The 217,499-nt window shown below is 40.2% G+C and overlaps 1 protein-coding gene and 1 pseudogene across 1 annotated transcript; both read right to left on the reverse strand.

Annotated features, from left to right (window-relative positions):
* Positions 1–32,515: 32,515 nt before the first annotated feature.
* ST8SIA1 (ST8 alpha-N-acetyl-neuraminide alpha-2,8-sialyltransferase 1) lies at positions 32,516–196,429 on the reverse strand. Its single transcript, XM_020893667.2, has 5 exons — positions 195,703–196,429; positions 140,406–140,550; positions 97,868–97,977; positions 89,533–89,625; positions 32,516–41,690 (listed from the first exon to the last, which is right to left on the reverse strand). Exons 1-5 carry the CDS (start codon positions 195,936–195,938, stop codon positions 41,204–41,206), a joined length of 1,071 nt encoding a protein of 356 aa, XP_020749326.1. The 5' UTR covers positions 195,939–196,429; the 3' UTR covers positions 32,516–41,203.
* Positions 128,688–134,249, reverse strand: LOC139030610 (large ribosomal subunit protein uL16-like; annotated as a pseudogene).
* Positions 196,430–217,499: the final 21,070 nt, after the last annotated feature.

Below are 217,499 nucleotides of genomic sequence, written 5' to 3' on the forward strand. Positions count from 1 at the left end.
ATAACTTGACTTCATTAAGAGCCTTTATGGATTACAAGTTATCATTAAGGAACTTCCTTGGTGGTCCAGTGGTTAAGAGCCCGCCTTGCAATGCAGGGTGCCTGGGTTCAATCCCTGGCCAGGGAATTAAGATCCCACGTGCCACAGGGCAACTAAACCCGGGTGTAGCACCTAAAACTTAACAAGCCAAATAAATACATACATAAAATTGCCACTTAGAGTGTAAAAAAGGCAAGGCTACAGACTGTAGGAAAATGTTGTTATATATATATATATATATATATATATATATATATATTTAACACTATACTCACTTTTAGACTCTTTAAAGAACTCCTACTAATCAATTAGAAGAAATCAAACAACTCAACAGCAAAAAGTGAGCAAAAGACTTGATTAAGCCTTTGAAAAAGTGTTCAACATTATTAGTTGTTGAGGAAGAGAAAATTAAAATTAATACCGAAGGTGAGATTCACTTCCAGAATGTCAGTATGAGGGGTTTTGTGGATCCACTCCCTGAAAAAACCACCATGAATGGTGACAATTATTTTTCAAAATAAATAAACATTTAAAATCTCTAAAAATTGCCCTAAAAGCATACAACAAACGGTTATTCAAGAAAAATGCACTGAATCTTCATAAGAACAGTGAGACTCTATCACACTTGAGCAAAAATCTGCTGCTTACTTCCACTACCCCTTCCAGCTCAGCATCAAGGCTCTATTCCAAGGACATATGGCCAAGAAGATGGGATTTCCTTTCCCCCTGGCTTCCAGGCAAGAATTTGAAAAAAATAAAATCTCTAGGTTACTTCCCCAATACTTCCTTGGGAGGAGCAAGCCACATTTCTCATTCTCCCCAATTCTGTTTTGCAGAGGCTAAATTCCAGATGACTGTAGCCAAGAGGTTTAGGGCTTCCTTCCTCCATCCAGTTCCCACTCATGGTGTGGGGACACTGCTGCTGGTGTGTCCGGCTAAAAGCACTGGGGCCCTGGTTGCCTTTGGCCCAGCTTGCTCCCAGGTCAGAGGTTCCACACTAGGAGAAGAACAGCCAAGAAGACCAGGGGACTTTCATCACTTACCAAGGGCCCTGCTCGCAAACACACACCCACACAAAATGTGTGTCACTCCAAGAGAAATGTCCTTGGAGTGTCCTCACACCCAACTCCAGATTAAATGGTTCAGACATTATTTTTGACCAGAGCGTGAGCCTAGACATGAGGACAAAGAGCTCTGAAGCTCTCCCTGAAGAAACTGACTCTATTTAGGAAAGAATGAAGGGGAAGTCAAGGATAAAATTGCTCTAGAAACCAAGGGAGATTTTTGTGGCAAGAAACTAAGAGGAAGCTAGTAGCTCCACAAAAGCAATCAAATAAATTGTAGGTTAACTTGTTCATCTAGAGAAAACCAGAGCAAGAGGTTTAAAAAAAGTCTCCTGGATAACCTGGTCACCTCCACAAGTGGCCCAAATTTAACTGGATTAGACTGTGGATCAATTCATATACTGAGGCACTGTTGAAAACAAACAAGCAATCAGTCAATAGTATTGAAGTCTAATAGTTGGGTGTGACGCCAACAGAGGCAAAGAAATTAATGGAAAGATCAAGAAAAGAGACAGTCAAAAAGAGCCCTTCCAAAACCACTGTCATCCCAGAGTCCACCATGCCTAAGCATGCACACTCTGAGGAGTGACATCAGAGAATGTTCAAACAATACTATAAACCAACTAAACTAAATGCACACCTATACAGCACTTTACCCAATAACAGCAGAATACACGTTCTTCTCAAGTACACCTGGAACATCACTGGAGCAGTACAAAGTTTTCCTTATTGTAATGACAACAAAGCAGAGTTTTCAAGTTGTCTTTTACATTTGGCAGTAGACTGGGTAGATAAATATTGAAGAAAATCTAGTGGTAGAACAACTTGTAATTCTGATGATTTTTGTTGTTTTCTCTCTGGAATGATGGGATACATTCTGATGAGACCAGAATTTCTTTGTGCACTGAGTTTAGACTTCAGTTTTATCTTTGTTGCAACCACACTGTCTTGAAAATATGAAGAATTCGGGAGCCTAGTTATACAGAGAGGACATTTTTTTAATTACTTAGAGAAATCTGCAAGTTCATTTCATATTTTCAAAGAACGCCAACATAGGAAGAATCTATTTTTAATTTTACAATGAATCCTACATGTTTAAAAACATAGAATATGCCTGAAAGAAAAACAACTCTTTTGTTTCCTAAATATAAGTAATATGTTTTTATCAGAGAAATTACAAAATGCTAAAAAATAAAATTATCTCATTATTTTATCACCCAAAGGTGACAGCTAAAAGTTGATGTACCTCTATGAGACTTTTTTCCTATTGATATTTGTAATATATGTATGTTTACAAAAATGTTACCATTCTTTTTTTTGGCAATCTGTTTGACCAAACTATAAATATATCACTATAAATATGAACAATATACAGTACATATAACACACTATATATATATACATTTATATATACATATATATAAATGTGAAAATTACAGTGTTTTTTAGAGACTCAGTATTCTGTTGTATAATGATGTATTTAATCAATTCTTACTATAGAACCTTCATTTCTAATTTTTTTGTCATAACAAATTAAAAAATCTGAATAGACATTTCACGAAAGGTATACAAATGAGTGATAACCACATGAAAAGTTGCTCAACATCATTAACCATTAGTGAAATACAAATCAAAAGCACAGTGAAGGATGACTTCACACCACCAGCATGGCTATAATAAATGATGACAATAATAAATGATGACAACTTCTGGAGAGCATGGAACCCTCAGACACTGCTGGTGGGAATAAAAAATGGTAAATTGCTTTGGAAAATAGTTTGGCAGTTTTTTAAAATGGAAAACATACAGTTATTATATAATACAATAATCCCACTCCCAACTATATACCCCAAAATGAAAACATGTGTCCAAATGCAAGTTTGTAAACAAATGTTCACAGCAGCATTATTTACAATAGCCAAAAGTGAAAACCATTCAAATGCAGAGTTGCGTTTCTTTTGAGGATTGTGGGGAGAAATTCCATTTCCTTGCCTTTTCAGCTTCTCTAGACTTAGCTCATGGCCCTGTATCTGAAACACTTTTCCCCTCTGTTTCTATTGTCACATCATTTTCTCTTTAACTTTGACCCCATAGCCTCCCTCTTATAAAGTTCCTGTGATTCTATAGGTGTACTCAGATACTTCAGAATAATTTCCTCATTTCAAGATTCATAACTTAATCATCTCTTCGGTCTCTTGTGCTACATAAGGTAATATATCCATAGGCTCTGGGGATTGGGATATGGACATCTTTGGGGGGCTATTATTTCATCTATTATACTATAAAGTAGAATATTATTCAGCAAGGAAAAGAAATTAAATACTGATACAGGCTTCACTGTGAGTAAACATTGAAAACATTACATTAAGTGAAAGAAACCATTTGCAAAAGGCTACAAATCTTACAATTCCATTTATATAAAATGCCAAGAATATTCAAATTTATAGAAACAAAAGTAGGTTAGTGGTTGCCTTCAATAGAAGTTGAAGGGAAATGGGGAGTGACTACTAATACGTATGGGATTTCTTTTTTTGAGATGATAAAATGCTCCAAAATTGATTGTGACATAATTGCACAACTTTGTGAATATACTATTAATATAAACCATTGAATTGTGCACTTCAGTGGGTGGATTCCAGGATATGTGAGTATATAAATAAACCTGTCATATTAAGAAAAACAACTAGTATTATACAACCCTCCAGAATCTCTTGTCAGCAAAATATAAGAATCCTAGTTGATTCATATCCTTGCCAGAATGTGATATTGTCATACTTCACTGGCAAGAGTATACAAATTGCCTACAAATACATTGGAAAAGTGTTTGGTAGTATTCCATTTGTCTATTGCTGGTAACAAACCACCATGAATTGTAGTGACGTAAAAGCAACAGTCTGTTCTTTCCTAGGTCTACCGGTTGACCATGTTCAGTCGCTCTCAGATGGTAGTTAAGTGCTGGATTTTTCTGAAGACCTGACTGAGCTTGACATAGAAAACAGTATGTTCACATGGCTGGCAGTTGATTCTGGCTGTCAGCTGTGAGTTTAGCTGGGGCTTTCTATCAGAGTGCTTGTATGTGGCTTTTCCGTATGGTTTGGGCTTTTAACAGCATGGCAGCTGGATTTGAAGAGAGAGCATTCCAAGAGTGAGCCTTCCAAGAGACCAAAGCAGTAACTACAAGGTTTCTTATGACGGACTCTCGGGAGACATGTGGCAGCACTTCGGCTACATTCTACAAGCTAACAGGGTCAGCCCAGACAAGCGAGAAGAGGACCACAGGGTACTTGAATACTGGAAGACAAGCTCCTACCATCCTCCTCTGACCTCCGTGTCCATTTGAAAGCAGCAAAATGCTCTCAAAACCTTCTCAAGATCTCAAATCCTCATTCTATTAAGTCATCAGGGTCAAGCTTGAACTCTATGATCTCATTACCTAAATCGGGTATAGACATGACTGGAACTCTCCTGAAGGTTCTTGAGTATAGCACCTAGAACACAATTCTCTCAATTCTGAAGGCTAGTGAATTAAAGAGACAGGTTATCTCCTTATATACACCCAACATACAGTGGAAAGACAGGGAGAAGGTACCTGTAGGAGACGTTTCTACTTTAAAAGCACGTAACTGTCAGTGAGTTAGAGAAATTCTGTTGAGTTTGGTACTCCTCTCTACAAGTGATTCTCTGGGGCTCTAGGCTCTGCCTTCTTCAGTTCAGTTCAGTCGTTCAGTCATGTTCGACTCTTTGTGAACCGACAAACCACAGCATGCCATGCCTCCCTATCCATCACCAACTCCCGGAGTCCACCCAAACCCATGTCCATTGAGTCAGTGATGCCATCCAACCATCTCTTCCTCTGTCATCCCCTTCTCCTCCTGCCCCCAATCCCTCCCAGCATCAGGGTTTTTTCCAGTGAGTCAACTCTTAGCATGAGGTGGCCAAAGTACTGGAGTTTCAGCTTCAGCATCAGTCCTTCTAATGAACACCCAGGACTGATCTCCATTAGGATGGACTGGTTGGGTCTCCTTGCAGTCCAAGGGACTCTCAAGAGTCTTCTCCAACACCACAGTTCAAAAGCATCAATTGTTTGGCACTCAGCTTTCTTTATAATCCAACTCTCACATCCATACATGACCACTGGAAAAACCATAGGCTTGACTAGACAGAACCTTTGTTGGCAAAGTAATGTCTCTGCTTTTTAATATGCTGTCTAGGTTGGCCATAACTTTGCTTCCAAGGAGTAAGCATCTTTTAATTTCATGGCTGTAATCACCATCTGCCGTGATTTTGGAGCCCCCCAAAATAAAGTCTGACACCTTTTCCACTGTTGCCCTATCTGACACCTTTTCCACTGTTGCCCTATCTATTTGCCATGAAGTGATGGGACCAGATGCCATGATCTTAGTTTTCTGAATGTTGAGCTTTAAGCCAACTTTTTCACTCTCCTCTTTCTCTTTCATCAAGAGGCTCTTTAGTTCTTTTTCACTCTCTGCCATAAGGGTGGTGTCATCTGCATGTCTGAGGTTATTGATATTTCTCCTGGCAATCTTGATTCCAGCTTGTTTCCTCCAGCCCAGCGTTTCTCATGATGTACTCTGCATATAAGTTAAATAAGCAGGATGACAATATACAGCCTTGACATACTCCTTTTCCTATTTGGAAACAGTCTGTTGTTCCATGTCCAGTTCTAACTGTTGCTTCCTGAGCTGCATACAGGTTTCTTAAGAGGCAGGTCAGGTGGTCTTGTATTCCCATCTCTTTCAGAACTTCCCACAGTTTATTGTGATCCACACAGTCAAAGGCTTTGACATAGTCAATAAAGCAGAAATAGATCTTTTTCTGGAACTCTCTTGCTTTTTTGATGATCCAGAGGATATTGACAATTTGATCTCTGGCTCCTCTGCCTTTTCTGAAACCAGCTTGAACATCTGGAATTTCACAGTTCATGTATTGCTGAAGCCTGGCTTGGAGAATTTTAAGCATTACTTTACTAACGTGTGAGGTGAGTGAAACTGTGCAGTAGTTTAAGCATTCTTTGGCATTGCCTTTCTTTGGGATTGGAATGAAAACTGACCTTTTCCAGTCCTGTGGCCACTGCTGAGTTTTCCAAATTTGATGGCATATTGAGTGCAGCACTTTCACAGTATCATCTTTTAGCATTTGAAATAGCTCAACTGGAATTCCATCACCTCCACTAGCTTTGTGTGTAGTGATGGTTCCTAAGGCCCACTTGACTTCACATTCCAGGATGTCTGGCTCTAGGTGAGTGACCACACCATCATGATTATCTGGGTCATGAAGATCTTTTTTGTATAGTTCTTCTGTGTATTCTTGCCATCTCTTCTTAATACCTTCTGCTTCTGTTAGGTCCATACCATTTCTGTCCTTTATTGAGCCCATCTTTGCATGAAATGTTCCCTTGGTATCTCTAATTTTCTTGAAGAGATCTCGTCTTTCCCATTCTATTGTTTTCCTCTATTTCTTTGCACTGATCACTAGGTAAGGCTTTCTTATCTCTCCTTGCTATTCTTTGGAACTCTGCATTCAAATGGGTATATCTTTCCTTTTCTCCTTTGTTTTTCGCTTCTCTTCTTTTCACAGCTATTTGTAAGGCCTCCTCAGACAGCCATTTTGCTTTTTTGCATTTCTTTTCCATGGGGATGGTCTTGATCCCTGTCTCCTGTACAATGTCACAAACCTCCGTTCATAGTTCATCAGGCACTCTGTCTATCAGATCTAGTCCCATAAATCTATTCCTCACTTCCACTGTGTAGTCATAAGGGATTTGATTTAGGTCATACCTGAACAGTCTAGTGATTTTCCCTACTTTCTTCAATTTAAGTCTGAATTTGGTGATAAGGAGTTCATGATCTTAGCCACAGTCAGCTCCTGGTATTGTTTTTGCTGACTGTATAGAGCTTCTCCATCTTTGGCTGCAAAGAATATAGTCAATCTGATTTTGGTGTTGACCATCTGGTGATGTCCATGCGTAGAGTCTTCTCTTGTGTTGTTCTGAGCTCTTGGTTTTACACTCTGAGCTCTAAGAGCTGAGCACATTTCTCATGTTGATTCATTCTTGTAGGAGGTTGGGGGTTATGAGAGCTCTTTTTCTTTTGAACTGTCTCTGTTCCTGAAGTCCTAGTAGGTGGTTGTTTTTGTTTGTTTGTTATTTTATTTTTCCAATGCAATGCTCTTGGAAAATGATGTAAGCTTTCTGTGATTATTATTGTTGCTCTGCCTGTGAGACAAAAAGGCACAAGCCAAAATATCTCCCAGATAGGTCACATTCTTCTTTGGAATGAGGAATGGAATACTTTGAGATGATGTCTTTGAGATTCTTAGAAGCCTTTTTATCTAGCAGATAAGGCCTGAGAGTCATGCTCTTAAGATTCATAAAAGTCTATTGTCTATGAGGTCTATGGGGCACGCAAACATTCTATCTTTCTGAGTTATCAGCAAAAGATCTTACAGTCACATCCTAGACTTCATCTTTACCCTGAGAGCATATTTTGCTGATAGCGCCAAAGATGTGATCTTGTTCTGAGGTCATTTCTTACGCTGAGAACCTTTTGCTAGCCAGAAACACTGTCATGGGTCTTATTTCATAAATTCTGATTAAAAAAAAACAACAACTGGACAGTTCCTTCTTTACTTCAACTCTCTCCTGTTTTTACTATAGACACTAGAAGAAGCCACTATCACTTTCAAATTTTGCCTGAAATTCTCCTTAGCAAAATTACATGTTTGTTAAGAACTCCTATTTTCCAAATTTATTCAGTGGATGGTATTCCTAGTATTTCTGCCATATATCCTCTCTCATCTGGACTCCAATAATAACTTCCTCACTGTCCCTCACAAAAGTTTGATAACTGTTTCCTTATGCTCTGTCAAGTTTCTTCTCACTGTCTAGTCCCCAAATCAATGTAAATGTTTTAGGTGTTTGTTACAAAAACACCTCACATATAGGTATCTGTTTCTATTTCATTATATATTTCCTGACTAACAAACAACTACCAAAATGCAGCATTTTAAAGTAACAGTGTAATCTTTCAGGGTTTTATGATGTTATGGGCTCAGCTGGGCAATTCAGATTTGTTATGGGCTCAGCTGGGCAATTCAGATGTGGAGTCTTTCATGGAAGCTGGGACTAGAGTCACATGAAGACTGAGTTGGTCATCCAAGATGGCTCCCTTACATGGGTAAGAATTAATGCTGCCTGTTGGCTGAGAGCTCATCTTAGACTGTCTACCAGATAAACTTACCTCCTTCCCACTTGCCTTCCTACTCTTGCTTCTCTTTATTTTCTTCTCTCTTTCCTTCCTTCTCCTGCCTCTCTTTTCTTTCTGTCTCTCCTTCCTTTTCTTTCTTTCTTTCTTCCTTTCATTCTTTCTCCCTTCCTCCTTCTTTCCTTCCTTTCTTTCTATTTGATACTTTGAGACTTTAGTCTTTTCTTGGTGAGGAAACCTGAGGCAAGAGAGACCTCATCTTTGTGTCTTGACTAGATGTCAACAATTTGTTAGTAAATGTGTTTCTGGCCCACAGGTCCAGAGCATGGTACATCTCCCATCACTAGTAGGTTTGTGCCACATGGGGTCCTTAAAGCTTGGTTTGAGACCTAAGGCTGTAAAACCACAAATAAGTGATGGGTAATTATAATCCATCAGCAAATAGCCAGAAAGAAGAAAAACAAATGGAATACCCAGACTTGGAAGAACTTTTTGGATTAGAATTGCTGGAAGAGATAAGTGACAAATTTAGAAAATAAATAATCGGAGCATTTAAGGAGATTCTATTAAAACCTTTTTTAAAAGATCTTTAGAAATGATTCGCAATCACAAAAGTTGGCAAGTGATTCAAAGGAGAGATTGGTTCTTTATGAATGCCCAACAGGTAATCTATAAGAGGCACTCAAAGGAAAATCACAAAACACAGAGCAAAACTTAAAAGAAATAAAGCAAAAATAATATAAATGGAGCACAGATACAGGAGGCATATTTTATTACAAGACATAAGAGAAAAATAAGACATATTTGCCTAGGTAGAAAATAAATGTTTAATGAGAAAAGATATAAAAATAAATCATGTAGAAAATCAATCGTGAATATTCATTGAAAGTACTGATGCTGAAGTTGAAACTCCAATACTTTGGCCACTTGATGCGAAGGACCAATTCATTGGAAAAGACTTTGATCCTGGGAAAGATTGGGGGCAGGATAAGAAGGTGGTAACAGAGGATGAGATGGTTGGATGGCATCACTACCTCAATGGACATGAGTTTTAGCAAACTCCAGGAGACAGTGAAGAACAGGAAGCCTGGCGTGCTGCAGTCACTAGGGTCACAGAGTAGGATACAACTTAGCAAGTGAACAATGACGATCGGAAAAGATATTGTAAATTACAAGCTACATTAAGGTAATATAAACTATTTCCAACTGGAGGATGACACAACGCCCCATTCCAGTATTCTTGCCTGGAGAATCCTATGGACAAAGGAGACTGGTGGGTTACAGTCCACAGGGTCACAATGAGTCAGATATAACTGAAGTGACTCAACAAGCATGCACGCAAACTATTTCCAAACACTATGGCAGATAGTGTTCTTATCTATAATAAAAGGACTTAAAATTGATTTTGAAAAAGAAAACTTGATAAAAATATGAGACAAACTACAGATCCAAATCAAAGTAAATATATAATAGGAGCCTTACTTTCATCAATAAGGAAATGGCTATATTAACTTGGATATAGTCATACAGTAAAAATATTATGGTACCATTAAAAAGATACATCAAAGGTATAAGCATAAAAAGAAATATAATAATATGATCCCATTTTTATAAAGCAAGCAGTTCCCCCAAAGCCTTACATTTCTATACATGTATTATGGGTGGGTACACATATGTGTTTGTCTGCATATGATAATATGAGTTGGAGAGAGACACAAAAACTTATGACACATGGATGTTATGACTGCATAAGAAGAAAGAGGTAATAAAAAAGATCAAGAAGATTGTTTCTGAGAAAAACAGCAAACATGATATGGCACAAATTATGTAATTACATAGACATACACTTTGGCCACGTGATGTTAAGAGCCTGATGCCGGTAAAGACTGAAGGCAAAAGGAGACATGGGCAGCAGAGGAGGAGATGGTTAGACAGCATCAGCGACTCAATGGACCTGAATTTGAGCAAACTCCGGGAGATGGTGGAGGACAGGGACACCTAGCGCGCCATAGTCCATGAGGCAGCAAAGAGTCGGACATGGCTTAGTGACAGCACAACAACAACAGTGAACATGTACCTACATGCAGAAAGGCATGCATAAAAGGAGATGCATTAAATTCATAGATAGTTACCTCAGGCTGGAGGAATTTCAAGTATAATTTTCTTATATACATGTTAATAATCATGTGAATTTTATTTTTACGGACAATATCCTCACATCCTCAAAAATGTGGAGAGGAAGACTAGATAAAACTTTAATGAACGCATCTTGAGATAGAAAAGGGCTGAAAGGATGCCTGGTTGACCATCAGCCAGAAATATGCTTTGATGTAGCATTGGATGGTCCTGCAAAGGAGCCTTGATAGCTCAAGAACTGAAAGTTGACTGAAAGAGATCTAATATATGGGAAGGAAAGGCCCTTCCAGCATCATACAGACAGGAGTGCTTTCCTCTTGCCTGAGAGAGGGCCAGGGCCCTTGGGGGTGTGATGCTGGTTATCAGTGTGTGTGACAGTGATGACCAAGAAATGACAACTGCCAATAGCAACACATGTGCAAACCCTTAACTCTGCCCTCATTCGCTCTCCTTCCTCCCATAATCCCTTGGGGCCAGAAAGCGGCAGACTGTCATCCGTAGTCATCTTGTCTGGACATCTGAGGGACTTCTGAAGGAAGTCTGGGAAGGACTGGTTGGGAAAGTAAAGAAGCTAGCCTTGATAGGCTTTAAAAAAAAAAGGTGGGAGGAGAATATTAAGGAAAAGTTTACGTCTTTTCTTTCAAAATGATAAACTGTTCACTAGAATACATCTTAATGCATAATTCTGTTTTCAAGGTCGAATGTGGAAAATGGTCTTTTATTTGCTTTCTCTTGTAACATTGCATAATTCCCTTTTCCTACCTCTAGGAGTACTGAGGTAAAGTCTGTGTGCTTGGAACTTCAAAAGAGGAAAGTATAGTAATTATTTTAAAAAGTTACCAAATATTTCAAATATTTTGGTAATATTACCAAAATGTTACCCCATCACAACAAATTTCATTTACAGTGAACTTATTACATGTCAGACACTGCAGTGTTCTATATGCACATCCTTACAACAACACTATACAAGAAATATTGTTAAACGCAAGTATTTTAGTGAAAAGAAACAGACTCAAGGGAATTAAGTAATTTACTTAAGAATACACTTAGAATATCACAGTCAGTGGTAAATATGATTATCTTGAAAACATCTGCTCTTAACCACACAGAATGTGTCTGTGTGTGTGTGCCCATGTGAAATAGTCCTTCTGCTCTCACTTGTGCAAGAGTGTGTGCCTGTGTGTATGTGTACTAATGTATGAGTAAAATGTCTTCATTTGTCTGTAAATATTAGAAGTTTTTATCTGATATTTAACGTCCTAGTAAATCCCCTACATATGAACCTTCAAATTGCAAACTTTCAAAGATGCGAACATGCGTTTGCATGTCCAAACATGGAAGTTAAGTCCTGTGTCTGGTATACATCGTCATGTGCATGCATCCTCTACAAGTAGCTGCACTTTTGTGTACTTCACTGTATAGGACTGTGTAGGGTACAGTAGTACAGTATTTTTATTTCAAGCCCAGGACATCTGGAAGCAGGCAAAAAATCTGTGGGGATGTAGCTGGTACCACTAAGAAGTGCCAAGTGATAACAATATTTCAAAAGTGAAAATAATCAAAAGAGTGGACTGAGGTGAAAAGATGGTAGAAGTCACTTGTTCTTATAACATTGAATTCCATGCTATGCAGCACAGGGAGCTTACTAATGAAGACCTGATGGAGTTAGAGGCCCAGAGGAAGGACAAAGAGAGACATGAAGAAGAAGAAGAAGTAACTGAAGAACCAGAGAGATTTACAATGCAGGAAATGGCAAGGGAATTTTTCTTATTAGTTTCTTAACTAATATTTCTTATTAGTTCTTCCCTGATGGCTCAGCTGGTAAAGAATCTGCCTGCAATGCAGGAGACCCGGATTTGACCCCTGGGTTGGGAAGATCACCAGAGAAGGGAATGGCTACCCACTCCAGTATTTTTGCCTGGAGAATTCCATGGACAGAGGAGCCTGGCGGGCTACAGTCTGTGGAACTGCAGGGTTGGACATGACTGACTAACATTTTGGGCTTCCCAGGTAGTTCAATGGTAAAGAATCTGCCAGCAATGCAGATTCCTTGCAGATCTGCAATGCAGATCTTCCCAATCCAGGGCTCGATCCCTGGATTGGGAATATCCCCTGGAGAAGGAAATGGCAACCCACTCCAGTATTCTTGCCTAGAAAGTCCCACGGACAGAGAAGCCTGGCGGGCTACAGCCCATGAGGTTGCAACAAGTCAGACACAACTTAGCAACTAAACCTCCACTGTTAGTTTTTGAATCACAGGACCTGAACAAAGAATGGTACCCAAAGGTTGCATCAGCTGTTCAGAATGCAATCCAGTGCTACCATGATATCTATGATGAGAAAAAAAGAGCTACTACCCAGGTTTCACTGGATCATTTTTTCAAAAGGGTAGACAAAATTAAATTCAGCAAGGAACCAGAACCTGCGCTATCAACATCAGGCGTGAATGAAATAGAAGTTTGCCTTCCATCTCCTATTGCTGATGATCCATCAGCTCCACCATCTCCCACCTCCTCTCCCTTCTCCAGTCAGTAATTCTTCTTGCCTGTTCACTGGATGCCAGCCCATGTATGCCAGCTGTTGTACCGGACTACTGTGCTTTTCCAGCTACTGTATTATAAGATTAAAAATGCTTTATTTGTGTTTGTTTGTTTTTGTGTATTATTTGTATGAAAAGTACTATAAACCTATTACAGTATAGTACTATATAGCTAATTAGTATTAGTTGGGTACCTAGGCTAAGCTTGTTGGACTTACAAATTGGACAAAAGAATGTGCTCTCAGACTCGCTTGAATGTAGGGGACTTATTGTAAATAAACTCTCTTCATTCCCTCCATTTCTTTTTTTTTTTCCATTTATTTTTATTAGTTGGAGGCTAATTACATCATTGCAGTGGTTTCTGTCATACATTGAAATGAATTAGCCATGGATTTACATGTGTTCCCCATCCCGGTACCCTCCATTTCTAAAAGCAAGATTTGCATATCTGGGGCCTTCCAGAAGCCTAGGCATAATCCTCAGTAGGGAACTAAACCCAGGAGCCGATCCAGGCTCTGTGAAGGAGAAACATGGTGCTCTGGCAGCTGAGCGAAGGGAGACAGCATCTAATAAACAGTTAATAATGGGTCCTGGAGAGGGTGGACTTTGACCAGGGCCTCAAAGATGGGAAGATTTTCACAAAGTGCAGGTAGGTAAAAAAAGTAGAGACATTACTTTGCCAACAAAGGTCCATTTAGTCAAAACTATGGTTCTTCCAGTAGTCATGTATGGATGTGAGAGTTGCACTATAAAGAAAGCTGAGCACCGAAGAATTGATGCTTTTGAACTGTGATGTTGGAGAAGACTCTTGAGAGTCCCTTGGACTGCAAGGAGATCCAACCAGTCCATTCTAAAGGAAATCAGTCCTGAATATCATTGGAAGGACTGATGCTGAAACTCCAATACTTTGGCCACCTGATGTGAAGGACTGATTCTTTGGAAAAGACCCTGATGCCAGGAAAGATTGAAGGCAGGAGGAGAAGGGGAAGACAGAAGATGAGATGGTTGGATGACATCACTGACTCAATGGACATGAGTTTGAGCAAGTTCTGGGAGTTGGTGATGGATAGGGAAGCCTGGCATGCTGCAGTCCATGGGGTCTGAGAGAGCTGGACATGACTGAGCAAATGAGCTGAGCTGAACTGAGGTGGGTAAGGATTTTATTTATAAAGGAGTTGTGGGGGCACTGAAGGAGGGAGATTTAGGCCTACAGGACAGTAGCTGAGAAGTGCAGCTACAACAATTTGGGTTGGAGATAGAATAGGAGCAGCAGAAGATGAGGTTAAAAAGTCAAACTAGGTCTCCGCCCTGACAGTACTGGACCAAGTGAGGAGTGTGTTCTCACTCTGAAATAGGACAGGGTCACAAATTCTCACCGCAACAGAGGCCAGGCAGGTAACGTAAGTGGGCGAAGAGGGCCAAGTATAAGACACAGACATACACTTAATTTATATTAAACACTTAGAAATTACCTTTACTTCCCTTAGCAAATATGTTGCTTTTCAATTATAGTTTAAACATATAGCTTCTCAGGCTATCTTTTATCTTCTTATCTTTGAAAGTGACATGAGGAAGGAGAATATTTCTCCACTCTAAGAAAAACAACAGCACAAGCACACACATAAGTAACAAATCAGTCCCAGCATCAGGAATCAAAAAGGAGAGTTGAGGACTTGGACAAACTGGAGTGGACCTGTTTTGTCTTTAGGAGGTACTCAATACTCAGCTCTTTACTGCCTCATGACAGCCTTGGCCAAGGACTTGCAGATCTTTAAGGTTTTCATGAAAAATCAGAAGTTCTGGTTTTGATGTAAAGTCATTTGATGGCTTAACACAGGCTAAAAAATTTAAAAACTGAGTAAGCCAAATAAGCAAAATATATATTCCATCTACATTAGAACTATAGGGTCCTAATTTGCACCCTTGCTTAGGAAATAATGCTTTTTGAACAGAAGGATAACACATATAGAATTTACTTTAGGAACATATCTGCTGGTCATATATGAAATGAACTAAAGCAAAAGGAGAACTCAAAGCAGATAACCAGTTAAGGCATCTTTCAAAAAGCTTGGCTTGAAATGAGTAGGATGCTAAGGAAATGGAAAGGTGTTTACAGGTATAGGACTGTGAAAGAGAGTTAGGATTTGATAGCAGGATGTGGGGAGAAAGGAAAAAAGGATTTCTTTTTTTCTTTCTCCCATGATGTTGATACCAAGGGAGGGTATGACAGTGACCTCAAGACCTCAAGTGTTCCTGAACAGGAAATGTGAAGCAACAGGAACAGTAACAGGCAGAAAAAAATCAGACAAGAAGATTTCACGAAAGGTTCAGAGGTAATACAAGAAAGGAAGTAAAAAGGAGTTTGGATGTCAGTGAATACGGAGCTGCCTTGTGACATCAAATTTTTTTTAATGTTTTCTTTCCCTTAAGGACACTTTTTAAAAAAATTTATTAATAAAGCAACAGCTGCTCCAAGGCCAGAGGCAGAAAATACTTTTCTGACATATTTTACCAAGCACTTTTAATGCACTAGACATTATTCTGATTACAGGAAATAGAATCTGAATATGACTGTAAAGTCTGTACTTCCGTGAAGAGAATTCTAGCTCAGGAGGCAGATAATTTGTTTAAAAAACAGAAAATATCAAGTTATGATAAGTAAAATACAAAGAGAAAACCACAGTGATGCAGTACAGAATAACTAGGGGGTATTTTGATTTGGGTGGTCAGGAGAGGTTTCTCTATGAGGGGCCAGTTTCCATTTTCTACATTCAAGAGGAGGTCCTCATCTAGAATCTAAATGTGTACTGTTATATGAGTAAGTGAAAAGAAAATCACCCTGAGCCAAGGAGAACAGAGCCTGAGGAATTCTCTAAGAGAGTCCTGACACTGTTAAACTGCCTTCACTGGTAGGGAAAATTCTCAGCTGAACACAGATACAGCCATTATTCCAATGCAGTATTGGCAAGTGAAAATTGGTTTTTAATTTATTTGTTTACTTCATTGTTTTATTTTTCTCTCATGGAGTGTTTTCTTGCCTTTAATATAAATTGAGAGAGGTTTCTGGCAAAGATGGAGTACCTGGGAGTTGGCTTACTTTCCAACTTGAAACAAAACAGGGACAAAAGAACAAAATAGGAGATCTAAGAAGCAATAGGGCTTCCCTGGTGGCTCAGTTGGTAAAAGAATCTGCCTGCAAAGAAGGAGACCAGGGTTTGATCCCTGGGTCAGGAAGAGCCCCTGGTAAGGGAAATGGCTACTCAACCCAGTATTCTTGCCTGGAAAGTCCCATGGACCAAGGAGCCTGGCGGGCTACAGTCTATGGGGTCACAAGAGTTGGACACCAAGAAGCAATAGATTTTTAAGACATTGGAAACAGGGGATGAGTAGTTTATCCTGCCCATATTACTGCATATTTCTTATTAAATGACTAAATTTAATTGACTGAACTAGGTCTCCAGTGAGAACGTAAAATTTTGTTATTACCATGTTGTAAACAGTTTAGTCGTTTCTTAGAAAGTTAAACATATCTGGGCTATCATGTACCTCAGACATTTCACACATAGGTATAAGAATTGAAAACAAACATCCACACAAAGATGTGTACATATAGCTCATAGCAATTTGGTCTCTGATAGCCAAAGACTGAGAAATGAAGACAACACAAAACAACACATGTCCATCAGGAAGTAAATGGAAAACATGGGAGAGCCATAGGAAGGAATAAACAATTGATACATGGGGCTTCCCAGGTGGCTCAGTGGTAAGGAATCTGCCTGCTGATGCAGAAAACATGGGCTGATCTCTGGTTCGGGAAGATCCCCTGAAGTAGGAAATGGTAATCTGCTCCAGTATTCTTGCCTGCCAAAATTCCATGGACAGAGAAGTCTGGTGGGCTACTGTCCATGGGGTTGCAAAGAATCAAATACAACTGAGCATGCATACATACATGCAACTACATGGATAAATCTCAAAGTAGTTTTGCTAGATAAAAAGCCAGAAAACAAAGAGTATACATTGTGTGATCTTATTTACAGAAAATTCTAAAAAATGTAAATTCTTCTATAATAACAGAATATAGATCAGTATTTGCCAGGGGTTGGAAGGAGGTGGGGATAGGCAGGAAGCAGAAGTACAAAGGTGTGCAAGGAATCTTTTGGGTATGATTAATATACTCATTATGTTGATTGTGGTGATGTTTTTCATAGGTGTGTACATATGCCAACTGTATACTTTACATATGTGCAATTTATTATATAACAATTGTACCTCAATGAAGCTGTTAAAATTATCAAGGAAAATATTTCAATGTGTAGAACCTGACAATCAAAGATTACTGCAGACTCTTTCCTATTTAATGTGTGTGTGTAGTCAATATGAGATTGGTCTTTACTAATGCTACTGAAATTATTGGATAAATCATTTATCTTTACAAATTGTTTAGAAGTTTTTTATTTAGAAATTTGATTAGCAGTTTTAAAGTTAACAATGCCAAACTATTAGAAATATCATGTAATTGTGTTGGTGTCTTTCTTACTAGAGTTACTAGTTTTGCACAGCTAAAAACTTATTTAATAAATGATGAGTATGCACTATAGTATTTCTGGGGGGTGAAAGTATATCTGAAAATAAAACACAACAAATTGTTCACAGTGATTCTCTCTAGGGAAGAATTAGGAGTAAATTACATGGTTGATTTTACACATATCCCTATTGTTTTTATTTTTTTTAAAATTAACATTGCTTTATAATCGCCAAAAAATGGATCTTTCCATTTTAAGAGAAGGCAAAAATCTTCAGGTAAAGTTCCTGACACAGTGTTGGGCACAAGATACTACTGAACTGTAGTTATAAGCTATGCCTCAGGTAACTGGCATCCTACCTGAGAACCCTAGGGCATCCTCAAAAAAACCCCAGTCTAGTTCTTAGGAAGGACCCAGAGACAAGACACAATGAACAGCCATTTCTTCAACAGCTACTTTGAAGACAGAGCCTTCATAGTCTGAGCGGATGTCTTTCTCCTATTTCTACTTCAGCCCTTTTCCACAAGTTTCTGTCCTTTGCAAGCTACACTTGTCTTCTCCACCGCCCAACCCCCCCCACCAGCAAAGGCAGTTGTCATAGATATACACAACCTTTGAGGGCACAGTTTGGAGAGCCACAGGACATTTGTAAAAGTGGGACAGTGTCTCACCATAACCCACAAGGAAGTAGAACTTGTGTGGCAGGGCCCAGGTCACAGATCTCCACCTGATCTGGTTGTTGCTGTTCGGTCGCTAGGTCGTTGTCTGACTCTTTGCCACCCCATGGCCTGCAGCACGGCCAGGTTCCTCTGTCGTCCACTATCTCCCAGAGTCGAGCAAACCTGATTAGCCCCGAGCTTTAGAATAAGCTGATTGGCCAGGCAGGCTGGGAAGATGCCCATCAGAAATTGGCGAAGGAAAACATCTTCCACCGTTCGCTCTGCAGTATGGTCCTCCCCATCCAAGTTACCTGTGTGCAGGGATGGCCAGTTTTCACGGTAGGTGATGTAGTGAGGCGCATGCCTCCTCGCATGTCACTGGCTTGTCCCTCTCTCTCTCGCCCGCCAGAACTCGCCGTCTCGCGGTTCTTGGCGCCCGCCACGCAGGTGTGCAGGGCAGGTCAGAGACCCCGCAGCTTCCACTTCCGGGACACACATGGGCGCTGCCATCTTGGGCCTTAAAGTTACCGGGCTTTTTTTACGTTTGTATTTTCAGTGGTTTAACATGCTCTTATTTTCTCTATCCTCCCAGCCTGCACTCTCCCCTCCTCCCTGTGTGTCATTTTGTATCACCTTCCCTCTCCGCCCCACAAAAGTACCCCATCTGAAAAGCAAAGCAAACCAAAGCATCACTGACTTGAAATATCAGGGCTTTATTTCCTCATTTAGCTGTTGAATCAGAGATGCACTTTATGCAGACAAGGTTCAGTTTGGGGAAGTCTTTTACACCAGAACAATGCATATTTCTCTCTAGTATTGAAGATTAATTGCTTTTCTTCTTTTGAACTCACACAGGTATTGATTCATAGCTACCAAGAAGCTTAGTTATGAATACAAGTATGGTAGGGATTGATTTCTGAGGGGGTTATTAGATGTTTCAATCAAGTGGATCTTCCTTTATTGCATCAGCTCGGTTTGTTCACCATGCTCACCCACGTACTTTCAAAGATTGCTAAAAGCAGCACTAACACCCAGTGAAGTCAGTGCTAAATGAAGTATCAAAGATGCAAAGTTCCTTTTTTTCTCCTAAACCCCAGAAGAGACACCTATGACACAATGAAAAGTTAAGATGGTATGGAATCAACGCTTCAATAAAATCATTAATGCAATGTGCCCCTTGACAAACTGAGGACCTTTAGAGAAAAGACAGTTTTATAAATGAGAGCACTTATATCCCCCCTCCCCCCTCATATAACCCTTGCAACACTTGTTCAGAATGCATTTATTTGGAAAGGTAGAATTAAACTCAGTCTTTTTTCCTTTTCCAGAAATAACCACTGATCTCAATATAGCATCCCAAGGGCAAATAAGGTTGTTTTAAATGGAAATTAATTTCTTTGGAAGATACAGAATCCTTGTCACAGAAGGTTTACAAAAAGTTATTCCAGAGTAAGGGTAGAACTTATAAAAATGATGTCTTAAGATTCCTACAGATAGTAAAATTCTGCCATCCTTTGTAGCTTATTATATTGGTATAGTAGGAAGACCAACTAAAACATTTAGAATAGAAAGTGTATTTTATTTAAAATTAGAATAATTCAGTTTTACTTATAATCTATATATTTCAGGTCATCTAGCCTGAATTCAATCATACTAAAAATAAATCTCATTTTCTTTGTGTAATCTACTATAGGGATACCACCAGTATTTTCTTCCTTACAGACACAAATGTGTCCATATGATTCCATTTGTGTGAAATTCTACAGTACAAAAACCTAATCTATAGTGTCAGAAAGCAGACAGTGGTTTTCTGGGGCCAGTATTGGGAGAATTTACTGAAAAGGAGAACAAGAAACTTTTTAAAGTGATGAACATATCTATCCCTTACATCATTTGCCAAAAACTCATCACACTGTACACTTAAAATGTATTCATGTTATTCCTTTTAAATTCTACTTCAATAAAGATTTTTAAAAACGATATTAAGATACCATTTTTTTAAACTATCACATTAGCAAAAAATTCAAAAGCTAGACAGCACACTTTTTTTGGTGAGGTTGGGTTTAATGAATGCTTATATTGCTTAGGGAGGAAAAAATCTTTCAGGCCCTAAGGAGAGGAATCATATGTCTCTTGATATAATATTCTCAGAATGTGTAGCATTCTGGCCAAAAAATGCATTAACAGAATCTAATCAGGTGAAGCTATCAGACAAGCCCAAACTCAGAGACTTTCTGATGACTCTGAACTCTTAAAATCTTTCAATGTTAAAGACAGAGAAATAGTTCCAAATTGAAGGAGACTAAAAAGATATGACAACTAAATGCAGTGTATGATCCTACAATGGATCTTGGAACAGGAAAAAGAAAACTAATTTTAAAGATCATAAATGGGACAATTGATAAAATATGAATAAAAATACCTATATGATACTATTACATCAATATTAAGTTTCTGAAATTATCTTTATACTGTGGTTATGTAGGAAAACGTCCTTGCTATTAGGAGATATATGTTGAAGAATTAAATGATTAAAAGATTACGGTGTCTGGAATTTACTCTGAGATGTTTCATCAATAATAACAGTAGCAATGATTAGAGAGATAGATAAATATGGGCAAAACATTAATGATTGTTGCCTTTGAGTAAAGGTTATACGAGAGTAGGATTTTCAGAACACTTTAAATCTGATGCTTCTTTTAAATTTGGATTTTTAAATAAATAATTTAAATGAATTTTTAGATAGTTTCTCAATGAAGAAGGAAAGCCAAAAGAAGAAAATATAGGTTTTTTGTTTTTTTTGTTTTTTTTGCCCTGGGCCCCTAGAGTTGAGTAGACCTCTTGAATTCTCAGGAAAGATTTCAAAATGTCCCAAAGACTATAGCTTTGGGAGGTCTAAGAGCTCAGAAAGTAAGGCCAGAATATAGCTGGGGTAGGAAGTGGGCAAAAATGTGTATGCATGGTGGTAATGGAAAGAGGTCAGTATTTCTTCAGCTCTATTTCTGCTCCTGCTCTGCCAATTTGTTTCTTTAATTCAAAGAGAGTTGAAGATCTCATTGCAGTTTTGGCAACATTGGAAAATGCATACACAGTAATACTAGTAACAGGTGTTGATGGCCATAATTTCTTGGGGAGAAAAATGTTGTAGAATTTACCTTGGAACTGGGGTGGACAACTTAGTATTATTAATCGGAGGTGTTGATGGCCACATTTTTCCTAGGGAGAAAAATATGTTCCAGAAATTACCTTGGAACTGGGGTAGACAAATTCTTAGGTCCATAATGTGACCCTTAAGATTAAGACTGCATATTACAGTCACTGTTGGGCCATTGTGGTTTGGAATAAATACTCCAAGAAAGAAAACACAGATAGAAGGGAAGTCTGTGAAGAGAAGAGAAAAAGGGAGAGAAAGACAAGAATAAGCACATGTTGCCACCACTACCTCAGCTGTCCCTTGAAGGCACTAGCAAGAAGTGGCTGATTCTTGCTCAAACCCCAATGAGAAGAATCACCTGAAATACAGGGGCTGGCCACTGCATTATGGAAATGCCATTGTTTTTCCAAGTCAGTGAAACTTAAACTGGGCAAGCGTTCACTACTCCTTTGAATTTTTATAATTCTTTGTTTTAACTTAACAACATTTGTCTCATGGCTTCATTTATTCTAATTTTTATACATGTTTTATCTCCCTTACAAAATTGTAAATTTCCTACAGACTGGGTACAGAACATAGTAATTTTTATATTCCTCAGAAAGATCATTGTAATGCTAATAACTCATGCTCAATAAATATTTCCTGAGTTAACATGACATAAAAACTAAACAGCCAAGCTATCAATACTTTCATTTGACATGTCATTGTGTGTGAGAGCCCCCTAGTGTGCAGAAAGAGCTGTGTGAAGGAGCCCAGGTCAACAGCAATTTGAGTGAGTTTTCAAGGGAACCATCTCAGACTCACTCCTTTAATTCAAGATCCTTTTTCTTTTCTTATCTCTCTGATTTATTCTTCTGAGGGGGAAGGATGGGTTTGAGAATATTAGAACTCATTAATTCTCCTCAACAGCAGCACTGACTGTTTCAGTCTCTTTCACAAATGCCTTTTCATTCATCCCATTAATGGAAAATAAAACATGTTATTGATTCTAAAATACACCTTTTCACACTTCTGAAGTCAAACAGCATCTTAAAATACATGCCTTTCACCATCACTCTTAGCTGAGCAGTATTCCTGACATAGTTGCTATTGTCTACACATGGGCACACTTGGTTACGGCACATTTCACATCAGTTATGAGCACTGTTTATATCAAGTTTGTTAAATTTATCTGTTATTCGAATATGCTTTGAAAGATATATGTTAAGATGCATTTAACAATTGCACATCCATATTTATACGCACATATATATATATACATAGAGAGATAGAGCCACACTTGTCTTTAAAACATAAAGCTAGTGCGTATGCAAAAACTGCAGGAAAATTACACTAAAATCAATTAGTGTACACTGATTATTTTTTGAAAGAATTATGATTGTGTTGCACAACAACAACAAAATTTTCTACAAGGCCTAAGAGGGGGAAGAGACCCAGAATCAGTGGAGCTGTGTTGCATTCTATTACTGAGATACGTGTAAAAAGGTTGCTTATTATGTGCTGAGCAATGCAACTAGAGGCAGGAAATTTTGCAACTCTCCCTCTGAATAGATAAGAGAAACTTCAGAGTAACGAGTGACAATGTGATCTATTTGTACTTTGTGTAGGACTATCAATAAGATGCTAATTTGTCATCACGTTCCTGATTTTTTGGAACAGAAAGAGTTTGCTTGTAAAGATACATGATTCATTTGAAGTAAAATAGGAAACAGTAATAATGGTACATTGAACATCCTGATGAATCTTTAAGGTAGAAACATTTCTCAAAATCATATTGATGATGTTAAAAGCATTAACAAGATCAAGATAATGAGCACAAGTAATAAATCAGCATAACTGCAGCCACTATAGAAAAGAGTGTAGAGGATGCTCAAAGAATTAAAACTAGAACTACCATATTATCTAACCATTACACTTGTGGGAATATATCAAGAGGTAAAAAAAGCACTACCTTGAAAAGACATCTGTATTCCCATGTTCACAGCAGCTTTATTTATAATAGCCAAGACACAGAAACAACCTAGTGTTGATCAGTGGATGAACAGATAAAGAAGTTGTGCCATATATCTACATATTTTACAAATTACTTTGTAAACAACCTGTGAATCTTTTGTAGTATTTGTCATGGGCTGACATTTTATTACTTTCTTGCTGTGCAAGAGAACAACTATTTCTCCAAACTGAATTTTCTAGCTGTTAGAAAATACTAGTGATAAAAAATGAAATGGATTTTCATATGTTGATGATATATCTGGTTCAGTTCAGTCACTCAGTCGTGTTTGATTCTTTGCAACCCCATAAACCGCAGCATGCCAGGCCTCCCTGTCCATCACCAACTCCCAGAGTTTACCCAAACTCATGTTCATTGAGTCGGTGATGCCATCCAACCATCTCATCCTCTGTCAACCCCTTCTCCTCCAATCTTTCCCAGCATCAGGGTCTTTTCAAATGAGTTACCTCTTAGCATCAGGTGGCCAAAGTATTGGAGTTTCAGCTTCAGCATCAGTCCTTCCAATGAACACCCAGGACTGATCTCCTTCAGGATGGACTGGTTGGATCTCCTTGCAGTCCAAGGGACTCTCAAGAGTCTTCTCCAACACCACAGTTCAAAAGCATCAATTCTTCGGTGATCAGCTTTCTTTATAATCCAACTCTCACATCCATACTTGACCGCTGGAAAAACCATAGCCTTGACTAGATGGACCTTTGTTGGCAAAGTAATGTCTCCGCTTTTTAATATGCTGTCTAGGTTGGTTGTAACTTTCCTTCCAAGGAGTAAGTGTCTTTTAATTTCACCATATGCAATCTTTTAATTGCAATCACCATATGCAGTGATTTTGGACTCCCCCCACCCCAAAAAAAAAGTCAGACACTGTTTCCACTGCTTCCCCATCTATTTGCCATGAAGTGATGGGACCAGATGCCATGATCTTAATTTTCTGAATGTTGAATTTTAAGCCAACTTTTTCACTCTCCTCTTTCACTTTCATTAAGAGGCTCTTTAGTTCCTCTTCACTTTCTGCTATAAGGGTGGTGTCATCTGCATATCTGAAGTTATTGATATTTTTCCCGGCAATCTTGATTCCAGCTTGTGCTTCCTCCAGCCCAGCGTTTCTCATGAGGTACTCTGCATATAAGTTAAATAAGCAGGGTGACAATATACAGCCTTGACGTGTTCCTTTCCCTAATTGGAACCAGTCTGTTGTTCCATGTCCAGTTCTAACTGTTGCTTCCTGAGCTGCATACAGGTTTCTCAAGAGGCAGATCAGGTGGTCTGGTATTCCCATCTCTTTCAGAATTTCCCACAGTTTATTGTGATCCACACAGTCAAAGGCTTTGGCATAGTCAATAAAGCAGAAATAGATGTTTTTCTGGAACTCTCTTGCTTTTTCGATGATCCAGTGGATGTTGGCAATTTGGTCTCTGGTTTCTCTGCCTTTTCTAAATCCAGCTTGAACATCTGGAAATTCATGGTTCACGTATTGCTGAAGCCAGGCTTGGAGAATTTTGAGCATTCCTTTACTAGCGTATGAGATGAGTGCAATTGTGCGGTAGTTTGAGACTGGCTCCAAATAGGAAAAGGACTATCTCAAGGCCGTATATTGTCACCCTGCTTATTTAACTTATATTCAGAGTATATCATGAGAAACACTGGGCTGGATGAAGCACAAGCTGGAATCAACATTGCTGAGAGAAATATCAATAACCTCAGATATGCAGATGACACCACCCATGGCAGAAAGCAAAGAACTAAAGAGCCTCTTGATGAAAGTCAAAGCGGAGAGTGAGAAAGCTGGCTTAAAGCTCAACATTCAGAAAACTAAGATCATGGCATCCGGTCCCATCACTTCATGGCAAATAGATGGGGAAATAATGGTAACAGTGGCTGACTTTATTTTTGGGGGCTCCAAAATAATTGCGTATGGTGACTGCAGCCATGAAATTAAAAGACTACTCCTTATAAGGAAAGTTATGATCAACCTAGACAGCATACTAAAAAGCAGAGACATTATTTTGCCAACAAAGGTCCATCTAGTCAAGGCTATTGTTTTTCCAGTAGTCATGTATGGATGTGAGAGTTGGACTATAAAGAAAGCTGAGTGCCAAACAATTGATGTTTTTGAACTGTGGTGTTGGAGAAGACTCTTGAGAGTCCCTTGGACTGCAAGGAGATCCAACCAGTCCATCCTGAAGGAGATCAGTCCTGGGTGTTCATTGGAAGGACTGATGCTGAAGCTGAAACTCCAATACTTTGGCTACCTGATGCAAAGAACTGACTCATTGGAAAAGACCCTGATGCTGGGAAAGATTGAAGGCAGGAGGAGAAGGGGTTGACAGAGGATGAGATGGTTGGATGGCATCACCGAATCAATGGACATGAGTTTGGGTAAACTCTGGGAGGTGGTGATGGACATGGAGTCCTGGAGTGCTGCAGTCCATGGAGTTGCAAAGAGTTGGACATGACTGATCTAATGAACTGACTGACATCTCAATAGGTACGCATAAATGCATTTGCAAGTAGCAACAGTCACCCATGGTAACAATTCTCAAAAAAAAACTAGGAATAGAATTCAAATTTTTCATTCTGGTACATGGCATATACCAAACAAACTAGAGGTAACATAATATTAATCCAGAAGGATGAAATGTTTTTATTTAAGATCAGGAATAAGGCAAAGACATCTATTCTCTGCATTTCTATTCAACACTATGCTTGTAGTTGAAGTCAACTCAATAGGCAAGAGTAAAATTAAAGGCATTCTTTTAATTTAATTCTTTAAAATTAAAGGCATATTGAAAAAAATAAATACATGTGTCTTTATTTTCAGATGACACTAAAGTGCTATCTTTATGGAAAACAAAATTAACTTCATAAAAGTTAAAATTCTTTTATTTCAAGAGACATCATTAATAAAATGAAAAAATAATTCAGACAAGGAAAAATATTTGCAAATCAGAGAAAGTATGCACATAAAAAATATATTTCTTTAAAGCTAAGAATGCAATAATAAGAGGAAACACTCCTCACTCCAAACATACAATGCAAAGGATTTTAATAGACATTTCAGCAAAGGAGATGTATAAGAGACTAACAAATACCAAAAATATAGTCAATTAGTCATTAGGGAAATGAAAACTCCAAAGAGATATTATTATACACTCTCTAAGAGGGATATTTTTGTTTACTTTCTTTTTTTATCATTTTTTATTGTGGTAAAAACCATATCACATGAGGTATACCCTCTTTACAGAGTTTTAAGTACATGGTATAATGTTGTTAACTATAGATGCAGTGTTGTACAAAAGTTCTCTAGAACATTTTAACTTTATACCCATTGAGAAGAGGGATATTTTCTAAAAGATTAACAATACTAATTGTCATGGAGGATGTGAAGAAATGATCACATATTTATGTTGGGTGTGTAAATTGGTATAGCTACTTTGCAAAATAGTTCTAGTACTTTCTTAAAAGGAAAATATTGCCATGTGAATCAGCAATCTGCACAAAAATGTTTATAGAATTATTATTTGAAATAGCCAAGAGCCTAAACCAACCCAAACATACATTAATGAATTAATAATCAAAATGTGTCAAATGCGTGTAATGGAACGCTATCCAGCAGTAAAAAGGAGCAAACTACTGATACATGCAACAAGAGATAAGTCTCAAAAATATTTTACTAAATGAAATAAACCAGACATAAACAATTTAATATTAAATTATTTCATTTATATAAAATACAAATGCATTTATTTAAACTTTATTAACATAACTTTATTGTTTCATTTATATAAACATCATTTATATAAAGTTTCCATAAAAGGCCAAACTATAGAGACTGAAAGCAGATTCATGGTTGTCTGGGGTTAAGACTGAGAGCCAAGGTGACTACTGGAAGTAGGAAATTTGGGGGATCTATAAAAGCATTATAAAATTGGACTTTTGTAATGGTTTCATGACAATAAATTTTACTAAAATTCATTGAACTGTACATTTACAATGGATAAATTGTGTGGTACATAAAGTACCCCAAAATATAATTGTTAAAAATATATTAGCAACCCAATTCTGTTTTAACCTTTCTTTTAAGATGAAGTGTGATATTCATCTCCCACAGAGACCTTAGGTAGCTTGTCTATTAAATAGCAATAGCAATAATAAGCCTGTCAAGCTATTAACAATCAGGGCAAAGAGGACTGGAAAAGTCCTCGGGTACACCAACAATTTACTTGGCCTGACACTTCCTGCCCCACTAAACTACTAACAACAACCTTCTTGATGTGATATCTAGAACTGGAGACTTTGTTGTTAAATCCAAATGTAAAATCTCTGTCATGGTGCTGAAACAAAGATAAAGAAAAATATTCTAAAAGAAGCTAGAAGGTGAAAAAGAAGCTAAAATCACACATTAATATGACAATAATGTCAGAAAAATCCTCATCAAACACAAAGTAAACTAGAAGACCACGGACTAACATATTTTAAGTGTTAAAAACTAACAAGCTATATTTCTATATCCAGTGAAGCATGGTTCAAAAAGAAGATGAACTACAGACATTTTTAGATAAAAGCTGAGAGATTTTACTGCCAGCACTATTAGAAAGATGCAGGAATTTTTTCAAGCTGTGAGAAATGATACCAGGTCTACAGGAAGAATGATAAAGCATAAAATTAGTAAATGGGGGTAAATATGCAAAGTATATTTTAATATGCCAATTTCTTTGAAAGACAAAGTGAAACAGTATTGCATTGCAAGGTTTTGTAATTGTATTGCATAAAATACATGGTAAAAATAAACAAAGTACTACAACTGGGTGGCTTATAAATAACGAAAATTTATTTCTCATATTTCTGTAAGCTAAAAGTCTCAGATCAGGGTGCCAGCATGATCAACTTCTTGTGAGACCTCTCTTTGAGGCTTCAGATTTCTGATTTCTGGTTGTGTCCTCAAATGATAGAAAGCAGGGAAAGGAAGCAAATTCTTGGGTGGTTCTTCTATGTACACTAATTTCATTTATGAGGACTCCAGTCTCATGACCTCATTGAATCCTAATTCAAGCCCTAAATCAAAAGCCTTACATCCAAATACCATAACATTGTGGGATAGAATTTCAATGTTTGAATTTGGGGGGGATATTAACACTTATTTCAAAACACACTGCTGCTGCTGCTGCTGCTAAGTCACTTCAGTCGTGTCCGATTCTCTGCGACCCCATAGACGGCAGCCCACCAGGCTCCCCCATCCCTGGGATTCTCCAGGCAAGAACACTGGAGTGGGTTGCCATTTCTTGCTCCAATGCATGAAAGTCAAAAGTGAAAGTGAAATCGCTCAGGCATGTCCGACTCTTAGCGACCTCATGGACCGCAGCCTACCAGGCTCCTCCGTCCATGGAATTTTTCCAGGCAAGAGTACTGGAGTGGATTGCTATTGCCTTCTCCTTCAAAACACACTAAAATATGAACAAAAAGACAGGAGAGACAGAGTAAAGTGACTTTGTTGTTCAGTTGCTCAGTTGTGTCCACCTCTTTGCGACCCCATGAACTTCGGCATGACAGGCTTCCCTGTCCTTCACCATCTCCAGCAGCTGCTCAAACTCAAGTCCATTGAGTCGCTAATGCCATCTGACCATCTCATCCTCTGTCATCCCCTTCCTCCTCCTGCCTTCAAGTTTTCCCAGCATCAGGGTCTTTCCTAATGAGTCAGCTCTTCACATCAGGTGGCCAAAGTATTGGAGCTTCAGCTTCAGCATCAGTCCTTCCAGTGAATATTCAGGGTTGATTTCCTTTAGGCTTGACTGGTTTGGTCTTCTTGCAGGCCAAGGGACTCCAGAAAATCAATGCATTGGCTCTGTACAAACCTGGTGAGGCCGGGACAGTTTCTCCTCATGAGGCCTGCCAGGCAAGGCTTTGAATTACCTATGGTTGGGGCATAAAGGATCAGACAGTTGTTTGGCCTGGAGTCAGATTCCTCAGTGTATGTAGTTTACATCAGAATTGCAACGTATATAAGGATAAGTTTTATAGAACTAAAAATAAATGGGATACACTTGGAAACTTTAACACTTCTTCTTTCTGTAACTGAAAGAGCAAATAGGTAAAGTGTGAGTAAAGATACACTTGACCTAGTAAACAGTTTTAGTACACTCCTACCAACAACTGCGCTCATGGAAGCTGGGCTATAAAAACAGATTTAGTAAACTTCAAAAAATTTAAATCATTCATAGCATATTTCCTGATCATGAGAGAATTGAATTAGAAAGAGATAGCAAAAACATACTAGTAAACCTTTCATATATTTGGAAATTGAAATGTGTATGTCTAAAACCCATGAACTAAAGAAGAATCACAAGGTAATTAGAAAATATTCTGAATTGAATGGTAATACAAGCATGTTGCTGTTGTTGTTCAGTTGCCCAGTCATTTCCATCTCTTTGCAACTCCATGGACTACAGCACACCAGGCTCCCCTCTCCATGGAATTTTCCAGGCAAGGATACTGGAGTGGGTTGCAGTGCCCTTCTCCAGGGAATCTTCCCAACCCAGAGACTGAACCCACATCTATGTCTAACGCATTGGCAGGCAGATTCTTTACCACTAGTGCCACCTGGGAAGCCCGTGAGAAAGAGTAATACTTGTTAATTCCATAGACATAAGTTCCTTTGGGCACTTCTTTTATTGTAAAATATTGTTGTTGTCCAGTCACTAAGTTGTGTCCGGCTCTGCGACCCCATGAATTGCAGCACGCCAGGCTTCCCTGTCCTTCACAATCTCCCAGAGCTTGCTCAAACTCATGTCCATTGAGTCGGTGACGCCATCCAACCATCTCATCCTCTGTCTCCCCTTCTCCTCCTGCCTTCAATCCTTCCCGGCATCCAGGCCTCTCCTGATGACGCGGCTCTTCACATCAGGTGCCCAAAGTATTGGAGCTTCAGCTTCAGCATCAGTCCTTCCAATGAATATTCAGGGTTGATTTCCTTTAGGATTGACTGGTTTAATCTCTTTACAGTCCAAGAGACTCTCAATAGAGTCTTCTCCAGCACCATATTTCGAAAGCATCAATTCTTTGGCGCTCAGCCTTCTTTATAGTCCAACTCTCACATCCATACATGATTACTGGAAAAACCACAACTTTGACTATATGGACCTTTGTTGAGAAAGTAAGGTCTCTGCTTTTTAATACATTGTCTAGCTTTGTCACAGCTATTCTTCCAAGGAGTAAGCATCGTTTAATTCTGTGGCTGCAGTTACCATAAAACATGTCCATGGTCAAAAGGACACTGTGTGTTACATATACCAATGTGGTACATAAGTCGTTCTGTAGGTGCTGATGCATGTAATATATACATAAGCCACAGATAGATGGTGGTGATGGCAGGAGCATTGACAGTAAAGACAAATCCAGTATAAATGTCTACTTCAGTGAGAACAAACTGCTGCATCTGCATGATGGAAAGCACTGAAACCACTCTTGACCTTCTAAGGCATTAACTGCCCCCATCTCAGTCTTAACCTGTATAAGAGATCGAGACAAAACAGTATGTTGCACAGATGCCATGAATCTCTTTTCTCAGTTCTTGATAGTCTTCTATATACAAAGTTCTTTTAGTAACAGGTATGGAGATTGTGCATACAATCAATAATCTGACTTTCACCACTGCTGGGTGCCCAAGCAGTAACAGCATAGGCCAATATAAAACCATTTCCAAACAGATCAGTAATTCACCTGGTGTGATGTTAATTACAGCAGACTCACCAAAGGAACAATCATACTCCATTCTTACTGTGCCCTCTTCCTCCACACACAAAGCTCAGAATCCTCTTGATCGAAGGATATCTTGAGATCAATAAACTCTCGATTGTTTTGTAACATAATTTTTTATTTCATTGTTTATGATGAAAAAGTTTCCAAATATTGAGGCTGATTTTTTAATTCATGCCTGGAAACCATGACTCTTGTGGAGGACAGAAATTCACTTTCTATCCATATAAAAGAGATAACAAAGGATTTGTTTTCCCGTATTTTCAAAATCCTAGAAACTAGTTAATATGTCTCAGAATCACACATTAAGCATAAGGAGATATGGCCTCAATTTCATTCCATGGTTTCCTGATCACTCACAATGAACTTCACAAGATTTAATTCAATCATCCTATGTGTTTAGACCTTTATCATTAAGAATCTAACTGTATATTCATATAATAATTTTTCAAGCAAAAATAGAGTCTGTGACATGTAATTACCCTCCACTCCGGTTTGGGATTCTTGAGTAATTAATGCCTTTGGACTCTTAATATCTGCTTTTGAAGGTTTAAATCGAAATAACATAGAACAGCAGGATTCAGTAATACCTAGATTTCTTTACTTAATGATAGTTGGTGAAAACAAGCAAGATCTATTTTTCTCATGTGATTTGAGAATAGATTAGAGTAACCCACATTTATGCTGGAGCTCTGTCCTTTTCTCCCAAACGATTCAGCTAAACCTCATGAAGATTTACCATTAGGTAATAGAATGTCCTTTCCTAAAATAGCTACAGTCCCAAAAGCTGTTATGTGAGAATGAAGTCAGAGGATTAATAAAGAGAACTGCACAAAGCACCTGGTCATTTCTGAGGTGAAGTGTATGGTAATGGAGGGACCAAGGTCATTTTTCCTGATATCTCTCCCTCTTGAAAAAGTGGCAGAACGCGGTCACCAGAGCTCAGGGGAAAATGTAAGTTTGAAGCAGTTTTCTAAATAATTCAGGCAAGAAGGCACACTTAGGCTTGTCCAAGTTACTGAATATTTTGAACCTTCTTGGAAATTTTTTAATGTATGGCAAGGACACACATACCAATACTGAATTATTGCATTAAGGAAAAATGTTATCCCTGGAAAAAGTAAGCTTGTGTACATATGGCATGTTAAATAAATGCTCAATTTTCCTTCTACTTTAAATTGCCCAGTAGATAGTAACTTTCACCTGCATAAGAAGTACAAATAACGTCCTAGCATCCTAGACACAGCATTTATAATTCTGTATTTCTAAAGTAATTTTCTCACTAAATAACATTGAGTTTGCACCCAGGAGGAAAAAAAAAGCAGTGTAGCTGATATGCATACAAAAATAAAGGAAGAAAAGAAAATAGAATTACCCAAATGCTTCTGGGAAATAAAAAGACTTCACAAGCTATATAAAAAAAAAAACATTTTATTCACAGAGTACATTTCCAAAATTTCTCCAAGTAAGGGAGGTAGAGAAATTGAAACTTACTGAAACTTCTCAGTACCAGCCATAATTACAATGAACACAGCAAAAAAAAAAAAGACATGTTTTAACAGCAAACCTCCTCCTATGACATTGCATTTAAATTCTGTGGAAAGAACAACTCAGCAGATCCAACAGAGATACCATTTTTTTCAAGTCATACTATAAAAAGTACCAATTAAAGTTTTTTTTTCTTACCTGCTACATTTTTTATGAAACTAAAAAAAAAAAAAAAAGAAATGAAGAGCACTTATTTTCCCCATACTTACTGCCAGTGGAGTTTGGCTTTATTAGGAAGAAGTAATTTCACATACAGTTCAAAAGTGATTTCAATTTTATGGTCTAATCTAACATCTTTTCCAGAATTAGTGCATCTATCGACTGGGAGTCAGACTACACTGCATGAGAAAGTCTATTTGAATTTTTCTATTTTTTTCTGAGCTCTAGTCTCTGCAAATTTACTCTTGAAAACTAGCCTTCACACATGTGGAATAATATATAATGTTCAATCATCAAGTTAAAGAGAAACTCTCTTTTTCAAAGCTTTTCAGACCAACTATGTTGTATGGTAACTGAAGTTCTAGTCACGTTCCAGACTTAAAAATTTAGGCAAGCTTTTTCTTTTTTCCTTTTTAATTTTCCTTTTAATTTTTGGGCTATGCCGCTTGGCAGGAGGGATCTTAATTCCTGGACCAGGGATGGAATCCATGCCCTCTGCTGTGGGAGTGCGGATTCTTAACCACTGGACCACGAGGGAAGCCCCTAGGCAAGCTCTTCAGTGGGGCTTTGTTAGTCAGGGGAGCTTCAGTGCTGTCTGTTCTCACCCCGTTTTAGTGTCTCTGATGGACCCCAGTGGTCATCAGTCATCACAAATTGTGAATCCTATACACATTATTATGAGGGCTTCCTTGGTGGCTAAGGGGTAATGAATCCTCTTGCCAAGGCAGGAGACACGCATTCCATCCCTGGGTCAGGAAGATTCCCTGGAGAAGGAAATAGCTCCATTCCAGTATATTTGCCTGGAAAAGCCCATGGATAGAGGAGCCTGGCTAGCTACATTCCATGGGGTCACAAAGAGTCTGACACGACTTAGTGACTAAACAACAACAATATACATTATGAAAGAGATGTCTCTAGAAACCTTTCAACAAGAAAGCCCAATGGATTGGTGCTAAAGAATAAATGGGAAATGGGAAAAAAAAATTGTTTTCTTGCTTCCACGAATGCTGAAATTGCTGAAAAAACAAGCATTTTTAGTCCGTGTCCTTCTGTGGCTATCACCTAAGGCATTCCCTATGAGAAGGTTCTACTACTTCAACAAAGGATATTTACATACTGTTATCAGACGTCTCCAAGGCCTAGATACTATTGTGCATTTATATAAAATAATCACATTCACTACACTTGTAAGAGTTCTTGCTGATGATTAAGATACAACTTGGAACAGACATGGTTACACCTCTAGAGTGACAGGGGTACATGAAGGAAATACATATGGAAGTGGGAGCCAAGCCAGAAAAAGTTAAGGCACCCTCTGCCACCCCCAACCAGGTCAGCCATCTTTCTCTTTCAATGGGCCTAACTAATGTAAGGGGTGTGTGCCTGTGTGTGTTTACACTAGCACACAGGAGAGAAAACACACCTAGTCTGCCTAAGTAATAATGAATATAAGAGCCTTTTTACTGAGGTATAATTGTGGGAGCAGTAACTAAAGCTAACTTTATGCATAGCACATGGTGATCATGTTTCAAAGGGTCAAGTTCAAGGAGACGCTTGCTACTATATTGCTGCCTCATCATGACAAAAGATCAAAATCATCTTATTTTGCGAGTATGCATCAAGGTAGAGATGGACAAGGGGTGTGAGAATGGGAGTGTTTGCATATTCAGCCTCAAACACCAAGGAAAACCCAACGTGGAGAGGATAGGAAGTGGGAAAGAGTTTAGACCCTGAGGGTCCAAGTAGGTAAAGAGGTACCATGTCTGCTTTTTTCCCCAAGCATTGCACAGTCTCACGCTGCTTCTTCTAGCATGTTTCCATCATTAGAAATAACAGCTGCATGACAATGTATTTCCTTTAAAATGTTTTGGAAAGGCTCCTGGGGCTGACAACAAGGACAACCACCTCCATGCTTCCTCTTCACTGTACACTAAGATCCCTCCCACTGGCATACATACACTGTGTATAAAACAGATAACTAATGAGAACCTACTGTATAGCTTAGGGAACTCTATCTACCCAACCCTCCACGGTGACCTAAATGGGACAGAAATCCAAAATGGGGGGATATATGTACATGTATAGTTGATTCATTTTGCTATACAGTAGAAACTAACACAACATTGTAAGCAAATGTACTTTAATTAAAAAAATAAAGATTCCTCCCAGTGGTCCCTCTCAATTAAAGCCCTGATTTTTGTTCTATTATTTTCATTAAACTTCTTTTTTTAATGACAATTCTCCATTTCTCTTATGGTAGAGAGAAAAACAGACATGTCTATCTCCTTATTTTCTCTGCCCTGGATAAAAGCACATCTCTTAGATGTTTATTCATATCATGTGAAACATGAGTTTTTAAAATGACAAATAACTGGAGGAAATCTAATTATATAGAAGCAGAAAGAGACATGATCAATACATTTAGACAGTATTCTATAAAACTTCCAGGTAGTTGCACATTATTGATTATATCCTATAGCTTCAACAAGAAAGCAAATCAGAAAGAATTTTAGCACAACGTAGAGATCAATATGAATACAGGAGGTAGGTAAATGAGTGACCATAGCCAAAATATAATTCCTCTTTTGTGCTTTAGAATTTATAGTTATGGGCTTTGGCTATCGTACAAGTGATCTCAAGTATTATAAGTCAATTTATAATGTTATTTACTCCTTAACTATTAGAGCAGAAGAAATCAGAAATGCTGGCACCAGAAAATCAGAAGGAAATGGAAGCACATATTTTTTTCTTATTGCAATGACAAACAGAATTTCTGTGTTATGTTTGAATGAGTTTTCCACTCATGTATTTATTTCAGGTAAAAAATTCAGATAGGCCTAGGCTGGGAGTAAAGTCAGTAGTATCCATTTTCTTATGATAGGAAAAAAAAAATGGCCAACACAATTGGAGATTCATATAAATTTCCTTTCACTTACAAAATAGAAATTTTATGGTGTTCAACCTAAATACAGTGGCTTCTTATTTAGGAATTTATACACAGGCAGTCTAGGCCTTTGCATGTGTCTCCAGAGATTTTTCCAGGTTACTGGAGAACTAGTAGAATATTTCATATTTTCCCAGCTTTGAGAACTCAGTAAAAATGCATCAGAGTCGGGGGGGGGGGGAGTTTCATTTTTAATAAACGCTGGCAGGTCCATAATTAGGTTCAAGATGACCAGGATTCTGTCATGGGACATCCAAATTTAGAGAGCACAAGTATAAATTAAATAAAAAATGTTTAAGGCAGTGTAAAATTTTAAGCTTCCTAGCAAATTTGCACACTAACTCTCTAGTCACAAGACTACTAGCTTGACCTCAGAGCTGGGAGATCTTCCATGGTAGTAGACAGAGATAGAGAGTGCTGGAAGGCCAAGGCCAAGAGCAGAGACTTCTCTGACCCTTTGTACGTGGAAAGCTTGGGGACTGGGTTTTTCTTCCTTTCCATTTGCCTCTTCTTCACCCCAGCATGCTGTTCACTGAAGTTGCCTAAACTGCCAGTCATATTTAGTTGTAGTTATTGTTCATTTGGGGCTTCCCTGGTGGCTCAAAGGGTAAAGAATCTGCCTGCCATGCAGGAGACCTGAGTTCGATCCCTGTGTCGGGAAGATTCCCTGGAGAAGGGCATGGCAACCCACTCTAGTATTCTTGCCTGGAGAATCCCATGGACAGAGGAGCCTGGTGGCCTATAATCCATGGGGTCACAAAGAATCAGACACAACTGAGTGACTAACACACACACACACACACACACACACACACACAGTTCATTTTGTAAGAGGCTTGACCAACGTTTCAGGTGCCTCCATATTGTCTGCCCATGTCCATCCCTGATGTGTGCCCACCAAAATCAGATCATCTCAGAAGAGACCTCTACATTGGGAAAACGAAGAAATAAAAAGCACAGTATCGTTCTCAAGCCTTATTCCTCCACATGCTCTTCCTAAAGCTCCCATAAAAGTCCTCTTAGAGTTTGATCTTTGAAACTCTACTGACGAGAGTATATATTACCTGATTTTGGTGGGAAAGTTTTTATACAACCCAATAAGCATTTCCTGAAGTTTTCAGTGGACTGTGACTTAATTTTTTCCTCTTTAGGTCCCTCCTAACAGGGTTTATCAGTTAAAATTTTCATACAATCAGTATTTTTAAATATAGAAATTAAAACTCTAGGTGACTGATTTTCCAAACTGAGAAACAGGAGGTGGTATATAATAAAATGACAAACCTGAGTTGCTGACAATGTCATGGGTTATTATTTCTATTTGAAATTATCACTAACACTCCTGTAAAGCTTTGGGCTAATCTTAGACTACTTTTGGCAAATTCAGAATCCTAGGATTTCCCCAGTTATTTTCCATATAGATTTTTAAGCCAGGTTGCCCATTGCTTCAGGTACAAGTTATATTTAACCTAAACAAGGTTTTTAGTCCAGAAAAGGGCATAAAACATCACAAAGCCAAACACAGAGTACTGTTTGAACATCTGTCACTCTGGATCTCCGGATCATTTTTAATCATTTGCCCTTGTTAAAATAGGTAAAAGTGAACTATACAGAAACAAAATCCAAGAAGCACTCCTTAACTTCTTATGTTACTTTCAATTTAGATGCACAATGCTGTATAAATGGTTGGTCAAATACTATAGAAAGCATGTGTCCAGGGTCTTCTTCCATAAAAAAATCTTTCATATAAAAAATTACTTTCTTATGAAAGACTTAATCCTTCAGGCATCTTAATTTGACCAAAGTATAATTAAAATCAAACAGAAGTCTTTCTTACTCATGATCCATAACATCAGTGCAGTTCTCCAATTGAAGCTAATAAAAATAAAAATTCACATCAGGTACTCATTTTCAGTCTCTTCATTCCCTCATTTATCCCCATGGAGCAATCTAATTTTTGCCACTAAAATATAACTTAAAAATTAGACTAATATGTTAGAGGATGATGCCTTCTCCTTGCAGGTGCATCAAAAGTGATGAAATACTTTCTTATGAAATGTGTCTACTGCAACCCAAATCTCTTCTGAGCTGAATCTTAAGGGTCAGTAACATTAAAATGTAATCAACTAAATTTGGCAAATAATGAGGCCCAATTCTGAAGGTCTCAATTTCAAAAAAATAAAATAACGGGAACGTAGAATTTAACTTAAGAGTAATAGAGTATGCCAGAGTACTGTGAAAGATAATTCTAGAAAGATCCTCACTTAGGAACACATATATTCCAGTAAGGATGGATATACTAACTTTATGCTATAAGCACATGTACACACACATAAGCACACACACTCACAACTCCTAGATTGAGATATATCTATCTAACCACAGGAAAGGAAATATGTATGGCATAGTTGTGAACTATCACTATAAAATAATGCCAAACTGTATTCTACTCTGAGAAAACATTCTCATTAAATTGTAGTCATACTTTGAATGACATGAACATGTAAGTGAAGACAATAAGGAATAATCAAAATATCATTTTGGTCTAATCTGGGATTTCTCAACCTTGGCACTATTAGGATTTTCACATGGGTAATTCTTTGTTGGGGGGCTGCTCTATGCATTGTAGATCTTTGGTAGGACCCCTGGCCTCTAACCATTAGACGCTGGCAGCACCCTTCAAACCATGACCATCAAAAATATCTCCTAAGAATTCCCTGGTGATCCAGTGGTCAGGACTCTGAGCTTTCACTGCCAAGGGCCTGGGTTCCATCTCTGGTGGGGGAACTAAGATCCCACAAAAAAGTCTGCAGACACTGGCAAATGTCACCAGACAGGAGAGGAGAATCACCCCAGTTAAGAAGCTGTGATCTAATTATTCTCTGTCCATTTGCTTGCCTTTCAGAGGCGCCAAATGTACAACTAACCACTGTACAAATCTCTTGCACAAACCTAGCCCAGGAATTACAAAATGCAAAATTTCCAGAAGGTATCTTCAATGGAGCCAAGACACATGAGTTCGATGGAGTTCATTAATTATTGATTTTAACACTGCCAACAATTAAAGCACTAATTTGAGTGATATCTATTTTATTCACTTTTATGTGTGATTTTTGTTAGGCCTTTTATATTTTGATGAAATGTATAGTAAAAATGCACTCCTTTTCAGGTAGTTATTAAATAATAATAATAGCTCAAAAGAGGAAATATATTCAGGATTGCACAGACGTGCATATTTAATGCAACTCACTCATAGTACATTCTCATTACATTTTTGCTGCCAAATAGGATCAAAAGAGGAAATTGGGTCTGCACAGAATCAATACTCTTAAATTCTTAACTTTCTAAGTATCAATAAAATCTGTGTTATGTCACCAGTCATATTTTAACTGTTGATCTCTATAATAACCTCAATATTCAATCTTATTTAGAAATCACCTAGACAGGAAGATCCCCTGGAGTAGGAAATGGCAACCCACTTCAGTATTCTTTTCTGGAAAAGTCCATGGACAGAGAAGCCTGGCGGCCAACAGTCCATGGGGCTGCAAGGAGTCAGACACGACTGAGCGCCACCACATCCCAATGATGTAGAATTTTTCCAACAGTTTTGTTATCTCGATATTATTTAAATGAACCCACCCCACACTGCCACCTGGTTGAGTCTACATTGTATACTAAGTCTTTTCCATGGAAAATGAAGCAGAAGTTTTGGGTACAGTTTACCTACATTCTGGTGACACTTAAAAGAATCAAGTTAGTGAAATGTACTGTCTCCTTTTAGAGTAAGACATCCCCAAACACAAAGACCACTTGAGGTTGTTTTTCCCTTTCTCTGTATGTAAACACATCTGGCTGCCTGTAATCTGTCAACAGAGTTTGTGTGCACTGTGTCAAAGCTGAGGTAACGAGCCTTCTAAGCTGTCCTACCTGTTACTAAGGGAATCAACAACTACTAACTCACATCCCTTTACTGGTGTGAACCGTGTGTTGATGACCACATGCAACACAGGATTTACTCATGAGATATTGGTGGGGGGGAGTCACATACACTAAAACAGTTCTGTTCATTTGGAGTGATTTGGGGGTAAGGCTCACATCTCATGCTGGTATGAGCATTAGAGCAGCAACCAGTAAGCTGGTTTGTCTCGTAGCAAGGTGTGGTAGGTAGTACGTAATGCATTCATAGCTCTCCAACACCAGTTACAGATTTCTGCTATCCCAGGTCATATGGGTTCTGCTTTCATAGCTGCACAGGAATGAACTCTGTCTGAGTGTGTGTATGAGTGTACATGAGTCTATGCATGCTTTTATGTGTGCATGCATATGCTTCATCTTGGAGAGAACCTATTTACCATGGCAGAAAGAAAAGGAAGTACCTTCCAGTCTGTCTTCCAGAGACTAAGCTTGATGTCATTGTGCTTTACTTCATCTCTGAACATTAAATTATGAAGACAATTATGCTAATTTGCAAACAAATAATGCACTTGCATTTGTAGTTTTTTGCACTAAAATAATAAGCAAGGGATGTGGGTTTCGGTCCCTGGGTCAGGAAGATCCTGTGAAATAGGAAATGACAACCCACTCCAGATCCCATGGACAGAGAAGTCTGGCAGGCTACGGTCCATGGGATTGCAGAGAGTAGGACACAACTGAGCGACTGAGCACACACAATAATAATGCAAATAGGCTTGCATAATGCAGACCTAAAACTGAGTTTATGCCCTAAATTCTGAGGAGGGAAAGTGACTCGTCCTCCTGACAATGAACCAACACAATCTAAATTCAACAATGTTTCACATTGTCTAAGTGGACTTGACAAAAGGGGAGGAAGTAATTCTTATTTAACGATTTTTTAAATAGAAGGAAGGGGAACTCTAGTTAACAAAGACTTGGTTCAACAAATTACAATTATCAGCTGTAGCATTTTGTATCCATATTACTCAGTAAGGGATTTTAAAAAATGTACCCCATCACCTACTCAATGCCCTTAAATAGGGCAAAATTAAGTAAGAATTTTTTAAAAACCTATAGTTCTAATGTTAGTCTGATTAAGATAGCTTTTTTTTTTTAACTAAGTCAGTTCAGGTTGATAACCACTAACACTTCTACTCTGGCATTTCATTTAATCTACCTTAATTCCTCGACTTCAATAACTAGAGTTTTGTCTTGTTTGTGAACTTGACCTGCTCATGTAAATGTGCTTTACCAACATCATTTAATCAGCATGTTACTAGTTGCAAATCCACCATGCACCAAACATTTCATGGGGTGGTTCACTTCTTTTTTTGTCTTCCAAGCCAACAGTAAAAGTAGAGTTTCCCTTGGGTTTCTGTTGTCATTTTTTTTCCCAAGTGGTCCATGCAAATCCATGAAATGACCTGATCATTTCCTTTTGAAGTTACATAGAAAACCTAACAAAAATACCCTGGCTCAGTCCTTTCTTTTTCCACAGTCCCTAGGAAGTGGGCTGGAGTGAGGCGTCCTCACATGGGTCCAACTGCATTCTCAGTGCACCAATTTTATGAAGATACCAGAGTTGAAGAAATTCCTCCGGCATGGCATGAAAGCCAGAAAAGGGCAGGACATTATCATAGTAGTGGTGGCTGATGGGCTGTTCATGCATATTCACAGAGAAGGGCCAGAAGCCATAGATGGCCACCTCTTCACAGAGGCCCAGGGCTGCGCTCACCAGAAAGAGTCCTGTGGACAGGCGCTTGGCGTGAATTCCCCTACTTTTCCAGAACTTCCCAATGCTACGCAGAAAGTTGGGGTTGGCAAAGAGCACTGTCTGATTGGCACCAACATCGGACAGTGTGTAATAAACCCGGAGGGATGGCTCTGTTCCCGTCTTCATAGAAAAGGCAGGCATGTAGATGTAACTGTGGTTATAGACCTTCATGTGGTCCACAAACGTCTTTCTGGACCACAGCAGGTTCTGAAACCTATCAAAGAGAAGAGGCTCAATTAAACCTGGGGAAAAGTAACTCATCAAAACCCACTCTACAGTTCTTCGGATGCCCTGATAGGCATGTCATCTCTGCAAAAAACATAAAAAGCACTTCTCTTGATTTAAAATCCACCTTGAACTTACCAATTATCTCTCATCAAGTAGCCTGGCTTTCCCCCACCCCAACATCTTATACTCAGGTTAAGATTTCTTAATGAGATTCTCTTTGACCTGAAATGCTATTCTCTTTTAGAATTTACTTCCCTGGAATATAAAAATGATTTAATACTCATGAATTCACAAAGGTTGTTGGTTGCTGAATAGACTTGATAAAAGCTACCTGTGGGGCAGACATAAACACGGGACTTTTTTTCTTCATCTGCAAATCAAAAGAACCATTTCAGAGATATTCTTCCCACTGAAATGCTCTGTTTCTACAGGTACAAAGCTTTATCAATGAATGCTACAACTATAATAATATATGGAAAAAGAAAGACTTGTTCCTATTAAACAAGGTTGCTGATAGCTGCTCATATTGCTAACTCCAAAGAACTCTACTTTTCTATGTTCTTTCAATTTGGATTACATAGGAGGACTTCTGATTCAAATGTATTCAGTTAAAATTTACAGTGGACATCCTATGTGTTAGGCATTGGGGAAGTAAAATTTTTGATCTCAAGAAATTCAAGTCCAGTTGTAGAAACAAAAATATAATTGAGCACATTAATATAATATAATAACATTATATTAACATTATATATTAATCACATAATATAATAACATTAATGTTCTAAGTACAACAGTTGACAGTTGTATAAATTACTATGGAATACAGATGAAAAAATAATTCTGCCTTGGGAGAGTGGGTTCCAAAAAGAGCTACATTGAGGGGATGGCACTTAAATACATTTCCTTAGGGGAACAAAAGAAGAATAATCACGAAACTATAAAAGATACCAACTGCAAGGGTGCAGAGAGTCCTGAAACGATCATAAATATCCTGTGATAAAGATCCTGTGTCTCTGCAATGAGCGAGGCAGGGATGACTAGTGGAGGCAGTGGTGGAAGACGAGGTGTGTTGCAGTGTGTTTCTCATCTGTTTGAACCGCACTCTGATGATGGGGAACCTTCACAGAAGTGAGTACGCACAGCACTTTACTACCTGGATTTACAAATATTCCATCATTTGTTTAGCTCTCAGTCTTTGTCAAGAAAGGTGACTCCGGTGATCTGGGGAAGGAAGAAGCTGATGGCCTGGAGACCAGTTAAGAGATTATTGATGTAGATCAAGTGAAAAAAGACGAGTGAGAGAAGGGCCTTGCAACTTCTTGTTCTTCCACATGGAAGTCATTTGTCTCAGGTTACATGCAGGTAAAGAAGCAGCATCTGATGGGGTGGAGAGGGAGGTGGGACGGAGGTTCAGGATGGGTGGACTCAGGTACACCCGTGGCTGATTCATGTTAGCGTACAGCAAAAACCACCACAATATTGTATAGTAATTAGCCTCCAATGAAAATAAATTAATTAATAAAAAAACAAATTAGGGAATACTACATAGCTACCAGAGAGAATGAGGTAGTGCACGTGTATACATATAAGTATACATATAAGTCAAGACATATATATATGCAGGAAAGGTGTCAAGTATAATAAATATATGAAATTATAAGAGAAAAAAAAAGTAGCAGCATCTGAGAATGGAACTGAGCCATATTAGCAGAGGAAAGTCTGGTCTGACAGGTTGGCAGGGCTTGTCAGAAATATGTGAAATTGAAATTCTGAATACACAAATTCACAGGATTTTATGTTGCAATCAGGGTTATGAACTCTGCTTGCCAAGAAAGGCAGGTCTCTCAATCCTATAGGAAGGGAAATTGCTCAAGTTTTCTTCATGTCCTTGGTTCAGCAGCCTGCCTTAGCAACCTTTCCTGGGCCCTGACAAATAGAGAAGTGATAACAGGGTTTTTAGGTGTGATTACTTTACCCTATAAGCCATGGAAGCATACTGATCCCTATTGTGGAGCTGGGCCAGCCTCTTCAACACAAATGCCTATTTCCAACTTCAATAGGCTCTGCCTAATAATTCTTTTTTTCCCTCCATTGCCCACCCATATCTCCTGCTCACCAATGCTTTCCCGATCATGTATACATATCCTACAGATTACCTCCCACTTAATTTGAACTTTGGATCTCCAACTTTAGTTAGAATAACTTGTATCACAGACTCCTAGACTTTGATGACAGTCATACAGGGAGGTGAATTTTTATCCAGCCCACCCTGCTGATTCTGATGCAAGTGTCAGGGGCTACAGTTATTCAGAAGATCGATACCACCAACGTAAGCTATCTAACTCTCTGCACCTATCTACTGGCATCTCTTTCTTTACATCTTCTAATTTTGTCCTTGTTGCATTTCTAAGAGGAAGAAGTTTCTCTTAGAAACTGTGAAACAGGCTGTGTCACACCCCCTAGTTTGGGGGTGTGAAAATAGTCAAACTCTCCATCTCCATTGAATCATTCCCTGTTATCTACTAAACATGGTTCAAACTTAATGCAAGAAAATTCACTGCATGCCCAGGCTGTTCCCAGAGCTACCCTCTAGTCCGCTCACTTCCTCATCAACATTCTAGAGCAGTCGGTACACTCCTACTCGTTCCCTTCCTTGCTTGCATTCCCTCCTCAGTGCCGCATGGAATGGTTTGTATTCCATAGGGTTCTGTTGGCAGTTGCAATTTATCCCTATTTTTGTAGTGAACTACATACTAAAGAGAATAACAGACAGCTCCAATAAAATCAGGGCAACTGATTTTGTGTTCCCTGTCTTAAAGCTGACTGATTATTCTCGAAGAAGGTAGTCTTCCTTCCTTGAGCTTTAACCTTGAAAAGAAACACACATCTTTTTTTTTTTTCTTCCTTTTATTTTTATTTGTTGGAGGCTAATTACTTTACAACATTGCAGTGGTTTTTGTCATACATTGAAATGAATTAGCCATGGATTTACATGTATTCCCCATCCCAGTCCCCCCTCCCACCTCCCTCTCCACCCCATCCCTCTGGGTCTTCCCAGTGCACCAGTCCTGAGCACTTGTCTCATGCATCCAACCTGGGCTGGTGATCTGTTTCACCCTAGATAATATACATGTTTCGATGCTGTTCTCTTGAAACATCCCACCCTCGCCTTCTCCCAGAGTCCACAAGTCTCTTCTATACATCTGAGTCTCTTTTTCTTTTTTTGCATATAAGATTATCATTACCATCTTTCTAAATTGCATATATATGTGTTAGTATACTGTAATGGTCTTTATCTTTCTGGCTTACTTCACTCTGTATAATGGGCTCCAGTTTCATCCATCTCATTAGAACTGATTCAAATGAATTCTTTTTGACGGCTGAGTAATATTCCATGGTGTATATGTACCACAGCTTCCTCATCCATTCGTCTGCTGATGGGCATCTAGGTTGCTTCCATGACCTGGCTATTATAAACAGTGCTACGATGAACATTGGGGTGCACGTGTCTCTTTCGGATCTGGAGAAACACACATCTTGAATGTACTATACTCACAATTTTATTGGCGTGGTTAAAAAAAAATACTATGGATTTTATTATTTTTATCTACCTCATTCTTCAGGATAGCTCAGAGTTTCTGTATACTGTATGAGTGGAAAACTATTAAATAACAACTGAAAAATGAGAAAAATGAAACTGACCAGTCAATAAATCATTAAGCATTGAAATGATTAATATATCATGAATATGGACACGTAGTAGAAAATACAACACAAAGCACAGAAATACAGCACGTGTAACAAATGAATTTAATATGTGGTAGTAGAAAGTTGATGAAATTTTTTAAATTAGTTAATAGACAATGTCAAGATAAAGTGTTAGTAACTCAGTCAGGTTTGACTCCTTGCAATCCCAAGGACTAGGGCTTGCCCAGGCTCTTCTGTCCATGGGATTCTCCAGGCCACAACACTGGAGTGGATTACCATTTCTTTCTCCTTATTATGTCAAGATAAATAGTTAACAGTTTAGAAATTTGAGGGGAAGCATATTTGACTTGACAAGAAACTTTCCAAAAAAAATTAAGATAGGATAAATATTTAAAGTCTACATTAAAGAATACAAGAAAAACTAAAGAAAACAACCAAACTCTTATCATTTACAAAGTACTTTTTCCAAAGAAAAATACTGACAAAATTATGTTGAGATGTGAAATTTCTTTGCCATGAAAAATAAGATAACCTAAATAAAAAAGGGAATGGCTCCAAAAAATATTTTCAGCCAACATGAAAAATAGAATGTTAAGAAAGTATGAAAGAAAGTGTGAAACATTAGGAAAGAAAGTTGCTCAGTCATGTCCAACTCTTTGCCACCCGAAGAACCATAGAACACCAGTCTCCTCTGTCTATGGAATCTCCAGGCAAGAATACTGAATTGGATAGCCATTCCCTTCTTGAGGGGAACCTCCTGACCCAGGGATCAAACCTGGGTTTCCAGCATTGCAGGTAGATTTTTTTTTTTTTTTTTTTTTTTACTGTCTGAAGCCACCAGGGAAGCCAATGACACGAAAATGGATAAAAACAGAAAATTAGAGGGAACTGAAATTCACAAAACGTTCAGCTTGAGGTTGCCAGTCAAGAGGCAAACTGAATAGGATCAGGGAAGATTAAAAGTCCAGCTCTCCTCTCCTACAGCAAATCTCTAGAAATGAGAGAAAAGATATTTTTAAACATCTATATTTATTCTAAAAAAATAGAAAAAAGAAAGCAAACCTTCAGTGAATTCCCACATCTGGAATACTTCTGAAAACAGAAAGCTTACATGAAAAAAGCAGAATGTAAACTAATTTGCCAAGCATTGCTCTAAAAGTTACCTGGGCCCTATGCAGGCCAGGAGAAGGTAGGTGTCTTGGAACAATCAACAAGGTTATTATGCAGATTATGGAGCAGCAGGAACATGCAGGTGCATTGAACCCTAAAATCCTGCACTGGCCAATTATCACTGTGTGCAGTGAGGAGAGAGTGTTGATCTCTAGGGAAGGGCAGCGGCTGTGTGCATAGATGATAGCTGGCCCACCCTACAGGAAACTGAGGCTTCTTTTCAACTCTTACAATATTGGCAGCCCAGGCTTATACCAGGTTTGACACTGATGGGTCAAGAGAGAGACCTATATATTATGACATCTGAGAGTCACCCAAAAGAAAGCCACCTTGCCACATTTTCTTCAACTGAGACTGAAGCCCACCTTCGACAGGTCCAGTCTCTCACAGAGCTTCCTGTCTCCAAACAGGAACAGACACTCAGGATGAGAAGATACTGAAGGGAAGTCTTCAACATGAGGGTCAGAGAACAGAATGGAAGAAAAAAAGAACTCAGAAAAGGCCAAGATCAGAAGACTCTTGGAAGTCTATAATTTGTTTAGAAACAGTAATCGTTATCACACCCATGAACTAAGATTGTGATGCTATAAAATGAAAGAGAACATTTAGGTAGTAAGAAAGAGCTATTGGTAATTAACAGACATAACAACAGATGGATTCTGATAAAGGAAAGCCCCAGAAAGTCAGCTTACACAGCAGGCTGAGAAAGTCTCAATCAGATTCTAGTGAGAGAAAGTTTCTAAAAGGATGTCTCAACAACAAAAAAGAGCCTCTGATAGATTACACGCTGGCAGTAATGAAGGAAGCTTTGCAGCTCTAATGAGAGTCTAGAGATGAATTAGTGGCTGTTGCATCAAAAGTCTTTATTCAGTTTGGGGAAATATTAAAAAAGTTGAAAGTGAAAGTCACTCAGTCATGTCAGACTCTTTGTGATCCATGGAATTCTCCAGGCTAGAATACTGGAGTGGGTAGTCTTTCCCTTCTCCAGGGGATCTTCCCGACCCAGGAATCAAACCCTGGTCTCACACACTGTAGGCAGATTCTTTACCAGTTGAGCCACAAGGGAAGCCCAAGAATGCTGGAGTGGGTAGCCTATCCCTTCTCCAGCGGATCTTCCTGACCCAGGAATCAAACCGGGGTCTCCTGCATTGTAGGTGGATTCTTTACCAACTGAGCTATCAGGGAAGTAGCATTAAAAGTTGAACCGAATAATAAATATTTGTAATAGATTTTTTTTTTTTTTGGTCTCAGATGTGAACAGGACTTAGACACTAAGGTAAGCACAGACTATTGATTTGATTGTGATATATCTGGATTGAGAGATCAGGAAAGTATAAGTGTATAGAGGGGGAGTGGTGCTGTCAGGAGCACTTTTTAGTTTTCCATAAGAAATCAATAGATGGAAAAAATTTTTGATTACAATTAATCATGTGGCTTTAAAAGATGACAAGAGAAAAATCACCTAGAGAAGTTGAAGGCTTTGGAACATTTCTTGAGGGAGTATATGACAAGAGACTGCTGCTTTCTGTATGAAGCTTTGTCATATCATTTTATCTTGAAAACTGTCTACACATTTTGGTAAAATTAGAATTTAAAGTTTCTAAATCATAAAAATATGAAGTAAAGAATATATACGTGTGCAACTGAATCACTCTGCTGTATAGCAAAAATTAATATAACACTGTAAATCAACTGTACTTCAATAAAATAAAATTTAAAAACATAAATGAATGTATATTAATCCAAAGAACAATACCATGCAAAAAAGTAATAGTCAAGAAATTTTATGCACCTAACCAGATAGTTTCAAAATACATATAGCAAAAGTAATTAAAATTCAGAGAGATATTCACAAATTCATGATCATAATTAAAGCCTTTAATTTTAAACTATTATTTTTAAACATGAACAGAAACTTCCTAAAATGACTAGATACTATGTCAGAAAACATATAGTATGATATATATGTGTACACAAATATATTAAAATAATTACCACCATTCAGTCCAGATCATCTGACCAAAAATGTATAAAATGAGAAGTCAACAATAAAAATACACATCAGTTCAGTCAGTTCAGTTGGTCAGTTGTGTCTGACTCTGCGACACCATGGACTACAACACGCCAGGCTTCTTCCCTGTCCAATACCAACTCCCAGAGCTTACTCAAACTCATGTCCATCGAGTTGGTGATGCCATCCAACCATCTGATCCTCTATTGTCCCCTTCTCCTCTGACCTCAATGTTTCCCAGCATCAGGGTCTTTTCCAATGAGTCAGCTCTTCGCATCAGGTGGCCAAAGTATTAGAGTTTCAGCTTCAACATCAGTCCTTCCAAAGAACACCCAGGACTGATCTCCTTTAGGATGGACTGGTTGGATCTCCTTGCAGTCCAAGGGACTCTCGAGAGTCTTCTCCAACACCACACTTCAAAAGCATCAACTCTTCAGCACTTGGCTTTCTTTATAGTCCAAGTCTCACATCCATACATGACCACTGGAAAAACCACAGCTTTGACTAGATGGACCTTTGTTGGCAATCTGCTTTTTAATATGCTGTCTAGGTTGGTCACAGCTTTTCTTCCAAGGAACAAGCATCTTTTAATTTCATGACTTTAGTCACAATTCTCAGTGATTTTGGAGCCCCCCAAAATAAAGCCTCTCACTGTTTCCATTGTTTTCCCATCTATTTGCCATGAAGTGATGGCACCAGATGCCATAGAAAACATATTTTAAGAGGAACTTTGTCAGCTTTTACAGATAACATAATTATCTATTAGAATATATAAGAGAACCAACTGAAAAATTATTTATTAAACCAAAAAAGCCTAGATAAACTTCTAAAAATCCATAGCTAAACTTCATGGACAGAGGTGAAATTCATCAGCTTGATAAAGAATATTTACAAAAAACCTTACATCTAACACCATACTTCATGGTGAGAAACTGGAAGCTCCCCCACTAACAATCAGGAACAAGTCAAAGATATCTTCATGTCAAGGATCTCACCACTACTTTTCAACATTATCCGGGAAGTCACTGCTAATACAATTAGATATGAAAAGTAAGTAAAAAGTACACAGATGTGGAAGAAATAAGCAAAACTGTCTTCGCAGATGACACATATGGAAAATCTGAAAGAACGGAAGCTGGTGGGACTAATAAGTGATTATACCAAGGCTGCAGGATTGCTTTCCTATGCACCAGTAACAACAAGTGGACTTTGAAGTAAAAAACACAATACAATTTACACTAGCAACCCCCCAAATGAAATACTTAGCCAGAAACCTATCAAAACATGTACAAAATCTATGTGAGGAAAACTGTAAAACTCATATAAGCTAAATAAAAATCAAGCAACTACGTAAATGGAAAGACACTACATGTTCACAAATAAGAAGACTCAATATTCTCAAGACGTCAATTCTTCCGAACTTGATTTATAGATTTAATGCAACTCAAATTAAAAGTCCAGCAAGTTCTCTTGTGGCTATCAACAAATCATTTCTAAAGATAATATGGAGAGGCAAAAGCCTGAGAAGAGTGAATACAATATGGAAAGAAAAGAATAAAGTTGGAGGATTGACACTGACTTCAAGCCTTACTATAAAGCTATAGGAATCAAGATAGTATGGAACTAGCAAAGGAATAAATAGATGAATGTAACAGAAGAGGGAACCCAGAAATAGACTCACAGAAATACAGTAGGTCTTTGACAAAGGAACAAAGGTAGTGTGGAACAGAGACAGTCTTTTTAACAAATGGGGCTGGGGCAAATGGACATTTACATGCCAAAAAAAAAGGAATCTAGACATGGACTTTACAACTTTCATAAAAATTAACTCAAAATGCAACATAAGTCTAAATGTAAAAAGAAAATCTATAAAACTCCTAGAAGATAATAGAACAGAAAATCTAGATGACCTTGGGTATGGCGATGACTTTTTAAATAAAACACCAAAGGCACAATCCATGAAAGAAATAATTGATAAGCTGGACTTCATAAAAATTAAGAACTTTTGCTCTCTGAAAGACAATGTCGGGAGAATGAGAAGACAAGCTATGGCCTGGGAGAAAATATAAGCAAGAGAGACAGCTGACAAAGAGCTATTATCTAAAATATACAAAGAACTCTTAAAACCCAACAAGAAGAAAACAAACAACTCAATTAAAAAATAGGCCAAAGACTGACAATTCACCAGATGGCAAATAAGCACATGAAAAGACGTTCCACATCAAATATTATTCAGTTCAGTTCAGTCGTTCAGTCGTGTCCGACTCTCTGTGATCCCATGAACAGCACTGTGCCAGGCCTCCCTGTCCATCACCAGCTCCCGGAGTTTACTCAAACTCATGTCCATTGAGTCGGTGATGCCATCCAACCATCTGATCCTCTGTTGTCCCCTTCTCCTCCTGCTCTCAATCTTTCCCAGAATCAGGGTCTTTTCAAATGAATCAGCTCTTCGCATCAGGTGGCCAAAGTATTAGAGTTTCAGCTTCAACATCAGTTATTCCAAAGAACACCCAGGACTGATCTCCTTTAGGATTGACTGGTTGGATCTCCTTGCAGTGGGATATTCAAATTAAAACAACAATAAGATACCACTACATTATCTCTGAGGATGCCAAAATCCAGAACACGTGTGTGCATGCTCAGTCGCCAAGTTGTGTCTGACTCTTTGCAACCCCGTGGACTATGGCCCAGCAGGCTACATGATACCACTGCATGATATTTTGATATATGTGTATCTTTCTTTATTGTTTGTATCCTCTTGAATGTATACAAAAAGGACTTGATTTTGTTTACTGCTAAATCCATAGCACTAAGAAAGCTACCTGACACATGGCACCAAATTAATATTCATGAATGTTTCCTGAAGTATGCAGAAAATCAGAAACAACCTAAGTGTTCATCACTCAGGGAATGGGCAAAACAAACAGTGTTATGTCCAATATAAGCAGTGTTGTTGTTATTTAGTTGCTCAGTCGTGTCCAACTCTTTTGTGACCCCATGGACTGCAGCCCTCCAGGCTCCTCTGTCCATGGGATTTCCCAGGCAAGAATACTGGAGTGGGTTGCAATTACCTTCTGTAGGAACTGAACCCACATCTCCTGTATTGGCAGGTGGATTCTTTACCTCTGAGCCACCAGGGAAGTCCCCATTCTATGTTTATAAGGCAATTCTCTAATAATACAGCTCTGATTGTGTGAAAACAGAAATATTTAAAAGACAAAATGTTACATGAAAAACAAAGAAGATGCAGAATTACTATAGCAATTGTTATAGTGGATTATCATACAGGATAAAGATATATATTTTCACATATGTATGTAAATGCATGGAAAAACGTTTCAAGGATATATATTAAACTCAAAACAAGGCTGCATCTGGGGAGAGTAGAGGGTTTAGGGGTAAAGGTAGAAGGTCCAGCCTTATCTGGAATGCAGCACTAAATTTAGCCAATAAATACATTTATGTGTTAGTTGTGTTATTAGATATTTCCTTTTGAAAGGTCGGGCGTCTTAATAATCATATAAATGCAAAGTAAAACAATTGTGTTTTTAGTTTCCTCTTTCCAACACACCAATACACTGGGACTAGGGTGGAATATTATTCTAAGTTTTTAATACTATTATAATGTCTGTACCATATAAACCACATTTACAAAAAGAGTCACAAGTGTTTAGGTTAATTTATCTCTTAAACATATTTTGCTTTAAAAGTTCACTTCTTTTACACAGAATATTGGTTCTAATTTTCTTCTCTATAATTTCTATTTGAACACTTCGCTTATTAGTTAACCTCCTGTTCAAACATTTCAGCAATTTTCTAGCAAGTTAGCTCATTTCCTTGTGTTATTTATTTGCTTTTTAAAAATGTTTTGGATCAACTACCATGTTCATACTTGCTGTCATTTTTCTATCTCTGTGCAGCTGTTTGTTTACCAGCTGTTGCTTCCTTTTTCTCTGTCAATGAACACTGATTTTTCTGTTAATTTATAATACCTTCCTCCTCTGGATCTTCTCAACCTACAGGGGTGCCTCTTCCACAGGAAATATTTTACCAGATGGCAAACAACACATCATAAGAAGCTATTCTCTTCATACACAGTACATATTAAAATATGCCCTAAGAAGGCAAACTTTAAAAATATTTGCAGGGTGAAGCTTTCAAGCCTAAACTGAGGATGTTGCTAGAGGATGTTCCTCTTAGAGAGAAATTTAGGACAGGCCTTTAAGAGATGGATATATTTGAACTGAATTTTGAAGACTGAGCAGAAGTTAGCTATGTATATGAAACTGAAAAAAAAAAGAGCATTTCTGCCTGAGAGCGCAGCATGGGTAAAGCAACAGAGGGAGAGAGGGGGTTCTGGGAAGTGCAAACAACTTAATACGATGGAGTTTTAGCACCTTGGGAGTAGCTAGAGATGAAGCTAGTGTGGTGCACGTGTGTGCATGCTAAGTCACTTCAGTTGTGTCCGACTCTGTGTGACCCCATGGGACTGCAGCACTCCAGGCTTCCCTGTCCTTCACTATCTCTTGAAGTTTGCCCAAATTCATGTCCATTGAGTCAGTCATGCCATTCAACCATCTCATCCTCCGTTGTCCCCTTCTCCCCCTGCCCTCAATCTTTCCAAGCATCTTTCCAATCTTTCCAATGAGTCAGCTCTTCCCATCAGGTGGCCAAAGTATTGGAGCTTCAGCTTTAGGATCAATCCTTCCAATGAATATTCAGGGTTGATTTCCTTTAGGATTAACTGGTTTGATTTTGCAGTCCAAGGGACTCTCAAGAGCCTTCTTCAGCACCACGCTTCAAAAGCATCAATTTTTTGGTGCTCAGCCTTCTTTATGGTCCAACTCTCACATCTGTATATGACTATTAGAAAAACCATAGCTTTGACTACACCAACCTTTGTCAAAAAAGTGATATCTCTGCTTTTTAATATGCTGTCTAGGTTGGTCATAGCTTTTTTCCAAGGAGCAAGCAGCTTTTAATCTCATAGTTCTAGTCACTGTCTGCAGTGATTTGGAGCCCAAAACAATAAAGTCTGTCACTGTTTCCACTTTTAACCCTTCCACTTGCCATGAAGTGATAAAACTAGATGCCACGCTCTTAGTTTTTTTTTTAGTTGAGTTTTAAGCCAGCTTTTTCATTCACCTCTTTCATCCTTATCAAGAAGCTTTTTAGTTCCTCTTCACTGCCAATCAAGGTTGAGACTTTACTCATAAGGGAAAATGGAGACTAATTAGCACTCATCACTCTGTGAGGAAGATGATGAGGGTGTTACCCCCAGGGCTACAGGAGAGAAAGGAGAAGCTGACCTTGCTGACTGAAAAGAACACTGAAAAGTTATGATCACTGGAAAGCAGTGGTGAGGTCTACGACGCAGTGTCCATGCTGATTTAGTGTGACTTCTGTACCAGTTGTTAGATTTCTGTCCCCCTTAAGGTGTGTTGGTGGTTTCGGATCTTGTGGCTCTTATAATGACAAGTAACACAAGGGGGGAAGGTGGTTTGAGGGGAAAAATTATTGCCCAGTTTTGAACCTGTTGAACTCTGGGCACAGGATCACCCAGAAGAACAATGCGCCAACCCAAGAAAATATTGACAAATCATAGCATTTAAATGGTGGGCAATGTGGGTAGAAATTATAGCAAAAGGAATGATGGGCAGTGAGGTAAGGGGACACCAGGAATGGGATCAATAACAGAAGAGAAACGAGTTTCAGAAGTTTGTCAACAGTGGTAGATGCTGAGGAGAGATCATGCGAAATGAAGACAGAAAACACTACCTGGAGATTCAACAACATACCCGTTTTCGGCAGCATCAGCTATTTTAGTAGAAATCAATCTAGATCATGGGTTGAAAACTCACACGTCCAGGGCCAAGCTAATTAGGAAAATATGTAAAGGGACAGAGAACCAGACAAGAGGGAATGGATCTAAAAATGGAATGTACATGTCCCATCTAAAAGGATTTCTAACTAAAAATAAAAAGTAACAGCTAAATAAATGTCATGCAGACCAGGTCTGACCCAATGATAACAGCTCAACCCTCAAAACTTATTCAAAATTCTGAATAGCAATGAAACCGTGGAACCACAATCCCTTTGAGACAGATGAAAAAACATATATAGTAGATATGGTCTCTTATTTATGACGTTAGTGATAGTCTCAGATGAGAAATAGGAAGACCTGTAATCAAATTACAGAAATAATAAATTCTATCATAAGATGCTTGTTTAACACGTGTTATCTTACTTAAGCCTTGTAGTAACTCTATGAAAAGGGCATTGCCTGTTTTCTGCTGTGGAGGAAACTAAGGAGCAGAGTGGTTAAGTATTTCAGCGAAGGTTCATAGATGGAATGTATACAGTAGGCTCCAGATTTCAGCTCAGCTCAATCTGACTCTTGATTCAACACTCTTTCAGTTACACTGTGTAGCTTTTCCCTGATTGGAACACAGATCCTTCCTGCACTGTATGGAATTCATTCCCATGATCTAGCATATACTCCTTCTCACGTTCTTAAGGATTTGGTCCACGTTACCCTCTTTATTGCCCTTTTCTTCATCCATTTCCTCCCACTGACCCATTTCATTCACATGAGCTCTTGACCAAGTCTTCCTCACTGAAAACCAACTAATAACAAACAAAAACTTTCTCAAAAGTATATCTTTCTCTAGCTGCTTCCTGATCTCTTTCTTTCCATCCATAACTGATTTCTTCTTACCTCAAGTCACTCATACTCTCTGGGAATATTCATTCACTTTCATTTCCCAAACCAGGATTATAATAAGGTGGAAAATACCATCTTAACAACAGACACCAGAGTCTCTTTTGGAAAGATAATTTGTTTAAGTGATGCTGGAGAAGACTCTTGAGAGTTGCTTGGACAATAAAGAGATCAAACTAGTCAATCCTAAAGAACATCAACCCTGAATATTCATTGCAAGGGCTGATGTTGAAGTTGAAGCTCCAATATTCTGGCCACCTGATGCAAACAGCTGACTCATTGGAAAAGACCCTGGTGCTGGGAAAGATTGAGAGCAGGAGGAGAAAGGGACAGCAGAGGATTAGATGGTTGGATGGCATCGCCAACTCAACGGGCAGGAGTTTGTGCAAACTCAGGGAGATACTGAAGGACGGAGAAGCCTGGCATGCTGCAGTTCATGGGGTCACAAAGAGTCAGACATGGCTTAGGAACTGAACAACAAGTTTAGAGGCTGCTTTTGGGTGTTAAGGTTATATTTTAGGAACAGGTCCTGGAAACAGAAAGGAAAATAAGTGATAACTAACCTCTCCTCATACGTAATTAAGGGGAGTTTGGGGATGGAGAGAGCCAAAGGGTGAGATGAAGGGAGAACTTAAGAAAGGAATAAAGAGTGACAACACCCTGAGAGGCTAGTGAGTAGCTGTAATACACCCAGTGGGACCTTCTCAGTGACAGGTACTGAGAAGAATTGTCCTTCAAATACTTTTACGAACAGAAATGTCAGATGTTTCCTCTTTATATTCTTTGCTTGAGAGTTTTGCAGTGTTTCTGCTCTCTTACCTCTAACCTTCTATAAATTTTTCTACATTGCATAATGCCTTTGGGAACAGTTATTCTAGAAAAGCTAGGGAAAGAAAGCTTTCATCCATGTCTACACTGATGTGAAGCAGAAAGAGAGGAACAGTCACAGGAAATCCTACGAGGAGACAAGTAAACTGAAAGTAACTAAAGGAAATAGGTAATTGCAATAAACAATGGTCCTGTAAATTTAAGCTTATGGAAATTCCCAAAATAATAGGGAGAGCAATGAACTCTGGTAAATTCAGGATAGGAGTTTCAGGTCAATCTGAAAAAAATTAGTTGACCTCTACTCACATTTCAGTTCATCTGATGACTTCATCCCCTGAAAGAGGAAATGGCAACCCACTCCAGAATTCTTGCCTGGAAAATCCCATGGACAGAGAAGCCTGGTGGGCTGCAGTCCAAAGGGTCACACAGAGTTGGACACCACTGAGCACGCATGCACTGATAACTTCCTAATCTCAGGCTCCAGTCCAGCTCTCAAAAATTAAGTGTCAGAATAGCATAATGGTTAAGAGTGTAAACTCTGAAACCGTAACACCTACATTTGAATCTCATATCTAGCACTGTGAACTTGGCCAAGTCTCTTAAGCTCTATGTACTACAGTTTCTTCATCTGTAAAACAGAGATACTCGTTGTAGCTAGCTTATAGGGATGCTTTATTGCATGAGTTAATACTTGCAATGTATTTAGAGCAGTATCTGTCCCACTGTCAATACTCAATAGACACTAGCATTTATTACTATAACCAATAGACTGCTGGCAACTTCCACTTTGATTCATTTACACACTCAACACTTATTTTTTGAGTACCTGTTATGTGCGAGGCATTGTTCTATGCAATATGGGAAAGAGTGGTGAACAATATAAACAAAGTCTTTTTTGCTCTCTAGGAGCCTGTATTTGAGTGAGAAGAGACAACTAATAAGCAAAAAATGAACACTATGTGGGGAGTTCCATAAAGAAAATAAAGGAGGATAATAGGGGAAAAGAGAGTGGTGTGCTGCTATTTTATATAGTGACATTTTAGCAGGGGTCTGAAGAAAATGAGACAGCTTGTCCTGTGGAGATCTACAGGAAGTATCTCAAACTCAGCATCTTCCCTTCATTATCTTTTACAATGACCGTGTTACTTATGTGAACAAATGGTACAACCAACTATCAATGACTCAACCCAGCCATAAAATATACATTCTTCCCCGTCTTGAAGCTTCTTTACTCAATTGGTCACTATTTTCCTTTTTATAACATCCTTTGAGTCTACTTTCTTGTCTCTGTTACATACAGATTGAGTCACATGAAATGGACATTTTATAGATTAAAAACAATTGAATATGGGCATGTGCTCACGCATTACATACTTATACATGTGTGTGTGTGTGTGTGTGTATACACACACATGTATATATATATATATATAGGTATAGTCAAAGCTATGGTTTTTCCAGTAACCACGAATGGATATGAGAGATGGACCATAAAGAAGTCTGTGCCAAAGAACTGATGCATTCAAACTGTGGTGCTATCAAAGATTCTTGACAACATGGACAGCAAGGAGATCAAACTAGTCAATCCTAATGGAAATCAATCCTGAATATTCATTGGAGGGCCTGACACTGATGCTGAAGCTCTAATACTTTGGCTACCTGGTGTGAAGAGCCAACTCACTGGAAAAGGCCCTGATGCTGGGGAAGACTGAAGGCAAAAGGAGAGGACAGCAGAGGATGAGATGGTTAGATGGCATCACTGACTCAGTTGACATGAGTTTAAGCAAACTCCAAGAGATAGTGAAGGACAGGAAAGTTTAGTGTGCTGCAATCACAGGGTCGCAAAGAGTCAGACATGACATAAGTGACAGAACGATGCTCACCAAGCTCCAGAGCACACAGAAGGACTACATCCCAGAATCCCTTGGGGCTGGGTAGAGCCACATAATGTGTTCTGGACAGAACTGCTGTATGTCACTTTAGCAAGGACCCTCAAATCTCTCCCTAATACTCAATATTTGCTGCCCGAGTCTTTCTTTTGTCAGTAAGACAGAATAAAATAGACATCGTCAAGGATTCTATGGCCCTAGGAAAACAGTGGAACCACTGCAGGGAAGTTTAGGTTCATAAATGACAGCATGGAACTGATCCCTTCCCCTTCCTCAAATGACCTCAAATTATATTTGGATGGGAAAGGTTGTATTATTGTATTAATAAAGATTTGGAGTAGTTCATTAGAGCAATTAGCACACCCTAACTAATGTATATCCTCAATGCCACAGTTTTATTTCAGACCATCATAAATCCTCCTCTGTATCATAGCAACAACATCTCTCAGACTGATCTCTCTGTCCATCCTTCTCAAGGCTCCCCAAGTCACTGTCCCAAGTCCCAGTGTGACTATATCACTCCCTATCAAGGAGGAATTCTTCAATGGTTTGTCCTCAGCTTGTCCAAGCAATCTGGATAGTCAAAACCTTTCGTGATATAATCCCTGTCTACTTCTCCAGTGTCTCTTTTTGCTATCATCATCAGCACCCTCTGCTTTTGCTCAGGCCAATTACCTGATTGCCCAAGCGGTCCACACACACTCATGCCTCCAAGCCATTGTACATGCTAGCTTTCTGTCTGAAGTGAACACTCCCACTGCCCTGCTAATTTCTACTAATCTTTCAGGACTCAGTTCACAGCATCTGCTGGAGAAAGTTTTCCATGACCCCAAGCCTCAATGAGGCTAACTTTTAGCACTATTTTAGCACTTTAGTTTTATTAAGGTACTAATTACCTTGCCATGTAATCTTCTCTTTACGGTTCCTTAACTGAATTCCTTCAGAAAAGGCTAATATCCTTTATCTCTGTGTTCCCTAAGCCAAATACTGTGACTGACACAGTGCAGGCATTCATTGTGAATAAATGCATACAGGAATCAATGAATTTCTAAGCATGTTTGCATCTTTGTCACAGGATGTATTTAATTCATTCCAAATATGCTGCAGAACAAAATGCAAAATCCTTTTTTTTTTTTTCAGGAATACTAAGAAAATACAAGAGATACTTCTGATTGCCTTCACATTTGTCAAGCAATATTTTCTTTCACTAGCTTTTATGCAAACTATTATCCTGCCTTACCAGAAAAGGGTAATTAGAAACTGAATAACGCACTTAAATACAAATCTCTCATTAGAAACTGGTTCATCTTCTTGTAAAAAGAATATGATAATTCTTGACAAGCATCAAACCCTCTAAGAATCAAATAATCATTTTTCAATCTCAGGAACCATTTAAAAAAATTTCATTGTTTTCCAGGACAAATAAAATTATGCTTATTTTCTGATCAAAGGTGTTCTATTGAGGCTTCTTTTGTAGTTCTCAGAATAGCAGTTATATTCATTTCTCTAAATTTCCATATTTAAAGCCTGGGCTTCCCAGGTGGCGCTAGTAGTAAAGAACCCATCTGCCAATGCGGGAGACATGTGAGACACAGGTTTGATCCCTGGGTAAGGAAGATCCCCTGGAGAAGAAATGGCAGTCCACTCCAGTATTCTTGCCTGGAGAATCCCATGGACAAAGGAGCCTAGCAGACTATGGTCCACGGGAGTCACAAAGACACAACTGAAAGGACTTAGCATGCATGCAATAAACACCTTTCTTGCTTCACTACTTTCCATCTTTGTGGGAATTTAAAGCCACAGCAAACTTTAAAAACAGATATTGATTCCTTCTAAGATATAAAATTAAGTGAGGTATATTCTAATCTGTGGAATGTGACCATATAAGTAAAAATATATGGCAATGTTGGCATAAAGCAGTAATACTGTATTTTAAAAAATAGATTCCATTTTATTTTATTTTTGTTTTGTTTTAATTTTTTTTTCATTTATTTTTATTAGTTGGAGGCTAATTACTTTACAATATTGTAGTGGTTTTTGCCATACATTGACATGAATCAGTCATGGATTTACATGTGTTCCCCATTGCGATCCCCTCTCCCGCCTCCCTCCCCATCCCATCTCTCTGGGTCTTCCCAGTGCACCAGCCCTGAGCACTTGTCTCATGCATCCAACCTGGGCTGGTGATCTGTTTCACCCTTGATAGTATACTTGTTTCAATGCTATTCTCTCAGAACATCCCACCCTCACCTTCTCCCACAGAGTCCAAAAGTCTGTTCTGTATATCTGTGTCTCTTTTTCTGTTTTGCATATAGGGTTATTGTTACCATCTTTCTAAATTCCATATATATGCGTTAGTATTCTGTATTGGTCTTTATCTTTCTGGCTTACTTCACCCTGTATAATGGGCTCCAGTTTCATCCATCCAGCAATCCTACTCCTGGGTATACACACCAAGGAAACCAGATCTGAAAGAGACACGTGCACCCCAATGTTCATCGCAGCACTGTTTATAACTGCCAGGACATGGAAGCAACCTAGATGCCCATCAGCAGACGAATGGATAAGGAAGCTATGGTACATATACACAATGGAATATTACTCAGCCATTAAAAGGAATTCATTTGAATCAGTTCTAATGAGATGGATGAAACTAGATTCCATTTTAAAAGCCAACAGATTTTGCCATATTTGTATCTCACAAAGATTTTAATACAGCTGATGGCCTTCCAATTATTGAGAGGGTACTTTGAGAAGACTACAAACTCAGTCTCTTCCTTGCTTAATGCAAACTATGCAACCTTAAGCAAGTTACTTCATCTCTTTATGCCTCAGTTTTCCTTCTCTGAAAACAGATGGAGATGACAAGAGCACCTAGTTATAGGGCCACTGTGAGGTCTAGCTGAGTTCATATGTATGACATGAAGAGTGTCTTGCACATAAGAATTCTTACAATTATTTCTCTTTCATCATCATTACCACCATCATCATCATTACTATCAACATCATCATCATCACCACCATTATCACCACAATCATCATCATAATCACCATTATCATATTCACCATTACCACAATCACCCTCATCATCACCGTCATCATCATCACTATTAACACTGTCATCACCGTCATCACCATCATCACCAGCATTATCATCATCATCACTGTCATCATCTTTCTATCTCTCCTCTCTGCAAGAACAAGTGATGAGAAACTGACTCTTAAAGAACTCTAGAGAAAGCAAATATTACTGCCAAAGGAACAAGTTATAAATGAACAGAAAAGCTACTTCCTAGGCAGGATATGGCTGGCACAAGTTTATATAGGCATTATTAGAATACTGAATTGAGTATTAACTGTACATTTGCCAATTTTTATTATTTTGTGGGAAAAAAATAAATACATGACTGATATTCAAACTGTCAGTGATCACTTGGAAATAACAAGAAAAGAATAAGTCTAAGGGTCAGTGAAATGGTCAATGTCAGGCAATTTGTCAGAGACTTATTGAGAGCAAAAAAGGAATATCAAGAATCTCTTCTATAATCAAAAAAAGAAAAGCTAAATATAATTAAAGTTTTATAAGAAAATGAGATTTATTCAAAATACCATAAAATGTAGCATCTCTATTTATCACAAAGAATATGTCTGTGCCCTCCAAAATGTAATTTAAAAGTTAATGGAACCACTTGCATGAACATCTTTAATGTTTATTATAGGTACCACATTTACTTAATTAATATTTCATTATATGATTATTTAATTTAAAAATCTGTCAATAAAATCACTGTCATAAATCTGAATTAAATAATGTCTTAATGTCATTGAATGTGAATGTGTTAGTCGCTCAGTCATGTCCAACTCTTTGTGATCCCATGGATGGTAGTCCTCCTGGCTCCTCTGTCCATGGAATTTTCCAGTCAAGAATACTGGAGTGGGTAGAATCTTTATTTCTTTGATTACTTCTCAATCAAAAAGTTAGAAGATAACTTGCATTTTTCTTTTGTGGTATAAACTCAACTCAAACTGAAAATCTGGGAAAAGTCTGAAGAAAGGGATCATTTCCCTCTAGGTATCTGGGGGCAGGGGCGTAGAGGAGGATAATCAGTTGAACTTAAGAGCCAAGAAATAGTTGAGGGCAGGGGCACTTGATATCACTGTGCAGTCCACTGACTGATTCAAAGAAATGAAGACTTCATGTTCTACTCGACTTTGGATGACTTGGCAGGTGGAATGCTAGATACTACCACCAAAAGATATGACTAATTTGGGGAGATTTCTTCATGAGAATTTTTAAAAATGAAATCATTATCAACGAATCATTTACAAATCCCAAAAGCCACCAGACAGTGTATTTAATAGTCGTGGGAGAGCAGATGGAAATATCCCAATAGCTGTGCCACCTGTAGCTTGCAAAAGCTACTTGTACAGGCAGACACAAGGCATGGCAGGGCACCCATGACTGATCTGCAAAGAGCACTCATTGTATTTGGTGTGGTCATTACACGCAGAGGTCATTATCTCTAAAACAGAATCAACTGCCAGACTTAACTTCCACTGAACTTTTCTAATTCATTCTTGTGTACTTGTATTTGATTACTAGGGTTTCTTGCTACTCAGCAAGCTTGCTCTACTTCTGAAAATCAAGACAGAATGCTGCTTTGTATACAATCACAACACGGTAGGTCTAAAATTGTGAATGAAAAGGTCTGTGTAGGACGTAAGCACTGTATAAACTCTACAAAATGATTACTGAGAAGTTTGGAATTTATAATTAACTAAACTCATAAACATATACTCGGGAAGAGAAGAATCCAACTTCAAGGCTTGTTTACAACTCACATGGTGGGATACAGATCATTGAAATACCACATCTATGAGTAAACTGGATAAATTCATTTTTAAGTAGCATTAAATGATGTTTTTCTCTTTATGAAAGCAAAACATAGTAATTGTGTAATTGTAAAGAAATTAAGAAATATAGAAAAGCATAAAGAAGTATGGTTGGCACATGGTAAATGTTCAATAAATACATGTTAAATGATGAGAAGGAAAAATAAAATAATAATCACATAACAATTTCACCATTCAGCGTTGACCTCTATTAACACACTGATTTCCATCTTTCAACACACACACGCACCCCTAAAAGCAGGACTGAAATTTACATACTACTCAGAAAATTCTCTCACTTTTTACCCTTTACAGTTGCCTTCATCTTGTTATATTCTTACTAATGACAGAAGAAAACCTTCAATTTGTCAGTTTAAGGTAATTCAGTGTCTTTTGAAGTAAAACAGTCTTTGGGGTAAAAGTTTTATCCATTTAAAATGCAAAACTTGGGGCTTTCTTGGAGGTCCAGTGGTTAAGACTCTTATGCTTCCAATGCAGGGTTTGGGTTCAGTCCCTGGTAGGGGAACTAAACTCCCACAGGCCTGGTGGCCAAAAACAAAAAACATAAAACAGAAGCAATATTGCAACAAATGCAATAAAGAATTTAAAAATGGTCTAAATAAAAAAAAAAATCTTTAATAAAATAAGATAAAAAAGACAAAATGCAAAACTCCATCAGAGCTATTTTTCCTCTTTCAGGGAGTCTCTCCTGCTCTTCTCCTTTCTGGAGTCTCATAGAAATAATGGATTCTCTGGTCATCTCTAACTTGGTGTGGTTGCTGTTATCTGATTCTTAGGGTTTAGTTCTAGTGTCTCTGAGATGTGGCTAGTATCTCTGGTTTCTTTGGATACCAAGCTGACTTCTACTCAAGTCATGGTCCCCTCTGCTGTTCTGTAATACGTGGCTACCTGCCTTTCCCCAGTCTGGGGCCTCTTCTTCTCCATCAGTACTTTTTACTTTTCGGCCAGGCAGCACCACATACGGGATCTTAGCTCCCCAGCCAGGGATCAAATCCATGCCCCTGAGGTGGAAGTGCAAAGTCCTAACCACTAAACTGCCAGAGAATTCCCTCTCCACTGGTATTTCTAATGTTTTTGTATCTTTCTACTGGAAATATGGAAATGTCATCGTTCTCAAAATATCCAGGAAGGTTATGGAGATCTGGAGATAATATCTCAAGCCCACCTTTGGGCACACTCTTCAGTCACTTTTAATTCACCTCCCAGCCCAACATGGACTCCTCTTGGGCTACCAGTCGCCTTGGAGAGACACGCGGCACTTTCAGATACACACCCTGCTCATATACTCTCTTAACACCCTAACTCTTCAATGTACATCATCACCTGGAAAAAAGAAAAGGAGGCATGAGGACTGATGAAGAAAAAAGGAAAAAAAGAGAACAAAAGAATAGGAAACAAAGGAACAAGAAGAAGAAAAGGTGAATGAAAAATGATGCCAAAAACAAATGGGAAGATAAAATCGGGGGATCAAAAGCTTGTGTGCTACAGAATTAGAGAAATAAATAGAGAAAAGGAACAAAAATCACTTCACTTTCTTCCCACTGACTCCATTCTTCATCTGCCACAATGAACAACAATCTAGAGAGAAATAGCAAAGGGAAGAAAATGACAAAGGAGAGGAGGTGAAAAGCTTTGTCCCCCTTGCTCTCTTCAACTTCAAGGACTAATTATACACCCGTTCCTCTCACCTCTAATTCTTTCTAACCATGAACTGCAAACAGTGCCAAACAAACCTCAGCAGACTGCAAAAAAGTTGATTCTATGGCTAGGTAAGAACAGAGGCTAAGAGTTAATTATATTACAGTTGTTGAAAACAGAATATCTACTTTATTTTATTTTATTTTTTTATTTTTCATTTATTTTTATTAGTTGGAGGCTAATTACTTTACATCATTGCAGTGGTTTTTGTCATACATTGAAATGAATTAGCCATGGATTTACATGTATTCCCCATCCCGGTCCCCCCTCCCACCTCCCTCTCCACTCCATCCCTCTGGGTCTTCCCAGTGCACCAGGCCCGAGCACTTGTCTCATGCACCCAACCTCGGCTGGTGATCTGTTTCACCCTAGATAATATACATGTTTCAATGCTGTTCTCTTGAAACATCCCACCCTCGCCTTCTCCCAGAGTCCACAAGTCTCTTCTATACATCTGAGTCTCTTTTTCTGTTTTGCATATAGGGTTATTATTACCATCTTTCTAAATTCCATATATATGTGTTAGTATACTGTAATGGTCTTTATCTTTCTGGCTTACTTCACTCTGTATAATGGGCTCCAGTTTCATCCATCTCATTAGAACTGATTCAAATGAATTCTTTTTAATGGCTGAGTAATATTCCATGGTGTATATGTACCACAACTTCCTCATCCATTCGTCTGCTGATGGGCATCTAGGTTGCTTCCATGTCCTGGCTATGATAAACAGTGCTGCGATGAACATTGGGGTGCACGTGTCTCTTTCAGATCTGGTTTCCTCGGTGTGTATGCCCAGAAGTGGGATTGCTGGGTCATATGGCAGTTCTATTTCCAGCTTTTTAAGAAATCTCCACACTGTTTTCCATAGTGGCTGTACTAGTTTGCATTTCCACCAACACTGTAAGAGGGTTCCCTTTTCTCCACACCCTCTCCAGCATTTATTGCTTGTAGACTTTTGGATAGCAGCCATCCTGACTGGCGTATAATGGTACCTCATTGTGGTTTTGATTTGCATTTATCTGATAATGAGTGATGTTGAGCATCTTTTCATGTGTTTGTTAGCCATCTGTATGTCTTCCTTGGAGAAATGTCTGTTGAGTTCTTTGGCCCATTTTTTGATTGGGTCATTTATTTTTCTGGAGTTGAGCTGGAGGAGTTGCTTGTATATTTTTGAGATTAATCCTTTGTCTGTTGCTTTGTTTGCTATTATTTTCTCCCAATCTGAGGGCTGTCTTTTCACCTTGCTTATAGTTTCCTTTGTTGTGCAAAAGCTTTTAAGTTTCATTAGGTCCCATTTGTTTATTTTTGCTTTTATTTCTAAAATTCTGGGATGTGGGTCATAGAGGATCCTGCTGTGATTTATGTCGGAGAGTGTTTTGCCTATGTTCTCCTCTAGGAGTTCTATAGTTTCTGGTCTTACATTTAGATCTTTAATCCATTTTGAGTTTATTTTTGTGTATGGTGTTAGAAAGTGTTCTAGTTTCATTCTTTTACAGGTGGTTGACCAGTTTTCCCAGCATCACTTGTTAAAGAGGTTGTCTTTTTTCCATTGTATATCCTTGCCTCCTTTGTCGAAGATAAGGTGACCATAGGTTCGTGGATTTATCTCTGGGCTTTCTATTCTGTTCCATTGATCTATATTTCTGTCTTTGTGCCAGTACCATACTGTCTTGATGACTGTGGCTTTGTAGTAGAGTCTGAAGTCAGGCAGATTGAGTCCTCCAGTTCCATTCTTCTTTCTCAGGATTACTTTGGCTATTCGAGGTTTTTTGTATTTCCATACAAATTGTGAAATTATTTGTTCTAGTTCTGTGAAAAATACCGTTGGTAGTTTGATAGGGATTGCATTGAATCTATAGATTGCTTTGGGTAGTATAGCCATTTTGACAATATTGATTCTTCCAATCCATGAACACGGTGTATTTCTCCATCTGTTTGTGTCCTCTTTGATTTCTTTCATCAGTGTTTTATAGTTTTCTATGTATAGGTCTTTTGTTTCTTTAGGTAGATATACTCCTAAGTATTTTATTCTTTTTGTTGCAATGGTGAATGGTATTGTTTCCTTAATTTCTCTTTCTGTTTTCTCATTGTTAGTGTATAGGAACGCAAGAGATTTCTGTGTGTTAATTTTATATCCTGCAACTTGACTGTATTCGTTGATTAGCTCTAGTAATTTTCTGGTAGAGTCTTTAGGGTTTTCTATGTAGAGGATCATGTCATCTGCAAACAGAGAGAATTTCACTTCTTCTTTTCCTATCTGGATTCCTTTTACTTCTTTTTCTGCTCTGATTGCTGTGGCCAAAACTTCCAAAACTATGCTGAATAGTAGTGGTGAGAGTGGGCACCCTTGTCATGTTCCCGATTTCAGGGGAAATGCTTTCAATTTTTCACCATTGAGGGTGATGCTTGCTGTGGGTTTGTCATATATAGCTTTTATTATGTTGAGGTATGTTCCTTCTATTCCTGCTTTCTGGAGAGTTTTAATCACAAATTGATGTTGAATTTTGTCAAAGGCTTTTTCTGCATCTATTGAGATAATCATATGGTTTTTATCTTTCAATTTGTTAATGTGGTGTATTACATTGATTGATTTGCGGATATTAAAGAATCCTTGCATTCCTGGGATAAAGCCAACTTGGTCATGATGTATGATTTTTTTAATATGTTGTTAGATTCTGTTTGCTAGAATTTTGTTAAGGATTTTTGCATCTACAGAACATCTATTTTAATGTTGTGGTTCAAGCTTTAGTGGATTACATCAGCTTTTAAAGTTAACCATCTTCAGCACTTACATGTAGATGTGGGACAAACAGTGATTTCTTCCATTTCTATCTGTCCTGAGTCACTACTGCCCACCTAAGCTAGAAAGTATTTTGATAACAAATTTCATATTTTATATATACACAAAAGTCATTCTCCTATCTCTTGAAAACATGGTTAATATCAACTTCTCCCACTGTTCAAAACTGGAAAAGAAAGGCTAAAAAAAAAAGAACAGCACATATGCTGAAATCTTCTTAATATCGTGCTCTGTGACAGACCAAATATGAAGTATGACTTTGGGGAAAAATGCATTGATTTATTATATCTGCATTTGGGTTCATTTTATTTTTAACACATTAGTCTATACCATTTAGCATCATCCTGTAAGGGTTTCCTGCAACTAGGTGGATCAGTTAACTGCTCCTCAGAATCTCTGAGAAAAATCTTCTGTTAGGTCATATGATGAGTTGGAAAAGCATGGTCCAGGGAAATGTTCAGCAAGAGAAGCTGATTCACAAGAAGGAGTCATAGGGGAAAAACAACAACAACAAAAACCTTTTTGCTCTTCTTGAGTAGTTTTATTCCAGGAATTGATGTACATGAGAAAACCCCTAATTTTCCAAAAAGAAAATTTCCAACACTTAAAGAAGAGAGAAAAGACACTTAAGAGTTTATGTCTTTGTCATAGTTGGTAAAAATTACTCATTCAAAATACCGAAGGATTAATAATTAAATAAGAACTCAATGTGGAAGAAAAGTGAGTAATATTCAGTCAGTTCAGTCACTTAGCCATATCCAACTCTTTGCAACCCCATAGACTGCAGTACGCAAGGCTTCCCTGTCCATCACCAACTCCCGGAGCTTGCTCAAACTCATGTCCGTTGAGTCGGTGATGCCATCCAACCATTTCATCCTCTGTTGTCCCCTTCTCCTCCTGCCTTCAATCTTTCCCAGCAACAGGATCTTTTCCAGTGAGTCAGTTCTTTGCATGAGGTGGCCAAAATATTGGAGCTTCAGCTTCAGCTTCAGTCTTTCCAATGAATATCCAGGACTGATTTCCTTTAGGACTGGTTTGATCTCCTTGCAATCCAAGGGATTCTCAAGAGTCTTCTCCAACACCACAGTTCAAAAGCACCAATTCTTTGTTTTGATGCTGATCTCTCGAAACATCCCACCCTCGCCTTCTCCCACAGAGTCCAAAAGTCTGTTCTTTGGCACTTGGCTTTCTTTGTGGTCCAACTCTAACAATTTTCATAGTGACTGTTTAGTTGAAGTTTCTAGGTTCATTTTTCAATTGCTTAGCTTCTTTTAAGACACAAATATTCTCTGATTGCCATTTCTGATCTGAACATCATAGTTGAGGCAAGCAAGGAGAAAGAAGTATTGGCTGCAGGTAATTCTACAGAAGTGGGGGGGGGGGGGAGCGAGGAAAGACAGAAGGACCTCACTGAGGCTGCGGAAACTCAACTGACTCCAATTGGGTGTCTTTGCTTGGTCATTTCCTGTGGAAATTCAACCAAATGAACAACTTCAGTCTCGGGAGTACAGAACAAAACTGGAAACAACTGTCTTTATTTGCAAGTCAGATTCTGACTAAAGAAGCCGGAGTCTGGAGCTAGCAGCTGCTGGTGTGGTTTCTCACTGTGGTAGGCTTCCTGCTCTGTGCCCTACTGATCACACTTGTTCTGCAGTGTCGTTTTGGAGTTGTTCTGTTTCCTCAATGTTTCATCAGCCTCCTAATGATTTTAAAATCCATTTTTAAAAGTCTCTTTATGCTTAGACTACCTAGAATGGATTACATTCTCCACAATAAATCTTCGACAATAGAGTGTTTCTAATTACTTAAAAAAGGACTTAATTCTTTGATTCCCTCCCTTCTTTTTTTTTTTTTTTTTTTGCTATACAGATTTCAAGATTACCATTGTAGGATTGACTTTCAGAATGTTATTACTAATTCAAAAGGTAAGAATATTTTTAAGGTTCTTAATACATGTCAATTCTTTTGTTTTTCTACAAGAAAAGATCACACTAATTTAGTCCCCCATTATTCTCCCGTGAGAATGAACATTATCATTGTTTCTCTTTATTTTTGCTATTCCGATGGTTAAAAATAGAGAGCTTGCTCTTTTGATGTACTTGTATTTAACTATCAATACTGTGAATACTTACTCATCTCATGAGCCCTCTGCCCTTATGCCTTTGTGACTCTCCCACCTTTATAACCAATTATCTCCCGAGCTGTAATATTTTTGGTGTCTATTTACATACTATCTTTAAATATGGAAGAGTTTTACCCTTTTTCTTTTCATAGCTGATGTAAATTCTCCCCCAAATTATTGTTGGATTTTCTACTTTATTCATGTTCTGGGAAAGAAGAAATTTTAAAGTTCTGGAGTCAGACAATCATCCTCCTGTGATTTCTGCTAGCAGAAAGCATTCCATCCTCAGAACAAATAAACAGTAACATTAAAGTTATTTTTGTGTGGTTGGTGTCTTTTTCTAAAAAAAAACTGATTCTTATTTTAAGATTTCATTTATTTATTTATTTATTTGGCTGCATCCGGTCTCAGCTGCAGCATGCAGGACCTCCGTGGCGGCATGAGGGATCTTTCCTTTCTCTGGTGACAGAGTGCAGCTTCTCTCCAGTTGTGGTGTGTGGGCTTAGCTGCACTGAGCACGTGGGAGCCCAGTTCCCTGACCAGGGGTCAAACCTGTGTCTCTCTCATTGAAAGGTGGATTCTTAACCAATGGACCACCAGGCAAGTCCCTGTTTTCTTACGTTTCATGTATTAATCCTTATCCTGGGTTGAATAAGGTCTTTCCCAAAATCTTTGTCCACCCAGAAACTCAGAATGCAACCTTATGTGGAAATAGGGACTTCGTGATGTAATTAGTTATGTCAAAATTAGGTCTCAACAAATTAGGATGGGCCCTAATCCGATGACTGATGTTCTTATAAAACAAGAAGACACAGCCACGCAGAAGCACACAGGGAGAATGCCATGTGATGGCAAAAGCAGAGGCTGGAATGATGAATCTACAAGTCGATACCTGGATTTCAGACTGCCAGCCTCTAGAGCTGCGAGACAATACAACTGTTGGTTTCAGCCACCCAGTTTGTTATGGCAGCGCAAAGACACTAACATAAGGAGTATACAATACATACCAAGGATTTTGGTATGTGATCTCAGAGAGAATGTTTAAACTATTTTTTTTCCTCAAATTGTGAATAACAGGTCCAGCTGAAGTTAGCTCCTAAAGGCACATGAGTCATTTGCACTGCTCAATTCCAACCAGACATCACACTTGTGGCTTAAAATTGGCCACCATGGCCATTCTTACACCCTGGTGGTAGTGGTGATGGTACAGTCTTTCAGGTGTGTCCGATTCTTGTGATGCCATGGACGGTAGCCCACCAGGCTCCTCTGTCCATAGGATTTTCCAGGCAAGAATACTGGAATGGATTGCCGTTTTCTTCTCCAGGAAATCTTCCTGACCCAGGGATCGAACCCACGTCTCCTGCGCTGACAGGTGGATTCTTTACCACTGAGTCACCTCTGAAGCCCAAATCAATTATACTTCAATTTAAAAAGAAGAATAGCATCTCAAGGGAGGGGGAAAATGTTCAAACAAATAATAACTGAAAGCTCCTGCACAATAACACAAGTGTTTCTAATCAGAAAACAAGTATCTAATGAGAATTTGCTAGGAAGCCTGTGCCTTCTGGACTTTTTAGTGATATCTGGAACAGGCTACTATATAGCAAAGATTTGAAAAGGGCAGCCTTTTTGTTTCACAGAATTTGTTGCAGTGATGAGCTGAGATGTAACCTAAGAAGGAGATAACCTTTCAGGAGCCTCTGGTCTTAGAAGACAGCAGCAGACCACAGGCTCTGTGATACAGAAAAAAAGCAGAGTCTGTTTCCCATTAGTTCTCCAAAAACCATCATTAATCTTGTGGCAGCAGGGTCAGCTCTAGGAATAACCAGCTGTATACCTGTTGTGACATAAACAGCCCTAAAGTTGACTCCTTTCCAATCCTTCACAGAAAATACCTCCCCAGCTCCCACGCCTAAGATAGTGGAGGTGTCTGCCATTTCCAGAGTTAGAGAATTTTTCTCATTTGCTAAAGCACTTAGATTCCTCCAGGTGGTTCCATAAAGACAGTGAGAGAAGTAAAACACTAACCCATTATCAGTCATTAATATGTCAATAAAGATCTGTTCATCAAACGACTTGTTACTGTCTTAGGGAAAAAAGAGTAGGGACTGGGCATTGAAAAGATCTGAATCAAAGAGCCCTGCCTCTGGGACAGGGCTCTTGTAAAGAAGGAACTCCCCATCACTGGAATGGGAGATAGGATGCTGAAATAAGAGGAAGAGACAATATAAAGCAGAGTTTCTCAAACCAAATTTCTCTTTAATAAACAATATGGATTTCCCTGGTGGCTCAGTGGTAAAGAATCCACCTCCCAATGCAGGGCACACTGGTTCCATCCCTGGTCCAGAAAAATTCCACATGCCTCAGAGCCTTAGAGTCCATGCTCCATGACAAGCAAAGACACCACAATGGGAAGCCCGTGCGCCAAAACTAGAGAAAGCCCTCGCACAGAAAAAAAGACCCAAATGTAGCCAAAAACAAACAACTAAAAGAAAATGTTGCTGAACATGATTTCATTTAATTTGAATTGTGAAAACACAAAAAAGTTTCTTAAAATTCTCAAATGTAAATGTTTAAATATACAATTATATTATAATCCTGCATATGTTTTTCCAAAAACCCATGTCCTGCTGGAGATCCTGATATGAAATACCATCTGTGCTACCATCACTACCCCTGTCATAACACCTGCACTCCCAGACAGGTAAGAGGCAAGCAACTGATCAGATTAACAAATACTAGTGATTTTTCCACCCTTGAGCTGAAGAACATCACAGAAAATAATTGTTTTAAGGCTGAGGCAAAAATTTAAAGCAGAAAAACCAGCCCATGTGGGAAAAAAGTGCCTGAAAAGAGAATAAGGAAACAAAAGAATCTGGGATGGCCAAGACTAACTTTTACATTTTATCCTAATACAACAGGCTTTCTTGCTTAGATTGGGTTGCTGTAGTTTTACAAGAAGACAAGAATAAGAATTTATTACCTGTGTGGTGACTGGTTTAAGAGTGTTGGAAAACCTGCCAATTGGATTCAGCTACTGCTATGGAAAGGGACGGTTGCTAGGGTGACGCTATAAGAATCATAAGGAGACAGGAAACTCAAGGATGCAGACAGGAAATCCACAGGATGCCAACAGGAAGAAGCACGGCCCTCTTCCTCCAGTCTCTGTTTATTGCCCCCTACTGGAAAGCCTCATAGAGAACCAGCTGGCAAAGGAAAAATATGATTTGTAGAGTCCTGGTTTCAACATCACAAAACACTGTATAGGAAATTGTGTCTGGAGCTAAGAAACAATAGCCCACTGAATGGCACGTGTGGTAAGAGTGGAAGCATAAAAATTTGTTGGAAGACTATTGCATAAACCAGAAAAGAGACCCTGGTGGCCTGGACCAGGTAACGGCTGTGGATAAGGTGAAAAATGTTTACAATGTTTAAAAGAAGGTTCATTAGCACTGGCAGTGGATTTAATCAAATGCAAGGTATGCAAGAAAGAGGTAAGCCAAGACGGACTCGAAGGTTTATTCCACTTGAACTGAATGATTGCAGTCTTCTGAACTGAACAACTGAAGATTTTTCTTCATTTTTGCTGATGAAGAAGATGACAGAACCCAAGGACCTTAAAGGGGGAAAAAAGAGTTCTGCACAGATAAGTTTGAAATTCATATTCAATATACAAATAGATTAGCCAAGCTGGGAGTTGGGTATATGAGCCTGGAGATTAAAAGAATAGGTCCTGGCTGCAGAACAAATTTAGGAGTCGTCAGAGTACATATAGTATTTAAAGCCATGAAACTGGGAGAAATCCTGTAGAGAATGAACAAACAGTGAAAAAGAAATGTTAGAGGATAGATTCCTGGGCCACTCCAATGTTTATAGATTTAGAAGATGAGAAGCCAGAAAAAGCTACTAAAAAGCAGTGGCTTTTGAAACAGCATGAAATCAAAAGAGTGTGAAGCTAAGTGAAGCTAGCTAAGTGAAGGAAGCTTCAGGAAGCTAAGTGAAGACGCATTAAGAGGAAGGATCAAATGTGTCACATGGTACTACTAGCAAAAGATGAGAACTAACAAGTAACAACATGGAATTAAAGAAATAACCCAAGAAAATTTCCTAAAATGGGAGGACATGAGCTTTCAGATTAAAAAGGTCCACAGAGTTCTAACATGATAAATGAAAGTAGGTCAATAATAACAAGGCACATCATTGTGAAATTTCAAAATACTGGGGGTACAGGAAGAGGCGGAGGTAAAGATAAGACCAGCTTGGGATGCAAGGGGAAACAGAACTCCCGGTCATATACAAAAGTAAGGAATCAGAAGGACATCACTTTGCTCAAAAGCAACTCTGGAATCTAGAAAATACTGGAGAAATGCCTTCTAAATGCTAAAAGGATTTCCAAACAAGAAGTAAAATTTTAACAATAATGTCAATCAAGTGTGAGAGTAGAATAAAGATAATTTCAGACACACAGGGTCTCAAAACCTTTAATCCCCTTGTACCTATTCTTGGTAAACTATTGGAGACTGTGCACCAGCAATCTGAAGAGATAATCCAAGCAAGATGATAGTGATTACATGTACTCAGTGATCAATACACATAAGAGGTGAAGGGAATCTTTAGGATGATAGTAAAGGAAGATTACACACACAGACACACACACATACAGACACACATGGGAAGATTCTAGACTAGCAACTTGCATCTAGTAGATTAGAATGATGCTTCCCAAATGGTGCAGTCATAAAGAATCCACCTGCCAATGTAGGAGACACAGAGATGTGGGTTCCATCCCTAGGTTGGGAAGATCCCCTGGAGAAGGGCATGGTAACCCACTCCAGCATTCTTGCCTGGAAAATCCCATGACTGAGGGGCGTGGGGGGCTACAGTCCATGGGGTCGCAAAAGAGGTGGACACGGAGCATGCAGCACACACATATTAGAACTCGTGAAAAGATTTTAGGACTCATTCTTTAAAAAAGCTGAAATTGCTGATACATCTAAATGTCATTTAAACCAGGGGTCCCTGACCTGAGGCCTGTTAGGAATTGGGCCACACAGCAGGAGGTAAGAGGTGGGTGAGTGAGCAAAGATTCATCACTATTTACAGCCGCTCCCCACCGTTTGCACTACTTACTGCCCGAGCTCCGCCTCCTGTCTCCTGTCAGACCAATGGCAGCATAATAAATGAAATGAGCTTGAGTTATCCTGAAGCTACTAGACATCCCTGGTCCATGGAAAAATTGTCTTCCATGAAACTGGTCCCTGGTGCCAAAAAGGTTGGGGACTGCTGACTTAAACAAATGGTTAAGATTTGGGAAGCTGTACTATAAACAGGTACTTTAAAAAAAAAAAAAAAAAGAAGGAATAACAAGTGAATTAACTCCAGGCAAGAGGGACTGGGATTGTGGAGGGGGAGCAGGGAGGTTTCCTTCTCATCTCTTTTATTTTCTCTGGAAAGTGGAAAGCAGGGTTATCACCTTGAAGAAGAGGGGTGAGCAGGAGATGCTGGAAGTCTGAGAGAGAAGACAGTATATAATCATTTAGAAGTGGAAGAGTAAATGGACTTGAAAAATGCTGTGGAACTGCCTATCAGTTCTTAGTGGCATAGAGGAAAGCTGGTTTCTTTGGACTGATAAATACCACTAATGGAAGGTGAGAGCAGTAAGGAAGAAGAGAAACTACTCCAATATGAGAAAGAAGGACACCAAGCAGAGACGGCGGCTCACAAGCCTGAGCGGTCACAAAGAAGAGTGGAAGTCAGCTCCAGTGGAGAAGACTGGTCCAGAAGAGGAGGTACCCCATGGAAGAGTATTCCCACAACAGTGCATGCTGAACTAGAAGGTGATGACAACGGCCTCATCTGAAGGAAAGCAACTGGAAGCATTTAAAGACGATCTCAGTTAAAATATCACAAGATAATTTGGCTGTGAGAATTGATTGTAAAAAGGTGAATCATAATAGAAGAAGAGAACCCAGTGAGGGCTAATCACAATTTATCCTGAAAACGAGTAATCAATTTCCTTTTGTGCAGGTGGGAAATACTTGCTGCTGTTGTCTAGTTGCTAAGTCACATCCAACTCTTGTGACTCCATGGACTGTAGCCCACCAGGCTCCTCTGTCCATGAGATTTCCCAGGCAAGGAACACTGGTGTGGGTAGGCCATTTCCTTCTCCAGGGGATCTTCCCGGCCCAGGGATGGAACCCAAGTCTCCTGCATTTGCAGGCCGATTCTTTTACTGCTGAGCCACAGGCGAAGCCTGGGAAATGCTTAGGAATGAATTTAAAGCTACAAAGAGAAAAAAGCAAGTATTTAGTGATGGGGTGCTTCTCTTTGAAACAGCGACCAACAAAACAACTGGAAACAGGAGAGATGGTAAATTCAGCCTTAATAAGAAAGTTTCCTGTATTAACTTGCAGTGGCCAGGGTCTTTTTCTTGCTGACTCTTCATGCCTCAGTAGTAATCCTGTGGTTTCTTCTGTTTTTCTTAACATTTATCAAGATTGTGTTCTTTCTTTCTTCTGTATCTAGTGCTGCTGTCAGAATCTGGCTACTATAGTATTTTTGCTGTTGTTCAGCTACTCACCCATGTCCAACTCTTTGCAACCCCTTGGACTGCAGCACGCCAGGCTTCCCTGTCCTTCGTATCTCTCAGGGTTTGCCCAAATTCATGCCCATTGAGTCGATGATGCCATCCAATCATCTCATCCTCTGTTGCTTCCTTCTCCCCCTGCCCTCAATCTTTCCCAGCATCAAGGGTCTTGTCCAATAAATCAGCTCTTTCCATCAAAGTATCATGGTCAAAGTATCGGAGCTTCAGCTTCAGCATTAGTCATTCCAATGAATATTCACAGTTGATTTCCTTTAAGATTGACTGGTTTGATATCTTTGGAGCCCAAGGGACTCTCAAGAGTCTTCTCCAACAACAATTCTTTGGCGCTCAGCTTTCTTTATGGTCCAACTCCCACATCCATACATGACCACTGGAAAAACCATAGCTTTGACTAGGTGGACCTCTGTTGGCAAAATGATGTCTCTGATTTTTAATATGCTGTCTAGGTTCAATACCTGGGTTGGGAAGATCCCCTGGAGAAGGAAATGGCAACCCACTCCAGTACCCTTGCCTGAAAAATCCCATGGACGGATGAGCCTGGTAGGCTACAGTCCACTGGGTCACAAAGAGTTGGACACAACTGAGCGACTTCACTCACTCACTCTAGGTTTGTCATAGCTTTTCTTCCAAGAAGAAAGCATCTTTTAATTTCTTGGCTGCAGTATGTAGTATTACAAATGCATAAATCACTTTTTTTAATCTCCTCAGGAGTTTCACCCAATTGTTTCCTAATCAAAAATTCTCACTTTCCCTCTAAAATGATAAACTTCTTCCTGGCCACTTGGAGTTTTCTCTTCCCTCCTCTCCTAGAGATAACAATTAAATATAAGCTGTGATAGCAACTATAAACCCCTAGGTGATAGTTCTCCAACTACTCTCAGGAAAAGAAAAGAGTCCAAAGTCCTAGGTTCAAGCCAATTCGACACAATATTTGATTGAAGCAAATCTCTTCACTTGCCTGTCGTTGAAAAATCAGGATAATGATAATACTTGTCTTACGAGCCTCTCCATGGGTCAGTCCTATATACATAATGGCTATGCAATGGTTAGTGTTTCTTTGTGGTATGGGTCACTCTTCCTCCATTTATTCTTTCCTTCTACCTAATCATTTTTATTTCTCAGTAATTAGCATGTAGTATTTATATAAAAAATAGTATTTCATCAGATCTGAGATGTTTTTATATATTATTTAACAATAATACATGAAAAAAAGAATACTGCAATGAAACTACAACTCAATGATTTTACAACAGTGCTAAAGATAGTCCTGCACTAGCCTCTTTTTTTTTTCTTTTAATCTTTTAGGCATGCAGCAGGTGGGACCTTAGTTCCCTGATCAGGGATCAAATCTGTACCCACTGCATTGGCAGCGTGGAGTCTAACCAGTGGACCACTAGAGAAGTTGCCACTAGCCTCTTCCTCACTTAGACATTTCTTTCATCCATTCTAAGAAACGGGGGAGCCCGGCGGGCTACGGTCCATAGGGTCGCAAAGAGTTGGAAATAACTGAGCACACACAGGCAACACAAAAAGGAACTAGCAATTTTTCCTACTTTCACTTTGCACTGTTTGACATTTGATAGGAGACAATCATTTTGCACCCATCTTGGTAACTATAATACAGCTTCATCTACTTGTGGGTATTTTCTTCCTTTGCTTTATTTTGCTGCCTTACAAGAAAATACAGAGTTGCTTTCGGCATTTCTCTGAAATAACTTGTTTATAAATCAAATTGGCAACTCAATTGTTGTTTCTATGTCTTCCTTTATACACAACAGACATTCCAACATTTTGGTTATACTTTAAATGTCAACCAAACTTAATATGTGCAGGACCCACAATGCACAAACCCTACTTAGGCAGCGTCAACTCTGCCTCAGCTTCTAACTGGTCACCGGAGACTGTAAAAGGCAGCTCAGTTTCACTAATGGTATAATATGAAATTGGACTCCTCTGATCAATTATTTTATCTTGTGTGCATCCCTTCTTTTTGCCCTTCCCTTCATTAGTACTTGCAGTGTGTGTGTGTGTGTGTGTGTGTGTGTGTGTGCATGGGCACACATGTACATTAGTAGCTCAGATGTATACGACTCTCTGCGACCCCATGGACTATAGCCCCACCAGGCTCCTCTGTCCATGGAATTCTTCAGGCAAGAATCCTGGAGTGGGTTGCCATTCCCTTCTTCAGAGGATCTTCAGAGGATCACACTCCAGGGACTGTGTCTCCTGCATTGCAGGCGGATTCTTTACCCTCTGAGCCACCAGGGATCATATTTATCAAATCTGTTCTCTCTCTCACCAGCGTACATTCTTCCCCTGTCAATAATTTACATCATGACTCTGATCCTTAAGATGCCTGTCTTCATGGGCTGTGGTTGTGTGTGTGGGTGTGAGTCATACAGAGATCCAGATATGAATGCATATCCAGATATCGTTTAAGTTAAAATGCATATCACAATTTATAGGTTCAATCAAAGAGTAGACCTCTTATTTTTTAAAAGTTCTACTAAACAAATTAAAGCAACTTAGTAATAAAAACTTACAGAGGCATGATCTTATAATTCAGCGTGTTGCAAGTCAATATAAACCTAGTAACCCTGCTGGGTCAACCCCTTCAGGTTTCTCACTGGAGTGTAACCTACTCTCAATGGACCTGCATGAAAGTATCATGAGAATTTAGGCTACTTCAATATTTATTTACTAACTAAGTACTAATTATTCTTTTACAGTTACATTTGATCTGACTAGCTACTTAATTCTGAGGATCAGAACTTCATAGATGGAAAGAAAATTGTAGTTCATGGAGTTACGAAAAGTTGGACACGACTTAGTGACTGAAAAATAACAAGAGGGAAAGAGCAAGGGAAGAAACAAATGGACATTGATGTGATAACTACTCCATGTCAGGAGCTGGGTTCTTATTGCCAGGCTCACTTCTACTGCTCCTGGTACAATGTTCCCCAAAAGCATAGAACGTTCTAACTTTCTGAATTCGGTATATAAATTTGGGACCGAGCCAACCCCACTTAGATCTGGAAAAGCAGGAACACAGTCAGGGCTTCATTCTGTTGTTAGCTCCTCTATTGTTGGAGGAGCTACTATATCATCAAAATGAGTTAATATTAGGAGACAATGTAGAATAACTAGGCTTGCTTTTTAATGATTTTTTCATTAAAAAATTATAAAACTTTGCAGCAAAATCAGAAAATGTTGATTTATCTCCTTAGGCATGTAATTTTATATAATTGAAGCACATGCATTTATATATTTATTTTTCACTTAAATAAGCATTTTGCCATTTGCTCAAATTATTCATGAACATTATTCCATAACATCACTGCATAATATTCCATCAACATGGACACAAGTTACAAAACCATTGCTATATTTTCAGACATCTAAAGAGTGCAACTGTTTTCAAATTACTTACAACATGATATGTGTGCTTGCACACACTAGAGATTTTTCTCTTTGTTTTTAGGATAGATTTGTAGAAAAATGATAAAATGTCTCTTTTAAGTAATTTTTGTCAACTTTTCAGAGAATCGATTTTAGCTTTTTGGATCCCCTTTGTTGTACTTTTGTTTTCAAGTTATTCTTTTTTGGGTTTCTGTTATTGCTGCTGCTCCTTCTTTCAACTCTTTGGAGATCCTGGGACTTGAAATTGACTCTGTGATGAAGTAAGTCTTGGTAGTCTTCATGGAGGAGCTAAATTTATTCTGAATGGTCGAGGGATATGAATTGTTGTGACGTAAGGCAGACAGTAGCAGATTACGTTGTCCAAAGATGACCTAGCATACACAAGGGATTCCCTTGTGGCTCAGCTGGTAAAGAATCTGCCTGCCATGCAGGATACCTGGGTTCGATCCCTGGGTTGGGAAGATCCCCAAGAGGAGGCCATGGCAACCCACTCCAGTATTCTTGCCTGGAGAATTCCCATGGACAGAGGAGCCTGGAAGGCTACAGTCCATGGGGTCACACAGAGTCGGACATGACTGAGCAACTAAGCATAGCAGCATACATATTCTTTTGGGGGGGGGAGGCTGCCCTGGGTCTTCGTTGCCACACCTGGGCTTTCTCTAGTTGCGGTGCGTGGGTTTCTCATCATAGTGGCTTCTCTTGCTGAGGAGCATGGGCTCCAGAGCACAGGCTCAGTGGTTGCAGCACCAGGCCTTAGCTGTTCCAGGCAGAACGTGGGATCCTACCAGACCTGAGCATGTCCTGCTTGGCAGACAGGAAGGAAGGAAGTCCCATACATATTCTTCTCACAATGTGACTTTGACACTTCTCCTAATATCAGGAGGATCTGTGCCAGGACTCCTCCCCCTCAACCCTGGGTGGGTCTTTGTGGTTGCCTCAACCTACATAAGCGTGATAGAACTGACCTATATGTCATTCCGATGTGAGGTTATAAAAACGCCATGACTTCTGCCATGTTCTCTATGGATACTAGCTTTGGTAGAACCCAATTACCATACAAACAGTCCAACTGTCCTGAGCTAGCATGCTGTGAGGGAGCCCAAACTAGCTCACAAGGAGAGACCACAAAGAGATGCCTGAGACTACAAGGAAAAAGAGAGATGCCCAGCCTACCCCAGTTGCTCCAATCCTTCACCATTTCAACTCCAGCCACCGGCTGAAGTTGATCTGATGCATCAGATCTCCCGAGCCTGGTCCTTCCTGAATTCCTGACCCACAGAAACTGTGAAAGACAATAAAACAACTGTTGTTTAAGCCATGGAGAATGACTTGCTATTGAGCAACAAAAACTGAAACAAGAGCTTTAAAACTTCAGTCTCTCCTTCTCAATTTAAGTGATGCTCTTTTCCAGTATAGGCATCCCTTGGCATATGCGAGGACTTGGTTCCAGGATCCAGTCCATGGATGCTCACACCCCTTAAAATAAGCTCTCCATATCTGTGGCTTCTACATATAATATGTAAAGATAACATATAATTATTACTTCATGCAGGTGAGGTTTGTTTAGATCTGTTTATATGTTTACCAACTTCTTTGCATATCAAATTTTCCTTCTGAAGTAACATGCCTTTTTCCTGAGATACAATCTTAAGAATTTCTTTCAGTGAAGGTCTGCTGATGATAAATAATTTTACTGTTTTACTAGAAAATGTTTTATATTATTTGAAAGATAACCTGTACACACTCCTTCGTTGATACCTTCCTTCTCCCAGCACTTGGAAGATCTTGTCCCACTATTTTCTGACTCCCATTGACTGTTGGAAGAAGTCTGTTTTTAGTCTAATGATCATTCTTTTGCAGATAATGTCCTTTTTCCTCTAGCTGCTTTTAAAAGCTTCTTACTATCTTTAGTTCAATTTTGTTAAATTGCATTTTTAATTTTAATTTCACTCATGTTTGATACCTTGCTTTCTGTATTTATGGAGTATATTATTCTTTAATTCTGAAGATGTCTCAGCCTTTGAAAGTGGTGAAAGTGTAAGTTGCTCAGTCATGTCCAACTCTTTGAGACCCCATGATTGTAGACAGCCAGACTCTTCTGTCCATGGAATTCTCCAGACAAGAATACTGGAATGGATAGTCATTCCCTTCTCCAGGGGATGTTCCTGACCCAGGGATTGAATTCCAGTCTCTTGCATTGCACCTCTATTTTATAATTCCACAATTCCATTTAAATAAAAGACTGGATTTTAGTCCTTCTCATTCCATCCTCCTTGGTGGTTTAGATGGTAAAAAGTCTGCCTATGATGCAGGAGACCCAGGTTCAATCCCTGGGTCAGGAAGATACCCTGGAAAAGGAAATGACAACTCACTACAGTATTCTTGCCTGGAAAATCCCAGGGATGGAGGAGCCTGGCAGGCTGGAGTCCATGGGGTCCCAAAGAGTCAGACGTGACTGAGCAACTTCTATTCCATCATCCAAGTTTCTTTGTCTTATCTTCATATTTTCTAGAAAATCTAGAATATTTTCTAGCATATCTTGTATCTAGCAAATTATCTGCTCTATCTCCCAGTTCACTGATACTCTCTTCAGGTATGTCTAATCTGATGTCTGTTCACCTCAACAATTATATTTTCATTTCTAAAATTCCTATTTGGTTTTTTTAAAGCTATCTATATAATTTTCATGTTTTACGATTGACTTTTGATTTATATTTTTTTTCATAAGAATTTCATACTTAGTAATATATGCATCTAAAAATTTCAATAAGTTCTCAGGCATGTCTATCCACAATTGTTATTTATTTTTTATCTCTGAGGACTCTCAATATTGCTAATTTCAATGTTTTCTTAAGAGCTTATATCTGAAACTCCATACAGATCTCCACCCTTTCAGAGGTATTTCTTCTCTGTCTTCTGTTTGTTCTCTCTAGTTCCAGTTTTAGCATCTGTCTTTTAAATTCCCTTACATCATGGCAGATGTTAAGACAGAATGGCTATCAGTGACTGCCAAAACTTGGTGCAAACACTGATAAGTTGCTCTAAGTTTGGAGAGAAAAGGAAAAAGAAGTCAGCTGGCAGAAGAGACGAGGACATTTTAGGAACACAGTCTGGGGCATGAGTCATATAAAATATTAAACAGAAGTTGCTATAACCTTTTTTGGACCCAAGTCATTTTCCTCAAAGCTCAAATTATTTTTTAAAAAGTACAACAATAAAACAAATAATTGTTCTCCCAAATAATATCTCCATACTCCCAACTGCTTTTAGTAAAATTAGAGGTGATAACCATTGGATCCCATGGACTGTAGCCCGCCCGGCTCCTCTGTCCATGGGATTCTCCAGGCAAGAATACTGGAGTGGGTTGCCATTCCCTTCTCCAGGGGATCTTCCTGACACAGGGATCAAACCTGCATCTCCTGCATCAGCAGGCAGATTTTTTACCATTGAGCCACCAGGGAAGCCCATATATATTTGCTGAGATCTCAAGAGCAAAGACAAACAATTATTGACCCCAAGCTGTTCACCCTGATACTACTGTCTCTAATATGCCTACACGGAAACACACACACAGAACATTGCTGCTCTTTTTTGTGGCTGCAAATAATAACTTCCCAAGTTGGAGTCTCAAAGTTCAAAAGTGAATTCTTAATATCATAATAAAGCAATCAATTAAGTTCCAGTTTTTATTTGTTTAACCATCACTGGCCCAAATATGTATTGACCTTCTGTTATGGCAAAAACGGCTGAATTTTCAATTCTATTCAGAAACTGAGAAACAAGCTTTGAGAACTATAATCTCTCCTTTTATATCATGTTAGGATAGAATGACTCAGTTTAGGCCAGTGAATTTTAAACCTATTAAGAGTAATGGAAACCTTGAAAAATATGATAAATAATATATACCTTGAAAAATATGATAAATAATATATAATACATACACATAATTTTTAAAAATAAACTTCAAAGGGGCTCAGAGATCCCCTTAAGCCCCTTCTGGACACTTGGACCACAGAATCTCTTAATTGGGAGTAACTTCAGGGTATCAGCTGTCCATCCACTTAAACTCTGTATTTTCTGTCCCAGAGTAGATTTCAAACTATATTTGTTGAATGAGCACCTCTGCAACTCGGTCCCTGTGAGGCTCCCATATTAACACTCCCCCCCCCCCCATGAATTTCCAAATCCTCAACCTCTACATACATGTTTTTCGAAAACATTTACTCAAGACTAATCTGATGGTCTAAACAACTATTTTCCAAATGCCACTTTCATAATTTTCCCCTTTCCACTTCCTATTATCCCAAATATTATAATGATGCATTGCCCCAGAGTGCAAAAACCAGCTGGTCACCCAGGAAAGAAACATTTGTAAGGTGCATAGCTTCTGAAAGAGTGTCCTCTGAGAAAAGGCAAAAATCTTTATAAGAAATAGAAAGAGGCTGTGTCTTATTTTATCTGGGGGACAATCCTTGGCAATTTCAATACTTTATTTATATGTTGACTAATTAGAATTCAGAACTGAGGTTATGTGCTAACCTTTATAACCATATAAGGTTATTTACAACCATATAAGGTTAACATATAACCATATAAGTGTTACATGTTAACACTTAACTGAATAGAAGGCAGTCAGTTTATTTTTCTGACAGACAACTCAACTTAATGAATCAATTTGACAAAGAGCTTTGGCTTTGCTCTGAAGACATGTAGCATACAAAAAGTTAAATCCGCACCTCTGAGATTTTGTGACCATATATTCAAACATGCACAATGCAGCATGCACTAAAAGTACACACTTGGCAACAATTTAACTTTATGCCAAAAATATTAGGTAACTTTTAAAAGATGAAGGAAATAATGCTGGATTTTAAAAAATCTATTTTTAAAAAATTATTTATTTTTAATTGGAGGATAATTGCTTTACGATATTAATGCTGTGTTAATGCTGTTTCTGCTATATATCAACATGAATCAACCATAGATATATGTAATGTACCCTCCCTTTTGAACCTCCCTTAGTTCTTTTAAAGAGTATTTGAACAAAAACGTTTGCAGACCAACGGGTTAGAGCTGGTATATGTTAATGAAGGTAAATTCATGAAGGGATCCTTACTGCCTCTACCTGCAAGACCCAGCAAAAGAAAGAAGACGATGACAGCAATGGGTCTGAAAATCCAACAGACTCTGCTGCCACATTAAAATAAACTCACTTCTCCTAGGTCATAAAGGTACAATCCAGAGGGTGACTGCAACCACAAAGCCCTTTCTAATCTGTGTCCCAGACACCTTAACTAATCCTTTCATTCTGGGTGCTGTCAAAAGGAGTTCACTTTCTACCCATTGAACAACAATTTGTTAAGAGAACAGATTTCACATTAAGTGTTCTTATTTTTACCACACACTAAAAAAAAAAAGGACACAAGGAAATTTTAGGAGGTGATGACTATGTTTATTACCTTAATGACGGTGACAGTATCACAGGTGTTTGCATACACGTGCAGTTTTGGGGGTGTATCAATTGTGCCTCAATAAAGCTGTTTTTTAAAAATGAGAATGTATGCTAGACAAGATATCCTGACAAAGCCTATAGCAGAGCTCCTTCTTACTGAGTAAAAATTTCTATTAAAAAATATATATGTTTATTTATTTGGCTGTGCTGGGTTTTAGCTGGGTCACGGGGGATCTTCCATCTTGGTTGTGGCATGCAGGATCTTCAGCTGCAGCATGCAAACTCTTAGTTGCGGCATATAGGATCTTAGTTCCCTGAGAAGGGACTGAACTCGGGCACCAACAGTGAAAGTGCCAACTCCCAGCCACTGGACCATCAAGGAATGTCTATTGTCTAATTGTTAAGTATATAAAGTTCTCTAATGTTATTGTAAGTGGTACGTTTTTCCTTATTTCACAAAATGGAACTGCTGTATGCATTTTGATTTTGTCTTCAAAAATCTTGCAACATTGAATACATATTGTTAAGTGAAAAAACTTTCACTCCGTTTTCCAAAATGACATCACTTATGAAAACTCAGGTGTCTCCTTGGGCGATATATGGCTCATCTCGAAAGATCAGGTGTGCAATGGTCACTGGTTAAGAGAGACTCTGGACTGAGACAAGTCTGGGTGAGGTACCAGACGGATGAGTAGCAGCTGGGAACATGAGCAGATGACAAAATTTACGTCTCGTTTTCTGTAAAAGCACGCATTTAAATCCTTCCTTATTAGGATTATTCTGAGGATTAAATGAGGCAAAGCACATAAAGAACCCAGAACCTGGCATGCCAAAACACTGACTAAATGTTGACCCTAGATTAATCATAACGACTCTTGCTTGCCTGGTAATAGTTTTTTGTATTAAATTTTTTCCTTTTAAACACTTAATTATTGTGTTTAAATGAAAGAAATACTTTGCTTTCTCCTGCTGTAGTTAAAACATTTCTCAAAATCACCATCTCAATCTCTCTTTCATCTTGCTCTAAGTCTTGTTCTAGATAAATACTGTTTTTCACATGATTTTTAAAAATCCATATTCCTCATACTCAGGTAGAAAAATAGAATCTTTTGCCCTTCAATGTAATGTACTGAATGTATCATTCCCCTTCATAGGAACATTTATTTTTTCTTAAAAGTGATTTTATTCCCTACTCAAAATGAGAGTTAAAGTATCATACTGGGGTTATGCAAGACACTACCACTGGGGTAAGCTGGTTGAAGAGTACAAAGGACTTGCCTACACATTTTTTGTTGGTTTGTTTTGCAACTTCTTGTGAATCTGAAATTATTTTTAAAAATTTAAATAAGCAAATAAAAATAATTCTGCAAGTATTCTCTTGATCTTTTGCTCATTCTCTTGTATCTGATATGAATCCTTCCCTATTTTCCCAGAACCTCAATCCACTTAATTGAATTAAGGAGACATCACCATCATCACTGGTGATTTTCTAATATTTTCCTGATCAGACCTCCCATTCCCCTCAAAATAACCACAAAAAACCCAAGACTGAGTGAGGGTCAGTAACTAAACTATAAAAGAGAAATGTTTCATTTTCTTCTTATTCTTACTAATTCCTTGCTATGCAACATTAGCTATGTCAACAAACAAATGACACTAAAAATAGTACAGAGCACTAATTTTGGGTCATTAAGTTACTAACTCAAAAATTTGACTGGCATTTTTGGTTTTCAGTGACATTTTTAAAACCAACTATTTATTATGAAAAGAATACATCCATATACACCAACAGCAAAAAGGCTTAGCATATAAAAATGAACAGAAAACTGAAGTACAAATTTTAGAAAATGTCAAATTACCTATGTAGCATTAAGTCCAAAAAAATAGGAGGAATAATCTGCATATAGAAAGAATAGAAACACAAAACTCATCTTCATGATACCTAAGAGGACATTATAGCCATGAAAAATGCTATGGAAAAATAATTTGGCTCTTGGAAAACAAAAATACAATTAAAACAAGGGAGTAGTAGAGTACATAGCACAATGAACACAACTAAAATACTTGGGACATAACACACACACATATACACACATGTCTATACACACGTGTACACACATGTATACACATGTATACACACGTGTACACACACACACAAAGCTACATGGCACAAGGAAAGAGTTACACATCATGGTAATATGCCTAGAAGTTCTAATATCCACCTAATAGGAGGACTAGAAAGAGAGAGCAAACATAATGGAGAAGAAGAAATAATCAGGCATCTGAGAGAATGCTGACAAGCATGAAAAACAATACTAATGATAACTAACATTTATATATTGCTTACATATAGCAGGTATAAATAAGCATAGATATAATATTTTAATCCAGATATGCCCACATATTTACCACACACATATATGCATAGTTTAATTCATTACATCTATTATGTAAGAATTATTATCCTTGCTTTATAGATGAGAAAACTGAAGGAGAAAGTGTTAAGTAACTCAGTCAGGCTCACACAGCTGTGAGTGGGTGAGAGGGAAGTGCAACCTGAGTCATCATGCTTTAGTGGACAGGCTCCTAACCACGACATCCCAACCACTACATCCCACGTCTTCCAGCTCAAAGGGCCTCCATTAGTGTATCAAGCAACATTAATGAAAAAAGACCCACTCTAAGATAAAATATGTCTTGGTAAACTTTCTGAATTTCAATGATAAAAAGAAATGTATTAAAACTTTAGTGGAGGAGGTAAAGAAAGATTTCCCTCAAACAAAAAATAAATTTCTACTAGGTTTCTGACTGGCAACTTTGAGTGCCAGAAGATAATGAAACAGTACACTCAAAGTTCTGAAGAATATAAGAAATATCTGAAAAAAATTCATGTTAATTATAGTCATCTACAAATGGTGAGGTTTGGGGTGAATTTTCTGTTACCAGCTTTTTCGTATTTTTCTCTTTTAATTTCTTATAATGATCATGTATTTTTGTGGAGAAAATTAAGATCATTGTTATAAAAATAAAGATATTCAAATGGATTAAATTTCTTAATAAAAAATAAAACTATAAATGCACTAAAATATTAGCAATAATTAATAAATTTAAAATATTAGGATAATATTTTCTCATCGAAGGGGATGTGGTAAGGAAGACTGTCTACAGAAAAAAATTTTTAAAGGAAAAGACTAACAAATTTCACCGTATAGAAATGTTGAATTCTGACAGAACATAAGTTAAACAATATGTGTCAGGTGAGAAGAAAACATTAATATTTGCTACATACATAATATAAACCGTCCCTATAAGTCAACAGGAAAATAGTTTGTAAAAAAAAAAAAAGCACAAAATTAGTAAAAAATACAGGCAATTTACAGAATAAAAAAATACGGAGTCAACACCCACTCAGCTTTCTTGTATTCAGAAAACAACGCATTTTAAGTAAAAAATAACGTATCATTTTTAACTCAACAAAATGACAAAAACTTAAAAGATGAATAGCACATAATGTTTTCAATACTGGAAAACAGGCAGTCTGATGCATTATCGAAGAGGAAGTAAATGGTACGTTTTGGAAGTGTAATTTCATGGTACCTGTCAAATTAAAAATTGTTTGGTGTGTTTCTGAACATTTATTTTATGGGAATACTTACTTCAGAACAGAAGCAGGGAGTGCAGCATTGTTTATCGAGTGACACACAAGTGCTATTCACTCGGATAAGACTTCCTTAGGTGACAAGTGCCTTCGCCCAGACTGTCTGGATATTTCACCCTTAATTGCTGGTGTACATGGCACAGCGTAAAGGTGATGGTCAAGTCTTCTTTTCACAGAGATCAAGTTTCTCCACATGAGCAGTCCTTGGAAAAACAGCTCACAGCTCACCGCTGGGCTTCATCAGCTAGAGACTGACCCCCAGAAGCTCCCACAGCAGCTGCCAAGATTTCTAGAATCGATACTAGAGCAGGAATTTCCCATCTCCTCCCCCAAATCTGACGGGATATCATGCGATGTACTATATTGTAATATATAATCACACATTCCTGTACACTCCCACAATATTGCTATTTTCATGCATGCAGATGCAGCAAAGTGGTCATTTCTTTGTTTGTAATAAAACCCATCTGATTTCAGTTCACCAATCAATGCCAATCGATGAGTTGGGACTGAAGCGAACAAGTTGGAAAGTAGTAGTAATGAGTAAACATGATATACTATTACTTTTTTGAGCAAAACAGTGGATCCACTGTTCGGATTTTACCGTCTCTGAAGGCAAAAAACAGAAACCCAGAGGAAGCGTGAAACAGTGTTTGGATTCCCTTGATCCTGCCGAGTTTATTTACAATTCCCTCCTTCATCCTTCCTGCCTGTCCAGATGGTTTTTGTCTTTGTTTCCCAAACTGATTTATGTTCACTGTCTTTAAGATGTTAAATACCCTGAAAGCCTTCTTTCTAATTCCTCACAAGCAGAAGTCATAAATTCTTACCTTTGTCGAATTATGCTGGGGTTAGCTGTCACTAAATGACTTTTGGATCCAACATCCTTAGTGTATTCACTTGACAAAGGAGGAAGATTGCATCTAGAGAAACAAGAACAAGCTCTTCAGAATGATTTACATACTTTTAAAACAAGTCAAGTATCATGCAAATAGGAACTTACTAAATCTAGCTCAATTCACAAATAAATGATTTTTGTCACCTCTTCCCTTTAATAGAAGTTAGATGACTATTATAGCATCTTCAGAATGTTGTCATAAAAACTATTTCTGTGTTAGAAGAAAGAAAATGTCAGCAAGAGAGGTAAGGGATCTACTAAAGGAAAGAGATAGAACTACAGTGAATTTATTTCATTCAAAATATCTTTGAGGTGGTAAGTCAGGGTGCATTAGACTTGAAATGAGCATCTGGGGGTGTGGCCCCTGGGCAGTGGCCCCCAACCTTTTTAGGCTCCAGGGACTGATTTTCTTGGAAGACAACTTTCTCACAAACTGGGTGGGAGGGATGGTCTCCAGATGATTCAAGCACACTACATTTTGTGCACTTTATTTCTATTATTATTACACCAGCTTTACCTTAGATCATCAGGCATTAGATCCCAGAGGTTGGGGGCCCCTGTCCTAGAAGATACAGGACCTATAGTCCTCTCTGTGCATACAAACAAGCCTCAAGAGAAAAGGAAGAATTGCTTGTGTTTTTCATTCTTTTCCCAAATTCTAAATTATGAGTACATTCGAGGCAAACTCTGCCACCTAAATCAGTGCATGCATGCCCAGTGTATGGTTGACTTTCAGTGAAAATGCTTTGTCATCCAACAAAATGCAGTGATTCTCCACCATCCCAGTCTAGACAAGGGAAAGAGTACCAGGAAAAGAGATAGCCCCTCCTCCCTCCCACATACACCAGCCTGCCCTGGGTGCTCTCCTTGACTGCAGTGTCTTATGAATGCTTACAATGGAAAATGCTGCAACTGCAAATTCAATCTCATGGCTTTCTACTAGTGGGCTGTTATCTAAGTTATGACATCTGCCTCAGTTTCCCCATTACAAAATGAGGATAATGACTTTTCCTCTCCAATAAGCTGGTTTTAAGGATTAAAGTAAGAAATGTATTAAAAAGTCCCTACCTTGATGCCTCACACATAGTAAATGCTCAAAAATATCCCATATCAGACATATCATATCTTGGTAACTCAGTTAATCACTCAGTCACGTCTGACTCTGGGACCCCATGGGCTATAGCCTGCCAGGCTCCTCCATCCATGAAATTCTCTAGTCAACAATCCATTCCCTCCTCCAGGGTATCTTCCCAACGCAAGGATGGAACTCGAGTCTCCTGCACTATAGGCAGATTCTTTATCACTGAGCCACCAGAGAAGCCCCAAGAATACTGGAGTGGGTTGCCATGATCGAATAAATATAACTAAATACATCTTTATTACTTATGACCACCCCAAATGAGTCTATAGCTTCCACTGGATTTTTCTTTTATTACTGAGTCCTGATTTCTCCTCTCCAGCCATATCTCTAAGTTGACTCCAACCATCAGAGCACCTCTAACTTTGTATTATTTCAGCAAAGTAAAGCATCATTTATTTGTTGTTAGAGATCTTACAAATATCAAGGCCTCAGCCATTTCCCAACTATTAAAATTTCCCAGGCAAATTTCCCCCAGGACATGGGGTTGTCTGAAAATCGACTCAGCTGATCAGCACAAGTTCCTTGATGTTGTCTTGTATTTACCCCTGTGATGCCCACCACATCAGGGCATCTGAGGTAGAAATTTGTCTCACTTGATTTGGGATCTTCCTTTCATCTGTTCTTTGGTAATAAGATCCTGATTCTTCTGACAGCTCCCCGCAGAGTAATGAGTCAGCCAGTTGCTGACTTTCGCTGAGTGCCCATTGAAAACAAACACAATGAGCATTGTGAGAAGCCTGGGGGAAGCCGAGTCTCAGAGCCTACTTGAGGCGTCCACATCACATCCATGTGGTTTCTGAGGACTGTGCTGGGGAATGAGTTTACTCATAATGGCCAGGCTCATCTGACCATGGTGCTGACCTTGGGATTCAACTGATCTCTGCCAAGATGAACAGGACTCCCAGGATAAAACAGAGGGTAGAATTCGAGCATCTTTTTCTCTCTTTTCTTGGATGAATATAATTATTTACTTAGCTCTTTTAGTTTTTATTGGAATATAGTTGATTTACAATGCTATGTTAATTTCAAGTGTTTACAGCAAAGGGAATCAGTTATACATATATATTGACATATTCCCATTCTTTTTCAAATTCCTAGGTTATGACAGAATACGGAGTAGAATTCCCTGTTCTATATAGTAGGTCCTTCTTAGTTAACTATTTTATATATAGCAGTGTGTGTATGTTAATTCCAAACTCCTAATAAATCACTTCCTCTTCAATATTGATGGCCTTTCATAACATTTGAGAATCAATCTCACTATATTAAAACTGTAAACTCTATTGCTAGGAAGTGCAGTCGACCTATTCTATCATCAGTAAATGAAAGGAGTTGGTGCTCATGAATAACAGCTTTGTTTTTCTGTGTGTTCCTTGTAGGTTGATCTACGGCTCATATGTCTGGATCCCTTCATGCCTTCTTTGTTGTCCATTCGCTCGGTCATGTCAGACTCTTTGTGACCCCATGGACTACAGCACACCAGGCTTCCCTGTCTTTGACCATCTCCCAGAGTTTGTTCAAACGCATGTCCGTTGAGTCGGTGATGCCATCCAGCCATCTCATCCTCTGTCATCCCCTTCTCCTGCCTTCAATCTTGTCCAGCATCAGGGTCTTTTCCAATCAGTCAGCTCTCTGCATCAGGTGGCCAAACTATTGGAGCTTCAGCATCCATCCTTCCAACAAATATTCAGGGTTGATTTTCTTTAGGATTGACTGGTTTGATCTTTCTGAAGTCCAAGGGACTCTCAAGAGTCTTCTCCAACACCATAGTTTGAAAGCATCAACTCTTCAGCACTCAACCTTCTTTATGGTCCAACTTTCACATTCGTACATGACTGCTGGAAAAATCACACCTTTGACTATACAGACACCTCCTATCACAAAGCAAAACCTCAGAAATACACTTCCAGAGACTAAATGCCAAATTCTACAACATAGTGAAATGTTTAAAACAATAAGGATAATATTTTATACATCCATTTCTGGAAAACAATGCCATTGTACTCTGGTATAAATAATTGTTCTTCTGGGTAAACTTTCTCTTCAAGTACGAATGCCTGTGATGCCTCCCTGCAGCTCTCAGGGAAAAAAAAGCACACTGTAATTTTAGCTCAACTCCTAAATTGATAATTACATAGATTTACATAAAAGGCACATTTAATACAGTCAAATTGTTTCTTATAAGGCATAATTGTGTAAACGTGTTCCAAACGTTGCTTTATTGCTTATTGGCACAATGAATGGATATTACTGGCTGAAGTGTCTTAGTAACTGTGCGCGGGATCATAGAGGATGTGGCCACAGAATTGCTGAGAAACGAAAATTCTTTGAAGTGGGAAGTGGAGATGAGTGGGGAATGGGTAGAAAGGAATAGAATACATTTAAAATTTCCTTTTTAAATTATATGTATACTTCAATACATAAAACACATATAATTGAGTATAATTCACAGGCACCAAAATTATATTGTCTTCACTCGTATTCCTGAGCCACCCAATTTCTCACCAGGATATAATCACTGTTACCTCTGTCTTTCAGAACTTCAAGATAAATGATATTTAACGATATTACTTTTTTAAAGTTTCACTTTTGGTTACAGAGCAAATGTTTACTTTGAAATATGAGAAGGTACATTTTAGCATTAGAAGACATGTCTGAAAATGTCCAAGCAAAGGAAATTATGGCATTGTTACAATTCTGGAAAACATCTTGAACTGTAATAGGGTACACCATTGTGTATAGGTAAGGCTATTTTGAGATCTCGTCTTTCACTGTAACGGTCCATGTACCCTCTAATCTAGGATCAGACATACATGTTTCTAATCATAGTCACTAACCAAGTGTTCCATTTTGACTATATGTTATTACCTCAATTTTCTCAAGGAGTCCCCAAAATATGTATTAATCAACCATGTATAAATAGATCCATAAGTGGTCAAATAAGCATAATTTACAATTAATCAACATTTAATTATTCCCATATTATAAATTCTTTGTGTGTGTGTGTACTCAGTCGTGTTGGACTCTTTGCAACCACAAGGACTGTAGCCTGCCAGGCTCCTCTGTCCTTGGGACTTTCCAGGCAACAATACTGGAGGGGATTGCCATTTCCGTCTCCAGAGGATCTTCCTGACCCAGGGATCAAACCTGTGTCTCCCATGTCTCCTGCATTGCAAGCGGATTCTTTCCTGCTGAGCCACTGGGGAAGGCCCACAAACTATCAATTCAATTCAGTCACTCAGTCATGTCCAACTCTTTGTGACCCCATGGACTGCGGCACACCAGGCTTCCCTGTCCATCACCAAAGAGCTTGCTCAAACTCATGTCCATCGAGTCGGTGATGTCATCCAACCATCTCATCTTCTGTTGTCCCCTTCTCCTCCTGCCTTCAGTCTTTCCCAGCATCAGGGTCTTTCCAATAAGTCAGTTCTTCCTATCAGGTGGCCAAAGTAGTGGAGCTTCAGTTTCAGCATCGGTCCTTCTAATGAGTATTCAGGACTGATTTCCTTTAGGATGGACTGGTTGGATCTCCTTGCTGTCCAAGGGACTCTCAAGAGTCTTCTCCAACACCACAGTTCAAAAGCATCAATTCTTCAGTGCTCAGCCCTCTTTATAGTCCAACTCTCACATCCATACATGACTACTGGAAAAATCATAGCTTTGTCAGCAAAGTGATGTCTCTTCTTTTTAATATGCTGTCTAGGTTGGTCATAGCTTTTCTTCCAAGGAGCAAGAATCTTTTAATTTCACAGCTACAGTCACCATCTGCAGTGATTTTGGAGCCCAAAATAATAAAGGCTGTCACTGTTTCCATTGTTTCCCCATCTATTTGCCATGAACTATAAATAAAACTTTTTAAAGATTCAAATGTATTATGACAACAGCACCATTCTTGAAATTGAATCAAAGGTACATGCACACATACCTTTAGTTTTGAAGCTGCCTTCTTTGAATTCTTTTCAATCCTCACCTCCCTCATCATCCCATGAACATCCTATGAACATTGTTTAATCCTGTGCTGTGCACCCTAATCACAGGCACTTATTAATTTTGAATGTGAATATATCAACATTGATTGTATACAATACAAATGTAGTCTTGTGTATTTGTAATAAATAAATATGGATAACCCCATAAGATGCTTAAGTCTGATCTTCTGCACATTAAGTTTAAAAAATATCCATCTTCCTAAATGTGGTGACACACACGTGTGCTCAGGAATAATTTAAGAAAACACCTTTATTGTACTGCCTCCCTCTACACTGTAGATGTCTTAAAATCACTTAACTTTCCTGAATCTGTGAATATAATATTTCCACTTCTTTTTCCTTACATAGTTTCTGGAAAAAGCAAGTCAACTTATACTCGAGAGCAATATGAAAAATCAAACTAGACTACGTGAATGTGTTACAGTTGTGTGATAGTCACATTATCACGGAATCAGAGTTTCCACAATGGAAAAGGCTTAGGGAACTGTCTGCAGGCACCTCTGCACAGAGATTATCAGAAAGCTGAGCTGCAGCAAAGGTACCACGGTGCGCTGTGGGTCACAGAGCAAATCTGTGGCAAGGGCTGGTCCTTCCTCTGAGTTTTCTTTGCCCTCAGAGCCCCCCTAATGCCAGCGTCATGGAGGGGTGCCTCTGCACTCCTCCTACACTCCACTCTCCAGGTGATCGTCTCCGCTTCTATAGCTACCAGCTCACCATGCTCACCCACGGCTCACAGCCCTGAAGAGCCTTGGTGTCCTTCCCACATTAGAGCTTGGAAAGGCTGGCCTGTGCCCACAGTGGAATGGACAGAGGGCTCCGTCCAGACACCCCTTCCCCACAGAAGGACCCCACTCACTCATCGTTTACCTCTGAGCCACCCTGACCTCGGCAATGACACAGCTCCAGATTCTAAGTCCGTGATGGAACTGTCCAACATACCATTTCCAACCCCAGTGAAGACCCAATACAGATCAGGTACTGACTAAGCAGATGCTGACCTGAATTAAGAGAAGTACACTTTCCTCTTCTCCTCTCTTCTATTTTCATTATCTTTCCTGTCTTCTATTTTTATTGCAAAAATTAATCATTACAGTGGAGAGAAAAACACAGTCGCACACTGGAAAAACTAGGGCAGGGCACCTCCATAAAGGAAAGAAAGAAAAGGATTCTCCCTCCGCCACAGGCTTCACCAGTAAGATGAAGTCTTCTGAGGAGCCCAATCCTTGCTCTCTCAGAAGGAACCTGACCCTCCCCCTTGAAATGGCTTCCTTGAAACGCTCTCAGACAAGCTTTACTCTCCCCTACTCCACTTAGCTAAGAGCCCAGAGGTGTCTAAGCGTCTCCTCAGCTACCTTTTTTTTTTTTGCTCACTTTAGACCATTATTTATTTATCCTTATTATCCTCAAAAGTGAACACAAAACCCCAACCTCCACCACCCTTCAGCTTTCCTCCCTCTGTGTTGCTTGAGGCATCAGTCATCCTGGCCCCAGAGCCTTCTCGGAAGGAAAAGAATCTGCCTGCAATGCAGGAGACACCAGGTTCGATCCCTGAGTTGAGAGAATCCCCTGGAGAAGGAAATGGCAACCCACTCCAGTATTCTTGCCTGAAGAATTCCATGGGCAGAGGAGTCTGGCGGGCTACAGTTAGACATAACTCAGCGACCAACACAAAGCCTCAATGCCTCACTTATTCCCACTTCAAGGAGACTTTGGGCCATCGTGTAAGACCCTCCCCAGAGTAGCCTCCAAGCTGCTACATTTCTTCAGTAACAAGTGTCCTCTTTGTCTACAGCATGTCTGCTCATCCCAGAGAAGCTGATGTCAGAGTCTCAAGAAGTCACATGTTACAGTGGGCCATTCTTTGACACTAACTCTCATTTTTCCATCTTCTTTTATCTTTCCCATTTCCAGTCCCTCAGCTCTGAAAGGCCCCATCATATGGCCCCGTTGCGCCCCTTCCTTTCTCCAGGCCTCTCAGGACCAACTTCCTTCCAGCTCAGATTCCAAAGTGTGTCCTTCACACTCTCTCCAGCCATGCAGTCCCTCCTCACCCTTGTCCCCTCTCCCTGAGACAATCCCAAGCCTGTGTCCACTTGAGCACTCACTGTCTTTCCTTCTGATCAAAATCACCCAAGGTGCAGGCTGGCACCATTTCAGTGTCACGGTCTCTATCCTCGGCTGGGTGTGTCCTAGCAGTTCCTTTCCACATCCCTGCAGGAACCTCCTGTTTTCCAGTACAAGCGACATCCCGTCACCACTCCACTCAGTCCCCTTACTAAGCTGCCACTTTGCTCAACGTGTATTCCCCCTCCTTCCTTCCAGTTCTCCTAGTCCTGCACAGATCCACTGCCTCTCCAAATTCCATCACTACTTCCAAACGGTTTTGTGAAAAACAAAGCAGCAAAGTGTGCAGAATGAAATGAACTAATGAAATCGTTTATTCATTGAGAATTCGTCTTAAGGACGTTTCAAAGTTGGAGTCACCCAACTGTATCATCTAAAATAAGATGAGTGTTTCCACTTTGGGTATCTCCTCTTGACCTCTGAGTTTTTCTTTTTTTCCCATTTATTTTTATTGGTTGGAGGTTAATTACTTACTTTACAATATTGTAGTGGTTTTTGCCATACAGTGACATGAATCAGCCATGGATTTACATGTGTTCCCCATCCCGATCCCCCCTCCCACCTCCCTCTCCACCCGATCCCTCTGGGTCTTCCCAGTGCACCAGCCCCGAGCACTTGTCTCATGCAGCCAACCTGGGCTGGTGATCTGTTTCACCCTAGATAATGTACATGTTTCGATGCTGTTCTCTCGAAACATCCCACCCTCGCCTTCTCCCACAGAGTCCAAAAGTCTGTTCTGTACATCTATATCTCTTTTTCTGTTTTGCATATAGGGTTATCGTTACCATCTTTCTAAATTCCATATATATGCGTTAGTATACTGTATGAGTGTTTCTTTTCTTGTGCTTTCTTGGGGCCCGTTCCTCAACTCACTTGTATGTGAACTTGGAGGGAGGTTGAAGAGACGCTACAGCTGATTAATCACCAGTGACTGGTCTCCAAAGGCCCCCGGGGCTGGCGGGAGGGGAGGGACAGGAGAGAAGGCGGAGGCCGCACTGTGGGAGCTCTCTTACCGCATGACAAAATCTGCTTCATCTATTTGACGGCCACAGCCGCTCTTCTTCAGAATCCCACCATTTCCCACCACCGCGCATTTCTTCAAGGGCAGCTGGAATGGGGTTGCCTAGCAACAGAAAACAAGGCGGGTTTTCACTACAGAGAACACACAACAGCTCACCAAATCATTGTTTACAGCAGACCTGACTGAGAATTTGACTGAAGACTGGGCAGAGTGAAAAGAGTGCATAGAAAGATGCCAGGCAGCCTGCGAGGAGCCAACTAGCCCGTTCCTTTGAAATAAAAGCATTTCTTTTTTAATTCCCTGAAGTGGATTTCAATACAACCATATTTGGGGTATCAAACTGGCCATGTAGGGAGCGACTGCTAAGGAAAATGGAAAAATTCCCACTAGGCACTGGATTCTTTTCAAAGGCATTAAGCTGGGGACAAACGCAAATGAATTCTACTCCCCTATTTGGACGCACTTTCATTCGTTCATACAATCAGTCATTCACTCAACAAATGTTGCTGAGCGTTTCCTATGCTAACTGTTGGGGATAAACCCAAAGACAGTGAATCACAGGTCTCAGGATTCACAGTCTGGGATGTGAGCAGAGTGTGAATATATAAGCTTATGTAACAGACTGTATTGTGAGGGTGACCTCACTGTACAACAGGCATGTTTCACATGTTGTGGGGAAGCCAGAGAGGGACGAGAAGGCACATCTGTAAAGCCGGCTCAGGGAGAACTTTCTTACTTGAGATGAATCTTTAAGGATGAGTAGGATTTTGTAGGCAGGGAGAGCAGCATCAACAGAAGTGCAGAAGCATGCTGAGAGCGACTGCAGGGTTTATGAGCAGACGCACACTCTGAGTAGGGTCTGTCTAGAACTTAGGAGTGACTCAGGGGCAAGTGACTTGTGTCCAACCATGCAGCATGTGACTTTCTGCAGACACTGACCTGGACTACAAAGAAAATGCCCCATGTACCTGAATGTTCCCTGGAGTGCTATTTATAGTACCAGGGACTATCAAAACCCAGCAACATCCCCTGGAAGTGAAATGTGACATTCAGTCTCTTTTAGCTGGGTCAGCAAGAACCACAGCACAGCATTTCCTGCTTGCTAAAACCAGGCACAGTGGTTGGCAGTCTCTGCGGGAAGACCTAACATCCGTATAAAATAACCAGGTCCATATTAAGTCACCATTGTTGATGAATCTGAGGGCATCATATGGATTACACCAAAAGAATACATGATTATATGACCATATGCACATAGGAATAAATAATTAAAGCAGAAGAATGAAATTCCAGGAGTATACAGTCACTGGAAGCTGAGGGGCACTCAGCAAAGCCCGAGAAGGAAATTTAACTTCCTTGATTTCTAGTTTGTAAAAGGAACAGCCAGCACTCTGACAATAAAGGTGATGAAGATACAGCACTGAAACTGCAGTGTCCAAGCATATGGCTGCAGATGGAAAAGACTTCCCGGAGTCTGTCCAGTGACCTCCAGAGCAGGGTACAGAGAAGGAGGGTCAGGCAAAGGGCTGTAGTCCAAGTCTCCCGGATAAGCCAGGATGATACGTGGCATTTTTCTCAGTCACTCCGGGGAGGAAGATTTGAATCAATACTAGAAATACACGAGTAAGATCTGTAATATGTTAGATGTAGATTTAGGTATTTATGCTCAAGTTAGCTGCTGTCTTATTCCACAAATATTTACTAGGTGCCTACTATGTTCCAAGTACTGTCCTGGGTGACCAGGACATAATAACCCCTGTTCACAAGGAGGGCAGATTCTAGTGGGAAATGGCTGATAAAGACAAATAAATAAAACAAACAGAATATCATATGGTGGAGAGAAAGAAATCACTGGCATGAGAAAATCAGGAAATACTTTTGAAGAAAACCTGCCATTGAACTAGGGTGGTCAGGAGATACGGAAGCAAATCCCTGAAGGTGAGGGGGTAGTGAGCCTTATAGGCACCTGGGGGAGTCGCTGGGGCAGACGTGGAAGAGGGACACTCCTGGGTTTTAAATGAAGAGAAAGAGGCCATTGTGCCTGGAGATGAGTAAGCAAGGGACAGAGGAGAAGAGATCAGAGACAGCTGGTAGGAAGGTTGGGGAACAAATTCTATGGGCTTTGGAGGATACTGTAAAGACTCTAAATTTTATTCTCAGATGAGAATCAAGTCAAGGTAGGGTGAGCAAAGGAGTGGCATTCTGTCATATTCTGGAACAATCACTCTGCTGTTGTGTAAATAGGCTGCAAGATGTCATGCACAGAAAGAAAGAGACCAGTCTCCTGAAATGACAGGCTAGAGATTATGGTGGCCTGGGCTAGAGTCAGAGCAGTGGGGGTGGTTGGAAGTAAGCAGATTTTGGAGATGTTTTTGAGGAAGACCTGACCGGAGTTGCAATGAAAATAGGATAAGAGAAAAAGAAGACTCGAGAACAATGCCAAGGCTGGGGCTCAGACAACTGTAAAAATATGTGACATGGATAATAACAGAGAAGCAAGTTTGGGTGAGATGACTTGGAGTTCACTTTTAAGTATGTAAAATATGAAATCTCCACTAGCCATTTAACTGGTGACGTCAAATAAGCAGTTGAATATGTGAGAATACAGTCAGGGAACCGGTTTCTCCTGAAGATAGAAAGCTGGGGGTGATGAGCATACAATTGGTATTTAAAATCAGAGGATGACCTGGTGAGTGAGTTTAGACAGGAAAGAAAGGAGGTCTTAGATCTGAATCTCCAGATGCTCCAACAAGAAAGAAGTCAGGAGACTGAGAAGTAGGTAAAAGAGACTGAGGAATGGCCAATGGAATGGGAGGAAAAAAACAGGAAAGTAACCTGTCTTGGAAGTAAGTTTTTGGTTTTTTTTTTTTAAGTATCTAAAGATACTCAAGAATAATAGGGGAAAACTGCAGCAAATGCTATTGATAGATTATATAAAATAAGAGCTGAAAATTGCCACAGGAGTTTGAACACAGAGGTCAATGGTAACCTTCACCAGGACAGATCTGGTTCAGAAGTGAGAATAGAAGCCTGATCTGAGTACAGTGAGTAATATGTGGATATTTGCAACTATTTGTATATAGTTTATGTGAAAAATGTGGTCTCGCTCATGCTCAACTAGTATTTAGTTTGCTTTGTAAAAGCCAACTTAAGCCCCCCTTCCCGACCCCCGTCCCACCCCCGTTAAGGAAAAGTCCCTGGACCAGATCGATTGGCAATCTCAGTTTTCTGAACAAGAATCTGGGCACAGAACATGCGAATCTGGAAAGCAGTAGTAGCAACATAAACCTGGGTACAAATACTACCTCCTAACTTCCAGATTGTGGGACTCCTTGACACTTCACTTCCCGTCTCTAAAGAGGGGACATGCTGCACAGGATTACATGAAACGACAGAGGTAAAGCATTTCACCAAGCCACCAACAGGGTGGTTCCCCCGTTATCCTTCTCCCTCTTCTTTCACCTTTTTCCTCTTCCTAGCAAGGTCTACTGACTTGTTCAAGCCACAGAATACTCAGATTCCATGAGTTTGGGGGAATACATGGTAAAAGAGTGATCCTCAAAATCTTATCTTAACACAGATGATTTTATGGCAAAAAATTTACCTATTTTCTATGGTGTTTACCTATTTGGGTAAAGAATCCTGCCTGCCAATGCAAGAGACTCAAGAGACGTGGGTTTGACTCCTGGATCAAGAAGATCCGCTGGAGGAAGAAATGGCAACCCACTCCGTTTTGCCAGGGAAACTCCATGGACAGAGGAGCCTGGTGGGCTACATTCTATGGGGTTGCAAATGAGTCGGACAAGACTGCACACACACACATACACATGCAATATTTCTGTATGTATAAAGTGAAGCCACTTAGTCGTGTCTGACTCTTTGCGACCCCATGGACTGTAACCTACCAGGCTCCTCTGTCCATCAGATTTACCAAGCAAGAATACTAGAGTGGATTGCCATTTCCTTCTCCATGGGATCTTCCCGACTCAGGGATTGAACCCAGGTCTCCTGCATTGCAGGCAGACGCTTTACCATCTGAGCCACCAGGGAAGCCCCTTCTGTATGTGTGTATGTATATAAATATATATACTTTTTGGTCTTTGAACAGAAGCCTAGTTGAGGAGGAAGCCATTTATGAGTGTGAGCTGGTAATATTTGCTTACTTCCTCTTCATTTGGTCAATGCTGGCCTTCACACAGCAATTTCATTTCAATAACTGTTTCTCCAGTGCCCTGAGTGCACTCTTCAGGGCATTGGCAACAGCAAACAAAACAGCTCACCAAAGTTTAAAAAGGAAAAACTTAATAAGGAAAATACTGTGAAATTGTTTTAATTAATTGAGATAATATTATCATTACTCTATTTCAGATGCAGAATATCTCAACTTGGCAATGATCAATGCTTATTAGAATGATGTGTGAACAAGGTGTTCTCCGTTTGGTGCATATTACACAGAAAGGGGGGCTTCCCAGTTGGTGCTAGTGGTAAAGAACCCACCTGCCAACGCAGGAAACTAAAACAGATGTGGTTTCGATCCCTGGGTTGGGAAGATCCCCTGGAGGAGGGCATGCCAACCTGCTCCCGAATTCTTGCCTGGAGAATCCCATGGAAAGAGGAGCCTGGTGGGCTACAGTCCATGGGGTCACAAAGAGTTGGACACAACTGAAGCAACTTAGCACATAACACATCCACATAGAAAGAACTGATAATGTTTTGGATAATCCATTTCCACATAAAGATTATAATTCTGTTAAGGAGTATTTTTATTAAGTTACTAACTTCATTCTCTATTTTCAAAGGTATCTCCTTGCATCCATGTAAGAAAATATCTACTAGATCTGAGAACATAGTACTATGCTACAACACTCCTTGTGCTAACCTTTAAAATACCACTCTAAATGAAAGACTGGATTAGGCAAATTGATTATAGCCATGGGCTCAAAGTATTGCATGACCACCAATTCACCTTATAAATCTTTGTCCAAGTTTTTTCACCTATCACTGTTCCATCTGTTAATGGCCATCTTCTTAATGACTATATTATATTAACCATCTGGATTCAAATTATGGTTTGTCAGGCCCCTCAAACTCTCAGTGCTTCACTGGAAGTCAGGCATGTTAATAGCCATCCCATCTGGCTCTCAGTATGATTATGAAAATTAAAAATGAAGTGAGGTGTTGAAAATTATCAGAAAACTCTGAAATCCTGTATAAATGAGATTAGTCCATTACTAAACACTAAAAAATTAAATTCTCTGGAGAAAAAATATCATTACATTGCTGGACCACTACTATTACATGGAGTTTATCCTTGTGTGAGAGGCTTTCAATTTCAAAGGTTTCATATAGATTTTAAACAAAGCATTTTTTTTTATCATTGGGCCTTTGCGGTTGTATCTACTACTTTGACCAAAGAGGGTTTTTTTATATAATTATTTATCTTATTTATTCATTATTTTTACTTTTGGCTGTGCTGGGTCTTTGTTGCTGTGCACAAGTTGTCTCTAGCTTTGGAGGGCGGGGACTACTCCCTAGTTGCAGTGTACCAGCTTCTCATCGCAGTGGCTTCTCTTGTCGCGGAGCACAGGCCCCAGCAGGCAGAGGTTTCAGTAGTTACAGCATATGGGCTCAGTAGCTGTGGCCCCCCGGCTCTAGAGCACAGACTCAGCAGCTGCGCCGCACTGGCTTAGCTGTCTGCGGCGTCTGGGATCTTCCTGGACCAAGGATTGAACCGGTGTCCCCTGCATTTCAAGGTGGACTCAACTACTGGGTCATCAGGGAAGCCCAGTCAATGAGTTTTTAAATGCACATATTTGTAGGAATCATTCCAAGTATCATATATATTTTTTTTTTTTGCTCATTGCTCTACACATGAACTAAGAATAGATGAAATGATCAACAACTTGTTCCATAAGGTAATTATTTATATTTACTCCAAAAAGTTCCATTGAGCATCCAATCTACTTTAAACAGTGGCATTTCTTTAATGTCATAATGGATATATCATTTTATTTATTTTTAAAATATATTTTATTGAAATACAGTTGATTTACAATGTTAACTTCTGCTGTATAGCAAAGTGACTCAGTTACACATATATATACATTCCTTACTTATATTCTTTTTCATTATGGTCTATCACAAGATATTGAATATGGTTCCCTGTGCTATACAGTTGGATTTTGTTCTTTATCTATGTATAATAGTTTGCATCTGCTAATCCCAAATTCCTACTTCATTCCTTCCCCATTCCCCCTCCCCCTTGGAAACCACAAATCTGTTCTCATGTCTCTGAGTCTGTTTCTGTTTTGTGGATTAAGTTCACTTGTGTCATATTTGAGACTCCACATATAAGCAATATCATATATTTGTTCTTCTCTGTCTGACTTACTTCACTTAGTATGATAATCTCTAAGTCCACCCATATTGCTGCAAATTGTATCATTTCATTCTTTTTTATGGCTGAGCACTACTCCATCTTCTTTATCCACTATCTTTTGATGAACACTTAGGCTGTTTCCAAGTCTTGGTTATTGTGAATAGTATTGCTATGAATTTAGGGGTGCACGTATCTTTTTGAATTATCACTGTGCCCAGACATATGCCCAGGAATGGGATTACTGGATCATATGACAACTCCATTTTTAGTTTTTTGAGGAATCTCCACACTGCTTTTCACAATGGCTGCACCAATTTGCACTCCTACTAACGGTGTAGGAGGGTTACCTTTTTTCCACATCCTCTTCAGCACTTACTGTTTGTAGATTTTTTTAATGGTGGTTACTCTGACCACCGTGAGGTGGTACCTCACCATAGTTTTGACTTGTACTTCTCTAATAATTAGCAATGTTGAACATCTTTTCATGTGACCACTGGCCACCTGTAAGTCTTCTTTGGAAAAATTTCTATTTAAATCTTCTGCCATAATGGATATACAATTTAATCTCCAAACTTTAAGAACAAACACAAATTCCACCACTCTCTAAAGAGTCAATTAATGAAGCCATTCAGAATCTTGCTTCTGAGATTACCTTATCCTCATCACAGTCCATAGCCTACACTGTCTGTGTCTCTTCTTAAAAATAGCTCTGATGCCTGACTTGCCTTTAATTCAGCAATTATTTGTTGAGCCCTGTTATGGAGCAGGAGCTTTTACGAATTCTGGAAAGGGACTGATGAACAAAACAGACATATGTCCTGCTCATGGAAACAGGAAACACAAAATTTAACAAATAGGAAAGTACAGAGTGCTATATAAGATTAAGAAAAAAATCTTTCTGAGGAAATGATGCTGGGACCTGAGGACTGAAGTTCTTAGGCATAAGAAAGACAGTTGAGATTCCTGGCCTATTAGATAATCTTAGGAAGACTGAAAAAAAAAAAAAAGACAAAAATTAGAGTTGCTGATGTTTTATGGCACAAATGAAGGTAAAAAGACTTGTTACAGGCTGGAAGACTTTTCAGAAAAAAAAACCACAAATGCCAGCTATGAAAATATTCCTGGCTGAGAATATGACTTTTGACAAAGGCTATTAAAAACTGAAGAACTTAAAGCCGGTTCTTTCTGCCTTATGTAAATAGCTCCAGAGGATCCAGGTATGGATTTTATAATTAAGTGAATAAAAGCCTTATTTGAAAAGTGAAAGTCACTCAGTTATGTCCAACTCTTTGCGACCCCATGGAATTCTCCAGGCCAGAATACTGGAGTGGGTAACCTTCCCCTTCTCGGGGGGTCTTCCCAACCCAGGGGTCTAACCCAGGTCTCCCGCATTGCAGGCAGATTCTTTACCAGCTGAGCCACCAGGGAAGCCCAAGAATACTGGAGTGGGTAACCTATCCCTTCTCCAGGGGATCTTCCTGACCCAGGAATCGAACCAGGGGTCTCCTGCATTGCAGGTGGATTCTTTACCAGCTGAGCTACCAGGGAAGCCCTTAAAAGCCTTATTTAACAAGTCATTTCCAAAGCCAAATGCCTCACTTCTTCCTCCTCTTCATGGGCAATCTACGCAAGACAACAAAGTAGTAAGACACAGTGACCACGATCACCTACTCATCTTCCATCTCACAGACATAACTAGAAGTCCTGAATGATAATTAACACTACCTCTATGAAGGACTGAGTTAACCACCATCAGTCTCTAAAACTCTTAGGAGTTTGAGCTGGCCTTGGGAAGAGGGGAAGAAGGACGGGCATGGGAAAAAAGAAACACGCAAACCATTTCATATAGAAAGAACTGGGCTAAAAAATGTTTGCGGTAACTATTCCCACAGGAATACAGAACATTTTAGTAAGAGCATCTCTGACTGAAAATTAAGTTACAATAGTCTTGGAGAAAGAGGGTAACTTTTAGGCTTTCAGTGTAAAAAACTAGCATCACACACTGATGTAAACTCAGAATCAAAGAATAAAAAGTGTTCTACAGAACCACGGTAGGACAAAACTGAGGACTAGGATGCAGGCTGTAATGTCTCTACATCGAAGTAATAAATATAACTAACTGGAAAGCCAGGGGCTTCCCAGGAGGCACTATGGTGAAGAACCCGCCTGCCAGGGCAGGAGCTGCAACAGACACAGGTTCCATCCCTGGGTCAGGAATATCCCCTGGAGGAGGGCCTAGCAATCCACTCCAGTGTTCTTACCTGGAAAATCCCATGGACAGAGGAACCAGGTGGGCTATAGTCCATGGGGTCACAAAGACTCGGACATGACTGAAGCAACTTAGCATGCATGCAGAACCTTAGATCTAGGCTCCGGTACTCTTGCCTGGAAAATCCCATGGATGGAGGAGCCTGGTGGGCTGCAGTCCATGGGGTTGCAAAGAGTCTGACATGACTGAGCGACTTCACTTTCACTTTTCACTCTCATGCATCGGAGAAGGAAATGGCAACCCACTCCAGTGTTCTTGTCTGGAGAATCCCAGGGACGGGGGAGCCTGGTGGACTGCCAGCTATGGGGCCGCACGGAGTCGGACACGACTGAAGCGACTTAGCAGCAGCAGCAGCAGTAGGAACACCAGGAAGTCAAAAAGTTTGAAATCCTGTAAATGTCCCACTTAGATTCTTTCCACAGTGAAGTTCAACCAGAAATAACTTAGGCCCTCAACAGGTGAGAAGCAGCTCTGGGATGCCCAGCATTAGGAAAATTGAGTAACAGACTGAATCAGATTAAGCAGACTAGTGGCCAATTAAAATACTTTAATATCAAGAAATTTCTGTAAGCAATAAACCTGTATGTTTTTGATAAACAAGAAATAGATGTATTAATACAGAATGCTTGTGAGAGATGCAAATTGGCAGGCAAGGGGGCTCTGTCCCCAGGATTAAGTGGACTACAATTTTATAATCAAAGGGAAGTGAGAGAAGGAGAAAAGACCAGCTTCTTCGAGATGTCAGGCTTACATCATTAGGTCCTCCTTTGTATTGAGCGGGAGAGTGTCTGACCCTATGAGGTCAAACTAGAATTACCATAGTGCTGGGAGTTGTGACATTTTTCTTCCACCTAAAGGCCTGGGGCGTATTTTGTGCTTTTACTTATGGCTTTATAGTTAAGCAAGTCAGCTTCTGAACTTGTATTTTAAAATGCTCTCTTGCTTTTGAAGATGGCAACAAAAGACACTACTGTTTCAAGTTTAATATAGGATACTCAGGTTATTATAACTCTCACCATACTTCACTGATTCAATATGTTTCTCAGACTCACTGAGTGATCTTCACCTACCCACTGCTCTAGATTCTTCTTCCTCCGGCTTTCTTCAATCCCTCTATTACTATTTTATCTATAACCTCTATTCCTCACCTTGTTGCTTTTATACTTGGTGGAAAGGGGAGAAATGCCCTAAATATTTTTGAATAAACATGGTTTCATAAACAAACAAAAAAGATGAGGCTGTCAAGCTAAATTTTGTTGGTTTTGTTACGCACGTAACTTAATGCTGATACTTGTAGCTAGAGGAGTTGGCATTTCTATTTTAACACATCACAATTCACGGGAAATCTTCTGTTTTGTTACCTTCCAAATTCCTCTTTGATAGGAAGGAAAAGTAAGTCCTCCTAGTCATGCAGTTGTGTTTTTAAGATGGAAATTTTACCAAACCTTTCAGTACTTAGAACACCGTCAAGTGCCATGATTAAGAAGAATAATCAGTGTCACTGTTGGATGTGGGTCTCAAGTCCTAATAGGAAAACAGGGGGTTTTGATTTGCAGCCCTTTAGAATGCCCTGAAAGGCTGTCACTAGATGTCAGCTGCTATTACTCATGAAGTCAAAGCATATGCTTGCCCTTACTTGATGAAAATATCAAGTTTTTGTCCAAAAGAACATGAACTCACACCGAATTGCAGTCCAACCCATTCATTTCTATGTACCTTCCCCCACATATCCACATGGACTCCCACATATAATTATGCTTCACCCACACACATAATTTAATTTCTCATCCCTATGTTAATTATATCCTCAGCCTAAGCATCTAAATACACCCCCTGCCTCACATCTAATTACAGCCCCCCTCTAATGAATGTAATTATACCATTCAGCCACCCATCTAATTACGCCCTCCTTGACGTATTTAATCGCACTGCCCTGCTCAAGGACCTAATTACATTCTAACCAGTCCATCAATTAAGCCCCCAACCCTCCAACCATATTCTTCAGATGCACATCTCTTTATCTCTGTACCCCACTTTATTATTTCAACTAGAGCCTGCCAACTTTCCACAAGCAAATTCCCAGCAAGTATGGCACCCAGATAAACATGCAAAATAATGATACATGTTCAGATGCAGCTGAATCAAGAGCAGCTTTGGTTATTTCAAGTAAATAAGCCTTTCCGGTATTTATTTTTTCGGTTTTATTTAACTGGGCCCTTGGAAGTCAAAATTAAAATTTCAGCTGCTTGTTTTTTTTTTTTAACTTTGCATGCTTAAGCATTTTTATGATGAAAAGATCTAGTAATTAGTTAATTTATTTCAGAGACAAATGCTTCTCATTACAGATGTTTAATTATTGAACTCTTTAAAAAAGCATTACCCAAAACTTTGCCTGGGGATACATATTTATAAATACTAATGATAGAATATTTGCACATCCCTTCCATTTAAAAAAGGTTAACTGTTCTTCAATTACACAAAATGAATTTCCAGAAAGCTGTTGCTCAGATCTGTATTTCCCATTCCACTAATAAAATTATGATTATAAAAAGACTAGTTCACTATTAATAGTCCTGCTACAGAGGATGCATCTCTGGAAACTGAATGATGTTGAGTATTTGTATGTGCTGTGCTGTGCTGAGTCGCTCAGTCTGACTTTGCAACCCCACGGACTGTAGCCCACCACCTCTGACCATGGGATTCTCCAGGCAAGAATACTGGAGTGGGTTGTGATGCCCTCCTCAAGAGTATCATCCCAACCCAGGGATCAAGCCAGTCTCCCACATTGCAGGCAGATTCTTTACCATCTGAGCCTCCAGGGAAGCCCAAGTATTTATATATGCAAAAGTAGGAAGTCAAGAAACACGTGGAGTAACAGGCAAATTTGGCCTTAGAGTACAGAATGAAGCAGGGCAAAGGCTAATAGAGTTTTGCCAAGAGAATGCACTGAACATAGCAAACACCCTCTTCCAACAACACAAGAAAAGACTCTACATGTGGGCATCACCAGATGGTCAACACTGAAATCAGATTGATTATATTCTTTGCAGCCAAAGATGGAGAAGCTCTATACAGTCAGCAAAAACAAGACTGGGAGCTGACTGTGGCTCAGATCCTTATTGCCAAATTCAAACTTAAACTGAAGAAAGTAGGGAAAACCACTAGGCCATTCAGGTATGACCTAAGTCAAATCCCTAATGATTATACAATGGAAGTGAGCAATAGATTTAAGGGACTAGATCTGATAGACAGAGTGCCTGATGAAATACAGATGGAGGTTCGTGACTTTGTACAGGAGACAGGGAACAAAACCATCCCCAAGAGAAAAAAATGCAAAAAAGCAAAATGGCTGTCTGAGGAGGCCTTACAAATAGCTGTGAAAAGAAGAGAAGCGAAAAGCAAAGGAGAAAAGGAAAGATATACCCATTTAAATGCAGAGTTCCAAAGAATAGCAAGGAGAGATAAGAAAGTCCTCCTCAGTGATCAGTGCAAAGAAATAGAGTAAAACAATAGAATGGACAAGACTAGAGATGCTTCAAGAGAATCAGAGATACCAAGGGAACATTTCATGCAAGATGGGCTCAATAAAGGACAGAAATGGTATGGACCTAACAGAAGCAGAAGATACTAAGAAGAGGTGGCAAGAATACACAGAAGAACTATACAAAAAAGATCTTCACGACACAGATAATCACGATGGTGTGATCATTTACCTAGAGCCAGACATCCTGGAATGTGAAGTCAAGTGGGCCTTAGGAAGCATCACTACGAACAAAGCTAGTGGAAGTAATGGAATACCAGTTGAGCTATTTCAAATCCTGAAAGATGATGCTGTGAAAGTGCTGCACTCAATATGCCAGCAAATTTGGAAAACTCAGCAGTGGTCACAGGGCTGGAAAAGGTCAGTTTTCATTCCAGTCCCTAAGAAAGGCAATCCCAAAGAATGCTCAAACTACTGCACAATTGCACTCATCTCATTTGCTACTAAAGTAATGCTCAAAATTCCCTAAGCCAGGCTCAGCAATACATGAACTGTGAACTTCCAGATGCTCAAGCTGGTTTCAGAAAAGGTAGAGGAATCAGAGATCAAATTGTCAACATCTGGTGGATCATCGAAAAAGCAAGAGTGTTCCAGAAAAACATCTACTTCTGCTTTATTGACTATGCCAAAGCCTTTGACTGTGTGGGCCATAACAAACTCTGGAAAATTCTGAAAGTGATGGGAATACCAGACCACCTGACCTGCCTCTTGAGAAATCTGCATGCAGGTCAGGAAGCAACAGTTAGAACTGGACATGGAACAACAGACTGGTTCCAAATAGGAAAAGGAATATGTCAAGGCTGTATATTATCACCCTGCTTATTTAACTTTTATATTAAGAGTACATCATGAGAAATGCTAGGCTGGATGAAGCACAAGCTGGAATCAAGATTGCCAGGAGAAATATCAATAACCTCAGATATGCAGATGACACCACCCTTATGACAAAAAGTGAAGAAGAACTAAAGAGCCTCTTGATGAAACTGAAAGAGGAGAGTGAAGAAGTTGGCTTAAAGCTCAACATTCAGAAAACTAAGATCATGGCCATCTGGTCCCATCACTTCATGGCAAATAGATGGGGAAACAGTGGCTGACTTTATTTTTGGGGGCTCCAAAATCACTGCACATGGTGACTGCAACCATGAAATTAAAAGACATTTACTCCTTGGAAGGAAAGTTGTGACCAACCTAGACAGTGTATTAAAAAGCCCAAACATTGCTTTGCCAATGAAGGTCCATCTAGTCAAGGCTATGGTTTTTCCAGTAGTCACATATGGATGTGAGAGTTGGACTATAAAGAAGGCTGAGTGCTGAAGAACTGATGCTTTTGAACTACGGTGTAGGAGAAGACTCGTGAGAGTCCCTTGGACTGCAAGGAGATCCAACCAGTCCATCCTAAAAGAAATCAGTCCGGGGTGTTCATTGGAAGGACTGATGTTGAAGCTGAAACTCCAATACTTTGGCCGCCTGATGCAAAGTGCTGACTCATTTGAAAAGACCCTGATGCTGGGAAAGATTGAGGGCAGGAGGAGAAGGGGACAACAAAAGATGAGATGGTTGGATGGCATCACCAACTCAATGGACATGGGTTTGAATAAGCTCTGGGAGTTGGTGATGGACAGGGAGGCCTGGCCTGCTGCAGTCCATGTGGTCCCAAAGAGTCAGACACAACTGAGCGACTGAACTGAACTGAACTGAAGCATTCTAAGGAGTATTATGTATTTTCACGTATCCATTATTCTGGATATAACTTCTGGAAGCCAACTACAAAATAAAACATCAGTTTAGGTTTCAATTGTTGTATTATGTATTTTTCACATATCTGGATATAAATTCTGGAAGCCAACTATAAAACATCAGTTTAGATTATAATAGAAAAGAACAAATCCGACTCCATATTAGATCTGTTCCTTTTCTTGTGCTTAGTCATTCTGGCTTTGCGTCTTTTGTAAAAGAACGTTACAGGATGGCTTATTCTCAGGGTTCTGACCTTTAAAGAGTCCATTCAAATGGAGATAAAAAGTTTCAGAACAAGGAATAACTGTTGTTTCATTGCAGTTTTACAGGAACATCATGACCTGACTTATGTAAACAGCTGCAAGAACAAAGAATTCTGACACCCAGAAGTCTGCAGCAACCTAACCACATCCCTCCCTCAACTTGCTTTAAAAGTTCAGCTCAGTCACTCAGTCATGTCCGACTCTTTGCAACCCCATGATCTGCAGCACACCAGGCCTCCCTGTCCATCACCAACTCCCAGAGTTTACCCAAACTCATGTCCATTGAGTCAGCGATGCCATCCAACCTTCTCATCCTCTGTCGTCCCCTTCTCCTCCTGCCTTTAATCTTTCCCAATATCAGGGTCTTTTCAAATGAGTCAGCTCTTCGCATCAGGTGGCCAAAATACTAGAGTTTCAGCTTCAGCATCAGTCCTTCCAATGAACACCCAGGACTGATTTCCTTTAGGATGGACTGGTTGGATCTCCTTGCATCCAAGGGACTCTCAAGAGTCTTCTCCAACACCACAGCTCAAAAGCATTAATTCTTCTGCGCTCAGCCCTCTTTATAGTCCAACTCTCACATCCATACATGACCACTTTGCTGAAACTCTGAGGAGTTCCAGTTTGCGGGGGATGGCGGGGGTGGGGGGGGGGGTGGGGGGGAGGGGCGGCATAAACAAACTGTCTCCTTGCATGGCTCTGAAATAAAACTTTCTCTGTTTCAAACTGCAACATTTGGGTTTGTTTGGACTCACTGTGTGTCCGGCACACAAACTCACTGTAGGTAACAAGATGGCATTTGGCAGATTTATTGAACATTTCATACTCAATTCCTGGTTAACTTAAGTTTGTTAATGATGTAGTTTCTGACGGACGGATGCTAAAGCTGTAAGGAAGGCTGTCCCTATACTTTAAGCCAGAGGTTGGCCACACTTCAAAAATTCTCAAAACCAAGGGGAAAGGAAATACAAAGGGCATGCACATTACAAAGGTTGTGGCCAGTGATTCTTAGTGATGGAGCAGAAAGTGGCAGATGCCACAGAGGAAGCTACACCCTATATCACAGTGAAACTTTTGTCTTCTCCACTCACAAGGTGAAAGTACCACCAAAAGCTTCTTTTTCTACAAATACAGGCAGCACATCTTCCTGTCAATGAGCCTTACCCTGGAGCCTGCCTGCCTGCCTGCATCTAAGTTTGGCTTAATGTTTCTTCTGTGACTGCTGGAAAGTTACTTAACATCAGTGTCTTAGTCTTTTCGTTTGTAATAATGGTACTCACCTTGTATAGTTGTAAGGATTAAATGAGTTATGTATAGCTAGTACAAGATGGATGATTGGTAAGTTATTTTTAATCAACTCAGATTTTCTCAGCAGCACAGCCCAGAAACCTTGGGAGTGATGTTTGCGTGTCTCTCAATACCACCTAACGTGTAACTCTGCAAAAGCTCTTCTATGCTCCTTCTCTTTCCACTCTCATAAATAATTTTACAGTGGCTGGTTACTATTAGTCAGCTTCTGGTTCTTGTCTACCATCCCTCCTTCACTCGCAAACACTACTTATTCTTCTAAGACAAAAGTGATGGTATCACAGGTGTTCACATTGTGTCAAACAATGCTCATTAAATGTGTGTAGCAATTATCCCACAGTAAACCTTCATATAAACAAAGGCTAGCGCGAATCACTTCCCTATCAAAAAAAAAAAAAGTACAATGTATGTTTGCTCTTTATTCACAGGCGAAAATGTTTGAGATCTTCATTAAGACACTCAGGACCCGTCAATACGCTGAAGTCCCTGCTCATCCTTTTCTCAAACCACATCATCTATGCTCACACCCAAAATTCTCTCCACACCATTTTATTTACAACTGCTGACCTCCAGACAATTTCTTGTCTCCCTATACTTTTGTTGAGGACTTCCCAGGTCGTCCAAGTGGTAAAGAGCCTGCCTGCCAATGCAATACAGGAGACATAAGAGACGTGGGTTTGATCCCTGGCTTGGGAAGATCCCCTGGAGAAGGAAATGGCAACCCATTCCAGTATTCTTGCCTGGAAAATCCCATGGACAGAGGAGTCTGGCGGGCTACAGTCCATGGAGCTGCAGAGTCAGACACGACTGAAGGGACTTGGCACACACGTTCGTTGCTGCTCCAGGGCCTCTTCCTCTCTCCTGCTCACAACTTCCCTACTCTATTATCTACCAAGCAAATTATTTTTCACTGTTAATATTTATGAAGTGTCTGCAGGTTTCTGCCTGGTAAGATCCCCTCCAAATTCAAGGAAATACTCCAAAAACTAAAGCAGAAGAGAAAAACATAATTCATTTATGCTCAATGAGTCATGAGAATTAGGTACTAAAGCTCTGCACAGAGGCTTGTAAATATGTGTGGAATTGAATCAAATCACTTCTTCAATACTTCAGAGACTTTTAAACTTATTACTGTTGATGTTGTTATTCTGTTTGCTTTGAAATGGAAGTCTCTTGTTTTTCAAACAAGATTGTACGAAGAAAAACTCCATAAAAAGAAAAAGAAACAGGAAAACAAGTGAGAAGATGTTGCTCTGAGGTCAAGGTGGGCATCCTCCCCCACTGTCCTCTTGTGTTAGCTGCTCAGTCGTGTCCGACTCTTCTCAATTCCGAGGACTATAGCCCACCAGGCTCCTCTGTCCATGGGATTCTCCGGGTAAGAAAACTGGAGTGGGTTGCCATTTCCTTCTCCAACTGACCTCTTGGTCCCGCTCAGTTTTGAAAGTGACACTGAGACACAGCAAGGAATTTGATACTGCAGAAAACTACTAACCTAACCAAACTCCTTTTTTCCCCCAGGAATGAAGAACCACAAACATCAAACCCCTTTCAGTTTGGGAAATGTAGCAAGTATTTACTAAGTGCCAACCAACCATAAACCAGTTATCATACGATGTGTTGGGGCAAAAACCCTGACCCCCAGTTCAATGTTTATTCCACTAAAATATTGTGGGAATTAAGACATCTGTTTTGTTCTCAACTATAAATAGTGCACAGTTACTCGGTAATGCAGCAGACTGTTAAACCGTTAATCCAATTTAACTGATTAAGCACTTGAACTAGCAAAACCAGATCAACTGCCTGCTAGTTAACTATTAATTATTCAATTAATAAAAAAACAGTATTGTCCCATATAGAACTATTTCCATTAAAAATGAAAAAGGAGGGGAAAATTGGGAGATTGGCGTTGACTAATACACATGCTCAATCGCTGCAGTCATGTTCTACTCTTTGCGACCCCATGGACTGTAGCCCACCAGACTCCTCTGTCCATGGGATCTCCCAGGCAACAATACTGGAGTGGGGTTACCACTTCCTAGGCCAGGGGATCTTCCTGACTCAGGGATCGAACCGGCATCTCCTGCAATGGCAGGTGGATTCTTTACTGCCGATCCACCAGGGAAGCCCGGGACCAAGAATACTCATCTCTAATAAGCATGGCAGGGTGATTCTGACATACATGGGCCACCCTGAAGGAACCGGGGAGGATGAAATAAACAGAGGTAAGGATGTGAGTATGGAATTTAGAGGCTATAAAATTAATCTGATTGGAAGTTTGTGGGAGGGCAGGTCCTGGGAGATGACTAAGGGAGCAAAACTGGGAAAAGGGGTGCTCTGGAAACAACTTTTCCTTTTTTCTCACAAGTAAGGATGACAGATTTTTTAAAAAAATACAGTTAGGGGAGGTAGGAAGCTCAGAAGCCAGTTACTCTGGAAGAGAATATTCCCCGCTTGATTTCCTCATTAAAAAAATGTTTTTATTAATTTTTTATTAAAGTATAGTCTATTGGCAAAGTTTCATTACTTTCAGGTGTAGAGCAAACTGAATCAGTTATACATGTACATGTCTCTATCCTTTCTAAGATTCTTTTCCCATATAGGCTATTACAGAGTATCAAATAGAGTTCTCTGTGCTATGCAGTAGGTTCTTATTATATATCTGTTTTATACAGGAATGCATGCATGCTCAGTCCCGTCTGATTCTTTGTGACCCTTTGGACTGTAGTCCTGCTGGGCTCCTCTGAATCTACGGGATTCTCCAGGCAAGAATACTGGAGTGGGCTGTCATGTCCTCCTGCAGGGAATCATCCCAACCCATGGATCATAACTGGTGTGTGCCTGCATCTCCTGTATTGCAGACAGATTCTTTATTAACTGAGCCACTTGGAAAGCCCTGAAATATACACACTGCTATATATAAAAGATGGCTCAATGGGTAAGAATCTGCCTGCAACGCAGGAGCTGCAGGAGGTGTGGGTTCAATCCCTGGGCTGGGAAAACCCTCTGAAGGACGGCATGGCAACTCACTCCAGTATTCTTGTCTGGGAAATCAGAATCACCCTGCCCTGCAGAGTTGAGATGAGTATTCTTGGCCGGACACGACTGACTAACTGAACTGAACTGAACTGATATTTGGTCCTGGGCTTCCCTGGTGGATCAGCGGTAAAGAATCCACCTGCCATTACAGGAGATGCAGGTTAGATCCCTGGTTCGGGAAGATCCCCTGGAATAGGAAATGGCAACCCCACTCCAGTATTGTTGCCTGGGAGATCCCATGGACAGAGGAGTCTGGTGGGCTACAGTCCATAGGGTCGCAAAAGAGTCAGACACAACTAATCGACTGAACAACAACATTCTTGGTCCCACCTCAGCCCTCTTGAATCACTATCTCTGAGTACAGCGTGAAAAATTGAAAGTGAAAGTCACTCAGGCATGTCTGACTCTTTTCAAGACCAGAATACTGGAGTGGGTACCCTTTTCCTTCGCCAGGGGATCCTCCCAATCCAGGGATCGAACCCATGTCTCCTGCATTGCAGCGGAATCTTTACCAACTGAGACACAAGAGAAGCCCATGAAAAGCTGAAGTTCTATAAAATTCACATGCATGATAAAGATTGTGAGTCACCAGATTCTGCCAACTCTCAAATACAGGCTAAGGTCTTCCTTCCTTAGAACTTCCCCTGACCAATCTCATCTTCTGGGATAGTCATCCACAGTCCTGCCCACTGCCACCAAAAAACCTACAGCGCTGGCACTCCCTTTAACCAGACACTCTAGCTAGACACTAGGCATTTGGTACCAATTGCTGTCCTCCGTTATTACGTATATAATCATCCTCCACAAATGGAGAATAAGCCACCCAGGAGTGGGTTTATGCATACAGACATGCTTTATGCATGTCTTGTAACTCATAATGTCCTCAGACATTACACGCTGACCACAGTAAGTACGATGAAAGCATCTACATACTTATTGTGGTCAGTATATATAGATGTCTGCATTTGATTGATTGATTTCAGTTCAGTTTAGCTGCTCAGTCCTGTCTGACTCTGCGACCCCATGGACTGCAGCAGGCCAGGCTTCCCTGTCCTTTACCAACTCCCAGAGCTTGCTCAAACCCATGTCCATTGAGATGACTGATTTACCTACCCAGAAATGCCAAGAATATAAGCAAATGAAGCAAATCTGTTAACTTTCTCAGACCACTGGTATAAAGGTTAAGGATACACAGCTGAGCTAAAAAGAGTCTAGCATAGAGAAGTTGGAAAATCACACATCTACAGAATCCAGGTTGGAAGCACAAGCAGAATGGAAGGAAAACAACAGGGAGTGCTGAGAACTGGGGTAAACCGAGGACACCTGATCAAACCGGAAAGATCAGGAACTAATCCATACTCTGTTGATGGGCACTGGGACCCAGTGCTGCCAGATATACTGATGTTTTTTCTATAAATGAAAAATCCCTATTTTTATATGAAATCTAGTCTTTAATATTGACCATATGGTTCATATGGCTTAAAAAAAAAAAAAAAAACAGTAAAAGCCAAACAAAATATATTCGAGGGCCAGTTTTGGCTTGCTGGTAGCAATTTTTCCTCTAGAACCCAGGGAGCGCCCTAGCAGATTTATATTAATTCAAAGAGTAGGACGCTAGAGGAGAAGGGCATGGCAACCCACTCCAGTATTCTGGCCTGGAGAATCCCATAGACAGAAGATCGTGGTGGGCTACAGTCCCTGGGGTTGCAAAGAGTCAAAGACACGACTAAGCAACTAAGCATAGCACACAGCACAGGAAGCTAGAGACGAGAGTCAATCTTCAGTTATTCAGAAATACAGAGGAAAATACACGTGTTAGAGAACCTTTAGCCAAAAACTGGGGAAGATTCTCTTCCCCTTTTCAGGCCCAGAGAAGAAACAGGTCCTTTCAGAAGGCAGTCTGTGAAGCAGACTGTCAGGTCATGAATTGACAACAGATGGAAAGTTTTTTGAGAAGTCTCCCTAAGCCTTACTTTAAAATAATATTGTCATATTCAGATATTACCCACTGTGATTTCTCAACTTTAGTGGCTGAAGCCTCTCATTCCAAACAGTTGTTTGTTTTCTAACCAAAATGGGATCATTTTATCCCTGCTATTGCAACATGCAAGCTTATTTAACAAGTGTGCATACCTTATTTAACAAGATATGATGGGCATTATTTTAATGCCAGGATATTATTTGACTGGATAGGTGGCTCAAAATTTAACCAACTTCTTATTGTGAGTATTTTAGTGCTAGTGCTAAGTTGCTTCAGTCATGTCTAACTGTTTTTGACTCTATGGATCATAGCTTGCCAGGCTCCTCTGTCCATGGGATTCTCCAGGCAAGAATACTGGAGTGGGTTGCCACTTCCTCCCCGTCGGGGTTTTCCTAACCCAGGGATCGAACTGGAGTCTCCAGCGTCTCCTGCATTGGCATGTGGGTTGTTTACCACTAGGGACCACCTGGAAAGCCCCATGAGTATTTTAAGTGGTTCCTAATTTTTCACTTATGTCAAATAACACTGCTATAAACATCAGATTGTGGCAAATCCGGGAAGGTGCATGGGGAAGAACAGATGAATCCATTCTTCTTTCTCCTTTTGTATAAACAATCAAGTTGGCTTAATTTTATGTAAAGCATCGTGCAAGAGTCTCTTCAAGATTGCCTTCCAGAAAGATTGTCATCCCTAACCCATTCCACACAGAATTCCTTATGGACTGTCATTCCTAACCCATACACACGGAATTCCACATGAGGAATATATATACTGACCTGATACATATAACCTTGAGAACTTGATCAGTTATTTTAAAGTAAATCCTTACTATATGGAATCACTGGGTCAGATAATAAGCACATATTTAAGGCTTTTAATATACACTGTGAAATTTCTCACCAGAAAAAAACTGTACCAGGTTCACTGACACCAGTGTACCCTGCACTGAAAATAACTTGGGTCATATCAACAAAAGTTAGCAACTGAGCAAGTATTCGTCCATTTCCATAAGAAAAGCACAACGGAAATCTCCTTATATACTTACAGCTATCTCTCCCAGACATACTAAGGGAGAGACTTTATTGTGTTGTAATCATTCTGTGGCGGTTACTTAATCTGAAGAAAAGCAGTGCAGTTTAAATGGATATATTCACAGTTTGGCATCAGTGGGCCTAAGTTCAAATCCAGACTCAGCTTGGAACCAGTTTCTAGCTGGGAGACCTGGATCACATTAACATCTCTCAGCCTTAATTTCTACATGTAAAATGGAGATGATAAAACCTTTATCACATGAAACATTTAGCAAAAAGCCTGGCACATAGTCAGTTTGAGAACTTAAAACTGTGCTGTGCAGTATATCTACACTTCACTGTGTGTGTGTTAGTCGCACAGTTGTGTCCGACTCTTTGAGACCCCATGGACTAGAGCCCGCTAGACTCCTCTGTCCATGGAATTCTGCAGGCAAGAATACTGGAATGGGTTGCCATGCCTTCCTCCAGGAGATCTTCCTGACTCAGGAACTGAACCCAGTTTTCCCACATTGCAGGCAGATACCTTACCATCTGAGGCACCAATTAAAAAAATATAATTAACTCACTCTTTCATAGATTTTATTTAACATATTTGATTTTCATGAATATTTATTAGACATTTTACTTAAAAGCTAAGTTTCATAAATTTACTTTAAATTAGAAATAATATTTATTTAAATAAATGTACCTATTGTTTCTAATTTAAAATAAGAACAGTGAATTATAACAAAAATATGTTCAACATTATTCTTCTCCTAAATAAAGTATTGCAATTAAGGAACTTGTAGAGGAGTTATAAGCAGCTTATACTCTTTGCTTTATTTGCATATATGCTTGTTGTAGAGTCATAATTAGTAAATTGAAACATATTTGAAACTCCATTATGTCTTTTTTTTATTTGTTTGACCATCTTCATTTGCATACACTCCTCACTGCTACCCTGTCTCTCCTGCATTTATGGCAGCCTTTCATATGCTGTAGGACAGTTCCATGATGTCTTTCATTTCCCAGAGACACACAGATTTCTTTTTTCTTTTTTGCATTTACCAATAAGATTCTCAAGTAAACGAAGCTTTCATTGTTTTGTCAGCAGCAGCTTTGATGGACCATTTGGCTCACATAACCCTTAACTGACTTAGTGAGAAAAAATGTGCATTGACAGGGTGATTTTCAAGGCTAGAATGATTTCTTTTCAAGTGTACTAAGCATAATGCCAACCCCACAGAAGCACTGGCAATAGAAAGTTCAAGATTGGCGAATTTAACCCTCAGCACTTCTCAAACACATCCTAACTGAAGAAAACTTTGCAGACAGATAGAATAATAACATATACAGACTGCATATTTATCCATGTAACATAATACATCTGTATTATTTGTCCATCATTCTCTAAGTGTCCAGGTCATGGAAAAGACTCAAAAGTCATGGAGGATGTAACACACAAACAAATGACAAGAATCAGAGCTTCTCCCACCAACTGTGTGACCTTGAGATTTTTACTGAACCTCAGTCTCAGTTTTCTCTCCTATAAAATGAAAATAAAAGTACTTTCTGAGAGGTATTAAGAGAATTAGATGAGCTGATAATTTAAAAACATGCCAAGCCTGGCACTTCAAAATTACTCAGTAAATATTAGCCATTACTAACCTTAATTAACCACTTCAGTTCAGTTCAGTTGCTCAGTCGTGTCCAACTCTTTGCGACCCCATGGACTGCAGCATGCCAGGCCTCCCTGTCCATCACCAACTCCCGGAGCTTACTCAACTCATGTCCATTGAGTCGGTGATGTCATCCAACCATCTCATCCTCTGTCATCCCCTTCTCCTCCCGCCTTCAATCTTTCCCAGCATCAGGGTCTTTTCAAATGAGTCAGTTTTTCGCATCAGGTGGCCAAAGTATTGGAGTTTCAGCTTCAGCATCAGTCCTTTCAATGAATATTCAGGACTGATTTTCTTTAGGATGGACTGGTCGTGACCAATAACTACATGGCTTTGATCTCCTCCCTGTTTTCCACTGTTTTTCCAGTGCCCACTTCCCCACATCTGCTCTGCCTATCCCCATAGCTTACACACTCCTGCCCTATTCAGCTTACAACTTCTCTCAACTATCTGCAAGCGTGATTCAACAAGATTTCAGTGGTTTTTACAAACTAAAACACAAAACCCGAGTTTCCTTCAGGCACTCTCTTTTTAAAAGACATGACATTATCCATTACATTTTAATGCCACTATTTTTTATTAATATGATAACAGTTTGCCTTTCCTGCCCCCAAGGTCTCCTAGTCCTCACTTAATCCAACTCACAGCTGACAAATCCTCACCATGATTTAATTTTCTGGACCTAAATCTTCAAGTTTTAAACCTTTCCTTGCCCCTATTTGTTCCTTAAGGGAAAGGTCAGCAATGAAGGGATAAAATGCCTTAAGAACTTAATGCCTGTCATTGACTTTTAATTTTTGGCCTGTTCTATCTTCTTCCTTCTGAATATTATAGAGCATTCCACTACTTTAGCTGCGAGGTCTTTCTCATGAAATGGGATTACAATCTGAAAAAGAAGTTTTAGAGGATTACTTAATTGATGGCTTTTACTACTTCCCAGAAAAGTCATGAAGTTTTCAAGTCAAAAGATGATTTTTCTAACCGCACACTCAACATACTAGTTTAGTGTCTATAATCTGGCTGAAATATTTTCCTTGTTAGAGTTCCAAGGGGCTAAAATATTATTACGGTCTCTGGCAAGAGGTTGTTTGGGAGCTATATTGATTGGTTTGTTTCCTAAACATCTTGGCTCTGTAGTGCTACAAAGACTAAAAAATGCTTCCCGCCAGCAGCTGAGGCAAGATACCTTGAAAACAAGCAGGGAAGGAGTATGTTAATTGAAAAGATGGTGGTATTGTAAGAGCCGTCATTTCAAAATACAAACCCCATACGTTCGTTTTGCAGGAAAATTGGTGCTAGGATATCTGATGGCTGGAAGATTGAAGAAGAGATCATGATGACCTCAACATGGGGTCCTAGAGCCTGGGGATGCCAGCTCCAGGCAGGGAGGAGACCCAGGGGACACCTGCTCTTCTAGCTCCATCACTGCTCCTGCCCTTTAGTTCTGCTTGGGCAGAGGGCAGAGCTTGGCTGAACTGACATCACTGACAGTGATTTTAAATCTTTGGAAAGAGGAGCAATTTCTTCATTGTGGTATCTTGCAAGATTGATTTCACTGCAACACCTGAGAGCCCGTACTGATAAATAACCACCTAAGGGCAATAATAGTTGTAGCAACAATAGGGGTTCAATGTCTATTTGGGCTGTTCAAACCTCCTTGAGCATCACCACCAGGCTTCTCTTGCAGGCTTCAGTCTCAGACCATCATTTAGGGGTTTCCCAGGTGACTGCATCCAATGTGGGGCTCTCCCCCTCTGCTCTGTGATAATGAGCTCCAAGTTTCTTATATATAAATATATATGTGCGTGTGTATATGTGTGTGTTTATGTGTGCATATATATATGCCGCACCTAGCTGGGAGGTCTATCAAGATTACAGTTGGTGATTTTACACAGTAAAACCAAGCCGTTTCATTCCTTTCACTAAAATTTACTGAACCTCTATTGCGTCCCAAGCTTCAGGGTAATAACTGAGATACTATAACAGAGAACAAACCTGAAATATACACAATAGCCCTTTCTCAAAGCTCTGCCTACCAGGCTTGACCTTTAAAGCTAAAAAAGTTTCATTCATATAGAGATAAAAAGTTGAAGAACAGAGAATAACATTTGTCTTCCTGGATGTTTAAGGGATGTCCTAGAGAATAGCGTTTGTATTCTTGTATATTTACCTGACCTGCGGAGACAACTGCAAGACAAAAGGATTCTGGCACCAAGAAGTTTGCAACAACCAGACATACCTCTTCCCCTTCTAGTACAGAAGCCTGAATCCAAATTTGAGTAAGATGGAGCTTTGGGACACTAGTCTGTCATCTTCTCGGTCTGGGGGTTTTCTGGATAAAGTCATGATTCCTTGTCCAAACATCTCATCTCTCCACTGACTGGCCTGTCGTGTGGCAAGCAGCACAAGCTGGGACTCAGTAACAGTACCACAGAGTTCCCTATCCTCCCAAATTAAATACTGTCCCCAGGACAGTGAATACTATCTCAAATGAGAGACAGCCTGAATCAAATACTTAAACAACTGAATCTAAAGTGATGAATGAGAGCTATCTGAAGGAAGGTACCTGGAGGAACTGATACTCAAACAGGATGCAAGGGATTAACATGAGTGAACCAGATAAGAGAACATAAGAGCCTTCCAGGGAAAGCGACAGTGTCACAAAGCTCTATAGAAAGAGAGTGCGTATTTATTAGGGATTGAAAGCAAGCCAGAAAGGTGAAGAGTCAAGGGTGAGAGGGAACACCACGCAAACTGATGCTAGAGCCCCAGGCAGGGAAGAGTAGGCAGAGCTTTGTGGCCTAAGAAGTCTGTCTTACCCTGAAATCAGTGGGATCGCTGATCAAGGATTTTAAACAATGGGATGACACAATCTGATCTGCATTCTAAAACAGCAACTCAGGCTGCAATTTGGAAATCAACTGGAGAGAAGGCCAGATTAGATAGAAGAAGGCCAATAAGGGACTACCATAAAATCCTGGGCAAGGGGCCATTGTCACCTGGAACAGGAGGGGAGAGGCAATGGTGGAAAATAAGGAAGAGAGATGTGATAAAGAAATGATCTTCACAAACATTCAAATGCCCTTCAGCTCTATCCAATAACAATCTCTCAAGAATAATATAGTTGAAAACTGGTTTAATAAAACAAACTAAAATAAAATGCAGTAATCCCCTTATATACAAACCTTCAAGTTGCAAACTTCCAAAGATGTGAATGTGCGTTTCATCAATGTCAGGCATCAGTGAAATTGCAGTCTGCCTTCTGTCTCCTATTGCTGACGATTCTTCAGCTCTACCATCGCCCACCTCCTCTCCTTCCTCCAGCCAGTAACTCTTCTTGCCCGTTCACTCTATGCCAGCCCCCTATGCCAGCTGTTGGATTGTACTAAAGCACTTTTCAAGGTACTGTACTATAAGACTAAAAATGCTTTTATTTTTGTATTTTTATGTATTATTTGGGTGAAAAGTATTATAAATCTGTTGCAGTACTGTACTATATAGTCGAATGTTAGTTGGGTACCTAGGCTAACTTTGTTGGATTTTTAAAAAATTGGATTTGTGAATGCGTCCTTGAAACAAAACTCATTCATATGTAGGGGACTTATTACAACAACTACATGTCCAGCACCAAACCTGTGTCTTAACTTTAAAACTGTATGATCGTGTTTGTCTCAAAACTAGAATGAAACCCTAAGTGATCTCGGACATGCCACATCCCACACAACGTGGATCATGTTAACACCCACTCCCTTTCCTTCTACCAGTATTGTGGCCTTCACAGGACTGATCCTGGGTCCTTCCAGCACAGGCAGCATCTTCTTCCAAATGAATAAAGCTGCAGTCATGTGGTTGCAAAGGCTCTGGAAGAACAACTCTCCCTTCTATTGTTAATTCAGCTTGTTTTCACTTACCATCTGCCATGCTACGTGCCAGGCCCTGTCTAGATACTGCCCTCAGAAGATTTCTGGTATGCAGAAAGCATGTGAACTAGCTATTCAGTAGTACAGTGACAGAGATATACACAAATTTGGGCAGGGCTGAGGAGGGGGAGAACAAATTTTTAATTGACATGGCAGGCAAGAGAGATTTTGGAGAGGACACTGGGAAGATTATACACATATGAAGATGCTTTAGCTGGATCGTGAAAGATAAAGAAGAATCTATCAGACAATGAAAGGAAGAATATGCTGGGCAGAGAGAATAAAAAAGCACAACTTTTGAGGGGAAATGCAAGTCACATGGTAATCACAGAGTACAGCTGATTCTTGAATGTAGGGGGAGGGGTGGTTAGGGAGCCCAATCCTCTGCACAGTTAAAAAAATTCTCATGTTAGCTTATAATCAGCCCTTCTTATACATGGTTCCTGAACCTGAGTTTCAACCCACAGGAGATGAAGTAGTACTTTAGCATTTACCATTGAAAAAAATCGGCATATAAGTGGTCCCATGCACTTCAAACCCGTGTTTGAGAATCAATTGTGTAAAGTAATAAGCAGCAGGGGAAAGAAGATGGATGGCTATTACCAAGCTGATACCATCTTATATTCTCCAAGAGCTCAGATATTGAAGGTCTGTGTGCCACTGAATGAAGTCTGACCTTTACCACCTTTATCTGTAGGTGGTAATCAGGCAGGATTAACTTGTCCAAGACTCAGTGTCTGCAGTCTAAAAGGAAGTGGCCTCTGGTAAAAGCACCATTGAGGCCAGCAGTGGTCTGGTACTGAAGGCCCTCAATCTGGGCCAATAGCAAGGCAGGATCCCAGCCCTCCCATCATGCCAGGGAAGAGGCCAACTCTTACCCATCCATGAGCCAATTGATAAATCCTTTTCTGGCAAGCTATGTCGTTCATCCATGGGTGCAAGGCTTGTCCTCTGGCTGCTAGTCATGACTAGAGAGGGCTTTCCATCACCCGCAAACACTGAGCTGATAAACCAAGCCAAAGTCAAGCTCTGCTGTATCTTAGTACAAAAATGCCACAGTTTTTGAATCACATGAGGGGAAGGGTTAGCACTCCTAATTAGATGATTACTATGCCAGCCTAGCTTCAGGGTCCCTCTCCTGGAGTCTAGAACATCTAGAAACTCATCATTTTTAATCATGAAAAGGCAGCAGAGTATCTGCCAGCTGCTACTTGTCCTTCTCCGTGAGTTTCCTGCTCTGACACTGCTCCAGCAGGCTTAGCGAGTGTTCAGTCTGGCCACTTGCTTTTGTTTGCTTGCATGGCAAGCAGAGAGAAGCAGCCTAAAAGAAGTTACACAAATCATTTACATTTTGTAACGACAGCCACTGGCATCAGGGTGCAGGGCATTGCAGGGAGGCAAGTTCGTTAGAGAGAAACTTGTCAGAAAGTTCTCGAATGAGCCCATGTAACAGATGACAAACCCTGACCTACTGCAGTGGCAGAGAGGTCTTGAAAGAGGGAGTGGAGTCAAGAGAGGTTTACAAAAGGAAACGGCACTGCAAATGTGGTTGGTACAGAGGATGGACTCAAACATAAGTACAACTCCAGTGATTGAGTGGGCTATGGTATCATTTCCTGCAGCAGGAAATAAAGAGAAGCTGGTGGGGAAAGAGGGAGTTCAATCCTGAACATGTGGAAGGTAAGGAGCCTCTGGGACACTGAGACAGGACCCAAATAAGGGGAGAGAGAGGATCTCTTTTAACTCACCACCATCTCCCCAGGAGTGAGTCCAGTCCCCAGTACACAACAGAAATGGCTTAATAAATGCCTGCTGAAAAAATGTGTCAGCCCTCTATTTTATACAGAATTACCCAAAATTTAGGAAAGCATAGTCTTGCTGGCACAGGGCATATTCATTTTGCTGGCAAGTTCAACACATGTGAAAGGGAATTTCTGGGGCAGCAAAGCCTTATTTTAAACTTTAACTCAACTCTGATTATATGTTGTTGGTTCTCAATTTGTACTAAATTTTATGGATCACATAGAAGTACTGTATTTTTTATATAATCAACAAGGACCTACTGGAAAGCAAAGGAAACTATACTCAATTCTTGGTAATAAGGGAAAATAATATGAAAAAAAATACATATGTATATATAGATGTATGTATACGTATAACTGTGCTGTATACCAATAACTAACATGATACCGTAAATCAGCTATACTTCTTTAAAAAAAAATGACACTTGAAAAGGACCAACAGATATTTGTAAATAAACAAGTAAATACAAATAAAATTAAGATTAAAGCTTATTTTATTAAAAAAGAAATACTATACTTTTCCCTGGAGTCCATACATATCACTGGCCTTCAGGTTTGAAGAACTCCAACAATCTCCATCTCATCTAGAAGCACCTGCCAACTGCAGTTACTTCATTTCTTAGTGACCTTGTGTGTAACAGTCAACATCCATGTCAGGCTTTCACAAGAAAAAACAATTAGGAAATGTATACGTTTTACGGTTCCAGAATAACAATACTTTGTCAATGTGCTATCATCTGAATAGTAGATAAGACCCCAAATTGTATTAGATTGGCCTAAAGGTACATTCGGGTTTTTCTGTAAGATGGTACGGAAAAACCCAAACGAAACTTCTGGCCAACTCATTAGAGTCGACTGAACTCTAGGAAGAGGAAAATTTAAGCAAAATAGTCATATACTTACAAGGAACTGCTAGCCAGTGCATTAACAGCAGATCGCCCAGAGTAAAAATTCTCGAATGAATTTACTTTGCTATTGTCTTTCTGCTCAGCACCTTTTTTTTATTTTCCTTAGCAAAGAGTTAAAAGTCTGAGTCTCAGAAGACAGGAAAAATGAAATGTATCAAGAAAAGTTTTAGGTATAATAGTTTTCAGAGTATAAAATGTTGGTTATCCTCAGGAAGCACTTCTGTTTCCATTACAGTCAGCGAATCTTGATCCATACCCTATCCATCCTAAATTTCACCACACTTAGCCCGTCACCTAGCCCGCCAGCCTCCTCTGTCCATGGAATTCTCCAGGCAAGAATATTGGAGTGGGGAGCCATTCCCTTCTCCAAGGGATCTTCCCCACCCAGGACTCGAACTCGGGTCTCCTGCATTGCAGGCAGATTCTTTACTTGAGTCATCAGGGAAGTGCCGTATTTTTCAGACAAACGGCTAATGCATTGCCTTGGTTAACAGTTTGCCCAGGTTCTCTCCTTCACTGAGCGTCTGTGTCCTCTGTACTGGCAGTCTCCACAGAGGTGACCCAGGAGAGGGTAAGAACTTAATATTTTGTCTAGAAAATTCTTCTTTATGAAGCCTAATTCTCAGCCTGAACCCACACTCAGGCCACTGCAGACTTGGCCTGAGCCCTGGGAAATGTGGACCAGCCCTGGCTTCAGGGAAATGATCTGGGGAGGTAGCCACCCAAAGCTGTGGGAACCACCAAGTTACCCATGGTCTCTGACTCCGGCCTTGTGGTGTGACGCTGGTAACTCGGCTTCTGTCTTCTTTTCAAAACACGGTCCCACGTTGCTCTTCCAGATTCCTGGTGCCCAGCTCAGACTCAGTTCTAGAAATGTGCCTCTGCCTTGTTCTCAAAAACTGTCCCGATTAGGCCAGGATTAGGGATGAAATCAGCATCATTGCAGAGAAGGCAATGGCACCCCACTCCAGTACTCTTGCCTGGAAAATCCCATGGATGGAGGAGCCTGGTGGGCTGCAGTCCATGGGGTCACAGAGTCGGACACAACTGAGCGACTTCACTTTCACTTTTCACTTTCACGCATTGGAGAAGGAATGGCAACCCACTCCAGTGTTCTTGCCTGGAGAATCCCAGGGACGGGGAGCCTGGTGGGCTGCCGTCTATGGGGTCACACAAAGTCGGACACAACTGAAGCGACTTAGCAGCAGCAGCAACACTGTTGACTTCAAACACTCCTTGGAAGGACTGACGATGAAGCTGAAGCTACAGTATTTTAGTCATTTGATGGGAACAGACTACTCATTGGAAAAGTCCCCGATGCTGGGAAAGACTGAGGGCAGAAGGAGAAGAGGGCATCAGAGGATGAGATGGCTGGATGGAATCCCTGATGCAATGGACATGAACTTGGGCAAACTTTGGGAGATGATGAGGAACAGGGAGACCTGGCCAGCTGGGGTCACAAAGTCCATGGGGTCGCAAAGACTCAAACATGACTGAGGAACTGAACAACAACAGGAGGGATGTATTTGAACCTGCAGCCATACGGATAGTATTTCATGCCACCGTTTTTTCAAATTCATCCACATTAGACTTAGTAAACCTCCACTTCCTGGACATGTGGCTCTTCTGGCGGCCAGGGAACTTGAACTTGGCCCTGCAGAGGGCCTCAATCACATGCTCCTTGTCCTTCAGCTTGGTGGGGATGGACATTATGACTTGGCCAACGTGGACCCTGGCCACTGTACCCTAGGGCTTTCCAAAGGCACCACACATACCTGTCTGCAGCCTATCAGCTCCAGCACAGGACAACATCTTATTGATACAGATGACATGATGGGGTGGAGCCACACCAGGATGTGAAAACCATCTTTGCCACAGCTTTTCACCACGTGCTTGCTCGACAAAAAAGGAAGCCCCCAGGGCTTCGAAGGAAAGCTACTCATGCAGAGACGGAACTCATCCACCTTTGCCTTCTTCCGCCCCAGGTCAAAGAAGTAGATCTTAGCATCTGAGACACCTTAGCAAAAAGGAGACTTTCGGTATGGTTTTTTCTTACAATACCCATAATACGGTGCGGGGCAGCAGCCCATGGGACACCAGAAACTTTGGTGGTGTGGCAAAGGTAAAGAGCCAGCAATTCTCTACTTTTTGGAGCTGTGGAGCTTCTGGTGACCAAGAAACTTGAACTTGGACCTGGAGAGGGCCTCAATCACATGCTCCTTGTTTTTGCAGCTTGGTGCGGAGGGCTATTATGACTTGGCCAAGTCCTAACAATCTCCAGGCTGCAAACGCCCATCCTGTCCCCCTGGGCCCCTGCCTGGATTAAAGAATCAGCTCCCAAATCTCTAGAAGGATGGGACTCTGCCCTCCTCTGCTCTGTACATCCCTGAAGCTGCCAGCTGCCAAAACATCTAGCCTAGTGGCTAGAAACTTGAAATCAGTGACAGCTGAATCTGGCTCTCTAGATAGAGCCTCACACTAGTGGAACATCTTTTTTTTTTCTTTTTTAAATTGAAGTATAATTGATTTGCAATGTTGTGTTACTTTCAAGTGTACAACAAATTGATGTAGGTACACATATACTTCTACTCTTTCTCAGATTCTTTTCATTACAGGTTATTACAAGATACTGAATATAGTTCCCTGTGCTGTTCAATAGGTCCTTGTTGTTTATCTCTTTATATGTAGGAGTGTGTATATGTTAATCTGAAACTCCTAATTTAACCTTCCCTCTCCTCCCTTTCCCTTTTGGTAACCATTCGTTTGTTTCCTTTTTAATTTATTTTATTAAAGTATAGTTGTTTATAATATTAATCTCTACTGCGTAGCAAAGTGATTTGGTTATATATACATTTTTCATATTTTTTGATTATGATTTATCACAGATATTGAGTACATAGTTCCCTGTGCTATACAGTAGGACCTTGTTATGCATTCTCTATATAATAGTTTGCATCTGCTAATCCCAAACTCCCACTCTATCCCTTCACCACTCCCCTTCTGCCTTGGCAACCACAAGTCTCTTTCCTATGTCTGTGAGCCTGCTTCTGTTTTGTAGATAAGTTCATTTGTGTCATCTTTTCGACTCACATATAAGTGATATCAAAGGGTATTTGTCTTTCTTTTGCTTCTTATTATCTCCTGGTTACTGCCAACAGTTAACTAGATTGAGAATCTTAATCTACTTGGCTACTACTGGCTGGACCTCCTTTGAGTCTCCATAGCTAAATTCACTTCCCTATTCTATCCCCTCCCTACCCATTCCTCACCTTGTCAGGCAAGTCTACCCTGAAGTTCTGACCTGCAGATAAGAAGGTGTGTCAGGCCATGAAGGATGACAAGAACATTGCACCAGCTCCCAAGGGACCTAAAGACTGCAGGCCAATTAGCAGAATAAAGAGAGTAAACTGATTTGAACAGATACAAACATTAAGAAAATGTTCTCCATACTCATTTTGTATCTTTTTATTCCCTGACCAAATTATTTAAGTCAGAGAAAATTCAGTGTTGGTATGCTCTAAGTTAATCAAATGTATCTTTATGCAGTTAAGAGATCCCTAATAGAGTTAAGAACTGCAAATGAGTACATCAAGAGCAAAAAAGAAACAGAGGCCTCCTGGTATGAAAACAAAAGCTCAAAATGAAATCAAAATCAGAAATGCCTCTCTACATCTGGACATTGGCCCGTAAGAAGGACCAAGATAAAGACACAGCTGATGAAAAGCAGATACCAGGTTTCTCCGCAGGAAAAACACCCTGTCATGTCAACCAAATCTAAGAAGAAAATGTTCTATGGAACATGCAAACCTCCTGAAAAGAGTTATCGCTCACATCAGACCTGCGGATGAGATCTGACTCAGTGGTAACTGGTGCCATGCAGGCTTCTCAATTGTTTCCAGGAAGTTGTAAGTCTGAGCTATGATCAGTCTTTGCACTAAATTTTATCCACTGTCAAACATTTTAGAAAGGTCCACACCATAGCAAGATAGACCACTCATTACATTTCATTTTCATTTTATTTTCAACTATAGACAACCTATGATAATTTTATTAGAAAAGTGAAAGTGTTGCTCAATCATGTCCAACTCTTTGCGACTCCCTGGACTGTAGCCTGCCAGGTTCCTCTGTCCATAGGATTCTCCAGGCAAGAAGCCTGGAGTGGGTTGCCATTTCCTCCTCCAGGGGGTCTTCCCTACCCAAGGATCCAGCGCAGACCTCCTAGCATTGCAGGCAGAGTCTTTACCATCTGAGCCACCAGGGAAGCCTAATTTTCATTACAGAAAGATCTTAATTTGTAATTATTTTTAAGTTTGAAAGACAAACACATCTTTTAGTTTATCTTCAACTAGTCTGTGGGGCAACTCACTTCTTTTTTTTTTCTTTTATATTTATTTTAATTGGAGTATAATTGTTTTACAATGTTGTTAGTTTTTGCTGTACCACAAAGTGAATCAGCTATATGTATTCATATCTCTCCTCTCTCTTGAGACCCCGGCCCCGTTCCGCCCCTCTAGGTTATCACAAAGCACCAAGCCAAGCTCTCTGTGCTATATAGCAGGCTCCCACTAGCTATGTCTTACAAATGGTAGTGTAGTGTATATACATCAATCCTCATCTCCCAATGAGTCCCACCCTCTCCCCCATAGCGTCCACAAGTCTGTTGTCTACTTCTGTGTCTCTATTCCTGTCCTGCAAATAGGTTCATCAGTACCATTTTCCCAGATTCCACATATATGTGGTGGTGTTGTTTAGTCACTAAGTGATGTCTGACTTTTTTGCGACTCCATGGACTGTAGCCCATCAGGTTTCTCTGTCCATGGGATTTCCCAGGCAAGAATACTGGAATCCGTTGCCATTTTCTGCTCCAGGGGATCTTCTCAACCAAGGGATAAAACCCGCATTAGCTGCATTGGCAGGCAGATTCTTTAGCTCTGAGCCACCAGGGAAGCCCCAATAAACGTGCTATATTTTATATTTGTTTTTTCTCTTGCTGACTTACTTCACGCTGAATGACAGACTCTAGATTCATCCATAACTCACTTCCAATCTTGTGCTTTCCTCTCCTCTGAGGATAACAGACATGTGGAAATCCTGGGATGACCCATTCTCCTTATCTTCTCAGCTATAGAACAGTATGAGGAACAGTAGCTAACCCACGGTTTAGACACAGAATCTTAATTCACTAGAAATTAATAATGTTTCTCACATTGCGTATTTCTCACATCACATTTCAGCATATCATCATTATCATCCAACTATAATGATACAAATGTCTGACTGCCTGAGTCTGAGGCATTCTCCATCATTCCTTTATATTTCCCTAAATCCCAGACTCAACAGATTTATCTCCTCACTGCTCACCAGCATGGAAAACTGACCCCTTCTTTAGTGCTTCCACCCCCTCATTGGTTCCTTTATTACCAAAATTCCTAAGAAATGCTTACATGCCATCAATGCTTAAAAAGATAATAAAAGTAACATTATTATGTTTTTGCATCTGCATTCATTACAAAGTACTTTTACATCCCTAATCTCCTTTTAACTTCGTTTCTCATAGGAACACTGAAATATGAACACCAGGTATCATCAATCCCAAACTGAAAATTCTAAAATTCAGGCTAAGAATAGTTACAACCACTAATGACTTGCCTGAGATGACAAATACCATCATAGAAAGGCCAGGTCTAAAACCCAGATCTTTAGATTCCATTCCCTACATATTTCTCTAATGCTGGCATTCAACCAATGATGACAGAATAAATGCCCTGAGGTAGTTAATGGCAGTGGAATCATGTTCTGGATTCCTATAATAAAGTAGCAATGTACAAAGAATAAAGTGCTTCCCTCTGAGAGCCTGGATTTCTCTATGACAGATGTGATGTGATTTATAAGGAACAAATATATTTGGTCATTCAGATGACCAAAATATGTTTCTGAAAGATATTTGGTCTTCATCCACAGTTCCTGCCTTATGGTTTCCCAAAGCCTTGGAATTTCCTGAGTAATATGAGTGAAGGGAGCATCTTTTATAATATTTGGTCTCTTGTCCCCAGTTCCTGAAACTCCTTCAGAACCATAAAGGTGAAATGGGTGTCTTGTTATTCACAACAAGCCCCTTCACACCACAACTGGGTTTATGTTAATGAAGGTCACTTTTGGAACCCACCTAAGAAGAAGGGCTGGTTGTCAAGGGAACTCATCATGAACAGAGGATTGGAAGTTCCAGTCTCAGTCCCTGGATCTCCAGGGAGAGGAGAATGGCTAGAGGTTCAATCAAATACCAATGGTCAATGTGCTAATCAATCATGCTGACACAATAAAACCATCATAAAACACCCAAAGGATGAGGTTCAGAGAACTTCCAGGTTGTGGAAACAGGGTGCTTCCGCTTGCCACCAAGCAAGGCCCCAAGGTCCCCAAGAACAGAAGCTCCTTTGTTGGGGACATTGCCCTATGTAACTCTTCATCAGGCTGTTGATCTGTATTCTCTAATAGCCTTTGTAATAAATCAGTAATGGAGCGAGTAAATGGATTCCATGAGTTCTGTGAGCAGTTCCAGCAAACTCACAGAATGCAAGGAGGAGGTCGTAGGAACCTCTGATTTATAGAGGGTCAGTCAGAAGTCAATCAGGTAAGACCTGGACTTGTGACTGGCAGTCCAAGCTGGAGGGAGTCACTGGAATCTCCAATGCACAGTCAGTCAAAAGCATAAGCCATAACTTGGGCTTGCCACTGATGTTTGAAGTGGACAGCAGTCTTATTGGACTGAGTCCTTGGTGTGCGTGCTAAGTCGCTTCAGTTGTGTCCTTCTCTTTGCGACCCCATGAACTGTAGCCCACCAGGCTCCTCTGTTCATGAATACTAGGCAAGAATACTAGAGTTGGTTGCCATGCCTTTCTCCAGGGCATCTTCTTGACTCAGGGATCAAACCTGAGTCTCTTAGTCCTTGGTATCTGATGTTAATTCCGGGTATTTAGTGTCAGAATTGAGTTGAATATAAGACCACCAGTGGGTGTCTGATAATTGCTTGGTGGTGTGGGGAAGTCTCTAGTCATACACATTGGAATTGGGCCCAAGAACCCATTTAATAGCAACCAAAATAAAGGGACTAGTCTTATTTCTCCTTCCTAAGAGGGGCCATAAAAGCACTCAAAGTCAAAGGGAAACTACAGTGCTGCAGGAAATCCTAGACCCTGCATGTCTATACTCTATTTTTTCTCTCTCAAATAACTACAAAAAGAAATTCTCCATTTCCTTTCAGAATAATCATCTAAGGGAAGTAAAAAACTTAAAATGGTTTCAAGATGACTGATATAAATTAACAATAAATCACCGGAACCCATGAATTTTCAAGAAGGAAAAAAAAAGAATAAACAATAATACACTGGAAATCAGATGGGCCAGGTTTCACATGTCAGCCTCCACTTGCAATCTCTAGACTCATGAGTAAGTTACTTAGCCCATCTCAGTTCTGTTTCACCTGTGAAATGAAGACCATGGTAACCATCACACAGAGTTGCTATGAGGATAAAGTGAGCTAACACGTGAAAAAACTAAGACAGATAGTGCAGATCAACACATGGCTTCTCAGGTGGTGCTAGTGGTAAAGAATCTGCCTGCCAATGCAGAAGACATAAGAGACACAGGTTTGACCCCTGGATGGGGAAGATCCCCTGGAAGAGGGCATGAAAACCCACTCCAGTGATTTTGCCTGGAGAATCCCGTGGACAGAGAAGCCTGGCGGGCTATAGTCCATGGGGTCACTAAGAGTCCTGAAACAGCTTAGCACGCATGCACTGGTCAGCACATGGAGTGCATTTGTCCAGAGCTGAAATACTAAAATTTCCTAGCGTCTCTTTTGGTTAGACACAGCCATGAGATTCTGTCCTGATCACTGGCATGTCAGCAGGAGTCTGTCCATATTCTTCTGTTTCCTCTCCATCCTACAGGGATCCTGGATCAAAACTGGGTTACTTGGCCATCAGCTAAGGCTCTTCAAGCAGGAGTCTGAGAACTAGATGGCACTGTGTGGCCACCACCCAGCCTTAAACTACTCACCTAATTTCAAATTACTGCTTGAGATAAATAAGTACTTATTTGGTTAAGCCCCTGTGTCAGAATTGGAGAAATTTGATAATAAAGCCATGGGGAATCATAAGAGGTCCAAAGTTTAGCCAAACACAAGTCTGACAGTATGAACCAACACTGGCTGGGCAAAGATCTGTGCCCGCCAAACATTAGTCTCTTTAGTTTCCTTCAGTTGAAATGGTATGTGTTTGGAAAATGACTCCCATCTTATTGGTAAGTAAAAAAGCTGAATTACCGAAAGCCATAGATCGTACAGTTGAATCTAAATTTTGTTAGGAGAAAAAAAAAATGCTGTGTGAATGTCCAGAAGCTCAGAGGATTCTGTTAAGCACATTATTCGGAAGGAAAATAAAAATATGTATTTTCATTTTAACAAAGTCATTTTGACAAAACTGCTTCAACATGTCCTGCTGGGTTTCCCACGGGCCAAGGGTATGGTGGATCCAGGCCAAGTGGAAGCCTATGGCAACCAGAGAAACTGGAAATGAGTGTCTGTTTGAGGTGCACTAATTATGTGATTCTTTACATATGGCCTTGAGTGGATATTTTGAGGAAAAATGACTCATCTAGTTTGTGATGTATATCACGTGACTATACAGCACAATGTAAGAGAATGGTAGGCTGACTGTGTTTTTATTGCACCAAAGAAAAATATTTCTCAGATTATATTAGCACGGCTGTGGTTTCTAACATTCCTGCTACTTCCTCACTCATTTCCAAAGAAATTTATGCTCTTTCTGGGCAAAAATATGTTTTAAGTCAAGGGAAAGTGAAAGTCGCTCAGTCATGTCCAATTCTTTGCGACCCCCATGGACTGTATAGGCCATGGAATTCTCCAGCTCAGAATACCAGAATACTGGAGTGGGTAGCCATTCCCTTCTCCAGGGGATCTTCCCAAATCAGGGATTGAACCCAGGTCTCCTGCATTGCAGGAGGATTCTTTACCAGCTAAGCCACCAGGGATGCCCAAGAATTCTGGAGTGGGTAGCCTATCCCTTCTCCAGCGGATATTCCCAACTCAGGAATCGAACCGGGGTCTCCTGCACTGCAAGTGGATTCTTAACCAGCTGAGCTACTAGGGAAGCCCCAAAATAGTATTTATTGGTATTATCTACAAATATGGACCATACAGGCTTCAAAGAGACAGGCAGTCCAAGGAGTTGATTCCAATCAGGGGATGGAGGGATCCTGAAGTATTCTCAAAGTGGGAACACCTACCAACACACCTTCCCCTCCAAACACACACACACACACAGAATATTCTAGAAAACCCACATAAAGATTAAAATTCAGCCCTTCATGTCTAAAGGGTGCATTCGTGCATGCTCAGTTGTGTCCAACTCTTTGAGACCCCATGGACTATAGTTCACCAGGTTCCTCTGTCCATGGAATTTCCTGGTCAAGAATACTGGAGTGAGTTGCCATTTCCTACTCCAGGGGATCTTCTTGACCTAAGGATTGAACCCACATCTTGGGAAGCTCCTGCATTGGCAGGTGGATTCTTTATCACTGTACCACCTCATACCTAATAATAATCAAAAAGTATCTCATCAAAATACATTTATAGAGCCATTTGGAAACAACTACATCAAACTGTCCTGCTTGGTCTCCTGTAGATCAAGCCAGAGCAGAGCAGTGGTCCAGCCCAGGTGGGATGTTTCCAAGGAGATCTTGGCAACTGTGAGCAGCTAGAAATGGACATTTACACTGAGTGCAAAGCACTGTACGAGGCACAAAAATGAGTTTCCACAAAACCTCACAAGACAGTATTGAGATCAGCAAATAAAGAATCTTAGAAAACTGTGATAGATAATTATGCAGATAATTGCATAGGAGGTGAAACTGAGTGAATTAAAGCCAGGCTTCCCAGGTGTCTCAGTGGTAATGAATCTGCCTGCCAAGCAGGAGATGCTGAAGACGCAGGTTTGAACCCTGGATCAAGAAGATCCCCTGGTGGAGGAAATGGGCACTCCAGTATTCTTGCCTGGACAATCCTATGGACAGAGAAGCCTGGTGAGCTACAGTCCATGGGGTCGCAAAAGAGTCGGGCATGACCTGGCGACTAAACAGCAGCAGATAATAAAGCCATGGGATATTATAAGATGTACAAATAAGAAGCCACTAGCTGTAATTACAAAATACACATCATCTCTACAGGGCCTCTGTGGACCCTCCAACCTTGATTCAGGACCTAGTTTCCACATCAAACACATAATCTTGGATTGCACCTCGGCAACAACAATAAAAGCAGTGGATAAAAATGGGCAAAGGAATAATACCAATAATAACGGTGGCTAACTTATATTGAGCCTTCAGGGGAGACATATAACATGTAATTAAAACAAATTCATTAAAATATATAATTTAAAGTGTAATATAAAGCTATACATCTCAGTTAGAGAAGGAGTGATATAGCATTATAGCATCATTTTGCTGAAATACAGGGAAAGGAGAGATGTTATACTCAGTTGACAACATGGAGCCCAGCTCACTCACCTGCATTTCTGCCTAATGAGCACATGCCACTTTCTTCCCACCGGAAGCATGAATGAAGCCTAACAATTAACTGACAATTTAGCTAGCTTCCAGATAACAAACTAGAATTCTTTCACTAAGAAATAAAAGGGCCCAGGGATATATACCCTTGTGTTGCTGCAAACTGATTTTCCAGGGTTTCTATAAATTAATTAGTCATTTCAGAATCTCATCAGAAGAATATATATGTAACTTTTTTTTTTTCAAGTCCACCCATTAAACTGGTTCAGGCCTTTGGGACGACTGCACACACAGTGATAGAATGGTTTAACTCTTTCTAAGAAAAAAGCACTTTTCCTTTATTATTCAGGGATGGTTCCTTGATCTCAAAGCTGGCAGGGAGAGACACAGAATTCATGCTCATGCACTTGAAAAGGACAATGTTTCCTGCTATCTTACTGCTGCAACTTACAGATAAGATGGGAGGTTAGTCTGTATTTCTTTAATCATTTCTTTCCTTCAAATCTATTTCCTAGCACAGAGTCAGTTAGTATGACTGAAAGCCTTCATCTATAAAATCTTATTTTGGATTTCTTTAAATATTTTTCTATTTGATGAGCTGTTAAAGGAGATTGCTTTCTTATCTCATCTTTATTGCATAGCAATTTGGTATCAGTTTTTGCACAAAGAAGATACTGCAAATTGGCTCACTCAACCTCAATTCCACCCTTTTTCTAGCTTCCTGCTAAAGCTTGACTGCTTTAAAAAAAAAAACTGCCCCTCTTGGATTCTCTGCAACTAGTGTTCTGGATGCAAATTAATCTTGCCCATTAGATGCACTTGAAGAAGGTCTGGAGGGAGGAGGTGAGTTGAAACAACTTCCTGGGGCCCCTTTCTGCTAATGGCGGTGGCCACTGGGTTCTTCTAATCTCTAAACCACAATTATGGCAGTAACTTCTTGTTCTAAGTAATTTCAGGGGCCACCTCATGACTCCTACTCCACCATTCACCTGATGATTTCTAGGGCTCCCTAGAAATAAAGATTTCCTTTCTTTCCCCCTAACTTGCTACACAGAGGCTCTGTGCTGTGCTAAGTTGCTTCAGTTGTGTCTGACTCTGCAGCCCCACAGACTGTAGCTCACCAGGCCCCTCCGTCCATGGGATTTTCCAGGCAACAATACTGGTGTGGGTTGTCATGCCCTCTTCCAGGGGATCTTCCCAGCCCAGGGAGCAAACCCATATCTCCCATGTCTTCTGCACTGCAGGCAGATTCTTTACCACGAAGCAACCGGGAAAGTCCATTGCTACATAGATCTATTTTAATAAAACATCTGATTTCAGTGCTTGGAAAACCACAGGGAAAAACACTAAGGGAGCAACGCCTGATTTAGACCACTTCAAAAGTGGTCAGATACTCTCTCTCCATCACCACCACTCCTCCACTTCAGAGCAGTAATCTAACCACAGGGTTAAGACTCACAAGCCCTAAGAAGCAACCTCTGACCATATGGTCCCCACTCCCCAAGAGCAATACCAGCCTTAAGAAAACATACCAGTATTGCAAATCTTCAAGATCATTCCACAGCCAACCTCAAAACACTAGAATTCCACAACTCCCTGACCTCGCCTCCTTCTCTGCTTGCCTCCTCCAGTCTCATGTGACTCAAATCAGAAGCTCTAGGAAATCTGTTATTCTATACTATCCTACTGCTGCCCCTGTATCACCATTTGACTTCTCCCCACCTACTCCCCCCCCCAACACACAACATGACAGTTATAAAGGGAAGAATTTATAATTAAGAAGAGAATACGAACTTCTCTGGTAGTCCAGTGGTTAAGAATCCGCCTGCTAAGGCAGGGGACACAAGTTTGATCCCTGGTCCGGGAAGATGCCACAGGGCCAACTAAGCCTGTGAGCCACAATGACTGAAGCCTGCATGCCTAGAGCTGGTGATGAGCAACGAGAGAAAGCAACAAAAAAACAGCACAGTCATAAGTAAATAAATAATTTTTTTAAGAAGAAAGAAGATGAAAAGAAGTAGCTCCGATTAGTAAGAAAAGGTCAATGACCCCTTTCCTATGATATCAAGACATATAAGAAACTATAGTGAAAGGCAGTAAACTCTTTACTAACCTGGGGGAAGAGAGAATAAGTTGAATTGTCAATGGTGAATGAGTATAAAAACTCCCCATCGTACCACAGGCTTTTCCCCATGGGGGAATTCATTTTAGTCATAGCAAAGAGATGGGCGGGGTCACAGCAGTCTTCCATCTGTTTCCTAGGAGAGAAAACAGAGAGAGAAAAGAACAGCAGGTTAAGTGAGCAGCAGACTCATTCACTTGTCATTCCCACAGAGATGTGCAGCCTTACCTCAGCACCAGCTCACAAAAGCATCTGTGTCTCCAGGGTGATTAGACAACTATTCATTCACCCTTCCAGCCATCAGAATGCATGACTGGAATATTTCATAATGTTTTAAAAAGTTTCAGAAGAAAAGACATCAGGTGGTAGGATTGCAAACTGGTGCAACCACTATGGAAAACAGTATGGAGATGCCTGAGAAAATTCAGACTAGAACTACCATGTGACCCAGCTATTCCACTTCTGGGTATTTATCACATGTGCACAAAAACACTAATTTGAAAAGAAGATATATGCACTCCCTATGCTCACTACAGCATTAAAGTTGTCCCTTGGTATCTGCAGGGAACTGGTTCCAAGATCTGCCTCAGATACTAAAACCCACAGATGCTCAAGTCCCACAGTCAGCCCTCCATATCTGAAGTTCTGCATCGATGGATTCAACCAACCTCACATTGTGTGGTACTATATGTATTTATTGGGGGAAAAAAAACCATGTAGAAGTGAACCCTATGGCAGTTCAAACCCACATTGTTCAAGGGTCAACTGAATTAACAATCACGTAATCATGTGCGTGCTCAGTCGTGTCCAATTCTCTGCGAGTCCGCGGACTGAAGGACAGTAGCCCACCAGGTTCCCCTGTCCATGGGATTTCCCAGCCAAGAATATTGGAGTGGGTTGCCATTTCCTTCTCCAGTATTTACAATAGCCAAGATATAAAAACAACTTACACGTCCATCGATGGACGAATGGAATAAGAAGATGTGCTACACCACAGAATACTACTCAGTCATGAAAAAGAACGAAATCCTGCCATCTGCAACAACACTGATGATCCTTGAAGATATTATGCTTAGTGACATAAGTCAGACAGAGAAAGACTGATTTAATTCACAGGTGGAATCTACAAAAGTGAACAAAAAACCAAAATAAAACAAAAACAAACTCAGAGTTACAGAGATCAGATTAGTGGTTACCAGAAGGGAAAGAGGCTGGGGGATGGGTGAAATAAGTGAAGGGGGTCACCTCTCTTCTTCACCTCTGGTGATGGATGGTAATTGGATTTGTGGGGGTGATCAACACCCCCCATATCTGAGGATGCGATCCAAGAATGAGCCCTGGGAAGTCTCTGGGAATAGAAATTGAATGAGATGAGGGATGCGATTTCAGGCACTGACAAAGCAACCTGCATTCCAACTGGTAAATCTCGTGAGCTTTACGGGTTGTTCTTGTTTGGTCTGATCTCTCAGTAGGGTGGGACACAGCTGAGCAGAGGAAGGAGCTGAGAAGTCTCACTCCTTCCTCACTCCCTTTATCTCTGAAACACCAGGGTCTCCTGGGTCTCCCCCACAAACCCCCCTGGGATGGCTCACAGCTGTTCCTCTGCTGGTCCCTCACAGGGAGGCCACTATTCTACAAGCCAGTCTTCACATTCTCCTCAAATTCAAAGCCTGTCAGAAACCAACTCTGTTTCCTCACTGAGCTTTCAGGAATGAAAGAGCTTATTCCCCAGTCCCACTTCTAGAAGGAATAAAACAAACTGCTGACATAAACCACTTCTGAATGGCGCCGCCAAGTAGACTTGCCAGCTCAGACATCTTTAGCCACCAGGAGTACCCAAACTTGGAGCTGAAAAGTGGCAGGTAATTGGAATATAGTCATGCTTGGTCTCACAGGGTTGGTTCCATAACCCCCCTCCACCTAAATACCAGACCCCAAGGATGCTCAAGTCCCTTACATAAAACAGCAGTGTTTGCAGATAACCTACACACTTCTTGCCCTGTACCCTAAATCATCTCTAGATTACTTATCATACCTAATTCAACACAAGCATTATGTAAATAATTATAAAGACGATGTAAATGCCATTAAATAATGACCAGTGTGCAGCAAATTAAAATTTGCTTTTTAGATCTTTTGGCATTTTTAATTTTTCCAAATACTTTCTATCCACCCATCAGCTGAATCCTTGGATGCAAAATCTGAGGATGAGGATTTACAGGCAACTGTACTTGGGTTCAAAACCTGGTTCTGCAACTTACTAACTCTATAACCAGGAAGGTTACTGGGCTTCAGAAATGGTCTCAGAAAGTATTCTTGGGAATTTCCCCAAGGACATACAGGTGCAGCACGTAGTCCAAGTTCAAGCTCAACGCAGAGACAAAAAACCGAATCACAGCCTGGGGTTCTTCCCGCCACCTGATGCCTTCTCTGGTGCTTTTTGGTTGGCACCTGGGGAACTTCACAAAGGTTTCAGCAGAAAGGACAGGGTTGGGGTCTGGGGAAGCTGGCCTTCTTCTTTCGCATTTGCTAGCATCTGTGTCCCTCTTGCTCCTACATCATCATCCCATTTTCCCCCAAGTGCCCCTCCTCTCTTGCCTCCTCCACAATCAATAATTCTTACTGTGTCTCATTACCCAAAAGGCAGCCTGAACAGAGGCAAGGAAATTTTACAGTGAATTGCCTTCATTTTCTCAAAAGAGCATCCTGGGTACTATCATCAGTTAACATAGGACGAGACACGGCTTAAGACTGTCTTTAAAAATGAGAATGGCGGACTTCCCTGGGGGTCCAGCAGTTGGGAGTCCACCTGCCAATGTGAGGGACACGGGTTCAATCCCTGAGTGAGCTTGGAGTTACATAGCTTTAGGATTTTTTTTTTTTCAGTAATTTAACTTGGGGCACATAACTAGCGAAGCAGGGTGGAGCTTGGCTTGGCTCCCAGGTCTTTTCACTTCATGTCTGGTACTTACTTTCAGCCAGACCATAGCTCTCGCCTCCAAACCAAGCTAAACTTGCCATTCATCACAAAGTACTACAGAAAATTCAGAAGAAAAATTTGTCCCAGCTACATAACAAGACCCCATTTAATCTTTATCAGTGTAGAGTGATATGTAAGTGTCCTAGACTTACATATCACTTCATACTGGCTTCCTCTTTTCATCCTCATAAAAAACTAAGACAGAGCTGATTACATTATCCTACATTTACAGACGATGAAACTGAAGCTCAGTCCAAGAAATGTTTGCTTAATTAGCGATCAAATTGTCTGTTTAGACGGACTCAAATCCACACCTTTTCCTACAGCATCATCATGCTCAGGGCAACTATACCTTGAGGAGGGAAACCAAACACTTGACAAAAATAGAAAGCATCACATGCATACAAATACTTTTAAAAATTCAAGAAAGAATCATGAATTCAAATTCATAATAATCATAGCACCATTTGCAGTATGAGAGGGCTTCTCTTATAAACTTATGAACTTTTCCCTCTATCCTGCATCCAGAGTGCCTCTGCATCTTCCATCTGTCAGGCCCATTGTCCAGAAGGTGGCTGAAAACAGACTACAATGTAGAAGTGTGTTCACCCCCCCAAGCCTGAGAAGGGCCCCACCAGCTCACCAGCTATTCGGCTATATAACCACAGAAGCAAAAGCAGAAGTGGAAACAGTTCTCCCAGCAGTAGGAGTGGGAATCAGGGTAGTGGTAGCAATGATTTTTACTGAGCTCTTGCTTAACACTGCTAGGTTTGGGGGAAAAGAAAGTTGAGCTCCACCTCCTGCCAACCTGCAGGTGATCCTGGAGAGAAGACACACACCAGCTTTTAGAATGTTTAGCAATTTTTATTCCCGCCCCCTTTTTCATGCTTGGCACTGATGTTGCCTATTCTCTGCTTCTCTTTTGCCTGCGAGCAAAGTTGCTTCAGTCGTGTTCAACTCTTTGTGACCCTCTGGACTATAGCCCACTAGGTTCCTCTGTCCATGGGATTCTCCAGGCAAGAAACCTGGAGTGAGCTGCCATGCCCTCCAGGGAATCTTCACAACCCAGGCACCAAACCTATGTCTCTTATGTCTCCTGCATTGGCAAACCTGTTCTTTACCACTAGTGCCACCTAGGAAGCCCAATTTTTGTGGCAGGCAATAAAATCACAGTGTTCAAATGGTAAAAGTAAGTCCATTTTTATGTTCAAGTTTAAATCTTCAGATTATTAATTTTTACCAGTTGAGTGTAAGGTGAGTATTGGAGTTAAAATACAAGTGGTTTTTATTATTTGAATTCAAGCTTCAGCAGAGCTCTTACCAATGACACTATAGTTGCTTTGTGAAGTTAAGTAATTAGGAGCCACATGCTAAAAACTCACTCAGGTTCTCATCGCCTGCATGCACATCGATAAAGCCAAAAGGACCACACTGGCTTACTGTGCCAGAAAGACTGAGAGTCTAATAGACTAATAAGAGTGAAAACCCAATCACTCAGTTAATAACACCCTGTTATAGCAGAAAGCAGAGAAAAACTAAAGAGCTTCTTGATGAAGGTGAAAAAGGAGAGTGAAAAAGCTGGCTTAAAATTCAACACTCAAAACACTAATATCATGGCATCTTGTCCCATCACTTCATGGCAAATAGATGGGGAAAAAATGGAAACAGTGACAGACTTTATTTTCTTGGGCTCCAAAATCACCGCGGACAGTCACTGCAGCCATGAAATCAAAAGATGCTTGCTCCTTCGAAGAAAAGTTTTGACAAACCTAGACAGCATATTAAAAAGAGGAGCCATCACTTAGCTGACAAAGCTATGATTTTTCCAGTAGTCATGTATGGACGTGAGAGGTGGACCATAAAGAAAGCTGAGTGCTGAATTGATGTTTTTGAACTGTGGTGTTGGAGAAGACTCTTGAGAGTCCCTTGAAGGAGATTAAACCAGTCAATCCTAAAGGAAACCAGCTGTAAATATTCATTAAAAGACAAAATGCTGAAGTGGAAGCATCAATATTTTGGCCGCCTGATGCCAAAAGCCGACTCATTGGAAAATACCTCAATGTTGGGAAAGACTGAAGGCAAAAGGAGAAGGGGGAAACAGAGGATGAGATGGCTGGATGGCATCATCGATTCAATGGACCTGAGTTTGAGCAAACTTCAGGAGATGCTGAAGGACAGGGAAGCCTGGTGTGCTGTAGTCCACGGGGTTGCAAAGAGTCGGACACAACTGAGCAATTGAACAACAAAGCAAAGTGAATCCTGCTAAGATCTCTTAGATGCCATGTTCATTGCTCTAGTCACCATACACGATGAAGGCTGGGAGGCTCCCACTCCAGTGACTGACACTATTGTGCCCCTCCTGTGGAAGAACTGAATTTGAGAAAGCAAACTTGAAGAAGAGTTCTAGCTCTAAAGAGTCCAGCTTTAGACTCAGCTAAACATCTGATTCGATGCCAGCTCTGGCCTTCCTGAACACGTATGTGACAAAGGCTTTTGTGATCACGCCCTTCATCATCATATCTAAACAGGGTATTGAAGTAACCCAAACAGGAAATGTCATAAAAGTTTACTGTTTATAACTGAGTGTGTGATTTAAAATTCTATAAGCAACCTAGGAGTAAATGGAGTGAAGATTTCCTTACGTGCTTTCTATGTTGAAATTCTATCCATCAGGTGAAGTATAAATAAATGTGTCTTTAATACTGCAAGAGGAAAATGCTTCAATAATAAATTTATTATGAATGATTAATTTTACACACAAAAGTTATGAAGGATTATTGATTACAGAAGAGAATAAATTTTCAGTTAAGGGAAATAGTAAGTGTGCCTAAAAGATAACTTTAAGGAAAACACTGCATTTTTTTGGCCAATAAATATTTATAAAATTCTACATAATAATATAAGACAGTATCACAGAATTGAGATTACATGAAAATCCAAATCTTTGTATAATTAGTTGATATACTAGCATTCAAAATATTAAACAAAATAACCTTTAAGAACCATATTTGATTTTTAGTTATTTAATTACATTTAGATAGTGAGTTGTTCAGGGAAAAGAAGCCCTAGTTGGGAACTCTTCATATGCAAGATTGTCAAATGCCAAATCTGCCCCTAAAAATTTCATGAAAATAAAAAACCCCACAAACATCATGAGAAATCATCATGACGCAGTCATAATAGAGAATTCCTCGTATCCTTCTTAATGGCTTTATTCTTCTTAAAAGCACTTAATACTATTTACATGCTATATGCTTTTTTTTTTTTTTAATATTTATTTGCTTAGCTGCACCAGGTCTTAGTTACAGCATGTGGGATCTAGTTCCCTGAACAGGGATTGAACCCAGGCAGCCCTTGCACTCGGAGCATGGAATCTTAGCCACTGGACCACCAGGAAAGTCCCTATATTACACGTTTTATCTATAGTTTTACTTATTGTCTGTCTCCCCAAGTCCCACGATTTAAACTCCTTGAGGGCAAAGACTTTGGTCTTCGTTCACTGCTGTGTCTCCATCTCCTTATATGGTGACTAAGACACCAAATAAGTGCTTAATATATGCTGATCAACTGGATGAATAAATTACAAGTAGGAAGAAAAGAAAAAAAAATTAGACAATCAAGAGAACCTCAATGCACATTTTATTCCCACTCGTTAAAATTCAAATCGAAGAAGTCAATTCTTTACAGTTTTAGTCTATGGAGACCAAAAAACAAAAGCCTGACAAAATATAGGTGAGTAAACATTTTCAGAAGCAGCAGATTCAGGATTTTTAAGGTTCGATGATGGGTGAATCCCAAGTTCCTTACACTGGGCACTAACAAACATTACTCTGATCAAAGTGAGCATGCCTCTGGGATTACAGGCCTCCAGCCCTGGGACCATGGGATTGCCCCATCAGTGAATGGCGCTGATAAATTCTGTTTCCTTCACCACTGTTACACGTTCAAACTTTGACTTCTAAAATGTTAGATAAGTTTTCAGATTTTAATCTTGCCTCCAAAAAGTTCTTTCTATTCTAATGCTATCTGACTTCAGTCAAGTATTGATTTTAACATTTGGCTTTTGCCCATAATGTGTATCTAATGCATTTCCTCCGTTCAATCAATGGTTCTTATTGTAAACTGTACTGAGTTCTTAAAATTCCTTTTAGATTAGTATATGTTAACTCCTTGGGTTAATGTCACAGAGCCCAGATTCATTGCTAAAACTGTGCGCACATAACCACATCAGAGTATGGTTTTGAAAGTGGGGTGATGTATATAAAATGCTTAGCACATTACATGGTTTCCATAGGTATTCATTTCATTCTCCTTAACAGTCAGGGACCATGTGATTCTGCTTGTTTCCCATGAGCTGAGGTTATGATTGCTTTCTATATATAATTATTAATAGTTATCCCCCTTCCATCCCCAAACATGTCCTTATTTGGATGATAAATTATCTGTTCACTCCATTAAGAGTAGAAGATAAGCAGAGCGTCCTATAAAAGAGGGCCTTTCTTTAAGTGCAGAATCTAATGGCTTAAGAGAAATCAGACAAGTTTCTTATCCTAAATATGTAAATCACAGATTTCACAGATTATGGCAGGTAGAGTGTGGATCACCCTGAAGTTGTTTTTTGCCCAAACGGAAAGAAATCTGTGTCTTAAACTACCTGTTCTGAAGCCAGTTTAAAAATCAGGAGTCACTTTTTTTGACTGAGAGTCCAGGATCTGGAACAAGCACAAGAAGAAGTTGCTCTGAAGTGAACGAACAGCAGGGCCCTGCCTGCAGCAGACGCGGGAGCAGGTGGTGACAATACCATCTCTGTGGCAAAGACCACATCTTCTGTCCACAGCACAGTCCCCTAGATGGCTTACATCCCCGACATAAGAGATTCAAAATACCCCCTCAATATAGGGGAGAGATCTGTATTCACCTTATTTCTCTGCGAAATTCTCTTGAATGGTGTGGAGGAGAATTACTTTCATGAAATTATTGCTTAAAATAATGTTTACCACAGATATAATAAAAACGCTTCTCAAAGATTAATCCTCTGTATAATTTGCCAGGACTACAAAAACAGGGAAAAACGACTCTTGTGTACTACTTGAGATGGCAAGCAATCTTTCATTTAGCGGCATTTTATTCTTCACATTTGAAATGACTGCATAAAAAGGAAAAAGTACTCCAAAGAGAGGTCAATTTATGCCACGTGTAATTTGCATTTCTCTACCACAAGCAGAGCAGACTTTAAGGAAGGAACTTTTGGAAAACAAGTATTTCAAAGATGATCTGGTTTTCCCAAATACATATTTGTTCTGTAGTGTGCTCAACAAGTACATATGATTATTTGAACCGAAGAGCATACATTTTTCCAGGAAGAATCTCAATAAGTGCTTGCCTACAATCTTCCTACTTATGCTTATTTATCTACACAACTACACAACTAGAAAAACTCTAATATTATCCTTTGAGAATCACCTGTTTGCTTTTTGGTAACTGAAACTGACAAGACTTCTTTGACTAGCATTCATTATTTGATTCACTCAATAAATATTTATGGAGCATTTTCTATGTGCCCAGCACTATTCCAGGCACTTATAGACAGAATGGGAGCTGGGAAAAGGAGAGGTGGGAATATTCTGCCCTTGTAAATTCTAACAGAGAAGATAGACAAATGATAAATAAAGTATGTGGGTAAGGGGTGGGGTGTAATTTTCAACAGGCGGGGCTAAGTAAGTCCTCACTGGGTAACTGAGTTTACTCAGAAGCAGGTGAGGAAAGTTGAGGAAAGTAAGTCATAGATTTCCAGGATATCCCAGAGAAAGCACGTGGGGAGGACAAACAAGTGCAAAAGTCTCAAGGCAGGAGTGACCCTGGTTATGTTCAAAAAACATGAATAAAACCAACGAAGCTAGACTGTGGGTTGGGGAGAGGGGCTCACGGAAGGAGGATCAGGTCAGATTGTGTACGTGGCTTTTACTCCAATGAAGGGAGCAGAATCTGTCCTCACCACCAAACTTCTTGTGGCATCATCAACAGACCATTAAGAATAAATCCAACTCCAAAATCATACAAATATTTGGAATTTACTGAAGTTGTAACGGAGGGGGCTGGGTCACCACACAACAGAAACTTCATAAGGTCTCCCAGTGAATATCTGTCTTGCCCCTGGATATAAAACTCTATCATTTCCTCTAAACTGCCCCAAAGCTGACCTTTTTTCCATCATCTCTCTCTTTTATCCAGAGAAATTTCACTTTATTAAGCCCTCTAATTTTGACTTCTTTCATAATCATTTAACATCAAACTTAAGTATGAGAAGACTTATTATACAAACTTTTTGGGATTTTTTTCCCCTCTTTTTGTTCCTAGCCACAACAATCAGATAAGGAGAAAAAAATCACAGGACTCCAATAAAAAGGAAGAAGTAAAACTGTCACTGCTTGCAGATGACATGACACTATACATAGAAAATCCTAAAGACATCACCATAAAATTAATAGAACTCATCAAGGAATTCAGCAAAGTTGCAAGATACAAAATCAATAAACAAAAATCTACTGTGTTTCTAATAACTAAAATAAATTATCATAAAGAGAAATCAAGAAAAAATTCTATGTACAATCATATCAAAAAGAAAAAAATACTTGAGAATAAATCTTACTAAGGAGATAAAAGACTTACTTGGAAAACTGTGAGACAGAATGAAAAGAAGTTGAACATGACACAAAGTAACAGATATACTGTGCTCATGGGCTGGAAGAATTAATAACGTTAAAGTGACTATACACCCGAACGCAATCTGCAGACTCAGTGTAATCACTATCAAAACACCAATGCTGTTTTTCACAGAACTAGAACAAACAATTCTAAAACTTGTATGGAATACAAAAAAGACCCCAAACAGCAAAGCAATCTTGATAAAAGAGAACAAAGCTGGAGGTATCCCTGATTTCAGACTATACTACAAAGCTACAGTAATCAAAACAGCATAACATTGATGAAAAAACAGATACACAGATCTATGGAACAGAATAGAGAGCTCAGAAACAAATCCACACTTATATGATCAACTAGTCTCTGGCAAAGATGGTAAGCATAGACAATGGGAAAATGACAGCCTCTTCATTAAGTGGTGTTGGGGAAACTGAACAGCTACATGCACAAGAATGAAACTGGACTGTTTTCTCACACTATATAAAAAATAAGCTACAAATGAATTAAATGTAGACCTGAAACCAAAAAAAATGACTAGAAGCAAACACAGGAGTACTTCAGTATCAGTCTTAAGCAATATTTCCTTAAGCAAAGGAAACAAAAGCCAAAATAAGTAAATGAAACTACATCACACTAAAAAAAAAATGCTTTACATAGCAAAGTAAACTATCAGTGAAACAAAAAGGCAGCCTACTAAACAGGAGAAAATATATTTGATAAGGGGTTGAATTCCAGAGCACACAAAAGACATATACAGCTCAACATTAAAAATTCCAATTAAAAAACAGGCAAAGGACCTAAATAGACATTTTTCCAAAGACATACAGATGGCCAAGGAGCACATGAAAAGATGCTCCACATCGCTAATCATCAGAGAAATACAAATCAAACCTGCAATAGAATATCACCTCACATCTGTTAGAATGGCTATCATCAAAGAGGCAACAAATAACAAGTGTTGGCGGTGATACGAAGAAAATGGAACCCTCGTACACGGTTGGTGAGAATGTAAACTGACGCATCCACGATGTTAAACAGAATGGAGATTCCTTAGAAAGTTAAAAACTGAACTACTGTAAGATCCAGCAATTTCACTCCTGGGCATTTATCTGAAAAATGAAAACACTAATTCTAAAAGCTATATGCAAACCTATGTTCACTGCAACATTATTTACAATAGCCAAGATATGGAAGCAACTAAGTGCTCATTGATGGATAAATGGATGAAGAAGATGTAGTGTATATATATAACAGAATATTGTTGTTGTGTAGTGGCTAGGTCATATCCAACTCTTTTGCAACCCCATGGACTACAGCCCATGAGGCTCCTCTGTCCATGGGATTTTCCAGGCAATAATACCAGAGCTGGTTGCCATTTCCATCTCCAACAATGGAATATTACTCCACCATAAAAACCGAAATCTTGTCATTAGTGAGAACACGGATGGACCTAGAATGTATTATGCTAAAAAGTGAAATCAGTTAGACAGAGAAAGACAAATGCTATATTATTTCAATTATATATGGAATATAAAAACAAATGAACAAATGTAACTAAACAGAAAGAGACTCATAGACATGGAGAACAAACAGGTGGCTGCCAGAAGGGAAAGGGGTCAGCAAAGGAGAGAAATAGGTGAGGGAGATTAAGATGTACAGACTCATAGTAACAAAATAAATGCCACAGGTATGAAATGTACAGTGTGGGGCTGCTATACATATGACAGATTATCAGTAAGGGTCTACTGTACAGCACAGGAAACTATACTTAATATTTTAGAACAACCTATAAGGAAAAGGAATCTTAAGTATATGTACTTACATACATATATGGGCTTCCAAGGTGGCACAAGGGGTAAAGAACCCTCCTACCAATGCAGGAGACATAAGAGATGCGGGTTCAATCCCTAGGTCAGGAAGACCCCTGGAGGTAACCTACTTCACCCACTCCAGTGCTCTTGCCTGGAGAATACCCACAGACAGAGGAGCCTGACAGGCTACATCCATAGGACCACAAAGAGTTGGACACAACTGAAGCAACTGAACACACACGCATGTGTGTGTGTGTGTGTGTGTGTGTGTGTATGTAGCTGAGTTTGCTGCTCCCTTGAAATTAAAACAACACTGTAAATCAACTACACTTCAATAAAAGATAAAATTTTAAAAATAATGTACAGTATGGGGAAGACAGTAATTATGTAATCTCTTTGTATAGTGACAGATGGTAAGTAGACCTACCGTGGTGAGCGTTTTGAAATGTATAGAAATATCACATTACTATGTTGTGTAACAGGAACTAACATAGTGTTGTAGGTCAATAATACTTCAAAAACAAAACAAACTCACAGAAAAAGAGACCAGATTTGCAGTTTCCAGAGGTGACGGAGTGGGGAAAGGGCAATTGGATGAAGGTTCTTCAAAATGGACAAAATTCCAGTTACAAGATAAATAAATATTAGGAATATAATGTACAACATGATAAATATAATTAACACAGATATATATAAAGGTTAAAAGAGTAAATCTTAAGAGTTCTCATCATAAGGACAAATTTTTTTTCTATTTCTTTAATGTTGTAGCTATGACATGATGGATGCTCACTAAACTTACTGCGATAATCCTTTCATGATGCATGTAAGTCATTATGCTGAAAATAAAATAAAAACATCTCTCTTCAGAACCACTTTTTTTAATTCTAATAACACATAGGTCTGAGATTATTTTCTGTGAAAGATAAGAAGTGAGAAAATAAAGGATATTACAAGTGTAGATGGCAAGAAGTTAGTATAAGGCAAAACAAACAAAAAGGAGACAAATGTGATAGAAACCAAGTAAGTCTTCCAAACTATACAGATTTTTCTAAACTAGGAAACTGAACTAACAAACATATGATGACCTAAGTGGTAAATTTTAGAAGTTCAAGCCTAGGAGTCAAGTTTGTTGGATTCACCTCAGCTTTGCCTTCAGTTCAAGACTGGAGCATTAGTCCTAAAATTTTTCCAGACCATGGCTGTCTCTTCTATGATTTATGGCACACACACCTGGCATTTCAGTGAATAACCATTCTGGTATTTGAACATATTCAAAATTATTTTCAGAGAAAAATTTTGGCTTTTGCATTATGACCCATTTTCACAGGGGGGAATTCTGTTCAACAGCACAAACCAGGGATTCTCAATTTTCTTACCAGAATGTTAACTGTGCCACCTGCTTGCCTAAACATATGGGTCTCTCTTTACTCAGCACAGAATATCAGCCATTCAGGTTGTTAACAGCCTTCAATTGACCATCATCCAGTTTCCACTAAACGTATGGTTAAAGGAACAAGTATTTGGGAGAGACATAGGGATGTGTTAGCTGATTTCTCCTTGGAGTTAGAGTTACATTTTCTTTCTCTATATCAAATCAAACCACAAACAAGTCAGCTATTTGCATAACTAGTATCTATTTTTAACCGGCCACCCTATAAACTTCCATAGATGAGTATACACCTTGTTGTCCAGGTCAAATGTATCAACTCAGTTTACCTCCAACGTGTTGTGAAAACAATCAGGCAGGCACTTTCATTTCATCTATCTATCATCCCTCTTCTTGTTGCTAGGTTCACTACATTTGTACTCAATTTTGAATTGTTTTGTGGATATCATTGACCCTATCCAGATAGAAAAGTATTGAGAAAGTTGACAGCAACAGTTAAGGAGAAGCATATGCTTAAAAATGGAAACAAAAGTAGAGATGACTTTTAAAAGCTAAAAGCACTGAGAAAATAAAGGATATTACAAGTGTAGATGGAATGAGTCATTTGATAGAGTGGATAAAGAAACAATTGGAAAAAGAGAAGGAAAAATGATAGATTAAAGGAAATGACTTTTCTTAGTTTGTCAATAAAAGACAAGAAGAAGCTGAAAACTAGAGACCAGATAAGCCTACTCTCAATGCTTTCAGTGCTTTGAGATGAACAAGACTGCATTCAACTGAGAGAAATACAAAAAACATTATCCCTCCAGGGAGAGAATCACTATTAATAGATTTTTGTGTGCATTTTTCCTATGCATTAGTTAATTACTCCCTTAGTCAGTAAATACTCAACCAATATTTACTGAGTACCTAGCATGCATCAGAGATTCCAGACATAGCAGTAAACAAAATGCTCAGTACTTGCTCTCTAGAAATGGGAATTTAGTCTGTTTACAATTTGTTGATGCTATATACAACACTGTGGTAAACATTCGCATTATTAGATTTGTAAACATATACATGATTTTTTCCCTGGGATAAATTTTTAGAAGTATTTACTTTTAATTCTATACTAATGAGGTTCCTCTTGATTCAAAAAATACTGTTACACAAAATATTTACAGAGCTTAAACTACTATAAGGCAACAAAAACAAGTGTTCCCTTTCATATTCTCCACAAAGATGTCTAGATTAAAAAGCAATGGTTTTCCTATTTCTGATTACCATTCAAATAATGCTATTTTTATTTTCTAATTATTTGTACTATCAACTGGCTGAACTATGGAAGATGAAGATACCACTTTCCAGTCCTACCCCAAATAAACATGCACAGACTTCTCTTCATTCCACATTCCCTAAAGAATTACATAAAACATTTTAACTTAACCATTATTACAGTATTATGAGTCTCTAAGTGTGATTTAATAGCTGAGTACTATCACTGTATTTCCTGCCTTGGAGGCTTTCTAATATTTGCTCTTCCTGGAGTTAACTGTTGCCTAACTTCTTTCATTAGCTTCATTTATTAATAACATGCGCCTTCCAATAATTCCCCTTCTAATTCTTCAAAGAACTGTAAATTTTTGTCAATGTTGCCAAACACATCAAGAAATCAGTCAGTTTGATTTTTTTTTCTTGGGAACATCTCTTCTGGAACCCTTTGCCCTCTAGATCCAATCTGGGCTGCTTTCTTTCTAGCTCTGATAAACACCTGTCATCTTGAAAACTTGCCTTCACTGCTTTTCTGTATGGTATTATTCAGTTCCTTTATCCATATTTTCTCTTTCTTGGTACTTTCTTATTTGGGTATACTCTATTTCCTTCTCGAGAAACGGTGCAAGCAAAGTACATTTTTGACTCTTTGAATGTTGAAAACACTCTTACTTAGTTGACTGGGTGTAAAATTACAATTTAGAGGTTTTTTTTCAGACTTTGAAGGCATTATCCATGTTTCCTAGCTTCCGGTGTTTTTGTTGAGAAATGTGGGATCATTCTTATCTCTAATATCATTTTTCATCTTCTTAAGATCCTAAATTAGGGATTCCGAAATTTCACAATAATATGGCTTGGATAGGTCTTTTGCATTCACTGTGCTAGGCACTTGGTGGTCCCCTGCAATCAGGAAATGTGTCCTGGAAACAATCTTATATTATGTCTTTAATAACTTTTACCCTCCCTTTCTTCTGTACTTCTCTTTCCATATCAAACTTCTCACCTTTTCCCCATTTTTTCACTGTCTTATTTTTCTTTCCTATTTCAAGATGGAATTATTTTCTAAACATTATTTTATAAATCTACCTACTCAACTTTTAATTTCCACTACCACATTTTTAGTATCAAAAAGTTCTTTCTGGTCTTCAAAAAGTTTTTTTCATAGCCTCCTAACCTTTGTTAATGCAATGTAATTTGTAAGAATCATAACCATATCATTTGTTATATATTCTTCTGCCTCTTTATCATTTGTTTCATGTATGTTTTTTCTGTTGGTTTACACTGGTCTCTTTCATGTTAGAGATTTTCTAAAAATATTTACAGATTTATACGAGTTCACAGTTAAAAATAATGTACTAAAGTGATGAATAAAAGATATTTGGATGTGATTACCAACTGCTGAACCTCAGCAGCTGCTGCTGCTGGTAAGGCGCTTCAGTCGTGTCCGACTCTGTGCCACCCCATAGACGGCAGCCCACCAGGCTCTGCCGTCCCTGGGATTCTCCAGGCAAGAACGCTGGAGTGGGTTGCCACGTCCTTCTCCAATGCATGAAAGTGAAACGTGAAAGCGAAGTCGCTCAGTCACGCCCGACTCTTTGCAACCCCATGGACTGCAGCCCACCAGGCTCCTCCATCCATAGGATTTTCCAGGTGAGAGGACTGGAGTGGGGTGCCATTGCCTTCTCAGGAGCCTCATCAGAGTATGATCCAATAGGGACCCAGTCATTTCATGAAAGGATCCTTAAATGTCAGTATCAATCTCTTTTTCTCTTTTACTCATCAGTTTTCCCATTGAGGAATCTTCCAATTTCTTGATGTTACTGGACTGGCCAAAAGGTTCACTGGCCAAAAAGATACTATGGAAAAACCAGAACGAACTTTTTGGCCAACCAACATAAGCCTGGTTGATAACATTCTAAGAGCTAAGGGAAAAGAGGAGGCTGATGTCTCCAAAATAACCTTTCCCTTAATTCCCCTGTTCGCAGCTGATGTCCCAAGTGCAGAGCCTCTGTCTCATCTCTAGTCATCTAGCACATGGACAAAGGCAGCTCCTTGTGTCTGTGGGTAAGGGGAGATCAGGAACACTTTCAATCAATCTTCCTGCTTTTAGTGTCATCGGCACTCACCTCTAATTGCTGAGCCTATCAGGAATTCTGCAACATAAACTGGTTTCCTTCTTGCTGGGTTACCCTGTTGTATTTCAAATGTCTGTACTCTACACGTTGTCAGACACGACTGGGCCATCTGCTTCTTATCTCCAAAAATTGTTTGATGTCTTCTGTCTGCCATTGTCTCTTCTTCCATTTTCTTCATTCTTACAAGTTTATTCATATTTATATTCTTATTATTTATTAGTCTTTCAAGATAGGTCAGAAAACTAGAAACCAGGCGGTATTAACCTCTTCCAGTTTAGCTTCTTTACTGGTGATTGTTAACAATGTTTTCTGATTTGAAAACGTATGTGTATAAAACTAAAAGGCTACCAGGGAAGATCATTCTGATGATGGCTGCTTTAAAGAAATGGAAATGGGCTATTAGGATATGTAGGGACTTTTATTATTCATCTCATACATTTCTATACCTTTGTAGTGCTCTGAAAGTTACCATTTTTATTATTTTATCAATTTATCACATTTGTCATATTTATTTTATTCATTCACATTATGTATTTATATTTACCATTTTGTTACTTTATCAGATTAAATTTGATTAATTTTTAGAGCACTTATAAATTTAAAGTAATAAGTGCTTGTTATAGAAAATCTGAAAAATATTTAAAAGGACAGAAAGGAAATTGAAATTTAAAAAGCAATACATCCACACTGAGAAAAGTGTAAGTAATATTTTTTTTCTCCCTGTGATCTTAAGGCCATATTCTGAGATTTTCTTTAAAATTAATTTAGATTGACTAATCACTTAATCCCTCTCTCCAGCTTCTTCCAAGGCTCCTTCTTATCTAAGTCCTTAGCTTTTGGCCATAAAAATATTTATATTTGTCCTTAACGAAAGAAAAATTCCCCCCAAAATACCTCCTTCTTTAAAATATGCTAAAATCTCTTTGAGGACTTATACAAACAAAATATCTCAATGCACTCACTGCTTCTATTTCTTTGTTAACCTTTTCACTTGCCTCCAGTGCATCAACTTAACTGAAACTACCCTCTCTAATGTCTTCAAATATATCCAAATTACCAAACCAAATCAGATAGCCTTTCCTCATTCCTTACTCATTCTGGCCACTCTAGCATTTAGCACTGTTGATCACCTGCTTTCTTCTTATAAGTTTCTCTGCCCTGGATATCCAAAACAGTTTATCAACCCACCTAACCACTTCCTATTTGCTTTTTCTCTCTTTCCTGACAAAACAGCACTTCTTTCTCTCATCACCTAAATGTGGTTATGTCCTAAGGCTCAAACTTTGGTTCCCAGTACTTTTATTTGATTCTAATAATAATGAAGGAATGAATCACAGTCACATTCCTTACACTCAACCCGAGAAAACTAACAATATCACGTCAAGAGCTACAAAAGAGAACAAATCTAGAACAGACCATCGGGAGATATCTAAAATTGGGGGGCAAGGTTGGGCTAATGGAGAAAGGAGGACATAGAGAAAAAAGAAGGAATTAAGAAAAGCATTCCTATGTAGCTCCGTCAGTAAAGAATCCACCTGCAATGTAGGAGTCAGTCTGCAATGCAGGAGACCCAGATTCAATCCCTGGGTCAGGAAGATCCCCTGGAGAAGGAAATGGCAACCCACTCCAGTATTCTTGCCTAGAGAATCCCATTGACAGAGGAGCCTGGCAGGCTACAGTCCATGGGGTCGCAAAGAATCGGACACGACTTAACTACTGAACCACCACCACAAGAAAAGCATTCAGTTCTTATGATGGACAAGACACGAGGCCAAGTCCTTTCAAACAGATGCTACCTCATTTAGTTCTCGACACAATCCCGTAGTCGGGTACTTTATCTCTCTTTACAAGAATTAAGCAGAAGCAGAAAACCCAGGTCACCTGATGAGGAAGGAGGCACAGTGCTGGAAAAAACAGAGACTTTGGGATCACACGACTTTAACTCTGTCACTTACTGCAGAGTTTGGCCAAGCTACTTTACACTCTTGGTTTCAATGTTCTCACTTATAAAATGGGGAAAATTTAGTTGGTAACTAATGAAAGGATTGTAAATAAGACATATAAAGTACTTAGTACATAGGATGTGCTCATAAGTTGTTGTGGTTATTATCATTCTGACAATATAAAGTAGAGGTATTTTCATAACAAAAGGGCATGCCATGGGAAGCAAAGGAGGAGAGTTTCAAGGAGAGGAGCAAATGTTTCTTCCAAGGCATAGACCCAAGCCCAGACTGAAGCCCGGGCTTCCTGTGGATGCACAACTTCAGAGAAGAGCTCTCAGTAATTTGCTGTTTACAAGGAGCATCCCTGTGAGAAGGGTCGATGAATGGGTCCCACTGTGACTGAGCAAGTCAGTGAAACAACATGAGTCAGAGCCATCTTGTGAGCGGGGAGAGTGCTCAGCCCAGGACCTCCTACTGCCTAGAGATTGTATGTCCCCCAAAGAGGGGGCTTGCATCACTACTGAATCTCAAGACAAGCTGTGGCTATCCTTTCTGGATAAATTATTTTGACAAAAATTTTAAAAGGCAAAAGAAAGTATGTATTTTTTGAAGGATAATAACAAAAAGGAAAAGTATCATAAGCCCATGTGGATTTAGAAAGGTCAGACTACAACAAATGCTAAATATTCTCCATACCTCCTTTATAGCATGTCTTAACATTCCTTTGCCATAAAAATGCATAAAAATGTGATCACTGACATAGTGAACCAAAAGTGAACCGACTACAAGAAAAAGACAAACTGACCAGAAAAGCTGAGAGCAGCATTATGGCCTGTGGAAGTACTCTAGACAGCAGCTGCAGACTTTCCCCAGACACTCTGATAATGGAGAATGTAATTAGTTTTCCTTGACAAAGAAAAATAGGAGAACTGATGAGGTCAAAAATCCATAAATTAATTCAGTTCAATGAGTGCTTGTGTTTGTTTGAATAAATCCTCTGTGCTTGAAATTGCAGGTCACGAAAGATGAACAAGACACAAGCCAAGGGCATAAAGGGTACCCAGATAGCCATGCATTCATTCATTCACTTATTCATTGATTAAATGCTTATTTCACACTGAGTGTGTGCAAAGGTTATATGCTAAACCTTATGAATGAAGGTGAATAGATGGGTCTCTCTCTTCTGAAATCTCACAGTCTTCCTCAAGAGACAGCAGCAAATAAACAACCTCAGCACCATTTATCAGTGTCTGGAGGAGGATGCACAGAACACCACTGAGGAGAGATAACTGAGGGCCTGGGTTATGTGGGAAAGAATAGGTGGAGGAAGATGGAAAAAGATTTTCTAAGGTCAACGCGTAAGCTGAGAATAGAAGGACTAAGAGGATTTAGCCAGACAGACCAAAGGCCTGAAGCATGAGAAAAATAGAGATTTTCTGACCAAGAAAACAGCATGTACAAAAGCACCAAGCTCCTAAATTCCACAGGCCAGGGCCAGTCCAGAACATTTTTTTTCAACCATCTCTGGTAAAATGAGGAAAATACATGCAATGAACGAGGCTTTCATATATTACTCTAATTAGCAGCCTCTTTTCCTGAGATTATGTCCTTTCTACTTCAAATTTTATTTATTTATTTTTTTTGGCCATACCACACAGCATGTGTGATCTTATTTCCCCAACCAGGGATTGAACCCGTGCCCCCTGCATCCCTGCATTGGGAGAGTGGAGTTTTAACCACTGGACATCCAGGGACGTCCCTGTCCTTTACACATTTTGATGGCAATGTGTAAAGTCTTTAATGAAATGGTGGTATTTTATAGTTTCCTTACTTGCCAGAATACAAAATCATCCACTTTATTAATGTCCACTGCTTAATTTCTTTGGTAATTTTCTAGTCCATTAAGTTTTAAATTTGAGTAACCCTGAACACAGTGAACAGAGCCACAAGCATTCTGAGAAGGCAAAATATACGTGGCAAATAAGCATGCATTAGTTCACACAGGAGAATGAACTTAAAAAGTAGGTGAGATTAAATTATGAAGGGCTTTATATGGCTGGTTAATAAGTTTAAACTTTATCCCACCAGCAAAAAGGAGAGAGGGCTTCTGTGGTGGCTCAGTAGTAAAGAATCCACCTGCCAATGCAGGAGATGCAGGTTCAACCCCTGGGTCAGGAAGATCCTCTAGAGAAGGGAATGGCAACCCACTCCAGTATTCTTGCCTGGGAAATCCCATGGACAGAGGAGCCTGGTGGGCTACAGTCCATGAGGTAGCAAAGAGTCAGACACAACTGGGCAACTAAACAACAACAAAAAGAAGAGGAATGACATTCAAAAGGGAGAGTGATTAGCAAGTATGATGCTGGACAAGTTGCTTACTCTCTTCCTCTGTTGCTTATTTGGCAAATGGGCTTCCCTTGTGGCTCAGCTGATAAAGAATCTGCCTGCAATCTGGGAGATCTGGGTTCGAACCCTGGGTTGCAAAGATCCCCTGGAGATGGGAAAGGCCACCCACTAAAGTATCCTGGCCTAGAGAATTCCATGGACTGTATAGTTCATGGGTCGCAAAGAGTCGGACACAACTGAGCGACTTTCACTTCACTATTTGGCAATTACTGTTATGGGGTTCTCAAGGTAAGAATACTGAATGTTTGCCATTGCCTTCTTCAGCGGACCACATTTTGTCAGAACTCTCCACCATGACCCATCTTGAGAGGCCCTACACGGCATGGCTCATAGTTTCATTGAGTTAAACACGGCTGTGGTCTATGTAATCAGTTTGATTCGTTTTCTGTGATTGTGGTTTTCATTCTGTTGAAGAATTGATGCTTTTGAACTATGATGTTGGAGAAGACTCTGGAGAGTCCCTTGGACTGCAAGATCAAACCAGTTGATCTTAAAGGAAATTGGTCTTGAAAATTCATTGGAAGGACTGATGCTGAAGCTGAAACTCCAATACTTGGCCCCCTGACGCGAAGAACTGACTCACTGGAAAAGACCCTGACACTGGGAAAGATTGAAGGCAGGAGGAGAAGGGGATGACAGAGGAAGGACATGGTTGGTTGGCATCACCAACTCAATGGACATGAGTTTGAGCTAGCTGAGAGCTGGTGATGGACAGGGAAGCCTGGCATGCTGCAGCCCATGGGGTCACAAAGACTCAGACATGACTGAGTGACTGAACTGAACTATTTGACAAATACTGATGCTGGTAACCATACCACACCTACCAGACCTACGGGTGCTTAAATCAAACTCAAGTTGATGAAATATTTCTTAAATTCTACTGCTTATTACAAAGGTAAAGGGTTAATATTAGTAGGATCCTCACTCTTCTCTGCATAAATATTTAAACTAATCAGCTTTAAACTCCTACCTCCTTCCCCCTCCCATCTGGCCAAGATACTAGACCACAACAGGTCTTAGGGATAGGACACGAAGTGACATAAACAGTAAGACACTTCTTGAGTTCCAACTGAAGAATAACAAATCTCTCTACCAGAGTCTGACGTTACTATATGACAAAGCACCACCTCCCAACAATCTACCAAGTTAACTTTTGAGAGCTATGAAAAATTTAGTCTTCAAATACTAGAATGACATTTTTAGAGTGTATCAAGAATTCCCACTCAACATTCTACAGAGAAGCCTGGCTGTTGTACCACACTTGGCTGTAGAACAATGCTTCCTTTGTGCCTGACACAGGCAGTATTGCGATTCCCACAACTGCTAGAAAAGACGTGTCATATAAGTGCATCATCAGTGTTGTGGGGAACTGGCTGTGATTTTCAACGGCTACTGCTCTTGTTTGTAAATATAAATTACTTTAGTGCTTGCTGGATTAACCACAAGGCAGATGATGTTTGTATATGGCATGCCAACCAAGTAAGGGCATGACAGAAATAGGAAAAAAATTTTTTTAATAACTTAATACCTGAATTCCTAAAAAGCATTGAAATAATCATGGGCAAATTAAAAAAATTGTGCTAAACCAAGCATCCGATATTCTTCTCAATTTTTAGGTCCTTTAAAATTTTAAGCAGAACTTCTGATTAATTTAGCCAACAACTTTAGTTTCTCATTCATTATTAGACTTAACTCTTTGGCAGGCAGAGATGAGTATTTACATTGACCATGTCATATGCTATAATTTTCAAATAACTTTAATTTGAGACATACCTCTATTATTTACAGTTCAAATGTGAACCATCCATAAGTGTGCCGGTATAGTTACAGCTTGTGGCTAGTAAGCTTCAGAAGCCAGCTAACCTGACTTTGAATGCTGGTCCTACTCTTAATACATAGAAGACCTTGGGCACATTCCTTAAACTCTCTAAGCCTGTGTTTGTTTTCACAACTGGAAATATAAGTAAAACGGTATCTACCACATAGGTAAGTAGAGAAAATAAAACAAGACCAATCATAGAAATTCCTTTTGGGGAACCTGTCACATTGCTCAAACTAATTAACCACTATTGTTACAATTTTAAGTCATTTTTCAACATAAAGTAAACTAGGTTACAAAGAAGGACATGAAGACTGCATGCATTAAAGCTACCAAATAAACACACTTGAGTTCTGCCAACAAGAAAATAGGAAAAATGCAGAACAAATGATGGAGGACTTATTTCCACACAGAAACCATCAGGAAGAGAAAATGGGACAAGATCCAAGGGAGCAGAAAATGAGAAGAGAATTCCAGCCTGTGCCAAAGGACTTGGGTAACCACTTGTCCACAAATGTCACCCTATTTCAGGGAAATGGACTACTAAGCCAGACAGCCCTGATGATCAACAACAAACGAGAATTACTGAAATGTAAACGAATTTGTACCAAAATTGATGAATGTCTGCCTAAGCTCAATTTCTCAATTTTAATGGAAAGTACTTTAAACTTCTCACCAGGTACTTTTATATCTGCAATATGCTAGGAATGTCCATGAAGCCAAGGCTCTGTGTTGCCAGCAGGAAGGTTCTAGGCCATATGGGCTACCAATTTGTGGTCAGATACCTGGCATCAGCAGACCTGCTCTGATTATGCCTTGGAAAGCACTTATAATGCAAATTTAGAGACTTTCATTTTTATTAAATGTTTGTCTAGTGAAAAAGTATTTGCTCCACGTGGGCATGTGCGTGTGTGTGTATGTGTCTATGTTTGAGTGTGTTGAAGGGAAAGGGGTGCATTTGGAATAAGTGCCCTGTGATCCTTAGTGCATTGAGTTGGTTTATCAGAAGATGGATAAAGGAAGGGCATAAATGCCAAGATGTCTGCCTCTGCCATCCATCCAGACCCTACTAGCTCAGGCCCACCTATTGCACAAACATCCAGAGCACATGCACCAGAACAGAGCGAACAGCCAAGTGACTAACATGGAACTGGCCTAGCCTTATACTCTCCCCTCCCCTCCTCCAGGATCACTGGTGGTGGTTGTTTATAGTCACTCAGTTGTGTCTGACTCTTTGCGATCTCACAGACTGTAGCCTGCCTGGCCCCTCTGTTCACAGGATTTCCCAGGCAAGAATACTGGAGTGGGTTGCTATTTCCTTCTCCAGGGGATCCTCCCGACCCAGGGATCGAACCCGTGTTTCCTGCATTAGCAGGTGGATTCTTTATCACTGAGCCACCAGGGAAGCCCATGATCACTGGTCCCAGCATTCACTGTAGATCTTCACTCAACCAAGAGCTCTCAAACACAGTATCAAAGACAGAAAAGGAAGCCAGCCTGTGCGTCTCCCAACAGAGGTTCCTAACTGCCCCTCTATTTATGCCATCATGGTGAGAGCTTTGACTTTTCACTCACTGGAGCATCTTATAGAGGATCACTCAAGGACAAGTCAACACATAACTGAAGAAAGAGCTACGGGAATGCACTGAGAATCCCATCTAAAATGGGGCAAAGGTTTAAAGAAGAAAGATGGAATGATAACGGGCTCAACAAGCAGAAGAAAATTTGATTCCGGTGCAGACTCCATGACTCAGGAGCAGAGTATGCAGATAATGCCAAATTGGTTCATTGGTCAGATTTATATAGTAGCACCTGAGGCTCAAATCTAAATTATGCTGTATCTTCCTTTTCTTCCATTAACCCTAGCAAATCATTTTTCAATCCAGAGGGTTTTCTGCTAGGTCTTTTATTTTTGTAATTAATTTTTATTGAAGTATATTTGCCTTACAATGTTGCGTTAGTTTCTACCGTACTGCAAAATGAATCAGCCTAATACACAAGTATCCTCTCCCTTTTGGACTTCCTCCCCATTCAGATCACCTCAGTGCATGAAGTAGAGTTCCCTGTGCTGTACGGTATGTTCTCATTAGTTATCTATTTTATACATAGAACCCATCGTGTGTATGTGTTGAGCATCTCCCAGGTCTCTTAGATCTTCACTCTATGCCAATTCCATCTCCGCAGTTGACATCGAGCTCTTGGCCAATCTGCCCCCACGCCACTACCAGACGTCCACTGCTGATCACAGTTACTGAGTAATTTCCACATCCAGGATCTGACAATGGCTCTCACACGCCTATTGAACCCCATCTGAACTGCTTGAGCTTTTCCCTCATTCTCACACTTACATAAGTCTGTTGAGACCAACCATTCAGCACTAGCTCACAACCAGAAAGCATTTCTTAGTTGCAGAGTGTGCTATTACCATTTCTCTGCCAATTCAAATCCCACTCGTCTTTCAGGCCTAGGTTCAGTGGTCAAGTACCATCCCTGAGTTGTCTGACCCACTGCCTACAAGCACTTGGGAGGTCAGGGACGATGCCTTACCCTTTCTCTGTATCGCTGCTCAAAGTCATCATCATAGTAGGAGATCAACAATAATTTGCTGAATAAAAGATGCACTAAGCAGAGCTGAAATTCCATCACTTGCAAGTAAGAAGTTTCTATTTTTCTCATTTTTCCTACTCCTTATCCAGCCCCATCCCAACCACTTATGATAAACCGGTGCCTCATTAACAAAAAACTTGGTTCAGAGCAGCCAATCTCTCTCTAAAGTAGCACACGTGCAGAGAGAAAAAAACACAAAATGAACACATACCGACATTTCAAACCTATCACCAATTTCCTCTCTTCTGAACAGAGCTTCTATTTTGCCTCTTGCTTTCCATTTCCCCACAAAAATCTAAACTATTTTCCCGCCCTCCGTCCTGTGCTCCCTCCTAAAATAATGACATTTCCAGAAACCAGATTCATGTAAGCCTCTCCCAGTGAGCTGTGTAGTGAAGGCGAAGGGGAGAATATGCAGCAGGGTCCTTGAAGGAGTGAAGAAATAATGACTTTGAATAATCTGGAGAAGATGAAAACGGCTGGGGCCAACCAACCAACCAACTCCTCCCAAAGGCCCTCAAAAAAAGGAGATGCTATATGATGAATCTGCTGTTTCTTCAAGTCAGAGGTCCATCTTATCTTGTTTCCAGTCACCATAATGGTTATCTGGATGTTTATTATATCAACTGCAGAATCCCACCACCACTATTCCAACACGATGCAATCTGGGATGAGGTTTGATGACTAAATTTACAGGATCCATAGGCAATAAGCAGTGGGAGAGTGGAAAAACAGAGGGAGAAAGGGAAGGAGTGGGAGAGACTGGGAGGAATGTGAGGAGGATGAGGAAGGAAGGAGGAGGGGGATGAAAAGGAGGAGGGGTGGGGAGGGGAAGAGAGGGAGGGGGAGAATGAGAGGAGGAGGAGGAAGGGGAGGGGCGGGGGGAGCAGCGGGAGAGTGGACAGGGGTGGGGGGAGGGAGACAGAGAGGCAGGCAAGAAGGAACAGGAAGAGAAGAGGGAGATGGGGCGCAAACAAGCTTCCAAAATCATTTTTGAGGCCATATTGAGAGATGGTGCTCAGAGAGTGAGTACTGAGTCAGAGATTTGCATCCTGGCTCAGCCATTCACTACCTCTCAGCTCCACTTTCTTCAGTAACTTGCCCCAGGTCCCAGAGTTCAAAGCTGATTAGGGACAACATTCAACTGAAGAGAGAGACAGAAGGAGAAAGGAATCCAGCACCAAACCCACTGAAGAAACACCAAAAGCAAGCCCATTAAAGAACAAGACAGAAACGGTAAATATTAGAAAACAAATCATTATTTATAAATAATGCATTTTTATTATAAAAATAGTATTTATATTATATATATTATATATAGTATTTATATTATATATAAAAATACAAGTGCATATGTGGAAACCCAAAGAAGATAAACTGAAAATAAAAACACTGGAGAAACTTAAATAAGGTAGATTGTTAGAAATAAAAATTAATAACTTTCCTCTAATCAAAAAATAATCACAAAAATAATTATGAAAAGAAGATACTAGTGGGTATAAAAAAAGAAGCATCAAAAACATAAAATAACTAGGAACAATCTCAGTAAGAAATGTACAGAATCTAAGAGAAAACACTACTCTGTTTTGGGAAATAAAAGAAGGATTGAATATGTAAGTAAACATATCTTATTCTTGGGTAGAAAATGTCAGTTTTGTAACATATCAGTTAATGAAATTCAAATGAAAATATCAACAGGAATCACTTGAACTTCAAAAGCAATCTCAAGTGTACGTAAGAGAAAAATATGAAAGAACTACAAAGAAAACTCTGACAAAGAAATGATGACTAGCCTTTACTATAAAGCTACAGTAATTGAGACAGTAGGATTGTAAAACAGAACTACTGAGACAGAGTTTTGCAAGGAAAGTGAAACTTCCAAAACAGACCCACACATATAGAATTACTTAGCATGGATAAACTTGACATTTCAAATCAGTGCGGGGAGGGTAAGTTTTCTGTTTTGTTTTTAAGTAATGATGCTAGAACATATGGGGAAAATACTGGATCTCTACCTCATTATACTAAAATAAGTCACACACAGATCTAAAATTTAAATGCAAAAAGTTAAATCAGAAAAATACCAGATGAAAATATCCTAGGCTGCTGGAATCATGATAAGAAGGTTTAAAAACTATAAAAGAAAAAAGAAAAAAAAAAAAACTGGTGAAGTTGATTGCCTAATTCTTGTGTTTACAGAAAGAAAGAAAAAAAAAACCCTTTCCTTTTAATTCTTTTTTTTTTTTTTTTTTTTGCAAAAAGCAGACTTTTTATTGGGCTTCCCTGGTGGCTCAGTGGAAAAGAATCTGCCTGCCAATGCAGGAGACACAGGAGACGTGGGTTCAATCCCTGCATCAGGAAGATCCCCTGGGGAAGGGAATGGCAACCTCCTCCAGTAGTCTTGCCTGGAGAATCCCATGGACAGAGGAGCCTGGTGGGCTACAATCCACGGGGTCAGAATGAGTCAGACACGACTTAGTGACTTACCAACAACAACGATTTCTTCCACTATGCTCTCCTTTTAAGAAGATCTCATGATCTCGTGAGCAGTTCTCTTTGACACCCCAGACAGAGTATGACTGAACCAAGGTTTCTTTGTTTCCCACTTCTTTCTGATTCCAATTCCTACTGCTTTCTTCCCATTGTAAACAAGGCTGTGGTGGCCTCAATGGTACAAACGTCCCTGGCAACTGACCATCTTCTCCTTCTGCTTTCATTCTTGCAAAAAAGGCCTTCTCTACCTTCAACATCTAAACAAAAACTGACTTTTGTCACCATTTTTATGTTTTCCTACCAGTGAGGCCACCATAGCATTGTTTACAATGAGAAGAAAGCAACAGGAATTGGAATCATAAGAGTCTGCCTGCAATGCAGGAGACCCAGGTTCAATCCCTGGGTCAGGAAGATCCCTGGAGAAGAAAATAGCAACCCACTCCAGTATTCTTGCCTGGAAAATCCCATGGATGGAGGAGCTTAGTGGGCTACAGTCCATGGTGTTGCAAAAAGTCAGATATGACTGAGCAACTAACACAAGTTAACATGTAAACTTTTAATCTGTCCAGAATTGAACTGGGTTGAACACTCAAGCTCAGGATTAGCTGTATTTTTCTGCTTAATCTGTTTGTGACACGTCATCATTTCTCCATCTGGGTTGGAGAGAAAGGGTGGCTTAGGGGACTTGAGCACCTATGGTCTCTTATTAAGCGGCCCTCCCCAGCCTAAATTTGATATGGACAATTAATACCGCCTCGGCCTTCAAGAATCACGCACCCTGCCCCCAACCCCACAGACCAGAGAGTAACCCTGAAGATTCGTCTCTAAAGGAAGACTGAAGCCACAACTCTGCCACCATGATTGGGGTGTCAGTCCTGCCGTGTCTTTCCTTGGCTCTGTTTCCAGCCATCTCCTCAAATGCACCACATACCCTTAAAATCAGTGTAGCTCTCAGATGCCTGTACTATAGGCTGAGGCAAGTACCCTCTCGCCCTTTGCCCCCAGTCATACTATTTCTCTCCCCCCATAATTTCATTATTGTTTACTTACCCTTCTATCAAAACACTGGAGTAGTTTCATAAAGTTACAAAAGAAAGATAATAGCATTGATAACATGGTTGTAATTGCATTACACATATGCCTTAGATTTGGAAAAAACTGGTATCTTTACAATGTAAATCTTTTCAATTAAAAAAAAAAAAAAGGCTATCCTGTGGAGATAATTGAGGAGCAGAAACACCTATTTCCAGGATGTTAAGCAGCTCCTGGTTTTAAAAAGAAGGAAAAAACCCAGCATGGTCAAAATGCAATTTTATATTCTCTCCATCTTTTTGTTTAATGAGGTATCAACTGATTGATGTGTTGTGGGCAGAAAAAGATGGATGCTATTAAAAATATTTTTATGTGATCTGATTATTACTTAATAAATATGTTCGCTATTTATTACTACATTAACAAGTCACTCCAAGACTCAGCAGCTTCAAACAACAAAGACATATGAGGGTCAGGAGTGTCTGAGCTACGTGAGTCTGGCTCAGGGTCTCTCCGGTCAAGCTGCTGGCTCCTGTCACTGAAAACTAGAGGATCCACTTCCCAGCTCATCTCTGTGGTTGTTGGGGGGCTTGGTTTCTCACTGGCTGTTGACAAGACACCTCAGGCCCCTGCCATGTACTCTTGGCCAATTTCTTACCTCAGTTCCATGAACTGCCTGTGTCCTTACAACATGGCAGCTGGTTTCTCCCAGAACAAGTACTCCAATGGAGAGAGAAAAAAGAATACTTTAACCTTGGAAATGACATACCATCATTTCCACAGTAATCTATTCTATCCTAGAAGTGAGTCACTAAACCCAGCCTACACTCAAAAGGAGGGGATGACACATGAATAGCAGGATGTAGGGAGCATTGGAAGCCATCTTAGAAGCCATCACTATATAATATATATGAAGTATATCTAGCTGTTTACATAGATATGAATAAAAACACATAAAGTAGAGGGGTTGTCTCAATACATTCCAGCTTGTTTGAAATAGTCCTGTTTTATTGCTGTTGTCCTGGAACAGTGATAGTAGTTTACCACACGTATCCAGTTTGGATACTAAATTATACTCTAAATAGAAGAAACAGCTGAAAAGATACACATCAAAATATTAACACTGTTTACCTACAGGGAATGAGACTGAGAAGACTTTTCTCTTTGCTCAATTCACACGTGTGAGTTTTAACTTTTACAATAAAAATGCATTACCTTAATAAAGAATTCTCAAAAGCAGAAATTACACATTGGATTGATGCATTATCTTTTAGAATAACTCAAAATATTATCACATGGCTTCCATTGCAGACACAGAGACTGACAGCAAAAGAGAAATCCAAAACCCCTGGGGATTTCAGCAAGAGAGAAAAGAAAGAGGATAACTTCCTTTTTCAGGTCCCACAGAAAAGGTCTCCACGTGGCTGGCTGTCCCACTTCAGTTTCTCAGTTTTATAGGTTTCAATTCCCTGACCATGGCATAGTTGGTATCATTTCTTAGCATCCAGCTCAGAGACATGAATGAGAATTAAGAAAGTAAGCTACGACAGCTAGACAAGAAAGAAAAAAAATAAAACCAATCCTAAAACTAAGCTATTAGGATGAATAAGAGATGTTAGGCAGAGAGAGAAGGAAGGAGGCAACTTCACACTGGCTTGAACCCAAGATCTTTGCTTGACTTGCAGGATCCTTGAAAAGTAGGCAGGTAAAAACAGTCTTGGACACTAATAAAAGTAAAAGATACAGCAAGTGATAATTGACCTTCACAGACTGAAATTTTACCATTTGAGATTCTTTCCATTGTTAAAACTGCAATATAAGGAGATACGGGCTTCCCTGCTGGCTCAGAGAGCAAAGAATCCGCCTGCAATGCAGGAGACCCAGGTTTGATCCCTGGGTTAGGAAGATCCCCTGGAGGAGGGCATGACAACCCACTCCAGTATTCCTACCTGGAGAATCCCATGGACAGAAGAGGCTGGTGGGCTACAGTCCATAGGGTCGCAAGGACTCAGACACAACTGAGCAACTAACATTTTCACACACACACAAGAGATATAGTAGGCTTTAACTGAAAGTCCTGAATGTTGATATTGGTTCTACAGCAAAGGGGGCATCCAGCATAGTAAGGAGTCCCAGAACCCTAGATCCCACGAGCTCTAGGGCCAGACAGACTTCTTACTAACTGCATAAGCCCGAGCAAAGTCCTTAAACTCTGTTTGCTTCAGTTTCTCCATCAATAAAATAGGACTATCAGCTTTTGCAACAACTGGTACTGAAATAATTGGACAGCCACCTGAAAAAGAAATTAATGTAGACACAAACTTACACTCTCCACAAAAAATAAATCAAAATAGATCACAGACCTAAACGTAAAATGCAAAACTATAAAACTCCTAGAAGATAACATAGAAAAAAACCTAGATGACTTTAGATGTAGTAATGATGTTTTAGATCCAATACCAAGGTGCAATCCATGACAGAAATAATTGATAATTATTTTCAAATAACTGACTCGACTCTATTAAAATTAAAAATTCCTGCTCTGTGAAAGAAAGTGTCATGAGAATGAAAAGATAAGCCACAAACTGGGAGAAAGTATCTGCAAAGCACAGCTGGGAAAGGACTTATCTAAAATATATCAACAAGGAAACAATAACTCAATTCTTAAATGTAAAAGAAAACACAAAAAATAAAAACCAACTCATAGATACAGAGAACTGACTGCTATTTGCCAAAGATTGGGGGCGGAAGTGGGTGAAATGAGTGAAGGAGGCCAAAAGGTACAAATCCCCAGTTTTAAAAATGAATAAATTCTGGGTATATAATATATGGCACAGTGACTATAGTGAGCAATGTGCTGAGTTCAGTCACTTCAGTTGTGTCCGATTCTTTGTGACCTGCCAGTCTCATCTGTCCATGGGATTCTCCTGGCAAGAATACTGAAGTGGGTTATCATACCCTCCTCCAGGGAATCTTCTCGACCCAGGGATCAAACCCAAGTCTCCTGTGTCTCCTACATTGCAGGTTGATTCTTTACCGGCTGAGCCACCGAGGAAGTCATTTAGTATTTACAGGCAGTAATACTGTATTGTATATCTGAAAGTTGCTAAGAGAGTAGAGCTTAAAAGTTCTCATCACAAGAAAAAAAAAAAACTCTGTAACTATGTACAGTGGTGGATTTTAGCTAGAGCTATAGTGGTAATCATTTCACAATACATACAAATACTGAATCACTATTTTGTATACCTGAAACTAACATAATGTTACATGTCAATGAGATCTCACATTGAAAAAAAAAAATGGGCCAAAGACCTTAACAGACACCTCACCAAATGGCATATAGACAGGCAAAGATGCTCCACATCATATGCAATAGGGAAAATGCAAATTAAAACAACAAGGAAATATCATTGCACATCTATTAGAAGGGCCAAAACCTGGAACACTGATAGCACCAAATGATAGTGAGGGTGTGGAGCAACAGGAACTCTCGTTTGTTGCCGCTGGAAATGCAAAATGGTACAGTCAGTTGCAAGACAACTGGACAGTTTCTTACAAAACTAAACATACTCTTATGTAACCGAGTTTACACACACACACACACACACACACACACACACCATACAATCTAGCAATCAAACGCCTTGATATTTACCCCACAGAAGTTTAAAAACTTAGGTCCACTTAAAAATCTGCACACACATGTTTAGAGCGGCTTTATTCCTAACTGCCAAAATGTGGAAGCAACCAAGATGCCCTTCATCTTGGTTGAATGGATGAATAAACTGTGATAGATTTACACAATGGAATATTACTCAGGGCTAAAAGGAAATGAGCTGTCAAGCTGTGAAAAGATATGGAAAAACATTAATGCACATTACTCAAAGACAGAAGCCAATCTGAAAATCTCATATACTATATGATGTTTTATATATATATGTGTGTGTGTGTGTGTATATACATATATGTATATACACAACTATAGGACGTTCTGGAAAAGGCAAAACTGGAGTCAGTAAAAGATTAGTGGTTGCCAGGGGTTGGGAGGAAAGGACAGGGGTGAATAGACAGAGCATTTATAGGGCAGTGAAAGTACATTGTATGATCCTATAATGATGGATACATGTCATAATGCATTTATTTAAACCTGTAGGATGTACGACACCAAGAGTAAATTCTAATAAGTTAAACTATGGACTTTGGGTAATTAGGTCAATCATCAATTGCAATAAATGTCCCACTCTGGTGGGGGATGTTGATAATGAAGGACGTTATTCATATGTGGGGGAGAAGATATATAGGAAATCTCTATAACCTTCTCCATTTTGCTGTGAACCTAAAACTGCTTTTTGAAAATATCATCCTAAAAGAGGCATGGGCAGGAGGTGGGGGGTGGGATGGGGCACCCAACCAGCTCTTGGGAGTTTTCGCTTTCTCTTAGTTTACTTATTTACTTGCTTGCACTGGGCCTTTGCTGTTGCACACAGGCTTTCTCTGGCTGCAGCCGTCAGGGACTACTCTTCCTTGGGGTGCTCAGGCTTCTCATCGCTGTGGTTTCTCTCGCTGAGGATGGAGCATAGGCTCCAGGGGTGCAGGTTTCAGTAGCTGTATCCTCCTGGGCTTAGCTGCCCCTCGGCATGTGGGATCTTCCTGGCAGGAATCAAACCCAAGTCACCTGCATTGTCAGGTGAATTCCCATCCACTGCGGCCCCAGGGAAGTCCCTGCGGGGGTTTTAAGGAGGAAGAAGGGAAGCAGGCCAAGGAATAAGGGTGGGCTTTGGGGCTTCCCTGGTGGCTCAGATGGTAAAGAATCAGTCTGCAGTGCAGAAGCCCCGGGTTCGATCCCTGGATCGGGAAGATTCCCTGGAGAAGGGAATGGCAACCGACTCCAGTAGTCTTTCCTGGAGAATCCCATGGACAGAGGAGTCTGGTGGACTACAGTCCATGGGGTCACACAGAGTCAGACACAACTGAGTGACTAAGCAAGAGCACAGAAGCTCTGGAAGCAGAAGACAGTCTTCAGTGGGCAGCCAGAAAAGAAATGGTGACCGCCATCCTTCAGCCACCCGGAAGTGAATGCTGCCAACCACCCGAATGAGGAGAGAAATGCTCCCTCCTCCAGAACCTTCAAAAAGAGATGAAGCCTGCTGACACTTTGATCAAAGCCCACTGACAGGAGGCCCCTCTTAGACTTCTCTTCTGTAGAAATGTAAACTAATAAATTTGTGTTGTTCCAGAGTGAGGAAGGACTAACTTACAAACCTCCTATGATGATGGTAACACGCATAAAGTATTTAAAAGAGGATCTGACACATAGTAAGCATTCATTAAATGCTAGCTCTCAGTACCACCTACAGTCTAAATGGACTTAGGCAAGTAATTACTCATAGCCTATTTCTTTATAAAATAAGGAACAATAATATCTCCCTCCCAGAGCATTTGTGAATGTTAAATGATAACTCTGTGTAAAGTGCTTAAAACAGGACTTGGCATATGGCAGACACAAAATAAATAATGACAATACTACTAAAAATATCAGCATTACTGTTTAAAAAAATGGAGCTAATTTTAAAATCCAAGGTTAGATGGATATATTGCACATGAGAGCATCTAACACAGTGCTTGCATGTAACTGGTGTTCAATAAATGCTAATTAATATAAACTTAATTTTTCATACTGCATCTCTATTTTTAAAATGTAAAGAAAATCTTTCAGACTGCTTAAAGTTCTAAATCTTGAAATCTGATACACCAGGAGCTATCTTCTGGCTTATCTACAAGTTCATTTTTTTCTGTAACAAGATTTTCAGTGGGATTTTATGCTGGAATTATGGTTGAAGTCCAAACCTGGAGACAGAGGTGCTAAGTAATCCATATTCTGAGTTAAAAGTGACCCTGGACATGTGCTCAGTCCCCCAGGAGGGCTTGGGGCACATCCATCAGCAGTCAAGGGCTCCAATACTACCACAGCACAGCCATCATCAGAAAAAAAGAAGAAAAACTGGGAAGGGGAAGGGACCAATCAGAAGTTTGGGATTAACATGCACACATTACTCATATACAAAATAGATAATCAACAAGGACCTACTGTATAGCACAGGGAACTAGATACTGTATTTTCTAATGACATTTTAAGGGAAATGAATCTGAAAATAATATGTATATATGTGTGTGTGGAGGGGGTGTATATATATATATATATATATATATTTATGCTAAGTTGCTTCAGTCATGCCTGACCCTGTGTGAACCCACGAACTGCAGCCTGCCAGGTTCCTCTGTCCATGGATTCTCCAGGCAAGAATACTGGGGTGGGTTGCCATTCCTTTCTCCAGGGGATCTTCCTGACCCAGGGATTGAACCCATGTCTCTTATGTCTCCCACACTGAAAGGCAGGTTCTTTACCACTAGCACCACCTGGGAGATAGATACAGATCTAGATAGAGAGATAAATATATAGATATATAGTAGATGTATATTATATATACATACATATATAAATCACTTTTCTGCACATCTGTAACAACATTGTAAATCAACTATATGTCTATAAAAAAGAGAGACAAAGAGAAAACTTGGAGTCAGAAAACCCTGCTGAGGCACTAGTGGGGATTCTCCCCTACCTTGATGAAGAGGGAGTACCCAAGATAGTCAGGACTGGGGGTACCTGGATTGGCTTAAGCCAACACACTTGATGGTCTGTGCCCTCTCAACTGAAAAATATAGTCACAACTTGAATGTACAGAGTTATTTTATTTGGTGGTAATGTTTAGGACTCCCAGCCAGGGAGACGGCATGTCAGTAGCTCTCATAAAACTGCTCCAAGGAGGCAGGAGAGGAAGTCAGGCTATATTCCAGTTTGCAACAAAGGGAGCAGGGCAGTCTGAACATCGAAGATCAGGTATCAAGTTAAGGAATTTAGCAGTCCATGTATGGGAAGATTCAAGTCTCTGGGCTCACTGAATTCATTCCTTTCATATGCACCTCAGCTATCTGGGGCCAATTCTGTTTCCTTGTTCATCTTGCTCCTTGCATTCCCCCAGCTCCTCAGCAATCACCCTGGTGAGTGACAGCATCCACTGGCTCGTAGCTTAGGGAGCCCTCATTCACATTTGGAGGTCAGAATTCGATGATGGCTGTGACATTTCTTATTTATTGATGCAGCAGGAGATATTTTCATTTCACACTCCCCAAGCTTTTATTTCATGACTGCTGCTGTGAAATCAAAAGACACTTGCTCCTTGGAAGAAAAGCTATGACAAACCTAGACAGCTTATTAAAAAGCAGAGACATTACTTTGCCAACAAAGGTCCGTCTAGTCAAAGCTATGGTTTTTCCAGTAGTCGTGTATGGATGTGAGAGTTGGACCATAAAGAAGGTTGAGTGCTGAAGAATTGAAGCTTTTGAACTGTGGTGTTAGAGAAGACTATTGAAAGTCTTGGACTGCAAGGAGATCAAACCAGTCAATCTTAAAGGAAATCAATCTTGAATATTCCCTGGAAGGACTGATGCTGAAGCTGAAGTCCCAATACTTTGGCCACCTGATGCAAAGAGCTGACTCATTAGAAAAGACCCTGACTGTAGGAAAGATTGAGCGCAGCAGGAGAAAGGGATGACAGAGGATGAGATGGCTGGATGGCATCACCGACTTAATGAACCTGAGTTTGAACAAGCTCCAGGAGATGGTGAAGGACAGAGAAACCTGGTGTGCTACAGTCCATGGGGTCTCAAAGAGTTGGACACGACTGAGTGACTGAACGAAAAAAGCTTTTAAAACACAACAACAAAGCTTATAAAGTGAAAGGAACAGGAAATGAGAACTAACGAGCAGTAGAAGAGGGACCCTAAACTATGAGGCAACAGTTGGAAACACTCATGGTAAACCCCCAAAACGAGAGGGAGGGGAGCACGGATGCCTTCTGTGATGTGAGACCTTGATCACCTGCTCAGGATGAAAGTGAATCAACTCAGTTGAACATTTCCCTGTTCCTGGGGCCATGAAGCTCCTTTAAGAAACAATACACAATGACTGAGTTTTAGAAGGATGCACAAACTCATCCAGGGGACAAGGAGAAAAAACATGAAGGTTTTTCTTCTATCTGGGAATTAAGATCATTGCCCAAAGCCGAGACCAAAATGGGCTATAAGTTCCCCATTTTTTTAAGTTCAGGAACTGCCAGAAGTCGGAGCAGCCACCTCTCTATGGGTCTTGTAAGTGATGGGACCTGACAGAGAAGCAGCGCTGGCACCATGCCACTGAGCCACACTGGGAAGGCGTAGGAGGAATGAGCAGTCCCCTTTCTGCCATGATGCCACTGCTTCTGCACTCTATAGGGAGGCTAGACATCCCTCTCCCTCCCTGCCAACGAGGGAAGAAGAGGGGTGAGGGAACAAAAGAACCACTTATCAAGGCCCTGAGGGTCAGCATTAAAAAAGAAACTGTCACTTCATTCCAGATGCTTTGCTGTGCTGGTCCTGCACTGTCTGGGAAGAAGAAATAGACATGGAAAGAAATGGTGAGGCTGAGGCTGAAAGGTGGTGAAATTCCCTTTGGTATGGCAGGATTGCATCTTTCTTCCACCTTGGAAGACTTCCCAGCAAGCAAAGGAACAGGGACAATTCGCTCTTAAAAGATACGGGCAGGGACTTCCCTGGCACTTCAGAGATTAAAAATTCACACTTCCACTGCAAGGAGAATGAGTTTGATCCCTAATCAGGCATCTGATCCTGCATATGGTGCTCCTCGGAAGAAAAGCTATGGCCAACCTAGACAGCATATTAAAAAGCAGAGACATTACTTTGCCAACAAAAGACAGTCTAGTCAAGGCTATGGTTTTTCCAGTAGTCATGTATGGATGTGAGAGTTGGACTATAAAGAAAGTTGAGCGCCGAAGAATTGATGCCTTTGAACTGTGGTGTTGGAGAAGACTCTTGAGAGTCCCTTGGACTGCGAGGAGATCCAACCAGTCAATCCTAAAGGAAATCTGTCCTGAATATTCACTGGAAGAACTGTTGCTGAAGCTGAAACTCCAATACTTGGGCCACCTGATGTGAAGAGCTGACTCATCAGAAAAGATCCTGATGCTGGGAAAGATGGAAGGCGGGAAGAGAAGGGGATGACAGAGAATGAGATGGTTGAATGGCATCACTGACGCAACAGACATGAGTTTCAGTAGGTTCCAGAATTGGTGATGGACAGGGAAGCCTGTCGTGCTGCAGTCCATGGGGTTGCAAAGAGTTGGACACGACTGAGCGACTGAACTGAACTGAATGGTGGTGTGTAGCCAAAAAAAAAAAAAAAAAAAGATGTGGGCAGCCCATCAGGGTTCACATGAAAAGCAGCAGTCACCCAGAGAAGGACTGTGAAATAGTCTCGCCCTCCCAGCACAGTGGGAGGGGAGTAGCTCTCAGGCAGGGCATGGACTGGGGCTCTGGAGCAGAGGGTGCCCTGCACACTCGCACCCCAGGCATTGGAGATTTGTGCAAGCATGCGTGCTCACCCACTCAGTCACGACCAACTCTCTGTGACCCTACGGATTCTAGCCTTCCAGGCTCCTCTGTCCATGGGATCCTCCAGGCAAGAATACTGGACTGGATGTTGCCATGCCCTCCTCCAGGGGATCTTCTGGACCCAGGAGTCAAACCCAAGTCTCTTCCACCTCCCACCAGGGCAGGTGGATTCTTTACCACTAGTGCCACCTGGGAAGCCCTCAAAGCTAGCAGAGGTGGTAGACACACAAGAGTTTTCATTGTGCTTTAAAAGCAACATAACTCAGCTAAATACCATAATAAGACTATCCCAATAATCAAGGTGGATGTAAACTGATAAAATCTGGCCAGGCTGGTCACAGATCCATTGGCATTCTAAGGGGGAGTAAGGGTGAGGGTCAAGCAATAGATCTGACAAGGCATAGTTGGAGCAGTTACCAGGAAAAGGATAAAATGACCATGTTTTTACCCCCAAATTGAGGCTCCCCAATCCCGGTGGACACCTCTGCTTCCTGCCTCTTCGAGTCCTGTTGAGCTCCCTCTCACTATGGCAGCCTGGCTGGAGGAGGGCAGATCAGCTGCTCATCCAACCCAGCTGGCTACTCCGTCTCTTTTATTCCATCAGTGGTTGTTGTGCTTTCCCCTCATGTATCTTTTAGTAATGCTTTAAAGAGCTTTTCTTCTCTGACATCTCATATGTTGCATAGTTTACCCAGAGTCGAAAGATATTATATCACTGAACTGTATGGAGACCTCTGGATGCATCTCCCCATGCAGGTCAAAACCTCAGTGGCCCAGAGGAGTAACTTGGGCCCTCTCTGGACTCCGCCAAATACAGACATACACAGCTCAGTTCTGAAAGTAAAGGTCAACCTGTATTTGGCTTTCCTCCACAAAAGGAACTAAGGGGATTTTTGGAGACCATAGCTGTTCCTATAAATACTGGGTGCTTCTATGTTCTCTGCAGGAAGGCCCATGTCCTTCTGACTAACTTCTTTATTCCCAGGGCCTAGCAACAGCGCCCAGCACATAGAAAGCATTGAAGAAATATTTGCTGAAGAAAGGAATGAGTGGAGGAGTGAATGAATGAATTGGGAGTGAATATTTATAACACGGAATCTTAATATTAGGCAACAAAAGAAACTACCCTTGAAAGGTATTCAGACAGCTGTGGACAATGTAGTATCTTTATTCAGACAACAAATACTTCTGAAATTTGTATTGACTGTGGTGAGGGAATTAAAACAAGACTCAATCTCTGACCCTAAAACACCAAAGCAACAATGTGTAAGTTGCTTCAAAAAGGTGCAAGGGGACAAATGGACAGGAATGACAGGCAATGTCAACTCAATCATCATCACTCAACCTCCAAAAACCCAACCCAACCAAATATCATCATGGGGTTTTTGTGCCTTTTTACTGCACCTTCACCCTCCACTCATGTGGGTATGATCTGCTCCAGATTCAAGCTCAAGAGTTTTAATTTCAATAAACAAGAACAAAACTCTTAACAGAGTCAGAAAATACAATTGCTTTATTTAACACAGTTGCAATTTTCCTTGAAATCTCTATAATGAAGCAAAAGTTCATTTCCCTTTCCTTTTCATTTATCATTTATTTAGCCACATCACGCAGCATGTGGGATATTATTTCCCTGACCAGGGACTGAACCTAAGCCCTTGGGAGTGAAAGTGCAGAGTCCTAACCACTGAACCACCAGGGAATTCCATTTTCCCTTTTAAATCACAGTTTTATTTAACTGCTTTAGTCCTGGGAAAATGATACAAATTATCTCATAAAGGCACTGCTTTAAAAAAAACAACTATAGTTGATTTACAATGTTGTGTTAGTTTCAGATATACAGCAAAGTGCTTCAGTTGTCTGTGACTATGTGTGTATATATATATGTATACACACACACACACACATATATATATATATATTCTTTTCAGACTCTTTTGTATTTAGGTTATTACTAGATATTGAATATGGTTCCCCCTGCTATAGAGTAGGTCCTTGTTGGTTATCTATTTTATAAATAGTAGCATGCATCTTAATATTAATCCCATCCACCTAATTTATCCCTCCACTCCTTTCCCCTTTCATAGTTTGTTTTCTGTGTCTGTGAGTCTGCTTGCCGGAAAGTATGAAAACTCAAATTCATAAAGATGCATGAAACCCAGTGTTCACACCAGCATTGTTTACAATGGCTGAGAACCTAAGTGTCCATTAATAGATGAATGGCAAAGAAGATACGATGTATATACACACACATGCATATTTCTATGATGAAATATTACTCAGCCATAAAAAAGAATGAAATATTGCTATTGCAGCAACATGCATGGACTTAGAGACGATCATACTAAGTAAAGACAAATATTATATGATATCACTTATATGGAGAATTATATGAAAAAATAATACAAATGAACTTATTTACAAAATAAGGCACTGCTTTTTAAAAGTACATGACAGACCATGCTAATGGGAAGGATAACCATGGCAGATAAAGGTACATGCTCTATTGCACTAAATAAATTCCTCATAGTTATTAATAGGCCTGCAATACTCAGTAAGGGAAGATTGCCACTGTAAGTATCCAGTTTTGTGGGAATCTTTCTTAGCTGCTTTGGCTTCTTGAAAATTCCCTAAGGGGAATTTCATCATTTAATGTTAACAGTCATTGTATGCCTGACAATTTACACAATTGCTATCCACACTGAAATGGAGGAAACCTCAAATCTGCCCTTAGCCGAAGTCAAATTTCCTATGAACAGCCAAACAAACCAGCTATAAAGAACTGATGGTAGTGGGGGAAAACTACCAAGAAATCACTTTTAGAAATTTATACTTAGAAAATAAATAAATACTTAAAATTATACAAGGATGTTCATAAAAGCATTATTTACACACGTGAGAAATTGCCACATGAATATCCAATAACACTAGGTTACTTAAATTACTCCCAAAAAAGGAAAATCTTACAGCCATTAAAAAGGGATGATGTACACTCATTATCAGAGAAATGCAAATCAAAACCACAATGAGGTACCATTATACGCCAGTCAGGATGGCTGCTATCCAAAAGTCTACAAGCAATAAATGCTGGAGAGGGTGTGGAGAAAAGGGAACCCTCTTACATTGTTGGTGGGAATGCAAATTAGTACAGCCACTATGGAAAACAGTGTGGCGATTTCTTAAAAAGCTGGAAATAGAACTGCCATATGACCCAGCAATCCCACTTCTGGGCATACACACCAAGGAAACCAGATCTGAAAGAGACACGTGCACCCCAATGTTCATCGCAGCACTGTTTATAATAGCCAGGACATGGAAGCAACCCAGATGCCCATCAGCAGACGAATGGATGAGGAAGCTGTGGTACATATACACCATGGAATATTACTCAGCCATTAAAAAGAACTCATTTGAATCAGTTCTAATGAGATGGATGAAACTGGAGCCCATTATACAGAGCGAAGTAAGCCAGAATGATAAAGACCATTACATTATACTAACACATATATATGGACTTTAGAAAGATGGTAACGATAACCCTATATGCAAAACAGAAAAAGGGACTCAGATGTATAGAACAGACTTGTGGACTCTGGGAGAAGGCGAGGGTGGGATGTTTCAAAAGAACAGCACTGAAACATGTATATTATCTAGGTGAAACATGTATATTATCTAGGGCAGATAACCTGCCCAGGTTGGGTACATGAGACAAGTGCTCGGGCCTGGTGCACTGGGAAGACCCAGAGGGATCGGGTGGAGAGGGAGGTGGGAGGGGGGACTGGGATGGGGAATACATGTAAATCCATGGCTAATTCATTTCAATGTATAACAAAAACTACTGTAATGATGTAAAGTAATTAGCCTCCAACTAATAAAAAAAAAAAAGGGATGATGTAGAGCTACATATACTGCTACTACAAAAATATTCACAATGTACTGTCCAAATTCATTGTATACACACACAGGCATAGAATGAATAGTCTAGAAGAACATATACTAAAACATTAGCAGCGTTTCTCTTTGGGTGAATACATGTCAGTCACTTTCACAAATAAAAACAGTATTGTTCTTATCATTAAATGTCAACTTTGAGAAAGAAGAACTCTTTAAAGAGGCTTTTTGATTTTCCATATTCAGTATTTCCCTTGTGGCTCAGATGGTAAAGAATCTGCCTGCAATTCCTGGGTTGGGAAGATTCCCTGGAGAAGGGAATGGCAACCCACTCCAGTATTCTTGCTTGGACAATTCCATGGACAGGAGGAGTCTGGCAGGCTATAGCTCAGAGTCAGACACCAGTAAGCAACTAATACATTCAGTATTCACCACATATATGAAGAAATTTTAAAAGAATCTAACATATCCTATCAATATCTTTTTAAGGATCCTTTTGAAGGAAGTAAAAGTAATTTGTTCCAATAACATTTTTTTAAAAACATGGGTAAATAATCTTTTTCCAAAATTAAAACCACAAAACTATCACAAGGTTGTAAGTTAAAAATTAATTATATGAGAAAATGCTACAGATATAACACTGAATGATTTTAAAAGGATATAAAACCAAATATACAAATTACATACAATTTAGTTATACATTCACATGCAAACACAAAAAACTGTTCACAATGAGTACCTCTGAAGGACGGAATTACAAGTGATTGTTTTCTTTTTCCTACATTTAAAATTTTCCTACAGTCATATCTCTGACTTCCAAAATCAGACCAGTAATAAACATTATAAATTTTTTAAATAAGCATGAGGGATATAAAAATCATGTATACATTTGTCTTTTCAATAATTGAAACAAGCACTTTGTTCAAAACAAGCCCTTTCTCATTACATTCACTTGGAAATAAATCTCTGGCTTGCAGTCTGTTACTTAAGCCTTGAATAATGGAGAACTGTAGCTCTGAATTCATTTCGGCTTCCTCCTGGCACCTAATTAAAGGAGTGACACAGCTCTTACGGTCTTGGCTGATTCCTTCTCATGCACTGCCATAGCCGGAAGACGGTCCAACAGAAAGAGGAGAAAATTGGTTGCTTCAAAACTCAGCATGATTACTTAAAACAAACTCTCACCCTTGAAACACACGACTCAATTTCTTACTGACTTAACTAATGACACTTGATGCAACTGTAAATTCTATAAAATCATAAACCATGTCTAACTTTCATCATGTATCCCAGCACCTAAGTGCCACACAGGAGGCATTTACTAAATGTAGATAAAGGAATGACTGAATGAATGAATGAACAGGTGATTTATGCCGGGGGCCTGCTCTCTCCCTTAAAGTTCTCCTGGCCATTTTACAGCAGCCTTCATTCTAACACTACGGAAGAACGACATCATAAGGTCACATTTTATTGTCATCTATTCTATTAACTAAAAGTGTAATAATAGGCATTGGATGTGTCTCAGGAAGCAGCATTTCTCATCATTATGGCTTAATAATTAGCAATTATTCAGCACCTAATCCTCTCATGGTAAAAACTGCCACCCACAGCTAAGGCTCAGAAAAGCCAGATAAATTTTTCAAGGTCACAAAGTTAATAAATGACAGAATTGGGATTAAAACTTGATTCTCTGGGCCTCTGAAGTCCAGATTCTTTCCAGGTGGGAACAATCATTTTTTCATCTCGCCAAGCCAGGTTGAGGATGGCTGCAGACTGTACACTAATTATCTTCCTTAATTAACATCATAAACCTAGGAAGTGGGTTAGCTAAGTACACCATTTTTCAGATGACATAACAAAGGAACTGAGAGGTTAAGCAGCTTGCCCAAGGTCACACAGCTCTCCCAGAAGAGCCGAAACAAATGAAAAAGTTAAAAAAGATTTTCCTGTAAATAGATCGACTTCATCATTAAGGATTGCATTAATGATACATAGTCAGCATCACTTCCAAAATGATTCACAGCTGTGATGAGAAAAATGACCCTTGAGGAAAAAAGAAATTGTTTTACTGAGTTGCTGCCTAGGCATTTTACAGTATGATAACCCTGCTCACACTCAAGAGTCTGGACATTCTGATGAGGACTCAAGTTTAGGAAGCCTGCCTTAAGTTCCCTCTTTGCTTTTTCCCAGGCACCTTTTAAAATAACCACTTAAGAGTTTAAGCCCGTGAAAAGTTCCAGACACCCCCCCCCACACACACACACACACTCGCAACCACCTTATAAGTAATAGATGCTTGTTACCCTGCTCTAATACTCCGGCCACCTGATGCGAAGAGCCCACTCATTGGAAATGACCCTGATGCTGCAAAAGACTGAAAGCAAAAGGGGGTGGCAGACGATGAGATGGTTGGGTGGCATCACCAACTCAATAGACATGAGTTTGAGCAAACTCAGGGAGACAGTGGAGAACAAGGGAGCCTGGAGCGCTGCAGTCCTTGGGGTCGGAAAGACTCCGACACGACTTGAGCCACTGAACCAGAGCAACATGCTCTCTCATCTCCCGCTCCTAGCCTGGGACGGAGGGCGGCCCCTCCCCCAGCTCACAGCGCCCCCTGGCTTCTCAGATGTGTAAATAACATATCTTGGACTCTCCTTTGTCTGAGTGCATTAAAACCTTGTCCAACATCAATTCGACCATGGGTTTCACCTCCCCAAAATGGGAACTGGATGCTGACGGAGGTACCTGCCCTCCCAGTGGGAAGCTTATGTCGCCTCCTTTAGCAGGTTCCAATCTGCATGTTCTTAGTTTGATACAACAGCTCTGGTTTCCAAACAGAACTTTGTCAGAAGACAAACTGGCCATGCTCTAGACTAACATATACAATTATCCAGTTGATCCAACTAGCTTCCTAAACACACCTCTGCAAAATGAAGATGAATAGGCTCTCACATTGCAAAAAAAAAAAAAAGACCCTAGTTGCAAGGCAGAAGACAAAGGTATTACAAATGTGTCTAATATTTAATTAAAAGTTATAATCACATTAACAAACAAGTAAAATATATTTTCTCTCCTAATCTTTTCCCTGGATAAACATACCTATATGACAACCTGGAATGCCAGATTCAAATTTAGGCCTCTCAAATCCCAGCACATTTCATATAAACATGGTAACACAAGGAGACCTCCTCCCCACATGTGTACACATGAATCCCCCTAATCCCATGGGCAAGTTGTTCTCACAGCCTCGCATGCTTGCAAAGAGCTGTTCCTTGTCTGGGGGTCTAGGCATGCACACAGCAGTGGGACAAGCCACCCTCCGGATGGAGAAGGGGGAAACGCTCCCTGAGTGCAGGCAGGCTACAAAGACCCCATTGGGCCTTGCCTGACTGAGACGGGGTGAGACTAGAAAAGAGCAAAGTGAACTTCCCCAAAACATAGGACACGAAGCATGGGCTCCTCTCACCAAGGTCTAAGGGGGCGACTGACAAGCTCACATACAAGCTTTCAAAAGACACAGATGCTTATCATAAATCTCCCCAGATGCGTCCCGGGGTTCCCTACCCTTCCCTAACCAAGACCTGGCCATCTATCAAAGTACCATTCACTCCCTCCTCTGTTGGTAGTCAGAGCATTCACAGTGTGCAGTTTGCATTTCACTGTTAATTGCATGATGTTTTCTGGATTTCTTAAATCCTGTCAACTGGATTGGTTTTGTTTCTCTAAAGTAGTGATTCCCAACCAGGGGCCGTTCTGCCCCCAACAGGAGACATTTTACTAAGTCTGCAGACACATCTGGTTGTTTCATTCAGAGGACAGAAGACATGGGTGCTGCTGAACATTCTACAACGTACAGGACAACCCACTAAAACTGAATTATCCAGCCCGGGATGTTAGCGGCTTCCCAGGTGGCACAGTTGGTAAAGAATCCGCCTGCCATTGTAGGAGAGACAAGAGACACAGGTTTGATCCCTGGGTGGGGAAGATCCCCTGCAGTAGGACATGGCAATCTACTCCAGTATTCTTGCCTGGAGAATATCAAGGGCAGAAGAGCCTGGTGGGCTACAGTCCATGGGGTCTCAAAGAGTTGACACGACTGACACACACACACACACACACACACACACACAGGTGTCAGTAGTGCTGAGACTAGGAAACTGTTCTAGAGGAAGAACTCTTAGAAATTACAGAGGATTCTGTTTACTCCTTTGACCCCACACAGCCAAGCAGAGTGTCGAACCTCAATAAATCCTTGCTGGTTAACTGACTGGCTAACTGGGCCCACTCCTTTATAAAATGTGCATTTACGCAGTAACTCAAGAAAAAGGAGTGTGCCAGTAACCACGCTCAGCTCCACGTACACAAATATGAAGGAGTTGGCAGAAAAGGCAGACAAATAAACTGGTACTTTTAATACAGCTTGAGAAATTACCAGATACTTATATATTTATCTATTTATTATGTCTCCCCTCATCAGTCTATAAATCTCCGGGAAAGTAAGGATTCTGTTAAGTTCACGATTGTGGTTCCAGTACCTTCTATGACAGTAGTGGTAGAAACAGTAGTAGATATTGTGGGTCAGTGGGAAAAAAATGCAATAATAGGCACAATGTTTTCTTCTTGTTGGTTTTGTTTGGTTTGTTTTAAAGGAGAAGAGTCTAACACCACCTGGGGGAGAAGGAAGGAAGGCTGCCTTGAGGGAAGTCAATATGAACTAAGCACTTATTACACTTGGCTCTCGGTAGCCTCGAGGGGTTGGTTTCAGGACTCCATCCCAACTCCCTACCCTCCCACCCCCACCCGGCTCCCCAAATTCCCCAATGCTTAACTTCCTTATGTACAATGGCTAGTAGAGTCTGCCCTCCATATTTGCGGGTTCTGCAGCTGAGGATTCAGCCAACTGCAGGTCTTGAATTTCGACCGGAAGCTGGTTCAACCCGTTGAGGTGGAGCCACAGATACGGAAACTGTGGACACAAAGGGCCAACTCTATATGCCAGAAATGGTTCTCAGCATTTTCAACACACTGTCTATTTTAAAGCTCAAAACACTTCTACAAAAAGCCAGCCTTTATGTGTGAGGAAATGAACCATGAAGGTTGATTAGCTCAAGAACAAAACAAAGGGTGGAATCAGGATTTGAACACAGCTAACTTCAGAAACTTTGTTCTTAACCACTATTAGTCACTATGGAGAGAGGAGGAAGGATTGGCCTTGAGGGCTGGGCCTTGTGGTCTTGAAAGAAACGATTCCAGGTAGAAGAGATGGTACAACCAAAACCAACACAGCCTGGCTTGTTTCAGGGACTGTATGTAACCTTTATCAATCTGACTAAATCATAAAGGGGAATGCTGATGAAAGATGATGGCAGAAAAGTAATCAGGGCCAGGTCATAAGACACGTCAGCAATGCTTCATTTCCCCAAGATTATCAGGGAACAAGCACAGTCTTAGAGTCGAATAGCTCTAGGTGGAATCCCAACGCCATCACTTTGTTAATGGTTCTCTCTGAACCTCCATTTCCTCAACTGTAAACCAAAGAAGGTACAAATATAAAATGGGAACTTTATCAAATAGCTATGGAAAAACACGACAACCAATACATGCACTAAGAACAGGAGCTGATACATACCATGAGTCCAAGCAATGTTAATGACTTGTTTTTGCTATTTGGGAAAAGGAAATGGCTACCCACTTGAGTATTCTTGCCTGAGAAATGCCATGGACAGAGAAGCCTGCAGGGCTACAGTCCATGGGGTCAAAAGAGTCGGACAGGACTTACTGACTAAACTGACCTCACCACGGTCATTGCTGGTCAAGTTTTTTCACGTGTGAATCTGCAACGTAATGGCAGCTTATTTTCGTTAAGCACCAAATTTATTAAACCATCTTCTTCCTAAATGACCTTTGCAGCGAATTCCACAAATTCCACACTTAACAAACATGGGAACCTACATTCCATATGCATAGATGTCTGCTCCCCATCCCTCATCCCCTCACTACCACTGCCCCATGCCCTTCTGTACTCACCAGGGCAGCTGTGAAAACACCCGAAGCTTCCAGAAACCATAGATTAAAAACCAGGACAGAAAGCAAAGTGCAGAAAGCTATAACTGCTTAAAGACTTAAAGACTAGTAACTTAAAGCCTTTCCAGGTAGGAAGCATGCACCGGACCCTTCGCCACCTGCCCGCTCTCACTACTGGTGTCCTCTCTGCCCTGAACATCCTTTTCCATCCCTCACTACTCCCCCATCCCAACAACCTTCAAGCCTGAGGACAAATACCACTCCCTGCAGCTTCCCTCCTTCCCCAGAATCAAGCGCCAAGTTCTGTGAATTTCCCCCAGCCCTTTGCTCTATATTTCGGTTGTTGTAAGGATCACTTATTAAACAGAGGTACGAAGCAAGCAACATCCTCTTAAGTGCTATCTGTACGCTATCAGCTAATTTTCACAATAAACCTGTAAGAAATGACTACAAGCCCCATTTTACAAACAGGGATGGTGAAGCTCTGAGTTGAACTTACCAGTGGTCATACAACCAGACAGCGAATTCCAAGCATGCGCTGACAGCTTCCCAACTTGTAAGTTTTTCACTGTTGTGCTGTCTCTCTTTAACAGGTCTATTGCCAAGTCATTGGTTGATTATATACATATATGCCTGTTGCATAGGACGACGGCAAGTACCCTGATGGCAGGGACGAGGGCACATTCATCTTTGTAAAACATGGACAGTAATGTACCCATTTATATAACGTTCTTAGGAGAATTAAATCAGACAGGATATTTAAAACACTTAACATAGTGTCTTAGGAAGTATCACTATAAACAAAGCTAGTGGAGGTGATGGAATTCCAGTTGAGCTATTTCAAACCCTGAAAGATGATGCTGTGAAAGTGCTACATTCAATATGCCAGCAAATTCGGAAAACTCAGCAGTGGCCACAGGACTGGAAAAGGTCAGTTTTCATTCCAATCCCTAAGAAAGGCAATGCCAAAGAATGCTCAAACTACCACACACTTGCACTCATCTCACATACGAGTAAAGTAATGCTCAAAATTCTCCAAGCCAGGCTTCAAGAATATGTGAACCGTGAACTTCCAGATGTTCAAGCTGGTTTTAGAAAAGGCAGAAGAACCAGAGATCAAATTGCCAACATCCGATAAATCATCAAAAAAGCAAGAGAGTTCCAGAAAAACATCTATTTCTGCTTTATTGACTATGCCAAAGACTTTGACAGTGTGGATCACAATAAAGTGTGGAAAATTCTGAAAGAGATGGGAATACCAGACCACCTGACCTGCCTCTTGAGAAACCTGTATGGAGGTCAGGAAGCATCTGTTAGAACTGGACATGGAACAACAGACTGGTTCCAAATAGGAAAAGGAGTACGCCAAGGCTGTATATTGTCACCCTGCTTATTTAACTTGTATGCAGAGTACATCATGAGAAATGCTGGACTGGATGAAGCACAAGCTGGAATCAAGATTGCCAAGAGAAATAGCAATAACCTCAGATATGCAGAAGACACCACCCTTATGGCAGAAAGTGAAGATGAACAAAAAAGCCTGTTAATGAAATGAAAGAGGAGAGTGAAAAAGTTGGCTTAAAGCTCAACATTCAGAAAACTAAGATCATGGCATCCAGCCCCATCACTTCATGGCAAATAGATGGAGAAACAGTGGAAACTGGCAGACTTTATTTTTTGGGATCCAAAATCACTGCAGATGGTGACTAGCCATGAAATTTAAAGATGCTTACACCTTGAAAGGAAAGTTACGACTAACCTAGACAGCATACCAAAAAGCAGAGACATTATTTTGCCAATGAAGTTCCGTCTAGTCAAGGCTATGGTTTTTCCAGTAGTCATGTATGGATGTGAGAGTTGGACCATAAAGAAAGATGAGCGCCGAAGAATTGGTGCTTTTGAACTATGGTGTTGGGGAAGACTATTGAGAGTCCTTTGAACTGCAAGGAAATCCAACCAGTCCATCCTAAAGGTGATCAGTCCTGAATATTCATTGGAAGGACTGATGTTGAAGCTGAAACTCCAATACTTTGGCTACCTGATAAGAAGAACTGACTCATTTGAAAAGACCCTGATGCTGGGAAAGTTTGAAGGCAGGAGGAAAAGGGGATGAGACAGGATGAGATGGTTAGATGGCATCACCAACTCAACGGACATGAGTTTGAGTAAACTTCGGGAGTTGGTGATGGACAGGGAGGCCTGATGTGCTGCAGTCCATGGGGTTGCAAAGAGCCGGACATGACTGAGCGGCTGAACTGAACTGAACACAGTGCCACGCACATAACAAGGGCCTAATAATTCTTTGGCTTTGTTGTCACTGTTACCATGTCAGGTGCCAAGAATAAAGCCTTGCACACAAACCCTGAGCAGAAGCTTATTTCTGAGGAACAAACATAGTGGGTAAGGACCTGACAGAAGAGACAAATGCAACTCTCCTCATGCTACTTAAGGGCCTTCCAAGTACTCAGCGGTAAAGAATCCACCTGCTGGTGAGGGTGGGATGATCTAAGAGAATAGCACTGAAACATGTGTATTATCATACATGAAATAGATCGCCAGCCAGTCCAGGTTCGATGCGTGAGACCGGGTGCTCAGGGCGGGTGCACTGGGATGACCCAGAGGGATGGGATGGGGAGGGAGGTGGGAGGGGGGTTCAGGATGGGGAACACATGTACACCCATGGCTGATTCATGTCAGTGTATGGCAAAAACCACTACAATACTGTAAAGTAATTAGCCTCCAACTGAAAAAAAAAAAAAAAGAATCCACCTGCCAATGTAAGAGATGCAGGAAACATGGGTTCAATTCCTGGATCAGGGAAGATCCCCTGGAGAAGGGAATGGCAACCCACTCTAATATTCTGGTCTGGGAAATCACATGGACAGAGGAGCCTGGAAGGCTGCAGACCACGGGGTCCCAAAGAGTAGGACACAACTGAGCACTCAACATAGAGCCTGCGAACTGACTATTTAATCAGATGCAGCAAGAGTTGCCTAGAAAGTTTAAGTCTCTATGGTAGGGTGAACTGATTTATGTATCTTTCTACCGCTATGTGGATGAGAGGGAAACTTTCTGTTTAGCAAAACTCTTAAAGCTTCCTTGCTTTCTTGCTGCTCCCCATCCTCCCAGGGGATTTGTCAAAATTCCCCTCTGAGGGGTCAGACATGTAACAAGTTCTAAGCTTGGAGAAGAAAATCACAAAAGTAAGTGGAAGCACAAAAGGCAAAATGGAATCTGAAATTCCAATGCTTATAAACCTAAGCAAACACTTTCTTTTGTCCTCACAGTATTTTAGAAGACTTTAAACCACATTCTTTCCTCATATGTTTTTGTCAGTCACCACACAGGAAGAGGTAAGCTGTCTCAGAGAAAGCAGCTGTCCATCCTTTTGTCCACTGCTATCCTCGAGGGCCTAACTCAAATCTGGTGCACTGTAGTCACTCATTAAATATGGGTTGGCTGACTGGCTGCAATTATTTGCATGCGTGTATATATGAATGTGGGCTTCCCCGGTGGCTCAGTGGTAAAGAATCGCCTACAATGCAGGAGCCACAGGAGCTGTGGGTTCGATCCATGGGTCAGGAAGATCCCCTGGAGGAGGGCACTGGCAACCCACTCCAGTATTCTCACCTGGAGAAACCCAGAGGAGCCTGGTGGGCCACAGTTCATAGCATCACAAAGACTTAGTATGCATGCATACATATATGAATATATGTATTTATGTCAATACACATACATACATCATTCCATAGTTTATGAATAAACGTGTATGTATCCCCACACATAAGTGTACATGGTACATTTATGCATGTGTTTGTATTTGTGCAGAAGATATGTCAGACTAGAAAACACAGATACCTGTTTGCCAAAGTTGTGTCTCCTTAACACAAAAAGGCTTCGGCTGACCTGTTTCATATTTAACAAACAGACAAACCTCGTAGCTCACAAGGCTTCCCTCATAGCTCAGTCAGTAAAAAATCTGCCTGAAATGCAGGAGACCCTGGTTTGATTTCAGGGTCAGGAAGATATCTTGGAGAAGGAAATGGCAATCCACTCCAGTATTCTTGCCTGGAGAATCCCATGGACAGAGGAGCCTGGCAGGCTACAGACCATGGGGTCACAAGAGTCAGACATGACTTAGTGACTAACCCACCACCACATGACAAACCTAGACAGTGTATTAAGAAGTACAGACATCACTCTGCCAACAAAGGTCCGTCTAGTCAAAGCTACGGTTTTTCCAGTGGTCATGTATGGATGTGAAAGCTGGACCATAAAAAAGGATGAGCGCCAAAGAATTGATGCTTTTGAACTGTGGTGCTGGAGAAGACTCTTGAGAGTCCTTGGACAGCAAGGAGATCAAACAAGTCAAATCCTAAAGGAAATCAATCCTTAATATTCATTGGAAGGACTGATGCTGAAGCTGAAACTCCAATACTTTGGCCACCTGATAAGAAGAACTGACTCACTGAAAAAGACCCTGATGCTGGGAAAGATTGAGGGCAGGAGGAGAAGGGTACAACAGAGGATGAGATGGTTGGATCGCATCGCCAACTCAACAGACATGAATTTGAGCAAACTCCTGAAGACAGTGATGAACAGGGAGGCCGGGCGTGCTGCAGTCCATGGGGTCACAGAGTCAGACACGACTGAGAGACTGAACAACACCATTACTATCTACGTACTGACGATCCAGATGTTAAAAAATCAATTAAACATCCGGAGTAAAAAACAAAAAGGCTTAACAAACAATGATACTTTGACTATCTTTCAAAATCCTCCTCCCTGTTTATTAACTTCAGTGTAAAGCGGGGGAGGGCAGTGGCGGGTATAAGGACCAATAATGATTCTTTGCAAATCTGCCAGGTGAAACATTCCAAATTCTTCTGGCCTGGTCAAGTGTCCTTATTTAAGTTGTAACATTTACAACTCACAATTTACAATTTATAAAACTGGAATGATACTATTGACTGGTTATATGTGCCAGACACTGGGCAGTCAATGGTTTGGTTTTTTTTTTTTTTTTTTCTATTTAAACTTTAAACCAGCTCTGCAAGGTAGATGTTATTATCTCCATTTATTCATACTAAAACTAAAACTCAAAGAGATAGAGTAATTTGCTGAAGATACTCTGCTGTTTACCTAGTCATGGCAGTCTATAAACTCAGGATTCGACTCTGAAGCCCACTCTTTTTCAGCCCACCAGGTTCTTCTGTCCATGGGATTCTCCAGGCAAGAATACTGGAATGAGTTGCCATTCCCCTCTCCAGGGGAACTTCCCGACCCAGGGATCGAACCCAGGTCTCCTGCATTGCAGGCAGATTCTTTACTGTCTGAGTCAAGCAGCCTACATTCAGCAGTACCTCTTACACACTTTTATAAACACTAACTTCGAGGGATAAGTGTTCACAGTTTTCACTTGTTGTTCAGTCGCTAAGTCGTGTCCGACTCCGCGACCGCGTGGACTGTAGCACACCGGACTTCCCTGTCTTTCACTGTCTCCTTGAGTCTGCTCAAATTCATGTGGATTTTCCTAAGTAATTCTCTGCACGGAGAGACTAACCCACACGCCAGCCAAGCACAGTGAAGATCACCCCAGGCTACAGACAGCAAGAGGAAAGTGTGTCTCAGGAACAACCCGCCTGGGCTTCTCAGAAAATGAAGCATTTTCCTCTTGATGATGTCCTGCAAAAGAAATCCAGTCTCTAACAGAGCTTCATTCTTGCTTCTCCTATACAAAAAATGGGCTCATTCATTGCAAACGAATGGGAAGTTCTGAACTAATTTCCTTATATTACTTGAAATGAAAGTGCTTTTGGTCTTTAGAGCAAAGAACTGCTGCACGCTATGCCCTTTGAGTAGAACAATCAATACTGTGAAGGTGAGAGAAAATGAGCTCTTATACATTTTTAAGGGGAGTGGGGTTATTTTTAAACTTAATGATAGCAGTATTCTAAAGAGAGCAAAGGAAATTCCCAGTTTAGAGAATTCCGCTGCCTTTCCCTGCAAGGATTGGCTGTTTACCTCTTTGACCTTCTTTCCAGGAGCAGGTCTGAGAAACGGAGGGAAACCATATGTTTTCAAAGTTTGTTTGTTATCTTTTTTAATTTACAGATGTTTCTGAGCATTTGTAACAGCTGTAAAACTGTTTCAGTTGGTTCTCACCTGGCCCTATATGCCTTTGCTCCGCATAGGAAAGCACTTCTACCCCCTCCATATCCCTAGATCGCAACCATCACAGGAAGAGTCAAGCGCAGCATCTTCAGCTGAAGGGTGAAGGTGAAAGGGGCCCCTGACCGTGGAAGAAGCACCAGGGTGTCCCTTCAACATGACCAGGAGGACCGAGAAGAAAAAAAGGGAAGCTCTCTGCCTCACCTCCGGTCTTCCCGCACAGCCCCTCCTGCCAAGAACTCATTTTTAGCCCCTTAAACGTCCCAGAAAGGAAGGGAAACTTCGACCTCTGAGTGATCCTCAGAGTTCTGATTTCCAAGCTGACTTTAGTTTTGTGTGTTTTCTGATTTCAACTCCCTGCCTAAAGCACATCTCCCGGTCACCAGAAGACAGAAACCGTGTAAGCCGAGCAAAATTGCTTTATGTGACAAAAATTCCAGCTCTGACCCCACAAAGGTATATGACCTTGGGGGAAATTAACTCCTCCTCCTGAAGATTTAGCTTGAGGGTGGGGGTACAATGAGGATATAATATCCATTATTAGAAAGTTGATAAAGCCCCAATAAAAATCACCCAGTCCCTGACTCTTTAGCAGACAGGGTTATCAACGAGTGTCCTGTGTTTATTATGGGCTCAGTGCACAAAGCAGCGGGGCCAGGCTGGGTGTCCATGTTTTCACCGTCCACGACTCCCTCGTTAGTGACTTCTCGAACCAACCATTCACCAAACCCCAGGAAGATGCCTGGTACCTGCTTCTAGTTCTCCACTGCTCTGAACTTCTACAGAGCCCGAGATGCATCCTCATTAAGTTCAAGGGACAAAGTTAGCCTAGCTGCTTCTTCTCCTAGGTCATCAGGCAAATCGCTGACTACCACTCAGGCTTGGGAAGAAAGGCGAAAAGACTTTCCATGGCCAGGGCAGCTGTCCGCACATCTCTCGGGGTTAAGGGCTGGGGAAGGGCCCCCTGACTACCGTCTCCAGGCTGGGGAACGACAAAGAAAGGGAGGAGGATAAGAAGATGGGGATGAAAGGGCCGCTGCGAGGCAGTCCTCGCCGGTGACCCTGTCCTCGGCGCCCCGGGGGAGGAAAGGACACGAGTGGGGTGGAGCCGCGAAGGCAGGAGTACCTGAAGATCCCGGCCGCCGTCCGGTTCCTCCTCCACGCAGTGCCTTGTTGCAGGACTCCCTGCACGATCTCCTTCTCGTCCGGCAGCCGATAGACAGGGAAGACGTAGAGCCAACAGAGGATCACAATGCAGAGGGCACTGGCTCCCACGGGCAGCCGGGTCCGCGGGAACTTCCACGCCAAGACGGCCATGGCCCCTCTGGATGTGTGTCGCCGGGCCCGCCCGCAAGGGCTCATCGCAGCCCCCGGGTCCCGGGGTGGGGGGTTGGGGGCGACGGCCAGAGCCTCAGCACCAGGCTAGGCGCAGCGGCAGCGGAGGGTCCCCCCACCGCCGGCCCCCCATGCACACACACCTTCCGCTTTCTTGCACGCACTGGGACGCCCGCTCCTTGGGCACCCAGGACCCCAAAGGTCAGCGCAAAGATTTTTTTTTCCAATGCAACTTTTCCAAGGATGTCTGGCTAGGGTAAGTGGCCGGCGAGCAAGTCACGAGCTACGGCCATGGTCGTTTCTCCCTGCAGAAGGCGGGCGCCGGGGTCTCCGAGAGCGCGGGGTGAAGTGGGGGGCGGCGGCGGGGTGTTGCTCCCGCCGGTTCTGCAGCATCACCGTCGCCCTCGGCGTGGGTCCGGGGAGAGGCTCAGCTCCCTCCCAGACATCTGTCCCGCGGCGTCCCTTTCTGAGCGATGCTCTTGCGCCCTTCGCCGCCTCTCCCCGCCTCCCGCGCTGCTGCGCCGCCAGCACCCCCCCCCCCCCGCCCGCCCGCCCCACGCCTCCCCCTAGACGCGCCAAGTCCTTGGAAATTTCCACGGCGGCCGGGACCGCTAGCCCGCCCCGGGCTTCTCCTCCTGGCTTGCCAGGACCCCCGCTCCCCACCCCTCCCGGAGAAGAAAAGAACTCGCTCTCATCAGTGAATTCAGCGGCGCGCCGCAGCCTTCCGCGGCGCCCGGGACTTCGCAGACACACGCCCGGGGATTGGTGGAAATCAAGGTCTCCCCTCCTTCCCCCACCCGCGAAATTGCCTCCTTTGACCCGTTCAGATCCGCGACGCTCGGCTGGAGAGCGAACCCCCCTCTCCCGCTCTGGTCCCTCCGGAGGTAGAGGCAAACAATAAAATAAAAACAATAAATAATAACCCCCCTCCACCCAAATGTATATATTGAAATCCCTGAGCGTGGCCAAGGCTGGCGGATAGCCTGTCCCTCCGACACGCAGCCGGCTCGCCGGGGCTATCACCCCGCCGCCGTCACCCTCCGCTCTCTCTAACTGGTTGGTTATTAACCCGCAGTGAGGCGCGAGGAGGCCGGCGGAGATTGAGTCCTTGCTGGGCCCCCACCCCCATTCCCCGGTCCCGAAGCCGCGGCTCCCGCGGCCTCTGTGCGCGCGCGCAGGCGTGCACACACGCTCGCGGGCCCGCGCGCGCGCGCGCACGAGGAGGTGCTTACACCTCGGGGTCCTCCGCCTCGCCTTTGCTCTTGCTCTGCGGGGAAGGGTGCTGCCGCATCCAGATGTGAGGGCGGCTGGTGGCCGAGCGAGCCGACCTCGGGACGTGACAATGCATTAGAGGCGCGGTCGCCTTCTCGCCCTATTACACGACCGGGCCGTCTGTTCCTCGACGTCTTTCTAGCTCCACCGACCAGCTTATCGCAACCCCGACCTTAGACAAGCGCCACCCGCCTGCGCCGGCGGGGTCCAGATACCCATAGTGTCTGCTACCACTGGCGGCCGGGCGAATAGCGCGGCTACCTCCTAGCGGTTGCCTGTTCTGTTTGCTTAGGCATCGTGTCAAGCATGAAGTGTGCAGGGACAAAGAAATCTCTCAGCCTGCTAACGGGGTCGCCTTCGTCGTCAGCAGATCACAATTTAAGGCCATAGCTTCGGCTGCTCAAGCCCACTTTGGCCACCGCGTCCCGCAAATCTACAGTGACTGTTAGGTAGCCTGATGCATCTTTATCTACTGAGAGATGGGATTTGAGAAGTTGATGGAAAGTTATTTATCAAAAATCACCACCAAAGTTTCATCCTACCTCCAAGGCCCACTGCCCTCCGCCTGCAAGCATGCCCCAGAAATCCCTCCTACTTACTTTAGGCAGATCAAGAGAGACGAAGAAGCGCGAAATACCAAAGTTACATCTTCCACAGTGGAGCCTAATCCAGAGTCTTTGAAATGTTGATTACCTGAAATCCGGCAAAGTACCCCACCAACCTTCTTCTGCTCTGGGAAGGGGATTCGGGGAACGGGGGCGGTCCAAGGGGCCAGGGAAATGTGTCCCATAGTTGCCAGACTGGATAAATCATATGCCTCCTTTGTTCCAGTGATTTAAATCGAACTCAGACTATCCCAGTTTCTCTATTTTTCCCCCTAGTCCAAGGGATACCCCTATTCCAATTTAAGGGCTACAAATCAATAGGACAGCAAATATAGTTTGGTTATGAAGGGGCTGTGTGAATGTTTCCCTATTTAACATCATTTAAAAATGCAGCAAAGTTGTGCCTTAAACTGAGGGGCTTCTGTGATGCAGTGTGCTGTTTTTCCTTCTTCTGAAAACTAAGATTCTATTTCTCTACAATCCAGCTTCATTACCTGCTTCTCTGAAGCATGAACACTTGAATCTAGGCAGACCATTGCCCGTCCCCCTTCCAAGTCACACAGGCATCTCTTTTGTCACTGTGTTTTGTGGTCCATGTACTTCTCATATGGGATATCTTTTTTTCTCCCTCCATACGAATACAGTGCATCATTGAAGGCCAATCTAAGTCACTAGGGATTTCTCCCTCTATGTGTTCCCAGATCACCTAAAACACAGACTTCGTGAGTAGGAACTCATTCAACGTTTCTGATTTCTGCTTCTATTCCCTTTGACCTCCTGATCTGAATGTCTGTAGCATTGCCTGTCTCTGACAGATGATTAAACATTTAGATGTGTCATGTTGTGTTGCTAGCATTTTTCATATGTAGCTTTGTCTCAGCAACGGGGCAGTAAGAATATTAGGTCTCATGTATCAAATGACAAGCCTATGCTTTTCATCCAAAGGAGGATCAATGTCTGGGGAAGAGCAGGAACAATATTTTACTTTTTTTTCATATTCCTCCAGGTGCCATCTCAGGCTTGAACACATACATACTCAACAATTGTTGCTTGAATACTTTCTTGATAAATCTGAGCATCTCAAATTATTCCAGCTGTTGCTAAGGCAGCACTGTTTAAGGAAAGGTATAAACCCCCATGTTTAATGTTTTAAATAAAATATTTTACCTGATATTTAGCTCTCTGACTTATGTAACTTTTAGTAGGCAGTTTAGGTGTCGTTTTATAGTTCTGCATCTGAGTACACACAAGCAGGGTTTGCTCTATAAATGTCTTTTACGGGGACCAGTAAACACTATGTAAACACCATGGGCAAAACTACCTGATATCAGAAGTAAACTTGATGGGCAGTGCTTTTGTGACATTGGAGTTGTGAAAGCTGGTCTAAGATACATCCATCACAGAACTGAAGCCATGGAGAAGGGAGAGAAAAAGAGCTCCTCTCATTGAACAGTCAAGAGAGACCAAAATGCAGAAAGATGATCAGAGTGAATTGTTCAGGTGCAATTTACAAGTTAGCTTGAACGCTAATGGTGTGTAGAGAAATATTAGTAGTCACATAGTAGTATCTCATTAAAAGATTAAAAATTCAAAAATGCCATCCTTTTTTCAGTCTCCTCTCAAGTTCTTGTTGTCAGAATGACTTGGAATGAAGAAACAAAAGCCAAAAATATGCCCTTTTCACAACCAGTTACAATACCAAAGTAAATAGGGTTGTAATTTGAGAAAGACTCTGAATAAATGCATTTGCTTATTTTTACTCCCTTTTGTGACCCGCTAAAAGACGGTAAAGGAATAAAAGAGGCATAAACTCAAAACAAAACAAGATAAAAGGAAAGGATGCATAAGCACAAAAATGATGTCAAGAAGTTCACAAATGGGTAAACAGTTGAAGAGTAAGAACTGATTTATCAGAACTGAGGAAACTCTGGGCCTTCAGGTGATATTGTGGGGGGGGGGGCACACAAGATGGAGCAGTATAGATTGAAGCGAACAAGAGTCACACTAATTGGCAAGATGGAGTTCTTCAAAGGCTCAGAAATTAGAAGTACCTCTTACCTCTGAAGATGGAGGTAATGGACGAAAGAAAATAAGAGGTTTGTTTGGAAGTCTTTAGAAGGAAGTAATGTCTCTAGGAACAGTCGTGTCTTCTAGCCTGGCTTAACATAAGAGATCAACCTTCTATAGAGACTGGCCAGCACGAAGAAGAAGACCTACAGATTGTGATATATGCAGGAGGTCTCCATCCAAATAGCCATATCCCTACCTCACACCCTGTAGTGAATCCCATCAGTAGATAAGATCAACTCACACAGACCCACTGGCTTCTTTGTTAGGCTTCAATCTTAAATAAGAGTGGGGAGTCAAGGATCTAAAAAAAATGCAAAAAAATAAATCAACCCAGAGTGGGGAAATCTCTAATAAAAACTATAATAAAATATTAACAGGGTTAAGAGACAATCCATGAAGCAAAGGGGGGAAAAGGCATATTCAGGTGACCAGATTAAAAACATAGTAAACACACACACACACACATACACACAAAATTCATAGAAGAGTTTGAACACAAAATCGAGGAAGTCTCCCGGAAAGTAGATCAAAATGATGAAAGAGAGCAAAAAGAACAGACTCAAGCAGAAAAATAAACATCCAAAATAATAGGAATGGAAGAGAAAAAAAACTAGGAGAAAATTTTCAAAGACATACTTAAAAAGTCCTAAAATTAGAGTCCATCAAGGTCTCAACATAAGGAATAAAAAAGACCCACAACAAAGGATATATGACAGTGAGATTTTAGAAAGCAAGGAAGAAAAAATTGTGAAAGATTTTTTTTAACACAAAAGACTGGATATAATGATGGCATTAGATTTATCAAAAACAGCATTGGAAACCAGAAGGAAATGGGGTTAGGCCATCAAAATTCTTAAGGAATTTTTTTATAGCCTCAAGTAGAGTCAACATATTACTCAGATCTGAAGGTAGAATCTGCAATTTTCAAATGCAGATTTCAAATTTTCAAAAGTCTTAAAAATTTTACTCCTGGGCACTCTTTCCTGGGAAGATACTGGAAAGAGTCCACTAAAATAAGTCTACCAAGAAAAAAATGAATTAGGGATTCAGAAATCCAAGGTTCTCATACAAGCAGGGAGCAAAGGGAATTCCTAAAGAAATAGCCTCAGATCAGAGAAGAACAATTAATAACTTCTGGTTTTAGCTCAAAAGTAACTTGGAAGCTGTAACTCCCATCCTTCCCAGAAAGATGAACAAGCTGTAAATCAACTTCTCCTGCACCATCAGAAAACTGAGGTCACAAGGAAAACCACCAGACTGGAGACACAGGCAGATCCAAAACCAGAGCTGAGATCTGTTTATTTGAAGTAGATGTGGAGCCAAAAACGGGTAGGAACAAAGCATCATAACTTGGAGTTGGTAAAGATGGAATTTCTAGAAGTTGAATGTGCACTAGCAAAAGTCAAAAACTCCTAGGAGTAATAATGAGGTGGGTCCTTATTTTGTAAATTTAAACTCCAGGAATCCCACCAGGATCTCAGGGTAAAAAATTGAGAAAGATCCTTTTAAGGCTCTGGTAGGGGTAGAGAAGAGTGACCATTGTAAAATATGCTCAGAAGGTTCTTGATAGCAAAGTCCTATCATATCTCTATCCCATCTAGAGGAAGAGCACTTCTCCCATTTTAACCCACAGGCATCTTCCTGCCCCAGGTAAGCTGAGAAAACAAAACCATGTAACATTTGTGAAGTTCACAGCCCAGGGACACAGGTCTTTGATCATAATATCATGGAACCTTTGCCCTCTTCCATACCTTGTGCTGTGCTGTGCTTATTTGCTAAGGCATGTCCGACTCTTTGCGACCCCATGGGCTGTAACCCACCAGGCTCCTCTGTTCATGGGGATCCCCCTGGCAAGAATACTGGAGTGGGTTGTGATGCCCTCCTCCAGGGCATCTTCCCAATCCAGGGATCAAACCCAGGTCTCCTGCACTCCAGGCAGATTCTTTACCATCTGTGCCACCAGGGAAGCCCAAGAATACTGAAGTAGGTAGCCTATCCCTTCTCCAGGAGATCTTCCCGACCCAGGAATTGAACAGCGGGTTCCTGCACTGTAGGTGGATTCTTTACCAGCCGAGCTACCAGGAAAGCCCCTTCTACCCCTTACCACCAGACTGATAAGTTTCTAAGCAGCTGATATAGCTGAAAAGTTACAAGATGCAAATTCTCTCTGAGGAAAGCACTTAGGGGAAGCCCCAAGTCAATAGATGCATTAAAACAAGTGATGTTAGAGCAATTTGAAGCCTATGGCACTTTGGAACTACTACAAACATTAAACATGGACAAAAAATCAGGCAAATTATCACAAAACTTTACACTAAAGGCCTAATTATATCTGTTCTTATTACTCAATACATCATGCCTGGCTTTCAACAAAAAATAATAAGGCAAGACAATTATACATTATATATTGCAAGACAAGAAAAGAAAAAAGAGCATGAAAAACAATGCAAGCATCAGAACCAGACCCAGCAAAGAACATATGACCCAAGTGTAGGAATTATCAGACAGGGAATTTAAAATCATTATGATTAAGATGTTAAAAGCTTTAATGAAAAAGGTAAATAGCACACAAGACCAGTGGCTAATGTAAGATGAGCAAAGAACCTCTAAGCAAGGATCAAATGGAAATGCTGGAAAACAAAAACACTATAATGGAAATAAAAAATATATTTGATGAGCTTATCAGTACTGCACATAGCTGAGGAGAGAATCAGCAAGCTAGAAGACAGACAGGTCTAAGTAAATTCCGAAAGTAAAATGTGGGATAGGAAATAGTTAATTCAAAAAGTGTTAAATAGGCATTTCCTGGAGGATGACGAAGGTTGAGGAGTAGATCGAATTCACATTCCACAGGCATGCCAAAATTAAAACTATATACAATATATTATTTAGTTTAGTTCAGTCACTCAGTCATGTCTGACTCTTTGCAACCCCGTGGTAATTATATATATGTATATATATACACACAATATACTTTTGATAAGAAAGACCAGAAGACTAGCAGAAAAGATATTCTACAACTAAAGATATAATGAGGAAACCACAAAAGGGTGGGCAGAAAGGTTGGAGACATGATATAGCCAAGACCCATACTTCTAAATGGGTAACCCACAAATGAGAGGATAATTACAATTTCAGAGGTTCTTCCCAAGGAACAAGGGGAAGACCTCCCTAGCCTGGGGGTTCTGCACTGGTAAGATGAGGCCCCAGCACATTTGGTTTTGAAAGTCAATGGGTCTTACTCTTGGGAAGGGAGATCCAGAGGGGTGTGGGAAATAGAGACTTCACTTTTAAAGAATGCACACAAAGTCTCAAATGGTTGAGGACACATGTCAGAGACAATAATGTGAAAGGAGACTGGGACAGACTCACCTCTGCTTTTGGAAAGCCTCCCAGAGAGGCAAGAAGAAACTGGAGCTCACCCTGGGGACAAAGACACTGGTGACAATAATTTGTGGAAGTTTGTTCTACCATGAGAAAAATGTTGCTGGAAATCACCATTTTGGAATATTCCCTTTAGCTTTTTCATGCCAGAACCTGGCCCCACCTATTGCAATGTTGGCACCAGCCCTGGATCTCCTATGGCCAAGAAGATAGGCAGAAAGGGACACAGACCCACCACCAACAGGCAGATACCAGCCTCAGGACTGTGGGAGCCCTGCAGTCTGCCATGTAAGGACACAACCCACCCACCACTAGGCCAACACCAGCTCTGGGACACTTTGGACACCTCAGCCACTCATGCTAGGATCTGATCTCACCCACCAGAAAGACAGCACAAGCTTTGAGACACTCCTGATCTCACAGTAAGAAGTGTTAGGAGCTAGCCCCACTGACTAGAGGGCCAGCACCAGCTCCAGGACCTCACGGCCTTGCAACCAGAGACCCCAGAACCTGGCTCTGCCTACGAGCAGACCAACACCAGCTCCAAGACACCTCAAACTCCTTAGCCAGCTGCCTTGGGATCCAACAGCTTTGGGACATCTCTAACACCATATCCAGCTGTATCAAGAACTGGACCTATCCACCACCAGGACAAAATTAAATCCAGGATCCCTGGTCCCACAGATTCTGCCGCAGAACCCAGCTCCAACCACCAGTGGGCCAGCGCTAGTTCTGAGACATGATAGGGCTCTGTGGCAAGCCACCTTGTGATCTGGCAGCAACCTCTACACAGGACAAGGCCTGGCCATCAAGTGGACCAAGGGCCAGCCACACTTGGCAGACTGCTCACAGTAGTGAGCCCATGACAGCAGAGGGACACACACGGACCACACAGAGAGCACCGCTGGAGTACACGGTTCTGATGATCAGAGGGGAGGACACTGCTGGATGCATAGGCTGTCTCCCTGTCTCCCAAAAGAAAGCATCCTCTCCAAGATTGGGAAACAGCCAAGCTACCATATACATAGAAATAAAAACAGCAAAGTAGGCAAAATGAGGCAACATAAGAATATGTTCCAAAATAAGGAGCAAGATAAAATCCCTGGAGAATTAAGTAAAGTGATGATGACGATAAGAAATCTACCCAGTAAACAGTATAAGGTAATAATCACTGTTGGTTGTTGCTGGTTGTGCAGTCGCTAAACTGTGTCCAACTCTTTGCAACCCCATGGGCCACAGCATGCCAAGTTCCTCTGCCCATGGAGATTTCCAGGCAAGAATACTGGAGTCGATTGCATTTCCTTCTCCAAGGGGTCTTCCCAGATCAGGTATTGAACCTGTGTCTCCCGCATTGACAGGCAGATTCTTTACCACTGAGCCACTGAAGCTGTTCAAAGAACTTGGAAGAAAATTAGACGAACAGAGAAATTGAAGGTTTTTAACAGAGTTAAAAATATAAAAAGAAAACAAAAAGAGATAAATAATATAATAACTGAAATAAAAAGTACACTAGAAGGAATCAATAGTATATTAGATGATACAGAGGAATGTATCAACTAGATAGAAGAGAGTAGTGGAAATCACTGAAGCTGAACAGAAAAAAAGAATAAAAAAGAAACGAGGACCGTTTAATAGAACTCAAGGACAACATCAAGCAGTCTAACATTCATATTATTGAAGTAGATAAAGAGGCTGAGAATATATTTGAAGACATAATAACTGAAATTTTTCCTAACATGGGAAAGAAATATACAGGGCCAATAAGCACCGAGTCCCAAACAGGATCAACGCAAAGAGGACCACACCAAGGCATATTGTAATTAAAATTGCAAAAGTTAAAGCTAAGGGAGACTATTAAAAGCAGCCAGGTAAAAACAATAAGTTACATACAAAGGAACTTTGATAAGGCTATCAGCTGTCTTATCAGCAGAAACTTGCAAGCAAGAAGGGAGTGACAGGATATATTTAAAATGATGAAAGGGAAAAACCTACTACTAAGAATACTCTGGTTGGCAAGGCTTTCATTCAGATTTGATGGTGAGATTGCAAGTTTTACAAACAAGCAAAAGTTAAAAGAGTTCAGCACCACCAAACCAGCTTTACAGGAAATGTTAAAAGAGACTTCTCTAAGCAAAAGAAGAGAAAGCCAAAATTAGAAATACGAAAATTGCAAGAAGAAAAAACTCACTTGTAAAGGCAAATATGTAGGAAAGGTAGTAAATCAACCACCTATAAAGCTGGCAGGAAGATCAAAAGGCAAAAGTAGTAAAATTATCTATCTCTACAACAAGCAGTTAAGGAATACACAGAACAACAAGATGTAAAATATGATGTCAAAAACAGTGAAAGTGGGGGAGGAAATAAAGATCCGGGATTTTTAAAATACATTTGAGCTTAAGAGATCAGGAACTTAATCACACATATGTAGAGATTGCTGTATATAAACCTCATGGTAACCACAAACCACAAATCTATATTGGATACACACACACACAAAACCAAAAATAGAAAGGAAGGAACTTGAATACAATACTAAAGCTAGTCATCAAATCACAAGGGAAGACAGAAAAAGAAAAAGAAATGAATAAAAAAGAGCTACAAAAACAAAGCAAAAGCAAATAAAAAAATAGCAAAAGTATGTACCTTTCAATAATTTCCTTAAATTTTAATAGGCTAGATGTTCTAATCAAAAGACATACAATGGATGAATAGATACAAAGACAAGATACACACTTATGTATGCTGCCTAAAAGAGACTTACTTCAGATCTAAAGACAAACACAGACTGAAAGTGAGGCAATGGGAAAAATTATATCATGCAAATCGAAATCAATAGAAACCAGGGGTAGCAATCTTACATAAGACAAAATAGACTATAAAACAAACACTGTAATAAGAGACAAAGAAGGCCATTGTGTAATGATCAAAGGATCAACCCAAGAAGATATTAGAATTATAAATACATAGGCACTCAACATAGAAGCATCTAAATATATAAAGCAAATATTAACAAGCATAAAGGGAGAAATCAACAGCAACACAGCAATAGTGGAGGACTTTACCACTCCATTAGTGGACAGATCATTCAAACAAAAAATAATAAGGAAACACAAGGCTTAAATGGCACTTTAGACCAGAAGAACTTTACATATATATAAAACATTCCATCCAAAAAGCAGCAGAGCACACAATATTTTCAAGTGCACGTGGAGTATTTGCCAGTATAGATCATATGCTACAACACTAAACAAGTCTCAGTGAATGGAAGGAAGTTGAAATCATATCAAGAATCTTGGGACTTCCTTGGTGGTTCAGTGATTAAGCTTCAGTGCTTCTAACACAAAAAAAATGGGTTCAATCCTGGTCAGGGAGCTTATAATCCACATGCTGCATGGCAAAAAAAAAGAAAAAAAATTTCTGACAATTTTATGTCACAAGAAATTACCTACAAGGGAAAAAGAAATGTAAAAAACAGAAGTATATGGAGGCTGAACAATATACAACTAAACAACAAATGGATCACTGAAGAAACCAAAGACGAAAGAACATTCTGGAGGCAAATGAAAATTAAAACACAATGATGCAAAATGTAAGAGATGCAGCAAAAGCAATTTTAACAGGGAAATTTATAGAAATACAAGCTTAGCTCAGGAAATAAGAAAAAATGTAGAATAAAAATCAAATCATATACCTAAAGGAAAAAAGAACAAACAAAACCAGAAGTTAGTAAATGGAAATAAAGCATAAAGATCAGAGAAGAAATGGTGAAATAGTGACCAAAGAAATAGAAAAGATCAATGAAACCAAATGCTTCTTCTTTGAAAAGATAAAATTATAAACTTTTAGCCTAGACTCATCAAGAAAAAGAAAGAGAAGGCTTGAATAAATAACATCAGAAATGAAAGAAGTTAGAACCAATACCACAGAAATATTACTAAGGATCATAAGAGATTACTGCATAGAACTATATACTAATAAAATGGACAATCTGGAAGAAATGGACAAATACCTAGAACTATACACTCTCCCAGGACTGAACCAGGAAGAAATAGAAAATATGAATAAACAAATTATCAGTTCAGTTCATTTCAGTCACTCAGTCCTGTCCAACTCTTTGCAACCCCATGAACCGCAGCACGCCAGGCCTCCCTGTCCATCACCAACTTCCGGAGTCCAACCAAACCCACGTCCATCGAGTCGGTGATGCCATCCAACCATCTCATCCTCTGTCATCCCCTTCTCCTCCTGCCCTCAATCTTTCCAAGCATCAGGGTCTTTTCCAATGAGTCAGCTCTTCGCATCAGGTGGTCAAAGTATTGGAGTTTCAGCTTCATAATCAGTCCCTCCAATGAACACCCAAGACTGATCTTTAGGATGGACTGATTGGATCTCCTTGCAGTCCAAGGGACTCTCAAGAGTCTTCTCCAACACCAGAGTTCAAAAGCATCAATTCTTCAGCACTTAACTTTCTTCACAGTCCAACTCTCACATCCATACATGACCACTGGAAAAACCATAGCATTGACTAGATGGACCTTTGTTGGTCAAGTAATGTCTCTGCTTTTTAATATGCTGTCTAGGTTGGTCATAACTTTCCTTCCAAGGAGTAAGCGTCTTTTAATTTCATGGCTACAGTCACGTCACCATCTGCAGCGATTTTGGAGCCCCCCAAAATAAAGTCTGTCACTGTTTCCATTGTTTCCCCATCTATTTGCCATGAAGTGATGGGACCGGATGCCATGATCTTAGTTTTCTGAATGTTGAGTTTTAAGCCAACTTTTTCACTCTCCTCTTTCACTTTCATCAAGAGGCTCTTTAGTTCTTCATCACTTTCTGCCATAAGGGTGTCATCTGCGTATCTGAGGTTAATCCAACCTGGCATTTCGCATGATGTACTCTGCATATAAGTTAAATAAGCAGGGTAACAATGTACAGCCTTGATTTACTCCTTTCCCAATTTGGAACCAGTCTGTTGTTCCAAGTCCAGTTCTAATTGCTGCTTCTTGACTTGCATACAGATTTCTCAGGAGGCAGGTCAGGTGGTCTGGTATTCTATTCGTCTGTGGGGTCACAAAGAGTCGGACACAACCGAGCAAGTTTTACTTTCTAAATCACTTTCTAAAACCAGACAAAGATTCCATAAAAAAGAAAATTACAGGCCAATATCACTGATGAATGTAGGTGGAAAATCCTCAACAAAATATTAGCAAACTGAATTCAACAATACATTAAAAGGAACAAACAGCATGTTAAAGTGGATTTTATCTTAGGATCAAAGAATGGCTCAATATCTGCAAATCAATCCATGTAATACACCACACAAACCAATTGAAAAATAAAAGCCAAATGTTTTTCAATAGATGCAGACAAAGCTTTAGACAAAATTCAGCATCCATTTATGATAAAAAAACTTTCCATAAAGTTGGCATAGAGGGAACATAACTCAACATAATAAGGGCCATATTTGATAAGCCCACAGCTCACATCATCCTCAGTGGTGAAAAGCTGAAAGCATTTCCCCTAAGAGCAAACAGGACAAGGATGCCCTTTCTTTCAAACTTTATTCAACATAGTATTGGAAGTCCTAGCAACAGCTATTGGGTTAAAAAAAAAAAAAAAAGTTAAAGGAATACAAAATGGAAGGGAAGAAGTAAAACTGTTACTGTTTGCAAATGACATGCTACTATACATAGAAAATTCTAAAGATGCCACCAAAAAACTGTGAGGGTTCATCAGTAAATTCAGTAAAGTTGTGATTAAAATTAGTTGAGCAATCTGTTGCATTTCTATACACTAACAACAAACTATCAGAAAGAAATCAAGTAAACAATCCCATTAATGATCACATAAAAAAGAATATTCATAGGAATATATCTAACTAAGGAGGCAAAAGACCTGTCCTCATAAAACCAAAAGACACTGATGAAATAAGTTGAAGATAATACAAACGTATGGAAAGATATACTGTTTTCTTGGATTTGAAGAATTAGTATTATTAAAATGACCATATTCCCTATCAAAATACCAATGGCATTTTTCACAGAAGTAGAACAACAAATTCTAAAATGTGTGGAAGCCCAAAGACCCCAAAGAGCCAAAACTATCTTGAGAAAGCTGGAAGTATAATGCAACCTGATTTCAAAATATCCTACAAAACTACAATAAAAACAGCATGGTACTGGCACAAAAACAGACACATGGACTAATTGGAACAGAATAGAGAAACCAGAAGTGGACCTACACTTATGTGGGCAATTGATTGATGACAAAGGAGGCAAGGATATACAATGAAGAAAAGACAGTATCTTCGATAAATGAGGTTGATAAAACTGGAGAGCTATATGCTAAAGAATCAAACTGCACTATCGTTTCACACTATATGCAAAGTAAACTCAAAATGGATTAAAGTCTTGATATCTAAGACCTAAACAAAACTTCTAGAATAAAATATAGGCAGTATGCTCCTTCACATCAGTCTAAAACAATATATTTTTGGATGTTTCCTCACTCAAGGGAAATAAAAGCAAAAATAAGCAAATGGGACTACATCAAACTAAAAAGCTTTGCACAGCAAAGGAAACTATCAACAAAATGAAAAGGCAATCTACTGAGTTGGAGAAGATATTTTCAAACAATGTATCTGACAATGAATTAATATTCAAAATATACAAAGACTCATATAACCCAACACCAAACAAATAAGTAACTGAATTTTAAAAAATGGGAAGAGGATCTGAATAAACTTTTCTTCCAAAGAAGACAGAGATGGCCCATGAGCATATGAAAAGATGCTCAACATCACTAGTTGTCAGGGAAATGCAAATCAAAACCACAATGAGATATCAACTTATATCTGTCAAATTTCTATTGTTAAAAAGTCTACATATAACAAGTGTTGGCAAGGATGTAAAGAAAAGAGAACCCTCACGCACCACTGGTGAAAATATAAATTGAAGCAGTCACAATGGAAAATAGTGTGGAGATTCCTCAAAAAGTTAAAAATATAATTATAGCCTGATACAGCAAATCCACATCTGGCTATATAGCTGAAGAAAACCAAAACACCAATTAGACAAGCTATATGCACCACTATGTTCACTGCGGCATTATTTACAAAGGTAAGATATGGAAGAACCTAAGTGTCAACTGATAGATGAATAAATAAAGAAGAGGTAATATATATGCATATATGCTATGGAATAAAAAAAGAAGGAAATCTTGCCATTTGCAACAACATGATGGACCTAGAAAATATTATGCTAACTGAAATCAATCATAAAAGTATGACAAATACTATATTATTTTGCCTACACATGGAACCTAAAAAACAAATGAATAAATATAAAATAGAAACAGAGTCATAGGTATGAAGAACGAACAGTTGGTTGGTTGCCAGAGGGGAAGGGGTCAAGGGAGGAAAGAAATAGGTGAGGGAGATTAAGAGATACAACTTTGTTACAAAATATATGAGTCATGAGTATGAAATGTACACTGTGGTGATTATAGTCAATAATTATACAGTATCTTTGTATGGAGACATATTGTAACTAGATTTATCAAGGTGATCATTTTGTAAAGAAATGTATAGAAGTATCAAATCACTATGTTTTATAACAGGAACTAGCATAATGTTATAGATCAGTTACATCTCAAAAACAAACAAACTCATATAAAATGAGATCAGATTTTTGGTTACCAGTTCTGGAGTAGGGGAGAGAAGAATTAGATGAAGGTGGTTAAAATGTGCCAACTTGTGGCTATTAGATTAATAATTATACTAGGGATATAATGTACAACATGATAAATTTAATTAACAGTGCTATATGTTATACATGAACATGATTTAAAGAGTAAATCCTAAGAGTTCTTATCACAAGGAAAATTTTTTCTATATCTTTAATTTTGTTTCTATATGAGATAATGGATGTTCACTAAGCTTATTTTTATAATCATTTCATAATGCATATGTCAAATTATTACGCTGTACACCTTAAACTTATACAGTGAAGTATTTCAATTATATTTCTAATTAGCCTCCAACTAATAAAAATTAAAAAAAAAAAGAAAGAAATGGATTTGTCCAAGAGATGGAATGAAACCCCAGAGGGTCTAGTGCCACAGAATACAAGAGAATAAAGTATGAGACTCCAATAAATAAAGAATAAAGTATGAAACTCCAATACTTTGGCCACGTGATGTGAAGAACTGACTCACTGGGAAAAACCCTGATGCTGGGAAAGATTGAAGGCAAGAGGAAAAGGGTACAACAGAGGATGAGATGGTTGGATGGCATCACCGGCTCAATGGACATGAGTTTGAGCAAGCTCCAGAAGTTGGTGATGGACAGGGAAGCCTGGCGTGCTGCAGTCCATGGGGGTCACAAAAGTCAGACACAATTGAGCAACTGAACTAAGAGTATGAACAGAGGAAGGCCTGGCCCATGGTGTATAAAAAAGAATACATTTTCCTTCAAGTGGTATGTACTTTTGAGGTGGTCTGAGAAATCTGGTCATGGAACATCAAAATTTTGTGAACTGATAGTTAATCATTTTGATACTATATAATTGTAACAAACTGTATTTGGGATGAAATGCCATTTCAGTATAACAGTTGCATTATTTCAAAAATGGCTACTTTAGGTGCAGTAAATTTAAAAAGGAGGAAGAGTGGGGGAGGGGAGTGAAGACTTCCTGAGACATTTTGTGGGACATTTCACATGTTTTAACTCATTTAATCCTCAGGACATCTCCTGCGGTGCTTACATGTTTTTATCCCCATTTTTCAAAGGAGCAATCTGAGGCATATAGAGGCTCAACAATTTACATTTTATTCTTTTTCAAGGTCTGCCTGGAAATATCTTAAGAAAAACTTTTTAAAAAGGTGTTGTTCCCTCCTGGAGTAACCCTAAGCAGCAGAACTGAAGCGTATTGGGATATTGTTCTTCCCCCATACTTTCAGAGATTGCTAATAAAAGTGTGTTAATCTGTTCATATTGAAAAGACTATATTATTGATTACCTCCACATATGATATTCATCTTTCTTTAAGAAAATTCTGAGTCCCTAGGTTACAGGTAGAAAGAATGAAGCATTAGTGAATGTATCTTATCTAATAGGTACTAAGTTCAGCTAATTCTTTGTGTGTCTTTAGAATCCAGTCTTCCTGAGTTGCTCCCAAGAATCTGCTTCTGATTTTATCTCCTAAACTAATCCTTGCCTGCTGTCCTTTTGCTCCTCCATCTTGTAGACTATTGACATGCTTATCTTTCTAAGAAACTCTTAATTGTGTCATCCTGCCATTAAACAAGGACTCCCAGTTTCCATATATGTGTGTCTAAATCTATAGTCGAGTAGGCTGCATGCACCATAATCTCACCAATCATTATTCTCAGACTTGTATTCCCATGCAAGACTCTGCCTCCAACCAGGTCACTCTATTAATGTTCCTGCTTTTCCTGTGCTTACTTTGTTTATACAAGCTTCATTTAACTTTTAACTGTGTAGATCTCGCCCATTTTCAAATCCTGTCTTTTTCATGAATGTTCATTTCTCCCCACAATATTCTAAGCCATGATCATATCTCCTCTGGTTGATTTTACGCCCATATCTATAAACCTCTTTTAGCAATGCTTCTAGAACAATTTCAACACGGTTTGAATTTTCATTTTGTCTTCCTGAAGGAGTCTTCGGGCCTAGAAAAGAAAACAACAGTCTCAAAGGCCCTTGCTGAATCATCTAACTTCTGAGAAAACAGAACTGAACTTTAGGTCCCGCCCTGATGCTCCAGGCCAGTTGCATCTACCAGGGACTTATCCAGAAACCTTCCCTTGTCCAGAAACCTTCCAACCCCTACATCTGCCAGGGACTCATCAATCCCTGCTCAGAGGACTTATCATGCCCCTGCCCAAGTACAAATGCCATCTGAACTAAAGAATACCCAAAACATCCGGCCTGACTAAAGTTTCCCTTATCGCTTCCACTAGCCTCCCTTTCAACATGAAGCCTCCCTGATCTGTCTTGCTTCTGTCTGGCTGTTAGGCCAACTGTTGCCCCTCCTTGCCTGAATAAAGTTAACCTACTTTGGTTGAGGTCGTCTCTCGTTTTTCGCCTTGGCTTGAACTATACTTTACACTTCCCACCTATATATTAAATTTATATGATTTGCCTCCTCAGTTAAATTTTAAATGACTTAGGTAACAACAAATATAAATAAAAGGCTATCTTTTAAGGCCAAACCACTATGTAGGTATAAAAATACAACTATGAACAAAACAGACACAGTCCACACATGCTTAAACCCCATCCTTTTTGGCACTAATCTTCTTTTGTGTATTAATGAAGATAAAATGGGTATTCAGTGACTTTGCCTACCCATGATTCTGCTAACATATTGTAAGACAGACTTTTATGTTATACAAAGTGCTTGTGAAACAGGAAAACAAATGTTTATCAAGCCAAGTCCGTATTCCCAAGTTCACAGCCTAAAGCAAAGACATTTCCTCTCTTTCAGAGTCAAATACCTTAGGGCGTTGATGGTATAGTGGTGAGCCTAGCCGCCTTCCACAGTCCAATATCTTTGCTTCTGTCACTAAAAACATCCAGAGGGAAACTTGAATGCTGGTTCAGTGGCCTAGGTGATTTTTATCACATGGCCTTTTTCAAATAGATTCTTTGTGTACTTTGTAAGATAATCTATTTTATAAGACCCATTGGAGACTATTGCCCACTCCATCTGGCATAATTTATTTATTTTTCCTAAATGTCAATATGTATACTATATGAAATTCCACCCACAATAGATTACAAAGTCACTTAATTTTTCTAGGCCACATAGTTCTGTCTTCTAAAATTAGGGAATTATGCCTGCTTATCTTGAACGTCCCTCTAGTCATAAAATTCTACAATTATTCTTACATTCACACCACCTAGAGTGAGAATTGGAGTGATAAACATAGAAAAGGTGGAGAACAAAAAAACTTTCTTTGATTGTGTGATGGTTAATTTTCTTTGTCAACCTGACTGTACCAACAGGGTGCCCAGAATTAAGCCTTATTTCTGGGTGTGTCTGTAAGGGTGTTTCTTCATGAGATTAGCATTGAAATTGTTGTAGACATGCATTCCCGGAAACAAACTCACTCAGAAGGACAATGCAGATAGTGGAGTGCAGTTTATTATACCGGCGGGCCCGAGGCAGAGTCTCCTCTTAGCCAAGGACCCTGACCAGTTTTTGTGAAAACCTTGTATACCCTAAGTGTGTAAGTTTCCTTGAAACTAATCTGAACAAAGGAAAAAGAAAGATACAGTCAAAGTCTATCCGTGATCATATGCCTTAAACCTAGGTAGTTAACAGGGGACAAATATCAATATGCCTGTGGTCATACTCCAATAAGCATAATAGAATGTATGATTCTATTTGGTTACACTGATAATTAGGGTATTCTTTCAGGTGATGGAGAGCCCTGAGGCTCTTCCTTCTGGGGGCCCGGTTTTCCAGTTGGTATGTCATTTCCATAGATAACTTCCCTGGTGGCTCAGATTAAGGCATTGGCCTACAATGTGGGGGAACCAGGTTCGTTCCCTGGGTTGGAAAGATCCTCTGGAGAAGGAAGTGACAACCCACTCCAGTGCTCTTGCCTGGAAAATCCCGTGGACAGAGGAGCGTGGTAGGCTAAAGTCCACGGGGTCACAAAAGAGTCGGACACAACTGAGCGACTTCACTTTCACTTCCATAGATGCTGGGCATATAGCTCGAAGTCCACAGTCCGGCCCAAGATGGAGTCCTGCTTTCAAGATAGAGTCTGTTTTGTTTCCTCCTTCAAAATCAGTGGACTAAGTGAAGTATATACTGGCCTCCCAGTACGGGTAAGCATTATGCAATCCATTTAGGGTCAAAACAGAACAAAAAGCAGAGAAAGGAGGAATTTTTCCCTTCTATCTTTCTGCCTACTTGCTCAAGCTGGATTATTTGTCTTTTGATCTTGCACTGGAATTCCATCAACTGCCCTGATTCTCCAGCCTTCATACTCAGACTGGAATTACACCACCAGCTTTTTTCCTGTGTCCTCAGCTTGCAGATAGATGGAAGATCACAGCACTTCTCAGCTTCCATAATCATGCAAGACAATTCCTATATATAGGAATATATATATATGCATGATTGCTATATATATATATGCATGTATTTTCCATTGGTTCCACGTCTCAGGAGAACTTTAATACAAGTTGTAAGATGAAAATGAAATGTGGGAAGATGAGGTCAAAGGGGCCAGGAGAGGATTTAGATGTAGCCATGTCCAACTCCACAAACCCACAAGTCCCTCTTAGTATATTGTGGCCAGGATTGAATTGGGCACAGCAGATATTCCCACTGCGTATTTGTGATCTGAGTGAAACTCAGAGCTGTCCCCAACCATCTACTGACAGAGATGTTTGGGTGACATGAAGCAAGAAAAACTTAACCTGGGCATTGTGGATAAACATTTGAGTGAGTGAGTGAAAGTCGTTCTTTGCGACACCACGGAATTCTCCAGGCCAGAATACTGGAGTGGGTAGCCTTTTCCTTCTCCAGGGGATCTTCCCAACCCAGGGATCGAACCCAGGTCTCCTGCATTGCAGGTTGATTCTTTACCAACCGAGCCACAAGGGAAGCTGATAAGCCAGGGAAAGGATAAACATTTGGCACTTGACGAATCTCTTTTACACTAGGTAATATAGCTTCCCAGGTGGCGCTAGTGGTTAAGAATCCACGTACCAATGCAGGAGGCACAAAAAACGTGTGTTTGATCCCTGGGTTGGGAAGATCCCCTGGAGGAGGGCATGGCAACCCACTCCAGTATTCTTGCCTAAAAAATTCCATGGGCAGAGGAGCCTGGCGGACTACAGACCATGGAATTGCAAAAGAGTCAGACACGACTGAACAGCTGAGTACACACACACACAAATATCAAAACCAGGCAAAGTCCCTACTTACTCTTTCAGACCTACTGACAGAAATAGAAGCAACCCTATATCATAAGAAGGATTTAAAAAAGCCTATTCCAGTGTCTCCCAAGCTTTAACGCACATACAGTTCACCTGGGGGTCTTGTTAAAATGCAGATTCAGCTTCGTACGTTTTGGAGTCAGGGCCTGCTAGTCTGTGTGGTCAATAATGACCCTTAATTTGTCAAAATCTAACCAACATGTGCCACAGGGAATATAAATATCTTTTAAATTATTGGCACTGTGGTATAATGGAACCAAAAAAAGAACCTACTTTCCGGTGATATCTTGCCATAGCTCAGGCTGGGTTCAGTTTTTCTGCAAATGCCCCCTTCCTAGCCTGAATCTCCATTGTATCCTTGGGCACTGCCCTTTGAAGTATATCAGATTCTGTTGTAAGCAACATGTCAAGGCTCATGCCTTCCCTCAGAGATATTATCAAGGCTGGCCCTCCATCAGAGTAGAAATAAGGAAAGTCCATTCTCCTATTGCTTCATCATCTTTCCAGACCCAATACCAAACCTGTAGCTATCTCACTAGTTGTCATTTTCCAGCTTAACAAATCTTTTCTATCATGATGGCACCCCCTATCTCCACTTGTCTTCATGTACCAAATCCAATGCCCCATACCCAAAGTCCCTCTTAGTAGATTGAGGCCAATATTGATTAAGGCACAACAGATGTTTCCCACCATATGTTTGTGGTTTGAGTTACATTCAGAAGTTGTGTTCATTGAGCCTATGAAACTCCTAGATACAGTTCATTTTGAGTAAACTGTAAAACTCTCCATAATTTTTCTTTTTGAAGTTCCAGGCATAAATTACCAATGATATATGATAATCATATCAAACCAGTATTCACCCTCTAGAGGATCATCCTGATTCCATCAAGACAGGCTTGTAAAGCACTCTATCTGCATTCAGATCTGGTATTGTTGAAAGAGCAAAGTAGATCCTGATATCTAAGGCAGGCAGCAAATCATCTCCCATCATACCCAGTTGCCTCAGCAGGCTGTCATCTTGGTTCACAGCAAGCTACAGTATCAGCTACAGATGCTAAACCTGTGATACCTCTTCCAGTTCAAAGATAGGTTTCTTTTAAAAACCACCAAAGATTCAATATAATAAACACCATCAATAGAACATCACCCAAATGGCACTTGCAACCTGCTCTCATTCAACTGAGTCATCATAAGATGCTGTTGATTAAGCTTTTCTCCAAGTTTCCCAAGCACATTCTTCAGATGAGTGTTATAGTATGGCTTCAGTCCAGTTCTCCT

Source organism: Odocoileus virginianus, chromosome 23 (genome assembly GCF_023699985.2).
Source record: "Odocoileus virginianus isolate 20LAN1187 ecotype Illinois chromosome 23, Ovbor_1.2, whole genome shotgun sequence".
Classification (NCBI taxonomy): domain Eukaryota; kingdom Metazoa; phylum Chordata; class Mammalia; order Artiodactyla; family Cervidae; genus Odocoileus; species Odocoileus virginianus.

Coding starts and splice junctions, on each gene's coding strand:
- ST8SIA1 (XM_020893667.2), bottom strand. CDS start 195,938: ATGAGCCCTTGCGGGCGGGCCCGGCGACACACATCCAGAGGGGCCATG. Junction 97,978..140,405: donor CTTATTCTCTCTTCCCCCAG/GTTAGTAAAGAG, acceptor TTCTGTTGCTAG/GCAACCCCATTCCAGCTGCC. Junction 41,691..89,532: donor CCCAGCATAATTCGACAAAG/GTAAGAATTTAT, acceptor TCTCTTTGATAG/GTTTCAGAACCTGCTGTGGT.